General features: G+C 41.9%; 3 protein-coding genes across 3 annotated transcripts; 1 reads left to right on the top strand and 2 right to left on the bottom strand.

The window, feature by feature from the left end:
- Nucleotides 1-29,338: 29,338 nt before the first annotated feature.
- On the bottom strand, nt 29,339-73,552 carry LOC124553982 (ankyrin repeat domain-containing protein 65-like). Its single transcript, XM_047128006.1, has 3 exons — nt 73,494-73,552; nt 38,884-39,439; nt 29,339-30,182 (listed from the first exon to the last, which is right to left on the bottom strand). The coding sequence occupies exons 2-3, from the start codon at nt 39,426-39,428 to the stop codon at nt 29,702-29,704; spliced, it is 1,026 nt and encodes a 341-aa protein (XP_046983962.1). The 5' UTR covers nt 39,429-39,439; nt 73,494-73,552; the 3' UTR covers nt 29,339-29,701.
- Nucleotides 73,553-74,462: 910 nt separating this feature from the next.
- LOC124553263 lies at nt 74,463-105,102 on the top strand. Its single transcript, XM_047127149.1, has 3 exons — nt 74,463-74,678; nt 74,801-75,587; nt 105,036-105,102. Exons 1-3 carry the CDS (start codon nt 74,522-74,524, stop codon nt 105,100-105,102), a joined length of 1,011 nt encoding a protein of 336 aa, XP_046983105.1. The 5' UTR covers nt 74,463-74,521.
- Nucleotides 105,103-115,953: 10,851 nt separating this feature from the next.
- On the bottom strand, nt 115,954-236,674 carry LOC124553262 (60 kDa lysophospholipase-like). The gene is made up of 5 exons (XM_047127148.1): nt 236,624-236,674; nt 216,508-216,677; nt 145,430-146,006; nt 127,250-127,399; nt 115,954-116,440 (listed from the first exon to the last, which is right to left on the bottom strand). Exons 2-5 carry the CDS (start codon nt 216,593-216,595, stop codon nt 115,954-115,956), a joined length of 1,302 nt encoding a protein of 433 aa, XP_046983104.1. The 5' UTR covers nt 216,596-216,677; nt 236,624-236,674.
- Between the last annotated feature and the right edge of the window lie 51,684 nt (nt 236,675-288,358).

Below are 288,358 nucleotides of genomic sequence, written 5' to 3'. Positions count from 1 at the left end.
AAATTAATTTATTTTCTTACAAGTCGGAAAAGAAATAATAACTCAACCAACAGTCAAAGAGTAAAAACTTATATCTAACGTCCGCTGCACTTGCATGGAGTAAACGAAGCACCCATCACTGGCTACTCCCACGTTCCCACACAGTAGCCCCCTTAAGGTGCGGAGCACCCAGGATAAATGGGTAATTAAACTTGACTTGTCTCCCTGCTCTCCTGTGGACGACTTGCTGCTGCCAGGATGAGGAGCCGATGTGGGCTGTTGCGTTGTCATTCCATGTACTCTTGCCATGGGTTCTTCTGCCATATCATGCATAGTGAGTTGCAAACATTGGTCCTTCTCCTCCTGCTGAGTGTCATCGTACTCCACTTCTGGTAAGCCCCATGTTGGTTTTACCCCTTCTGTGGACACACTAATAGTTTTGTCGTTCTGCGAGATGTCCTTAGTATGGCTGTTGCGTCATACTATTTGGTATGGTCCAATATATGGAGGTTGTAGAGGCGCTCTGACTGAATCTGTGACGAGCACGACATACGTATAGTCTGCGAACGCCTTATGCACAATAACTGGTCGCTCACCATATCTAGATACCGTAGGCCTTCTCATTGTTTCTACATGCTCACGGATTACATGTCTCGGTCATGAGAGTTTTGTTGGCTTTGGTGATGCGGCGGCGGTCAGGTAATATGCCGGGATTCTCAGTGGTTCCCCATACACCAATTCCGCCACTGAGTCACCGATGTCCGTTTTGTATGCGCCCGTGATCCAAGGAGAACCAATGGTAATGCTTTCGTCTAGCTTCTCTGATGACACATGAGAGCTGCCTTCAACGTCCTGTGCCATCTCTTCACCACACCATTGCTCGCTGGATGGTAGCTTGCTGTATGGGGGTGCCGGAACCCACACAAATTAGCTAGCTCGTTGAACAGACTAGGTTCGAACTGGCGGCCTTGATCTGTTGTGATATAATAGGGGCACCCAAAGTGAGCCAGGCACTGAGAGACAAACGGCTTTCTAATGTTTATGCCGCTATGTCAGTGATCGGAATGTCCTCCGCCCATCTCGTGCATCTGTCTAGCACTGTTAACAAGTATTTATAGCCATCCGAAACTGGGAGTGCACCCATTAAGTCCAGATGGACACAGGATAATCTTGATGGAGACCCTGTGAAATTCCCACTTTCCGATTGAACGTGTCGTCCTACTTTGCAGCGCTGACGATGTAGGCATGCGCGAGACCATTCCCTGGCGTCCTTTGTAATTTATGGTTAGACGAAATCTGCTGTCAGTAACTTGATCGTGGCTTTTGCACCTGGGTGTGACAGGCCATCAACACTGTCAAATGCAGCCTTACGAAATTGTTGTGGAATATATGGGCGCGGCTTCTGCCGTGATATATGGCACCATAACTTAGGCCTCCCTCTTGGCACGAGTATCCGCTGTAGGTGTAGCCCTGTTGTGCGCTCCGTCAATTACTTCTGTAGATCCAGATCTGATTCCTGTGATGTTGCGAGTTCTTCGTAGTTTTTTGTGCTGGTCACACAACAAACACGAGATAAGTAATCTGTGACTAGATTCTCCTTGCCTCTGATGTGCCTTATATCCGTGGGGAATTGACTGACAAACTGCCTAGGCGAGTACTTATTGAAATGTGTATTCTTATGGAACAATTAACCAATGAGTTCCACCCAATAATATCCAAACAGCAGACTCTCAATACTAAGCTCTTTTAAATAACAAAAAATTCATATAACTTACAAGACTTAACAAATGGTTAAAGAGTGAGCTCTAAAAACAATAACGGCGGCTTGCCACCATAAAACCAAGAACATTTTACAATAGTGCTTTTAGAGTTTATCCAGACGACAAAATCCAATAATAAGTTAACTTGGCATTACAATTTAAAATGATTTATATAAAAAACTTTGATAAAGATAATGGCTCTTGACACCATAAAATGAAAGAAGCGCAACACGCAACCAATAAATATAATAAAGGAATAATTTGATACAACCAGAGGGCGAGGACAACTCCAAGCACAATCACAGACGAGCGAGCTCTCAACACTTCGAAGCCTTCCCACTATAAACGGTCCCCGAAATAAACTGCTGACAGCTCCCCGACATGCCCCCCCACAACTGCCCATCACTTATGCACCTTGGTTATGTTCTGTAACACACTACAGATAAAATTCAAAAATGCAGTATAACATCCCGACAGCACATGATAGCCACGGCGCCGTTAGCTCGGGCGCTCTTAATAAGTGCCGGAAGCCGACACACACAAATCTCAAACAATTCTCGCTTCCTAAAACGAAAGAATGGAAGTCAAGCGCACATGAATAGTCAAACCACAGTCTTAGAAGTGCCTTAACACCACCAAACGCGAGTATTCCACCAAGTTAATTATAACACAGTAAAAAAAAAGAAATACAGAACATACCACTAAATGCTGTTACACAAACCAAATTGACTAGATCGTGTTATTCAGGTCCCAGAAGACCACATGTACCAAGCAGCAGTAATTCACTATGTATATACTGTACGCAACCGCCCTTCTTAGACAGACTTTATTTAACACATCTACTGCCAAATATACCACACATGAACGCAACTCCGGGCAGGACTCCAGTTGAGCAAATAAATTAGTACCAACAAATATCGTAACGAGCCACACACACCGCAAAAAGTTCCAACAACACTGTCCTACATCATAAAAGTTCAGAAACTGTTGCTGGAGCTTCCAGGGGAAAATTTGAAGAGCCAACCGAGCCTACACCCTAACCTGGCAGACGACTCCAAAATTCAGCAACTAGCTGTCTCTGGGCCAGAGTATCACAGGACCCCGCTGGACCTCCACATCATAAAGGCGGGAAGAACAAGTACGCCGACTCCAATTAACCACCACCGCATGGCCGGCACAGCGGCGAGTCGCCTCCGCCCCAGACCACTCTGCTCATATTGCGAGGTACAACCCCTTAGCGCTAGTCAGCAGCAGGTCAGGCAGAGCGAACTTCACGTTCCGTGCAGTACCCGGAAACCGACTACCCCCTCGCTTTCCGCCGGCCACCACAAACACACGCCAGCGACGTCATAGCAAATCGCCACCGGAGCGCCACTCGCACCAGGACAGCGAACTATAATCGACTACAGTGCGCGCTCTGAACAAGATCACAGCTTACCGGCGCGTACCATATCACTTATCGCTAATGTTGCTGAAAGATGACACTATGAGTTCATAATCAGTGGAAATTGTTGCTGGTCTAGCTTCAGTATACGGGCTGAAATGTCTGAGGCTTTCATTTATTGCCAACAGCTCTCTGTCATATGCACACCATTTTGCCCGTCGGATTTGTAGCTTATTTGAGAAGAAATAAGATGTGGACAATGTCCATCCACCTGTCATTGCAAGGTTGGTCCAATTGCGACCTGGCTGGCGTCTACTACAATGCTCAACGGTGCGGCAGGTATGGAGTGCGCGAGTAATACTGCCTCCTCCAAGCTTCTTTGTAAGTGGCCAAAAGCTTCTGATGTCCACTGCAGCTTTCGCTTTCCTGTGGTATTATTGCCAGCCGGTGCATTCGGAAGCGGGGCCTGTGTTTCAGCGGTAATTGGCAAATGACGCCAGCAAAAATTTACCATACCAACGACTAAGCTGTTTGTAGCCTGTAAGTTTGGGTAGGTTACGTAACATGTCTATCTTCTCTGGGAATGGCTGTACACCGTCGGCTGAGACCATACAAGGTGGTCCATTGATCGTGACTGGGCCAAATGTCTCACGAAATAAGCGTCAATCAAAAAAACTACAAAGAACAATACTTGTCTAGCTTAAAGGGGGAAACCAGATGGGGCTATTGTTGGCCCGCTAGATGGCGCTGCCATAGGTCAAACGGATATCAACTGCATCTTTTTACATAGGAATCAAATGGTTCAAATGGCTCTGAGCACTATGGGACTCAACTGCTGTGGTCATAAGTCCCCTAGAACTTAGAACTACTTAAACCTAACTAACCTAAGGACATCACACACATCCATGCCCGAGGCAGGATTCGAACCTGCGACCGCAGCGGTCGTGCGGTTCCAGACTGTAGCGCCTTTAACCGCTCGGCCACTCCGGCCGGCTAACATAGGAATCCTCATTTTTTATTACAGATTCGTGTAGTACGTAAAGAAATATGAATGTTTTAGTTGGACCACTATTTTCGCTTTGGAATAGATGGCGCAGTAATAGTCACAAATATATGGCTCACAATTTTAGACGAACAGTTGGTAACAGGTAGTTTTTTTTAAATCAAAATACAGAACGTAGGTACCTTTGAACATTTTATTTCGGTTGTTCCAATGTGATACATGTACCTTTGTGAACTTATCATTTCTGAGAACGCGTGCTGTTACAGCGCATTACCTGTAAATACCACATTAATGCAATAAATGCACAAAATGATATCATTAATGTTTACAGATGCATTGAAAATGCGCTGACGCATGTTTTCAGGCGTTGTCGGTGGATCACGATGGCAAATATCCTTCAACTTTCCCCACAGAAAGAAATCCGGGGACGTAAGATCCGGTGAACGTGCGGACCACGGTATAGTACTTCGACGACCAATGCACCTGTCATGAAATATGCTATTCAATCCCGCTTCAACCACAAGCGAGCTATGTGCAGGACATCCATCATGTTGGAAGTACATCGCCATTCTGTCATGCAGTGAAACATCTTGTAGTAACATCGGTAGGACATTACGTGGGAAATTAGTATACACTGCACCATTTAGACTGTCATCGATAAAATGGGGGCCAATTATCCTTCCTACCATAATGCCACACCATACATTAACTCGCCAAGGTCGCTGATGTTCCACTTGTCGCCACCATCGTGGATTTTTCGTTGCCCAATAGTGCATATTATGCTGGATTACGTTACCGCTGTTGGTGAATGAAGCTTCGTCGCTAAATAGAACGCGTGCAAAAAATCAGTCATCGTCCCGCAATTTCTCTTGTGCCCAGTGGCAGAACTGTACACGACGTTCAAAGTCGTCGCCATACGATTCCTCGTGCATAGAATTATGGTACGGGTGCAATCGATGTTGATGTACCATTCTCAACACCGACGTTTTTGAGATTCCCGATTCTCGCGCAATTTGTCTGCTACTGATGTGCGGATTAGCCACGACAGCAACTAAAACACCTACTTGGGCATCATCATTTAATGCAGGTCGTGGTTGACGTTTCACATGTGGCTGAACAGTTCCTGTTTCCTTAAATAACGTAACTATCCGGCGACCGGTCCGGGCACTTGGATGATGTCGTCCAGGATACCGAGCAGCATACATAGCTCATGCCCGTTGGGCATTTTGATCACAATAGCCATACATCAACACGATATCGACCTTTTCTGCAATTGGTAAACGGTCCATTTTAACACGGGTAATGTATCACGAAGCAAATAGCGTCCACACTGATACCACGTACTTATACGTTTGTGACTGTTACAGTGCAATCTATCACAAAGCGAAAAAAGTGGTCCAACTAAAACATTCATATTTCTTTGTGTACTACACGAATATGTAATAAAAAATCGTGGGCCCCTATTTAAAAAAAAAAAAAAAAACGCAGTTGATATCCATTTCACCTGTGGCAACGCCATCTAGCGGTCCAACCGTAGCGCCATCTAGTTTCCCCCTTCAAGCTAGACAAGTTTAGTTCTTTGTAGTTTTTTCATTTTCTGCTTATTTCGTGAGATATTTGGCCCAGTCACTATCAATGGACCACCCTGTATAGCTGAGTCAAGTTACTTGACTCTTGTTCATGACGCATTTGCGTTCATTTAACACACTCCATATGTATCGAGCCCCTGTCGTACCTCTTGAATATGTCTATCATATGATTGCATATCCTCTGAAAATACCAAAATATCATCCAGGTATCAATAACAGAAAGGCAATCCCTGGAGCACTTCATCAATGAATCTTTGCCAGGATTGGTCCGCATTTTCGAGTCCGAATGGCATAAACAGAAATTCGAATAGCGCAAAGAGTGTGATCACCGCCGTCTTTGCCACGTGAGCCAGTACCACAGGAATCTGGTTGTATGTCTTACAACAATTCAGTACTGAGAATACTTTCGTACTCGCTAGAGCGTAGGTAAACTCCTGAATGTTTGGTATGGCGTACTTGTCCGGGATTGTTCTCGTATTCAATCAGCGGTAGTCACCACAGGGACGCCATGTGCTGTCTTTCTTGCGTACTAGGTGGAGAGGGGACACCCAAGAACTGTCAGACCTCCTAATTACTCCAGCCTGGAGCATCTCCTCAAATATCGGTTTTGTCTCCGCTAATCGCTCTGGGGCTAATCTGCGGACACGTCTCAATACTGGCGGATCTATTTCATACGGTTGTAAGAGAGTTATTTGCCAAGTCCACGGTGAGTGCAAAATGAGACCAGAAAACTGCGCCTAACATTGGCTGTAAAATATCTGCCACTACAAAATTCCACTTATAACGGGTAGGTAAATTAACATCTATCGTGAGCTCTTTATAGCTTTACGTGTTTATTATACTTGAGAGTATCAACCACTTGTAATCTGCGCGATGTTAGCTTACACTCCCAGGTTGACGCAGAGTGGCATAAAGGTACAGCATACTGGAAGCCTTCAAGCGCGTCACCTGTGCGTGTTGCTGCCTGGTTCGTATACGGCGCCGTTCGTGAGTGCCGCAGCCCGTGGCGCCTAGAGCGGGCTGCCCTCGCCATTTGGGTATCCGCAAGGTTTGGCACATCTCGTAGCTTGTGGCCCGAATCTTCTTTCATAGCAGCAAAAACTGTCAGTGTGAGCTTCATCCTGTTTGGAGTGTGACTTCTTGTTGCTGGTCGACGTCTGCATCCCCAAGCTATGTAGCCGAGTAGCCTTATTTTCCATCGCGTCTTGCAGTTTCCTGATCCCCTCAGCGATGCCTTGTTTTTGTCTGTAACCTGTGGCTGCACAGCTTAACTTCGATTCCTCTAACAATTCCGATGAGTCATCGTTGGCTTCCGTTGCTGAAGTGGCAGATGACGTTGCTACGGACGCTACGAGCGCCGACTGTAGAGTAGCGGAAGCTCTGTCAGCTGTTTGCAGTTGCTTGTCGAGAGACAGTCCGTCGTACGCAAATCGACGTCAGCTGACCTTGATGAGGAAGCAGCTCTCGCCAGGCGTGCAGCAACAGTTCACTGGACGTCATGCTTGCGTCGACGATAGTGCGTAAATGTCTCCAAAAATCAGATGGCCCTCTGTCACCGCGTTTCTCCTGATACATCACCTGGGAAGGTCGTGATTCAAGTAATTTCTTGCAGCGAGCGGTCAACGCCGTTTTAAGTGTGGTGTATGATTGTCGGAGCGGCGGATCTGTGACCATATCAGAGACTATCGCTGTTGCCCTCTGATCGAGGTTGCCAACTGCGAGAGTGAATTTTTCGCGGTCTCTGGTTATGCGTTGTTGCTCGAAGATATTCTCTGTAATCGCAAACAATACGTCTGGTTCCGTAGGCGTGAATGGAGTCGCTCTTAAATGCAACCGTGGCGCGGTTGATCAAACGGCGCGTTCGTGCGTGAAAGATCTTCTGCATGTGAGTATGCTCGCGGTGTGCCTGCCACTACCGGAGTTTGCAAATTCATGGATTCCGTTTTGCTATCATTCTTCGGCGTTGCATGCTCCAAAAGCTCAATCTCTTGCTTTAGCCGTCGTATCTCGTCGTTTGTTGCTTGCAAAATGTTGTTAGCTTCTTCCATCTTTGGTGAAACTGTCGCACAACGTTAAGTTTCGAGAGCGTTTCTTACTTTTGCCGGGGTCATCCATTATGTAGGCAATAAATTACACCCACATACAGCTTTGCACAAAATACTTTCTTTATCCAACTCGGAAAAGAAAAACTAACTCAGCTAACAGTGAACGAGTAAAAACCTACAACTAACATCCGCTGCACTTGCATGGAGTAAAAGAAGCACACATCACTGACTACTCCCTCGTTCCCACGAGTTTATTAAATCGTTATTTCGCCACAAACAGCACGAAACACCGCTGAAAACTATTAAATTTAGTAACTCTATAACATTGCACAAATAGCTTTGACAGTACTTAGCTTTATAGCCGATACAGCTTCAACTGCACGCCGCGAAACGTAAAAACACTACTGACGTTCAAAATGGCTCTGAGCACTACGGGACTTAACGTCTGAGGTCATCAGTCCCCTAGAACTTAGAACAAGTTAAACCTAACTAACCTAAGGACATCAGACACATCCATGCCCGAGGCAGGATTCGAACCTGCGATCGTAGCGGTCGCGCGGTTCCAGACTGAAGCGCCTAGAACCGCACGGCCACACCGGCCGGCCACTTCTGAGGCGTGATGCTTGGATGGGCGACGTAAGCACGCTCACGACTAACAGACCACTCGAGCCAATAACACAGGAAGAAAGACTGAAGTTGATGAGAATCCACTAATAAGTTATTTTTACAGCAAATATTAACAGAAATAAACTTTAAAATGAGTAATTGAAGATAAAACCTTTATGAAATACTGACAATCAATTTCAACAGCAGTCCAGTACGCGTGACGTCACACCTATAATGGTTGCATCTAGCAGGAAAGAATTGAACAGGCGCAACCTGTGCAATTCTTTTTATTAAAAAGGGAAGCCACAACGAATTTCTTTGAAAGTGTATGTTTGCGAATACGTATCATTATACTCAATTAAATTAAAAATATACAAGAGATCTGATGGTGCTGGTTGGCTATGTTCATGGTATCTGTAACTACGTGGATGACGTATTACTTTTATTCTACAGATTTTTGCTGACAAAAATCGTCTACCCGGGATCACGCTATCTGCCCTCTAACTAACCATACAGCAGATTTTATCAAGTAGGCAGCGTCTCAGGTCGTACACACATTTCACCTTTCATTAAACTCACATCAGTCACATTTTCTTTTCCTACTCAATTTCGTCAAAAAGAATTCGTCTGCGACGCAAAATAATGCTCTCTGAATATTTGAGTTCTGCACCGTGTTTGTGGTGTTCTGTCGCATGTGTTGATCATCACCACCAAAAAATAATGACGCAGCGTTCACAGGCTGTGGTCTGGTCGCTGTTTCGAGTCCTCTTCAGCTCCCGCTTGTTCGCGGGAAACGCGTGGTAGTGCCACTGGCGAACTGCCTACATTTCGCGTTCGCCTCCATTCGCCGTGGTGGACAGCTGGTTTAATATCGAAGCGACAGAGACGTGCTCTACTGCCAGGTACAGACATGCGTGACGTCATCGGTTCTAAGCAGTGATTGGTGGAAGCAGCAAGTGAGCAGACGCCGTAGTGCACTACGTCTTTCTGAAGGTAAATTTCCATATTCATTAATTTCTGTGATGAAATTCGCGTGCTACGAGAACACACTGGATCGACATAATACTACATTGTTAATTAATCTAAATCGTGTCGTTGTTGATACGATCAGCCGGGCGACGGTCCGCTGTCTATAATAAAGAGCTGAAATTTCCGATATTGCTGTTTCCACTCGATACTCCTTAAAAGGGTGATCACATTTACATACGTGTTGAATGGAATTCACATCAAAGTCTTTGTGAGAAACACAAAAAACACACTGAACGCTTAAGGTACACCTTAACTGATTTATAAGTTCAGTTTCCACGCTCTTTAGCCACAATTGACTACTCTGTCATTTGTTTGTGAGAGTCTTAGCAGCAGCCGTCTTGGCTGTTGGAAAACAGATACAGGCCAACTTCCCCGCCAAGTTCCGCACAGCTTCATGGACGACAACTTGACATTACGAATGCGTTAAATAAACTGACATCCGTATCTAAATCACTACCAGACAACATTCTTAATTGTGAAACAATGCTTTTCAAGTTCTTCTAACAAGAAATACACTCCTGGAAATTGAAATAAGAACACCGTGAATTCATTGTCCCAGGAAGGGAAAACTTTATTGACACATTCCTGGGGTCAGATACATCACATGATCACACTGACAGAACCACAGGCACATAGACACAGGCAACAGAGCATGCACAATGTCGGCACTAGTACAGTGTATATCCACCTTTCGCAGCAATGCAGGCTGCTATTCTCCCATGGAGACGATCGTAGAGATGCTGGATGTAGTCCTGTGGAACGGCTTGCCATGCCATTTCCACCTGGCGCCTCAATTGGACCAGCGTTCGTGCTGGACGTGCAGACCGCGTGAGACGACGCTTCATCCAGTCCCAAATATGCTCAATGGGGGACAGATCCGGAGATCTTGCTGGCCAGGGTAGTTGACTTACACCTTCTAGAGCATGTTGGGTGGCACGGGATACATGCGGACGTGCATTGTCCTGTTGGAACAGCAAGTTCCCTTGCCGGTCTAGGAATGGTAGAACGATGGGTTCGATGACGGTTTGGATGTACCGTGCACTATTCAGTGTCCCCTCAACGATCACCAGTGGTGTACGGCCAGTGTAGGAGATCGCTCCCCACACCATGATGCCGGGTGTTGGCCCTGTGTGCCTCGATCGTATGCAGTCCTGATTGTGGCGCTCACCTGCACGGCGCCAAACACGCATACGACCATCATTGGCACCAAGGCAGAAGCGACTGTCATCGCTGAAGACGACACGTCTCCATTCGTCCCTCCATTCACGCCTGTCGCGACACCACTGGAGGCGGGCTGCACGATGTTGGGGCGTGAGCGGAAGACGGCCTAACGGTGTGCGGGACCGTAGCCCAGCTTCATGGAGACGGTTGCGAATGGTCCTCGCCGATACCCCAGGAGCAACAGTGTCCCTAATTTGCTGGGAAGTGGCGGTGCGGTCCCCTACGGCACTGCGTAGGATTCTACGGTCTTGGCGTGCATCCGTGCGTCGCTGCGGTCCGGTCCCAGGTCGGCGGGCACGTGCACCTTCTGCCGACCACTGGCGACAACATCGATGTACTGTGGAGACCTCACGTCCCACGTGTTGAGCAATTCGGCGGTACGTCCACCCGGCCTCCCGCATGCCCACTATACGCCCTCGCTCAAAGTCCGTCAACTGCACATACGGTTCACGTCCACGCTGTCGCGGCATGCTACCAGTGTTAAAGACTGCGATGGAGCTCCGTATGCCACGGCAAACTGGCTGACACTGACGGCGGCGGTGCACAAATGCTGCGCAGCTAGCGCCATTCGACGGCCAACACCGCGGTTCCGGGTGTGTCCGCTGTGCCGTGCGTGTGATCATTGCTTGTACAGCCCTCTCGCAGTGTCCGGAGCAAGTATGGTGGGTCTGACACACCGGTGTCAATGTGCTCTTTTTTCCATTTCCACGAGTGTACAATTCGCTATTTAGATATATCTGTTTATGTGCACCAGCTCAACTCATTTCCACAACGAAATCTATTCGATATATCACGTATTTACCAGGATCCAGTAATTACTGTTAGTTGTGTGTAGTTCACAGGCTAAGTACTAATGATATGCCGTGTTGGCATCGACTTTCTCTGCATAATTATGCTGTATAAATACAGGTGATATTTTAACAACTGACGACGCGATTGGCACGATTGTTTTATGTATCTCAACTGCAGGATGTGATTTTAGTGTATTTTTGTTTCTGGTGAAGGTATATTTAGATATACTGAAACCATGGTCTAGGATTTCAATAGATCTTATCCTATAACTGTTTGGCTGTTATCATTTACCGCGAAGTGAATTGTCTATAAGTAACGAGAAAAAGAATCTGATACTACGAGGTGCATTCAAGTTTTAAGGGCTCCGATTTTTTTCTCCGGACTGGAAAGAGATAGAAACATGCGCATTGTTTTAAAATGAGGCCGCATTCATTGTCAATACATCCCAGAGATGGCAGCACCGTACGGCAGATGGAATTTTACCGTCAGCAGCGAGAATGAGAACTGTTTTAAATACTTAAAATGGCGACGTTTTCCTTACTTGAACAGCGTGCAATCATTCGTTTTCTGAATTTGCGTGGTGTGATACCAATTGAAATTCATCGACAGTTGAAGGAGACATGTGGTGATGGGGTCATGGATGTGTCGAAAGTGCGTTCGTGGGTGCGACAGTTTAATGAAGGCAGAACATCGTGTGACAACAAACCGAAACAGCTTCGGGCTTGCAGAATCCGGTCTGACGACATGATCGAGAAAGTGGAGAGAACTGTTTGGGGTATCGCCGAATGACTGCTGAACAGATCGCCTCCAGAGTTGGCATTTCTGTGGGTTCTGTGCACACAATCCTGCATGACGACCTGAAAATGCGAAAAGTGTCATCCAGGTGGGTGCCACGAATGCTGATGGACGACCACACGGCAGCCCGTGTGGCATGTTGGCAATGATGTGTTGGCAGAAGAGCCAACACCGTGTTGCTAGAGGAGGCCGAAATGCACGTGTTTAAGCTCACGCAGACTGGCGTGAGGTCTGGAACAGGACAAGTATTTGAGAACTTAGAAAAAAGGATGCATTTGGTGTAATACTTAACTTTAATCCATAATTGGAGAGCATCGCTCTTGATGATACAGGATTTACAATCTCAATATAAACTGGTAATGGCGCCTTGCTAGGTCGTAGCAAATGACGTAGCTGAAGGCTATGCTAACTATCGTCTCGGCAAATGAGAGCGTATTTGTCAGTGAACCCTTCCTAGCAAAGTCGTCTGTACAACTGGGGCGAGTGCTAGGACGTCTCTCTAGACCTGGCGTGTGGCTGCGCTCGGTCTGCAATCACTGACAGTGGCGACACGCGGGTCCGACGTATACTAGCGGACCGCGGCCGATTTAAAGGCTACCACCTAGCAAGTGTGGTGTCTGGCGGTGACACCACAGCCAAGCAATGTTGACGCGCAACGACAGCACGAATGGGACTTTCTTTTCGTCGGTTGTGACAATGGATGAGACGTGGATGCCATTTTTCAATCCAGAAACAAAGCGCCAGTCAGCTCAATGGAAGCACACAGATTCACCGCCACCAAAAAAATTTTGGGTAACCGCCAGTGCTGAAAAAATGATTGTGTCCATGTTCTGTGACAGTGAGGGCGTAATCCTTACCCATTGTGTTCCAAAGGGCACTACGGTAACAGGTGCATCCTACGAAGATGTTTTGAAGAACAAATTCCTTCCTGCACTGCAACAAAAACGTCCGGGAAGGGCTGCACGTGTGCTGTTTCACGAAGACAACGCACCCGCACATCGAGCTGACGTTACGCAACAGTTTCTTCGTGATAACAACTTTGAAGTGATTCCTCATGCTTCCTACTCACCTGACCTGGCTCCTAGTGACTTTTGGCTTTTACCAACAATGAAAGACACTCTCCATGACCGCACATTCACCAGCCGTGCTGCTATTGCCTCAGCGATTTTCCAGTGGTCAAAACAGACTCCTAAAGAAGCCTTCGCCGCTGCCATGGAATCATGGCGTCAGCGTTGTGGAAAATGTGTACGTCTGCAGGGCGATTACGTCGAGAAGTAACGCCAGTTCATCGATTTCGGGTGAGTAGTTAATTAGAAAAAAAAATCAGAGGCCTTAGAACTTGAATGCACCTCGTAAATGAGCACTAACACTGCTTTGTAATGTCTCAATTTAAGCGTCCTGTTAAGCTTCGCTACAGCAATATAGTGCAGACACTAAGCAGTTTATAAACAGAATTGCTGTGGTAACTGTTGAAATTAAAATTCTTCGTTTACATCACGTGCTAATTGCATTGATTACAAGAATAGTCGGAAGAGTGCAGACTTTGATAAACAAAATTCGAACAGTTTGGTTGTGAGTTGGTGAAGCCAAAGATTGTAAATGCGAATCTATCATTGTGGTAACATCTTGATCTGCTGCATAGCCTCATATCTATATTCGCACTTTGTTTAACATACTTTTCGTTATAAAAATAAAAAGTCCAGATTGAATTCAGAAAATCTATATAATACAATGAACGAGCCTCCAACGAGTATTTTGATACATATTACGTATGACTCTTCGTCATTAACTACAAAAAATGCAAGTGGAAAGGAGGCGAGGGTACACTTTTACAAAATGTAGTTAACCTGCTTGTCACAAGGGTTTGCAGTCGCAACCTCTTCTCATTCTTTGTTATTTACATTTAACAGATGACCATCTATCGTTTTTTCCATCACATTAGGGACATCGACATATCGACAATGACTTCGAAAATAAGTTCGCGGCGGTATGAATCATTCTGGAACCCACACATACACAACGCTTCTTAGTCGTCATTACTGCAGCAAGGCATCTGTGACCAAACAGTAGTTATGGCGCTAGTAGAATACGTAATGGGCCTCATAAGAAAATAAAATGACTTTTCACATTGTAACGAAATGTTTGGTACGCTGTTAACATATCGCAGAACTTTGACGGATGTGTTATCTGTCGCTCTAGAGCTGTTTGAGTATGAGCGAGAGCACTGCAACTGCTGTTTGCATACCAGCTGTAACGGTGTCGTTCTGAACTTGATTCTGAGTGCTTCCTGTGGTAATCCGGTCTTCAAATCATTTTCCTCATTTTGTCGGAAGTCTATTTATAGCAATAATATATTAGAAGCACAAAATATTGAAAATTTTTAGAAACTTTTCGTAACAAAAAATCTGCACGTGTAAGTGTTCATGTTTTTACACGACAATAGCAAGTGAACTGAAAGATGAGGCGATATTGGAGTTGCTCTAGGAGCATTTTCCATCTGGTACTGACACTCCTATTCCATGAACGAATTTCTGTTTAAAAACTGCTAGCATGAGTGTGGTTGAACGAGCAGGACTACAAAATAATGCGTCCATAATTCGTTCCACATCATTGCGATACAGGAATCGTTCAAATGAGCTAACTCTACATCCACACTCCGCAAATCATTGTGAGGTGCATGGTAGAGTGTACTTCCATTGTACCAGTTACTTGAGCTTCTACACATTCCATTCATGTATGGGACACGGGAGGAATGGTTATTCAAATACCTCCATCTGTAACGTAATTAATCTACTCTAGTCCTAACGATCTGTACGGGAGCAATATGTGGGCGATTGAAAGATGTTCCTAGAGTCATAACTATAACTTCGTTAGTAGGCTTTCTCGAGCGAGTTTGTCTCTGCCAGTTCAGTTTCTGAAGAAATTCTGTGATGCTCTGCAATGGGCCAAACAAATCTGTGACCATTCATGTATGCACTAAATATCCACTGTTAGTGCTATTTGGAACGAGTCCCACACACTTTCACAATATTCCAGAATGGGTCACCCAAGGGATCTGTAAGCATGTCCTTTGTAGACCGATTGCATTTTCACAGTTTTTTACCAGTGATACGATGTCTGCTACCTGCTTCACAATTGAGACTATGTGATCATTGCGTTTCATATTCCTATAAATTGTTGCATCCACGTATTTCTACTAGTTGACCTATTCTAACTATCAGAGGATTTTATGCTTGTACATTTGAAGCAAGTTTCCAATCATTGTACCACTTCAAAATTTTATCAACACCTGACTGAATATTTGTGTATATTTCTTCAGACAGTACCTGATTATGTACAACTTCATTATCTACGACAAGTCTGAGGTTACTATTGATATTGTACGTTAGGTCGTTACCATACATCATGAACAGCAACGGCTCCAACGAACTTTCCTGGAGCATACTCGAAGTTACTTCTACATGTGTCGGAGACTCTCCATCCAAGACAACTTGCTGCATCCTACCTACCAAAAAACCTCTCAATCCAGTCATAGATTTCGCTTGATAACCAATACGCTTCCACTTTTGATAACAAGAAAAAACTGCTGCGACTACCTGACTCCCTTGACCCATGAGTTTCAGGACGTCATGTGAGAAAAGTGTGGGTTGGTTTTCACATGCTCGATGTTTGTGGAATCCGTGCTCGCTGACAAGGTAAAAGAATTTTGTTCAAGATAACTCACTAAGTTTGAGGTCAGATTCTGCAGCAAATGGGTATCAAGGACATTTGACAGTAGTTTTGTGAATCACCTCCATTGGGTGTAGTCTGTGTTTTCTGTCAGCTATTGGACACAGTTTCTTGTTCGTGGGATCTACGACAGATTATAGTTAAAACACAGGCTAACTCTCCGAAATTTGATATAGAATTGAGTAGGGATTGCAACGGGCTTTGGAGCCTTCCTCAACTTAGAACAACTCGAACACTAATATCTGTATCATTCATCTTAACGTTGTGTGACGCGACATCCTTCTCCAGCTTTACTTTTCCTCCATAGCAGTTGTCGATACTAGTACTATTTTTCGAATTTTGGACGTGTCAGGATTATCTGAGTTGCTTTTCTGAAAACTTTCACATAATTTTATACATAGTAATTTATATTTCAAGTTAAAATGTATGAAAATGAATTACTTTATAGAATGTTTTACTCTATGCTATAACCCATAAGTATTAGTTCTCAACGTAGAGTTAATTTTTTTTAAGAAGCATTTGAAATCACGAAGTATTGGCATACTTAAAATTTATATTATTAACTATGCAATACTGTACTGGCCATTATCTTTATTTCTGGATTCATTTATGAAATAATAACGGAAAGTAATAATGTAACAGAAATTAGTAGAAATGCATTTATCATGAAAACATGTAATCCCTTAGTACTATAGTTATTTTCCACAGAGTGAGAGCCGTAAGTATGCCTCTGATACGATCGGATGTATTTTTGTATTTTGTGGAACAATGTAATTTCGGCTTTGTCAATGTGACCAAAAGACTATATGATAAACCAAAATGCGAGGAAATAGATTTACGTAAAAATAAAAATTCTGCAAGAAAAATCTTCAAATTTATTTACATCAATCGAACCGTGTGGACCTAAAACGTGACATTTTCAGCTTCAAATATCAGACCCCTAGACAAGAAGGAGCGAACTCTGTATGACAAGCTAAGTAAACAGAAAGTTTATGGTAATCTTCGACCCTTTCAAATTTTTCATAAAAGACTTTGCTTATTGTGGACAATTGCTGCAAGTAAGATAGAGGGACGTAGATTACAAGTGGGGTGAGAATTAAAGTGGATTTTCATTTACAAATGAACATCTGAAAGTGAAAGATTTCTGCTTTTATTTCGCTACTCTCAATTTCAGCCTCTTTATCGTGTATGAGTGGTTGGACAGTAAGTTTGGTACCATTAACGGTCTTTACATGTATGACCAGAATTTTTTTGGGTTTTGTGAGAGATCTCTTTCAATGTTCCGCTTCAGTAGGCGTTGAAAGCTTCATCATTGCCCTCTCGGCAGAAATGTGTTTCATTTAGCAACTCTATCCCTCGCCCGAATCTTTGTTTAACGTTTATTATGCAGTAGTCTGTTTCTTTAGAAGTTTTTTGCTGGGGTCGTATGCTATGGAGTGCGTTTCCCACGATGAAACGTTTTACTAGGTACATATCTATCGAACACATGGTCAAGTAATTTTATAAACGTGATCCAGAGTGCTTCAACATGCTTAGAGTTCCTAATTGAGATATAACGTTGCTATCCCACCAACTGCCAGAGATCGAAAAAGGACCTGAGTACTCAGGTATTAAATTCCAAAGAAGTCTGCCCTGAATGTGGTGTAACAGTGTTCGTGACTAACTCTCCAGAGGACCTCAAACACTAACTGGTCGAAAAGAAGTGTCACAGTGATGAAGAGTACTTACCACATTAAATTTGTGTATCAGTAATCATTGATGTTAGAACAAAGGGAAAAAGGTGAGGAAGTACTTGATAATGAATGTTTTCTTTTTTTTGACATAGGCTATATTACGTATACACCTTGTAATCCTACAGGATAAAATAAAATTCCATAGAATTCAGTCTAATTTACTGAATATATAAATACTTCCTTTCGTTCTAGTCGCCCTTTGTACTTTGATAATAAATCTTGCTGTAACAGCCTCATCGGGACTGATACCAGTATCTATGTGGACATCCTCAAAGAGATCAGGTCTATTTATTGTCATTAGATCTAACGTCTTTTGTGAATGGGATTCTGAACCATCACTTCACAGTTGTTTTCAGAAAACACACCTAGCAGTGTTTCACAGGATGTCTCGTCATTCTCGCCATTAACAAAACTGTAATTATCTCAGCTGATTGCTGGATGACTAATGTCTCCTCGGATGACTACAGAGTGATTGTGAAAGTCATTTAGTAGCAAACTGAGGTTTTTCCTTAACGTTTTGTTACACCATGAAGTGACTACCTGTGTTATACCCACACTTGGTATTAGGTCTTAGTTAAAGAGTCTCCCATGCATCTTTATTTTCTGTATTGACAGTTTTATGCTTATTGTCTACCTCAACATTTACACCACATCCATCTCTCATTAGCCTATCCTTTCGATATAGGCTGGAATTTTTTCCACAAATCTCACTGCTCTGCAGTTCGGGAGTAACCAGTAATCTGGACCTAATATTACACGGGTTTTGCAGCTTTTTAAAGGCGCATCAAACTCGGCCACATTGTTAAGAATTCTTCGGCAATTAACCTACGTGTATTTAAAAGGGGGACAATACAGATAGACAACCGAAACACAAGGAAAGGTAGCTGTACCGTAGGGGAAACCACACAGTATTCAAGATACCTTAATGTTAATGTCCAACAGCCTCCACACCCTAAGGCATCACAGCAAACTTATCCTCAATCGTCGTAAGTGTAGAATGGCCTGAAATTCAAACAGTAGGTATAGTCAGCTAGTCAGGCACCATATGTAGTGTTGCCAGAATTACATCCTTTTCTCTCATACCATGCATCGTTGCCAGATTTCCTCCTTCCCCGTCCCCCCTCCTCCTCCTCATCCTACAACATAGCGAAATTGCTCCATGTATTAAATGGCGAGAAATTCAAAAAAGAGAGCTAAGCTAAAAGATGGCGAGAAATTCCAAAGTAGTGCTGTTCTGCTAATGGGTTTGCCCATCCCTCCTCCTATGATGTCACTGTGGAACCAGAACTCTTGTCCTAAGTATAAATGGGCAGGAAATCGTAGATGAGGCATTGTCTACTGCCATTCCATATGGTTCATCTCTGAAACTGGCACCACCCATATCGTTGCAACATTCCCAAAGTTCTCCCCAACACTCATGCCAGTCTTAGCCTGTGTGGGTTGCTATAAACAGCCACGACAAAAGGTGTTGGTTCTTCCTGTAGCTCGAGCCCTGCCTGTTAGACAAGATATTTTTTGCCCCTGATAGTCTGAGCCTGTTGAGTACTTCCAGGATATGTAAATATCCAACCCTACCCAACCCTACCCAGCCCTACCCAACCCGACCCAACCCAACCCTACCCAACCCTACCCAACCCTACCCAACCCTACCCAACCCAACCCTACCCAACCCAACCCTACCCAACCCTACCCAACTCTACTCTACCCAACCCAACCCTACCCAACTCTACTCTACCCAACCCTACTCTACCCAACTCTACTCTACTCAACTCTACTCTACTCAACTCTACTCTACTCAACTCTACCCAACTCTACTCTACTCTACTCTACTCTACTCTACTCTACTCTACTCTACTATACTCAACTCTACTCAACTCTACTCAACTCTACTCACCTCTACTCAACTCTACTCAACTCTACTCAACTCTACTCTACTCAACTCAACTCGATTCATCTCAGTTCAGATTCACCAGATTCATCTCAGTTCAGATTCACCAGATTCATCTCAGTTCAGATTCACCAGATTCATCTCAGTTCAGATTCACCAGATGCATCTCAGTTCAGATTCACCAGATTCATCTCAGTTCAGATTCATCTCAGTTAAGATTCATCTCAGTTCAGATTCATCTCAGTTCAGATTCATCTCAGTTCAGATTCATCTCAGTTCAGATTTATCTCAGTTCAGATTCATCTCAGTTCAGATTCATCTCATCTCAGTTCAGATTCATCTCATCTCAGTTCAGATTCATCTCATCTCAGTTCAGATTCATCTCATCTCAGTTCAGATTCATCTCATCTCAGTTCAGATTCATCTCATCTCAGTTCAGATTCATCTCATCTCAGTTCAGATTCACCTCAGTTTACATTCAGCTCAGTTTAGATTCACCTCAGTTCAGATTCATCTCGGTTCAGATTCATCTCAGTACAGATTCATCTCATCTCAGTTCAGCTTTATCTCATCTCAGTTCAGATTCATCTCATCTCAGTTCAGATTCATCTCATCTCAGTTCAGATTCATCTCATCTCAGTTCAGATTCATCTTTTCAGATTCATCAGATTCATCTCAGTTCAGATCAGATTCATTTCAGTTCAGTTCAGATTCATCTCAGTTCAGTTCAGATTCATCTCAGTTCAGATCAGATTCATCTCAGTTCAGATCAGATTCATCTCAGTTCAGATCAGATTCATCTCAGTTCAGATCAGATTCACCTCAGTTCAGATCAGATTCATCTCAGTTCAGATCAGATTCATCTCAGTTCAGATCAGATTCATCTCAGTTCAGATCAGATTCATCACAGTTCAGATCAGATTCATCTCAGTTCAGATCAGATTCATCTCAGTTCAATTCAGATTCATCTCAGTTCAGTTCAGATTCATGTCAGTTCAGTTCAGATTCATGTCAGTTCAGTTCAAATCAATACAATTTCAGGTGACTTATACACCTTCTCTTTCCCTAAATTTAAAAGATTCCTATCCCAGCTGACTGTGGTGGAAACAATTGAGCCTTTGATAGTACAATTGAAACAATTTAACCCACTGCAATTACCTTAAGTTCAGAACCCAAGAGCTCATTTCTCCTATGTTTTAAATGGTGAGATGATTCAAATTTCACTTGTTCTAAAATTATAATGGTGACAAATTCACTTATCCTAAGTTTAATATTACAGGGAGCCCTCTGGTTGTCAGAACTAGATCGCTTATACCACACTGCATAGCTCGCTGGTGCAGCTAGTACAGTTGGCACATGAGACACTGTGTGTGGGATGGGGATAGGAGAGGTAGGCACTCACACCTTTATTTAGACAGCAGGAAGGGCCTCCAGGGTGCAGTCTTGGGATGCATCAGAAGCCGCACTGTGCCCTGTGTGCCCACTGAGTTGTGCCGCTCCACTATTGGAACCTCCCTGACTGTCGAAGGCAGCACATGCTGCACCCCCACCAGTGAGAGGCACCACTCAGGCCAGCTGCCTCTGTAAAACTCAGAGCTGCTGCTGCCACACAGAACCTCCAGCATGCTCTGCATGGCTTCTCATAGTCTACTGGCCAACAGGCAGGAAGGAGTCCTGTGCTAGCAGGAGTATCTCTGCAGGCTGCAGTGTAGGTAAACACCATTTTTTCAGATCCAGACAGTTTCTCACCTCTTTTTCCTCTGGAATGCATTGCTTTCAGACACATTTCTGATGTCTCAACAGAGTCTCAGTTTTACAAGTAGTGTGCAACCAGATTTGACGATTATGGCTGCACACGACAGAGCTGCAGCCAAAGAGAGAATCTTCAGCATGAAGTGAGTCACGTGTCAAGTTGCATAACAATATGTCATCTAGGTGACCCAAGTGTTCCATATGTATATTCCAGAAGAATTTGAATATGTAAATACACTTTAGCAACGACTTTCAAGCCGCTATAAACCATGATTTTCGATTGTGAGGCAAGCTCTCCTTCACTCATTCTTCCCATACACCATTCTTGAATGGATCAGAAGAGTGTTGGGGCAGTGACAGTTTCCCAACAAGTAGCCACCCTAAATCAGCCTAAGGTTGCCTGTGGTATACAGGTGTGGATGCAGATTCACCTGCAGTCCCTGCCTCAAAATTCCCCCCCCCCCCCCCACACACACACACCCTCGACTCAATTCTGCATCCGGCCCAACTGGCCATATGCTGACTCTCCCATCACTACCTTTTCTACAGTACTACACAATGCCATAGTGCCACTGCACTGCACCTGCTTGTATTACAGGAGTTTCTGCCTGTCAATCGATTGTAGACACCTCTTTACAAGATAGGCTGTGCCATCATCTCCTAAGTATTTCTCTTTCCCTGAACAGTCCCTAAATCCGATGCTAGCCTCAATGTTTGACAGTGTGAGAAAACTTCATTGTTCCGATGGCCTGACAGTTAAATTCATCATACTTTGCTCTCATTTCCCAGTATGTTGATGAGAAGAACACATTGAAGGCCTCTATGAGGGGTAATACACTCCTGGAAATGGAAAAAAGAACACATTGACACCGGTGTGTCAGACCCACCATACTTGCTCCGGACACTGCGAGAGGGCTGTACAAGCAATGATCACACGCACGGCACAGTGGACACACCAGGAACTGCGGTGTTGGCCGTCGAATGGCGCTAGCTGCGCAGCGTTTGTGCACCGCCGCCGTCAGTGTCAGCCAGTTTGCCGTGGCATACGGAGCTCCATCGCAGTCTTTAACACTGGTAGCATGCCGCGACAGCGTGGACGTGAACCGTATGTGCAGTTGACGGACTTTGAGCGAGGGCGTATAGTGGGCATGCGGGAGGCCGGGTGGACGTACCGCCGAATTGCTCAACACGTGGGGCGTGAGGTCTCCACAGTACATCGATGTTGTCGCTAGTGGTCGACGGAAGGTGCACGTGCCCGTCGACCTGGGACCGGACCGCAGCGACGCACGGACGCACGCCAAGACCGTAGGATCCTACGCAGTGCCGTAGGGGACCGCACCGCCACTTCCCAGCAAATTAGGGACACTGTTGCTCCTGGGGTATCGGCGAGGACCATTCGCAACCGTCTCCATGAAGCTGGGCTACGGCCCCGCACACCGTTAGGCCGTCTTCCGCTCACGCCCCAACATCGTGCAGCCCGCCTCCAGTGGTGTCGCGACAGGCGTGAATGGAGGTACGAATGGAGACGTGTTGTCTTCAGCGATGAGAGTCGCTTCTGCCTTGGTGCCAATGATGATCGTATGCGTGTTTGGCGCCGTGCAGGTGAGCGCCACAATCAGGACTGCATACGACCGAGGCACACAGGGCCAACACCCGGCATCATGGTGTGGGGAGCGATCTCCTACACTGGCCGTACACCACTGGTGATCGTCGAGGGGACACTGAATAGTGCACGGTACATCCAAACCGTCATCGAACCCATCGTTCTACCATTCCTAGACCGGCAAGGGAACTTGCTGTTCCAACAGGACAATCCACGTCCGCATGTATCCCGTGCCACCCAACGTGCTCTAGAAGGTGTAAGTCAACTACCCTGGCCAGCAAGATCTCCGGATCTGTCCCCCATTGAGCATGTTTGGGACTGGATGAAGCGTCGTCTCACGCGGTCTGCACGTCCAGCACGAACGCTGGTCCAATTGAGGCGCCAGGTGGAAATGGCATGGCAAGCCGTTCCACAGGACTACATCCAGCATCTCTACGATCGTCTCCATGGGAGAATAGCAGCCTGCATTGCTGCGAAAGGTGGATATACACTGTACTAGTGCCGACATTGTGCATGCTCTGCTGCCTGTGTCTATGTGCCTGTGGTTCTGTCAGTGTGATCATGTGATGTATCTGACCCCAGGAATGTGTCAATAAAGTTTCCCCTTCCTGGGACAATGAATTCACAGTGTTCTTATTTCAATTTCCAGGAGTGTAGATGTTGGCTGATTAGGTGATAGAAAAAGCAGTAGTTGATACAGAAGAGAGGGGTGATACAATATTAGAATCAGAATTTAAAAGAGCTTTGGAAGATAATCTCTAAAATCACTTGGGGAAGTGGCAACAAATCGACTGTTCACACTGTAGTCTAGAATGTATGATACGATATACTGTCTGATATTCAGAAACCGGCATCCACACCATTCCGAATTTCGCAAGAGTCAATAACTCTGAGAATTCACCTTAACAGCTCATGTGTCCAAGTTCTCACAAGGAATAGTATGCAGAAGAATGGAAAAGAAAATTCAGGATCTGTTAAATGGTTTATTTTTAGGAAGGATAAAGGCACAAGGGAGGCAGTTCTGGTGCTGCAGTTGATAAGGGAAGTGATACCGACGAAAAATCGAGACATTTTCATACGATCTGTTGGCCTAGAACAGGTATTTGACAATGTGAAATGGTGCAACAAACTCTAAATTCTGCGAAAGATATGGACAAGCTACAGAGAATAACAGGTAATATACAATACGTACAAGAACCAAGATGAAGGATAAGTCTGGAAGACCTAGAATGAAGTACACAAATTAAAAAGAATGTAAGACAGGGGTCTAGTATTTCATCATTACCGTTCAATTCACAAATTGAAGAAGCAGTGACGAAATAAAAGAAAGGTTAAAGGGTGGGAATAAAATTCAAAGTGTAAGGATAGTGATAAGATTTGCTAATAGCAGCGCTATCCTCAGTGAAACTGAAGAAGAATGACAGGATCTGCTGAATGGAATAAACTGTTTACTGGAGTACAAAATATGAATTGAGACTAAATCGAAGAAATGCGAATACAATGAGAAGAATTGGTTATCAAAAAGTAGATGAAGTTTAGGAATCTACCACCTAGGCATCAAAATAACCAATGATGGACATAAAAAGCAGACCAGCACTGACAAAAAGGGCATTCCTGGGCAAAAGAAGTCTGCTAGTATCTAAAATAGATTTCAGCTTGAGGAAGATTTCTGAGAACGTACGTTTGGAGCACAGCATTATATGGTAGTGAGACACAAATTTTTGAAAAACTAGAACAGGACAGGATCGAACCGTTTGAGATGTGGTGCTACAGAAGATTGTTGAAGATCAGGTGGACTGATAAGAAAAGGAATGAGGTGGTCGTCCCCAGAAAATACAAGCAAAGTAATTTATGAAAAACACTGACAAGAAGAAGGGGAAGGATGGTAGGACATCTGTCAAGATATCTGGCAGTAATTTTCATGAAACTGGAGGGAGCTGCAGAGAGTAAAAACTGTAGAGAAAGACAGACCTGACAAATCCAGCACGTAATTGGCGATGTATGTAGCGAGTGCTACTCTGATCTGAAAAGGTTGGCACAGGATAGGAATTAGTGGTGTAATACATCAAACCAGTCAAAAAATCGATAGCTCAAAAAAATTAATTATACCAATAGATTCACAATAGCCACATAATAAAGTTACAGAGGCCTAAGACTGGCCGTGAAGATATTTTTGTGTGTCTGCTGTATTACTGAGCAATGGAAACATAGTAGGTGGGGGTATCCAACCTGCTATATACTCTTATTACACTGATTGAAGGGTGTATGAAGAAAATGTAACATTTTTGGGTTTTTAACATGTATGAACATGAACAAAATATTTGTTGTGGTTTCTACCTAGTAGGTCATAGATTTGATGTGGGTACCACTCAGTAAGGGTGTGCAGTTTGAGTGAAGCAAATCAAGATTTGTGACTTTTACTATGTATAGATTTTTCCAAGAGCTTACTTCAATTATCTAGTGAATGAAGACTTCATGTGTAGGACAAGCTTACAGCAAACAGTAATGCAATTTAGGGACACGAATATTTCATTCAGTTATTTTACACTATTTGATGGAGTGACACTGCTCGTCGCTGTAGATCAGAAAGTAGATTTGTGAAATGTAGAGGTGAGTGTCTACAAATAGAGAAAGATTAAACCATCCCACCTAGCCAGATGTTAGCTCTGACGTGCCTTACAGCCCACAGCGTTCTCGTTGCACATGAAATGCTTCCATCATGTGAATAAAACCATGGTTCATGTTGACTGCCAATAAAACTTGGCTAAGTGATGACTAAACCATCTAGTGTTTCCATCATTCATCTGACATGTTCATTTCCTACCCCATCCACTATTTTGGTTCATATTAGTACCTCAAAGTGAATTCTATTGGGCGAGTGTCACAACTGCCCACTGTAATGGACCCCATACAAGATGACCTCACACTGGCAGGGTCCAAGAAGCTGGATACAATGTTGTAGCTCCTTCGTCACTTAGCACAGTTTTATGGGCAGTCTAAGTGAACAATGGTTTTATCCACACGACGAAGAAATTGCAGGTGCTAACTGCTCTTTAATCGAAACTGCATTTTAAGACCACATTTAATAAGGAGTCACCATATTACACCTTGGGATGGTTTTAACAAAGCTTTGGTTTCTTAATGAGTCATGAGTTTTGACACTTTAGACGTTCACTTTACGCTGTAGAATTCAGAATTAAGCTAATCTGGTAACATTTCCATTGGTTATAGGGTTAATCAGTTTACAACTTGAATGCTGGTACATCCTACATCGTCTCTAGCCTTATGCAGTGTAATTATCACTGTACATTGCACCAATAATGGTGTGGCTGTGTTGTCTAATAAAAGAGCCTCTATACACCTAATTTGACCCTGAGGCATTTTCATCCCTTCTCAGAACAAAATTTTAATCGATTTTTTAGATTATTTTGGAGAATTTCTGGAAATTTCCTTACACTAACAGTGCACAAGTATAGCCAAAGAAAGTGGTTGCTTTAACTACAAAATATTACGACTCTTCTATATTTGCTGAGTATCCAATGACTGACTACATAAAGGACATCAGTTGCATGGTTGTATCTAGGCGCTGAATTAATGAAAGACACATTAATGCTGTTGGTACTTGAGTCGATATGGAATACCTGCTCTTTTACGTAAGTGTAGAAGTTTTATTTCATCTAAAGATTTGTTTTAGTCACTGAAACTGGGCAATTACCAGCAATAAAGGAATGAACGAATTAAATAAGGTAAGACTATTTTCTTTGTTGGAACCCCCCTCCCACACATACACACTTATTACTGTCATTCAATTGATTTGTGAGCCAAAGTTTATGTAATTTGTTACCTGTACTTTCATGAGTTGCATTACTGCCTCCCAGTATCATTCTCTCTGGTATGTGTCAAGCTCCTTGAGTGACATTGTAAATTCTGTCTTAGTATGTTGTGCTCAAAGTTGACAGTCACTCTTCTGCCTCAAATACTACTAATTTGATGGTTGTAATTTTATTATAGAGAGTACGCACAATGATACTAGAAACATAGAATTTTCTTTGGTTTTCTATGAGCCATTATTAATTCCTTACTATATCACTGGGCACTGTTTCAGTAGTTTGAACGTAATCAAAGAGGATCGCTGTACTTAAAAATTAAGGGGTCTACAACGAACTCCTGGTAAATCCCACAAATTTCCTATGTTCTGGCATGTTTACAGACACATAAAAAAAATTTGCATCACCTCAGTTCCGAGAGTTCCAGAACCTGTACAGAAAACTGGAATAGAGATCAACATAAACATCATTTCTGCCATTTTTATTCTTCATGAAAATCACATATTCGATATCATACGACCATACAGCGAGACCTTCAGAGGTGGTGGTCCAGATTTCTCTACACACTGGTACCTCTAATACCCATTAGCACTTCCTCTTATATTGATGCATGCCTGTATTCATCTTGGCATGCCATCCACAAGTTCATCGAGGCACTGTTGGTCCAGATTGTCTCATACCTCAATGGCGATTCGGCCCAGATCCCTCAGAGTCGTTGGTGGGTCACGTCGTCTATAAACAGCACTTTTAAATCTATCTCAGGCATGTTCAATAGGGCTCATGTCTGGAGAACATGCTGGCCACTCTAGTGAAGCGATGTCGTTATCCTGAAGGAAGTCATTCACAAATGGTTCAAGTGGCTCTAAGCACTATGGGACTTAACATCTGAGGTCATCAGTCCCCTAGACTTAGAACTACTTACACCTAACTAACCTAAGGACATCACACACATTTATGCCTGTGGCATGATTCGAACCTATGACCATAGCCGTAGCGCGCTTCCAGACCGAAGCGCCTAGAAAAGGTCGGCCACAGCAGCCGGCGAAGTCATTCACAAGATGAGCACAATGGGGGCTCGAATTGTCGTGCATCAAGGCGAACGCCTCGCCAATATGCTGCTGATATGGTTCGACTATCGGTCGGAAGATGGCATTCACGTATCTCATAGCCATTATGGCGCCTTCCATGACGACCAGTGGCGTACGCTGACCTCGCCATTGAAGTCGGGAATGACGTTGCGCATCATACAGCCCATTGAACACAGTTTGAGTCATAACACGACGTCCTGTGGCTGCACGAAAAGCATTATTCAACATGGTGGCGTTGCAGTCAGGGCTCCTCCGAGCCATAATCCGTAGGTAGCGGTCATCCACTGCAGTAGCAGCCCTTGAGAGGACTGAGCGAGGCATGTCATCGACAGTTCGTGTCTCTCTGTATCTCCTCCATGTTCAAACAACATTGCTTTGTTTCACTCGTCGATGCCTGGACACTTCCCTTGTTGAGAGCCCTTCCTGGTACAAAGTAACAATGCGGACGCGATCGAACCGCAGTATTGACCGTCTAGGCATGGTTGAACTGCAGACAACACGAGCCATGGTTGTTTTACATCTTTGGGCGTGTTTAGTGACATCTCTGAACCGTCAAAAGGACTGTGTCTGTGATACAATATCCACAATCAACGTCTATGTTCAGGAGTTCTGGGAATTGGGGTGATGCAAAATATTTTTTGATGTGTGTATTATGTTTCATGATATCACAACTTGCTGTGCTGCTCTCTGGTAGTCGTCTGTAAGTCCCCCCTTGGCAAACGAGACTACCGACCATATTGCTTCTCATTTTCGCAAATTGCCAAGTTCTTTCTATCAGTATAGCTATTCCATAAAATGTAACAAGTCCAAGCTTGTCTAGGGGTCTGATATTTGAAGCTGAAAATATCACATTTTAGGTCCTCACGGTTCGATTGATGTAAATAAATTTGAAGATTTTTCTTCGTTTCTTTTGTATTGGGGTTGCATATCTATCTAATGTTAAGTGTTCCTTTTCGTGACCCAATAGTCTACGTAAGTACTTCACATTGTGGTATCGGCTGTAGAATTCCTGCAATTTGTAGTTACAAAGACTGCCAACTGGGGCTGTGAGGGTGCTGTCAGCAATGGCGCCTGTCTGTCCGGAGTTGCTACAAGCGCTCATCTGACGATAGCTGGATGGAGGAATGCACAGAAGGTTGAAAGAAGGGAAATGTTGAAAGTACTGAGATTTGCCATGGCATCCCATACATGGGGGTGAAGTTCAACACTATCTGTCAGATCGTATCATGTTTCATGTCAGCAGTGTTACGGCCACATGAAGGTCATGAGATTTGAGATTGTGCTTTGCTTCTCTGTAGCTAAACATGAACTGCTTTTACAATTCCAGATGACCAGCACATAAATTAATGTGAATAATGCTACCAGTATGACATTATAATAAAATAAACGAGCTATTCCATTATTGCAGCAGATGCAGAAGTAGATACCTTGTTATATCAGAGAAACATATTCTTATCTTTTAATCTGGAAAGTTGGCTGTGTCCTTTTCTTTTATAAGAATTTACCTCATTTTTATTTTGTTGACACTGGAATTACAGCTGCATTATCACATAGGACCATGAACAATTATCATTCTAACAGTTGTATGATTGTGTTGCATTCTATCAAAGTATAGAATTTCTTGTTTAATCATTTGTGTGTCAAGTCTGAATGTGGCAGGCACCTTGCATGAACGGCTGCTTAACCCCAATTGCCTCGCACACCACAGAATACAATGTTTATGATAATGACACCACTGTACGTGAGTCCTACTTAAAGGTGAGTACAAATGATGGATTTTAAAATTCACATTCGCATTCTGTATCTAGAACAATATCAAAAACAGATCTAGAGAGTCATTTCAGTATCATTGCAGAGATGTTTGTTGCACTGAATGCTTCACGATAGCATCTCCACGAGCTGCTGCTTGCCGTTCTGCCTGGCGATGACCCATGGTTCGTGCCCGCGTGCATCTCTGGCCTGAGTGTCAGCCCTTGCATCGAGCAGCACGGCCGCCACCTTTGTGTGGCCGCATCTCGCTGCACAGTGCAGCGGCGTCCACCCATACTTATCCCTGGCATCGGGGTCAGCAGAGGAGTCCAGCAATCGCCGCGTCACAGCCACATGACCACGGTATGCAGCCCAGTGCAGTGGCGTGTTCTGCCTGCTGTCCCTCACATCCACCTCTGCTCCACCTTCCACCAGACATGTTACTGCTGCCAGGTGTCCCCTCTCAGCTGCCCAGTGCAGAGCAGTCCGCATGTCCTCGTCCCTCGCCCCCACTTTCGCCCCTGTCGCGAGAAGCACCCTGAGCTCCTCCACCGCCCCCTCCTTAGCTGCCTGGATCAGTCCTCTGCTACTCTTCTTTCCAGGAAGGCTCCTGCTCAAAACATAAAAATTCTCACTCCTGAAAACACACACTTAATAAAGAAAACATACAACCAAAAATGTATACATATGTCCAACAACGACCATACTATATTCCCCTTCTATGATACGAAACTCATATTAAGGTATAGTGGTTCTGTCTTCAACCACCATCCATTAAAAGTTTCTTTATGCGACCTCTCAAGATTTTCATCTGTCAAATTCCGACACGCTGATTCCTGTAGCTCACTTTCTTTCAACTTGGTGTGCTGTTACTTAGCAGTCATTATATCCGCTAAAATAGATGCTTCAGGCAGCTTATACTAGTTCTCTGTGAAACTACCAAAGATTACACACAAAACAATTTACATTTACATGTTAAAGACTTTCCTGACATTAAAGCAAAATCCTTCAAAGCCTCTAAAAGTGTACAGTCTTCTACATGAACATATTTGAAAAAACAGGGAAAAACAGACACACACACACACACACACACACACACACACACACACACACACACACACACACACATAGTGTCACTTGTATCTGACAAGTTCACTACAGTCATCCTAGGAAAGAATACATACTGTAAAATGCATGTGACATGTGCTGGTATCTAAAATGTGGCAACTTCTGGACAAACAAAGCAAATAAATGACATGTACTTTTCTTATTTTGCCAAGAGATTTATTACAACTTATCAACATTATATTCATCTTCCATATGCCCAAATCCATTCTGTTAAAATATCAGATGCGCACTAAAATGGTAATACGACTGTTCCAAATTAAAATAAATCCATGAAATGGAATGAAAAATTAATGAACTCTTACATACATCATGTACTCTCGATGAATAAGCTTTTTGAAAATTTATGTAACATTCCATAACCTGTCCTATTGAATAATGAGGTAGACAATGTGAATCATGAACAAGTCTACAATATTTAACAGCCTGCAAATCGTGTTGACCCCCATAGTGCTTTACTAGTCCACCAATGGTTGTGGTTGTGGTGGTGGTGGTGGTGGTGGTGGTGGTGGTGGTGGTGCTCCACTGCCTACCTCTGTTGTGTCCACTGGTTTACAGGGACCAACAGTGACATTTAGTACATAGTAGCAATGTTGCTACTTCATTTTAGAACACAGAGTGCACAGAGATACCGAAATCAAGTTAAAGCATCATGGGACTGTGTATGAATAGACCCCGTTGTTTGGAATCCGAGGCTATGGTAAAGAGCAACTAAGTCACTTCATCTATGTCTACATGTATACCATAAAATAACATATCATGAGTAAGGGCAAAACGACTCATTTTTGCCTGAACAACTGACGTAATAAAACCATTTAAAATATATACAAATGCATTGCAATAGCATTACTAATACCACAAAAGAGCTTGGATCCCAATTCCTACCAAATTTTTGCAGTTTGTTAAAATGTTTGTCCGAAAGACTACATACGTGATGGGATAAACAAGCCATGGAAAGGGCCATCAATATAGTAAACAAGAATGAAATTGGCTGATTGAGAGCAGCCAGACAATTTGGTGTATCAGAGGTGACTTTCAGAAGGCATGCCACAAACGAAGGGCCAGAGGTTTCGTCTACATTTGACGTGGGGTTTATGCAGGATATAGTGTCCCAAAGGAACTAGCTTACTAAGCCGCAGAACAAAGTAGTAACTCTCACAAATTTAATAAGGAGAAGAAAATTGCTGGCAGGACTGACAGAAAGGATTTATGACACACAATCCTGATTTATCTTTAAGGGAGCTGGAAGCTGTTACTTTGGCTCATGCAATGGTATTTAATAGAGTTCAGGTTAACAGATTTTACATGGTGTATGAATGTCCTCAATAAAGAAGAAATTTCGCCAGCATGAATTCATCTGTACTTTCATGTGTGGACATGAGTCAAAAATTTTTTGCAATGACTGGAGAAACAAGCGGGGGTACTTACAATTGTTGAAAGGGGGTTGCACTTTACAACATTAGTGTGCATGAATGCTGCTGCTAACTTTATACCTCCAGCTTTACACTACCCCAGAAAATACCGAAAGAGCAATTAACTGATGAAGTACCTATAAGAACTCTAGAAATAGGGCCAGAAAGTGGATGAATGGCTGGAGAAATTTTTCTAGTTTCATTAAGGTAAGCAATGAGAATAAAGTGTTTATCAGTGATGACGATAGCTGGAATCTCAAACATGTTCAAGTACTGAAATGTGCCAATGAAAATGGAGCTTCTCTCTCTTGCCTACTATCCCACTGTAATTGCCAACTTCAGCCAATACACGTTTGCATTTTCGGGCCCATGAAGACCCATTATAATGAAAGTTTCAAACCACCTAGAAACACACCCAACGTCACCCAGTGCCAAATGCGTTAGCTCTTTGCCACTGCATAAGGTATAGAAGCATGTGTGGTTAATACTAAGAGTGGATTTCCTAAAGTTGCTTGACTCACTCTAGGTCACACTGTTGCTGCCTTCTCGTTCGCCTGCATCACTTAGCTAGCTGAAATGTCCACACGCAAAAAGGGAGGCTAAGTCAAGGGAAAGTGAAAGTACCACTGAAGCAGGGCTGGGCTTCAGTTCCTAGTCAGCAGAATCCACCCTCTTTTGCGCAAGGCTAACTATGCAGGGCCTGTGGGTGCCTGGGCACCATTCTACCTAGCCGCCACCACTCAGTACCTAGCAGTTGAGTGCTTGAACTGGATGGAATCGTAGCCTGCACCACTTGGACCTGCAATCTGCAACAATAAGATGCGCAACAAGCTGCCCTCTGACATCACCACAGAGGCTTTTGTCCTGCCCAACATCCAAGCCATCCTGTTGCCAAAGGAGAGTGAGAAGAAGGCATAAACGGCGGCCGCCTCTCTGGCTCATGGGACACACAGTGCTGCATGCTCCCTGTATGCAATGGGCTCGGCCGGCAGCTTGGACAAAAACAATCTTCGCCTGTACATGGTGACCAAAATTCACATCCACCTAGGCGCGACAACGAATATCCCGATTTTCCTGCATGTTCACATGTTTTACAGAATATTTCACCATCTGAAGAGGAATACTTCCACAAACAGCTTTCAGACTTGTAAAAGATGGCTCTAGATGACTCAAGGCACCATTTGATGAAGTATTTCCAGTTCGTGCTGCAGTACAATGCTCATTAAAGACACGTATAATAACTCTGGTTTCTTCTGGCTTTCTGAGCAGCTGTACCAACAACATGCTTCTAGAAAAGAAAGTGCACCAGTGAAAATTAACTGAGGATTGACAGATATTTTGACAAGCTTGCAAAAGAATATAGTTAAGCAGGGTGGAAGCCCATAACTCAGATCTCAGTGCAGATGAAGATGACTGTGTTTCCAGAATGAGATTTTCACCCTGCAGCGGAGTGTGTGCTGATATGAAACTTCTTGGCCGATTAAAACTGTGTGCCCGACCGAAACTCAAACTTGGGACCTTTGCCTTTCATGACTGTGTTTGTATATACTGCACTATCTTCTCCCATTCAAGACCAGGGGAATCGTGCATTAAATATACTAGATGTAAGGTATGGGCTCACAGTATGCTGATATCCCAGCTACAGTTATGAATTTTGTGAGAAATCTTTTCAGACCTTAGAAACATATGCATGGATATGTATTAAACCCTCAAGAGGTTTTGGCTTAGGGTGTTTACTTTTTCTGAAAATTGTGCACTATCATTTTGTCCCTATTGTAAGTATAAAATGACACATGGGCATAGTTTCTTGTCTTAATTTTTTCTTAATATTGTAGTTTCATGTTTAATGATTTCTAATCATTTTTGTGTATGTCCTGGATTTTGAAGTGTTTACATAATAAAAAATGATTAAATGTTTTGAATAAAAACAAAACGTTAAAATAGTATGTCATTTCTAGGACTATTCCCTACAGCATTACAGGTCACTAAGGAACCAATGAAAAAGGAAGTTCTGGAAAGACAAAGCAAAATGGTTGCTGGAAAAGTGTGAGCATTCAAGATCAAGAGTTAGAAAGGAATTCCGTTGTTAAAAGCAGAGCAGAGCAAGGATAGAAACAGTATAGTGAAGACCTCTATGAATGACCAGAACTATCAGATGACATGACACAAGAAAAAATGGTCATCAAATAACAAAACATAGGGGACTCAGTATTAGAACATAAGAAAAGCTTTGGAATACTTGCACACACACAAGACAATCTGGTTGGATAATATTACTTTGGAATTTCTATAACGTTTGGTGAAAGTGACACCCATATTACTGTTCAAGTTGGTTGCACGACCTATGACAAGGGACATACAAGCAGACCTTCAGAAAAAAATGTCATGCAGATACTATAGAAGCAGGCAAAGGCCAATAAGTGAAGACTTCCACACAATCAGCTTGACAACTCCCGCATCCAAATTTATGATGAGAACAACATACAGTACAATGACGCGAAAAATTTTAGATCTATTATATAGTCTGATAAGTTTGGATTTAGGAAAGATAAAAGCCTCAGAGAGGCACTTTCACTTGGTAATGGAAGCAATATTTACTGAAAATAAAGGAATGTTTATTGGATTAGTCTATCTTTAGGAAGCTTTGGCAGTGTAAAATGGCGCAACTCTTAGAAAATTCTGAAAAATGGTTTAATAAATAGGGGAAATGCAGATAATATATAGTTATACACAATAATCGACAGGGCAAAATAGGAATGGAAGAAAGAGGAACTAATTCAAAATATGCTAGAAGTGGTTTACCCTGATCGTTTAAAACGAAAATCGAGGTATCACTGCTGCAACTTAAGAGATTCAGGAATAGAATAAAAATTCAGAATGAAAGGATTCGCTGATGGTATTGTTATCATTAGCTAAAGTGAGAAAGAATTACCAGAGCAGTTAAATGGAATGAACCGTCTAATGAATACAACATTTGGATTTACAATCAAAAGAAATATGAATGTATTGGGTAGTAGTAGAAATGTCATTGATAACAAAGTTATGGAAATTAAGGACCACACTAGCAACAAACATAGACATGAGGGACAAAGAAAGTTGCTCCAGCAGGGTAATACGACATTCCTCAGAAAACAAGACTACAAATACCAAACACAGACCTTAATCTGTAGAAGAAGTATCTGAGAATGCACATCTGGAGCTGAGTAGTGAATGAAAATGAGTCGTGGGCTGTGAGAAAAGCAAGAAAGGAGAATACCACATTCAGAATGGGAGGCTATAGAAAGATGTGAACTGATAAAGGAACTGTGGAAGTTCTCCACAAAACAGGTGAGGATACTCATATGTGGAAAACTGTGACAAGAAGAAGGGACAGGGTAATAGTATGTGAAGACATCAGGGAGCAGTATTTTTACTCTCATGTGAAAAAACTCAGTTCCTCCCCCCACCTCCATATCTCACATAAACGTAGGTGGTGCTATCAGCACCAAATTTCTTGGAACAGCCAGAAAAGTAATCTATAACGAGTAGAGTTTCTGCTCTGTATGTGTGTCAATGCTGGGACAGGCTGTTATGCAAAACTGCAGCGGCGCGACCAAGGAGCTCCATATCTTGAGGAGCTGAGGCAGAAGAGGCCTTTTCCACTTTCTTCTGATTCGACTCTTTAAGATCGTGTTTATTGTTACCAGTAGATATTTAATTCAGAATTCTAGGAAACTTTCTCTTCTCTCATTCTTTCCAATAATCTTATATTGTCTCTTAACTATGTCTTTTCACCTTCCCCTGTTACAGCAAACCAATGATTATTAGATGTTTCTCTCTTTTTACACACAGAGATACCTATTCACTATTGTTGTATACTCTCTTCCTGTCACTTGATTTTCTGGGAGTGACAATGGCTTCCAAAACTGAATTATTGTTGCTATTGTTTTGCTAATTATGACACAAATAAATCACTGAACTCTTCAAAATTACTCCTGGGTTGCTATTCAATGTTGACCTTTTCCTCAACTTCCTCATCCTGTTGATATCATCACATATTTTCTTATTCATACTTCCCAGCCTTCCTACAACTCCCCCCTTTCCCCCTCACCACTCCAATCGAGGATCTTTGGGACTACCTCGAGTGTGCTGTTCATGCCATGGATTCTAAACTGAGAAGCCCAGTGCAGCTGGCCTGTCTGTACCTTCCAGAAACTCATTGACTCTCTTCCCACATACGTTGTGCTGCCAAAGAAGCTTATTCAGGCCTTTGACAGGTTGTCACATTAATACGATTAGATAGTATATTCATGGGTGATGTGTTTCGAAAACAAATTCTTTAAAGAATATGTAGAGCAGTTTTGATATATTTCGTGTTTCAAACATGAATTTTCATATCATGCTAACCAAACAACAGAGAATCAGGCTGAATAATTAACAATAGAGGCTAGAAGTTAATTATCAATGATCTAGGAAGTGCAGCCAATTTAACCAAAAGAGAAAATTTCTAGTAAGTAAACAAAAAAATGGCTCTGAGCACTATGGGACTTAACAGCTGTGGTCATCAGTCTCCTAGAACTTAGAAATACTTAAACCTAATTAACCTAAGGACATCACAAACATCCATGCCCGAGGCAGGATTCGAACCTGCGACCGTAGCAGTCGCGCGGTTCCGGACTGCGCGCTTAGAAACTGCAGTAAGTAAACAGCACAAAGTATTGCATAAATAATTAAGTCTAGCCAAAAATTTTATTAGCTATCAGAAATTCATGGGAATACATAACTAAGTGGTGTGGAACAAATGGAAGTTAAATATCAGTGACTCTTCAATGCTCTGGTTACCGGAGAAGGTACAGCAGCAGGAATGGGTAGGGTAGAGAAGGCCATCAGCAGAACCCTAACTGAAGGAAATCATGTGGTAGTTACTGGAGAGTTTTGTGAAGATACAGAAAACGTGAAAGACAGGCAGACAAATATGACGCCTTTTCATCAAGGATGCAAGCAAAGCATGTTGACCACTAAACCCCTTCTGTGGGAGTGAGTGTTGCATGTGCTCTGCATGATGGCTGAACAGAGAGAAACAATATGGGGAGACTCCACATTGCATGGGAGCACCCAGAGCTGCCGTAAGGCCTGGGTTCTTATCCTTTGAGCTGGTCGCAGGTTGCATGCATAATGATCAACCTCACATGGCTGCACAGACGCTCACTTCACCTTTTCTGCGAATCTTCTATACAAGACATTAATGAGAAACTGTTTCATCTGCTGTGCCTTAAATGTAGTTAAAAAGTTTTCTTGTACTGTCTGAAGACAATTAAGGATTGTGCTGAGAAAATTATTTTCAGATTGTAAACACTGAGTTGGGAATAGCAATTGCTCTGACTATCTACTTTACACGAACTGATTTCCTCAGGTCTATATTAGCTACATCATCAATCGAAAACTGTAAATATATTGTTGCTCAACATGATCTGTGCTGCAATAGGCTACTTTGTACCAGGTGTTGGTTATGAGTGACACACTTAGTCCTCATCTTTTCTTGTGTTTACGCAGCGTGACACTATTGCTAGGTATTTTACTGCAAGTAGCATTTGCAGAAGACACACTAAACAGCTTTAAACTCTACTTTATGCAAACAGGATTTTAGTGACCTGCACAGTGCACAGAATGAGTCCTGAGGCACAGCTCGTCTTGGCCCCAAACTAGACACATCACTGCTTCGGCTTATGTGCTGAGCAACACATCTTTGTGCCCACAGCAAAATGACTGATGCTGTATACAAAGGGTTTGTACCTTTGTTGAGACACCTGATGCAGAAAGCTATAGGGCAACGTTTTGTACACATGCAATTTAACAGTGACAACAAATAAGAAGGGACTGTTTAAAGGTTAAAATTTTTGAAGCTATGAAAACTTGGGCTATTTCATGACATCTGCTGGTAAACACTGTTAAATTTAGAGATATGTTTGAATGTGACAAAACTGCCTATTGGCTTCTGTCTCTGGTTCTTTGGCCGATGTTCGTCTGATGATTTTACTGATGTTACGGCAGCATTGTCAAAGCTTCACCCTTCATTGCCGGTGGTGAACTGGAGCCGAGCTCACAGCCGCAGACCATATGTACCTGTTGCACCAATGTCCGAGGGCTTTTCCGCTGTCATTTCCGGTGCAGATGTACTCTTGCTACCTGCGACGGTCGTTCGCTGCATTACAGGAATCCAGGATCCGTTTACCTTAAGGCTTTCCGCTTTCTTGTTGAAGCAATTCAAGTGTTTTTCTATTTCTACAGCTTCTCTGAATAAGCGGCTGATTTCTCAAGGTGGCCCAACCTGCAATGTCTCTTATGTTCTTTCATCCTGGTAATGATTGATCGTCCAGTCATCCCGTCTGCGGCAGCGAGGTGGGCTCCAGATCACCACTGGCAGTGGAGGTTGAAGCTTTGACAATGCCAGCCACTCGTGCTGGCGAAATGTCAGTAAAATCATCAGACGAACATCGGCCAAAGAACCCGAGATAGAAGACAGTAGGCAGTTTGTCAACGAGTGGCGACGAAAGCCTTAACAATTCCCTTTGAATCTGGCAGGCAACAAAAGTATTCTGAGGTACCAGGCATTGTAGGCATCAATGAAGCTGCATTTTACAGGACAGAGACATCTATACAAACTCAGTGGCAAACATTATAGCCTTGAACAGACACACACACACACACACACACACACACACAAAGAAACAGAGAGAGATGGGCACAGAGTTTCACACTTAAGAATCGGAAATGCAGATCTTGTCTCGCACTTACCTGGTTTCTGTTAGTGGCCCACCGAGGAACTGACTCACTCTGACCACCTCATCAGGGTGGTTGAGGACCGCATCGGCCCAACCCGCTGTGGCAAACACCAGCGAGTTGGCTTTTATGAAGGCGACAGCGACCTCTGCGAGGCTGGGACAGGAGTGGCTCACTGCCAGCACCGCTGTTCGCGCCGCGTTCTCTGCTGACAGCTGACTGGCCAGCTGCTCCTCACACTGGACCTTCAGCCCCCACATGCCGTACCTGTCGGCAGCTGCCAGGAGTTGTGGGGCCATGCGGGGCACCTCGGGAGCATGGAGGGAGTACATGTAGGCCAGCATCTGGTGCAGCACCGGGCCCTCCACGTTAGGGACAGTGACCACACTGCTGCTGGCCTGCGGCGTGTCCTGGCAGAGCATGGCGGCGAACACGGGGCTCCTGCCTGCCAGGACGGCCCTGTGCGCCACCAGCCGCGTGTCGCCTGCCACCAGCGTCACCGTGGCCCCTTCCCCAGCACTCGTAGCAGCAGCCTCTTGCACCTCCTTGGCGGCTGCCATTGTGAATATTTCTGAAACAAGGCATCACTGAACAGCCATTTGCCCTTACACAGCACCGTAAATTCATGTATTAGGCATAGGTGATCTGTGCTCAGCAACAGCGGGTAAATTTCACCCATTACATGTCAATCACAACTGCATGACATCCTTCCCTAGCCACAGGTGATAGCAACGTGTCTTCAACAATACAATATCAAACACCTGTAATTCCCACAAGAAGTCGACAGAAAGGGGTGAAGACACTACTTCTGAAATTTATAGTCGCAGTACAGTGTTACAAAACAATGAAGGTTTTAAATATGGAGATCAGAAGCAATACAAACAAGGCCTGGAGAATCTATAGCGGTGCTTCACTGAACGACTTAGCCTCATAATCACTCCAGGTATTTAGGAAACTGCTAGTAATTACCTTTCCTGTTCCACTCCCAAGTAGAGCGACAGTGAAACAAGTACTAAAATGTAGACTTTCACGGGCGGAAATATCATGTACATTATAATTATCCGGGCTGTTATGCCGTGGTCGGTTGATGAATTCTGTGTCAATTCCCAACGTTTCGTCTCCGACTGCGGGAGATATCTTCAAGGGGGTCCGTAGCTCGATGGAAGGTCCAACACACCCAGAACAGTCAGTAGCGAGCCAGTGGGTGTGTTGGACCTTCCATCGAGCTACGGACCCCCTTGAAGATATCTCCCGCAGTCGGAGACGAAACGTTGGGAATTGACACAGAATTCATCAACCGACCACGGCATAACAGCCCAGATAATTATAATGGACAGTGAAACAAGTGTCTATATGCCTCCTTATGAGTCCTAATTCCTAGAATCATATCTTTGGGTCCTTACGCGAAATGTACGTTGGTACCAGCAGAATCGTTCTGCTGTCAGCGGCCAAAGCCAATTCTCTACATATTATCAATGGTGTTCCTTGAAAGAACATCAGCTTCCCCCCACGGATTGACATTTGAGTTTCCACAGCAGCTCTGTAACATTTTCTTTAAACCTATTGCTACCAAATGTTAGAAGCCTGCCTCAATTTCTTTGATGCTCTTCCTTCAATCCGACCCGGTGACGATCAACACTCACACAGTACCCAAGAATGAGTCGCATTACTGTTCCATAGACATCTACGTTACAGGTTATTGGCACATTCCTAAAATGTACTGAGTACTCGCCTTCCCTTCTACCCTACTTACGTGCTCGTTCTATTTCATATCGCTTTGCAGCGTTACTCCAGGATATTTAATCGACGTGACTGTCAAGCAGCACACTTCTAATGATTTAGTGGAGCACTACTGGATAGTTTTTCCTACTCATCTGCCATAGCTTACATATTTCTATGTTTAAAGGTAGCTTTCATTCATTATACAAACAAGAAATTTCGTCTAAGTCACCTTGTACATTGCTAAGTCACTCAAAAACACCACCTTTCTGTACCTCAGCATCATCAGCAAATAGCTGCAGATTGCTGCCCACCCTGTCTGCCAGCTCATTTATGTATATGGAGGATCACAGGGATCCTCTCACACCACCCTGCCGATACCGTTGTCATTGATGAACGCTCTTTATCAAGGACAGCATATTAGATTCTATTATTGAAGAAGTCTTTCAGTCACTCACATATCTGGGAACCTTTTCTGTTGCTACCTCCTTTAACAGGCTGCAGTGCGACAGTTGCAGATACTTTCCGGAGTATGGACTACCTTTTGCCCTTCAACCAGAGTTCGCAGTATAATCATGTCAAATGACAAGGCGAGATTCACACATGCAATTATTTCTGAATTTGTGCTGATTTGCACACAGAGGCTCTTAAATAAAGGAAATTTATTTTCTTTGAACTGATAACATGTTCAAGGATTTTACAGAAGACGAATGTTGAGAACATTGATCTGTAATTTTGTAGATTCGTTTTTTTATTCTGGCTATATGGATGCACTTTTTTCCAGTCGCTTGGAATTTTGTGCTAGACAAGAGATTCGAGACAAATGAAAGCTAAATTAGGGGCCTATGCCGTATATCGGGTGTCTCAAAACATTTTAGCCTAACGGCCACACTGGCTGTTCTGCTAAATCCCAAAGGCAAGACCTGGCTACAGCCTCTAAGTTTTCCTGGGGCCTGATACAAGTATTGCTCGGCTCACCTCGGTACAATTCAGTTTTTGTGACGCTTATCACTGTCGTCATTCTTTACGAGCTGACAGTGGCACTGCAGTTGCCATTACGCAATGAACAGCTATTATTGCTTGAAATCTGGGAGGGAAGAAAATGTGTAAGACTCTGTGAGTAATCACACTGAAGTCGGAAACGAAATATCAAGCAAAAATAGGAAATATTAACGGAAAGGAAGAAAAGCTGTTAAAAGTGTTAAAAACAATATAGCAGGTCGCCTTGGCTGGCTGACTGCAGTAATAAAAATGGATGAGCCAGCCACTGCCACACACTAAAATACCCAGCCTAAGAGCAAAAGGCAAGAGAAACACAAATGCTGAAAAGATGAATACCAAGTCGAATAGACAGCACCAGACGGGGCGGGGATGAGTTAAAATGCAGGTAGGGTGAAGGGATGGAAGACAAGGCCACATGCCAACCCTTAGACTGAATTTTAAAATCCTCCTCTCGAACAAAACTTGAAGCTAGATCGTCTGTTCAGGCACTGTCACCTAACACTGCAGGCAGTGCGCCAGGAAGGTTGAAGGTCCGTCTCAGGGCGGCAAAATCTGGACAGTCCAATAAGATGTCAGACACTCAAGTATGAACCACAGTGACACTTTGGTGGGTCCTCGCAACGTAGGTGACCGTGAGCCAGCAAAGGACGAAGTAGTCCTTGTGAAAAGCTCGCATGGAGGACTACCACACATTCGTCGTCACCTTTACCATTCGTAGCTTATTCAGCAAAGTCAGGGAGCAGCATTCTGTATACCAGAGCCCGAAAACTTCGCGGTATAATACTGAACCGAAGAACAGATTCCGGTAGGCCGATCTCCAGATTTTACAAGTAGTCTGTCTGGCTAGACTTTTAGCAAATTCATTTCCCAGGATTCCGACGTGACCTTGGGTCCATAGAAAGACTGATCACGTTGTTTGAGGATGTAAACAGACTATTGGATGACCGTTAGCAAAGGATGGCGATGATAGCACTGGTGGAGAGCTTGTGAGGTGCTCAAGGGGTCGCTACAAATGAAGAAGGAGTTCTGATGCAGGGACAGATATGCTCAAGGGCGCGAGAGAAGGCTACCAGCACTGCAGTGGAAACACTGCGGCCATCTGGCAAGGAGCGCTGTTGAGTATGTCGTCCATGAGCGTAAACGAACCCAACATGACCATCAACCTTCAAGCCATCCGTGTATATTACTACTGAAATGGGTACACGTCAAGAGAAACAGGAGACAGAGAGCCGCGGGGTGAACCGAGACTTTTGGGACCAGTGAGAGGTCTAGAGGAAGCTGCAGCCGAGGTACAGACCTTGGAGGTGTACGTGAGTGGGCCTGGAAGAGAGGTGGTAGAGGAGAAGACGAGTTCAGAGAGAAGGGGCCGGACACCCAATTTCTGTTCACCTACAGAAAGCATCCAGGTCATTTCATTGCCACGTTGATAGCCGATGCACGTGCTGCGTTTTACACATTGTTACAACTACTTCTGACAGTGTTAAATGTATGGTGGTGACGTCTTCCGAGGAGTACAAAGGTGTAGTAGTATAGCACCATGTTGTATTCAACATGTGCCACCCGAAAAGCAAAATGTAATGGACTATTGTGTTTTGTGACTGCTGTTTCTTAGTGAAGATACAGTGAGTTTAGCACTGAGTAATTTCATTTAAATTGCCTTAACGCTAAATTCAAGGCAATTGCTTACTCAGAACCCAATTTTTGCATCAGATCCGCAAACGGTTGATTCGCAATGTAGCGATTTTTATGAAGATGGTTGCTGGAATTTAATTCTTCCACTAACACAGTTTGACTAACTGCAGAAGTTTGCTCATGTCCTACCCTTCCGCTTTGTTGACCTGTGAAGAAAAATGCTGCTAAGTGAAACAGACAAAAATATTTACAGATGTAAATTAAGTGATGAGCAGCATTTGAAGTCCTGCTCATGATTTCCACTAGTAAACTTGATTCACAACCATAGACAATTGTGAGTGGTGGTGGTGGTGGTGGTGGTTTGGTTTGTAGGGCGCTCAACATCCATCTTTTTCACATTCCAGTCTCCCCATTTTTCTGAATGATGATGAAATGGTGAGGAGAACACGAACACCCAGTCTCTGGGCAGAAAAAAATCCGCCGATCTAGCCGGTAATCGGACGTGACACCCCGTGATAGAGAGGTTCCAGTACTAACCAGTAGACCACGAGCTGTGCACAATTGTAAGTGGGATGTTACAGTTACATAAATTTTATTAATCATAATTACAATGCTTAATTTCATTATGTTTATTGAAATACGTTAGTTAGGCACAGTTAAATTTCAGGAAGTGTGATAATTAATTACAATTAAAGTGTTCATTAACACTATATATATATGTCAGTAGTTAATTTGTAGTTTAATTGGTGGTAGAATAAAAGTAACTGATTATTGCACGATTAAGTTTCATCGTAACTTCGCTTAATGAGCATGATGCATTTCTAAATCTCACTCAATTAACCCTCTTTAAGAGCAAAAGTTTTACATAGGAATCCATGCAGAATAGGTCAATACGTTCCATTCCGAAAATATATGTACCCAAAAAGACATAACACAGTAATATAATTTATTTGTAGTACAGTATATCCTGTTTCAGAAGAATGATGTCTCAAGATATTTGTTAATGACTGTGGCTGAAAACTTGTCGACAAAGGGAAATAGCATGTTCATACTTCGCATAGCTGCTGTCTTGTGGTTATCTTAAATGAATTCGTGTCAGTTAACGATCAAAAATCCTTGCCCTTGCATCGTAGCAGAAGCAGTCCCAATCTTTGGCGCGAGGCGAATCGCGACCGGTACTTCTGGCTGAACGAAAACAGGCGGCACTGTCGGAGTTTCCATCCACTTCACAGAGCGCGGTGGTCTGCAGGTACGGCTGCCATCCGTCCCGAAACATCAGGACCGTCACTGGTATGGACCTCCCTCTCCCTACACCCCCGACAAGAGGAAATTATGTCCCCATTTTGCAAAATACCCTTAACGAACTTGGCTGACGTACTGACGCAACACCATCTCTTAGCGCAACATGTAAATGCAGCCTCAGTTTTCTCTATGTCAACAAGTTTATGTTGATAAGATCATCTCACAGATGGCGTTGCATGTTGCGTATCCTCTGTTTCCGATGCAAGCACCTTCTGGATGCAGCACTGTCATTGGAGAAAATACCAGAAATCTCCAGCAGTACGTGGCTGGAACTATACAAGCAGCGCCACACGGAAAAATCGGCCAGTTCCCATTTGCAATCTGATAAGACGGTTCTTCCTAAACGTTATACGAACAACGTGTGCGAGTTGGTAACGTATAGTCACGTGTACGGTGACGAAAGTGTTGTCGACTTTTTACCGCCTAATTAGCTTATCACAGCTAAAAAATGTCTGGAAAAAGTGTGTCGCTTTCCGAATGATTACACAGAAAAGCGGTCTTTTCTCAAGAAAGGACGTGCAGATCAGGCAGAGCTGAGAGCTTCGTTGCTGTTTCATCTCAGAACTCACGGAGGTAAGCCAGACGTGAGGCATCACCTTTCTACGAAGAATCTTACCAATAGATTCGCGGTAGCATCAACATCAAAGCACATGGCTACATTCATGATGAATGAAGATACCCAGAAAGAATTACTCGTAGCTGCTGCAAAACTAACAGCAGCTTACGAAGTTGTCACGCATCGTCAGTCCTTGACTGTGACGTAAAAGTGAATGCCTCAATGTATCCCGACTACAAAGTCGCAGCAAAGCAGTCTACTGCCACAACCAAAGCTATAGCGATTGTTAAAAATATTATCGCACCACACTCCGTGTCTGACCGCACAAAACATTAGCAAACAGTTTCATTTTGGAACACTGGAACCGACGCATCGAACCAGAAGGCCGGAAAGGTGTTTCCTTCAGTTGACTACTACTTAGCTGAAAGTGACGGAATCCAAAAACAGCTGTTCAAGTTTGAGTCACATAATAACGAAACATCGGAGACAATTGCAAAGTTTTCTTTAGATCCTTTAAGACAACTGCAAATTCCATCAGATAAATTAATCGCTTTAGTTGAGGCAATACCAATGACTTCAGGAGACCTTCTTCGACGCGGTCAGCGGAATGTGTTTCACCAAATTAAGGAGCGCCTAGGAAACAATGTAGAGGGAACTGGATGGCCTGCCCGTATTCTCCACAGTACTAGTATCAAGCGCCGCTGCAGTCTTAACTCTAGAAATTGAACAACCGTCGTGAAAATACGTAATTGTGTTTCAAAACCCTCTGGGAGGACAAGTTGAGAAAGTTCTGCTTATACGTTGATGTAAATCATCAAACTCTTCTATCTCATTGAAAAGCAAGATGGCTCTTGTTAATGCCCGCAGTTGAGAGAATTCTTAACCTTTGGACAATTTTTTGACGCCAAAGAGGCCACTTAAAATAATTGGATTTTTTCAGTAATCCCATGCGCGAAATTTATTTCACGTTACTACAGTCAAACTTGGCTCTGTTTGAAAAATGTATAAAAAACGAGAAGAGTAAAGTCTCGATTATTGAAGTAAGAAATATATTAATTTACACTTAAAGGTGTCTAAATGAAAGGAACACAGCCAATTTTACGGGCATGCAAACAAACATGTATTTGAAGAAATTAAACAATGAGAACCCTAACCAAGAAATAATTTGATTTCAGAATTTGAACTAGACACAATGGCTTTCTGTACCATAACATGGTACAGAAATGGGGTAGTTATCTTCATAAAGATCAGGTATTTGATTGGATGACGCCATCTGAAACCACAGATTGCTCGACGATTGAAAACGCTGCTATGTACCTGAATAAAAATTATGCGAATATTTCAGGCGACAATTGTTTTCATATGAGAGAGAGGTCTGAAGAGCTTTTCGAAACTCAGGGGAATGAACTGTTAACACTCCGTGGAAGAAAGGTGGATTTCCTTTCTTAAGGAAACCCAAAATCCTGAACACAAATGCCGACTACTAGAATCTTGCGAGTATTTTTGTTCTATTCCCGCACACAATGCCACTGTGGAAAGAGCATTTTGGCTGACGTCGACCCAGTGCACTGACGAAAGAAGTCGACTGCTGACAGGGACTGTGGAATCAATCTTACAGTGCCAGTTTAACTACAAGCTGACTTGCATAGAGTTATATAAATACGTAAAGGGAAAAAAAGATTTGCTGAAAGAGGTGAAATCTTCAGAAATATGTGGTGTACCAATTATTTCTCCGCAACAAATTACTTGTAAATGTGTTCTAAATAAAAATAATTTTAATAAATGAATTACTTGCTTCATTTCTAGTGCCCTGTATGAAGAGTGTCCCGACGAGTCCCAACTAGATAGAGCAATCCTAATCACACAGGAGATCGAATTTCGTGCAACATACAGATAGAGTCATGAACGTAAGTGTGCCGACGAGTCCCAACTAGATAGAGCAATCCTAATCACACAGGAGATCGAATTTCGTGCAACATACAGATAGAGTCATGAACGTAAGTGTGCCGACGAGTCCCAACTAGATAGAGCAATCCTAATCACACAGGAGATCGAATTTCGTGCAACATACAGATAGAGTCATGAACGTAAGTGTGCCGACGAGTCCCAACTAGATAGAGCAATCCTAATCACACAGGAGATCGAATTTCGTGCAACATACAGATAGAGTCATGAATGTAAGTGTGCCGACGAGTCCCAACTAGATAGAGCAATCCTAATCACACAGGAGATCGAATTTCGTGCAACATACAGATAGAGTCATGAACGTAAGTGTGCCGACGAGTCCCAACTAGATAGAGCAATCCTAATCACACAGGAGATCGAATTTCGTGCAACATACAGATAGAGTCATGAATGTAAGTGTGCCGACGAGTCCCAACTAGATAGAGCAATCCTAATCACACAGGAGATCGAATTTCGTGCAACATACAGATAGAGTCATGAACGTAAGTGTGCCGACGAGTCCCAACTAGATAGAGCAATCCTAATCACACAGGAGATCGAATTTCGTGCAACATACAGATAGAGTCATGAATGTAAGTGTGCCGACGAGTCCCAACTAGATAGAGCAATCCTAATCACACAGGAGATCGAATTTCGTGCAACATACAGATAGAGTCATGAACGTAAGTGTGCCGACGAGTCCCAACTAGATAGAGCAATCCTAATCACACAGGAGATCGAATTTCGTGCAACATACAGATAGAGTCATGAACGTAAGTGTGCCGACGAGTCCCAACTAGATAGAGCAATCCTAATCACACAGGAGATCGAATTTCGTGCAACATACAGATAGAGTCATGAATGTAAGTGTGCCGACGAGTCCCAACTAGATAGAGCAATCCTAATCACACAGGAGATCGAATTTCGTGCAACATACAGATAGAGTCATGAACGTAAGTGTGCCGACGAGTCCCAACTAGATAGAGCAATCCTAATCACACAGGAGATCGAATTTCGTGCAACATACAGATAGAGTCATGAATGTAAGTGTGCCGACGAGTCCCAACTAGATAGAGCAATCCTAATCACACAGGAGATCGAATTTCGTGCAACATACAGATAGAGTCATGAACGTAAGTATGCCGACGAGTCCCAACTAGATAGAGCAATCCTAATCACACAGGAGATCGAATTTCGTGCAACATACAGATAGAGTCATGAACGTAAGTGTGCCGACGAGTCCCAACTAGATAGAGCAATCCTAATCACACAGGAGATCGAATTTCGTGCAACATACAGATAGAGTCATGAACGTAAGTGTGCCGACGAGTCCCAACTAGATAGAGCAATCCTAATCACACAGGAGATCGAATTTCGTGCAACATACAGATAGAGTCATGAACGTAAGTGTGCCGACGAGTCCCAACTAGATAGAGCAATCCTAATCACACAGGAGATCGAATTTCGTGCAACATACAGATAGAGTCATGAATGTAAGTGTGCCGACGAGTCCCAACTAGATAGAGCAATCCTAATCACACAGGAGATCGAATTTCGTGCAACATACAGATAGAGTCATGAACGTAAGTGTGCCGACGAGTCCCAACTAGATAGAGCAATCCTAATCACACAGGAGATCGAATTTCGTGCAACATACAGATAGAGTCATGAATGTAAGTGTGCCGACGAGTCCCAACTAGATAGAGCAATCCTAATCACACAGGAGATCGAATTTCGTGCAACATACAGATAGAGTCATGAATGTAAGTGTGCCGACGAGTCCCAACTAGATAGAGCAATCCTAATCACACAGGAGATCGAATTTCGTGCAACATACAGATAGAGTCATGAACGTAAGTGTGCCGACGAGTCCCAACTAGATAGAGCAATCCTAATCACACAGGAGATCGAATTTCGTGCAACATACAGATAGAGTCATGAACGTAAGTGTGCCGACGAGTCCCAACTAGATAAAGCAATCCTAATCACACAGGAGATCGAATTTCGTGCAACATACAGATAGAGTCATGAATGTAAGTGTGCCGACGAGTCCCAACTAGATAGAGCAATCCTAATCACACAGGAGATCGAATTTCGTGCAACATACAGATAGAGTCATGAACGTAAGTGTGCCGACGAGTCCCAACTAGATAGAGCAATCCTAATCACACAGGAGATCGAATTTCGTGCAACATACAGATAGAGTCATGAATGTAAGTGTGCCGACGAGTCCCAACTAGATAGAGCAATCCTAATCACACAGGAGATCGAATTTCGTGCAACATACAGATAGAGTCATGAACGTAAGTGTGCCGACGAGTCCCAACTAGATAGAGCAATCCTAATCACACAGGAGATCGAATTTCGTGCAACATACAGATAGAGTCATGAACGTAAGTGTGCCGACGAGTCCCAACTAGATAGAGCAATCCTAATCACACAGGAGATCGAATTTCGTGCAACATACAGATAGAGTCATGAATGTAAGTGTGCCGACGAGTCCCAACTAGATAGAGCAATCCTAATCACACAGGAGATCGAATTTCGTGCAACATACAGATAGAGTCATGAACGTAAGTGTGCCGACGAGTCCCAACTAGATAGAGCAATCCTAATCACACAGGAGATCGAATTTCGTGCAACATACAGATAGAGTCATGAACGTAAGTGTGCCGACGAGTCCCAACTAGATAGAGCAATCCTAATCACACAGGAGATCGAATTTCGTGCAACATACAGATAGAGTCATGAATGTAAGTGTGCCGACGAGTCCCAACTAGATAGAGCAATCCTAATCACACAGGAGATCGAATTTCGTGCAACATACAGATAGAGTCATGAATGTAAGTGTGCCGACGAGTCCCAACTAGATAGAGCAATCCTAATCACACAGGAGATCGAATTTCGTACAACATACAGATAGAGTCATGAACGTAAGTATGCATGATAAGGGATGCTACGTATATACGAAGGACGCACGGAGATAACGATCGAGGTCCATCAAAATCTTAAACTTTATTCGTGATGTCGTCTCAGAAAGGAATGGAAGTACTGCAATATGCCAAAGTTTTTCGTGAAATCGATCAAGTCAACTGAAAATCCGCGTCGAAGCTTTGATGTACTTGAGAAGAACGATGTTGGTCCATTCGATGCCGGAGAAGAACGACCTCCGCCCTCTGTGGTTCGTATTGTGTGCTGCAGCTCCGTGCTACTGGCGTAACAATACTTGACCGTCACTCACACAGTGAGAACCGAGTTCGAATTGTTACGTTGTTTAGTAACAAAGCACAGACAAGTGAAGTTAAATGAAAGCGACAGAAACGCAGGAGGATGAAGAACGTTCCGGTCCTGTGCGGAATGCAGGGAAACCAAGTGCTGAGGCGTATTTCTGGTTCTTCAAAATGATCATGGACCTCGAGTCACGTTACAGCTACGACTGTAATTATTTACGACTGATAGCCTTTTAGAATGTTCCACTGATGGAAAGGTATAGATTAACGGACGCCGGCCGCGGTGGTCTAGCGGTTCTAGGCGCTCAGTCAGGAGCCGCGCGGCTGCTACGGTCGCAGGTTCGAATCCTGCCTCGGGCATGGATGTGTGTGATGTCCTTAGGTTAGTTAGGTTTAAGTAGTTCTAAGTTCTAGGGGACTGATGACCATAGATGTTAAGTCCCATAGTGCTCAGAGCCATTTGAACCATTAACGGACGAATTCAATCAAATGGCCTCCTATGTTACGGACAACTCACCTGATATTTCCCTGAAGAACTTAATATTCAAGAGTTATGCCTATTATTGTATATAAAAATCCTCGAAACCCTGTGTCGTACGAAAGAAACAGACGGATTTTTGTGACAAACCACAGTGTAAGTTTTGTGTACGCCAGAACTGTCATGTTGAGTGTGACAGATTTAGAGCGACTGTTCTAAGAGTGATTTACAGATAAATAACGAAAAATACACAACTCAGATTCAAAGTCTGAACAAGCAGGAATAGCAACTTGAAATGAACTACGTAAGTGGAAAGCAGGGAACTTTTGTGAAAGCAAAAAGTTACGGACGTTTGAAATCTAAAAAAAAAATCTGATTACTAAAGCAATGTATGCCGACTACTAGAAGACTCTTCCGTTTCGTAAAATTTGAACCAACAAAGCATATTACAGCAGACAGCTATCATTTCATTCGTTCAATATCCATTTGCTTTCTTCTGGGCAATCAGTTTTACACATTTCTTCACGTGATCAGAATGAGTAGTACACCCATAAACGACGCCATCTGGCATTTTTCATCAGACAACTTTCGCAGTTTTTTTCTAGCAATTAAGATGGCGGACTTCGGAGGAAGAGGACATGATTGTGTAACGTCACGTCGACAACGCGACCGTTAGAGACGGAACAAAAGCTGAGGTGAGGAAAAGATGGAGAGGGGAAAATGGTCGTGCCCTTCCGAAGGAACCGTATCGGCATTTGCCTTAAGCGATTTAGGGAAATCACGGAAAACCTAAATCGGGATGGCAGGACGTGAGTTTGAACCAGCGTCCTCCCGACGGCGAGTCCAGTGTGGTAACCACTGCGCTACCTCACTCGATGCTGACGTCGTCTTGACGTTTTGAACGCCATGACAACTCCCTTTATTTTTACCTCTATGCATAATGACAAATTCACAATCACTGAAACTGAAACACCACCTCTGGATTTACGCGACGTAATCTACTCTGTAAACGTTAACCATCACAACTGTCAATAAACAACATGTAAAATTATTTGAAGTCCAATAACGAAAGAAAATATGTGGTTCGTAATAACGACACGTTACAACACAGAAAACTCGCTCTAACATGCAATAGAGACGTAATATAACATAGAAAATGCATAGACCCTTATACAGTACAACAATAACATCCCACATAGATGTAAGCACAATCTAATGTAATACTAGGTGGGAAGTACAAAGACGTACGTATAGTACAACAATTATCTGAAGAGGAACACTTGAAAATGGCAATTCTGCCGAAACGAACCCTTTGTGAATCAATGTAATGAACAGGAGTCAAAACAACTGGCAGCTAATTAGTACAGTCGTAGGAGAATGTCATTTTTACCTCATGTTCAAAAAAATGGCTCTGAGCACTATGTTTACCTCATGTTCGCAGCAGTCCCAGTAGAGAAGGTTTTATTCTTGTGTCGGTAAAAACAGGTAACACAAATTCAGTTTAGGGCCTAGTTAAACACACAATACCAATCATCGTGAGTAAGCGGCCCAGACTCACTGTGCAATACCTCGATTTCCAGCAGTTCCACGTAAACAGTGGGTGACCAAAAACCTACCATTCGCGTTGCTGCTACGTGTATGCAACGGAGCGCGGCTGCGATGCACGTGTGTAATAAATAAGCACCAATACGTAGGCAAGGCATCATCAGTGTGTCATTCCTGTCTCTCCGGCGTGCGTTCGGTAAATGCGAAAACGTGGACTATGTCGATGTTGCCGAACGAAACGGGACCAACGCGTTGTTATTCTGTTCTTGGCTGCCGAAGGCCAAACAACAGAACACATCCACCGGAGAATGAGGATTGTGTATGGGGCGGCACGTCTGTTGACAAGGGGGGGGGGGGGGGGGGGGAGGGGCAGGAGGGCGTTGCCGCTTCATGGAAAAGCACGTCCCCATATCACAAACGATGTAACGCGGAAGTTACGCCAACAGGACGACGAGGTGGTCTGACGGGTAATGAACCCCTGTGTTCAAAGGATCCGATCTGATGTGATCCCTGCCTTTTGTCTGATGATGATGGTAGCGAAATGATGGGATGAAAACGTCGTGATTGTGTGTTTGTGCTTAGTGTCTGAGTGTGTGTATTTCGGTGTCTTTAGCTTGTATGATTTGATTAAATGCGTACGTTATAGTTCCTGGTACTTGTCATGATGGGGAATTTGGTTCTGGGGTCAGGTGGATTTTTTCCCAGATTCCTGATGAGTAGGTGTTTGGAGTCTGAGGATTGGTGGAAGAATTTAATGGACTTCTTTTGGATGATTTCTGGATTTTTTTGTATACTGTGAGCTGTGTAGATATGTGTCTGATTGATACCGGCTAGCATCAGCAGCAATTCTGAAGTATTTGTTTTGAAGTCTCTGTACTTTTGCGATATTGGTGTCTGCGGCCATTGACGAGATTTCGGAACCATAGGTGATGGCTGGTTCCATGGTGGTTTTGAGAATCTTCTTTTTGGCTTTCATGTTGGACAGCGGATATATGTACGGGGCGCGCGCTATGCGCCGACATCCCCCCTCCCCCCTCACCTCCCCCCCCTCCTCGCCAGACCGTATTGCCACCCGCGCTGCACCCGCCAGTCAGCCCGTACGCTGTTCGTTCTTTTCTTTCGACAGTCGACTCGACAATCGAGTTATCGATTACTTTCCTATGTAGCACGCGCGTCCACGTCATCGTATTTTATACGTTTCTCTCTAGCACATAGGTAGCTAACACATACCTACGAGAAAAGTAGCGGCCATTCTGGTAATCTTGATACGTTATTCTGTCTGGCATTTGTCGAGAAAAGTTGGGAATATTCTACTGTTTTCTTGTACAGAGAACCTTCGATACGTAGCGTTGTAAGTACGGACGATGTAATTAACCAATTTTCCAGGATGAATAGGTGCATAGTATTCATCATTTAAGAAAGAGGACCATAATTTTACCTTTTTTTATATCATAAAGGGCAATGTCTTGTATATATGTATAATCAGTTTAAATAAAACAAACTTTGCATATGACTTTCTTATTACGGTAAAAGTAAAGGTAGCTCAAGATATCTTTTGGGCTCCTCCTTGAGGTTTTTCTGTATCCACCAATGGCACCCGCCCCATATACATCTACATGGATACTTTGCAAATCACATTTAAGTGCCTGGCAGAGGGTTCATCGACCCACCTTCACAACAATTATTTATTATTCCAATTTCGTACAGCGCGCTGAAAAACGAACACCTACATCTTTCCGTTCCCTTATTTTATTGTGATGATCGTTTCTCTTATGTATGCCGGCGTCAATAAAATATTTCCGCATTCGGAGGAGAAAGTTGGTGACTGAAATTTCGCGACAATATTCCGCCGCAACGAAAATCTTTCTTTTAGTGATGTCCACCTCAAATCATGTATCATTTTAGTGACACTCTCTCCCCTTTTTCGCGCTAATACAAAACGCGCTGTCGTCCTTTTAACTTTCTCGGTGTACTCCGTTATTTCTTATCGTGTAACCGAAATTTGACGAATTCCTTATAGCACTTATGTCGATGACTTCAGACTTTTCGTTAATTAGGGTCAATTTCCGCACCATACAAATATCTTTTCTAAATCGTTTTGCAATTTGTTTTGATCTTCTGACGGATTTATTAGTCGATAAACGACAGCATCATCTGCTAACAACCTAACAAAATTGCTCAGATTGTCTCCTAAATCGTTTATATACATAAGGACATATAAGACTACCTTGGGGAAAGCCAGAAATCACTTCAGTTTTATTCTATGACTTTCCTTCAATTACTACGAACTGTGACCCCTCTGACAGGAAATCACGAATCCAGTCACATAACTGAGACGATATTCCATAAGCACGCAATTTCACTACAAGCCACTTGTGTGGTACAATGTCAAAAGCCTTCCGTAAATCCCGAAATACGGAATGAATTAGAAATCCCTTGTCAACAGGACTCAACACTTCATGTGAATAAAGCGTGTGTTTCACAGGAACGATGTTTTGTAAACACATGTTGACTGTGTGTCAATAGATCGTTTCCTTCGAGGTAATTCATGATGTTGGAACACAATATATGTTCAAAAATCCTGCTGCATATCGACGTTAACAATATATGCCTGTAATTTAGTGGATTGCTCCTACTGCCTTTGTTGAATATTGGTGTTAGCTGTGCAACTTTCCAGTCTTTGGGTACGGATCTTTCGTCTAGTGAAGGGTTGTATATAATTAGGTATGGAGCTAATGCATCAGCATACTGTGAAAGGAACCTGATTGGTATACAGTCTGGACCAGAAGACTTGTTTTTGTTAATTGATTTAAGTTGTTTCATTACTTCGAGTATATTTACTTCTACGTTGCTCACGTTGGCAGCTGTTCTTAGTTCGAATTATGGTATATTTACCTCGTCTGCTTTGGTTAAGGAATTTCGGAAGGCTCTGTTTAGTAACTCTGCTTTGGCAGCTCTGTCTTCGATAGTATTTCCATCGCTATCGGCCAGAGAAGGCACTGATTGTGTCTTGACGCCAGCATACTTTACATTCGACCAGGATCTCTATTTTGTGCCAGGTATACTTTGTTCAGCATAAGAGTAAACCCGGTGTAAACAAACACAAGCTGGACGATCAGTCAGCAGCCGCAGCTCTGCTCTCCCACACTGGCGGTGTCCCGTTCTTTGAAGTGGATCCAACGCACGAATTACGTATCTTATTACTACGTCACTGTGAATGAAACTAAGACATTCTTATCTACTAACAGCCATCAAAGTTTTTTCTTAACCACACTGTAACTACGTTTTATTTCAAAAACCGTGTTCTCTCACAGTTTCCATAAACGCCACTTGCGCTCTGATTGTCGCGCTGTTGATACGAATCGTGTAAATGGATAACTGTTTCCTGCTTAGTGAAACACGCACGCAGTGTCAAGAAACAAGTTGTTCTTAATGTTTTTCACGAGCTTACAGGGGAAAACCAGCTCTGACGTTTCTCGAGAAACACTATGTAATAAAAATAAGAAGGTGGCTCATTTATATGCGCGATGTAATCTATAGATTGATGGGTACGTGTACTTGCGGGCGGCGAATCGAAAATCGTAATTTAGAGTGTTTTTCTTTGTTCGGTTTGAAAAACTAAATCACTTTAACATGAAATTCATCAAATGTGTGGTAATTAATTCATACGTAATAACTTTTTCAAGAAAGTGCACATCTAGTTTCCAATTACATATCGCATGAAAAATTCTAGTTTTCTTTGGAAACACACATTCTTAGTTGTCGATATTTTAAAAAAGATTCTTAAATATTGTTGAAGTTAAGAATACATTACACAATTAAAATTTTTCGAGGAATATGAAAAGTCAAATACTCTGAATGTGCCCATTGTTTTGTAGGACAGATGTGATGTCTCGCGAGCCAGAGCGGTGAGCGTGGTAGAACAATGGCGAACAACAGTTTTCACGGCGTCGAGCTCACTACAACAATGCTGCAGTTTTGCAGTTGTTACCTTAACGCTGCAATCTGAACCCAACCGAACTGATCTGGAGCAGAGGTAATGGATTTATCGCGAGAACTGGCAGGACATTTAAGCTTGCAAACGTACTAAAAGCTTTGTGACACGTCACTGCTGAACGATGAAGAAATGCCGAACAGTACCTCATAAAAGAGGGCGAAATGTGGACCTTTTGCTGGCTTTGGATTCTGATGGCGTCCTTATGAACGTAGCAGCACTGAAATTTATTCCTCTGTCTCCGATAAGGAAGGAGTTGGATTACCAGGCGACTCACTGTAATACCATCAGCGGCTTCATTATTTAAATACCTAGGAAATCCTCTGAAAATGTTGAATGATGGTTGGTTGTGTATTTAGGACAGAATGCCGGAAAACTGAAAGCTTCAGGAGTGTTACAACTATTCTGTGGACCAGTGACTCGATAACGAACATTTGACAAGGGAGATGTAGAGCTGCAGTGGAAGGCGCCATCGCATTAACAGCGTCTCAAAAGCGTGGAAAAGAGGAATAAATACATTAGCATCTGAAGCTCATCCTGATGTTTACTCATTAGTGAAAAATCTTCGAGAAGATGCACAATACCACGGCCACCTAAATTTTGATGGGAAAAGAAGACAGAAGGGCATCAGCAATGAAGAATGGCGAGTCGGTTACGAAGGCCAAAGAAACTTCAGGCTTGTGTAAACTTAAACCATTTCTGACTTGGGTGGGCTACGCACAGAATTTGCAATGACGAAGAAAACGTCAGAACCATTGAAAAAAATTGTAAATGTCGGAAGGTACTTTAACTGTTTACTATCTTGTAAATACTGTAAATAATGACTACCGCCTCCTGGCGTTCCCTCGAAACGACACAAAGTCGACTACATGGCTCTTGAAATTTGTAAAATATTCTCTAATGAACACTGACAAGACTATCTCAAAGACCAAACCTTTTCTACGCAATAATCGCAGCACTTGCCTTAGAGGGTCTTTTGAATCAAAATCTGTACGGGCAAACACCGAATAAAAATTCTTTAGAGTGCAAACTTCGGCAATAAACATGGAATTAAATCCATATCTCATCCCTCTGTTAGAAGACGAGCAAACCTGCATGAAACTGGTGAGGACGAAATAATCATAAAAAGCGACAGGTCGCAGTTTTGCATCCTTTCCACACTTGCTGAAGCTAATTTCCAGTAGCACATGTCGTCGACTACAGAAGGCCTGTTCAGGATGCGGCTAGGCGCCCGCTCGCCGCAAAATGGGACGATCAGATGATGTTACGCAGCGCATCTTTTGCTTGTAATTTTTGACTTATGTCGTTGAGGGTAATGTGTTTGTTTGCTTTTGTATTTTCACGTTAATTCCTTTTCCACAATTGTTGTTATATTAACTGTTAGTTCATTCGCTTCAGTCAGGAACCACGCTGCTGCTACGGCCGCAGGTTCGAATCCTGCCACGGGCGTGGATGTGTGTGATGTCCTTAGGTCAGTTAGGTTCAATTAGTTCTAAGTCTAGGGGAGTGATGACCTAAGTTGTTAACTCCCATAGTGCTTAGAGCCATTTTTGTCAGTTCATTTCGCTTTCTAATTGACATGCTTGCCATATCGATTGCTACTTTTGTAGTGGCTATTACGAGTATGTGTTTTAAGGAATTTTTGTGTTATTGCAAGTAAACGGTGCAACTGCCATAAAATCTGATAAAGGAAATTTTACAGTTATAATCGACCTCAATGACTACAAGGTTTTGACATTTTTCGAAGCTAACAACATAACAGAACTATCAAATAAACCAACAAATATACAGCATAACTAAAGAAAAGTACTAAAAGTTGTAATGCAATACTAACGGAATACCAAAAGAAATCACGTATTTTAATGAACCCACGCACACTGACGTTATGTGCTTAACCGAAGATACATAAATTCAACTCATACCAGCTCAAGTGTCACTCTGATAAATAGCGCAATATATTTGATCAGTAAAAACTGAACAAACTACTAACAGAGCTGTATACATATAACAAGAAATGTACCACAAAAAATTCAGGTACTTTTGCAAAAGCAATAAAAGACATCCAGATTTCACGTAATGAGAAATTTCTCCCTTTTCACGTTGCAAACCTATATACAAAGATACCAGTACAGGAAAGAATATGAATTATGTAGCAAAATCTATTACAGCAGAGGAAAACGACTGTAGAAACTTATTAAATCAGAGATCTCCTTAAAACGAATTTGTCAAAAAATTATTCTGAATGAAATGGAAAGATCTGTATTCAAGCATTGGAGTAGCTATGGGAAATTGTGTAGCTGGCACAATTGTGAACATTTTTCTCAACACATCAGAAGAAAACTTTTACGCTAATAGTGCCCTGTACTTAATAAGATCCTTTACTATTATAGATATGTTTATGACACGCTAATGTTCATTGACGGAAACAATACAGACAATATTATCCTGAAGTTACTGAACATCCTCCATCACAATACCAAATTTACTGTGGAATTGAAAATGGACAATTTAGTAAACTATCTTGACATAAAAATTAGCAAAGGCAACAATCGCCACACATTTGACATATACAGAAAACCGACCACCAGAGATAATCTAATAAATGCTAACTCTAAGCATCCCAAAACGGTACAGCATGCCTTCCTCCACTGCACGATTAATATAATTTACTTCTAGAACAACCAGCTATATAAAAGGAACTGAAAACACTGTTACATACCCTACAAAAATGATTTTGATCCAGATACACCAACCAAAAAAACACAACCGAAACTCACCACGATACATAACGCAAATCTTACCAAAGGAACCTCAACAAAACATAGAACCTACATACTTACAATTTACTAAGGACTAATGTCAAATAAAGACAAATGCACTATTTAAAACCCCAAACATAGAACTGGCTTTGCATACAAACAACAATGTTACATCGAAATTTCGTTCAAGTGCAACCAAAATCTCAGAACATGCCACTTCTGGAATACACAAAACTGACGATTGCAACAATTTATATAGCGACTAAACCGCACGAACTTAATACCAGATTTTGAGACCACACTAGAAGCGGTAACTGATCAATCACGCTTCAGTTTCCACCTGAAAACTCAACACCACGAAGTGGAGCTAATTGAAACTGTGTTAGATATATTACACAAAATACTATGAACATTCTGGAAGAACTGAAAATTTATATTCTTACCAGGAAATATCCACACGAAATTCTAACTGAACACAGATTTTAAACAGAAATACTATCTAGAAAACTGACAAAACAGAACACGAAAGGAAAATAAGTACACCGATAGGTAATAATCTCCGGTAAGCTGTTATTTATTTTGCAAACACATAGTAAAGAACTGTCAAAACTGAATTGTCAACATATCTGACAAACTTATTTTTACGTTTCGTAAGTACAAGATCTATTACACTTTGTGAGACATGACAGAGACTACTATATATGCAATATAGTCGTCACTTCCGACTGGATGTAATTACCAGTGCTAATGAAAATACGAATCAGCCACAGTTTATGTACAATTACTCTTACTGATGTTATTTCACAGGTCACTTGATAGCGGCAATAAGCTGAAACAGACCTGTCGTGAAAAATATTAAAAGACATACCTCATTGCAGCTAGTTTGCAGCATTAGTATCCATAAGGGACATTGAATTTCATTGTCAGTTCTCATTACGCTGAATCTTACTGTCAGTTCTCATTAATACAACAGACCTAAAACTAAAATTCACCACGGGACGTGATGACGGGCCGCCCTGAAGCGACACGCGGTTGGCCGCTGCTCTTGTGATCTCGGGCTGTGGCGTCGCAACCAATGCGCGATCGCCCATTTGTCTATTAAAAGCTTTACTTCACAATGTATGTGGGATGCAGTGTAAGCCGCTAGAGTGTTCCACGGTCAGTAACGGACGAGCTGTGTCCTGCAGACTGACGTCACGACCACCTGTTGCAGCTGCGCGTGTGAAAGCAGTGGAGTAACGCTGGCTGACCACTTATTATACGAAACTAAAAATATTAATAACTAATAAAGGAATAACCCGAGGAACGTCATATTTGATGTACAACCTTCTGTTGTGAAAACAAACAATATGTCAAAGTCTGAGATCAAAAATAGTTGTATTTTGGAAGTTAGTAAAATTCCATAAAAAAACGTAATTTTCTGACAGTCAAGAATTTAAATACAGTGCTGTAATAGTTCACCTTCAGATGTGACAAATTTGGAAAGTTTTTAGTTTCAGAAAACCTCTGGGACTTTTCTATAATAATAACTTCAAGAATTCTAAGTAAATATGTGTATTGTGTGTTAGGGTGCGTGTGAATGAGAATGCGTGCGTGAGAGTATGTGGGACGTTCGGCATTATTAAAAAATCATTCATGTAATTCTCTACAGGAACTGGCAAGTGTTCCAACTCTGTAACGTGGGAACGAATCCACTAGTGGTTCCCCTACTAGTGAATGTCGCATGTCCAAGTATGTATGCTTATGTTAAGACAGCCAGAACATTCGCGACTACATAATAAATTTCCAGATATAGAGTAAAGCTCATATTTCATTTTGTTCTGTTTATTTAATTAGACAAGTTTCGTGTTGCTTAATTTGATGACGTCAATGAGCCTAGAGAAGTGGTTGGTGCTTGCTAGATTTTGGCGCGAGCCGCGCACTAGAAGTGAGTTCTCATTGGTCGTAAGTGCTGCCAATGAGAAGCGAGACGGCTGGCCGTCTAGCGAGGAGATATAGTTTTGACTGTGGGAGAGTGAGAAAGGGGTAGTGATGGGCTAAACTGCGATTTTCCGATATCAGTGATTTCTGTGAATGCTACTTTTCAGTATCTGTTATTCTTAACTGTGATTTGTCGCAGTTAAGAGTCGCAGTTAAGAGTCGCAGTTAAGGAACCTAAGTCGCGTATCCCTCCGCCACTGCTATTTCTGCGATTTCTGCTACTTCCGCGATTTCTGCGACTTCTGCTACTTCTGTGACTTCTGCGATTTCTGTGACTTTTGCTACTTCTGCGATTTCTGTGACTTCTGCTACTTCTGCGATTTCTGTGACTCCTGCGATTTTTGCGACTTACCACCGCATGAAAAAGCTACATCTGTGCACACAGAAAATTGCATCTCAACAAACCTGTCATTGGTAAGTATGTTTTACGTTTGTTCTTCCGTTGGCTTTAATCTTGTATTAAAGAAACAACTGTGAAAATATTAATAGTGTAATTAATATGTAAGTAGCCATACAGTACTGTAATAGTTCGTGTTTAGAAAATGAACTCTAACGTATTGTTATGTTCTCAGGTACCCGAACTACATTTCAGTCACTCAGTAAAGTGATAACTCAAAATATCATTGTCAACAGATCTGAAGAAATTGCCACTGCGTCTTTAGACCGTTTTCGTCAGACGAGAGGTTAGTTTCTAAGTGTTTCGATGGACTTAATTACTTAAGTGAGATCGTTCTTGCAAATGTGAAATATACTCCATTGAGTGGCTTTCATTACAGCAAATATTAGCAATCTACTCTGCCAATTATATTGCTTGTAATTAGTGACAGCAAAAATTGTTTAATAATCCTTGTGATTTTGCAGACACAGTTCTGGTTGCTGTACGTATCTATCCACATCAAGGCTGTAGGGAGAGACTCGTGAAGATTCAAGAGAGCTCTTAGAGGATTTGCAGTTTAAAAGTGACATTATTGCGAAATAAGTGTGCAGATGAGTGATTAAACTGTGTTTTATTCAAGTTGTTGTGCGATTTTAAAGGAATAATAAATGTTAAATACAGTGAGCGAATAATGAAAATCTCATTTTCCACATGTTAAGCCGTCCTATACCCGTAATTTTCCGCCACATATTTATTGGTAAACACATGTTGGAGAGTGACATGCCCCCCCCCCCCTCTTTCTCCACAATCTTGTTGTGACACTGACCTGTAACATGTCCCGAAGTCTACAATATGCATTTTGAGGCTGTTGATACGAAAGTGGGAAGTACAGATCTTACAGTCAAATCAGGAATAGCTTAACTGAATCCCTTAAAAGTAACACAGGAAAAGCTTACTTATGTAGGTGGTAGTAGTGTCGGCAAAAATTTCTTGTGTGTGAAGTCGCCATGTAGAACACCAGGTGTAAAACTTTTCTCCTGAGTCTTGAACTGTGTCGGAACAAAAGTGAGGCATTCATATGACTGTTTTCATTTCTCTACACTTATACAGATGTCTCTGAGTTCTGCTGTGTTAACATTGCAAAGTCCTGTAGGCATGTGGAGTATTAACCAAAACTGTCATATTGGAAGCAGAATCAAACACATTTGTTACGTAACTTAATATTTTCAGGAGAAAAAGGCAATGTTGCTTCTTATTAATACTGTATAATACATTCAGAGTCACAGCAGTATTTGACCAACCATAACTGATGCTGAATGTGCATGTCTTCATATAATATGAAGGGCTTATTTCAATAGCGGTACGAGTCCATTACCTCCACTTTTCTGTCTATAACGCTTCTGAAATTAGTGATCCAAACAAACATAAATAGAGGTTCATCTCTAGCAAGAAGCCATATGCTTGAATATTTCTGGTGTCTCAAATGCAGATTTGTCAGCGCTCATTTAACTTTACGACTCTGTATCTCAAAATTAACAAAAATGGACTTGTACCACTATTGAAATAAGCCCTTCATATGCACACACAGCACATCGATCTCGTGAGGCACAAGGCTCTCATAACGAAGTACGTACGTCGGTCAACAGATGACACTGGGAAAAGTATGTTAACTGCGCTTTTTAGTTGCTACTTGCGACTCTCAGTTGCGATTTGTCACAGAAATCGCAGTTTGACTCGGTAGCGAGTAGCGTAGTATGAACTGTGCTCAACAGATGGCAGCGCTAACTCCGCTTTTTAGTTGCTACTTGCGACTCTTAGTTGCGACTTGTCACGGAAATCGCAGCTGGACTCAATAGTGTATCGCAGAGATGGGCGTAGTACGAACTTTGACCCACTGATGGCACTGTTAACCGCGCTTTCTAGTTGCTACTTGCGACTCTTAGTTGCGACTTGTCACTGAATTCGCAGCTGGACTCGATACCGTATCGCAGAGATGGACGTAGTACGAACTTTGGCCAACAGATGGCACTGTTAACTGCGCTTTTTAGTTGCTACTTGCGACTCTTAGTTGCGACTTGTCACGGAAATCGCAGTTGGACTCCATAGCGTACCGCAGACATGGACGTAGTACGAACTTTGGCCAACAGATGCCACTGTTAACCGCGTTTTTTAGTTGCTGCTTGCGACTCTTAGTTGCGACTTGTCACTGAAATCGCAGAAAGCAGTGCTAAATTCGACCAATAGATGGCTCACATCTTTGAATATGAAATACTACTTGCGACTCCTAACTGTGACTGAAATCGCAGTTAGATTCTGTAAAGTTGCTACTGTGATATCTGTGACTTCTCAGTGACTGTGATTTCTAACATACGCGATTTCCTGCCCACCACTAGAAAGGGGAGTCACGAGCTACCTTTGATTGGAGGCGGTTATGCTGTATGTGACTTTTCGCATTTTGTGTAAGATGAAGTCTTGGGATCACTTTGGCGTTATAGTCCAGTGTTAATGGTATCTGGTAGTGACCAGAAACTGTTTATGAAAACTTTAGAGTGTTGTGATAATTCGTTTCGACGAAAATCGCGAGTGAACTTTGAATTATATAGCGTGGCGGTACTGAGTATATTCTTACTGACTATTTTATAGCGAGCATAAACTTCTACTAAAGACAACCACTGAATATCGTGTGCAGATGTAATTGGCCGATCATTGACTGTGCTACAAGTAATAGGTTTCGGAATTCGGGAAGGTAGAAGTTCTAGCTGTTTTAGGTATGGTGATAACTGTGAGCAGAAACTTTAGTAATTTTCGTAAATGTGGACTGATGATCTTGCTTAACGGCAATAAAGATCTACTGACGGTTTAAATTTGAACTTCATGTTTAAAGTACGAGTGACATCCCCTTTCCGAATCATTTCTTTAAAGTACATAGAAAATTTTCAGAAAATTTTATAGCGGCCTCCGGCGTGTAGCTATGAAGTTACAGTTTCCTCAACACTGCTTTTCTGTGATCTGGTAAGTAGCTGCAGTCAGGAGTTTACGTGCGAAGATCTACCGCTGTAATGAGATAGGTGAACAAAAATTAAAAAAGAAATTGCATTGCCGCAGCAACATATAATCCGTCGCAATTGGTGCATCGCACGCACGCACGTAAAAACAAATCCGTCACAGGGCCACATCTGTGCAGAACCGCTGGACGTGTCAGCCAGTGCGCCTTGCCCGCATCTCGTGGTCGTGCGGTAGCGTTCTCGCTTCCCACGCCCGGGTTCCCGGGTTCGATTCCCGGCGGGGTCAGGGATTTTCTCTGCCTCGTGATGGCTGGGTGTTGTGTGCTGTCCTTAGGTTAGTTAGGTTTAAGTTGTTCTAAGTTCTAGGGGACTGATGACCATAGATGTTAAGTCCCATAGTGCTCAGAGCCATTTGAACCAGTGCGCCTGTTGCTGTGAAGAGCCAGCCAGTGTGTCGCTCCGCGCAGCTGTCGTAACCCCGAGGGAAGTGACAAGACCATGACTCAGAGAGAACGTTTCACACTTGCATAAGCAATGCTAAGGTAATCGGCAGACCTACATCGACGGATAAGATGGTAACAGATCGCTTCTGCATACAAAAACATTGAGAAACCAGCCAGTGACCGGACACTCTTGCTCACTGACCGATGAAGGTGTCAGGTTTACCGCAAGGGAAATCAAAATTTTAAAATCAGCTTGCCTAGTTTATTCGATACACCAGTTCCCGTGAGATCACCGAAGTTAAGCGCTTTCGGGCGTGGTCGGCACTTTGATGGGTGACCATCCGGGCCGCCATGCGCTGTTGCCATTTTTCGGGGTGCACTCAGCCTCGTGACGCCAACTGAGGAGCTACTCGACCGAGTAGTAGCGGCTACGGTCACAGAAAGCCATCATAACGACCGGGAGAGCGGTGTGCTGACCTCACGCCCCTCCTATCCACATCCTCCACCGAGGATGACACGGCGGTCGGATGGTCCCGGTAGGCCACTCGTGGCCTGAAGACGAACTGCTAATTTATCCGAGGAGTTAGAAGCAGAGGGACGAAACAGTATTTGCCAACACAGAAGTAGAGGTATAATGGCCTGATAGCTCGAAACACATTTTGGGTTTCAACAGAATGCGAAGAAATGTCTGTTTTGCTTGGGAACAAGAATCCAAGAAGGCGAACTTCTGAAATACTTATATTTTGTGACGAAGTAAATATAGCACGAACAGATTGGATGGCAGGCAAATAGTGTGGCGTATGAAAACACAGATATTGCCAAGGAAGCTTGTACACACTGCGAAACATGGTGAGGGTTTGCTGACGGTGTGGTTGCTGCAGGCTGTGAAAACTTGTATTTTATAGAAGGTACAATGGATCAAAACATGCTTGTATACATCTTAAGAGAATATACTGAAACTACACATCCGTTCTCAGGACACAGACAATACCACTTATGGAAACTGCTTGAAGAGAACATCAGCAAAAGGCAAATGTCTAACAACGAAGACGTAAAACAAGCTCTTCAAGAAGAACAGGACAAAATTCCATTCTAGATTCTTTCCAGGGGAATACAGAAGCGTCCGACTCCACTCGTCTGCTTTGACCCATGACGTCACCAGTATGGCGGTAACGACCATTCTCACCGTCTCCAATACAGCGCCTACGATGTCATTGCATAAACACGACAACAGACACGAAAATACATATAAACCAACAAACACATCTCCCTCCAAAAATATAATGAAACTAACGGGACCAGCGCGGGAAACTGGGGGTTTTTGGGTGGCGACAAACCAATTATAAATACATACACACACTACGATCCCACACCATACAAAATGACGACATAAAAACACCACAAAATTCCCAAATTCCGCTACACTCACAATATCGACAGGAATCGGTCGCTTCCCTTCACCTACATAGCTCAACCGCAATTGTCGAAACCATAAAATAAAAACCAATTATTCCAAACATTATAATCACACCACAACTCTCCATACCACAAAACCAACACCTAAAACAACAGAAGTTGGAATCGGACACTTCCCTTGACCTATATAGGTGAACAGCAGCTCACGATAGCAAAAGACATACATAACTACGACACATTGGAATCTGACACTTCCCTTGACCTCTATAGCTCAAATACAACTGACGATACCAAAAAACTGAAATTGAGTACTTCCCCTAGGATACATAAATCAACCACAAGTGCCGATACCAAATCATCAACCACGAACACATGCAGCAAATAACACTGACCCAACAACACATAAAAACCCCACCAAACATCATAACACGCACACAATAGACCCAAAAAAATATTACCTACCACAAAAAGGTTCCAGCGCTATACACTAGGTCAGCCACCCCAATCACACACACGCACACAGACATACACAAAGAAACAAACCCCCAACTCGCATATTCTGCTTGCATACGCCGGATTTCACTATCTCAGCCACAAGCCCAAAAAGTTGCAGAAACTTAATGACGGAAATATGTTGCACCCCATTTCAGCCCGCATACGTGCACTATCAGACTTAGAAGTCACATCCATACCTAACTAAAGAAGCTTCCGTTGACCCATTCCCAGGCTGTATAGATATATATATATATATATATTAATTGAGTGGACTAATACTTTATGAAGTAGCTTTTGCATGAAATTTTCTATTTTATTAACTTGATTATCGCTACGAACGTATTCTGTTACTTGTTTTTCAGTAAAATCACTTATCCGCCCCTGGTAGCTGAGTGGATAGCATGACGGAATCTCATACGTAACGGCCTTGGTTCGATTCCCGGCTGGCTCGGAGATTTTCTCCGCTCAGAGACTGAGTGTTGTCGTGTCCTAATCATCATTTCATCCCCGCCGACACGCAAGTCGCCGACGTGGCTTCAACTCTGAAGACCTGCACCAGGCGAACCGTCTACCCGACGGGAGACCCTAGCCACACGGCATTTACATTTACATTTATTGAGGTACTGTTGTTTCCACAGCATTGGCTCTTCAGATTTTGCATTCGCTTCATTTCACGTTCCATAACCTTACTTTTTTTAAAATATACAGCTAGATTACGTCTTGTACTCACTGTACGCTGGTCTGCGTGCTTGCGAAGCTACTATGCCGTATTTCATACTTTTGCATTCGCACTTACATATTACGACAATGTGCAGTTTAACTGATACACCACGTTAAGGATACCTTCAAGATAAGTCAGTGTTCTACGTTTCCTTATGCTACTGTCGGGAAACGGGACCTCATAGGCTGCCCATGTTTCAAAAACCATGACTTAACATCACTAGTACTGCTGACTTCTCGTAAGATTAGCATTTGGCTAAGTAAAATCTACTTAAACGTATTTAACAAAGGCCTGCATCAATTTTATAATTCCGACATATTTCAGTCCTCTGATGGAAACTAATAGCAAGAGCCAAGTCAATTCATACAGTTCTCGCAATGGAAATGAATGGGTCGTTTTGGGTTCAAGATGTTTCTATCGTCTGTAAAGAGGGGCACAGAAATTTATGCTGCACTTTCATCGTGACATTTTAAGGTCGAGGGCGTCGTGTCCACTAACATTCGCTGTTTTGCAATGAAATATACGACAAACGCACAGTCCCGACTGCAACAGGTTGCCTGCACAACACGCCACACGGAAACCGACGCCGTTCAGGTGGACCATTCACGCGCTGCGTGACGAGACGTCACGCTTTCCTGTCACGCAGATTTGAGTACAGCAAGAGCCTGGTAAGCGCTGCAAGGTTTATAAAGTTGTAATGCCGCCTCATCCGTTTACGTCACAGAACCATGAAAAACAGTCTACAAAAGGCAAAAAGATCGTAAGGTCGGGTTTGTAACTATGTATTTGTTTACGTTATGGCATAATTAAATCCGATAATCCAGCTTAATTGTGGTATTTCTCTTTACAACAATTTAATTTGAGCAAGTCCGTTCACTGTTATGTTCGTATTTCCCAAAAGCGGCGTAAATCTTAATTTGTTTCATATAGAATCTTTCGCACTAGTTGGTTGTTTACGTGCAGTTTGCATACAATGAAGTTACATTTTATTGTGATTAAGATAATTTAGCGAATACTGCAGTTGAGTGAGTGCTTAATTACTGTTGCAAGCGGCAATAACGTTTCACGTTATGCCATACAGCTGACGCGCTAACCTGTAGGCCTAATTCTTGCTGCCCATAAGTAACAAAAATTCGTGTAGGGAAAAGTGTGGTAAGTGATTTAATTCTATTTTTAAGCGTGTAATCTCTGTTGCCAGGCGTGACAAGCGTGGATGGATAGTCCTCAGTGGAAATCACTTAGAATAATTAGTCACTAGAGGGCAAATTGTTTCAGAAATAGCTTACAGAAGATGGCACAGGATGTAATTTATATCAAACCAAATGCTAACAAATAATTTAATGTATTCCATTATAAATTCATATTATTTGAAAACAGCTCTCTACACAAGTTAATCAGAAAGGATACTAAACAGCCACGTAAAAAACCAAGGATCACTACAACGACCGAAGTATCTTTTGAAAGCAAAGGGAAATTTATATTTTTGCAATAAGAAGTAGGAAGCCTGAGTGGTTGCACGCTAAGAAGATACTTAAAATTACTAAGTAACATTATTAAAAATCAAAGAACATGTACATAATGTTAGAAAGAAGACCATTTAACCGAACAGAAGGGGTATAAATAATGAGTCACAGGTAGCAAATGCACTTAATAATCATTTTTTATATATAATAGAAATCGGTAGGGACAGACAGGTAAAGAGCGAAATCAGAGCAGTATCTTGAAAATATAACTTCCATAAAATTCAATCATATGAATATATTCCAACTTCGCCTTCTGAAATTAATAAAATTACACATCGTCTCGAAAATAAACACTCTTCTGATTTTGATGGCATTTCCAACAGAATACTAAAAATTTTTCCCATTCAATAAGCGCAGTCTTATATGAAATGTGCAATGCATCACCAACTCCAGGTCATTTTTCCGTGCGACTGAAACGTGCAGTTGTTAAACCTCTGTTGGAGGAAGCTAATGAGACGGATATCGGTCAGTACCGACCTGTTTCATGGCTGACATTCTCAAAAATTTTTGAGAAGATGACGTATTCTATGACATTATCTCACCTTAGTGACAATAGTATCCTTATCAAATTACAGTTTGGGTTTCAACAGGGCTCCTTTACTGAGAATGCCAATTACACGTTCACTCACCAGATTTTACAAGCATTACATAATAAAACAGCGCCAATTAGTATTTTCTGTGATCCCTCTATGGAATTTGACTGCGTAGATCACAGTATTCTCCTAGATAATTTTAGATCTTATGGGACTGATGGTATAGGCAACCAATGGATAATATACCTAAGCAAAAGAATGTAGAAAGCTGTACTTAATAACTCAACCAATATAGTCCAGGGACACAATTCTGACTGGGAAGAAATCACTTATGGGTTCAGTCTTATACCACTACTATTCCTAATACAGGTAAATGATCGTCCATCGAGTATACAACATCTAGAATTGGTTCTTTTTGCAGATGACACTAGTATCGTAATTAATCCAAGCCCACATACGGAAACAAAAGAAATGGTAAACAAACTCCTCAAAATTATTAACGGCTGGTTTTCTGCAAGTGACAGAAGATATTCAGCTTCGCACATCTACAGGTAGTACAGCAAGGATGAGTAACATGGTGAGAAAATATATAGGGAGGAAATTTCAAAATTCTTATGGGTCCATACTGATGACAACTTAAATTGGGAAAAAACACTTTGGAACTCCCAAAACTTTGTTCAGCTACATTTGTACTTAGAATCATTGCAAATTTTGGCAGCAGACAAACCAGTAATTTGACATGTTTTGCATATTTTCATTCAACAATTTCCTGCAGAATAATGGTCTTGGTAACTCATCTTTGTTGTATATAATCCACTATAATTCAAAAGGAACAATGACATACATAATTACTATACGAAAAGCAAAAATAACCTTACTACCCCACATTAAGGTTGGTGCACAATGCTCTAACAAAAAATTTTGATCACTTACGCAGTCATATGAAACGTCAGATAGCGAAGTAAAATTTGATGACAAACTGATAAAGTTTGTCCTTAGAAGTCCTACTGCTTAGAAGAATTTCTATTACGGTAATGTGTAAAAGGAGGTAGGTAGGAATTACCAACTCGTGACTGTATATTTAATTTTTTTAAAAAGTAAAAAGGCTATCACATCTTCAGAGTTTAACCTATATACAGATTAATTTGCGATGTAAATGTACAATGACTTGTTCCCCATCATTAAGACATATGGAAAATGATCAATTGAACACTTAGCACAATATATAGAAGGCTATTTCATAATGCACAAACATTACACAAACTTTTTGTGAAATCGCGAACTCCCAACGTAATTTTCGCCTCTCAACCTAACCAACATATTGAGTAATGCCACAGATCATTCCTTCACAACCTAAACACTACAAAATTTTAAAAGTATTGAAATAAATACAAAGCGTCGTTTCGCCGCCAGAGGCAATGTTATGCGTAGCGATTGGCTGACAACCAGCAAAGACAACGAATTTGGATTAAAAATTTTCGAAGACAAAGTATGTAACGAATTTTAAGCATGGCTTTGTCAAACGCTCAGTTGTATTCCCGTTTTTATTGGGACCAATCGATTTCGGTCCACCATCTGATCATCTTCGGGTACCCAGTACCGCAACAAGAGAATCACGTAAGTGTGTACAATTCTAATATGTAACCAGAATGTGCATATACATTACATGCGGCCCATCACACATTACTATAAGATACTTACAAAATCCAGCTCATCTATGCACTTTTACAGCTGAAATAACAGACTTTGCTTATGTGCTGTTCCATTACTGTTATTAACTGTCTACGACTAACAGTGGTGTCCTGACAACGAACCAGCGTCCTATGCGCACGGGGGCACACTGAGGCACGGCTGGCGCTGCAATTTCGCAGGACGAGACACCTGACACATCGGAACACTAGCCATCTGAATCAGACGCCGTTTTCCGTTCACAACGTTGTTCTCACTCACGTTTTTCTGAGATTAAATATGCAATAACGGGCGACAAATCTCGATCAATAAATTATCAAAGGCTAGAGTCCCCAGTCTTTTGCTCGAGGCGGTGCTACTTTCGTTTGGTTGAAGCCTAATTTACACGTCGACACCGGGTTGCATGCAAATACGCTACTGCCCACTGCACATGCGCGGCGCGCGTTTGGGCAACTCGTTGGTGAAACTAAACATTTTCGGTTTCTGCCAGGTTTGGAGAGTAGTGGCGAGAGTCTGGAAGTTTGGTGTGGCGATAGGGTGTAAAACTGGCGTATGAAGTGAGGAAGGCAGGAAATGGTTCGTTTATTGGATGCCTATGCTAGGCGTAGGTGTTTGTGGGATTTAAATGATGTTTACTATAACAACAAGCAGCCGCGTTCTTGTGCATGATGCCGTCATATGCGATTTGAGCATGAATGGGTTGACAGCGTCTGAGCTGTAGAGCAAAGTTCATTCGATTAGGAGTGGATACACAAAAGAATTAAGAAAAATACAGCCATGGAAAACATCTAGCTGTGGAACAGTTCACTTCTACAAAACTAAACCCCCTTGGTTTGAGTTGGCCGATTCTTTTTCAACGGAAACTGTTAACAGGAGGAAAAGTTACACAAATCGTTATTAATTTATTTGAAGGCGAGAGCAGTATTCATTGAGAAACGTAATTGAACTTTGCAATGTTGCCATGATTATTGTAGCTTTTCATTCATGTTCGTCCTTGTTCCAAACTCAGATATTGAGACGCTCCTGGTCTGCTAGCTGTGGTGGTACAGACTGTTGAGGAGCTGCTTTTCTCTGACAAACCACCGTATGCAGCACTGACAATTTTGTCAACTGTTTCTAGTGGCAGTGGTATTGGTTTTTCATGTACGCGAGAGTGGGAACCTGAATTCCTAATGCATTGCTCACAACACAGCGAGCTACATGCTTTCTTCCAAACTCAGTGAAGCATGTGCCGAGAAAGGCTAAAGTAAATGTTGTGTTAATGCAAACACGTCACCACCTATTACATCTGAACCTTCTAGCAGGACGAGAGTTCTGGACCCTACACAATGTGATTTGTAATTTCACTTCTGGCGACATTGTTTCACTCACTACCATATTTTTCCTTCGTCACTGCAGTACTGACTATTTAGGGGAAACATAACCTATTCTGGTAGCATTCTGTGATAAGATTAAGGGTTTTGCATTACAGTTTCCCTCTGCAAGATCGCTGAGCCACGGAGAGCTGACGCCTGTTTTTTATTCACTCACAGACCCAAACACGTTTCTTATTTCTTTTCTCATGCAGTGATTTCACGGAAACAGACATTAATTGGCTCTGCCACAACTCGTGAAGTTGTGAAAACTTTCAGTTTAGCCGGCCGAAGTGGCCGTGCGGTTCTAGGCGCTGCAGTCTGGAACCAAGAGACCGCTACGGTCGCAGGTTCGAATCCTGCCTCGGGCATGGATGTGTGTGATGTTCTTAGGTTAGTTAGGTTTAACTAGTTCTAAGTTCTCGGGGACTAATGACCTCAGAAGTTGAGTTTTCAGTTTAGACTCGACTACGGCACTCACAAAGCTATGAAACTTATGTGAACACAGGTTGCTGATCATGTTTGGTTTGTGGGTCGCTCAATTGCGCGGTTATCGTCCCCCGTACAAATTGTCAATCTTTATTCAATCCGATCTCGGCATTTTCATAAATGATCATGAAATGATGAGGACGACACGAACACCCAGTCCCCAAGCGGTGAAAATCCCCAACACGGCCGGCAATCGAACGCGGGACCCCGTGATGCAGAGGTAGCAACGCTAGCCACTAGAACACGAGCTACATATGTGAACACCGGTGTCGCCGTGTGTTCTGTCATGTATTATGAAATCGCAGCGCAATGCCGTAGTGTACACTAGCCTTAATGGAACAACAGCCACATAGACACTAGTAGTTAGCGAATGAGGAAACCAGATCGCTCCGAACAGCGCTCCTCTTAAGACATTCCAGCAGAGTCCAGCTGGCCGCCTTACCTGTCTCTCTCGGGTGCTCCAGCGGACGCCACTGCGCCCCTGGCTGCTGCCCGCCTGCCTTCTCTGTCAGGACTGAGCCGGGCGAGCGGCGCACACAGCAGAGAGCCGGAGCGGCAGCCGGCGCTGACGTCACGGGGCGGCGTTGCCAGCTCTCCCCCCAGAAGCAGGCCGACGGCCGGGACCGCACTGCGGGGACTGTCTCCCGACAGTACGCACTTGGCTGTTTTGACGTTTACTGACCGGAAGTTGGTTTCACGTGACGAGGCATCCTGTTCGAAGACGCCATTCATGTTGATGTTTGCCTTGTGCTCCATTTAACTGCTTTCGTTGTTTGTTGCTGCTTCTTGTTATTTCGTTGCTGCTGTTCCGTTTTGTTATTGTTTCTTGTTATTGTTTAGTTTTAGTAAACATGAGTGATTCCCAAGAAACGCTCTATAAGTCTGAGGGATGCAGTTCAGAGTTTAAAATGCGAAAGAACCTCTATGCCCATATGAGGAAAGTTCATGAACTTGATATCCATGTGTCTAAAAAAGGAAAAGGCAGTGAATTGTGTCCCCAGTGCGGAATTGCATTTATGAGATGCAGTTCATTAAAACGTCATCAAATAACTGTGCATGGCATGAAGTCGGAGGAAAACAGTCGCAAATGCCGCATTATTTGCACACAGTGCTCTCTCTCGTTTCTCACCTATGACACACTGAGAACACATATTCAAGAGAACCATGACGTTAGTTTTGAGTGCCAGGAGATAGAATTTGGTTGTCTTGCAGGTTTGTTTTTTATATTTATTGTGTTAGTCACGTTTTAGTAAATTTTGTTGATCCCAAGTACATTACTTAAAAATACTGCCTTAACATTTTTTTTCAGACTTTGAAGAGTGGAAAATTTCTTACAAAAAAGTAAACCATTTTCGTTATGTAATGAATTGTTCGGAGCAGGAGCGACTAGAAAAACATGTTCGATATTATCACTGCCATCGCTCTTTCAATTTCAATTCTAAAGGAACAGGCGCCAGGTGTGTCAAAAGTATGGGCACGAATAAAATAGGCAGTACTTGTCCATCCAACATGCAAGTGACAATAACAGAGGACAAATGCTGCTTAAAATTTTTTCCAAAACATATGGGACACACCCAAGATGTTGGAAGAACATTTCTGCATAGGAACGAGAGGACAGAGTTGGCAGGTAAAATGGATTATGTTACACTTATGTACATGAAACATGAAATTATCAAATTTATTTGTGTGAACAGATGTAGGGTCTATCAATGTGCTTCATTCTTATTTCCTTTTTTTTATTTTTTTCAGGACGGCTGTCACAGGGTGTTCCTGTTGGACGGGTTTTACAAGATGTCCGAAGTGCACCAATCGCTGCAAGTGTGGAGAGAATCCATCTCCTTGAGAAGAAAGATTTGCATAATATAAAAAGGGATTTTGATATTGGTTATGCAACGAAGAAGCATGAAAATGATGCAGTGAGTGTGAAATTGTGGGTTGAAGAAATGAAGAGACAAAGTGACAACCCAGTACTGTATTTCAAGCAGCAAAAACAAGTGGATCCTAATTTTCAAGATGAAGACTTCATTCTTATTATAATGCCAGACTTTCAGGCCGAACAACTTCTAAAGTATGGAGAAGATAAAATATGTGTGGATGGCACTCATGGCATGACTGCATACTATTTTCAACTTTTTACTATTGTCGTTGTTGATAGATATGGTGCTGGAATGCCAGTTGCATTTTGTTTTTCAAATAGGGGAGACATGTGCTTACTGTCATTTTATTTCAAATGTGTGAGAGAAAGGGTGGGCACTGTAAAGACCAATGTGTTTATGTCTGACGATGCACCAGCATTTTATAATGCATGGTCAGCAGTAATGGGACCTGTGCCAAACCAGTTGCTGTGTTCTTGGCATATACAACGGAACTGGTCTCAGAATTTAAGGAGAATTTCTGGGGGTAGTGAGAAAAAATCAGCAGTGTTTAGTTCACTAAAGCGACTTCAGACTGAACTGGATATAGATGTTTTTAGTTGTAGTCTAGAGAAAGTGGTGGAAGACTTATTGAATGATCCAGATACTGCAGAATTTGGCAGGTACTTTCTTAAGATGTACTGCCAGCGAGTGGAAAAGTGGGCGTATTGTTTTAGGCACCGATTGGGCATTAATACAAACAATTACTTGGAGTCCCTACATAAAGTTACACTCCTGGAAATGGAAAAAAGAACACATTGACACCGGTGTGTCAGACCCACCATACTTGCTCCGGACACTGCGAGAGGGCTGTACAAGCAATGATCACACGCACGGCACAGCGGACACACCAGGAACCGCCGTGTTGGCCGTCGAATGGCGCTAGCTGCGCAGCATTTGTGCACCGCCGCCGTCACTGTCAGCCAGTTTGCCGTGGCATACGGAGCTCCATCGCAGTCTTTAACACTGGTAGCATGCCGCGACAACGTGGACGTGAACCGTATGTGCAGTTGACGGACTTTGAGCGAGGGCGTATAGTGGGCATGCGGGAGGCCCGGTGGACGTGCCGCCGAATTGCTCAACACGTGGGGCGTGACGTCTCCTCAGTACATCGATGTTGTCGCCAGTGGTCGGCGGAAGGTGCACGTGCCCGTCGACCTGGGACCGGACCGCAGCGACGCACGGATGCACGCCAAGACCGTCGGATCCTACGCAGTGCTGTAGGGGACCGCACCGCCACTTACCAGCAAATTAGGGACACTGTTGCTCCTGGGGTATCGGCGAGGACCATTCGCAACCGTCTCCATGAAGCTGGGCTACGGTCCCGCACACCGTTAGGCCGTCTTCCGCTCACGCCCCAACATCGTGAAGCCCGCCTCCAGTGGTGTCGCGACAGGCGTGAATGGAGGGACGAATGGAGACGTGTCGTCTTCAGCGATGAGAGTCACTTCTGCCTTGGTGCCAATGATGGTCGTATGCGTGTTTGGCGCCGTGCAGGTGAGCGCCACAATCAGGACTGCATACGACCGAGGCACACAGGGCCAACACCCGGCATCATGGTGTGGGGAGCGATTTCCTACACTGGCCGTACACCACTGGTGATCGTCGAGGGGACACTGAATAGTGCACGGTACATCCAAACCGTCATCGAACCCATCGTTCTACCATTCCTAGACCAGCAAGGGAACTTGCTGTTCCAACAGGACAATGCACGTCCGCATGTATCCCGTGCCACCCAACGTGCTCCAGAAGGTGTAAGTCAACTACCCTGGCCAGCAAGATCTCCGGATCTGTCCCCCATTGAGCATGTTTGGGACTGGATGAAGCGTCGTCTCACGCGGTCTGCACGTCCAGCACGAGCGCTGGTCCAAGTGAGGCGCCAGGTGGAAATGACATGGCAAGCCGTTCCACAGGACTACATCCAGCATCTCTACGATCGTCTCCATGGGAGAATAGCAGCCTGCATTGCTGCGAAAGGTGGATATACACTGTACTAGTGCCGACATTGTGCATGCTCTGTTGCCTGTGTCTATGTGCCTGTGGTTCTGTCAGTGTGATCATGTGATGTATCTGACCCCAGGAATGTGTCAATAAAGTTTCCCCTTCCTGGGACAATGAATTCACGGTGTTCTTATTTCAATTTGCAGGAGTATATATATATATATATATATATATATATATATATATATATATATATATATATATATATCTGTGTGTGTGTGTGTGTGTGTGTGAGTGTGTATACATTTGAATTACAAAAAACGAAATAAAGAAAAGGTTGCATGGCGCGAGATTCGATCCGGTGACCTTCGGATTAGGAACCCGAGCGCTTACCGCTGCGCCACGACGATACAGAAAATTATTAATCGTAGAGAGTATTTCACCGCAACGGTTTCTTTTAACTGTCGATTTTCTCGACAACGGCTGAGAAGTGCATCTTGGTGCTTTCCCACATTACACCTCTGGCCATGAGCTTTTATTAAGCACAGTAAAAATCGAATCTGAATTTCACAATTGGCGGCCTACCCTTGTTAGTGCAGCCTCGAAAGCAAGCAGTTTTGTAACATAGCGACATACTGCTGACCGTTAACTGTGGATAATGCATATTCTTTTCCAGTTCAAAAATAAGTTACAGTTATGTACACTCACATTGGATACAGAGATAATAAAACATATGCACTAAAGTGGTCATGTCAAATAAGTAACAGTTATCTATTAAACCCGAAACTAAACCCACCAGTATCGCAAGCCACTAGCACTGACATAAGACTCAAGGGTGTATTATTAATTTCGATTATAAATTCGTAACTTCGATTTCTGAGAAAGCTTTTACCCTACAAGTTTGCGTATCCTACACAAGTCTTCATTGTATGAGGACGTGCTGGAAAGTTCATATGGAACAGAATGGGCCATAAACAGATGCTCGGGATATCGCACAAAACACATTGACTTTTGGTGAATCTCATACATGTTCAATGGCAGCATGTGGGCTCTGTAGACCCCAAATTCGAACATTGTGTTTGTTTACCTGACCACTAACATCATAAAAAATGTTTCATTACTGAACACGGTATGTTATGCGAAAGTGTTATCATTGTCAACAGCATAAAGAATCTCGTTTACACAATGTCACACTTTTGGGTTTGTCATCACGACGCAGAGCTTGCAACGGCTGTAACTTGTACGGCGACATAACAAACCGACGTTTCAAAACACGCCATATTGTCATTGTAGGCAGTTGTAGCTCCCGACTGGCACGACGAGTTGATTTTGAAGGATTACACTGGAAATTAGTTTGAATTCGTGTAGCATTTTCTTCGGGAACATGACGGTGGCCAGGACTGTTTCCTCTACATACAATTCCTGTATCTAGAAACTGTCGGTACCATCTGCGAATGTTCCGCCCATTCGGATGGATCAATTTGGTACCTCAAGCTGAAACGTCTTTGCACTGTAATCACGGAAATGCACGTCGCGCAAACTCGAGAACACAAAATGATTTCTGCTACAGAGTAGCCATTTTAAACATATGTCGGTTACGACGACAAACAGAAGACCACTGACATCTAGTGGCTATTAATAAAAACTAGATTACGTATTCGTTTCTCCAATAGCCGAGCCGAGACGCAGCAATCGATAGTTTGGACAAAATAATACTTCGTAATATGTATATTCTTTTTGAAACACCCTGTATTTATCGTACGTCCTAGAGACACAGAAGATGTCGAGCTATAACCGTGGAGACAAGCAAAAGGAAAAGGAAGAGATCCTCAAACTTTTCCTAAATACATGCAAGATTTGCTGCCGGAAATTGTGTTAGACCAGTACAAAGATACAACTGAAAAAAAAGAAATCTCAGGTTAACGTCACTGCGGCCAAAAAAGATAAAGGTATGGAGAGAAGTTGCTGTTGACTTTAATTCTCGCAACATCGCGGCAAATCGTGACTGGAAGAGCCTGAAATTGTGTTACGAAAAAGGGATCAACAAAGCATCCTGGCATGACGAGGTCTAATTATGTATGTGATACGTAAACTAGAGCAGAAACGGCGGCAAAACTCTTCAAGGCTGAAATGCGGAAAGCAGGAGGCGGTAATTTCCTCAGGCTGTAATGGAAAGTGGAACTCCTGAAGCCACAACTTTTTGTGCACTGCTGTGTAAGTTTTTTTGAAGCAATTTTGCTGTGTAGAAGATATTTTATATATATTCGTTACGTTCTTTTTCTGACACAGATTCGGATATCACAGTCTGCAGTTCATTCGCTTCAACAGTAAACGAGGAGACAGCTGTATCTTCACGTTAAACTATTGCTCTCGTGGATGACAATGAAAATGAAAACAAAGGAGAGGATGTTCACTTGAGCCGGTAACAGCGGTACTAAAATAATGTACAGACTTTACCGTAACAGCACAATGCTGCGCATTTTGCACTGAAAATAACATTTAGTTGAATGTAGATGAGCAAGCCAGTATTCTGTTATAGGAGGGTGGTTTGAAAAGTTCTCGGAATGGAATAGAAAAAAGTACTTTCATCACTGAAACATTTTTTTATTTTTCAGTGTAGTCCCCTTGTAGATTAATGCACTTGGTGCTACGATGTTCCAGTGCCTTGATCACATCTCGAAAATAAGTTTCTTCCAGGCCTGCACAATAGTTGTCAACTCTGGCTATCAGTTCTTCGTTTGAAGTGAATCTTCGTCCACTGAGACATATTTTCAGTTTTCGGAAGAGATGGAAATCTGACAGAACTATATCAGGTGAATTAGTTCGTGTAATTTTGCCATTGCGACAGCACATGTGTGCGGGCACGCATTGTTTTGATGGTAGATGATTTCCTCCCTTCCTAAAACTGGGCTTTTTTGACGTAGCTTTCGTCGCAATTTGACCAGGAGGTTAGCATAGTATTCTACAGTAATTGTTTGCCCAGTGGGGAGGTTATCTACAAACAGAATCTCCTTCGCATCCCAGAACACGGATGCCATAACCTTTCCTGCCGAAGGAATTGTCTTTGCTTTCTTTGGTGGCAGAGAATCAGCATGTTTCCACTGCTTTGACGGATGTTTCGTCTCTGGGGTACCCAAGTTTCATCTGTGGTCATAGAACGGCGCAAAAAATCATGTTCGTTTCTTCTAAAACGGGCCAAACATTGTTCCAATATGTCCATTCTCGTGCGTTTTTGACTCAGCGTCAAGAGCCGCCGCACCCATCTTGCAGATATTTTTTTCATATCTAATTCTTCAGTTAAAATGTGATGTACCCTTTTAGATGACATCTGGCAAGCGTGAGCAATTTCATGCACTTTCAATAGGCATTCCTCCGTGACCATTTTGTGCACTTTTCTACATCTACATCTACATCTACATGGATACTCTGCAAATCACATTTAAGTGCCTCGCAGAGGGTTCATCGAACCTCCTTTACAATTGTCTATTACTCCAATCTCGTATAGCGTGCGGAACGAATGAACACCTATATCTTTCCGTACAAGCTCTGATTTCCCTTAATTTATCGTGGTGATCGTTCCGCCCTACGTAGGTCGGTGTCTACAAAATATTTTCGCATTCGGAGGAGAAAGTTGGTGATTGGAATTTCGTGAGAAGATTCTGTCGTAACGAAAAACGCCTTTCTTTTAATGATTTCCAGACCAAATCCTGTATCATTTCTGTGACACTCACTCCCATATTTCGCGATAATACAAAACGTGCTGCCTTTCTTTGAACTTTTTCGATGTACTCCGTCAGTCCCACCTGGTAAGGATCTCACACCGTACAGCAGTATTGTAAAAGAGGACGGACAAGCGTAGTGTAGGCAGTCTCGTTAGTAGATCTGTTGCATTTTCTAAGTGTTCTGCCAATAAAACGCAGCCTTTGATAATTGTAATAGCTAGGTATTTGGTTGACTTTACGGCTTTAACATTAGACTGATTTATCGTGCAACCGAAGTTTAACGAGTTCCTTTTAGCACTCATGTGGATGACCTCACACTTTTCGTTATTTAGGGTCAACTGCCACTTTTCACACCATTCAGATATTTCTTCTAAATCGTTTTGCATTTTGTTTTGATCTTCTGATGACTTTATTAGTCGATAAACGACAGCGTCATCTGCAAAACAACCGCAGACGGCTGCTCAGATTGTCTCCCAAATTGTTCACATAGTTGAGGAACAGCAAAGGGCCTATAACAAACGTGTTCAAATGTGTGTGAAATCTTATGGGACTTAACTGCTAAGGTCATCAGTCCCTAAGCTTACACACTACATAACCTAAATTATCCTAAGGACAAACACACACAGCCATGCCCAAAGGAGGACTCGAACCTCCGCCGGGACCAGCCGCACAGTCGATGACTGCAGCGACCCCAGACCGCTGTGCTAATCCCGCGCAGCGGGCCTGTAACACTAACTTGGGGAACGCCTGAAATCACTTACTGTATTTACTCGATGACTTTCCGTCAATTACTACGAACTGTGACCTCTCTAACAGCAAATCGCAAATCCAGTTGAAACGTCCCCTTTGAACATTTATACAAGACTGTGCTTAAACTGACACACAATATTTTTAGCGCAACGCAATCTGACTATCAAAGATCACTGCAAAAGAATGGCCCTGAGTAACATTAAACTATACCTTTCAGAAATCACTTACCTCACAAAAATCTTCGTTACTCGAACTACTGCAATACAGCGAGCGCCACTACTGCCAGCTAAATAAAAGATTCAAACTACGGAAGGCACTAACTACTGATAGGGATAGTTAGCAAATGAAAGATATTAATAGAGAACAAACAATGTATTTACCTTAATATCATCACAAGTCATAATATATGTAATTTCAAAACTCCGCCATCTCTCTCCTCACATCCACCACTGCTGGCGGCTCACCTCTAACTGCGCAACGCTACGCGCTGTTCACATCCAGCTGCAGCTGCCCAACACTACAATGGCAGACAACAATGCAAACTAGCCACAGACTGCACACAGCACAGCCAGTGATTTTCATATAGAGCGCTACGTAACGTTTCCAATAAGAAAACATAAACAGAATACTTACACAGTCACATAACTGAGACGATGTTCCATAAGCACGCAATTTTATTACGAGCCGCTTGTGTGGTACAGTGTCAAAGCCTTCTGGATATCCAGGAATACGGAATCCATCTGAAATCCTTTGTCAATAGCACTCAGCACTTCATGTTTTCTAAACCCATGTTGACTGTGTTTCAATAGACCGTTTCCTTCATGGTAATTCATAATGTTCGAACACAATATATGTTCTAAAATCCTGCTGCATATCGACGTTAACGATATGAGCCTGTAATTTAGTGGATTACTCCTACTACCCTTCTTGAATATTGGTGTGACCCTGAAACGGTACAGTAGTTCCCGCTCTATAAGCAGCAGGTTTCGCTGCTCGCTCGCACCGAGAAATACAAACAGAGGCGGCTCCACCGCCAATTTTATCGCACGACGCGGCCGGCTGCGGGTGCAACAGAACCCATGTGGGCGGATGGAAAGAAATGTGTCAGGCTTCATAATACGTATTTATATGTGTCGCGTATTATGCATTTCTTGTACGTGAATTTGAATCTGCACATGAACTTTCCTAATCCTCCTCACACCTTTCCCTAAAGCGTGGCCAAATCTTAGTTGAGAAGTAGTTCTGTAGTATAGAAGTGCCAACCTTACTCCTGGGTAGGGGATCAGAGAGACAGCACAGGCAGGTAAAAGTCAAAGACTTACCAGTGTCACAAGATTTGGGGTGGAGAGGCTGGTCATGGCCAAGTGGTTCGACCATCCCCTCCACCGGAGCCCAGGAAGACCTCCAGGTGCCCGCCATATTCGTGGAGTGTTAAAGAAGACGGGTAAGTGAGCAGACGTGCCCTCTGAGCATGGAAGAGAGGTATTTGAATATTTGCACTAATTCTTTTATTTCCAGCTTCGGATTGTGTAAGGTAATGAATGTTCTTGTTTAATTTCGGAAATTTGACTCCCTGTGTTAATGTTTCTGGTCCCCAGTTTGCCCATTATCCTCCTCACATAGTGGATGTCCTATGTAAAATATTGGGAGACTTTGCCCATAGAAATTTGCGTGCAGATTAGTATATAATATACCCGAGCTAAAAGTTGTAAAATTGTAATATCTGTAAACTGGAACATTTGCTGCAATCGCTGTAAAATCGAGTGATAATGATTAAAATAAATAGGTAATCAATTGTCATCAATCTTTAACATATCTTAAAAATCACAAAGAAGTCAAGTTAAAGGAATTTATTTAAAATAAAAGATATAGAATGCAGGGACCCACACATCAGCGTGTGAGCCATCCAGCCCCTAGCCTAGTATCGTACAGAAAGGACACGCTTTCTAGGTAGCGCTCTCAAGTTCCCATCTCCAGTCATCCGTTGCGCAATTTTCACTCAGGGCATCACGACATCAACTTTCATCTCGCGTCCCTAGGCTAGGACTGTAGACGTGAATCTTTCAATCTGTGCAACTTTCCAGTCTTTGCATACGGATCTTTCGTCGAGCGAATGGTTGGATATGATTGTTAAGTATGGAGCTAATGTATCAACATACTCCGAAAAGAACCTAATTGGTGTACAGTCTGGACCAGAAGACTTGCTTTTATTAAGTGATTTAAGTTGCTTCACTAATCCGAGGATATTTACTTCTGCGTTACTCATGTTGGAAACTGTTCTCGATACGATTCCGGAATATTTACTTCATCTTCTTTTGTGAAGGGATTTCGGAAGGCTGTGTTTAGTAAATCTCCTTTAGCAGCACTGTCTTCGATAGTATCTTCATTGTTATCGCGCAGAGAAGGCACTGATTGTGTCTTGCCGCTAACATGGTTCACATATGACCAGAATCTCTTTGGATTTTCTGCCAGGTTTCGAGACAAAGATTCGTTGTGGACACTGTTGTAGGCGTCTCGCATTGAACTCCGCGCTGCGTTTCGAGCTTCAGTAAAGGATCGCCAATCTTGGGGATTTTGCGTCTGTTTAAATTTAGCACGTTTGTTTCGTTGTTTCTGCAACAGTGATCTAACCCTTTTTGTGTACCAAGGAGGATCAGCTCCGTCGTTTGTTAGTTTATTTGGTATAAATCTCTCATTTGCTGTCGATACTATTTCTTTGAATTTAAGCCACATCTGGCCTACACTTATATTATTAATTTGAAATGAGTGGAGGTTGTCTCTCAGAAGGGCGTCAAGTGAATTTTTATCTGCTTTTTTGAATAGGTATATTTTTCGCTTATTTTTCTAGGAATTGGGGATTATAATATTCAATCTCCCTACGACAAACCTGTCTTCACTAATCCCTATATCGGTTTTGATGCTGATTATTAACTCAGGATTATTTGTTGCTAAGAGGTCAAGTGTGTTTTCACAACCGTTTACTATTCTTGTGGGCTGATGAACTAACTGCTGGAAATAATTTCCAGAGAATGCGTTTAGCACAATTTCGGATGATATTTTATGCACATCTACGGAATTAAACATGTATTTTCGCTAACTTATCGAGGGGAAATTAAAGTCACCACCAACTATTATCGCATGAGTCGGGTACGTGTTTGAAATCGAACTCAAGTTTTCTTCGAACCTTTCAGCAACTGTATCATCTGAACTGGGAGGTCGGTAAAAGGACCCAGTTATTATTTTATTCCGGTTGCCAACAATGGCCTCTGCCCATACTAACTCAAGGAAGTATCCACTTCAATTTCGCGACTTCTGACAGCAACAAACACGCCTCCGCCTTTTGCAATGATTTCTGGAGTAGTCACACATCTTGGCCGACCACTGCACGGATCATTACCTAATCTCTCCCAACCAACTCCCTCAGTGTATTCTGGAAGTCGGCACGAATGTCCTTTGCTTTCACACCTTTCTTTAATCGCTGCTCGAATCTCGATTTTTTCCATCTTCGCAAATCATTGCGCCGGAACATCAACAGAGCCACGTCACCGCCACAGCTCTCTTCCAAGAGCGCTGACGTGGCCCGTGTTTACAGGCGACAAACAGTCCAGTCTTAAGAACTCTTAACGCGTTGCAGCCCTGTCAGCAACTGTGATAAATTAATATGCCAAATAGCCGGCTCAGTTGCGAAATGTTACTGGTCTTTACCCAGGTTTCAGCTAGAGCAATCTAGCGTTCTTCAGAAGCATAAAATAAACTAATACATGCCAGAACAAGGCACGGTCAAACATAGAACGCTACAGTACCGTGGTGTCATGTCATGCTACGTCACTTAGCTCAGGAACTGCCCTATGCCCCACTTCGTGGAGAGCGGTCGGTTAGCGGCGGACGCTACGTCGCAACTGACTGCGGCACGCAGGTATGTACTGAGACGGCGGACCACGCGAGTGCGCGCACGGAAAGTCAGAGGTGCCTGCCATTGGCTGTCTTTTTCTTATTTACTGGGAAATTTCCTACAATGTTAAACCGAAAATTTGTGAGAGAACAAGGCACTAAGTAGATAGGATCCCGATGAGCGTTAACTGTAACCCGACACCTTATTAACTGATAAGAAATTAACTTAGACGTTAAGTTCAGCTAGTTACATTAAAAACCACATATTATCACCGCTATGTTGTATGGTTCCGCACGATCTCATGTGGGGCATGAGCAAGGTTATATGTCCGTAACGCGAGAACTTCTCAGGGTTAGGACAAGGTGGAAATAAAATAATTTCCATTATACAGAGAGCAATACATCAATTTGTTAACGCGAAATTTGACTACCGTTGTTATGTTATGGCACTACATTACTACGCATTTATAACTGGATGGGTGTGTAAGGCTTAGGGCATCATTTATAACTTTATGCACAGATAGTCAACGTTGTGTTTAGGAAACCTGTAGTAACTTAACAAAACATAATATAATATATACGACCGCTGACTATATGTAGTCACAAGGGTGACGTGGAACAAAACTCTTAAGGGAAAAGGTTAATTATTAGTTAGTAGTGGGTTCAAGACCCCTATGCATTTACATAGGTTATGCTACCCTAATTGTCGAAATATACACACGAGCGTGTCAGATATTACCTACTTAAGATATTGCCTGTAAGGCTATTAACTATTTAGGATGAGGATTATTGTGAGCGTGGTGAAATTGTGACATACACTACCAAAAAATAAGGACCTAATATTTAAAGTAGGGTGTATCACGGCGAACAACGCCACTGCTTATATACTATTGACCGACATAGGTCAAGCATTTACATTATATAATCTGCAACCTAGCCTTTGATATCTCAAAGGTTACATTGTATACAGTGTCACCACGCGGAAAACGCTATAGTTTTCATAAAAAAGATTTGCTCTTTAGAGCAACAATGTCAAAGTTATCTGCCTATGGAAGAATAATTTAAACCATATTGCATAAATATTAAACTTAGCTTAAATTGGCGTGAAGATCTCTTCAAATATTACTGGCCAGCTTGAATTAAAGGTGGGCATAAGGCTTCATGCCTGTGGGTAGAAAGAAAAGGCAATGTCCGCCAGCCTCGTTAGTAGGTTTCACAACCATATTGTCAGTTCTGTTCGAACTGGAACTATATTTACCGTAGGGAATATTAATTAAACCGTAATATTGAACGTTACCAAATACCTGATACTTCGACGCTTAAGACTTAGAAATTCAACACGACATCGACAGCCCAACGAATATCGCGTGAACAACTCGTTGCGCTAGCGCTGGCCTCTCGTGGTGACTCCGAGAACTTTTCAAACCATCCTCGTGGTGTCAGACTCTCGTTGCAAGAACGAAAGAACAGAAAATATTCTCGATAAGAAATGCCAGTTTGGGAATCAAAGCACGCCTCGAGCGTGAACATAAAATCAAGGTACAGTGCTCTCTTGCAGAACATGAAATAAGAATGGAAACCCTAAAAATAAATAAAGAAATTAAAAGATTATGAGACTTTTAAACTGACACATTGTAAATATCTTCCAGTCTTGTAATTTCCGGTACATACCTTGTCAATAAATTTCGCACGCATTGCATTGTGACTGCTGTTACCTTCATTTCCTTGGGGTATGTAGTCTGTTCTAATTTCTTTATAGACAGATTGTCATCCTGAAAATATATGTGGGGTGTTGTATATATCCTAATACAATGTAATCAGTTTTCTGAGACCAATTTTTTGTGTAAAAGGTAGCTTTTAATAATATTCGTGGTGTTCTTCTCCTGATGCGGAATTAAATAACCACGATAAAGGGAAGTAACTAGACCTAAAAGAAAGGAAAAGAAAATCTCCCTTTCAAACAGAGACTTTTGACATTTATTCAATTAATTCAAAAACTTTTTAAATAAATATATTGTTAATAAACGCCGCTCTCACGTCATAATTACCTCTGTTGTCTTCGTGTTCTGCAGATGCTGGAATTTCTGAGTACACCCTTCTCCCTTCTGCTTGTCGTCATTTCAGGTAGCCGCTCCGAGGCACTGGCAGCCGTACTGTGGAAGACAAATGCTGCAACTATTATAACTGCTGCACGATTTACTTTCATCCTGAGTCCTAAACTTAAACAGGGAAACCGCCTTTTCACCACTCCAATTACTCTTTCAACTACTGACCTGGTCTTCACGTGGGCACGATTACGGATTCGCCGTTTCTTCGCGAAGTACCGGCGTTAGCGAAAACCTCCTTCACTGACAGTCACTGTCTTCCAGAAGTATGCCTTCCAGAATTTATCTTGTTCCTAACTGAACATGTACATGTGAGTTTCCGTAAATGTTGCTGTCATGGGCAGATCCTGGTCATCTAGCCACGATATTTAAATATCGCCGCTGAGCGTCTGACATCGCTTGTACATAAAATCACGCGTGACGATTTCTAAATATCTCAGCACTGTCGCCAAAACTTTTTTGCAAATTTTTGGTAAGGTCCTATGGGACCAAACTGCTGAGGTCATCGGTCCCTAGGCTTACACACTACTTAACCTAACTTAAACTAATTTACGCTAAGGACATCACTCACACCCATGCTCGAGGGAGGATTCGAACCTCCGACGAGAGGGAGCCGCTCGAACCGTGACAAGGCGCCTGAGACCAGGCGGCGATCCCGTGCGGCCACTGTCACCGCCAAGCGATTGATGGAGATGTGAGTGCAGTCAAGAGCACCTGAAACGCCAGGAAAATGCTGTATTTGGCAAAAATCTCCTTCTACATCTACATATATACTCTGCAAACCACCGTGAGGTGCATGGGAGAGGTTACGTCCCATTCTACCAGTTATTAGGGTTTCTTCCCGCTCCATTCACGTATGGAACGCGGGAGGAATGATGGTTTGAATGCCTGTGGGCGTGCTGTAATTATTCTAATCTTATCCACACGACCCCCATGTGAACAATACGTAGGGGGTTGTAGTATATTCCTAGAGTAATCATTTAAAGCCGGTTCTTGAAACTTTGTTGATAGACTTTCTCGGGATAGTCATCAAGGGCCTTGCAATTCAGAACCTTCAGTACCGCTGTTACAATCTCCTACGGATTAAACAAACCTGTGACCATTCATGCTGCCCTCCTCAGTACGGTTCACGCACACACTTGAGCAGTATTCTAGAACTGGTCAGACAGGTGATTCGTAAGCGATCTCCTTTGTAGACTGACTGCACTCCCCAGTATTCTACCAGTAAACCGAAGTCTACCACCTGCTTTACCCACGACTGAACCTATCTGATCACTCGATTTCATATCCCTACGAAATGGTACAACCAGGTTTTTGTATGAGTCGGCCGACTACAACAGTGACTCATTATATTAGAGTAATAGGACAGTACGGTTCTTCATTTTGTGGTCTGAAATTTTACATTTCTGAACATTTAGAGCAATTTGCCAATCCTTGCACCATGTAGAAATCTTATCAGTGTAGCTTCTTTAAGATAGTATCTCATTATAGATAACTGCATTGTCAGCACAAAGCCTGATTTTGCTATTAACACTGTCTGTAAGGTCATTAATATACAATATCAACACCAAGGGTTCCAACAAACTTCCCTGTGGCGCACTTGAAGTTACTTCCACATCTGACAATAACTCTCCATCGAAGATAACATGGTGTGTCGTTCCTAACAAAAGGTCCTCAGTCCCGTCATAAATTTCACTTGTTACCCCATACGAATGTACTTTTCACAATAACTGTAGGTGTGGTACTGAGTCAAATGCTTTTCGGAAATCAACAAATACTGCATTTTCCAGCTTGCCTTGATCGAAAGCTTTCAATATGTCATGTGAGAAAAGTGTGAGTCAGGTTTCACATGATCGATGTTTTCGAAATACATGCTTGTTGGCTTTGAGAAGGTCATTCTGTTCAAGATACCACATTAAGTTTGATCTCAGAATACGTTCTACGAGTCTACAACAAATCGATGTTGCGTGTTCGTAGCGCCATTTTTTACCCATAAGCAGTTTGATTAATACCTTATGGACAACTCTGCCTGTCGACAGCTTAGGGTCTTCATTTATTTATCATTTCATTCTAAGTCAGCTGCATGGTCACCGATGGTATGTCCGAAAGAACAGATACCATCTTCATATAGTTAAGGCTAACCGGCCATTGGCCTTCTTCGTCTGTGCTGGATGCACACGCATTGCCCCAACTCTTACAGGACTCGGAAAGATTGTCTGCGGCGAGTAATGAGTGCAGTTGGCAGAGACACTACGAATGTAGTGTGTGGGCATTAATTTGGAAATGTGGGTCTCACGGAGAGAGTGCGAGGGATAAATCCCTGCAGTCGCAGTATCCTCTGAGCCCTCGGCGGCCATGTAGGCAGGAGATCACGGTTCGAGTCCCGACTGGGGCACACATTTTCAGCTGGCCCCGTTGATGTATATCAACGCGTGTCGACAGCTTAGGGTCTTGATTTAATTATCATTTCAGCTCTGCAAGCTGTTGCTACGTTTAATTTATACAGGTAACCAATTACCATTTGAAAGGTTCCTGTGGCGTGAAATCTTAAAGTTAAGAGCAGTATGCGCATTGCAGTCAATGGCTGGTATCTTTTGGTTGGTTTCCTCAGATAGTCTCTGAACCTTAGTTGCAACTGCTTTGCAGTGTTTTTGTCCTAGCGAAACGTCAGCATAAACGATTTGTTATTTACCTCCAGCAGTGGATTCGTCCTTTCGTGGAACATGTGGGGAGCAAACTGGATCTCGTCGTGGTCGTCGTTTTCAGTGGACACACCCGAATGCTGAGATATCCGTAAAATGAAAGAAATGGAACGATGTAATTCAAATCGTGTAGGGTTGTTGCACACAGAATTTTGCCCAACACTGTTTCAGAAAGCTTGGAAAACGGAGAGTATAGTGGGTTTCAATAGTATGGAATGGAATGACATGGTAGTGTTGATGTATTTATCGTTACGACCAGTGCAGCGGAGAAACTAGCAACAAATGAAGAAAAAGATTCCGAAAAAGCCTGCTAAATGGTGCCGCTATGTTGATGACACATTTTTAGTGTGGACTCATGGTGAAGAAGAGTTGGATGTCTTCTTGGTGCATCTGAACAGTATTAACCCGAAGATACAGCAACGGTCAACTCAGTGTCCTGGATGTGTCTGTAATTAAACGGGTGGATGGGACGCTGGGCCACAAGGTATATAGAAACAACACTCACACGGATCGATACCTCCACAAGGAATATAACCGTCATCCAAGGCAAAAAAGAGGTGTCATGAAAACCTTAGTGGACAGAGCCAACAAAATCTGCGAGCCGGCTTACTTACAAAATGTACTAAATCACTTACGGTCACCCTTCACGAAAAATGGATATACCAGCAAGGAAATTGATCGAGCCCTCCATCAAAGAAGAAAAGAAGCCAGAAGTCCAGAGCAACAACGGTCACCTACTGGAAAAGTTTTCCTACCGTTCATTAATATCGGGAAAGTTCTGGCCAAGTATGGGATCGAAACAATCTTCAGCCCCACCAAAAAGATTAAGGAATATTTAAGAGCTGCAAAAGACGCCCGACACCCCGTAGCAACACCTGGGGTATACCAAATCCCATGCAGTTGTGGACAGATATATATTGGAACAACGAAGAGAAGTGTAAACATCCGCTTAGCCGAACATAAAAGAAACTGTCGCTTAGGACACATCGAGAAATCGCCCATAGCTAGGCATGTTTTTCGAATGGGAATCACGAAATTAAATTTAATGAGACAAGCGTTCTAGCAGGAACATCCCATAATCATGCGCGCATGTGTAGAGAAGCAATAGAGATTCACAAACAACATAACAATTTTAATAGAAAAGAGGAAGTTTTATAGACAAATTATGGATGTCGACCTTGCGCCAGCAGAATGACAATCGATTGCTTTTAATCGAGAATGATGACGCCTTCCAAAGATAGGCATATCGTCGGCATCAAGTGACGAATGGTGGTGCCCTCTATGCTCTCTATAAATGCTAGAGTACCTGGAGCCTCAGTGGCAATAGCCGGACGACCTCAGAAGATGCCTACCGCAGCTGGAGACGAAATGTCAGGTAGAAATTTTATACATCGTCCACGGCCTCTCAGCCCGGAAGTTTTAACTCAAGAAGATTCCGAGAATTGACGTGAGATATTTTGCAGTGCAGTGCATGACGCAACCTCTGATCCAGCGACAAAGCTGAGATATTGGACGTCGTTATTGGCATATCGCTAAATACTTTCTTATGTTCTATTCATCAACACATGTAGTATTGCCATAGCAGTATTCGGTAGTAAAAATTTTGATACGAACTCCGTAGTTGCTGCCAATCGCGCCAAGAGAGACCATACGTAAGAGATGGTGAAACGTTATTGTTTGCTGTCAGAATTCCCATACTTAACAGCAGACGAAGAAAGGAAAATTCGAAATATTTGCAGTGAACAGCTAAGTGCTTATGAAATGTGAACTAATCAGCTAAATAGCCAGTCATCTCCCAACAACTATTATGAGATTAATCATTGCATACAAACGGTCGCCGGTAATTTCTTTAACTAACCTTCCAGGTCGAGGAGGAAAGTATTTCGGACATCAGTGAGGTGGGAATGGCGTAGTCATGTATTTACTTACCATTTTTGGTGTTAATAATAATTTTTCATTATTTCTATTCCTTTTTGTTAAAAGCAAAAGCGATGTTTAGCAATGTCACTACACTATAAACTGGCAGTTACAGTGGGAGGTGACAGGGTGGAGAAGAGTTTGTAACTCTGTAATTCTGGCGAATTTTGCATGAAAACCAGAAATGCACTCGACCCCCTCCTTACCTACCACCTAATTAATTATGTGCACAACGGTAACGAAGGGAGTTGATGGTGAACCCTACTAGTTGGTAAAATGAGTGCATGCTTACAGTAAAAATAGTAATCTACTGATTAAAGAAAGGAATTTTATCATAATAAATGACAGGAAATGGGATTCTGCATTTATCTGCGAAACGCTATGTTGATTAAACATTACAGTGAGATTTATTATAAATCAGAACACAAAGGTACTTGGCTGTCGATACAAACAGTTGGCTAAACGATAGGGTATACTGAACTATTGTGAGAATAAGAGTTGGCTCGAGAACAAGGGGCTCCTACTCTCTGTGATGGAATAGACTGACGATAATGACTGTAGGTTCTAATTAATCAAATATTACTCCCCCGACTATAATGCACCGAGCGAGGTGGGGCAGTGGTTAGCACACTGGACTCGCATTCGGAAGAACGACGGTTCAATCCCGTCTCCGGCCATTCTGATTTAGGTTTTCCATGATTTCCCTAAATCGTTTCAGGCAAATGCCGGGATGGTTCCTTTGAAAGGGCGCGGCCGATTTCCTTCCCAATCCTTCCCTAATCCGAGCTTGCGCTCCGTCTCTAATGACCTCGTTGTCGACAGGACGTTAAACACTAACCACCACCACCACCACCACCGATTATAATGCAGTATCGCGATTAGTAGCGAGAGCTGAAATGGGAACACATGGGGAAACAAACAAGGTGGACTTGTAGCAAAGCGAGCCCTCGTGCTGCCGAGGACTTCTGTACAGAAACGACAGGTCCTACAGTACTGGAGCCGCAGAATACTTTACCAGACCTGAAACCCGCAGCACGTGGTCGGTAGGCAGCGCTCTGATGACGTAGGCGCCGACTCCTGCCGTGCAGCAATTCTGTTTCAACCCGAGGCCTCGAATGATGTCCGAGAATTCTAAGTTCTGCTCGCGAAGCAGGGAAACTCCTGGATGCACAAGGATGTATCTCCAGGAAGAGGCACAGCAAATCCGCCTAAACTCGCCCTGTCGGTACACGTGCGAAAACGCGGAGAAAGAATCTGCGTCTTAGGTCGCAGAACGAAACTGGAGTATGACCGAAGTCATACTCCACAACGATTCCGAAAGAGTGAGACTAAGTCGCAAGACCGTCCGATTCTCATGAACATCAGATCCCGAATGCCATGCGCCCGTGCAACGCAAGAGCGAATCCAACGTGACTCAGCTCACCACTACCCTCGAAAAGTCGCGAATCAGCACTCAATATTGATTCCAGAATTCCTCCACACTATGTCAGAACATCATTCGCGCCGTTAGCGTCCGTTCCCTCCAATTTTGAGCAGGTCTTTGTGACGTCAACTGGCCTCAGTTTAAGTTGAACAACCATGCCTCTGCTATTTAGCTGGGGGCAATGAACTTGCCGTTTTACCGCCTACAGAAAACAACCTGCCAAGACCACCGGCCATCTGGCGCCAGACAGTCTCTCCCACCAGTGCACCGACCACAAGAATTCTCAGAATCATGAAGACAGTACAGTCAGTCAGCGCCAACAACCTTCGTTCAGACGCACCGGGACGGTAAACACACAATCTGGGGCGACACTCAGACAGCTCGTAGGTCGTTTCGCCGTCCATACAACAGGCGAAACTCGACCGAGGTCAGTTGCCCCGCCAGATGCTCAAGCCCATTGGTGTACGACCCTCTCCGTATTTGCCGAAGTACAGCCCCCCCCCCCCCCAACAAAAATGCAGTGTGTCCCGTCCTCCGGTGCTCGCCTTGCCACAAGCCACCCAGAGAAAAGAAAACTAAAAGCAAGACCACACACAGTTCCTAACATGCATAGCAGTCAAGTGAAAAGTAATTTGAGATATCAGTACAAATACTCTCATCAGAATGATCTTATTCGGCCGGCTCCCACCGTGAAATGATACAAAACATTAATAAAATGCGTGAAAATGAGAGGCGAAATGCAAAAGAAGGCATGGGACCTCTCCACAAGTGAACCTGAGTTTGGAGCGCCGATTTCCGCGTCAAGCAGGATCCTGTTTTCAGGTCAAGCTTGATCTGAGGTTATTTACTGTCTCAACCCAAGGATAAATGCTTCCTTCATACAACTGGTTGCAGAAGTAGCAAGCGAACTGTATAGCATTGCCCATGACAAACATGAAGCGAACACTAATCATTCTAGCATACCTATTCAAGGGCGTCGACTTTCGAAAACATAGGTGGGTGTCTATCAATGGCGGAATGTAGTATATGTTTTCTGGGGAGTCTTGATAGATTTTAAAATGCTTCTCTTTCCTTTATAATCTTCTATGAACACTGCCTGTGTCAAAGATCTGTATTGTGATAAAGTAAAGTATACCAGTACTATTAGAGTATGTTGAGACTGCGCTAGCTCAATCGGTAAGGCAGCTGACTTAAATGCAACAGAAATGACATCAAACTCGCCTTCAGATGTATTTGGACGAACCTACAGACTCAAAGGCGCAATGTATACAATATGGATCCGCCTACAAAAACAAAAATCTTGACCCCCTAACATAAAATGTACAACTTATCATTAATTAATGTAACTTTTATTACGGCGGTTAAAAATAGAAATTGGAGTGTGTTGTAAAATCCCATGTAATATAAACAAAGAGGTCATTCGTTTATTATATTCAAAGTATTAAACAAAAGTTATTAATAGTTATAAATGTTTTTATAAATTAAATACATTATAGTGATTGGCAGTCACTATCAACAAGCATAGATCTATAGATCTATCTATTGTTTGATTGCTTTGTACGTATAAAACCCGATTGTAATCAAATTGACCTCTAGAGAAACTGGACCATGGGGTGAACTTTCTGTCATGGAAGGTATTGATTATTTCACTGCCATCAACAGATCATTTTGAATACTGTGGAGGCTGAGTTCACTAACTCTGTCTTGGGTCATAAAACTCCACAGACTGTTCTTTACGAGTTTCAAAAATAAGCATTCAGCTGAAGAAACAGCAAAAGGAATAGTTAAAAACAGGCAACATTTTATACACTAATCTGGAACGCTATAGCTAAGATTGAATTCTCTGTTACTGACAGTTCTGTCAATTAACTGTCCAGGTTAATGAGGCTATTTCTTATTTCTGAGCTTTTTTGGTCTGGGAATTTACTGGATAAATCCTCCTCACATTCATTTCCAAGAATTACTACTGCAGTCTCTTCGTCGGAAACAGAATTTCTAAATTTTGTGAAAACAATTTCGAAGAAATAGTTAACGTTATGCATACCCTGAAATTTGCTCTTTTATTTGCCATTAAAATGTCCCACTTCTTCTTCAAAGTTGTAGCGTATGACACTCCTTCTTAAAAATTTTACTGATAGCAAGATAAATTATCAGCTGCATCTGAACAAGAGAACACGCTTTATCAAGCTCTACATTTTCCCACTGCAATATCTGAGATGCTAAATTGCAGAGATTTTATCGCAGCGCTATCTGAAAAATGAATTTACATCTCTCTAATTGGTTTTCCGAAACAACCGCTTGTTCTCTTCCTTCTCTTTACTTAAAGCTGCACTAAACTGCACTCGAACAGGGCTTGGAAGGCCCAACGGTTACCGACCGGCTGCCATGTCATCCTCACTCAAAGGGGTCACTGTATGCGGTTATGGAGGGGCATGTGCTCAGCACACCGCTCTCCCGGCCGTATGTCAGTTTACGAGACCGGAGCCGCTACTTCTCAGCCAAGCAGCTCCTCAGTTTGCCTCACAAGGGCTGAGTGTACACCGCTGGCCAACTGCACTCGGCAGACTGGGTGGTCACCCATCCAAGTGCTAGCACAGCCCGACAGAGCTGAACTTCAGTCATCTGACGGGAACCGGCGTTACCACTGCGGGAGGACCGTTGGCTTCCCTTTACTTAGATGTCAATATTATTATTTACTGGGCCTTAAGTAGCCTAATAGACGTAAGCATAACGGATGGCTTTTACAGACTGGTCTCACAAGGACCAACGTGTCGGACGAAGCTTTTTTAAGGTACAGGAAGATACCAGAAGTTTCCATCTTTTAATTGTATGATTGACGGAAAGATTCAACGTTTCTACTACGTCGTAAAAGGACCTTACTTCTTGAATTCCACATGTAGCATCGTTATAAGTTGCTAGACATAAAGTGAGCACTTCACAATGCACATATTTTGCAGTCTTTTGTCTTTCTTGAATTCACGTTCTGATCACTTTGCGTATGGCTGACATCTTGGCACCGTAACTGCAGCATTTAGTTAAAAAGTCCCCTTTCATCTATTGGACTAAGCATATCCTTTTCTGGTCCTAATGCACCTTCATCTTCACGAAAACTTAAAAAGCTTTCATTTATCTTCATGTGACAGGGCTTTGCACTGTAACATATCTAAATATCTGAGTTAACTCCTTTTTTTAGTGTGATATGTTGCTCGTGTAATAATATAAAATTATAAGGCATCATTATTATCACAAATAATTTTTTCAACGGCACAGGATAGGATATTCTGAATTGAAGGGCTAAGGTATTTTTGCGTATAGGCCTATTTTCGTTTACATATTAGATCGAGTAATACCGGATTCTACTTTGTGAGAAATTTGCTGGTTCCTAAACAGCTTACTCTGTTGGATTTTCCTGTTTTCTCCCTGTCCCCGAAAAGCTATGTTATTCGATTCCGTTCATATTCACCATGAGCTCAAGCCCCTATTCATCCGTTCTGACTTTTCGTTAGTTATGAATACATACCGGCCTCAAATGTGATCTTCTTACACCACCAGATGGGCAACCTCCCACCTCGAAACACTTCCCTCCAAGCTGAAGGATTTTGTCAGGCAAATAACTTTTTAGTTATAACATAATCTGGGCGGTCATTTGTATAGTCCACCATATTAACAGGCCTAATTACATTAATAGCGATTTTGCTACTGTCTTCTTCTTCGCCTTAATACTTCCTGTTATAACTTCTCTCTTCATAATACCACTGACTTGTAACACTGCAAATTTCTGTAACCGTTGTTCTAAACTGAGTGGACTTGCCGTTATAACATCATTACTTCTTCCCGGATAATTGATGGTGTTGTCGAATAAAGATATGGCAAAAGTAAAATGTTCAGACACATGTGCATTACACAGTCTCCGGTACACAAAACATCTAAAATGGCTGATTATTTATCTAAATGAGATATTTTAGTATGCATATTGATTGTTGTCATTGTTTTGTTATAACTAATCTGTGCCACACTTTTGTGAGGTGCAAGGAACATGGTGCAATCAGAGTGTTACGAGAGACGGCAAAGACAAGGATTTTTTTTGTACTCTGTGCTAAAACTCTTCCCTTCACCTTCTCCCTCTCCTTGTTGTATGTTTTGCGCCTACATCCGGAGACTGACACTTTTGAACGAATGAAGCGGTTTCTCTTTTCTCATCTCTATAATGTAAAGTATCTGTCCTTACTTTATCCTTCTCTTTCGATGATTCTTCCCTTTACCTTTCCCGCTGCGGCGTTTGATAAATTTTGCTTTCTTTCCTTATCTTTGTTCATCCCTTTTTCTTTCTTTCCTCCCTGTGCGTCTGAAGACAAACCCACGTGTTCTCATACGTAGCCAGTGACGGGGTGACGCGTAATTCCCCACCTCGGGTAGACAAGTAAGACACATACGTACCACCTGGTAAAGGCCAGACCCAGGGAGGGGTGATTACTTGAGCTGGTACCTTCCAAACTTGCCGATTGTTCCCTCCGTCCGTTTCTTGGGAGCTGTGAACTGAGGTGTGGACAATCACTCAGAGAGGGCCCCCACTAGGAAGGAGCACGTTATCGGAGAGACGCCAGTAATCGTGGGGGATATGTCCGCAATTGTTTCTTCTACTTCTACAATTTCTGTCCACAAGATAAAACTAGATGACTCTCAGCCACAGAAAATTCTTCAATCAGTGCCAAAGTTCCTAGTTGTTTCTCGGTCTGATGGTCAAGACTTCTTAACAGTAAACACTTTCATTTTTCAGAAAGGTGTCGACACAACTGCAGATCTTGTAGTCTTGGTTCCAGTTACGAAGTGGCGCCTTGTTATTAGAAACAGGCAAAAAATTGCTTCGAACTACACTGTTGCAGGCCTTCCCTGTCTGGGTGGAAGCTCACCATGCTTTAAACTCAAGCCACAGTGTGGTTTATACAAGATCACTCGATGGATTATCAAATGAGGACATTCAAAATTACCTGTGTGATCAGGGAGTAACGGCCGTACATTGAGTAATGAAATGGATTGAGAAGGAATTGGTACCAACCCTCACTCTCTTCTTGACGTTTGACAGAGTTCAGCTTCCATTGAACATTGAAACAGGATATGAGATAATTTCAGTTCGCCCTTACATCCCCAATCCTACGCATTTCTGTCAGTATCAGAGGTTTAATCGTTCCAGCCAGTCATGTTCCAATATGGCCAAATGTGTTACCTGTGGTAGAGATGCCCTTGAGGGTGATTGTCCACCACTATCCCCTCATTGCATCATCTGTATGGGCCACCACGCTGCTTCTTCTAGAGACCGTCCTATTTTTAAAAAATAACGAATTATTTTAGGAAACCTGAGTGAAGGAGTGTTATTCGTCAGTAGTAAGCCCATTGTTCTCTCAGAGGGTAAATATAGCACTGTCCTCACCTCTCCTCCACCTACTAAGGAGGTAGCCATGCAGACTTGCGATCTCACCTTTAGCGCCACGGTCGTCATATCGACCAGCCCAAAGATCGCCCACCTCCCCATTATCACCTGCTGACTCTAGGACTTAACCTTCATCGGCTCCTGCTAAATCATGGGCCCCAAAATCGGACGCCTGGACTACCAAAAAGAGCCTACTCGAAGATTTTTTATGTAGCCAGACCTCACAATCATCTACTATTCCTTCATCTCAAAATCCTGCTTCAAAGTAGGCTCATAAGTAACACAGTTCCTCTGCCATGGCATGTCTCTTCTAAAGCGCCACCCAGCGGTATCCGCCCTCTGCCATCTTCTGTGTTCTCAGAGATGCAAAGCTGGTGGCCGATCAACAACCTGATTAGTAGCGGCAAGAGCTACTCCCAAACAATATATGGGTCAGGATCTTCTGCCTCTGACTAAATGCCATTCCATCTCATTGGCCACCAGCACTCAGTGGTCGCTGACCTTACGGCTACCATAGTGAGATTTTTCCTTTTTCTTCCACCATATGTCAATTATCCTTTTGCAATATGTCTTCCCTCATTTCCAATCAGTCTGGTTTGATCTCCTCTCTGTTGCTGGTGTTCTGGCACACAGGGGACTTATGATGCTATCCAGGATCACCCAATTCACTTACACTTCCTTCCAAGCTGGCGTTGGCGCTGTACATCTTTCCCTTCTCTGTTTGTACCATATACATCTCATCGTCCCCAGCAGTGACAATACCCGATGTGCTTCATCTCCTTGGTCAGTCCCCACCCCCCTACTTACTGGTATGGGACTTCAAAGCTGACCAGCCACTTTGGGGATCTCTGTGTCCTTATCCGAGATGCTCCCTATTGATTGACCTCTTCCACGAAGCGATTCTTGTTTGCCTCAGCACTGGGGAACCCACATTTTTGTCTGCCTCCACGTCAACCTACTCTCATTTTGACCTTGAATGGTTCGCTGCTGATACATGCTTGAGTGACCAATTTCCATGACTCCTTCGATGACAGCCACAAGTGCCATCTATGTGCCTAAGGCGCTGGAAGTTTTCCCAAGCCCATTGGACACTTTTCTCCTCTCTAGCAACATTTGATGACCATAAATTTCCTAGCATTGACGATCAGGTCACTCATGTTACGAAAGTTATTCTTACAGCTATGGAACGTTCAGTACCTTATACCTCCCCATTGCCCATGAGCCCCCGGTTCCTTGGTGGAACGAAGCGTGCTGTGACGCAGTACGTGAGCAGTGACATGCCCTTCGCGTTTTCCTCCATCATCTTATGTTGGCCAACTGTATCTGCCATAAGCAGTTACGTGCGCAATGTTGTGCAATACCAAGAAGGCAAGCTGGGACTTCTTTATTAGCTCCTTTAATACCTACACTCCCACATCAATTGTTTGGAGTCGAATCCGACTGTAACGTGCACATCAAGCCTTCCCTGACCTCTGGGCTAACTGTCATGCAGGATTCCTTAGTGGATCCACTCGCAATGTATAACTCATTGGGTCGACACTTTTCTGAGATTTTGAGCTTTTCTACTTACCCACCAGCATTTCTGCCAAAGAAACGATTAGCTGAAGAGCGACCTCTTGCTTTTTCCTCTCAAAGTCGTGAAAGCTATAATGCTGTTTTTCCTATGCTGGAACTCAGACATGCACTCTCCCCCTCTCGCTCTTCTGCATTGGGATATGATGATATCGACGTCCAAATGTTGCTGCACCTATCATATCCTAGTTATGATACCTCCTTCGCCTTTGTAACTGACTTTAGGCCAACAGTAACTTTCCCATAAGATGGCGGGAAGCAATCGTCATTCCTGTTGCAAAACCGGGAAAGGACAAACATCTCCCCTCCAGCTATCGCCCAATCTCTCTCACACGTAGGGTTTGTAATGTTTTGGAGCCTATGGTAAATTGCCATTTAGGGTGGTGGCTGGAATCCCGAAGCCTTTTAACAACTGACCAATGCGGTTTCCGACAGCATCGTTCTGCCGTTGATCATCTTGTTGCTCTCCCCACTTATATCATTTACAATTTCCTCAGGAAACGCCAAATTGTAGCTGTATTATTTGATCCGGAGGGGGCAGACGTAATCCACACATCGTTCTCTTGGGCTTTCGTGGTTGGCAACCCCTTTTCATTCGTTAATTTATGACAGAGCGTACATTTAAGGTGCGGGTGAACACTACTCCGTACTTTCTCCCAAGAACACAGGGTGCCCCAGGGCTCCATGCTAAGTGTTGTACTTTTTGCCATCGCCATAGACCCAGTTATGGATTGCCTCCTTCCCGATGTCTCAGGCTCGCTTTTTGTCGATGATTTTGCAGTCTACTACAGCTCTCAATGGACCAGCCTTTTCGGACCTTATCTTCAAGGATATATCGATCACCTCCACTCATAAAGCATCTACACTGGCTTCCAGTAAGATCGTCAGTGTAAATTTTTGGCGTCGTACGAAGTTTTATCCACGTTCCCTACGCATAGGCTCTGTAGACCTTCCGTTACTGACGTCGCCAAATTCTTGGGACATGTTTGAGAGTGAGCTGTTCTTCCGACGTTTCAAATCTTTCGGCTCACTATCTCCGATCCCTCAACACGCTCCATGTTCTGAGTGGTATCTACTGGGGAACAGACAGTGTTCCTCCTCTGTGCAGATCGCGCCTTAGTGCGCTCGAAATTGGATTATAAAAGCATAGTTTACGTCTCTACATGGCTGCCTTTTCTTCAGCGTCTACATTCTGTCCACCACTGTGGACAGCGTTTAACATCTCGAGTTTTTACACTAGCCCCATGGAGAGCCTTTACGCTTAGACTGCTGACACTCCACAGTTCAGTTGGTGAGCTGTCCTTCTGAGTCGTTACGCTAGTCGTCTATCTTCCGTGTCTGCTCATATGACCCATGCCCTTTCTTTCGACCCCTCCTTGGATTTAGGGTATGCTGACAGCCCTTCCTCTCTACTATCACTGGGAATCTGCTTCTGTCAACTGCTACACTCACCACCTTGGCTTCTCCCTCGGACCTGCCTTCTCCGTGACCTTTCTCACCTTCCCAAGGTTAGCACCCCCCAACTTTATTGTTGGGCATTTGCTGCTCTGTTTGCACAAATGGAGGATGCCACATTTATTTACATGGCTCCAAGAGCACCTTTGGTGTTGGGAATGTCTATATTATTGACAACACCCCTATTAGATCTTGGCTTCCCGACCATCTCTCTATCCCATCCACCCTCTGGTCCACTGGATTCAGGACTGCCTACACATACACCACTCAGGTGGCATCTCTGTGGCATTCTTCTGGATCCTAGGGCATGTTGGTATGTGTGGAAACGAGGGAGCCGATACAGAAGCAAAGGCTGCTGTCTCTCTTCCTCGGCCCACTGTTCGCATGGTTCCCTTTGCCAATATACAGAACGTGTTATGTTATCGTGTTGCTCTTTTCTGGCACACACACACACACACACACACACACACACACACACACACACACATTGTTCTGTACATCTGGATAATAAATATCGGGACACAAACCTTCTTCCCTGTGCTTGGACATCATCATCCCGGCCTCGTTGTTGGGAGGAGAATATTTTAAAACTAGACTCCAACACTGTCTTTTTAGCCATCGACATGTTTCTAAGTGGCGACTCTCCCCTGCTCTGTCCCCACTGCTCTCAAGAGACACCATTTACTTGAGTGCCCCTATTTTAATCCGCTATATGCCTGTTTACAGCTGTCGCCTGATATTCTCCCCTTTTAGAAGATGATGCACGCTCAGCTGATGGCGTCCTTGCGTTTATAAGTGTTAGTGAGATTCTTCTTTTGAAGCTCGTTTCGGGGAAAACATTCCCACTTCAGTAGCACTTTTCTAAGATTTCTTTCCGTTTCCAGTGCCCCTCCTCCAGTTTTGCTCCCATTGCTGCTGATTTATATTCCTGTTTTTACCCTTCACCGAGCCACAGAATGGGCGGTCGTGACGTTAGCTGTTTTGTGCCCTAAAACTATAGTAAAAAAAGTAACAACAGGCATGATAAACAGAAACTCAGCCTGCAGTAGATCACATTTCTCTCTGTCAACACATTTAGAGTGCTGAGATCACATCATTTATTGCTGGGAAGAGGGGTGCAGGGGCAGCCTCTTTACCCCAGAGCAGTATTTGCATCCAAAGTTTTCAGTTATTTGTTGGATATAATCCAATCATTGTCTCCCTCTACAGGTTTTACTCTCTACTGCTTTCATGGCGTTTATTTACTGATGTCTACACATGTATCCTATTATGCAATCCCTTCTTTTCACAGTTTTCCATGTACTGCCAGTATCATAAATCCTGCAGAGAACTTCTGCAGTTCCTTTATTCAGTTCACCTTATTCTCAACATCCCCATTTTGAATGCTCCAGTTCTCTTCTCTTCCTGTATCTCCCATAACCCATGATTAACTTTCATACAATACTGTGCTCCGAATGTACATTCTCACATATTTCGTCATCAGATCGCGGCCTATCTTTGGTACCAGAAATCCCAATTTTTCCTAAAAAGATGTTTTCCTGTGTTACTTTACTTCTTGTAACAACCTGGCTTTGTCTTTTTGTGAAAATTTGCATCCCAGGTAGCAGAATCACTTAAATTCCCTTACGTTGTGGTCTCTAATTTTAATAAGTTTGTCACTGAGCTGTTCCGCTGCTCTACGATACTTTCATCTTTCTTTGTTCAAATCACAATTCTGTGCTCATCCAACTGTTCACTGCATTCAACAGGTCTGGTAATTCTTCTTCACTTTTGGTGAACATGGTAATATCACCAGTGAATTTTATTAATGCAATACCTTTTCCCTCAGTTTTAATTTAATTCCTGTGAAGTTTATTCAGTTCCAAAAACGATTCCTTGATGTTAAGATTGAATAACTGGGGAGACTAACTGAATCCCTGTATTTCCACTTTTTAGTCATATTACTTTTTTAAATTTTTTACTGTTCCTTGTTGATTATTGTATATTCAGTTACGTATATAATCTTCCTGTCGTGTAAAAAATTTGTATTTTTAGAATTTCACGTGCCACACTATTTTACATTGTCAATCTTTTTGAAGGTGGGCTAATCCAAAGAAGTTTCCGTTGATATTCCTTACGCCTTGCTTCCCTTATCAAATGCAAGATCAGATCTACCTTTCTGAACCCTTTACCTTTGTTAAATACAATCTTTTCGTTCTCTAATTGATCCTCAGTTTTTCCTTCCGTTCTTCTACATATTAATCTTGCCCGAAATTCGAATTCATTAGCTGTTTAGCTCATTGTGCAAAAGCTTTTGCATTCACCGGTCCTTCCTCGCATCTCAAGTGTGCAGATGATATTTTTAGGGAAGGCTGCTGGTTTATCTCTAATGTCAGAGATGGTACAGATGAAGTTGAACAGTCGTTTCATTGCAACCTTCTGCAAGCATCATATAAGTTCCAAAGGAATGTTATTTAATCATTCTGCTTGGTTTTTATGCTAGTCTTCCTCTGTTATTCTCTGGGTCTAATGACTAATGTTTCCCAAATCGACTTTCATTTCTCCTCCTATGGCGTCATCCAGTAGTTCGTTTCCCTCATGAAGGTGCTGCTCTGCGTACCATTGTCATTGTACTGATGAGCAAATCCCACAGAGGACAATTCAGTAATGACAGCACATGTTAGGCCAAATGTCTTGAAATTTTTCCTGGATATGATATCCCAGAGATCATACACATTTCAAAACTTGTTGTTGAATAAGAAATTTTCTTAGTCGCCCAATGTGTTACTGTGATACTTTTCGAAGTTTCGAAATGTCACTTGTCCTTACCATTTTACTATCTGTTACTATTATAACAGTTATAAAGATAGACACTCATACAAATGCCTGTACCTGAAGCACATTGTTTGCTCCATACTGTTTGGTTTCAGGTGCCACACATCATGGATTGGTATCCACCCAATCCTAGGACGTTTATTCTGTATAGTAAAAGACAATATAGAAAAGGGAGCAGACGAACTGCAACACAGTTACGTTCTGTGGGCTACATACGAATAGCCACAACCCACTCGCATGGTACAACTTGATGTGATTGTCACTGCCAAGTCGTTTGCACTATCTGGACAGCTACTCTTGTTGTCAGCGTGTGTTCTGGGTTTGTGTGTGTGTTTGTGTTTGTGTGTGTAGGCCCACCGCCACCACCAATGCCGGCGCGTCCCGCCAGTCTCTTATTGCTGTCTCTCACATGGGGTGAGTTCCCTCATTAAAGTGTAAATTCTCAGTCTAAATTTAGTTTTCATCAAAGTGAAGTGGAAATAAAATCAGAACATACAGTCAGATGAATAATAGGGTGGTATCCACAGGATCAGGTCGTAGTATCATGAGAGAGGGGTTAATTAAGAACAGGTTGGTAGGGGAAATAGTGATTTATTGTCAACAGTTCAGTGATTAATCTGATCAAAATCAGCAAACCGATGCCAACAATAATTCAGACAATGCCGTACACAGAAAATCTAGTCGCAGGGAGAGAGTATGAGTGCACTGAATATGAAACACGCTGCATCACAAGAGATGTATTGGAATGGTCTAGTAGGGGTCAGGCAAACATACGTTTAGGAGACCATTTCGGGTGCTTGGCAGGATTGAGAGAGGAGAAAGAACCCAATAATTTGCCATGACATTTCTGCTAGTAGAAAGAAATATACTCGCCAAGCACCAAACAGAAGCAAACGTCAGCAGAGCCTCAACTTGTAACTGTAATTTTGGTGCTCACGGCGCTCTAAACCTGTTGCTCAAACTGACAGAAACATCATCTACAGCGGGCAGAGCTTTTGCTTCGCATATTTGTGGTTACTGGGACTGGCTGTTACGCCAAAGTCCACAATCATTTGTGGTACGCATTCCTGTCTCTGTCTTGCCCAACAGTCTCCTACACTCCTACACTCTCCAGCTACCTCTAGCACCATGGCAGTTATTCCCTGATGCCTTTACATGTAACCTATTACCCAGATGCTTGTACTTGTCACACTTTCCCGCATATCGCTGTCCTCACCTATTCAGCACAGACGTTCCAGAGTTCCTGTGTTATAAGTTCACCTAATTTCAACCTCCTCCTAAAGCACCGCATTTAGAATTCCCCAATTCCCGTCCTGTTTTTCCCGTAATCCACGAGTCATTTTCATGCACTACTGTGCTGCAATCGTACATTCAGATTTGTCTTCCACAAATTAAAGCATCTTTGGTATTAGTAACTTTGTTTTGTGAGGAAATTTCTGTTTTTCTATGCTACTTTACTCCATACAACAACCATGCTTTGTCCCTTAGCGTGAAATGGCTTCATGGGTAGAAGAATTAAAATAAATATAATTCATCTACTTTGTGGTTCTTAATTCTGAAGTAAACTTTGCCACCAATGTTATTTCTGCCACTTCTCAATACTTTCCTCTTTCTTCTGTTCATTAATCCTAATTCGGTGCTCATTGCACTGTTCATTACATTCACCAACTCCTTCTCACTTCCAGTGAACAAAGAAATATCACCAGTGCATTTTACCAACATAGTCCTATTCACTTTCAATTTAAATGAAATTCCTGGAAGTTTCTTCAATTCCACCATCCATCCTTCAGTGTTCAGTCCGAACATCTGTGGAGACTACCTGCATCCGCGTCTTTCACCATCTTTCATCAGAGTACCAGTCCTTGTTGATTATTGTACATATTATGTTACCTGCGTCTCCCTTTGTCTCATATCCATTTTTAAAGAAAAAATTCGTACATTTTCACTGTTTCACATTGTCGGTCGTCATTTAAAGATTTACAAATCCAATAAAGATCTCTTGATTTTTCTTATTAATTTCTTCCTCAATCAAGTCGAAGTTCAGCTCGGCCGCCCTGGATCCTTTGCTCCAAATTTAGCGTACTCAAACCGGTCCTCAGCTTTGTCTTCCATTCTCCTGTGCGTTGTTACCATTCTTGTCAGTAATTTGGCCTTGCGCGTTTCCAGAATGTTTGGATTATCCTTTTCCGCAAGTCCGTTGTTATAACTCCTGTCTCATGGATTATAAAGACCAATGTGAATACTCATCTGATTGCCATGTTCCCCAATAGTCATGTGTTCCGAAGGAATATTAACTGACCATTTTGGCTTGTTTGTATGCGACTTTTCTGTAGCGGTGTTAAAATGTGACTTAACGGTCAGTCCCCCACGTTTTCCAATTAAGCTTTCATTTTTTCTTATGTCTTCAGATAGCTCCTCCCACTCATAAAGGTCTCTAACGTACCGTTTTCTGCCATCTGTTTTTCCCTGCACGTTTAACAGAGGAATTCCTTTCGAACTCTTGTTGACACTTGTGCATTTAGTTTCACTGAAGGTTGTTCCGACTTTCTCATGTGCCGAATGTGTGCTTCCTACGTTCATTTCTTCTAATTCTTCGTGCAGTCATTCTGCTTTTACGTCCCTCAAATTTCTACTGATTTCATTTCTTAGTAACCCATAATGCTGTATTCCTGCCGTGTCATTTTCCTTTTCGTCAAACAGTTCAAACGATTTCAGTTGCCTGAGACTGCAGTCATGTGTGTGAATTACGTTTGCCCGTGTGTGTGTGTGTGTGTGTGTGTGTGTGTGTGTGTGTGTGTGCGCGTGCGCGTATCTATTGTTGATGAAGGCCTATGGACGAAAGCTTCAATTGTGAGAGTCTTTTTGTTGTGCCTATCAACAACTCAGCATCTCCACCATATGGTGACTGCCAACTTTCCTTCTCATTATATTGTTACAAATATTTCTTCAGAGTTCCTCTCCTTGTACCTACATTTATTTGCCAAACTTTCGTTATTCATATTTTCGGAGACGTCAACCACTGTATGCCTGACCTACCAGCTATGGCATTCATTATCACATTATCTAGAGCTTCATAGAAATTCAAATTTCCATTCCATTACTCAGCACTTCAGTATCCATTTATTTACACATTGATTCCTCATGACAATTCTCTTAAAATTCACTTCACTCCTCATCATAACCAAATTTTGATCTGACTGCAAATCGGTTCCTTAGTACGCCTTACAATTCAATACCTGATTTCGAAGTGTGTCTGGTTGTGATGTACTCCAGCTAGAAACGTCTTTACCATCCATACATCCGCCTCCCTCCCTAAGAGCCGAAAACGCGGAGACACAGAAGCAGTCATGCAAATGTCACAGAATACAAGGTATAGCCTTGCAGCAAGTCCACCATCGAGAACATGTGGCGGAATGATGCAGGAGGGCTCCTCCACAGGGAGCGCTTGTAACAGTAACACCGACGACCTTAGCGATCGATGCTAACGTTAAACATCTGTGAGGAATTTTTGAGAAAGTTGTGGCTGTGAGGTAACCTAATGAGAACAGAACAATCAGGCTGGGATTCTTTTCAGAAACACACCAGTAGAGTATAACCAACAGTAAACAGGTGGGGTCAGGAACAGACGTTCTCCCAGCACAAAAGCCAGTAGTAACATTATGTATTAATATTGGTCACCAGCCTAATTAGGCATTCTTGTATCAAACAATATAATAAAGCAGACGGCTGTTTCTAAGGTTAACCCAACGTTCCTTCACACACACACACACACACACACACACACACACACACACACAAATTCTTTCTTTATATCTGTTCACAGTGCAACACAGTAACCAAAACCTTGCAGATAAATGTAGTAATAACTTGGAAGTCAGACAAACAAATGGCTAATGAGATAGCAAACAGTAACACATGCCTCTCCACAAAATGTACCTTAAATGAATTAGATGCAGCAGTTCATAGAATCAGTCACCAACACACATGAAACTAATAGCAGTAGTAAAGAATTCTGATTTAAATGAAGGGGTCTTTAAGTCATAATCTATAACACCATTGCTTAGTATAGGCTCTATATGCCTGTGCATTAACCAACTTGAATTAGAACAGCTAACACAGGAAGTATTTATTTCTTAAGCTCAGTCTGAAGCAACTGAACAGAATGCAAATCTAACTGCATTGGCTCTGAAGGAACCTTTACTTTGCTGCATTAACTAATTAGCCTACAACATGAGGGCCTTAAACTTTTGTGGTTTGAAGAACCATGCTTATTAACAAAACTTCACATGTGTGTATGGGAAATGGTAAGTATTCTCATCAATATTTATTAAGTGAAGCACAACAAAAACATAGCTCTCTAAATAACAAATGTGCTTTGATAAGCAGTCTTTTAACATACTCAAAATATATTTGGCTGTGCAAATGCCAACACAACATTAAAATCAAGTTCAGACACTTTCTCGTGAAATGAACAGTGATAAAACTTCGTAATTATGATCAAAGTTCATAAATGCAACAATTAATCATCTTTTTTGACTTAAAAGCCATATTACTTATCTTTTAACTAACAACTTTAATATTTTCGGGCAGCTGGTCAGGAAAGGCAAATTATTTAAGGAAATGACAGCAGATAGATGTAAAAATGCACTGGAAATGGAATATTTCTCAAAATAAAAAACTGAACTATCAACACTATAACTCCACAAATTAGAAAGAAATCACAACTATTTTTACAGCTGCCAAATAAGTCTCTGTCATAAGTTAGGACACACCGAATTGGTTTTTAATTTGGGATAATCATGGGTGTGAGGTGGAGCTTTTAGCAGCACCATGATTATTGTTAGAATCAACCATATTTCACAAATACTTGGCCCATTTACAGACTGCCAAATATAACAATTTCGTCGAAGGCAGGTGGCACTGGTGGCATAATTTGCAGCGGCTGTTAACATGGCGGCGATGCAGTCACAGCAGTACTGTTGGCCTCACTCTGCTGCAGACCTTGGCGTCGGAATTTTATTTTTACAGGTCCAAAAAGCAAGCCATGATATTAGTATCACCAAATACAGCACCCAACGCCCATAAATAACGCTCTTATTCTCATCTAGCCGCAAAACTCAAAGAATATTAGCCATAATGATGAGCTGCTGTTAACGAGATGTGAACTGCAGCACTGCTCAGCTTAGCTCTCTGGCAGATGTCACAAGACCTAATACATTCAGTGACCTTTCTACTCGCACTATTGGCAATCACTATAACATTAGCCAGGTTATCTAGACGGTACATTGGCTCACTGTGGTCCAACACTAAGCGAAAATAATCTGGCATCTGTATCAAATTGGCTAGACCAACACACCCTCCATTCGTCAGTAATGAACTCATTACTTCTGTAAAAGATATTTTTAAGAATTTTGGAATGTTTCTTAATCTGGGAATACTGTATGTTATCAAAATTTACTTCCATAGAAGTCGAATTCTCATTTTGGTGGTATCTCATGTTTTTTGTAAATTTGTTCAGTTTTCTTTTTTGCATGAAACTTCCTTCATGTAATTATTTTGTAAAGTTCCATCTTCATTGCATTCCTTGGCTACCTCATCAATAGCATTGAGACAATGCATCTGCCACATAATTTTCTGTACCCTTTACATAGCAGGTGATGTGGGTCTTGTGATCACTGGCGAAAGCGACTGGGAGAAGGTATTGGAGGTCATCAGCAAATTTGAACTTGCATCAAGTGCGAAGCTAATCAACATAAAATCATGCATCATGAAAGTGGGGTGTGGAATATTTTTGCAAAACAGACGAGACCTCAATGTGGTTGCCCATACGAAAATTTAGGATATTGACTACAGGTCTGATATCAATCGTGCTACTGCAGCAAATTCTAGGAAAATCCTTCACAGCGTTCCAGCTAGCATCGGAGAACATAGCGCGAGAAGACTCGACGACATCCAAAAGCCAGACTCTGCAGATACGAACATGGTCTCTGAAGTCAATTATGTGGCACAGGTTTTACCAGTAAAACGTGAAACAGCAGCAATATTTGTCACAGCTTTGGGTCATTTTGCAACTCTTGGTAACATTTTCAAGGTAAAGTTTGACATGTTGACCATTTCCGCTGGAAACCTGGGGGATAAAATCTCACCGATGCTACGGAAGAAGACACCCACGATCCTCATGTCCCACTTACCAGACGAAATTACTCCAACTGTCTTGAATCAAACCTTAGATGTAGAGCACATCCCCAATGGCTTTTATCATTGTTCACAATTTTCATTTGAACTCAGGTATACTCGAAACAGAGTTCGCCCATCGAATATGGTAGAAGTTAGGAACATATATGTGGAATTTATTGGGAAGCAAAAGCAGAAATGTGACTGTACAAAAGAGCTGCACTACAGTTAGAAGGTCATTTGGATAAATATCAGCAGCCCTCCCGTACGAACAACTGTGCAAACTACTAGCACAGGGCGGTAAACAGGAAAGTAGCAACCACAGCAAAGCGTGAAATCCATCTGAGAAATTCGCCAACACGCAAGAATTGCGACCTGATAGACATAGAGGAAGACACGATTGTGTGCGCTTCACCGAAGGACGTCTGGCGCGTTATCAGACAATTGATAGCCACAATAACGCGAACTCTACCTTGCCTGCCGATTTTTTGAATCCTGGCGATGTAACATGTCCATTTATAATGAAGAAATGCTGTAAACAGAGTTAAGTCATGCCCTTGGTGCTACTCACAAACGCCAAGACTGCCTGTCTAGACAAGCACAGTGTTATGCTTGGGAAAGAAAGGTCATGTACAATCCGTATGTATGCAACAGAACAAACATAAACGAAATTGTAGTCACAAGGCCCATGTAATCAATGCAGTCTAGTCAAAGCCTGCTGGAGGCATCAGCATAACTAGCAAGCGAACAGTTTCTTCAGTGCAGTTTCTTCAGTTGGCACAAAAAGTTTGTGGGAAAACTTATTGTTCATTTGCACATTAGTGGAAAACATGTGAAATTTCAGTTGTACACAAGTGTCTCAGTAACATCGCTGAATCGTAACTTTTAGGTTCCCCACGCCTGTTGTAAGTAGGTTGTTTAGGTTTTCTTATTGGTAACGCCACGTAGCGCTCTGTATGAAAATCACTGGCTGTGCTGTGTGAAGTCTGTGGCTGGTTGGCATTGTTGGATTACTCGCCATTGTAGTGTTGGGCAGCTGGATGTTAACAGCGCGTAGCGTTGCGCAGTTGGAGGTGAGCCGCCAGCAGTGGTGGATGTGGGGAAGTGAGATGGCAGATTTTTGAGAGCGGATGATCTGGACAGAGACAATACATTTGTAAGACTGGATGTCATGAACTGCTATATATATTATGACCTTTGAACACTATTAAGGTAAATACATTGTTTGTTCTCTAACAAAATCTTTCATTTGATAACTATGTCTATCTGTAGTTAGTGCCTTCAGTAGTTTGAATCTTTTATTTAGCTGGCAGTAGTGGCGCTCACTGTATTGCAGTAGTTCGAGTAACGAAGATTTTTGTGAGGTAAGTGATTTGTGAAAGGTATAGGATATTGTATGTCAGGGCCATTCTTTTGTAGGGATTATTGAAAGTCAGATTGTGTTGCACTGAAAATATTGTGTGTCAGGATAAGTACAGTCTTGTATAATTGTTCAAAAGGGGACGTTTCATACTGTATAAACCTAGCACGTACCTGATGGCTTATAACAGACAAGACATTCCTGTTCTCAGAACACGTACTTTGCTTGTCATGTATCGCTCACATTCGCGAACTTTAACTTTCAGTGTGCTACAATCATGCGATTGTGAGAACTTATTTGGCCTTGACTCATTTGATTTGTTTGGCTTTCAAATTCAGTACAATGTGCTCGCATTCAATGCTAAAGACAGTGTAGCTAGTTTGCTAAAAGAATTCCCTTAACTCTTTTCTGAACGTTTAGGCAAGGCTAACAGTTTTGTTCCACATATTGGTCTACTATGAATTTCTATGGTCAACGTAAATTTTGCCAGGCTAGAACTGTTTCTATTGCATTACTGGACGAAATAGCCGCTGGAAATAAAGAATTGCAAGCTATCGGAGCTATTGTTCCCATTGGTTTTTCTTCCAAACTTTCAGGTCGCATTCGCCTCTGCTTCGACTTCAAGTGCATGGTCAACCCACAAACTGTGATTCATACTTACTCCTTACCTCGCTCAGAGGATCTCTTTGATAGATTAGGCGCTGGTCACTACTATTCAAAAATTGATTTGTGTGATGCGCGTCTTCAAATAACGCTCGATGAAGAATCTCGAAAAGTGTGTATAGTGAATACTCATTTGCGCTTGTTTAAATATTTGCGTTTGCCTAGTGGCAGTGCTTCTACACATGATGTTTTCCAATGTTATTAGGAACAGCTGACTGCTCAAGTGCCAAACTGTTCAAACTATTTAGACGATATTGTTGTAGCAGGTCGTACACCCGAAGAACACACTGCAAATTTGCGTGCTTTGTGTGTTACCTGATGCAGGACTAAAGTGTAGACTGGACAAGTGTGATTCTTTTTTAAACATGAGTTACAGTATGTTGGTCATGTCATAAACAGTCAAGGTTTACATCCTCTTCAATAGCATTTGTTAGTCATACGAGACCTGCCAGTTCCTCGCTATGTCACAGAATTGCAGTCAGTTTTAGGGAAAATGAACTATTATTCTCGGTTAATACCGAATGCTGCAGAAATTGGAGCTCTATTCGCCCGCTTGCGTCGCAAGCATGTCCCCTTTGTTTGAACACATAAGTGCCAAGTAGCTTTTCGAGAACTTTAAGATGCGTTGCTCAGTGATCGATGCTTAGTTGACTTTGATCCTGACAAATCAACTGTATTGCCAGTTGACGCTTCCTCTTATGGACTCGGTGCAGTTCTTTCACATAGATTTGGTGATAAAGACAGGCCTGTTGCATTCGCATCAAAAGTGTTTTCCAAAGCTCAGTGTAATTATTCACGAATAGAGAGAGGGGCACCGGCTATTGTGCATGGTGTCACCAAATTCCACCACTATTTGTATGGCATGAAATTCTACTTAGTAACGTATCACAAGCCTTTGCAGTCGTTGTACCTACTGGCCAAAAATTGCAATGATGGGCTTTGTTGTTGTCTCAATATCAGTACGAGATTGTAAATCTTAAGACAGATCAACATGGTAATGCGGACGTACTTTCACGTCTTACGATGGACCCTGATACAGACTTCGACGCTTCTGCAGCATTTTGTTGTCACATCGATGGTCAGGATCTGAATTGCTTCAACCTTTGCCTCTGAACAACAGCAAAATTGCACAGGCCACGGAAGCTGATTCAGATTTGGAGATTCTGCTAAACTACATTCGCACAATTTTGCCTCGCTCATAGTATAGCATTAAGAAGTCCGTAGCACGACAATACTTTGCACGTCGGCATAGCCTCGCTATAAAGCGAGGGGTGATTCTTGTTCAGAATGATAGTGGACTGACACTGGGGGATGATTACGAAACAGCGCGTCGAGACTGTACTTGGGAGGGAATGGACAGCCAAATAGAACAGGGTCACGCATGTGGGGAAATTCGGTCCGCTCCACCATACAAATTCTCTTCTTGGCCGAAATCGCAATCACCATGGCAACGTGTGCACATAGATTTTGTGGGATCTTTTTGGTTGCTTGTGGTATACGCTTATAGCAACGATTTCTCACCTCCTATCGTTCGCATCCACAAGATGGACCATCGCTGGCGGACACTGCTCCACCTGCTCCACCATCCTCAATATCCGGCGTCGAAGTATGGACGCAGACGGTGGGCGCGAGGCGAGATCGTTCGTCGACTTGGTGCTTGCGTGTATCCCATTTCAGGCCCAGACGGATTGCAGCGCCGAGATCAGGATCAAATTCGCCACTGTAATGTGCACAGTGATACTTGCGTATCTCTTCGCCCAGATTCACAGATCCCGAGGACGCTGTGGCCACAACAGCTGTCAAAGGGTGTCGTCACGACACCACAGGACGACCCCGTGGAGACGGAGGCGTCGCCTCCTCCTCTCGTCCTACCCAAGGAGCTGGACCCGCCAACGCCGCAACAGCTTGCGGCTTCTCCATCTGGTTATGGGTCTCAGGAGTTGGATGCTTGCCCTTCTGTGCGTTTTCCGGGGGACGTTTGCACCTGAGCGCAGACCAAATGGCGGGCTACAACTGGAAGCCTGGCGTCCAATGCAGCCACAGTTTCCAGTCCACCGCTGCCTCCACACTCCTGCCTTCCCTCCCGGTGTCGCGCTCCTTATACGACGAAGGTCCGTCGTTTTGGGGGGAGGAATGTTATGGCGTAAAGTCGAGCGCCGGCACGCCGGTCGGGAACGATAGAGCAGACAGGGCTGTGAAGAAGACGTCACCCAATATCACGCTGACCGACCTCTATCTAGGACCACAACGCGACAGCTGCGGCCTTCAGGGGAAGAGAACATGAGCGCCACGCCCAACTTGTCGCGGCCACTTCTACAGCAGAGATTAGTCACATCAAGACCAGTGACTTAGGAATTGTTTATACTGAAGAGATTTCTTTCTTGCATGTCGCCCTTTGTTTGCAGCACTTCTGTGTTATTGTCAGAGTTAAGTAATGTCATTGATTCATTTCGTAATAAAACTCTTTTTTACGATTTGCTAGAAGTATAGTCTAGTGATCCGAGAAGGAGGTTTCCTAGGCCGCCGGTATTCGACGGCTTGACAGTATACAACAAAATTCAGTCTGGAATCGGAACTAATGTGTCGTAAGTACTGGTAATAACACCAATTTTTAACTGCAGACAGAAGTTGCTCGACTGTCAGCACATTAGGTACAGAAGTAAATTCAGTGAAAGATCTCAAATGAAGATGTATTTTGAGTACAGAGCTTATGTGTCGGCAATCTAGATATAAGGAAATTCATAAGAGTTTTATATAAATTCCACATAGCACCAAACATGCGTCTAAAAATTATTTTTCAGTAAGAAAATATTGTAGAAAACTGGTGTTCATTAGTAATAGAGAATTATTCGGTTTGTTTTGAATTTTCACCAAAAGGAGAGTCCCTCCTTGAACTTATGGTAGTCCATAAACACTCTTGGTGTTATGGTACTTGCGTCGTTGTATGTACTACGTAAATTAGGGTGCAAACCAAGACTGTAGGATAAACTTTTCTGTATTCTTTATTTTATAAGTAACAAAGATTACATAGAAGGCTTTTTTTATTTTACTCCAGAGTCGTTTGCACTATATTTAGCTTGATCGTAGGATGTCTACGAGCCGCTGGTGGTTGCTCCACTCGGCTAGCGCCAGCGGCGTGTCCCCACCGTTATTCCTGACTTCCCTGTCGGCCCCTGCCTCCAGTAGCGCAGTTGCCGCGTCTGCTTGTCCACGCCGTGCCGCATCGTGCAGTGGTGTGTCCCCACTGCTATCCCTGGCGTTGCAGTCGGCAGAGGATGCCGCCAGCAGCCGCACCACAGCCGCCTTGTTATTCCATGCAGCATGATGCAGAGGCGTGTTCCGCCAGCCGTCCCTGGCGTTGACATCAGCTCCTTTCTCCAGTAGAAGCCTCGCCACCTCCACGTGTCCCCTGGCTGCTGCCCAGACCAGTGCGTTGTGCTGGTTCTCGTCCATCGCCTCCACGTCCGCCCCCTCTGTCAGGAACGCTCGCAATTTGCTCACTGACCCCTCCTTAGCTGCCGCAATCAGCATCTTGCCCTTCTCTCCTCCAGAAGGATCCCTGCAACAAACGGAGAATACTTACAAATATCTCCAAACACGCACGTCTGAGGACGAAACACTATGGCAGAAGCAGAACTGTGATGAGTCCCTAAAAGTCAAGAAGGTTACCGTAATGCACTGGTGTCCAAAATTAAAGCTTCTAAATGCGATTTCCCGTCCTGTGTCCAATTCACGATGTAATCATGCAAACTGTCAACAGATGTCTGCACAACCGTGTTCTACACGGAAGTTAGCATTCCAGTCAACGGACAACCACGCCCACGACGAAGTCAGCGCAGCTAGCAATGGGTTAGTGTTTGCTGGGTACTTCCACATTCGCAATCGCTGTAGACACAGTCACAGATGGTGCAGTATAATACAGAGAAGACGCATACCAGGCTCTCTGCAGTGGAGGGCCAATGGAAGAATGGGAGGAGGACAGTCACAACCTGATGTGGCCCGATGGCTTAATGTGAATCATACTGTTGTTTATATGATGTGGCGACTGTTTGTAGAGACGGAAACTGTATCTCGAAGACGAGTGCAGACCACGTATGATACGAGAAAGGGAGGACCGTTATTTGGTTAAAAGGGCAACACGGTACTGCCTTACTACTGCACGGCAACTGGCACCTCACCTTGCAGGATGCAGTGCATGTGTTGTATCTAGGCAAACGTTATACAGAAGATCTCACCAGAGTGCCACTTATTGTGAGGGGCCCGTTGTTTATGTACCTCTGACACTTCACAGAAAGAAATGTGTAGAGTGAAGTCGTCAACATCCCACCGAATGGCCGAACAGTGGGCAAATGTTATCTTCACACGTGAGTCCCAAAATGGTGTGGAGAGTGTTTCTCGACGGATTTTAATATGGAGGGAACGTGGAACAGGATTTCGTGACCCAAATATCGTGCAAAAGAGACTGAAATCAGGGAGGTTCTTTAATGGTATGCTCAGCGATTACGTGGACTACCTGAACACCTCTTCATGACATTGTATGGGTGAATTGGCAAGGCTTAACTCCTGTAAGGTATCGTGACGAGATCTTGGAACCTCATATGCCGTCGTTGCGAGGTGCTGTGGCCTACACTTCGTATTGATGGACGATAAAGAAACGCCTCATAGAGATCAGCTGATTGAAGGTTTCTTGGAAATTGAAGATATTGCACATCTGGGATGGTATGCTCGACCTCCCAATTTGAATCCCATAGAGCATGTCACGGATACACACCTCTACCAGAAAACTTCAGTGAGTTTGTTTTTACTCTGCACGGCAGAGTATAGGAGAGGATGTAGAAAATCGTACATTCAAGGCTACAGCGAAGAGACAAAAGAGAAATACGAAACGTATTGTGGTCTCTATGACGCCAACCCATTCTCCCCATGAACAATGGAGAAGAAGTCATAACAACAATGATTGAAAATAGAAGACAGAAGTGGTAACACACTGTAGAAAGCATTAACATAACTCACAGTAGTCGGAATGTGGAGACTGCTCAAAAATTAGGTGGTATACCTACATGTACACCAGGCTTTGTTGGCAGTGCAGCAAACCAAATAGCCTTCCAGTAGCTGAAAAACGGTAAAGCGAAACACAGACTGAAGAAAGGGCATGCGAGTAGACTAGATGCTTTCCATGAAGAAAATAATGATACACTCGATCATACATTTACAATATCAGAACTGAAAGAAGCAGTCAAAAGTTTAAAGACTGGGAAGGCCGCATATTAAAAATGAAAAGATGATACGTCTTGGTGTCGGCTCTAAATTGTGGCTGTTGGAGTTTATGAACTGCTGTTGGGCAAATGGATGAATTCCTGAAATCTGCAGACAGGCAAAAATAACTGCAATTCTTAAGCCTGGTAAGGACCAAGAAGATCCTAAGAGTTATCGGCCAATCTATCTGTTGTGCACAACATACAAACTGTTTGATACTAAACAGATTCAATGAGCTGATTGAGGGCACCCTAATAAAAGAGCAAGCATGATTTTGACCTGGTAAATCTTGTACCAGTCAAGCTCTCAGCCTAACCCACTATACTGGAGATGGGTTTGAGAAAAGACGAACTACAGGAATGGTGTTTATAGAATTTATGGAAGCATATGATACCACCAGTCTCAGAAACCTCATTGCAAAAGTGCAAAAAACAACAAAAAGCCCTCAATTCACTTCTGTACTCAAATCAGTTCTATTTAACGGAAGGTATTTTGTTGAGTTCCAAGGTAACAAGAGCGGATGGTGACTACAAAAAGATGGGCTTCCCCAGGGCAGTGTTCTTGCCCCCAGGTTATTCAATATTTATACAAATGACCAGCCTATTAGTCCCTGGTCAAGATCTTTTATTTATGCTGATGATAGGGCAATAGCAGCTCAGGCATAAAACTACAAGGATATTGAGGAAATACTAGCTGAGAACCTGGAAAATCTTACCAACTATTACAAAGAAAACCAGTTGAAACCCAATCCAAGTAGGACCCAAACTTGCCTATTCCATCTTAACAACAGAGAGACGAAGCAAGAACTGAATGTTTGGTGGAATGACACAAGATTAAAACACTGTCCTCTCCCTGTGTACTTGGGAGTTACTCTTAATAGGACACTGTTATTCAAGAGGTATATTGAGAAGAGCAAGGCAGAAATCCAATCACGGAATAACTTACTTGGCAAGCTAACAACATCAAAATGTCGAGCTAATCCAAAAGTTTTACGCACCACCGCAATGGCACTCTGTTTTAATATTTCTTAAATTTAAAGAACCTCTCTCACACCGGCCTGATTTAGCTTCACTGATCAGGATAGTAAAAACATGCGTATATTAAGGGAATTTTCATTGACAAAGCAGGCTTATCACATTCACACAGTTCAATACTGTTCTGTCCTGATTAAATTAAGCTTAAATTCCATAAGGCAGTGAAGCAATTTCGAAGACTCGGTGCGACGAAAATTATCAGTCGATCTCCTGGAAACATTTGTAATAATTATTATTTTTCGGTGATCACATGGGGAAGACCGGAGATCTGCTGGTAAGACCGTGTTAGCCTATTTATTTGAAGTAACTGGATATCTTGAGCATTCAAAACGGCAGGTTCGTCCAGTGTAAATCAGACGTTCCCCACTGATCCCGTGCAACACGGCGTAGTAAGCAGACACTGTCAATAATAATAATCCGTTAAATAATACTCAAACACACTTACTTTAGTTTAGTTCATGTATTAAACTCCTTCCCATACAGAATCTCATCAAGATGGCGACTCGCTCAACAATACATACATATACATCCTTCTTTTACGACTAATCGGCAAGAAGTCCCTATTCGTTTCATAAGAGAAAACATAGATAGCAGAGAAGCTATTCCATGGAGTAAATGGACGCTCCAAGGAATAATTGGGGTTGAAACTACTTTGCATTGATAATCGGTAAGATAAGAAGAGATATTTCGAGATATGTACTGAGTTATATAATTTACAAAATTTCTGAAAATATCGTGGAGAGACCGCTGCAAGAGACATTACACTGTTACTCTGCTGCTGAGTTTGCAAGTCCTGCTTGGGAGCAATGATGCCACACAAAAAAGCAGGACACTGTCCTGAACCAGATGTGTAGACATATTACTGGATGTCTTAAGCCAACAAGAGTAGAACACCTACAATCCTTGTCAGGAATTGATCTGCCAAATGTCCGACGTTCAATACAGAGCAGAATTGAACGAACAAAACAGGTTCAAAATCAACGTCATCCGCTCCATGGGTACCAAATGTTACCTAAATGCCTTACGTCAAGAAGTAGTTTTCTCCACTCAACCCAACCACTCACAGGTTCACCAAAAACTTCTAGAAAAAGACTGTGGCAAGAACAACAAGAACATGCACACGATTCTGAGGAAGTGCTGCCATCAGGTGCGAAACTTGAGTGGGAGATATGGAAAACCGTGAACAGGCTACGTTCAGGAATAGACAGATGTAACAGAAATCTGCACAAGTGGGGAATTAGTGAAAGTACTTTGTGTCCATGTGGGAGCATCCAGACGATGTCCGTTAGTAAACCACCCAAGAGCGTGCACGGCCCAAGACCTGATGACATGCACCGAAGTAGTGAGGGCATATGTGGACTTCTGTAAGAATGACATGTGAAACAAAGACTGTATAAAATTTTATTATACTGTATATAGGTTTCCATGAATTTTATTTTACAAATTAGAATTGCATTATTGTAAATTTCATAGAGGACAAATTATTCTATAATGTGTGGATTTATTGTAAATTGTTTATAGTATGCATACGAAATATATGTAGTAGTGAGATGGGTTGCATCACATAAGCATCCACCAACAATTCCATAAGACTTGCGAGTAGCTCTGCGGGAGAAATGGTGTTATTGCCTCCACATAAGATTGATGACATCATTCACAGCTTGCCTTGTCGATGTCCTTACCGCAATAACCATATCGTTGGTAAACTTTAACTTTCATTTGTCAGTACTGCAATATGCTATCCTTCTACACTGATTCTTCTGGTCGACTCTCTTAAACCTCACTCTACTCTTCATAATTACTAAATCTATGTTTACATCTGGGTACACCTTACATCCCGCCAGCCGAAGTGGCCGTACGGTTAAAGGCGCTGCAGTCTGGAACCGCAAGACCGCTACAGTCGCAGGTTCGAATCCTGCCTCGGGCATGGATGTTTGTGATGTCCTTAGGTTAGTTAGGTTTAACTAGTTCTAAGTTCTAGGGGACTAATGACCTCAGCAGTTGAGTCCCATAGTGCTCAGAGCCATTTTTGAACACCTCACATCCCAATATCTGATTTCGGAATCTCTGTCTCACTATGATGTAATCCAGCTGGAATCTTCCAGTGTCTCTGGGTCTTTTCCAAGCTTATTTTTTCCTCACATGTTTGCTGAAAAGAGTATTTGTTATTACCATCTCAATGTCAATGCAGAAATCAATTAGACTTTCACCCCTCTCATCCCTATGCCAAGCCCATATACCCCATGACTCTTTCTTATTTTCTTTCCCCTGCAACTGCATTTCAGTTGCATACTTCCTCTCTTTTCTCATTTTGCTTGTGTCGTTACCATGTGTACCTGAACTATCGTTGTTGGCGTTCGTTTGATTTCGAATCTGGTGAGAAAAACTCTGCCATAGAGCTGTTCACAGTAGCCCACTCTCTCTCCTACTTCTTATACATAATGAATCCTACTCCCATTACAGCATTTTCTGCTGCTGTTGATTTTACCCCAATGTGTCTTATGACAAATCCTTAGCCTTCTTCTGTTTCACTCCAATGACCCCCCACCGTATCTAGACTGGGGCCTTTGCACTTCCGTTTCTAGACTCCCTAGCTTTCTAATTACGATCAAACTTCTGAATTCAAAGCTCCAAGTCGTAGAAGGTTAGCCCTTCGTAAATTATTCCGCCTCTTTTCCATTGTCACTTCGACCTTGGTAGTCCACTCCCAGAGATCCAAAAGGGTAACTTGTCCGGAATCTTTTCTCAATGCAGATTGTATCAAGACAGTTTTCCTGTTAACGACGTATGTCCTATGGATACATGTTATGTGGTTTTAATTTATTCGATTCCATTGCCTACTGCATCCTCGCGTCATTGATCATTACTGACTCTTCACCCTTTTAAGGGCAGTTTCCCACCCCAAGGGAAAGGGAGTGCCATGAAGCTCTGTCGTTCCTCCACCCTATTTGACAAGGGCTTTGTCAGGAAAATGACGACTTCTTATGCTGGACGTCTTTGCTGACATTGCTGTTAATTTTCGTTCAGGGGTTAAGCAGTGCCGGTGCTGGAACCTGGGACACAGAAAATTTTGACCACTTGTCAATGGCGCACTCCTAAGCCATTGGTATATAAAAGCAGACACTGTCCCAACGTTTATTAGAGTAACGTATAAAAATGTGAAGTATGTCGTTCAAGAACTTTTTGAGATTTTGGTAACATTGTTAACAACGTCTTTTACTTTCGAAATAGTACAGCACCAAGAAGAAGCAGTGCGACATAAACGAAAGTTGGTAGGTGTGTTTCTAAATCTGGAATATTATGTATTTTCAAATTTCAATGCAGTTGCTCAAGAGTGGCGATAGTAGCACCACTACGAGGAAGCCAATCAGGCTTGCTTTAAAAACACGCTGTAGCGGGCTTGAGCGTTAGTTACCTTTGAGTCTGGACGCAGTGAGTTGATGTAGGGCAAAAATGCCTTTGAAACCTCATAGAGACTAAGCGAAGTCTGTACTAGGGCTACGAGATTCTGGTTGTTCCTTCCGTGATGTAGAAATATTTCACAGTAATGTACCCACAATAGATGCCTGATGGCAGCGGTGATTAGAAGAATATCCGGTGGCAAGAAGACTGGGTTCCAGACGGCCACGTGGCACTACTGAGAGGGGAGACCATCCTGTTCTGCGTATTACTCTGGCGCATTGTAATACATCTCCAGCAGCAGTTTGAGCAGCAGTTATCACCAAGTAACACAATGAACTCTTACAAATAGGTTACTTTAAAGACAGCTCCGAACCAGATGCCCTGTAGCATGCGTTTCACTGATCCCAAACCACCAGCCTCGGTGGCAGTAATGAACATGTTTTGATTAGGCCAGTTGGGGGCCTACAACCAGCCTTTCTGTGTGTTAACACACTGGACCAACACCTGGAGTTATGGTCTGTGGTGCTATTTCGTATGACAGCAGGAACATTCTCATGGTTATCCCACACACCTTGTCTGTTTCAATCTGGTGATTCGACCCATTCTGCTGCCATTAACGAACAGGATTCCAGGGGTAGATTTTCAACAGGATAACGCTCGCTCACTTACCGCTCTTGTAACCCAACATGCTCTATAGAGTGTAGACAAGGCTCTGGGCATTCTCAATCATCAGGTCTGCTTCCAGTCGAGCAGATATGGGACATCATCATACAGTAACTCCAGCATCATTCACCAACAGCATTAACCGTCCCTGTACTGATCAACCAGTTGCATCAGGCATCGAACTCCATTTTAAATACTGATATCTGATACTTGAGCAACACAATCCATACATGTTTGCATGCCTGCATTCGACCTTTTGGCAGTGCTCCAGCATTTCACGTGTCCAGTGGCTTATCTCGCACTTACATTAACTTGCGATCCTGCAATGTTAATCAGTTAAACATGTTACCCTGGCAAATCTATTCCCGACGTTTCACTGTTCTATATTAACAAATTTTTCGTTTTGTTATTCTTTTAAATCCATGTATTTATGACTGTAAACTATTTTTGTTTAAAGCTGTTCTCGCTTTTAGTCTTCCAAAGCTTATATTTATGTAGAACCTCTTACTAGTCACCACAGCCGTCTGATACCGAAGAAAAAAGGAAGCGTTGGCTCTCTTTCGCCCTGTACATTGTTACTCACATTACTACCATGTTACGCACGATCTGCTCTCCAGGCTGGTTTTCTTAACTCACTCTCAAAAAACTTTTCACTCCATTATAGAGTATTGTCTTAATATGTTTCATTTCCTGCTCTTAATAGTTTATTTCCTCATGCTGATGTTTCTCTGTCGCTTTTTAGCCAGTTTTCTCCTCTTTTTGTATTAGTCTTTTTATGCAGAAATATTTTTCCCTTTCCATGTCTTGTCTCTTATTCAATAACAATAACTTATTTTCTAATTTTTTTTCAGCTCCTTTTCTACTGATATTCTGCTAATTTTATATCTAGTACGTGTAACATAATTTACAGACTTTGCCTGAGATCATATACATTAATTATTTTTGATTATGCTGCATCATATTACATTGATGAGTTTCTGGTTTATCTACAAAGTATTCTTCGTTGTGCTCTCTATCTTTAGTCTTTCCTGTTACACTTACTTCTCGTTGGTTATCTTCTTATGTCAAATGGCTGATGCTATTTGTATACGACAAATTGGGTAAATACCTATCAGGCTCTCTATCTTATAAAATTTCAGCGTACATTCTCTGTAGCTTTCTATATTATCAGACCCATGGATGAAGTTTTGTTGACTGCCTGTGTGCATAAAGCTTTTAGACTGGGAAAAGTATTCTGAGAAGTATTTGCTCAATTTGTGGACCACTCGAGTAAATGATTTGGCCACCTGGATCGCCAGACATCGTACATCTGTTGCTGACCATAATAGGTAATTAAAGCCCGAAATCCTTGAATCACTGGGAGAGAATAAGTTTTCTTAAGTCCACTGAAACATTACTGATCCCATTGTCATTGTTAAAATACCTGGTAGGGTTCCTTGTTTTCTCTTGAATAGGTACAGACTCCTCTATTGCCCAATAACTTGTTGGATTCTGCTCTGATTAATTGTAAAGGAACATTGAATACTCTGAATTGCCACGTTTGGGCCTGTTGAATTCAGGCATCAACTGAACTGTGTCTTGCAACAATATCAGTTCACTATCAGATAGGGTTACTATTTCACAAAGCGACAGTAAAACATCGGTGACTACCACTATAGATCAATGATTTCAAAGAAGAAAAGTGAAGTGATGACGAATTTACGCTGAAACTTCTGTCACTTCGCCTGTAAAACTCCCTGAGCTACAGAAGGTTGTACAGCTGTCGATATACGGCTACTGTGTCCATCTCCACTGAACCATGCCCACACAATAGGATTGACCTGATTTTTATTGATCCAAAATGGCCGCCTTTATCACTTGGACACCGACAGGTCCGACTTCCACTTTCGTAGAAGTTGCCACGAATGATTTCCAAAAACTGCCAATAGACGTTGTCACATACGTCTCTCGTAGTAGGATAAACCGCGGATCTCAGCTCATTTAACTCCCCCAGCAACATTGTTACCACACACCCTGTGAGAGAATTTCTCATTATGCCGTTGGGAGAATAATCGTGGAAATGCAAGTGAAGGGTTCTTCCCTACATGGGTAATTCATAAGATAGGAAACCATGTACGTCTACGTCTACGAGATTACTCTGCTATTCCCAATAAAGCGCCTAGCGGAGGGTTCAATGAACCACCATCAAGCTGTGTCTCTACCGTTCCGCTCTTAAACGGCGCGCGGGAACAATGAGTACTTAAATTTTTCTGTGCGACATGTCTTATTTTATCGTGATGATCATTTCTCCCTATTTAGGTGGGTGCCAACAGAATGTTTTCGCAATCGGAGGAAGGATACTGGTAGTTGAATTTAATGATAGGATCCCGTCGCAATGAAAAACGCTTTTGTTTTAATGATTGTCAATCCAATTCACGTACCATGTCCGTGGCACTATCTCCACTACTTCGCGGTAATAAAAAATGAGCTGCGCTTCTTTAAACTTTTTCGGTGTCATCCGTCAGTCCCACCTGATACGGATCCCATACCGCACAGCAGTACTCCAAAATAGGATGGACAACAGTGGTGTAAGCAGCCTCTTTAGCAGACGTGTTCCACCTTTTAAGTGTTCTGCCAATGATTCGCAATCTTTCGTTTGCTCTACCCACAACAATATCTACGTGATCGGTCCAGTGTAGGTCATTTGTAATTGTAGTCCCTAAGTATTTAATTGAATTTACAGCCTTCAGGTTCGTGACATCGCGTAATCGAAATTTTGTGGATTTCTTTTAGTGCTCGTGTGAATAACTTCATACTTTTCTTTGTTCAGGGTCAATTGCCACTAATATAGACCAGGAACGATAGAGGGCCTGTAACAATTTCTTGGGGAACGCCGAATATTACATCTGTTTTACTCGATGTCTTTCTGACAGTAAATCACGAATCCAGTCGCGCAACTGAGGCAATATTCAATAGGCACGCAGTTTAGCTAGGAGACGCTTTTGTGGAAATGTGTCGAAAGGCTTCTGTAAATCTAAAAATATGGAATCATTCTGACATCCCCTGTCGATAGCACTCATGACTTCACAAGTATAAAGACCTAGTTATGTTCCACACGAACGATATTTTTTAAGCCCTTGTTGATAATGTGTCAATAAATCGTTTTCTTCGAGGTAATTCATAATGTTCAGACACAGCATATGTTCCAAAACCCTACTGTAAATCGACGTTAGTGATATGCGCCAGTAATTCAGCGGATTACTCGTATTTCCCTTTTTGGGTATTGGTGTGACAAGAACAATTTTCCAGTCTTTAGATGCGGATCTTTCTGTGAGCGAGCTGATGTATGTAATTGATAAATATGGAACTTTTGTGACAGCATATTCTGATAGGAACCTGACAGATATACAATCAGGATTGGAGACCCTGCCTTTATTAAGTGATTTAAGCTACTTTGCTACACCGAGGATATCTGCTTCTATGTTTCTCACTTTGAAGTTATTCTTGATAGGAATTCTGAAATATTTATTTCTTCTTATTTGGTCAGGACGTGTATATAGTAACTCTGCTTTAGTGGCACTGTCACCAGTGACTTCACCATTGTTATCACACAGTGAAGGTTATTGACTGCTTCTTTCCACTAGTGTGCCTAATGTATTACCAGAACATCTTAGGGATTTCTGCGAGATTACTAGACAGAGTTTTCGCTGAAAACTGAAACTGCTCCCAACACACCAGCACAGTCGTTATTTTCGGGGAAATATTTAGTGTTATCTTACACAAGTCAGCTATGTTAGGAACTGAAAACGAGTCATGCAACAAACCTGTAGAAGGGTGTATAGATCCCCTTATATCCTTTCCTCGTCGAACGTCACAATTAATGAAAGGAAAAACATTATACGAGACCTACAACTTCTGCTTCGTCAAAAACGTAAAATAGCGACATTCGATTTCTTGACTTTATCACTTGGCTAACTGCCCAACATGTTGCGCTGTGATTGTGGACAATCTACACGTAAAGTGACTGAACTCACCGCAGGCCAGAGACGGCGACGTCATCAGGCTGTGGAGTGGCCTGGGTAGTGGTGGGGGGCGCAGCTGTGGCTGGCCTCCAGCCGTCGTCGCTGTGGCCACTGTGCAGCTGCAAGGAGGGGCCGGTCCTACTCTCTCCAGCGTTTGGCGTGCTGCACAGAAGGAACACTGCTTCCAACAGGGTTTTCACATCGAGTCCAGTGGGCAGATTACCACAGACTGTACAACTGAGGTACTGTCCACACACAGATAATAGAACACACATTGCCAACGACAGTAGTGGCCCACGTAAGACGAATGACAGCATTCAGGTATTCATACATCTTCCTTCTCCTCGTTTTCTCATACCTGTAGCCTAGCATATTACACAATATTTGGTACAAAATAAAGCATAAATATAAAATGTGTACATAGCTCAACAACTGTGCTAACAACACCAATTGGTCAACATAATTTCAATACACAACAGCGTAAATCACAAAAGAAATTTGAATGACAGTAGCCCTTAAATGTACTTAACGTGGTACTACCGTCATTAGATGGTGTTTGTAGCTCATATGTTAAGCGAGTTGGACGTCAAATGGGCCGACATGGAGCAGAAGAGGCACCACAAGATACTAAATTCACTGTCTATATTTTTACAATGAAATTCATAGAATTTTTGTCAATATGACCAGGGTTCACAATCATAGCAGTGAAAGATCAAAAACATAACGAAATAAATTTTTTTTACTTGTGAAACTTTATAATTTTTTCACTTACTATTGGCTGCATTTTTTTTGTTATAGGTACACTTTTCTTCATAAGTAAGAGTGATTCTTGGATTAATTTTGCACAGCATACAATCCATACGTAAAGGTGTATGAAATTCTAGATTTTCTTTAATTTACAAGAAAATGATTGACCTGTTACATTTTAAACTTCTTGTTTAGAAAAAAACTTAAATTTTATAGTTAATTATCTCAAACTTTACCACAGTTTTTAATAGAGTTGGAAAATTCTAGAGTTTTGCATTAAGGAGTTTGTGTTTAATAAGGATACCACGTTGGAAAAGGAATGGCATATTTATTTTGGGTGTTACATCTAACTGAGAACAGAAATTTGTGTTTTGCAGAAAATGGCCATTAAAGTTTCTGTCTGCATTTGGCATCTTTTAGAACTGTCCAGCACCATAAATAGGTTTTTTTTTTTCATTTTGTAAATTAGTTTTCGTCTTTTCCACATTCCTATGATTCACTCTTTCCGAATTTATCACTTCCAAAAATGATTTATGTGCTTTCACTACACGCTCTCTGTTTATTGCATATAAAGCTTTGATGCAGTTCACTTTGCCCTTGATTCCCATTTTCTCTAAAATACATATCCAGCTTTGCACACTATCATTAAAACATGTAACTACATCATAAACACCAACAGCAAGTACATCTCTTCCACACAAAATTGGTTTTTGGCAATCTTTTCCATGCACATTCATTAAAGCTTTCATTGGGGTTTGGGTGCCGCCATCAAGACATTTCTTCTATGTCAGTAGTCCCTTATTACACGTATGACCATCTCTGTCGCAAATATAAACATTCGAATTCTACACAGCGAAATACACGTATGTATGACAGCAGACGTCTGTGGTAAGGGGTGTAGCGCTTAATCTTGGTACACGCAGGACCAAATAGCGTGCCTTATAATCACTGAAATATATATGTTTTATACATCAAACTTTTCAAAAAGATGTACTCTACAAAACAGACATATTTTCGAAAAGTCGATTTTTTTTTAATTTTGACTTCCTACCCGCTTAGGAGACAGGAATCTGACTATAGGGGGAAGAAATTGGAGATAGGTATCTAAAAATCACCTTGGGTTCTTTCGTCGCTATTGTCTGTCAGAATGATGCGAAAATAAACCCTGAAAACGAAGAAATGGGATATAAATGAAGAAGGAGTTGAATTATGCCAGTGATATGATGTTGTGCAAGGTTGTTAGTCTGTGGGATGTCGCTTCCGAACATTATTGATGGCCCAAATCAACACAAGGACAGCAACGCTCGCGTGACGTGAGATGACAGGGTGAATGGCGCCAGTTCTGCCCTGGGGCCAGGATGACGACAGCCTAAGTCACCAGCTGCCCCAGGCGTCGCGTCGCCCCCTGGGTAAACGGCAGACAGCCTGGCGGCTGCATCGGGGGTCACCACTGGGTGAGGTGAATGCCGCGCCGAAAACTGGGGTCAACCTGCATGGCTGTGTACAGCGAGAGAAACTCGACAGCGCCGAACTGCTCCTTTGCCAAGCAGACTACCGTCACAAGGGACGTCATTTCCGTCTCGCCGCTCGATACTCGCTATCAAAGACAACTGAGGCTTAAGGTATTTATGGTATAATGTAAAAGTTGATCTATGAGTACTAGAAGTAGACATATAACATGTAGGGATTAATTCTTATCACTTTACGGTTCCATCAAGTCGTTAGACTTCCACGAGCCTTAGACAGAGTGCTCGTACGCCATTGCCGAGTAATAGCTGCTCTGCGAGTTTTTTCTGTATGTTGGTATTTTAATGCCTCACAAGGAGGTGACAAAATAGCCAAATACAGTAGGTCTACAAGGCACAAAGTCGTTCATAAATGTTGCATAATATGAAACGAATGAGGTACGATAGAAGACAGTTACCGAATTTTCAGATGTTTAAGTGAATTTCGCCCACTCATGGTGAATAGAAAGAAACGCTTGTTGCTTACTTTCATGTTCCTTGCATCAAATTGCACGATAGATCGTCATGTGGTCGAATGAGTCATTTTAGATGTAAATTGCCAGTTAATTTATACGTCTATTTGTACTCTGAACATCACTATACAATTACTATTCTTTTTCCCCAAAATGGTAACAAGAAATACAGATTGAGTTATCAGTTCCCACCCATAGCTTTTTACACATTACAAACATAGAAAGTCTTCTACAGAGTAGAAGGAGTTCTCAAGCAGAAACTTTCTCAATTTATTTCCAAATTTTACCATACTGTCAGTTACACATTTTATATCACAGTGTAAGCGGTCAAAATTTCTTGTTCAATCCTTAATGGCAACCTAAAGAAAACCTTAATGTTCAGTAATGAATGTAATTTTTTCTTCTATTATTGTAATCATGTATCTCATGGTTCCTTTTGAACTGTAGTAGATTGTTTGCTATGATTCTATGTGCAAATGTAGCGAAACTAAGTTTTTTTAGGAGTTCCCAAATTTATGTTTTTCCAATTAAAATTCTCATCAATATGGACACCTAAGAATTTTAAAAGTTTCCACCCTATGTATTACTTCACCACCATGTCTTACACTTATCACTGATGCAGTACCCCCCAGAGCTGCAGAACTGTATATAATGTGTCTTTGTGAAATTCAGGGTGAGACAATTTGCAGAAAACCAAACAATGATACTTTTGGGAACTTTGTTTACCATTTCTTCCAGTTCTGTATTAATACTGAGAGTGATAACAATACTGTTGTCATCTGCAAAAAGAACTAATTCTGCTTGCTGTACATTAGATGGTAGATCATTAACATATATGAGAAACAGTAGTAGACCTAAGATTGAGCCTTGGGAAACCCCATATGTGATTTCCACCCAGTCAGAATTATGTCCCTGAATTCTGTTGGTTGAGGGACTACTAAATACAGCTTTTTGCAACCTTTTGGTTAGATGTGATAAGATGCATTGGTTGACTACACCATCAACCCTACAAAATTTATCTAGCAGCATATTATTATTTACACCATCAAATGCCTTGGATAGGTCACAGAAAATACCCACCAGTGTTGTTTTGTTATTTAATGCTTGTACTATCTGGTGTGTGAACATTTAAATGGCATTCTCAGTAGAGCACCCCTTCTGAAAGGCAAACTTTGATTTGGTGACAATATTATTGTTGCCAAGGTGTGATAATCTTCTACAATACATCACCTTCTCAAAAATGTAGGTAAATGATAGAAGCAGTGAAACAGGTCGATAGTTGCTGATGTCTCTCTTATCTTTGAAATAAAAGGTGTCACATTCAAATTCAAAACTGATGCTATTCAGTCTGTGAATCCAAAGAAGAATGAAGATACCAATTGAAACAAGTGTACTGTTACAAGTCACTGTTTCAGAATTAATAATGCGATGCGTGACAGATAAAATTGAAGCATACTGAAAAAGCGGTGAGATGTCATTCTGGCTTCTTACACAAACACGCCGTCAGCTGCAGTGTAACTGATCAGGCTTTCAAATCTCCATGACAGGTAGACCGGAGACCACAGCACATTTATATAATACCTGTGAACAGTGTCAGATGTTGAGTGATACTTGTGAAGGATACAGTGACACTTTCTACACATGCGTTATCTGCAACTGACATAATTTGGAAGCTGCTCCGCTTTTGATCTCCAGTTGCGTGGCTGGTCTAACTGTGCAGCAATAAGATTTTGGGGCATTTAGATGTTACAATGTAGCAGTGTTGAGTTGCACATGACCACGAGGGCAGGCATTATCGTCGTCAAGGTTACGTCTGGTCAAGACAAGGGAAGAATTCCATATTGCATACCGGGCTCACAGTGACCCCTTTACAACTGTGCCTACCATCTGAGACCAAATAATGGTCTTTTATCAGCAATGTGTTATCCTGCACTTTGGTTCAGAGATTCATTTATTGGTTTAATTATTTATTTATGTCATTTTCTCAATACCCTCTCGGATGGAACAGCGATCATTGCAATTAATAAATAAGAGACTCATTAGCCAGAACATGATGATCACCTGCCTATCATCGATTAAACGTGTATTGGCAATAGCAGCGTCACTTCACGAGGGATGACTGCTAGTCAGACGCATGCACAGTCGATGTAGGATCAGCAAATGTGCTGTCCATCTGTAGATGGGGAAGGTATGCCATACGTCTCAGTTTGAAGGAGGGAATTTTATGATGACCTGAACGCTCATCACGAGCATTTCGGAATGCACGACTTGTTGAGTGTTCGAGGAGGGCTATGGTGAGTGCCTTCGACATGTGGCGAAACCAAGGTGAAACTACGTCCCGACGTCATGGGGTTACATATCTCGAATGTTGTAGGCCAGGCAGACTGGTAGAACGCGACAGACGGTGCAGGCTCCAAGTGTGTCTGAACACACAGTGCCCTCAAGACTCCTAACAGTGTGCCCCTGCAGCTGACACCCCATACATTTGCCAATGTTAACACCATGACATCAGCAACTATGACTGAAATGGGCACTTGACCATTAGCAGCTCCTGGACAGCTATGTCATGGAACAGAGACAAACTGGCGCTGGTTCCATTGTGCTCTAGGGAAATTCAACTTGACTTTCATAGGTCCAGTACATATTGTTCAAGGTACCATGATGGCCAACAAGTAATATACGCTTGTTTCAGACCACATACTCCTCTTCATAAGGATTATGTTTCACGATGGCAGTGGCGTTTTTCAACCAGGTAATGCACCATATCACAAGGAATGGAAGTGATGGAGTATTTCGAGGAACAGAGTGCGAGTTTCAATTAATGTGCTGGTTCCACAACTCACCAGATGGGAATGCGATCGAACACATCTGGGATGTGCCTCGATGTGGGATAAGAGCTCATTCCCCTGGTGAGGAATTATTGGGAATTAGGTGCCTTGTGTGGGCAGTGTGGCGCCAATTCCCTTCCAGACCATGATGTGTCACTGCTTCTATCCATTGCAAAGGTGGACATATCAGGTGTTACATAGGTGACTATAATGTTCTGGCTGATGAGTGTTTATGTTTTAGTCCTTAGTAGCAGTTTTCATTTAGCCTACTGGTTACTGGTTTTGGTACACAATACCACCTCAGGACATCCTCTGCCATGCTCTCGGGAAACTACTAGGTACCTCAAATATGTCAAGCTTATTTTTCTCTCATTTCTTTCTTATTTTGAACATTATAATATGGTATGTCTAAAATATAAGATTTTCACTGTCCTTATTTCTGTCTACTAGTATGCCCCAACATTTATATGGATATCGATGTGGTGCTCTGCATAGTGGCATTCGTTATTTCAAATCATCTTGCCTAACTTTCCTATTTCATTTTACATATTGCTATTAACACTACAGTGAGAACTGATACTGTAATTGCAGTAATAAACAATATAACTCTTACAACTATTGAAAGCCTATATTAATACTACATGACCATGAATTTTCTCTAGAAGCTACAACTACTACTGTTACTACTATGTTACTACTGACAGTTGTTACTAATATTAACACTAATAAAAATACTTGTACTGCAGTTACAAAAGATTACATTATATTTTCTGACTCAGAGAGAAAGGTTACTATCTTACTGCCTTGTATAGCTTTGCTCTTTCCATATACAGTAGTCTAAAGTGGATGCACATACACATGCAATTTATTAGAAGGTGGGGTCAAATAAAAGCAGCCAGATATTAGAGTTCTATAGTACAAAGCAATACAACAGAGGAAAGTAAATGCAGCACTAAGATGACTATAGTAGCTGTTGAAAATGAGCACCACTCATCTCTTGATGCTTTTGGGCCCTGGTCGGTAGGTTGCTGAAGGCGGATCGAAGGTTGTATGCTTGAATTGCTGCAGTCTCATCTGGAGTGTTCTGCTGCAGTTCTTGATGACTGTGAGGATTGTTGTGATTGACTCTGCTCTTGAAGGCTCTCGTGCAGTGTAATAACACACTGACAGATCAGGTGACAAAGGTGGCCAGGTAGGGCCCCAACCAGGCTGACCTCTGCTAACAACTGTGAATCATGAAATTGTGTATCTGTGATCAAAGGTTCGGCTTGCTGTATGACCAGTTGCTCCATCTTCTTGGAAGTAACCTAACGCCTTTCCCTTCTCCATTAATATTGCCACAAATAGCTCCCAAATGTTGGCAACGTGATGGGCCAAAGTCAGCAGCTGATTGAAGAAGGTGAAACCGGTAATGCTGTGTGCAGACCTTGCACACCAAAATCCAACCTTATGATCGTGCAAAGGTGTTTCGTGGAAGTACTGCTGACTCTCCCAGGACCTGTGATTCTGTTAGTTGACGTAACAACTCAGCGGAAATTAGTCTCCATCAGACATAAAGAAAAGATCCATGTCCAAGCCATTCATTGTTATCTCAGTGAATGGACATTCACAAATGTGGAGGTGCTTAGGAACATCTGCTGCTTTTAATGCATGACCAACAGACATGCGATAGGGACATACAGGGTGGTCCATTGATAGTGATCAGGCCAAATATCTCACGAAATAAGCATCAAACGGAAACACTACAGAAAGAGATACTCGTGTAGCTTGAACTGGAGAAACCAGATGGCGCTATGGTTGGCCCGTTAGATGGCGCTGCCATAGATCAAACGGATATCAACTGCGTATTTTTAAATAGGAACCCACATTTTTTATGACATATTAGTGTAGTACGTAAAGAAATATCGATGTTTTAGGTGGACCACTTTTTTCGATTTGTGATATATGGCGCTGTAATAGTCACAAACGTACAAGTACGTGGTATCACGTAACATTCCGCCAGTGCGGACGGTATTTGCTTCGTCGTGCATTACCCATCTTAAAATGGACCGTTTACGAATTGCGGAAATTGTCGATATCTTGTTGATATTTAGCTATTGTGATCAAAATGCCAAATGGGCGTGTGCTATGAATGCTGCTCGGTATCCTGGACGAAATTATCCAAGTGTCCGGACCGTTCGCCGGATAGTTAGCCTACGTTATTTAAGGAAAGTGTTTAGCCACATGTGAAGCGTCAACCACGACCTGCAACAAATGATGATACCAAGTAGGTGTTTTAGCTGCTGTCGCGGCTAATCCGCAAATCAGTAGCAGACCAATTGCGCGAGAAACGGGAATCTCTAAGACGTCGGTGTTGAGAATGCTACATCAACATCGATTGCACCCATTCCATATTTCTGTCCACCAGGAATTGCATGGTGACGACTTTGAACGTTTTGTACAGTTCTGCCCTGGGCACAAGAGAAATTACGGGATGATACTACAAGATGTTTCACCGCATTACAGAATGCGATGTACTTCCAACATTATGGATGTCTGGCACATAGCTCGCGTACGGTTGAAGCGGTATTGAATAGCATATTTCATGACAGGTGGATTGATCGTCGAAGCACTATACCATGGCCCGCACGTTCACCGGATGTGACGTCCCCGGATTTCTTTCTGCGGGGAAAGTTGATGGATATTTTTTATCGTGAACCACCGACAACGCCTGACAACATGCGTCAGCGCATTGTCAATGCATGTGCAAACATTATGGAAGGCGAACTACTCGCTGTTGAGAGGAATGTCGTTACACGTATTGTCAAATGCATTGAGGTTGACGGACATCATTTTGAGCATTTATTGCATTAATGTGGTATTTACAGGTAATCATGCTATACCAGCATGCGTTTTCAGAAATGATATGTGCACAAAAGTACATGTATCACATTGGAGCAACCGCAATAAAATGTTTAAACGTACTTACGTTCTGTATTTTAATTTAAAAAAAAACTACCTGTTGCGAACTGTTCATCTAAAATTGTGAGCCATATGTCTGTGACCATTACAGCGCTATCTATCACAAAGTGAAAAAAGTGGCCCAACTAAAACGTTCATATTGCTTTACGTACTACACGCATATGTAATTAAAAATGGGGGTTCCTATTTAAAAAACACGCAGTTCATATCCGTTTGACCTATGGCAGAGCCATCTAGCGGACCAGCCATAGCGCCATCTAGTTTCCCCCTTCAAGCTAGACAAGTTTTTTCATTTGACGCTTATTTCGTGAGATATTTGGCGCAGTCAATCAATGGACCACCCTGAATATGCAGGTCTGCACAATCAGTGTGACATCCTGGCCTCTTGTGACAGGTGTTGGATTGATTTGGTAGGTCTCTGAAACATTTTATGGTGCACTGCAGCGAAGTTTTGTGGTGTGCAGGACAGTTAAGGCTTTTCTTTTTTTTACTGGTTCAAAACAGATCCTGTTTGACATCAATTTCGGAGTAAGCGTTGCATGGTACTCGTTGCTCCCACTTTAACACCACTAAATTTCACAGAAAACAACTGACAACACCGTTTCCACGACTTCGTTCTCACATAACTTTTCACAACGAACGCCTGCTGCTCCACTGAGAGTATCGTCGCCCCATTTGCTCTGTTCCACTCACATTGGCACAGCCCGCACTACAATCTGAACTGATGTGGATCACGTGGTGGCTACATGGATATATTCACGTGCAATCATATTCATTCTCCCAGGCCACTTTCATTTGCTCCACCCTGTACTAACAGAAGTATCTAAGGTCTCTGTAGGTTTGGAGCCAGATTGGCCACGCTATCATGTCCGGCAATATTTTACTGCCTCGAGACAACATTGCAACCAATCTAAGTGTATCACTTGTATTTCACTCATTTTTCTAATCTTCTTAGATACACTCCTGGTCAACTCCCTTAACACTTTTGTTATTGGACCAGCCAATCGTAGTAATGTATTGTTTTGTTCACAGTCCCTAAGATCATGAACATGTCTTCATCGTCCCTGCATTGGTGTCAGAGGCCACTAGCAGATGGACTATGGAATTATTCAGCCACGTGTAGCTGTCATTACTACCAACACAGAAAAGACTTCTATTGGAGTGATTCTGTCAATATAATGCATAGACTACTCGCATTACAGCAATGAATCACATTTTGTACCGGCCCAGATGAGCATCGTCAGGCACTATGGCGGCGACCTTGGTCGCATTCTTTCTGTTTTCTGGAGACATGCAGCAGTGTTACTTCTGGGGTCATGGTATGTGGATCCGCTGGGTATGACCTCAGCTCAAGACTCATAGTGACTGAGGACGCTGTTGGCACAATGGTTATGCCACTGCCATCCCATGTCCCTGTTTGCTACCTCTCATGCAACAGTATTGTGACATCAACAATCAACAGGAAAATGCTCACCCACACATGGGATGTATCTCCATAAATTGTCTGCCTGATGTTGAAATACCCCCATGTCCCGAAATCGCAGTGCTAGTAACGGCGATATCAAGGACGAGTTGCAACGATTATGGCCCACTTTCCCTCAGGAGAGGATAAAATGACTTTAAGATTTACTTCCCAACAGTACCAAAGCATGTGTCCAGGTAAGTGTGGTTGCAATGCCAAACTATAAATAGGTTCATACCATCAAGTTCTGTGTAAATTTGACTCGATTTTTCAATGACTGATATAATGTCACATACTGTATCAACATGTGAAGTATCATTTCGTTTCGTCATCCCTTCCTAATACTTCAGTTCTTGTTGATGAAAAGTATATTTAAACATAAACTCTACATCAAGCGATGTTCATACTCTTACGTGGAAGTTATCTTTCCTGTCTTACATGCTTCACTTTCTCCAGACTCTACCTTTCTCTTTTGCAGCTGATAAAGTGCATAAAATTATGTTCATGTATGATACTCATATAGCAATGCACCAGCAACCTACTTCCACATCCATTCCCTTCAAGAGTAATTTGGGTGATAAATAGCCAACATTTTCTGCAATAAGGAATTCAGTACCAAGACTAAGTTATCTGTGCACCGTTCAATCTCTCGACCAACTTTGTTGTATGGGAGCGAAAGCTGGGTGGATTCAGGTTACCTTATCAACAAGGTTGAGGTTACGTATATGAAAGTAGCTAGGATGATTGCAGGTACTAATAGATGGGAACAATGGCAGGAGGGTGTCCACAATGAGGAAATAAAAGAAAAACTGGGAATGAACTCTATAGATGTAGCAGTCAGGGCGAACAGGCTTAGATGGTGGGGTCATGTTACACGCATGGGAGAAGCAAGGTTACTCATGGGTTCAGCAGTAGAGGGTAGGAGGAGTCGGGGCAGACCAAGGAGAAGGTACTTGGATTCGGTTAAGAACGATTTTGAAGTAATAGGCTTAACATCAGAAGAGGCACAAATGTTAGCACTGAATAGGGGATTGCGGAGGAATTTTATAAAGGGCTATGCTCCAGACTGAACGCTGAAAGGCATAATCAGTCATAAATGATGATGATGATGAAATAACCAACACTGAAACTAGATGCTCCATCCACTGCATTAATATACACAGGAACTCTGGAAAAGAATTTTAGCTTAGGAAACAATCCCCATACTACTACACTGAATGAACATTTAACATAAAAATAATCTACACCGTCAGTCCAGATTAATAAGTGGAAAGTCAAAGTCCTGATATTAAATCTAGAAATTGAACGGCATTTTCTCTCTGAATCCAAAGAAAGATGTCGACATCGATTAACACAATAAGTTTACTGTTAACCATCACCATCTCTGCTTTTTAGAAACTAAAATTCGATTTTTTCACCATAACACTTCGCTAACGCCACCTTCCTCTAATTTGTTTAAAGATATGCTTATGTAGTTACAGAACTCACGACATGCCACAGACGGGGGCTGAGTGGGGTCCTGTGGTCTGCACAGCTGTGACGAGGGTCTGGCCACAGTCGCTGTGCTCACTGTGTGGCTGTATATTGGGGGTTGGTCCTGCTGTGTCCAGTGGCTGTCCCACGGTGCCGATGTAGACTGTTTCGATACATGTATTCACACAGGGACCACAGGGCAGCTATCCATCCACAGATAATGGGACCAATACAGTCAAAGGCAACAGTGAGTCCACTAACCCACTAAGATAAATGACTTACTAGTGAGACAATCAGTTTACACGCTGCTTCTCTTGAGTTCCTCATACTAGCAGTTTAACATACCAAGTTACAGTCACTCAGAAGTTAGATTGGCTAAACTTTTAAATGTACTTAATTGGCTACTATGTCCATCAGATGGTGTTCGTATGTCATATGCTACAGACTGGGCGGTAGGGGGAACATACAGTAAATATGATGACAGATACTTCTGAAATGACCGGGGAAGGAAATTCAGAGAAAAATGGAGCACAGTATTTGTCATATTACGAAGCTACTGCAGTAAAAATTTAACTTCCATTAAAACCTTTATCCCAGAATTGAAACTTCGGCCAAAAGATTTATTTGATTCACACTGGCCAATGAGTACTCACACGGAACAGGTGAACGTTGAATGGTACCTGACTGGGAGGCTGAACGAGTCTATGAGTATGATCAGTAAAATAAGCAGACACATTAATTATATGATATATACTTACGCCTAAGGGCTGATCACAGGTTGTCACTCACTGAAATCAAGAATTTTGTTTCTTTACTGTGTTCAGTGTAATGATATTCATCAGACTGTGATTAATGTGTGTGTGTGTGTGTGTGTGTGTGTGTGTGTGTTATATTAGTGGATAATAATGTAAATATAAGTGCAATGCACAGTCAAAGGAACTATGCTACATATGCCAAATGATAAAATTTGTATATAGTGTGATAACGAGTGAAAAAGTTGTGGCTGGTGTTTGGACGACGTACAATTTACAAGTGGTGCTTATGAAGTAAGTTTTGTCACGGAAAAAGACAAGCATTTCCAGAGCTCTGTAAACAATGATACATGTAGCAGTGGTGTTCAATGGCAGTAACTGTTTGGAGATACGTGTATCAAATGAGAACTATGTTATTGAAGATGTGGCAGTTTCTACTTTTGGCTCTTGTAGTTGTGTGTGTATGTGTGTTTTTCTGTGTGTGTGTGTGTGTGTGTGTGTGTGTGTGTGTGTGTGTTGGTTAACGTTTGTGATATCTCACGAAGAAACTGGGCGATGAATTTACGATTGACATAAGATGAGAGGCTTCATGTATATGCACGTAACGTGGATGGATACTTGTGTGTGAACTGGTTGTCACGGTAAGCAGATGGATAGGTACAATGCAATAGTGTACATAGCTTGAGGCAATGAAGAAGATACTGGTTAGGTCTTGTGGCATGCACGCTATTTAAGTTAAGATGTGGATTTCCCAACTTTACATCTAAATAATTCAGATAGAATTACATATTTAAGGTTAATAATAGGCATCTTGAAAACATGGCTGTGGCGATAAGCATTTTCATTCAAACATTGATTTTCGTTTATAATTATGAAATACACTTCTGTAACAATAAAAGTAAATGAGAAATGAATCATTGAGTGAAAGGATTATTATGTGAAGGATATGAATTCCAGTTTTTGAAGCAGCTCAGTAAGTGGTGCATAAATATTCAGATATATCTAAAAATAAAAGTAATTTATGGTAATTACTAGTCAGTAACATTATAGTGAGTATTTATAATGTGATATGTTCATAAAAAGGAATAGAAGGATATAAAGATCTGTTTCATTTTGATGTGGTTGGGGATGGACCAATAACTGGAACAGGTCAGAAAAGGAAAACACTAAGTTCCACCAGAAGAAAACACTGCAAGACTAATATTTACAAAAGCCACAGGGAAAATTAAGCAAAGAATGGTCAGTAGATATTTGACAGAGCCTCCTCTAAGAGCCAATTACGGAGTTTTGACACAAAAAAGCGCGTTCCTTTTTGTGTTGCACAAGGGAGTGCACTGAAGTATGGCAGTATCACGAGAAACAAAAGACTAGAAGTGGGAAGGAAATGTGAAGGAAGACAGAGCATTATGCGGAACTGCCTGAAGCGGCAGAACAGTTGTGAAACCCTGTCGCCTTTCTTGTGAGGTGGTCATGTGGTGTTCAAGAATTATGTTTTTATATCACCTTCTTTAAGAGAAATTTTCCATATATGCTCCGATTGAGAATGACATTTTCCTTAGAGCTTAGTAAACTTCAAAAACGTTTTTTCTAATTCCCCTCGAATAGTTCGTTAGAGTTGATGAATTTTGTTACAGAAATTGTCAGCGAAACCCACATATATATCTAGAAAGCAAAAGGGAGATACAAAACACACAAAACTGTTGTACTGATATGGGTGTAGCGACTAATGCGACTGACTACTCCACTACAACCAAGATTTCAGGATTTACAGAATGGAAACGTCACGAATAGGGAATTTAAAATACGTTGCTGCACACCTCGAACTGTGCTGCAGCATTCCAAGATACACTATGTGATCAAAAGTATCCAAACACCTGGCTGAAATTGAATTACAAGTTCGTGGCGTCCTCTGTAGGTAATGCTAGAATACAATATGGTGTCGGCCGACCATTAGCCTTGATGACAGCTCCTACTCTCGCAGACATACGTTGAATCAGGTGCCGGAAGGTTTCTTGGGGAATGCCAGCCCATACTTCATGGAGTGGTGCACTGAGGAGAGGTATCTTTGTCAATCGGCAAGGCCTGGCACGATGTTGGTGTTCCAAAACATCACAAGAAGTTCTGTAGGATTCAGGTCAGCGCTCTGTGCAGGCCAGTCCATTACAGGGATGTTACTGAGGTGTAACCACTCCGCCGCAGGCCGTGCATTAAGAACAGGTGTTTGATCGGGTTGAAAGATGCAATCACCACCCACGAATTGCCTTTCATCATAACCACCTCCGAAGTTTACTGTTGGCACTACACACACTGGCAGATGACGTTCACTAAGCATTCGCCGCACCCACTCCCTGCCATCGGATGGCAAAATTGTGTACCGTGATTCGTCACTCCACACAAGGTTTTTCCACGGTTCAGTCGTACAATGTTTACTCTCCTTAAGCCAAGCGAGACATTGTTTGCATTTACTGGTATGATGTGTGGCCTATTAGCAGCCACACGACCATGAAATCCGAGTTCTGTCACCTCCCGCCTAACTGCCATACTACTTGCAGTGGATCGTGATGCAGTTTGGAATTCCTATGTGATCATATGGATAGATGTCTGTCTGTCACACATTAAGACCCTCTTCAACTGTCTACGGTCTCTGTCGGTCAACAGACGAGGTCGGCCTGTATACTTCTCTGCTGTACGTGTCTCTTCACGTTCCCACTTCACTATCACATCGGGGACAGTGACCTAGGGGTGTGTAGGAGTATGGAAATCTCGCGCACACGTGTATGACACAAGTGACACCCAATCACCTGACCACGTTCGAAGTCCATGAGTTCTGCGAAGCGCCCCATTGTGCTCTCTCACGATGTCTAATGACTACTGAGGTCACTGATATGGAGTACCTGGCAGTAGGTGGTAGCGCAATGCACCTAATATGAAAAACGTATGTTTTATGGAGAGTCCGGATACTTTTCACTACATAGTGTAGAGGTTTCCCTGGTCCTGGTAAGGAGCGACAGACTTGCTCCGCTTCTTCACCTTCACTTTAGACAGTATAACGCCATTTATAGGTATCTCATTCCCAGAAGCAGGGGAGACAACAAACGAGAACAGAGGGTACTTTGAAGGAAGAGATTTAGGGTAGCATGTACAGCACAGAGAACAGAGCGGGCTTTCCCTAGCTGCCAACAGCACATGTCACTGTGGTGTCTGTCTGTGATCTGAGCAGTCCATCACTGTGTCCATCACTAGAACGGAACCTGCAGTGGCCACAGCTAATTTTCCTTTTTCTTCAAACATTTCAGGAGCTAACGTAAATAACAGCTTGTTGTACACATGCAGTTCAATAGAAATGTTGACTGCAAATAAGACCTAAATAATCCATGTAGCTGTGGAAATCTTGGCTATTGCATGATTCTCTTCTTGCTAACTTATCTGCCAACAAAAGATTTAATGAAAATGTTATTAGAATTCAACGAAAGCATTGTGAGCCATCAGAAAGTGCTATTTCTATTTCCAGTGTCTGTGTTTATGGCTCTACGGTGAAATGACCTTCAGACATCATTTCATGTTTGAAGAAACAAGTACTGCTTGAGCTACAGCTGCGTGAAGAACAAGAAACATATTCACAATCGTGAATACGATGAGACTCCAACTGTACAGTTTGCTGGTGATGTCAAAAGCTTGATCTCAGACCGGGACTGGAATCTGAATTTCCCACTGTGCAAGTATGATCGCCGAACAACTTCGTCTATGTGAGGATGCTTCAGTGACCGACCTAAAACTCCACATATCACCGCGAGTTTCCATGTCTTGCTGTAGAACAATCACTGTAACTCTCACTCAGGAAGAAACTTACTTATTGTTGCCACGACCTGTGCCTGGGCATATGAATACTACTTACAGTGCCTGTGTTTAAAAACCTCCCATGGCATGTCCTTCAGACAAGGATGCATGTCTGAAGGAACAGACCCTGCTGCAGTTCACAGCTGTATTTAGCATAAGAAATGTGTTTGCAGTTTAAAATACGATGAGATTCTCACTCTACAATTTACTCATGACATCAGAAGATTTGTGCCAGACTGGGAACCGAACCTGGATTTCCCACTTTATGCCAGCAGTGGCCTTAACAACTTCCAGGATCCAGGTTAGAGTGTCAGTATGGAAGAAATTTTACTATTTTGCCAATATATAGGGTGAATCACCTAATGCTTCCTCCAGAAATATTGCGGGTATTGAAAGTGCTTTTCATCTGCTGTTTTCATACGGTGGATTGGTAGTCTGGAGCCCGTATTGTTAGCCAATCCATAGATTGTACTAATACCTAGGAAGTGTATTTGTTGTGCCAATATACACTTTTCTAAATAGACCAACTCCTATTGACATTAACAAACGAAAAGTAGCGTAGATCAGAGTGTCAGTGGTGTGTGTTGCAGGATCCAAGTACGAGTCGTTTACGAGATACCGTATTTGAAATGTTCGACATCGGCACTTGTTTGTGGCATTCAAGCTGCTTAGTTGCGAAGTACAACGTCTTTATGTTTGCTTACTTCGAGCATGCGTGTTCCTTGAGAGCATTTAGACAAGCTATTCAGTTAGTGTGTGACAATCCAATGCAGACAACGCCGGTATTTGTATGACATACATTATGTGACCAAAGGTATCTGGACACCCCCAGAAACATTCATTTTTCATATTAGGTACATTGTGCTGATACCTACTCCATATTGCCGCCCTCAGTGGACATTACACACCGTGATACAGCAGAATGGGGCGCTCCACGGAGCTGGCGGACGTCGAACGTGGTCAGGTGATTGATGTCTCACTTGTCATACGTCTGTACGCGAGATTTCCACACTCCTAAACATGCGTAGGTCCGATGTGATAGCGAAGTGGAAACGTGAAGGGACACATACAGCACAAAAGCGTACAGGCCGACCTCGTCTGTCGAATGACAGAGACTGCCGACAGTTGAAGAGCGTCATAAACTGTAATAGGCACACATCTATCCAGAACATCACACGGGAAATCGAAACTGCATCGGTATCCACTACAAGTACAATGACATTTAGACGGGAGGTAACAAAACCAGGATTTCATGGTCGAGCGGCTGCTCTTAAGCCACACATCGCAGTGGTAAATGTCAAATGACGCCTCGCCTGGTGTAAGAAGCGTAAGCATTGGACGATTGAACAGTGGAAAAACGTTGTGTGGTGTGACTAATCATGGTACACAATGTGCCAATCGGATGGCAAGGTGTGGGTATGGCGAATGCCCTGTGAACGCTCTCTGCCAGCATGTGTAGTGGCAACAGTAAAATTTTATGATATGGCCGTATTTGTCATGGAAGGTGCTTGCACCCCTTGTTGTTTTGCGTGGAACTATCACAGCACAGTCCTACATTCATGTTTTAAGCGCCTTCTTGTTTCCAACCGTTCAAGAGCACTTCGGGGATGGCGATTACATCTTTCAACATGAAAGAGCATCTTTTCATAATGCATGGGCTGTGGCCGAGTGGTTGCATGACAGTAATGTCTTTGTGAAGGACTGGCCCGCACAGAGTCCTGATCTGAACGCTACAGAACACATCTGGGATATATTGGAACGCCAGCTTCGTGCAAGATCTCACCGACCAACATCGATACCTCTCTTCAGTGCAACACTCCTCGTAGAATGAGCTGCCATTCCCCAACAAATCATCCAGCACCTGATTGAACTTGTGGCTGCGAGAGTGGAAGCTGAGGTCAAGGCTAAGGGTGGACCAGCACCACACTGAATTCCAGCATTACCGATGGAGGGCTTCATGGAATTTCTAGGTCATATTCAGCCAGATGTCTGGATACATTTGATCACATAGTGTATACAAGAAAATGGATATCAGTAGTAGTGTATTTTACTGCGCATGCACATCTAATAAAACTTTGTGGTGGACATTGAAGGCTTGTCAGTACGCACACTTAGAGCTGTGTAACATAGTTGAGCAGCTTGTCTCATGCTTACCTGGTGTCTGTCGGTGTCTCTGCAATCAGGTGAGTCAACTCCACAACAGTTTGTGGGTCGTTGACTACAGCCTCAGCCCAGCCCTGGGTCGCCATCACATGGAGCAAGTGGGCCTTTATGAACGCGACGGCAGCTTGCTTCAGCCTGTTGGCGGAATGCCTAATCGCGATAACACCTGCGACTGCCGCAGTCTCGACAGACAGCTGGGCGACCACCTGTTGCTCACAGTGCGCTTTCAGTACCGACAGGCCGTATATGTCGGCGGCGACCAGCAGTTGTGGGGCCATGCTGGGCAGCTGGGGCACCTGCAGGGTGTAGAGGTATGCCAGCACCTGGCGCAGCACAGGACCCTCTGTGTCCGAGAGTACGAGCTGGCTGCTGCTGCCCTCTACAGTGACGCGACGGAACATGTCCGCAAACACGGGACTCCTGGCGGCCAAGACAGCCCTGTGAGCCACGAGCCGCGTGTCCCCGGCCAGCAGAGTCACCACAGCGCCGTCCCCGGCGTCCAGCAGGGCACCCAGATCCACGGCCGTGGCCTCCTCAGCCTCCTGAACTCGTCCCACTGTGAGGGATTCTGGAACACAGTTTCCCAAAGTAAAAGGTAGGAGTGGCTGCCAGTGCAGAGTTAATCATTTTATCAATTTAAAGGCATTTATAAAGCTTCCATCAGGATAAAATTCACACACAACATAGATTAAAGTGTGTAGATGAAGGAAATAATACTTTTGAAAATCTATTACATCTCCTCTTAAAACTTCCCCATTTGGTTGTAAAAAATGCCACGGAAGGAATACAGGCCTCCTATCATTTGTCTCTCTGTACAATTACTTGCTCAAAGTATCAAAATGGAGATCTAGCACAAAACTAAGAGCATATTTTATTCAACACACAGTCCCAATTTCTGCACTTATGTAAGAAAACAATGATATTTTATGTCTGAAATCTGTATCCCTCTGCCCCTAACCGCTAGCTCAGCATGTTTCTCTCCAGGAACTGATACAGGGGATCAACTAACTGATGTCACAGTCTGGAATGACTTTCTAGAAACATGATATAGAGGTGGCGGGCATAGCTTGCTGGCAACTTCTCACATATTCCGACATGACAACACCCAATATTTTGTAGGGTAGTGGCATAACGGCCCCCTCCCCCCCCCCCTCCCCCAGTGGATAAAATTAAATTTTATGTGGGGTACAAACAACTGTGTCCAACTGTGTTTCGCTCACAATACTAAATTATTTCTAAAAGATCATGTTTATCATTACTATTTCACAACAATGTAATAGTTATTACATAAGTTAACATTAATTAATTTTTATTTTTAAATTATAGAAGTAATGAATGACATAATGTGGTGCATGCTACAGCTTGTCAAACGAATATATGAACTTCATCTTCCATACATAATCCTCCTGCTGCACGCAATAGTTTTCACTTTGTACCATGATGGAGAAATCGAGACATATAGATCACATATATTTAAATATCTCATAAAAATTTGTAGCAAATGACCAGATATTTCGTCATCACTCACTTCATAATAATAAATGAAAAAATATTAAACTTCAACTCAACACTTACTATGCAGTGGCTACTATTGTAGTGTAAGATGTGTACAGTACTTTATTTTTATTATTATTTGTGGCACCTAGTCAGACTCAAAGCGTCGGCAAGTTAAAATCGTTCGGTTTCTGACACTGCAGAAGTAAGGAGTCCAGCAATCAAGTGATACAGAACAGTAAGTAGAGTGCACGAATTTTCACTTGACTGAATTTAAGTAAAGGTGCAGGGTGAGGGTGACACAAGTGTCAATAGAGAGAGAAGTGCTGTAGAGGAAACAAGTTTTGTAACAACTGCATAACTTCACTGCAGACAGTTAGCTAACTTCCATTTTTGAGTAGTCTTAGACACAATGAGAATGGCTACATCATTACAAATAAGAAGTACCAATTGTATAATTGACACATTAGTCTGAGGTTTAATAAAACGTCTACAAAAGCTAAGTATCATTTACCTTTCATCACCTTCAAAATAAAAATTTTCAAAGGAAATATTCTTCTTAGTGGAGTTTAGTTAATTGCTAAAGACGATGACTTAGTGTGTGTGTTTGGGCGGGAAGGGGGGTGGGGTGGGGGAGGTGGAGCTCTAGCTAGTGTCTGTTTGCACTCTGGGATAATAGTCTCAGAAAGGTTGGGAGCCATTACTGTAGGGGGATATGTCAGGGCCAGTCATAGAGAATATGCCATATTTTCAACACACATTTTTTACGTCATTTGATAATTGATGACACCCTACCAAATTGTTGCAGATGGTACTGATAACTGACCTTTGTTGGTGTGAGTTCTTCATTACAAGCTGTTATTAGCGCTGAAAATAGTCACAGTTCCAGTTACTACGTTAGACGGTCAGGTTGATCCTTTAATTGACATTCTAAATTACTATTATTTATTGCACTTATTTTCTATCAGCTAGCTCTGAAAATCCGAGAAACAAGAAAGCCCTGGGGAAGACAACATTCTAGCTGAATTTGTCGAATGTGGAAGAATTGGAATTAGAAATCTGTTATATACTCCCTAGCGCAACATATAGAAACAGGGGAATTTGCCCTCAGATTTTGGAAAAAGCATTATACGATATTTGTCCTTAAAGGAGGAATGTCTTAAAATACGAAAATTACCGAAGTCTTAGCTTAGTTGTGAATGCCTTATCAAATAAAGGCTTCCACTGTCTACAAACAGTTGACACACGATTATCAGAAAGTCAGTTTGGATTTGGAAAAAAACGAAGAATCCAAGAAGGAGTAATATCATTAAACTTAATTTGAAATTGTAAATACATAGCTTTGGTAGGTATACAGGAAACGTCTCATGATGTAAAATGGCCAAATAAAGTTTGAGATACAGGAGAGAGTAGGAATAGGCATAGAGAGTGATATGTTATGTGGAAGCTGTATAATAAAAGAGAAGACTTCCATTGGAGTGCACTCAGGTTCTACGCATGTTCACAAATGAGTCCGGCTGGGTGGTGTACTATAAACAATTACCTTTAATCTATTCAACGAACAGGTACTTAGGAAGGGGGAGAAGTGTTACATGTAGTAATACAGGAGAATAGAGCAGGTATGCATGGCATAGCTGTTTTATCTGAAAGTGAATACAATCTAGGCCCATGCTAGTGGCCTCTGTGTGCATGAGAACCAGAATGGTCCCAAAAGTGCACCTCCAGGGTGAATTTGGATAATCCATGAGTGGACATTGCACACCACACAGTCTCCCATTGAGGGTGAAGTGACATCTCGATCGCCAAATACTGACTCTCAGTCCCCCAACCGTGCCAATTTCACTTACTAACGAATCCATACAAATGAAAGTGGCCAACAACAACATGGGGTGTTCGATGGCCATTCTAATTCCCATCGTGTCCTGCGGCTGGGGCATTGGACTGGATGAAGAAGACCCATTGAGTTCCCTCCACGGTCGCCAGATCTAACACCTACGGACTTTTTCTTGTGGGGCTGGAGGAACTTCACACGCTGGAAGAACTTCGCCAGGAGATTACAGCGACATGTGCAGCATTCTCCACTGTAACAGTGACTGACATAGTTGCGACGAGCCGGAAGCTTTGGCCGAACGGTTCTAGGCGCTTCAGTCCGGAATCGCGCTCATGCTACAGTCGCAGGTTCGAATCCTGCCTCCGGCAAGGATATGTGGGATGTCCTTAGGTTAGTTAGGTTTAAGTAGTTTATGAAAGTCCCCTTTGAACAATTTATACAAGACTGTGCTTAACCTGACACACAATATTTTGTTAGCGCAACGCAATCTGACTTTCAAAAATCTCTACAAAAGAATGGCCCTGACTAACATTAAACTATACCTTTCACAAATCACTTACCTCACAAAAATCTTCGCTGCTCAAGCTACTGCAATACAGCGAGCGCCACTACTGCCAGCTAAATAAAAGATTCAAACTACTGAAGGCACTAACTACTGATAGGGATAGTTAGCAAATGAAAGATATTAATAGAGAACAAACAATGTATTTACCTTAATATCATCACAAGCCATAATATATATATCAGTTCATGACAAATTACAAATCTCCGCCATCTCTCTCCCCACATCCACCACTGCTGGCGGCTCACCTCCAACTGCGCAACGCTACGCGCTGTTCACAGCCAGCTGCCTAACACTACAATGGCAGACAACAATGCAAACTAGCCACAGACTGCACACAGCACAGCCAGTGATTTTCATATTGAGCGCTACGTAACGTTGCCAATAAGAAAACATAAACAGCCTACTTACATAGAGAAAACATAAACAGCCTACTTACATAGCCCCCATGCTCCCCACAAAAATTTTTACAAAATTTTTTTGGGCAGTCGCCAATAATGATTTGATAAAATTTTTCATAATTATGACCAACAGAAACGTGTGCAGTGAAATGTAACTAACAAGTTAATAATATCATGAACTGGTGACAATTACAATTTTATAACATAAGAATACAATAACAAAGGTACAAAATACATCATTAAAAACATAACAATACAGATAACATTTGTAGTACAGGCTTTACAAAAGAATAGAAATAGACATATACATCAGTGTTACAGGAATTATGACATGAGTACATACATAGAAGATCAGAATAACTTGCGAAACATCAACTTCACACATGAGCATTTAAACAGAATGAATAATGTCTAATATCTTTACAAAGTAAATAACATATTATTAATGCCAATTATATTTGAGGTTAACAGTATTCCTCATCATAGTGAATGTAGCTTAATATTAAAAGAAGAAAAAATTCTACGAAACTACACAGAGACACGAAGAAAACAAATACACAAGGGTACACAAACTCATAGTGGGATAACACCAATAGGAAAGGACAGGGTTCGTTTTCAGTGTAACATTTGGTACTGCAGTCCAACCCAAAACTTCATATATCTTTCCTCTTATTTCATCCTTTGTTTCCACCAAAAAAAATTCTAACTAAGCATGCTTTCTGTGTTTATATGTTCACACGTTTCTTACCTCATTTTTATTTTCCATTATCTTACCTCATCATTTATTTCCAAGAAAATCCTACCTAAACCTGTTTTCTCAATGCATTTCTTCCAATTCATCGCAACTCATTCTCTTAGAGGCTACCCCCTCTTAAGCTAACTTAAATCTACTGAGCTCAGATGCTAAACTAAGGGACGAGGCAATGCAGCAGCACAAAATAAGTAACACAAACAGCAATGACCAAAAAATTGGAAAATTGCAAAGCAAGCTACAGTAAATCTAAATTAACAGATAAAATGCAAAATTACAACTAATATGAGCCAATGAGCAGCAACAAAAAAAAAATCAGTTGTAAAACTGGCTTAACAGAGTAATGTAATGTGAAATTTAGTAGCACTATGCCTGGCAAACAGCAACAGCAGATGCAATAACGTATATCTAAACATGACATAGCTGAAGCAGAAAAAATATTACAGTAAAAACAACAATGCATATAAGGGAAATGTATAATCACATCTTAATGTCTAAGTAATTAAAGTGGTGCACCACAAGAAGTTATTCTACAAAAAGAAATTACCAAGTACTTGAAAAGAAAATTATGAATGCAGTTCCTGTGAAGGTAAAAGTCGCTTTGTGCTCCCTCATTTTTTTGAAAAAAATTATTATATACTCGATCTGTAGACAGAAAATATTTATATTAGTACATCTATAAAATTTTATTTTAACCAATGCTGCAGTGCAGCTAGAAACTAGATATCAAATGAAATAAGCAACTATGTACAAAGCAAAGCGTAAGAACATCGTTCAATAGTCATGTGGCATTTCATAAGTAGTAAAAAAATCTCTCATCATAGTCAGGTGTGTAGACATACTATTTCTTGTCATTTCATTAGGCATTTCAGTAAATATCAGAAAGTACGATATGTTTCCAAGTAATTAGCGTGTCGGATTTGCGATGCTTTCTCTAAAGGAATGACAATGACCAGGATAATGGCCTCCCTTTTTTTTCCTTCCTGTGCTCTGAAAGGCACGCACCAATGGCCCTCTCTCCAGGCGTCCGACACAGCTGGGTGCCCACGACGCATTACGTGCAGGTGGTCACTTAACTTTCTTACGGAAATATTTACGACAGCAGTTTCTGCTACCGTGGCAGTCTCATATAAAAATATTTCACAGGTCAAGAATTAGCGTTGCAAATCTGTAGAAACAAAATCCTATAAATATAAGTGTCCAAAAAAAATATTCGTCAGCATTGTGATACAGTCACACATTTCATAACTCTTAAAGTACGTTTCTTGGTTTCCAACATCCTTTTCATAAATCAGAGTCCCTAAACACTACTCATTATTCCTTACCTCATTATACATATACGTATCCATCGACACTCGTCAATATTTCGTCATTATAAATATGAAGCATAATCAAATAACTCATATAGCCTCAGCCTATTAATCATAAACATACCTCAGCAGCATAATACACATCGTCGTCGTAAAAATAACATCATAAAACTTCAGTCAACTCTCAAAATCGTCGTAACTTCCTCCAATAATTAAAAACATTCTCTGCTCATGTCAAAAGTGTCATCTGCCTCAAACGTACTTTAAAATCATGCTCCCTTACGAAATACGTCATTCAAAGCTCTCATAGTATCACAATGATTCCGAAAAATATGAGCGTTTCTCAATGTACAGACAAAATACAGTTTCATAAGTGTGAAGTTACCCAACTGTGTATTGCGTAAACATGTGTCACTGATGTAGTAAAAAGAATGTTTGTTTCTCTGTCAAATAATCAGATAGCTGTGTAATTCTGTGTTAGAGAAATATGGTACCGATGTGTAAAGTTGTATAAGCAAATACCATATCAGCTAGGGTTCCTTGTGGTTGCCACACACATGGTACACAAAGTAAGCGTGAACCCCCCTGAGGATTAATGTAATTATACCCTCAGGTGTTACAGATTACAGCAATGGAATGAAATGTATCACGGAAAACTTTCTTTGTAATTCAAAAATCTTTAAAAATAAATGTTTTAAGTATAAAATTGATCACTCAAATACGTGCACTGTAGCGCTAAACTGTGCGTCTTGTAACATAATCTCTGTGGAAGTGTCGTAGTTATCGTCCTCCGAAAGCTAAGTTCTGCAGAAGTCAATGTACTTACCTCATGATAAACAAAAGTGAAATGCTTTGCGTATAGATATCATAGTTATTATGGTTATTGGCGTGATGAAGAAAGTACTGTACAGTAACGTATTGTTGTGCCACAAAAAAGGCTGTCTCATTGTTACTATACCACAAAAGTTACTACTAAAACCTGTTTTACTTTCCAGAAGAATTCAGAAAAACTGTGCAGATATAAAACAGATACACCGCAAAAGCAACATTGTAAATTGTCACTCATTAGTAGCGTCGTGATAAAATCGTGTAGCTGTCACATAAACTAACCACTGTGCCATCTGGTATCTCACTGAAAGTACTTTAAATCCAGAATATATTTTCAAGTAAACCAAAATGTTGCATTAAAATCTCATTAGCAGTACTGGTAAATGTTCTAAGTATGTAAGCCTTATAGTCGTTCCATAATCGTGCAACAAACAAGCAAGAATGTACACACACAATAACACTGTGACGTCTGTTCACTATAACAATGCATTCGTCATTTCTGTTTAAATAAGTTATCTTGGTTCTTGATTGGATATTTAACATCAAACATTGTTGTATGTTAACAGATTCTAAGTCTGACAAAGCATATTAGTAATGTGAAGCGAAAAATTTTATGACAAAGACTAAGTTAAAAAGCAGATTATCTTTCAATAAACGGTTTTACATGTGAAATGTGGTGTAAACCTTTACTCTTCCTAGTACGCAGACTTTCAACTGCAAAGCAATTGTCATGTTTTACACGTCGGTAAGGAATGCTAAATCTTTTCTCAAGGTTCGCGTCTTTGTTATTTTTCTTTGAGCCAGCCGGCGCACGCGGCTGCCTGCGGTGCGAGTCATTGTCTGTCTCTTTGTTGGCGCGCGTCTTTATTGGGATTAGGAGACCTATCTTCTACAAATTCACTCTGACGAGAAGGCCCTGCTCTGTTTGAAGCTCGCCAGTTCTGATGGAATTCAGGTCTGTCGTTTTGTCGGTAGTTTACACAATTTCTTTCGTGTCGGTCACGTGGTGGAGAATTTCTCCCTGAATCGTAACTGTGCGTCGAACTGTTGCGCCTGAATTTATTCTGCCTCCCTTGATAATAATTATTCTGGTTCCCATATTGTCTGTTTCTAAGGTAATCTCTGTCATATTCATTACTACGGAAATGCGATCTTTCTCTGTAACTATTACCTTGCCAGTGGTTGTCATACGGGTGGTGTCTGTTTGGGTCACGATTTGCGTTGTAAGAATAGCCTTGTCGTGTCCAGTTATTGCTTCTGTCGTCACGGAATTGTGACGGATGTGACCTGTAATTGTTGTGTCCTTGTTTTCGCGTTCCGCGATTGTCAGTGTCACTTTCCAGTTCTTGTAACAGTCCCTGAAAAGCTTCAATGTCGTCTTTGCAACGTCCTGCTAAAATAATATGTCGTAAATGTTCAGGCAATTTGAGTAAGCAAATGCGGATGAGTTCTGAGGGGCTGTATGGGTTTGAAAGATACTGATTCTTGTGCAACATGTCTTCAAAATATTTGGCAAGACTGGAAAATTCAGATTGTTCAAAGTGTTTCATCATCATGATGCTATGTTTTACACGGTCTTGTGTGGCTTGAGACCAATATGCTGAGAGGAAGGCATGGTAAAATTCTCCTTCACTGTAGCAATCGTGAATGACCGATCGCATTCTTACAGCTGGTTCATTCTCTAAATAGCCACACATGAATTCTAATCTGTGTTCTAACGACCAGTTGGGAGGAAAACAATGCGAGAATTGATGGAGCCATGCTTGTGGATGAATGTCGTTGCCAGAATTCTTAAATGTTTTGAATTTACGTGTAGTAATGAACAGCTTATAGTCAAAATCATCATGTCGGCGAGTCGCATATCGGTCATTGTTAGGTCGTGTCGGCCGTTCCATCTCAAAATTCGGTGCACATTCCCAATTTCTTTCATTACTTCCGAAATGCCCTGTGTTATTATTTTGCAGCTTTTCCGTGTTTCTAAGTCCCTCTTCCCGTGTTGGAGCGCGAGTGTCCTCTGAAATACGTAATTCTTGTATTACCTGTGTCAGCTGATCTTGTACTTCCCGGATTTCTCTTTGGTGTTGTGTATTAATTTGATTCTGATTTTGTTTGAATTTTCTTATTTGTTCATACTCTTCTGTGTCAGTGAAGGCTACGGGTCTTGTGTCATTCAGATCATCATCTACCTTTGTAGATAAGTTAGTGAATTGATCCGAAAGTTCGGCTACTTTCTCCGATAGTGTACTTATTTCCTCAGCGTGTTTTTCTGAACCAAGTTTCAGAGTATCTACTTTGTCCTTTAAGTTTTCCTGAGCTTTTGCAAGTTGCGTAACCGAATCGGTAGATGCAACTGAGTCAAATTTAGCCCACAAGGTCTCATGATTTTCATGAACAATGGTTTGCAGCTCTTTTATGGCTGCTTCGTGATTCTGTAATGCATTTTCATGCCGCGAAAAAATAGGTTGAAAATGCTCACAAATTTGTGTTTTTACGTCATTACAGACTTTTTGACATTTCGATTCAATGTTATGTAACTCAGTAGTTAAATCTTCACGTGTTTGTTCAAGAGTTTGTTCCAATGAGTCTGACTTTTGAAGCTGTTGCTGTGTTTGTCTCTGATTTTGTTCCATTGTGTCTAACTTTTTAAGATTTTGTTCCACTGTATCTAACTTTTTAAGATTTTGTCCCATTTGTTTCTGATTTTGTTCAAGTGTTGTGTCTAACTTTTGTAGCTTTTGTCCCATTTGTTGCATTAACTGTAATAACAATGCACTGGTGTCTGAAACATGTTCCTCAGTGCTTTTCGGCAGTGAATTTGCACCGGCAACATTCACATTTTGACAAGCGGAAAATGTGTCTTGACTCATTTGAGAAAACGGCGAGAACCCAAAACCTGAGTCTACAGTATTCGCAAAATTGTGTCCTGTCATTCCCGATTCCTGAGGCAAGCTGTTGCCGACCGATCGATCGATAATGCGTCGCTCTTCACTAATTGTTTCACTGTCCACGCCATTGTTTGCCGCCTGCTCCATTTCCCTATGAACAGTTACCAAATTACTACTTTGAACATCAGTTAATTCATTACTCGGTGGCGCTAACACACTGCTTTCATTTTCACTGTCATTTCTCAGTTTACTTTGGAGCCTAGTATTACGTTTTTCACACGCCATTATTGTCACAGTATTTCACACGACAACACAGAAAAACACATTTGAAGATCAAAAATAAGAGAACACATTAACATAGCACTGAAAATAATATCTAGTTAATTGCAAGCGCAGCTGCGAAATACTTGGTGCAAATCTACATGCATGCCACAACTGTTTTACTGTACAACAATGAAAAACTACAACTACAAAGGAAATTCTCTCTATGATTACGCGCTACCAATAAACAATAGCTACACCAATTACACAAACTACAAGAAAAAATCTGAAGATTCCAGTGAGGTATCCTGGCAGGGTCGCCATATGAAAGTCCCCTTTGAACAATTTATACAAGACTGTGCTTAACCTGACACACAATATTTTGTTAGCGCAACGCAATCTGACTTTCAAAAATCTCTACAAAAGAATGGCCCTGACTAACATTAAACTATACCCATCACAAATCACTTACCTCACAAAAATCTTCGCTGCTCAAGCTACTGCAATACAGCGAGCGCCACTACTGCCAGCTAAATAAAAGATTCAAACTACTGAAGGCACTAACTACTGATAGGGATAGTTAGCAAATGAAAGATATTAATAGAGAACAAACAATGTATTTACCTTAATATCATCACAAGCCATAATATATATATCAGTTCATGACAAATTACAAATCTCCGCCATCTCTCTCCCCACATCCACCACTGCTGGCGGCTCACCTCCAACTGCGCAACGCTACGCGCTGTTCACAGCCAGCTGCCTAACACTACAATGGCAGACAACAATGCAAACTAGCCACAGACTGCACACAGCACAGCCAGTGATTTTCATATTGAGCGCTACGTAACGTTGCCAATAAGAAAACATAAACAGCCTACTTACATAGAGAAAACATAAACAGCCTACTTACGAGTTCTAAGTCTAAGGGAGTAATGCCATCAGATGTTAAGTACCATAGTGCTTAGAGACTTTTAACGACCGCTCGTCATTCTGCTATGTGTATAGCCGCCGACTCTAAACATTTTAACACTTAAAGTAACCGTATGCTAAGCTGAAAGTTGTACAACATATGTGATGAATTATTAATTGTAAAATAAACACATAAGTAATAGTTTTCGTTCCTTATGGTGTGCATACATTTTTCTTGCTGACTGTATATAAAGAAGAATAAAAACAATGTTAATTAGTTACAAAGTTTGGCGTGTTACAATTTATTCAAAATGTAAACGTCACTACATAAATTCGGATTAAGGTTATGACATCTTCGATGTGTCTGCCGTCATTGGCGATGAGGTGGCGCAGATGAATAGCGAAATTCTGCGTGATCCGCTGAAGTGTCGGAAAATCGATGCTGGCGATGACCTCCTGAATGGCTGTTTTCAGGTCAGCAATAGTCTCTGGGCTATTGCTTTACACCTTGACCTTAAAATAGCCCCACCGAAAGAAGTCGATGTATTCAGATCCAGAGAACCTGGAGGCCAATCGAGGCCAATGCCCGTGCCTCCTGGGTACACCAGAGCCAGAATGCGGTCCCCAGAATTCTCCTCCAGTACATCAAACAATTCCCTGCTTCGAAGGGGTCGAGCAATATGAATCACATCTTATCGAAATGAGGGTAATTTTGGATAATCGTGATGATATCATCTTCCAAAACCTTTATGTACCGTTCGGTAGTCATCAAAAGAATATTGCACTGATTATTCCGTGACTGGAGACTGCACACCACACAGTCACCCGTTGAGGGTGAAGAGACTTCTCGATCACCGAATGCGCAGTCTCAGTCCACCAAATGCGCCAATTTCACTTATTGACGAACCCATCCAAATAAATGTGGGCTTAGGGGCGAAACGAAACCATATTCACATCAAAGTCCTGTTCGTCAATTCTGGAGACAAGAGTGTAGGCGAAACAAAACTGCTGTTCCATGGCCCTCGGGCTTAATGGCTGAGTAGTTTGAATTTTGTATGGGAAAAGATGCAGGCCTTCAACAACTATACGTCGCAGTGCCTCCCAGTTTATTCCCAGCTGTTGTGCAGCTCGTCTGATAGATTTCCTGGGGCTGGTTTGAAACACAGCGCTTGTCGTCTTGATGTTTTCAGGCGTTTCCATCCGTTTCGGTCCACCGACATTGCGAACACTGTCAGCACGAAAGCTACCCGTTCTCTCAAACTTGCGAATCATATTCTTGATTATTAGCACACGCGGACCGGTTGTCTTCATCTTGATCTCGGTGGCACCACTTCCTTTGAGCCGCATTTGGGCTGTTATTGCTCGTGTATTAGGCCTTCACAAGTGGTATATGTTCAGGTACGCTGTACCGTGACGTTTTCTCGTGCACATAGCCGACAACAACAAGGCGCACGTGCATACGCAAACTAATTCCCATCATCCCCCGCAGCCAACGGTGCAATTTGAACGTCATAAAGCAAACCGTTCAGAAGCTATGACGATTTCATTTCATCTAGGTCAATAATTGTCACCCTCAAACTTCCTGGCAGACTAAAACTGTGTGCCGGATCGAGACTCGAACTCAGGACCTTTGCCTTTTGCGGGCAACTGCTCTGTCGACTGGGCTACCCAACCACGACTCACGTCCCGTCCTCTGGGCTTCAGTTCTGCCAGTACCTCGTCTCCTGCCTTCCAAACTTCGCTAGCACTACTGCCAGGAAGTTTCATATCAGCGTACACTCCGCTGCAGAGTGAAAATTTCAGTCTGCAAACATTCCTCCAGGCTGTGCCTAAGCTATGTCACCGCAATATCCTTTCTTTTTTGGAGTGCTAGCCTTGCAAGATTCGCAGAAGAGCTTATGTGAAGTTTGGAAGGTAGGAGACGAGGTACTGGTAGAACTGAAGCCCAGAGGAGGGGACGTGAGTCCTGCTTGGGTGGCTCAGATAGTTGAGCACTTGCCCGCAAAAGGCAAAGGTCTTTAGTTCTTGTCTCTGTCCGGCACACCCTTTTGATATGCCAGAAAGTTTCATATCAGCGCACACTCTGCTGCAGTGTGAAAATTTCAGTCTTGAATTGTCACCCTGTATGAATAACTTTCCTTCCTGATTTCTATCGTAAAAATGTTGTTGTGGTTGTTGTTGTTGCTGTGGTCTTCAGTTCTGAGACTGGTTTGATGCTGCTCTATCCTATGTAAGCTCCTTCATCTCAAAGTACCTACGGCTATCTACTTAATGTATGCATATCTTGGTCTCCCTCCACGCTGCTCTCCAATACTGAACTGGTGATACCTTGATGCCTCAAAAAAAGGCAGACGAACAGATCCCTTCTTCTAATCAATTTTTGCCACAAATTTCTCTTCTCCCCAATTCTATTCAGTACCTCCAGATTAGTTACGTGGTATACCCATTTAATCTTCAGCATCCTTCTGTAGCACCACATTTCGAAAAATTCTATTCTCTTCTTGTATAAACTATTTATCGTACATGTTTCACATCCATACACAGCTACACGCCATAAAAATTCTTTCAGAAACGACTTCCTGACATTTAAAACTACACTCGACGTTAACAAATTTCTCTTCTTTTGAAACGCTTTCCTTGTCATTGCCAGTCTACATTTTACACCCTCTCTACTTCCACCATCATCAGTTAATTTGCTCCCCAAATAGCAAAAGTCATCTACTACTTTAAGTGCCTCGTTTGCTAATCTAATCCCCTCAGCCTCACCTGATTTAATTCGACTACTTCCCATTGTCATCGTTTCGCTTTTGTTTAAGTTCATCTTTTATCCTCCTTTGAAGACAGTGTCCGTTCCATTCGACTGCTCTTCCAGGTCCTATGCTCTCTCTGAGGGAATTCCAATGTCATTGGCAAACCTCAAAGCTTTTATTTCTTCCTCGGATTTAAATTCCTAGTCTGAACTTTTCTTTTGCTTTTTTTACTGCTTCCTCAGTACATAGACTGAATGACGTTGGGGATGGGCTACAACCATGTCTGACTCCATTCTCAACCACTGTTTTCCTTTCATGCCCCTCGGCTGCTATAACTGCCATCTGGTTTCTGCACAAATTGTAAATAGCCATTCGCTCGCTGTGTTTGACCCTTGTCGCCTTCAGAATTTGAAAGAGAGTATTCCAGTCAACATTGTCAGAATCTTTCTCTAAGTCTACAAATGCTAGAAACGTAGGCTTGCCTTTCCGTAATAAACCAAATAATCGTAAACATACGCCAGTGTATTGCTCTTACGTCTTTCACCTTAGACAAAGACTTTTTTTTTCAGCTTTGGAAGACAAGAGTCAATTATGAATGAAAAACGAGCGCAGTACTGTTATGTCGTCCATCAGTCCCTCCCGATGGGGATCCCACACCGCACAGCAATACTCCAGAATATGACGGACAAGTCTGGTGTAAGCAGTCCCTTTAGTAAAGCTGTTGGAGCTTTTAAGCGTTCTGCCAATGAAATGCAGTCTTTGGTTGGCTCTAAGCAAAAAATTATCTACGTGATCGTTCCAATTTAGGTTATTTGTAATTGTAATCCCCAATTATTTAGTTGGATTTACAGCCTTAATTTTAAGTGTGACTTATCGCGTAATCAAAATTTCTTTGGATTTCTTTTAAGACTCATGTGAATAACTTCACTCTTTTCTTTATTCAGCTTCAATTGCCACTTTTCGCACCATACAGATATCTTATCTAAATCATTTTGCTGTTCGTTATGGTCATCTGATGACTTAACAAGACGGTAAATAACAGCATCATTTACAAACAATCTGAGAGGGCTACTCAGATTGTCTCTTATGTCGTTAATATTGTTCAGGAACAATTTGGAAATTTGTGGTAAGGTCTTATGGGACCAAACTGCTGAGGTCATCCGTCCCTAAGCTTACACGCTATTTAATCTAACATAAACTAACTTACGCTAAGGACGACACATAGACCCATGCCCGATGGAGGACTCGAACCTCCGACGGGGGGAGTCACACGGAGCGTGACAAGACGCCCAAGATCGCGCGGCTACCCCGCTCGGCAACAACAGATGGCCTATAACACTTCCTTGGAGAACGCAGGATATTGCTTCTGTTTTACTCGATGACCTTCCGTCTATTACTATGGACTGTGATCTTACTAAGAGGAAATCACGAAGCCAGTCGCACAACTGAGGCGATTTTCCATATTCATGCAGTTTGGTTAGAAGACGCATGTGAGGAACGGCGTCGAAAGTCATCTGGAAATCTAAAAATTTGGAATCAGTTTGACATCCCCTGTCGATAGCACTCATCACTTGATGAGTATAAAGAGGTAGTTGTGTTTTACAACAACGATGTATTCTGCATCCGTGATGTCTATGTGTCAATAAATCGTTTTCTTCGAGGTAATTCATAATGTTCGAACACAGTGTATGTTCCCCTACTGCAAATCGACGTTATTGATGTGGGTCTGGAATTCGGCGGATTATTCCTACTTCCATTTTTGGGTATTGGTGTGACTTGAGCAATTTTCCAGAATTTAGGTACGGAACTTTCAGTGAGCAGTCAGTTGTATATAATTCCTAAATATGGAGCTACAGCATCAGCATAATCGGAAAGGAACCTGAGTGGGATACAATGTGGACCGGAGGCCTTGCGTTTATTAAGTGATTTAACCTGCTATGCTATACCGTGGATGTCTCTACTTCTATGTTTCTCATCTAGGCAGTCGTTCTTTATCGGACTTCAGAAATATTTACTTCGTCTTCTTTGGTGAATTAGTTTCCGAAAACGTGTTTAATAACTGCTTTAGTGGCACTGTCGTCAATGACTTCACTGTTGTTAATCGTGCAGTGGATGTATTGATTGCGTCTCGCCACTGGCGTGCTTTATGTATGACCTGTCGCTGTTCCTTGATCACTGTCAACTGTCTTCAGTGCCAGTGATTGGCCGCAGACACGCACTGCCGCAGGAGGAACACCTGTTTCTGGAGCTGAGCCGTGCGCCAGGTCTAACATCATGGAAAGGGATAGCTTGGACGAAATATGCACTCGCATCTACCTGTCGCTAAAGGGTTAATAGAGGTGGCGTTTGGACATTTAAGCTGCTGATTCAGAACAGCTTACACCATGGACTTCCCTTTCACATATAGGCAATATTGAAGCAGGTATACAGAATCACTGCATACTCACATACACATCTTTTGTGCATTGGCTGTTGGCTTTTCGTTTCACACACTTGTAACCACAAGGAAATGTTTATATTTTGTGTTCTGTCAAACATTTCGTTGGTTATGTCTCTTTGTACATATATCCACACACAACTTACAGTGCTTACACATTAAATGTTGTTGTCGTTGAGGCTGCTCCCTGCTGAGGACAGATAGCTGTACCTCACCGTGGTCCTCGTATTCCACGCCAAGACAACTTGGTGGCCAAGGAATCAGAGTTGGAAAGATGTTTTGCTCTAAATGCAAGTCCGTCTGGAGACTACACACCCTGTTCCTCGATACTCAAAAACCGTGATGCTTTCACAATTCTTCTCCTACTTTCGTTTCTGCCCCTGTGTGGTGAACAGAGAACAGTCGATTGCTCCAGTGTCTCTCTTTCGTCAGTGAACATTATACTGCTGTGTGCATTTTGTTAATACTCTACGGTTTATCTATAATATCTGGTCTCTTTCCTGAATAACGAAAGATGTCTCTCCTTTATGCATATTACATTTGTTTTTTATCAGATTTTTCTGACACAAAAATTAAAGATTTTTGACACACGAAATAAAGTTTAATAAGATTAACTTAAATTGTATATGCACTTAAGGATTTAGCAACCATATATACATTTTTCAGTTTTTTTATATATCTTGTGTACTTCACCGTCATAATTGTACGTAAAAATGGACTACTCCTGTCACTATAGACTTTCATTTTGCCTCTACGCATCCACCCTTCAATACCTGATCTTCTGCCCATAGAAAAGTACACTTTCAATGGCTTGCTTGTGTCATTTGTACTTGCGAATAATAACCCATCTAAAACGTATGACCACTAACAGCCGTAATTATTAGTCTGCAAATGGCGCAAGTACTGATATAATATTGTTTAGTATACTGTTCTCAGTCACCAGTAGAAATATCTGCAGTTATACACATTACACAATGTATGTCTACATTATGTCTACATGTAGGAAGGTGAATGATCTGCACGTATAACTAATTACACACACTAAGCATTTGAATGTTATATACACTGAAGAACCAAGGAAATTTCGTGTAGGGCCCCGTCAGCATGCAGAAGTGCCGCAACACGACGTGGCATGGACTCGACTACTGTCTGAAGTAGTGCTGGAGGTAACTGACACTATGAATCCTGCAGGGCTGTACATAAATCCGCAGGAGTACGAAGGGGTGCAGATTTCTTCTGAGCAGCACGTTGCAAGAAATCTCACTTATGCTCAATAATGTTCATGTCTGGGGAGTGTGGTGACCAGTGGAAGTGTTTAAACTCAGAAGAGTGTTCCTGGAGCCACTCCGTAGCAATTCTGGACGCGTGGGGTGTTGTATTGTCCTTCTGGAATTGCCCAAGTCCGTTGGAATGTACAATGGACACGAATGGATGCAGGTGATCAGACAGGAAGCTTATGTACGTGTCACCTGTCAAGAGTCGTGTCCAAATGTATCAGGGCAGTAGAGAACCAAGGCTGCTGTGGCCACACTTTCCATTATGCCAGATGTATCGAAGATGGCAGCCATGTCGTCATCCAAGATGGTGGCCTGTAGACTTGGCAACAGTGCATGACATCATCCAAGATGGCGGATTTTGGCGGGAAGTTAGAATTTTGGCAGGAAGATAGGTCAATTTGGCTACCTCCACTAACCTAACCCTCCAGAAAAAAAAATTGGCACGAAATTCAAATACCAGCAGGATAATGCGTCACACCAGGAAAAATGGTGGGAAAAAGGAATTTCTCTTTATTATTTAACCACTTTCTAGCATGTGTGTTCGCCACGAGCTCTAGAGCACAACTGGTATAGATGATATCGTTGCCACCTGAGAGCGCCATGATGACGTTATCCAAGATGGCGGATTTTGGCGGGAAGAAGTTCAATTGGGCTACCTCCACTAACCCAACCACCCCTCCCCCAGGAAATGGCGGGAAGTTCAAATTCCAACATGATAATTCGTCACATCTATTAAAATTGTGGGAAAAATGTACTTGTCTTTATTATTTAACCAGTTTCAAACAAGTGCGTGCGCCACTGAGTCTGGACTCCAACTGACTTAGTTCATATCGTCGCCAGCAGAGATCGACACCGTGACATCATCCAAGATGGGGGCCGTGATGTCAATCAAGATGGCAGGACCCAGAGTACCCACCATATGGTGTAGGATTGTACATTTGGCCTACCTCCACTAACCTAACCCCCTCCTCAATGGAGATTCAAACACCCCCCGATTAAAATTCCTTATTGGATTTTGTGTAATTTACCGAAGCTGCCAAACAGTTAATTTTTACGATTATATGACCGTGTGCTTAACGGAAGTAAGGCTACTGCTTTTTCTGTTGGTTTCGGGGGTATTTCAAACGAGTGCAGCTCTTCTGAGATTGAATAGTGGAAATGATAGAAAGTTTGTCTATTATTAAGGACCACAAAGGCTGTGATGTACAAACTGATATATATATATCGTACTAACACACAAATGCTGAGGCAGTTGCTACATTCGCCTTACACGTCTAATCACAGTTATATCTTTTTATTGGTTGTTGATTTTCAGTACTTCGTCACACGCAATGCTGATGGTTAACATTCACAACGATCCTCACTGCAATCCATGGTTGTAGCTGGCCGACGCGGTTGACGCGAAACACGTAATTCGGCACTTGTCACTTTCTGTTTCATATCACTCGCGAATCGGTATTAGTGAGGGTCAACCCCACGACGATCACGGAGACGTGCTCACTCGTCATACTCCGGTGAATTTTACTTGACCACCATTCTTGTCTGTCTTTCCAGCACCACTTCTCACTCGATATTCTCCAGTACTACTCCGCACTCGACACTAGTCTCACTGCCTACTGCAGTGCTTGACAATCGACTCCTGTCTACTATCAACCTGGGTGTCGGATAGTAGCATCAATGTTCGTGGGATCACGGATCCCTTGCATCCCCGCCCTAAAAACCTTCTTTGTAGCCACAGGGGAAAAGAATAATAGGAAAAATTATCACATAGCATTTAAATGAAAATGAGGAACATTTAAGTTCTGGTTCAAACACTGAATATTACATCGTATCACAAATAATACCCTATTGACTTTGGTAGCAAACTGCCCCTACAGAAACATTATACAACATCAATATATCTTAATTAACATAGCATGGTAAATATTTTTCGAAAACTGTCTTACATTCAATTACCAAAAATCTTCATTTTCAAAGGTTTGTCTGGGCCATTAACTACATATTTGTTACTGGTTAATCTCTTATAACTAACTACAGCAAAGACAAGAAAACAAACAGGTTGAATGCCAGCTACCCTTTTGGTATGCCGTCCTTTTTAGCAGGGTTCCTGCCGTCCATACTACTATCACTCTAACTTATAACTCACTTGGGCAACACACATCAAACTTAGAGAAGAAATTCACAACTTATTCATTTGAGTCTTTAACATAAGCAAAATTGAATATCAAAAGAAAATATAACATTTACACCTTGACTTATGCAATTATTTTACAATTCCTCATACCTCTACAGATTCAATAATATTAAATGCTCCATTATACCACTAAATATGTCTTACACAACTATTTGCATCGCCATAACTAAGGTGGTCACCCAATGAAAAATTTTAAATTACTGATCATTTCATTTTGCCAGACATCACTGCCATATGTGAATTGTTATCACTAAAGCTTACATGAGAGGTACAATATTTCCGGTTATATTGACAATAATTCAAATCTGCTATATGGATATTTATTATTCATTACACAGTGCCAGACTTCTGCTTCTAAAGCTTGACCTAAGCACAACCATAATTGACTCTGATAGCTAATTGGATACATGAATTAATCATTACTCATGAGTTACACTTTCTGTTTTATCAGCACACTTTAGATCAACATGTATACCTACAAGTAACTTGCAAACTGATGTTGTCATGTGCTAAATGACGTACTTCAATACTTCAAACATCTCATACTCAATACACTTCATTATACATAACTCCCTCAACTTAATAGCAACATCAACTACAAATAAATATATGTCTTCAACCTACATCAATCCTCCATATACTTCAATACTTCAAACATCTCATACTCAATACACTTCATTACACATAACTCCCTCAAATTCACAGCAATTTCAACTGCAAATAAATATATATCTTCAACCTACATCAATCCTCTATATTCGCTGCAATAACTGCATAAAAATACTACTCCATAGTCTCTCTGTACATAATATTTCACATCATTTATTCAACAACTATTTCCTCATGTATTTGTTTCTTTATATGTTCATCTACTTACAAGCTGATACATTACTTCAATTCTCTTACAATTGTTTGACCTTTTCATGCCGCATAAAACAACTCTGTAAGATTACACAAACTCTTGTTTGACCAATTAGCTTCCCAGCACATTTTATAAACATTAGCTCTCTGATCTAGTTCTCATTTTATTACTTCTGGAACTAATAATTTTGCAACGTACTGACACTAAGCTGATTTTTGACTTATTGATTCTTTGACATCTCATACTCTACATGAACAGTAACTACTTATCCTTATTTTAAGTCAACTATAAATCTGCTATGTGGTTTCTGACTTAATTACTTGGATGACCACTACCAATCCTAACTATTGTACACTAACTTTCTTAACCTAAGGATAGAGAAAGATGGTAGAGAAGTGAAACTTGAAATGAGAAATAAAGTCTCACTCAGCTGGGAGTGTACCAGTCACCACTTGGTATATCAGAAAAGGAGTTGCTGGCTCCCTACACCTTAACTACTTGTCCATATATGAGTGAACTATAAATTTGCTATATGGTTCCTGACTGTATTATTTGGATGACCACTACCTATTCTAAGTACTATACTTTAACTTTCTCAATCTAGGGATAGAGAAAGATGGTAGAGGAGTGAAACTTGAAATGAGAAATGAAGTCTCACCTGGCTGGGAGTGTACCAATCGCCACTTGGTATACCAGCAAAAGAGTTGCTGGTTCCCTACAACTAACTTTCTTCAATTCGTACCTCATGATCCCTTCGTCTATCTTCTCCCCTCTCATAATTCCTGTCATTATCATCATAATCTCTCCCATGATTGTGGTAAAACTGTCGACCATTGCCATGGTTCATATGTCCATTACCTCCACCTCTACTTCTGTAATTCGGTGGGCCATTAAGTTGATTTTGACGGTAATTATTTGCACCTTGGTTCTGATCACATATCTGATTGTTTTCCTGTGAACGAATAGTTTCTAATTGCTCCAATACTTCCATTAAAGTATCTTTATCTTTAATCAGGCTTCCAGATAAGTTTTCTTGCATCCTACGACTTAACCTCCTTTTAATTGCTGATATCATTATGTCGTCATTCAATGGCTGCTCCAATGTTTCATTCAACTCCCATAGATGCTCAGCAAATTCTCTCAAGATACCTCTCCAAATATTAAGGGACTTGTGATGCAGTAAATCATCAAGTGTCGCACATTGGTGACTTTTGGGTCAGTATTCTTCAAAAATTCTTCCTCAAATTGACTGTAGCTGGTAACGTCTTCTTTCTTCCTTACTCCCCCGGTGAAAGCTTCACCTTCCATTCTGCCTATTGCGAACTGAATTTTATCTGAATCTCGTAAATGTGCTGGGAAAACTCCTCGTAACCACTTAGTAAATATCATTGGATGTAATGCCCCTTTGGGTTTGTATTTTTGCCCCATGTTGGTCTGGGTATACCTATTATCAGCATTTACTAATGTAACGAACTTGCTCTCTCCTACTGTTACGGTGGCACTATTTATCTTCCTATCAATCTCTTTGGTTTTAGTTTCTAGCTGTTGGACTCCCTCCTACAGCTGTTTGATCTCATTTGTGACTACATGCTCCACAGCCTCGTCCAATTTCACTTGCCAAACTCCCAATTTACCAATATTCACTTGGCACTGCTGTTGAATTTGCATCACATCTTCAATCCGTTGGTTATGATATGCTTCCATTTCTCGCATTCTTCCTTCCAATTCAGTTTTGACATCCTTCTCATCTCCCTCAGCTTTTCCGATTATCTCTACTCTCATATCGTTCATCCCTTCTTGGAGTTTATCTATCTTCACCTGTAGCTTGTCATCTCTCTCCTGAAGAGTTATTCTCATCTGTTCCTGGAGTTTCTGCAGTCCTTTGCTTAAGTTTTCTTGGTTTTCTTGGGACATTTCTGCTATACTTTTCTTGCTTTCTTTGTACTCTTTCTTAATTTCTTCATTTCGTTTGGACATTTCTTCTATACATTTGTTGGTTTCTTCACTTCCTTTGGACATCCCTTCTATTCGTTTGTTGATTTCTTGGAGCATCTCTCCCATATACTTGTCGATTTCTTGGAGCACCTTAAGTATTACTGACTGCGATTCTCCATCCTCATGACTCAGTTCCTTTCTAATTGTTTTTACTGTTGTCTCAGGGTAACTGGTTGAAAGACCCAATGGGCTGTCCATTGACATTCCACTACTACCAATTTCTGACTCATCCTTGTCCTCCTGCCCTATCTCCATTCTTCTAAGTACCTCCTCCACAACCGTTTCTTTCAATTCAGGATCCATTCTAACTATTCACTATGCACAGACAAGAAAGAGAAATAAAATAAAATTAAAATAACCTCCAAGTAACCCAAACAGTTACTAATTAGCTAATAACGAAATAATCCTTCACTGTATTAGGTTAATGCAGACCTCTCCATTGAACACCATAAATTACAGAAGCCTATCCACATCAAACAGCAATGACTGCATTTTTACACAAAATCTCGAAGTAACATACACACAACTTATAAGACATATAAATATGTAGTTTACAATAAATAATGCAAATGAGGCACCATTCTGCGCTGTACAGGATGAACACAAGCGCATATTAGCATACCAGGCTTCAGAGAAAATCTGCAAAAAAATGTTAAAAAATATTGTTCTTATAATTTCTGCAATTGTCAAATTTATTTTGAAGTCCCTTCCGCGCTCTGAAGATAGTGCAATATTAATTAGTCTCGCGCCAGCAACTCGTCCTCACTCACCCCTCGACGCTTGTCGAAGTCGCGATGTCTTCACGTTTGAAGTCGCGCTACTAGTCGTGTTGGCGTTGGCTCCTCCGGAGCGGCGGCTGTCAGGCGAAGCGTCGTTGTAGCTGGTGTGGTTCCATGTGCAAAGCGAAGCTCGCGGCGTATCGCGCTGACGCAGTCTCGTAATTCGGTGGTTGGCGACGGGATGGAGCTGTTGTCACGTATTTTGTTCATCGGCGGGTAGGTGGCGCAGGCGTCGTGTACTTCCGGGGTACGCCACTAGATGTCGAACTCCGCGTCGTCGTTGTTTCTACTTCAGCCACTTGGATCTGCTGTAGTCACTGGTCAGTGTGGTACATCTCCGCTGTCTAAATCCTTGATGTCGCGGCGTGTTGAACCTCTTCACTGCTTCAGATGCTTTCGTTAGCCGCTCACACTCTGGGTGACGTCATCCAACAATTACGCCAGAGACAACACTCGCGAATGCAGTAACAGTTTATCAGTCCACATCAAATTGAGGGATTTACCCCATTCAAAAAACAATTTCGGATACAAAGTCACTTGAAAACATGTTCCTGATACTCTTGTAAAGGAATTTTGGCTGGTTCACTCGCTATTATGCACAAACGCGCCTTTTCTTAGAGAACGAATTTTATAGTAATTCACGCTGTTTTTCGTGTCCATACTTCAGTACATTATTTATTAACACTTCTCTTGTCATTTCAACTCGTAAAAACAAACTGTTTACTGTTTCTCAGTCACTTTTGCACTGTATTGTCTAAATAATGTGTTTCGTTCCCGTGATTTCTAATTTCACCATAAATACGTTACATTACACTGTTTCTAGTTGGAACACTATAATTTTTGTCACGGTAACGACAATACCGAATTATTCTTGCACTAAAATCGTCCGATAATTGCAAATGTCTTTCCACTGAAACAAAAAATGGTGCTTAATAAATCATTGATCGGATCCGAAGATTGCAACTGTCCTTCTTACGGGAGCCAAAATGAAACACCCCCGATTAAAATGCCTTATTGTATTTTGTGTAATTTACCGAAGCCGCCAAACAGTTAATTATTACGATTATATGACCGTGTGCTTAATGGAAGAAAGGCTATCGGTTTTCTGTTGGTTTTGGGGGTATTTCAACCGAGTGCGGCTGTTCTGAGATTGAGTAGTGGAAATGATAGAAAGTTTGTCTATTATTAAGGACCACAAAGGTTGTGATGTACAAACTGATATATATATTTCCTACTAACACACAAATGCTGAGGCAGTTGCTACCTTCGCCTTACACGTCTAATCACAGTTATATCTTTTTATTGGTTGTTGATTTTCAGTACTTCGTCACACCCAATGCTGATGGTTAACATTCACAACAATCCTCACTGCAATCCATGGTTGTTGCTGGCCGACGCGGTTGACGCGAAACACGTAATTCGGCACTTGTCACTTTCTGTTCCATATCACTCGCAAATCGGTATTAGTGAGGGTCAACCCCACGACAATCAGGGGGACGTGCTCACTCGTCATACTCCGGTGAATTTTACTGGGCCACCATTCTTGTCCGTCTTTCCAGCACCACTTCTCACTCGATATTCTCCAGTACTACTCCGCACTCGACACTAGTCTCACTGCCTACTGCAACGCTTGACAATCGACTCCTGTCTACTATCAACCTGGGCGTCGGATACTAGCATCAATGTTCGTGGGATCACGGATCCCTTACAAGATATCACAGTGACTGAACAGTCGACAGTAGTTTTGTTGCTGAATGTGATGTTTGGCGACTATCGAAAGGAGTTGCTGCAGTTCCAGATGACGCAGCTGCAAGTGTACGACTTTATTCCGATCATACGTTTTTCAAAATAAATGAAATGGCAACGTTCTAATTTTACCTCCTGGGGCATGTAGGATATACTATCAATAACAACGTATGCATGGTTGTGTCATAGCCTATACGTTGTTCTGGAACCAATCCCAGAACATTCGTTTCAACAAATGTGCTCATTAGTCAACGTCATATTATTGTGAACAAAACCGTTGTTTGAGGCTCGATTCGCGGCAGCCATTCCCAATAGTTTGTTAGGGACTGATAAGCATATGTCGTCCGTCGAAACCAGTACCTCATTATAGAGGTTTGGCGTGAATCGAATGTTCGGATTTTGATTATTGGAATGCATGGATGTTAACCCTTAAATGGAAGCGATATTTTATCGAACATAACTATAATCGCGGCTCCAAATGGACCCTTAAATAAAAATTCAACATAATCCCCATAAAAGATATAATTCATATGAAAATACATAATGATTGTATTAAAATAAATTATATTTCAAATATAAATAAACTTTTATTGATTAAAAATTTTACATTGTATTATTTGTGTAGCTTTAAGTCCTATGTTTCATGTTTTGTGAGATTTTTGGTATGTTACTTTGGAATGCTGTATGATTACCGAAAAGGCTTACATCAAAAAACCTAGATACACTATGGGGTTTCTCATAACTTCCCCTTAACATAAATAACGATCTACATGCCATCAGTCAGAAACAAAAATAATGAAAACGAAACATGGAACTGTCCAAATGTTATCTATATCAGTACATGAACGAAGAATGACACTTGGTACCCAACACTTCTTTTCCTGCATGCCATTTACAGACGAATTTAAAACATGTGTCACGTTTTTGTGATTGTTTGCTGTCAGTTTTATGGCCACATAAATAATATTTTCCTCTTTTTTGTGGTCCACATAGATAAAAGCATTGAATAAACAATGTGTTTTAGCGTCGCAAAGGCACTTAATCTTGATGCCATATTTAGCAGACTTCGAGTTCATGTAAACCCTGAAAAAACAGTTCCCTCTAAAAGAGCAAAGCAGTTCATCAACTGTCAAATATTCTGAGCAGCAATTTTTTTTTTTTTTTGACAGTTAAGAATGAAATTTCTAAACATTTCGGAGTGAGAGTAGCGCTTTCATTAGTTCTTCTTTCTTCCCTAGAATTCATATATTGAAATCTCAAAGCAGATAACAGGAACATAAATCGCTTCACTGACATCGTTATTCTGAATATATCTCGGCTTCTTCCAGCAGTTGCCCATAAACTCTGTATGTCTTCATGGCCAGATTTCAATACACCTGATAACAGTAACAACCCAAAGAACGCTTTCATTTCCATAACACTCACATTGTTAGTGGAAGTAGAATTAGTTTAATACTTTTCTGAATATTCTGCTATTTTCTGATTAGTGTGAGTGCAAATATGTGCGATCATTTCATCTGATATCAGCAACTGCCGTGATTGAATTGGTGACATGATGCGTTTTTCAGGAACTGTATCGATGAGACCAGGCAGGTGAGTGATGATGATGTGACCTCTGCTCTGGACCTAGCTGGTGGATGGGTAGACCACTTTAATCGATTTTTACCTCAAAAATATGAACTACTTGAGAGCCGGCTAACTCTCTCTACTGAATCACCAGACTATGAATTACTTGAATGAGAAGCAGTTTCTTGTTATGTATTTTCATCGTCACTTATGTCATCGTCACTTGTTGTTGTTGTTGTGGTCTTCAGTCCTGAGACTGGTTTGATGCAGCTCTCCATGCTATTCTATCCTGTGCAAGCTTCTTCATCTCCCAGTACCTACTGCAACCTACATCCTTCTGAATCTGCTTAGTCTATTCATCTCTTGGTCTCCCCCTACGATTTTTACCCTCCACGCTGCCCTCCAATACTAAATTGGTGATCCCTTGATGCCTCAGAACATGTCCTACCAACCGATCCCTTCTTCTGGTCAAGTTGTGCCACAAACTCCTCTTCTCCCCAATCCTATTCAGTACCTCCTCATTAGTTATGTGATCTACCCATCTAATCATCAGCATTCTTCTGCAGCACCACATTTCGAAAGCTTCTATTCTCTTCTTGTCCAAAGTATTTACCGTCCATGTTTCACTTCCATACATGGCTACACTCCATACAAATACTTTCAGAAATGACTTCCTGACACTTAAATCTATACTCGATGTTAACAAATTTCTCTTCTTCAGAAACGCTTTCCTTGCCATTGCCAGTCTACATTTTATATCCTCTCTACTTCGACCATCATCACTTATTTTGCTCCCCAAATAGCAAAACTCCTTTACTACTTTAAGTGCCTCATTTCCTAATCTAATTCCCTCAACATCACCCGACTTAATTCGACTACATTCCATTATCCTCGTTTTTCCTTTGTTGATGTTCATCTTATATCCTCCCTTCAAGACACCATCCATTCCGTTCAACTGCTCTTCCAAGTCCTTTGCTGTCTCTGACAGAATTACAATGTCATCGGCGAATCTCAAAGTTTTTATTTCTTCTCCATGGATTTTAATACCTACTCCGAAGTTTTCTTTTGTTTCCTTTAATGCTTGCTCAATATACAGATTAAATAACATCGGGGAGAGGCTACAACCCTGTCTTACTCCCTTCCCAACCACTGCTTCCCTTTCTTGTCCCTCGACTCTTATAACTGCCATCTGGTTTCTGTACAAATTGTAAATAGCCTTTCGCTCCCTGTATTTTACCCCTGCCACCTTTAGAATTTGAAAGAGAGTATTCCAGTCAACATTGTCAAAAGCTTTCTCTAAGTCTGCAAATGCTAGAAACGTAGGTTTGCCTTTCCTTAATCTTTCTTATAAGATAAGTCGTAAGGTCAGTATTGCCTCACGTGTTCCAGTATTTCTACGGAATCCAAACTGATCTTCCCTGAGGTCGGCTTCTACTAGTTTTTCCATTCGTCTGTAAAGAATTCGTGTTAGTATTTTGCAGCTGTGGCTTATTAAACTGATTGTTCGGCAATTCTCACATCTGTCAACACCTGCTTTCATTGGGATTGGAATTATTATATTCTTCTTGAAGTCTGAGGGTATTTCGCCTGTTTCATACATCTTGCTCACCAGATGATAGAGTTTTGTCAGGACTGGCTCTCCAAAGGCCGTCAGTAGTTCCAATGGAATGTTGTCTACTCCGGGGGCCTTGTTTCGACTCAGGTCGTTCAGTGCTCTGTCAAACTCTTCACGCAGTATCGTATCTCCCATTTCATCTTCATCTACATCCTCTTCCATTTCCATAAAATTGTCCTCAAGTACATCGCCCTTGTATAGACCCTCTATATACTCCTTCCACCTTTCTGCTTTCCCTTCTTTCCTTAGAACTGGGTTTCCATCAGAGCTCTTGATGTTCATACAAGTGGTTCTCTTATCTCCAAAGGTCTCTTTAATTTTCCTGTAGGCAGTATCTATCTTACCCCTAGTGAGATAAGCCTCTACATCCTTACATTTGTCCTCTAGCCATCCCTGCTTAGCCATTTTGCACTTCCTGTCGATCTCATTTTTGAGACGTTTGTATTCCTTCTTGCCTGCTTCGTTTACTGCATTTTTATATTTTCTCCTTTCATCAATTAAATTCAATATTTCTTCTGTTACCCAAGGATTTCTACTAGCCCTCGTCTTTTTACCTACTTGATCCTCTGCTGCCTTCACTACTTCATCCCTCAAAGCTACCCATTCTTCTTCTACAGTATTTCTTTCCCCCATTCCTGTCAATTGTTCCCTTATGCTCTCCCTGAAACTCTGTACAATCTCTGGTTCTTTCAGTTTATCCAGGTCCCATCTCCTTAAATTCCCACCTTTTTGCAGTTTCTTCAGTTTTAGTCTACAGGTCATAACCAATAGATTGTGGTCAGAGTCCTCATCTGCCCCTGGAAATGTCTTACAATTTAAAACCTGGTTCCTAAATCTCTGTCTTACCATTATATAATCTATCTGATACCTTTTAGTATCTCCAGGGTTCTTCCATGTATACAACCTTCTATCATGATTCTTAAACCAAGTGTTAGCTATGATTAAGTTGTGCTCTGTGCAAAATTCTACCAGGCGGCTTCCTCTTTCATTTCTTAGCCCCAATCCATATTCACCTACTACATTTCCTTCTCTCCCTTTTCCTACACTCGAATTCCAGTCACCCATGACTATTAAATTTTCGTCTCCCTTCACTATCTGAATAATTTCTTTTATTTCATCATACATTTCTTCAATTTCTTCGTCATCTGCAGAGCTAGTTGGCATATAAACTTGTACTACTGTAGTAGGTGTGGGCTTCGTATCTATCTTGGCCACAATAATGCGTTCACTAAGCTGTTTGTAGTAGCTTACCCGCGTTCCTATTTTCCTATTCATTATTAAACCTACTCCTGCATTACCCCTATTTGACTTTGTGTTTATAACCCTGTAATCACCTGACCAGAAGTCTTGTTCCTCCTGCCACCGAACTTCACTAATTCCCACTATATCTAACTTTAACCTATCCATTTCCCTTTTCAAATTTTCTAACCTACCTGCCCGATTAAGGGACCTGACATTCCACGTTCCGATCCATAGAACGCCAGTTTTCTTTCTCCTGATAACGACATCCTCTTCAGTAGTCCCCACCCAGAGATCCGAATGGGGGACTATTTTACCTCCGGAATATTTTACCCAAGAGGACGCCATCATCATTTAATCATACAGTAAAGCTGCATGCCCTCGGGAAAAATTACGGCCGTAGTTTCCCCTTGCTTTCAGCCTTTCGCAGTACCAGCACAGCAAGGCCGTTTTGGTTATTGTTACAAGGCCAGATCAGTCAATCATCCAGACTGTTGCCCTTGCAACTACTGAAAAGGCTGCTGCCCCTCTTGAGGAACCACACGTTTGTCTGGCCTCTCAACAGATACCCCTCCGTTGTGGTTGTACCTACGGTACGGCTATCTGTATCGCTGAGGCACGCAAGCCTCCCCACCAACGGCAAGGTCCATGGGCACTTATGTTCTCTTAATCTCAAGGTTCAAAATCGCTTAAAGGTTCTGTATCTGAATATTTTTCGCCTAATAACAGTTCACAGATTTCTTTTTCAGTGACACTCTGCTGCATTCTCGGAACAAAGTGCCTGAAACCCACAAAATAATTCAATATACACTGACTAAAAGAGGCCCTTATCTGCAATCGTGGGTCACATTGGACTTTCAGTAAATTTCAAGCAGCGAGGTCCCTGTTCCTGGTGCACCTCACAATGTACTGAGACAGGAACGTACCTACAGCTTTTACATGGGGGGGGGGGGGGGGGTGTAACGCTATCATTTAGGAAGGTAAACCTGTCTTCGCCCCACCACATAAAAAGATTTTGCTATTAACGCCAATAGTCAATCAAGCAGAAATTTAAAAATCCACAAATACGTTAGCATCCATATAACATGCGGGTATAACTGTAGAGAAACATTAATTGATGCAAGCGTCTTTAAATAAAACATATGTATTGTAGCCGTTGAGGTATTTATTTATGAAAAAGCAACTAATTCTAAGCTAACATTGGAGGTAATTATATATTTTTGAATATCATTATTAATCATTTATAATAAGCAATAATATTAATATATTAGTCTTTGTATTTAAATTGTGACACTTTGGCATTATGCTGCAACTTCAGGTCGTAAGTTAATTTAAAAATAAACATTAATTACTTTAATTTAAAGTATTATATTTAGCCTTTTACGTCTTGCTACTAACTTGCTAATAGGTTTTTCACAAACTAGTTGCACCACCAGGGGTGCAAAATTTTTTTATCCGCCACTTTTTGTCACATTTACTTTTCAGCCAATGAATCGTCCACCATTTTTGCTGGCAAAGAAACCACTTCAACATGGACAAAGTTGCAACTATTATTCATTATTAAACTTCATAAAATTATATCACACTGTACAGTCTCAGTGATTGTAGTTTCTAGATTAGGTACCACAAAAAGAGAGCTCCAAAACAATCACACGCTTTCTATGTTTATATTGTCCATGGAAAACTTATTTTAGAAAAATTATAAGAAACTTTCAATAAGTGATTGAATAATTCCTTAAGTTGAGATCTACTCTGCCAATACATGTGCCTGTAACCACATGAAATTTCATTAAGATGAGACTAACACGTTTCAAGAGTTTTGAAGTGAGTAGTGCCTAGGGAAAACGCCCATAATCCAGGCAATTGTTACTATAAATATAAGTAGAAAATAGTTATTAAACATTATTACCAAATTCTCTCATATAATATCCTAACGCAGAATTAAACTGAAAAAATCGGTATAACGTATTTTGCGATAGGCCGGTTTGTTCATTTGTAATTAAATGTTAAACTAGAAGGTTCTTCTTAATTTTTGCAAAACTGCGGCTCAAAATCATATAACCCTTTTTATAATGGTAAATAGGAGACTCACCTTTCTTTGGTTCATCCTCAGTTTTCCTGGATGGTCCCGCTTCTTCATGCTGAGATTCCGCATCACGTGGTGACATGCCACTCTCTTTCGAAACAGTGCGTCAGAATTCTGTGTCTCTTTTTTAGAAAAAAAAACAGAAGGGATTTCTGTCTTGTCCATTTCATAGTTTTTTTTTTTTTTCAAACGCGACTCTTTTAACAACTAAACACACGCACGCACAGTTTAAGCTGGCTTAACATACTACGCCCGAAACTTCGTCACTCTAATTGTGACTGCCCAAGGGGAAGCTACAGAACACACTGGATTTATTCCGTTCAATGTTGCCAGCCAAAAATAAGTTAATTCCGCTCTTAGCACATCCAAATTCCACTACAGTTTCAAATGTAATTTATGATATAGTCTACATAATTCCTGACGATATACATGCTAAATAAATAATTTAAGCTATAAACAAATATATTCCGTATCTTTCCAGTTGGGGCATTTAACGATCAGCGACAGCTAGGACGAAAATGTCCAGTGCTGGACCTGAATATCGTGCTTCATTGAAATAGTTGCTGTTAATATAGTAATTGTAGTTTGATCCGACAGGGAATTTTCCTCTTTATATGGAATCTGAACTGACTAAGGCGTAAGGAGTTAATTTACGAGGGTTTTTTTTTTTAGCATTGTGTGTGTGAAACGTTTCAATGTTTATGAAAATCACAGTGAATTGTATGAATTTGTTGATGCAGCAATATTTTGATCACCTTCATTTCTCAGATAATAATTGATACGTTTTTCAAACTTACGGAAATGTCCCTCCGTAATTACGTACGAAATATAATGATGATCAATAATGGTTCTTGTTTTGGATGTCTAGTCATACTTTCAACAAGTCACTTAACGTTTCTGCGAGTAGCTTAGTAAGTCTTTCACTTTTAATGTCTGTCATCATGGAGAAAGTACCTGCATTCCCGTGCATATATTACATGTTTTGTACTTGGCAGTGAAAATTTACGAGGGTTTTACTTTTCGCCAAAGAAAGTTGAATTCCGCTACATTTTTAACAATTTCAGAATTTCGCCGCTACGCAACGAAGGCCAAAAACCTCCAATACGCTTAGCGGAATCCCGCAACGGTTGGCAAGACTGCACTCACTTCCGTTGCACACGTAGTGAGGGTGGGGGTAGACACCCCGCCCCAGGGCACAGCTATTTTGTGCAGCCCCATTTCTCCATAGCGCTCACTACGTCAAGGAAGCGCAGTGCGCGATTGTTTTGTGGCACGGGGTTTCAAAAGCGGGTATTCTTCTAAAATTGGCGTTTCTTTGAGTAAACTAAGGAAGGGGGGGGGGGGGGGGGTGGCGCACGAAGCAAACTCCATGCGTTTCCGTTGTTTGACGGTTTTATTGTTGCCGGCGTGTCCAAAATGACCCACGATTCCGGTTAAGCATGGCGTGAACTTTGCTGCAGATAAGGTGTGTTTTTGCTATGGTTGAGCAACATTCGCTGCATCCCAGAGTGAAGTGTCCCTATGTGCCTCGTTTTAAAGGCGATTATATTCCTTAAGAGCTCCAAAATAAGTGAAACATAGCCTACCTCACCGTTTTCTCTGCTTAGTTGTTGGAAGGATATCGGTCTACGTACGCTGATTAACAGTAACCGTAAACAGAAGCATTTTGCATTGTTTGGGTGACCAGTATACAAGCGGCCTAAACCGTTGGACGACTACAAACTAGGATGGCTGCAACTGTTCTATGTTGTTGCCGACGTTGCAACTTGTTCGTTGATGTTTTCTGCTACAGTCAAGCGCCGGTATACCAGTCGTGAACGAAGAGAGGAGATGGCTGTGAGAAGACGTCGGACAATCACACGCTGGCCGACGCTTCTCCAGGATGACAACGCAAGAGCGGCGGCCCCTACGCGATGACGACATTAGCGCCGCGCCCGACTGGTCGCGGCCCAGTTGAGTGGTAGCTTCTAGGTCAGCGAGTTCTACAGCAGCTTGGAGGTTAGGCACTTGCACATCAGCAACTTAGGATTGCTTATACTGAAAAAAAATGGTTCAGGTGGCTCTGAGAACTATGGGACTTACATCTCAGGTCAGTCCCTTGACTTAGAACTACTTAAACCTAAGTAATCTAAGGACATCGCACACATCCATGCACGAGGCAGGATTCCAACCTACGACCGTAGCATCAGCGCGGTTCCGGACTGAAGCGCCTAGAACCATTCGTCCACAGCAGTCGGCGTTTATACTGAAGATCGTTGCTTATTTTACATGTCGCCCTTTGCTTGCGACGCATCTGTGTAATTGACAAAGTTTTGCTATCTTTTCCTATTGTAATAAAACTCATGAATACGATTTGTCTGAGTGTTGCCTAGCGATCTGAGAAAGCAGTATTTGACGACTAGGCTGGATTTAACATTTTCCATGTGTAGTAAGTTGCGACGTGAGAGTAAAATTGCGTCTTATCAAAAGTAGCGGCCATCCACAGTGAGAAAAATGCAGGTAACACAGTTCAAGGTGGTGACAATGCCACTGCACTGCATTTTCTGTATGTGAAAGACACGCTCTGTCGATTTTGAATGTGAACTGTCAAAGGAAAAATTATGTCAATCGTGGCTTGGAGGAGAAAAAAAAATGCACCATACAGCTTCACTGCTACAGGGTACCAGTTAACATTGGTCGATTTTATTGGTATATGCTTTCCACTGCCCTATCACTCCTTTTGTAGCCTGGTTTGCAAATGTAAATGATCCATTTTGACAAATTCGCTACTCGCTGTTGGTGTGAGACTTGCACGTTTTCGAGGACGACGTTGAATGTAGTATATCCTAATGATTAAGTACTTCAGTATTATTGTTTCATAGTTTTAAAGTGATCGAATTTCTGGTATCTTTAGTCAATGGTCGACGACAAAATTGGTATCCGTCATTGTCAGGTGTGGTCTCGCCGACAGTCACCTTTCGTTACTTTTCCTGCATTTCCCGACGGGCGTGTAAGGATAACCGGTGTTGCAGAAGTCATATGGACTATGAATCGTGTTTTTGTTTAAGACTTCCATTAGATATGGGTCAATGTCGATTTCTGGTATTTGTGCTTCTGCTGATGAGGTTGAACTGGCCTGGATTTTGTGGTCAATAAAATCGAAATGTATTCGTATGATACTCCTCTACTTTGCCGCTCAACGAAATACATCCAGCAGCGTGTCTCTCGAAAACCATGATGATCGGCAAAGAAAATTATTCGGAATTTCAATGCAGAAAATAATATGAGATTCAGCTGATGACTCTCCAGTGAACCTTAGTTGTTTTGCTTCACCCCATGAATGGTTGCATGTGAATACGTTAAAATAACCTGAGTGGCCATTTGTGCAAACAAATGTCATTGTAACTTGCGTGTATCATTCATGTGCTGTGGAAAGCCTTGTCACTAATATAACTGTTTTTCCCAGCTCATTGGCATTCCGTTGACATAATTAACAACTGAGTGACGTAAATAAGGGAACTATAGTCTGTAAACTCAAGGGCGAGCAGCGCTTTTGGTTGGGGAAGTGGCCTTCCTGGAAGAACGCTGACACCGGCCTACAGGGGCACCCAAAATCAGTTGCCCGTTACCTGTCTAGCGGTGTAGATCGGCGTGCAGTGGTATACGTCGTTTCTGTTTGTGAGATATTAGTTGTTAGCATCAGTGAGTTAACTTTATATGCTTACTGATGTACTTCGATGTCCAGAAGTGATGGATAATCGTCTAGCATTGCAAGAAAATGTGCAGAATACGAGGAAGAGAGGTATTTGTGGAGTAACGAGCGTTCGATCGTCTCTAATGTTATTACAGCCTGTATTAAAGAGGCCGCCCAAAAAGAACTGTTGGCTAACATTACCAGTCCCAATTAAAGGGCTGCAATCTATGCGAACATCAGCCTCACCCAGTAGGACACATAAGTTAGGAACGGAAAAATAAGCTGCTTTTCGTTTAGTGGAATCGCCACGAAGGAAAAACTAATAATTTTGGGAGGAAAGCCATTGTTATAAACAGTTTCAAAATCACACAAAACCTTTGATGCTTATGGAACACTAAATCTGTATCTCGATCACTATTCGCCTGATTCTAACACATACTACTCAAAACATGTGCGCAATAGCTATTCTAAACCCTGCTGAAATTTCATTCGAAACATGTACACCGATTCTGGACTTCTGGGCAAAAATCTTGACATTCGAGGTGCGTCCACATATTCATTTTTATTATTCGGTAAGAACTTCATTTGTTAATCTACAGCAATGTTATCCTCTTCAAAATATTCCCCAATACATGCTATACAGTTATCCCAGTGCATTTTCCAATTTCCAAAACACTTCAGGAGCTCTTTCTTCGGGACAGTTTATACATCTCTTAACTGTGCATTTTTATTCTCATCCATGCTTGTAAAACCGCTGTCCTTTAAAGTCTGCTTTGAAACGTTTATACCACTTGTCTGCCCTTCGTTTACTCATAACAGTGTCACAAACAGCAATATTTACCATTTCCAAAAGTTTCATACACTTTATTCTATTCTTATAAACAAATTTAATACAGATTCTCTAATTTATTTTTATACAAAACTAATAATGGTTGATGCTACCGAAACACATGTAACCTTTCTGAAAGCTGAAAACACAGTAAATACCCAGTATGCTCAACATTGTACACATACTTTTGAGGCATGTTTACAAAGACAGTGACAAAAAAGTAGTGCAAGTCGGACTAACACAACACACAAAATTATAAATTTCTGCTTACTTTTTAAACACTCTTGGTGTTGCAAGAGTTGTTAAGTTTCAATGCAACGCTTCAAAGAAAACCTTTTAGTAGAAACACAAAATAAGAACAAGCCTTAAATTCTACAGACTGATGGGGTTCGTTTTACGAATAGCAATAGCGGAACATACATTCACATGAACAACCATTCGGTTCTATGTTTGTAGTCTAATACTGACTTCCGTTCTTATGTTAATAATATTTACACTGTAATGTTGTGTATCGGAAGAAGATATCGTTTTTTGTATTCCTTATGGTCTTAATGCATTTGTTGTATAAAAATGAACGCAGCCGAGACGTAATTACGTACACCGCGTCGCCACAGATTTAAAGCGCGCGCCACGGCACGGCCGGTACTACGTTGTGAAACAGCCTGTAGAAGCGCCCTGTGACGTAGCTGGGTTGGCAGAGTGGGGACTCGCTCGTTCGCTCTTCAGTTTACCGACAGACTATATCTGGAACGCCGTTTGGTTAAATTTAATCGAATGTAGTATTGGAACAATTGTCGACATTTCAAGATCTGATTTTCGGCTTTTTCACGAATCATCAATTGATGTGAATAATCATTCGTAGGTCTAATTTCCCTATTTGTTTCCTTAACACTCTCTGAATTTCTTAGTTTAATGTCGTGAAGACATCCATGTTCTCTTCGTCAAAATACAGGCCAATACTGCAATCCTTCGTATGAGGGATGGGATTTGGATACTCGATGAACATCGCCATATCTGCGAAGAAGAATTACATCAAGTTAGTTAAATTCTCTGCGAACATGCGAGTTTAACTCTGCACCAGCTGTAATTGTCATTATTTCATTAATTGTTGGAGTTATGTCTTCTGTTTCGCGTTGGCTGACAGGTGTTCCGCCAGCTCTACCTACAACTTTGTAGCATCAGCAGGCATTCATTCAAGGCCAGATATGAACTATAGTTTTAATTCGTTTGTAGATCGAATAAAATTTGTAATGCAGTGACAATTTCTCCTTCAGCACCTATACTGAACTGAGAACGTTAACAAAGATATTCATGAGTGTTTGCCATGAAGTAAATTCGAAATAATTTGTATCTTTATTTGTCTAGGCCAGTAGAGATCCTGTAAGATGATAAATTTTCCCTTGTGTTTTGAATGTTGTGATAGAATTTTCACACATGATACATGTTGCACCGGGTAATGTCATTTGGAAACGTGAATTGTACTAATGTTTGTATAAAGTCAGGCGCAGAATATATTATGGCATTCATTTGATGACCCTGCAGTGAACCTGAGTTCTTTTACTTCGTCCCATGAATGGCTGCATGTGAATATGTTAAAATAATCTGAGTGGCCATTTCTGCATACAAATATTCGATAGGTTTATGTCACCTGGTACTAACGTTGATAATTTTGAGGGTGATGAATGTAATTTCGTCTATTTCTCTTATCCACCTGCTCAGTGCATTGCTGGTGTTTCATTTTAGAGAGCACTGCAAGTTTAATTATCAGTTTTTACAATAACCCCACCTGTGTAATGCCTCAAATCATAATTAGCGCCACAGTGTAATGCACCAAGATATAGATCGGTATGCTGTGCTCGTCTGAATCTAAAAACGCGTAGTCGACCGCTTTCCAGTCTTACTTCACGTTGCTCGTTTGTTTCTGCGGTTCGTGATGCCTTTTTCTTCCGTGCTGGAGGTCTATATTGACCAACAGCTCGTTGTAAAGATGGCGTAACTGATTTAAAGGAGAAAGGGAGGAAATTGGGGCTCAAACCCGTCGAGATCTAGGTCACTAGAGACAGAGCACACGGTCGGAATGTTTCAATGACGGGGAAGGAATCCGGCAGTTCCCTTTCAAAGGAACCACTCCAGTATTTTCCAGAAGCGACAAGGTAATCACGAAAACTTAAATCTGGATGTGCAGATTCGAAATCTTCATCTTCCTGAATAAGAAAATTTGCTAACGACTGCATCATCTGGTTCGCTTGATAGTGAAAGTATTGCTTCGCGGAAACTATTACAATTAGTTTGTCAAAAGAAGAGAAAATTGTGTCAGTTGTGTTATTCTGAGTTGTAGTTTGAAGTTTATAATTAACACCACTTGCTACCTCACACACGAACAGAAATGTCTATATCTGTGTTTAACTCACTTCACATACTTCATACATACGGAAACGCAAGAACTGCCGCTGAAGAATGTGACACACACAAATATGTTAAAAGGACACGTGCACCACCTATTCGACAATAAAATTTGAGTACATGTCTATGGTAACGCCTCAATGTTGACGTACCTGCACGCACGGATAGCGTTTTCGCCTTCGCCCACTTGCATTCAGTTGAAAGTTGGCAGCTTCCGAGATGCCTCTTAGTTACATTTCCAATGTCTGTTATTGCTGTTAAAATGTTTGCTTAATTTTTTTCATTAATTGCTCACGTTTTTTCTTGGCGTGTTTTTTTCTCGACACTTCCAGTTTCTAGATTTTCCTTCGACAACTTTAATACAATCCAGAAATCTCCGTTTGTTGACACACAACAAATCAGCAAAGTTTAATCGCATATGATCGAGTAGTATAGAATCGAGGGAGGGACAAATAAAGAAACATTCATATACATATTACAGTTCTTGTGTGGAGTTTTATTGTTTTTGTAATATGTGCCACGGAAGCAGTTGAATATGCGCATGAATCAGGTTACGTAAAGCTGAACCGCCGTTTTCGGGTATGGAGAGCTAGTTCGATGAATAGCCACATATGTGCACCACCTTTCCTATAATTTCGTCCCTCCAAATGCTTATTACGAAAGTGCTTTGCAATCGCCATTCTGTCAGATTTATGAATGCATCCGCTGCTCGTTTTTAAGGTGTTTTGGCATGATGGAACACATAATTCACTAATAGTCGAAGGTTGCACAACTCGAGCCACATTAAGCTACCACATGCGACAACAGCAATAGAGTTCTACGTAGTTGCAGAAATTACTGGTTCTCGACGGACTTGAAGGTATCTTCCCCATTCTTCCTCCCCTATCAGTGTGGTAACTACAGTCCACATTCTTTCTTACAGACCTTTAGCAATCCCACCAGCTTATTCAAAGGAGTTGTGCAGAGAGTTTGCAAGACAAACTCTTCTGGTAGAGAGCTTTGAGAGTCTCTAGGAAATTTATTCTGCCGTAATTGGCAACAAAACACAGCAAAATATGCTTTTTTGGTGCGAACCGACAGGGGAGAATGTGGACTCATGAACGATCAAAGGGAGCTTCGCGTTTCCGTGCACCATGCAGGCGAACGCATGGGCAGTCCGTCGACGCAGGTAACTTGGTCGGGCGTGATGAACTGGGATATCTCCTCTATACAGGGAGAAGCTGCTAAGAAACGCCTTGATCGCTACTACACGTAATAAAGTGATTCTGGAGAAACAATACCGCAGGTAGAATTTCATCTGGAGTTAACGGCAATATGGATCCATGTCATTAAGCATTTCATATTTTCGGGAGTTGTCGGTGTTTCATCACAGACGTTTCGCTCTAATTTTCGCCACGGATAAATGTATAGAAGTTCGGTGGGTGCGCAGGCCAATCTCCGTTTCCTGAGCTACCGTTCCGATGCTCTCCAAATATCCTCTTAGGAATGTGTGTCATTATTCATTGATGAGCTAAAGAAACCTGTCATAGGCATGCGTATTCAAATACAGAGACATCCAAACAGGCAGAACACGGCACTGCGATCGGCAGTGCCCATATAAGACAACACGTGTCTGGCGCAGTTGTTAGATCGTTTACTGCTGCTACAATGGCAGGTTATCAAGATTTAAGTGAGTTTGAAAGTGGTGTTATAGTCGGCGCACAACCGATGGGACACAGCATCTCCGAGGCAGCGATGAAGTGGTGATTTTCCCTTAAGACCATTTCACGAGTGTACCGTGAATATCAGGAATCCGGTAAAACATCACGTCGAAGCCATCGATGTGGCTGGAAGAATGGAACCAACGACGACTGAAGAGAATCGTTCAACGTGACAGAAGTGCAATCCTTCCGCAAATTGCTGCAGATCAATGCTGGGTCCTCAACAAGTGTCAGTGTGCGAACCATTCAAAGAAACATCATCGACAGGGGGTTTACAGTCGAAGGCCCACTCGTGTACCCTTGATGACTGCCTGACACGAACCTTACGCCTCTCTTGGGGTCGTTGATGACCGGAAACATGTTGCCGTGTCGGACGATTCTCTTTTAAAATACGAGGGCGGTTCAGAAAGTAACCTCCGATTGGTCACAGTGCGGGTTGTGGGGGGAGTAGCGACGCCATCTGTGCGTTCACGCACTCAACAGGTCAGTTGGCATCAGGCCGTGGTCGAGTGAACGTCGTACCTGCGCTAGTTTAGTTTTTGTGGCAGTTTGAAATGTGTGCTGCAATAGAAAACCCCGCCAAATGTGAAGCGCGTGCTGTCATAAGGTTTTTTACAGCCAAAGGATATTCTGCAGCAGCTATTCGTCGTGAGCTTTGTGCCGTGTACGGACCAAGAGTTATGAGTGAAGGAGTTGTCCGTGAATGGGTACGTTTATTTAAAAGTGGACGAGAAAACGTTCATGATGAAGAGAGGAGTGGTAGACCATCATTGGTGACTGACGAACTCGTTCAGACAGTTGATGCAAAAGTTCGTGCAAATCGACGTTTCTCAATGTCGGAGTTGTCTACTGGTTTTCCACAGATTTCTAAGACTCTCTTGTACAAGATAGTGACAGCAAGATTGGGTTACCGTAAGTTCTGTGCACGATGGGTGCCCAAAATTCTTACCGACCACCACAAAACTCAAAGAATGGCCTCTGCATTAGACTTTCTGTCACGTTATGAGGACGAAGGAGAACCATTGTTAAACAGAATCGTGACCGGTGACGAAACCTGGATTAAGTACGTGAACCCTGAGACAAAAGAACAATCAAAGATGTGGGCACATTCAAATTCGCCTATCAAACCAAGAAAAGCCTCGCAAGATTTTTCTGCCAGAAAACTGATGGCAACGGTGTTTTGGGATGCCAAAGGGGTGTTGTTGGTTGAATTCATGGAACGTGGTACGACCATTAATCAAGACGTGTACTGTGAAACAATAAAAAAGTTACGACGGGCTATACAGAACAAACGCCGTGGTATGCTGACTTCCGGTATCGTTTTTTTGCACGACAACGCCCGTCCTCACTCTGCTCGCAGAAGAACGGCCCTTCTTGAGTCCTTCAAGTGGGACGTTATCAACCCTCCACCTAACAGCCCAGACCTGGCGCCAAGTGATTATCACCTCTTCATGCATTTGAAGAAATGGCTCGGGTCACAGCGGTTTGATGACGACGAAGAGCTCAAAGATGCGGTCACAGGCTGGCTCCAGGCACAAGCGGGTGATTTTTATGCAGAAGGAATTTCAAAGCTTGTGAAGAGATACGATAAGTGCCTCAATCGCTATGGAGACTATGTAGAAAAATAGTGCAAAGATGTAGTTGTAAGATGTATATATTAAAATATTTTTATTTAACTTGGTGTATTTTTTTAAATCAACCGGAGGTTACTTTCTGAACGGCCCTCGTAGTATTGAGCGGACGGATGGGTACGGGTACAACCGCGTGAGTCCATGGACCGTGCATGTCAGTGGGGGACAGTACAAGCTGGTGGACGCTCTGTAATGGTGTGTGCTGTGTGCAGCTGGAGTTATATGTGACCTGCGATACGTCTAGATACGACTTTCACGGGTGACACGTACTTAACATCACCTGCGTCCATTCACAACCATTGTGCGATCCGACGGACTGGGGCAGTTCCAGCAGGACAATGCGACATCCCACACGTCCATAATTGCTACATAGTGCCTCCAGGAACACTCTTCTAAGTTGAAACACTACCGCTGGCCACCAAACTCCCCAGACATGAACATTATAGAGCATATGTGAGATTCCTTGGAACGTGCTGTTCAGAAGAAATCCCCACCCTCTCGTATGGACAGCCCTGCAGGTTTCATGGTGTCTGTTCCCTCCAACACTAGTTCAGACATCAGTCGATTGCCTACTCTGTTGTGTTGCGGCACTTCTGCATCATGGGGGCCCTACGCGATAATGGGCACGTGTACCAGTCTCTTTGGCTCTTCAGTGTGCGTCCAAAATGGGAGGGACATCCGTCGTGTTGGTACCACACTCATTGCTTTGTTTTCAGTGGAATGTGTTCCAGTATTTGCGGAAGCAGCTTATCTTCGGAACTCAACTTACTTGAGTGTACTTAGATGCAAATCAGTAAAACAGAGGCCAACGACGCAGGTCTTGAGAAACACGCATCAAACGTTAATGTAGCAAGAGGGCAGTTTTTATCCGTTTTTTTTCCTTAGTTAGCGTGGAACTTGAACTGACGATTAGTACACTTTGCAAAGACTGGCTTGCCCATGGTTTAAAACGATGTTTATCTTTTAACACAATTCAGCGTAGGTACGCCACATCACTTTACACTTTCTGTAGATGATGTTCAGAGAACTGTAACCAATCTGTTGCCATGAAGTTGTCGATGAAGAGAATGAAATGCGATTGAATGTAGAATTCGCAGAACACTTGTTCTTGTTAGTGACATGGTGAATGGGTGTAGATACAAATATCATCCACGTACTGAAGAACTTTGGCGTTGGGGATAAGTAGTCTTCAGGTCGGCGACATAAAGTGTGTATAGTAAGGGACTCATTATCGCATCCTGGGGATTGCCACAAGACGTCACACGAGGCCCATATGACACTTCTTTCTGGTCACTGAATTAAACGGTACAACAGGCTAGTAAATCATAGATAATTCGTAAAAGTGCGAGGTGCAGCAGTAGTACAGTCATAAGCTCCTGAAAAATCAAGAAATTAAGCCATAAGGTACTTGCAAGTCAGAAAGATTTTTTCAGTGTCCATTGCACTGGATGTGAAGTTGTCAACAATACTTCTACCCTAAGAAAATCGATATTGCGTCTGGGGGAGCTTTTCTTGGTTTTCTAACCACCATTCTAAGCTGATAATATACCTTATATGCTGTGACTTCTCGCTTAGAAAATCCGTATTGCGTCTGTGGGAGCTTTTCCTGGTTTTTTTAACCACTATTCTAATCTGATAATATACCTTACATGCGGTGACTTCTCGCTGGGGAACGAGGGAAATGGTGCATACATTACTGCACAGTACCATGACCAATCCGCCTTCAGGACGAGCAATTTCAGACGTGACCTGTTGACCGTTACAGGGATCTGTGTGAACACTGATACAAGAAGAGCGTCGTGACGCGATCCCACAGGATGAGAATAGCAGTCTGTGCAAGCAACGAGGGAATAGAAAGCAAGGTAGGCGGCTGAGGGTCGCTGACCCAGTAACAGGAGGTTCCAGCTGCTGTGCAATGCATATGACTCGTCGGTGGAAATATACCACAGCCGACAGTCACAATAGTGATTCGACCAACTGCAGACGAGAACCTGACCGCTACCGCTTGAAAGCTGCGATAGCGTCGTGGTACTTCAGTACTGGTGTGTGGCACAGCACACCACTGGTGAAGAGCGCAGCTCCTTCTCGGTCTCTCTCCCTGTCTTTTCAGTATACCTGATATCCCCAAAGGGGGCTGCAGTGTCAGATTGAGAACTTGTATCAGAGATGGTTGCCAGTGTCGTTTTCTACATCCAAAGATCTTGTGTGAGTACATCTTCGTTGGTGAGCGCAGATAGCGCATTCCATTGTTGTACCCTAAATCCTGTTATAGCCGCGAGGAGTTGGGAGGGGCGTTAATCATTGTCATTGAGTCAATTATTCAAAATGATAGTCACAATTTATTTTGCCGCCAACCGGTTTCGACCTGGTTGGCGGCAAGCGACCAAATGGTGTAAATTGCCCTGAAGATGACCCTAACGCGAGTTGAAATCGGTTGGCGGCAAAATAAATAATGCGATTGTGACTGTCATTTTGAATAACTGATTATAAGTAAATTAATCGCAGTTTATCTCCATACACATATGTTGTCTAAGAATTGTCGTATGGGCCGTATTTGTAAAGTGGGAGGTGGCTGTCTCTTTCCAACTGGGATGCCAGTGGCGGTGGTGACGGCCTTGTGGAATAGTTTTGTTTAGCGATGGGCGGTTATGCCGCAAACTTTGGAGTTAGTGGCGGAATATCCGGGCATATTAGTGGAATGGGAGGCTGTCGTACACAATCTGAGTGTGTGTACTGTGAGCTACCAGTTACCCTTCCCGACGTGGCGTAGGCCCTTGTACGTTGTAGCACTTGTGGATGGAGATATACCACACATCGCCTATCTGAAACTGAGCGCTGACCAGAGCATTTTAAGCAAGGTGGAACCGTCGCCTTGCACGAATCGCCACACCTGCTTATGCACTGGTTCGCCAGTGACGAAAACGTCAGAAATATCTACACGATTATAGAGGCAGCCTAAGGTTCATAACACTAGCGGTTTTTTCTCAATTAGTAATATACCCCAATGTTCCTCCTGACAAAGGATTTCAATTTGACCGTGACTGTGTCTAATGATCAAGGTATGGGACTATTTTCGTTTCTCTAAGCATTCCTATTGAAAGGAGGCAATAACAGAATAAACGAGACTAGAATCCCAGTTCTATTAATAATAAAGTAAACTACGATTACACGCAAGGAAACGGTCGCCAGCCTAATTAGGAAAAGTGGTATGAAAAGTGAGCATGGTTCATAAAGGGAGTTCACTATTGGGATCGACTTTACTTGGTACTGAAATTATGTTTTGGAAATAAGACACCAAGGAGTAGCACAATTTATCAAGCAATGTAACAGAAGTTTTGTTTGAACAACACAAAAGGATACTAACCGTTTTTGCAACAAGTGGCTCACAACAACACTTATATATTAAGGCAGACACCAAATGATTATTACAAGTGAACAATTATTAACTGTGGAGCAATACTAACTTCTACAAGAGGTTCTTCGATCAGCTTACTTGTTGGAAAATAGTGTCCTTGAAACATTTTCTATCCTTGCTCAAAAGGGAAGCAGGGATTGAGAAGGGAGTGAGACAAGTTTCTAGCCTATACCCGATTTTATTCAATCTCTATTTTGAGCAATCAATAAATGAAAACAGAGAAAAATTTGTATGAGGAAATAAAGTCAAGAAAGGAGAAATAAAAACTTTGAGGTTTACCTATGACGCTGTAATTCTGTCAGACAAAGCAAACGAGTAGGAAGAGCAATAGAACAGAATGGACTGTGTCTCGAAAGAATGATATGAGATGAAAGTCACAAAAGCGAAACGAGGGTAATGGAATTTAGTCGAATTAAATCAGGTGATGCTGAGGGAATTACATTCCGAAATGAGCCACTTAAAGTAGTTGATGCGTTTTGCTATTTGCGCAGCAAAACAACTGATGATGGTCGAAACGGAGATGATATAAAATGTAAACTGGAAATGGCCAGAAGAGCATTTCTGAAGAAGAGAAATTTGTTAACAGCTAGTATAGGTTTAAGTCTAAGGAAGTCTTTCCTGAAAGTATTTGTATTGAGTGTAGCCATGTATGGAAGTGAAACGTGGGCGATAAAGAGTTTAGACATGAAGAGCATAGAAGCTTGTGGTGTGAGATGTATTTCCACACCACCACATCTCATCACACAAAACACTGATTTGAGTAATGAAAGAGGCCAAGAGTCATTTATTTGCCAATTTATAATATTTAACTATGCATTGTAATGATGTATTTTGACGATTTACAAGGAGAAATGAAGCCAGCACCGCTGACGCTTCTAGGAAACTATAGACTAACTCATCGAGCATGTAAAACATCGACATTAAAGACATACTCTGAAGACTTTTGAATATTAAAGAAAAAGAAGCGCGCAACCCATCGTCCACTGCCGGACGATATCAGTCTCTTTTTATCTCCTGTATAATAAAGACGCACCATTACACGGGCTTCTTTATTAAACTTGTAATTTGTTAAACCCCATAGATAAATACTGTCATTTTGTTGCATGTGGGACTAGCATGTGTGAAAAACGCAGAGTGGTTAATGAATGGACATTTCTACATGATTTGTAAACTTTTCAAACCACTCAAGTTCTGTCATTGTTATTGACGTAAGTGTTAACATGTTATATGTACGTTAAGTCCAAGTTCGTGAATATAGTGTCAATTACTCTAAATCTGTGTTTGCTTAATCATTTACTTTCTATGTGCCAAGTTTTTTTTTACAGAGCCAACAGTGTCCGACGAGTCATTGTGCAGACAGAACAGTCGAGGCCGACGTTAACATACTGCTTATATTCCCCCCTTGTAATATTCCTCAAACTCAGTTTTAAAGTGGCCCTTAGGTACTTTTTAGTGCGAGTGACGTGTGTGAATTTCTTAGCAAACTTTGCTTCTCCAACCGCACAAAGCCTCACTGTTCCACAATGGTACACGGCATTTTCTAAACGGGAACGGGAGGCACGCAAGTATATGTTGCTTCCCCTCCTCCGTCTGATGCTTAATAATAATAATAATACTAATAATAATTCCTTACATCACATGTGGCGCCCGAACAGCGACATGAATCAAAATCATAGCTGATCCTCTTGTTTTTAATATCATGTGGGACCGGACGTGGATCATATTCTGGTGACTACCAACAGAACGATCAAATACAACTGGTTTCCGTAATTACAGTTACGAGTCGCTGTTTCAAGACAACGCAAAGTGAGTAGAATCCTTTTTGTGTTTGTGAAAACCCTGCTTCTGTAGTGCATTTTCTGGCATTCAAGTGCTGCGCTCATTTAAAATCCAGCTTTCCCGCCAAACCCCGCTTCATTTCGAAAATTTATTCAGATTAGTTATCTTAAAAACCTTTCTTTGAAATTTTTAAAGTCGATTTTGTTGAAGTTCAAAATATTTATTGTTTGACTGTAGTTGTCTGTATATGTTCTCTTGTAGTCATTCTTGTCATTCAAATCCAAGATGTGGAAACAGAGCGTTGGTGGGGGACGGCACCGTTGTCTTCAATTGTTTACATTTAGTGGAATCCAAATCGTCTCTTTTGTGTCGTGCTATTCAGTTTCCATTGCCGCCAGTGACAATGACTGTTTTAGTAACTCAGAGATAGATACCCCATATGAGCAGTACAGTAGTGTATCTAAAAGTATTACCAGTTGGTCTATCGCGAAATCTTTGGTTGCAAACACGGCAGAAGACAAGCGAGTGGATAATTCCGCAGTTGAACTTCCCGAAACCAACGCTGGTACATACCACGTCCGCTCGCGTGTAATTTCTAATCGCCCGGAGTCTCGGCAAGGCGTGTTAAATATAGAGGACAAGGAGCGTGAGCTAAGATTCGGACAAACATCTCAGATGAGTCACTCGGATAAACTTGACATGTGTACTGAAATGTGCCAGAGAGAAAAACGGGAATGTGATGAGAAGGAAAGGCAACACGAAGAGGAGGATAGGGGTGAGGAACCAGCCTTGTTGTTCTCCAACTTAAAATCTGACCTGGAAACTGAATTCTATTCTATGGGAAGTAACTTAAAGGCAGATGTACGAACTAAACTTGACTCAATGAATAGTAATTTGAAGGCCCAATTAAAATCGGTTACTGGTAAACTCGGATCACAAATGGTTACAGTAAGGACAGAAATTGACTCAGTAAAGGGTATTATGAAAACCAAATTTGGTACAGTGGAACCCAAGAGAGATTCGGTAAAGGACGAACTAAAGGAAGGTCTCAAACGTGAAGTAGATTCGATTAAAACTGACGTACGTGCAAAAATAGATAGTAACATTTCCACAGTGGTAGATCAAATTGTGAAGCTGGAAAATGGCATAAAATCAATCGCCAACCAACTTCAGCTTCAAGTAACCGCTTGCCAGTCTGAGGCGGCGAAGACGCTGAAAAACTACGAGGTAGTGTCAGGAAAGGTCAACAAGCTTGAAGATAATATCAAGAAAATAGGCGATAAAATGACAGAATTGTCAGATGACATGTCTAAGTTGAATACTTGAAAGTAAAATAAAGCATGGCTTAGACACGTACACCACTGAACTGAATAAGAGATACGAAGATTGGGTGGAGACCAAAGACAGAGAAATTTCCGACAAGGTAACGAACGAGCTCAAAGACACCGTAAAATCAGCCACGTTAGAAGTCTTAGCTGCTCCCGGAAGTTCAGGAGACACAGTCTGTAGCGAGTTAAGACACATTTGACATGTCTTCATGGGAGATTTACAAGAGTGGAAACGCAAACTTGAGGGTCAAATTGAGACAATGCTACACCGCTTAAATGACCTCCAAAACAATAACGCACATGGGGAAACCCAAATCGAATTACCAACCGTAAACAACTCGACGGAATATTTCGACCGCCAGCAACAAACTTCCGCACGATCAGTACCGAAGCAGGACTACCGACCTTTACAGCCGGAACAAATAGCTCAAGTATCGCCTCGGGAATCTATTGAAAGAAGAGTGCATATTGAAGCATAGAATCTTTCAAATATTCATACCAGAGAAAAGAAACATTCACCATCTCGTATTTTTAAAAGAATTTTCTGCCGTATTTCAAGAAAGTTGGTCACACAGCCAAAGCATACAGTTTTTTACCGGATTCATTCAAGAAGAAAATGCGTTATGGGGAACAGAGATGGTCGATAGATGTCATACCTATGCCGAATTCGAACACCAATTTTTGCATTAGTTTTGGAGCTCAGGAGTATGGCAGAGACTTCGGAAAGAAGTGAGTAATGCTGAAGCTTTTCATGCCAAATTTGTGAGGCTAAGGAGGTATTTTGAGAAGTACTTGAGGAAGATTCGCTCTTGGGATACACCAATCACCACTAAAGATGTAATGATGATTCTCAAGCCGAAATTGCCCATATCGATAAGGGAGACCAGGAGATGTTCTTATCCGTGTTGGACAGTTTTGACCTCATCTATAAAGACGCGCGTGTTCAGGACAACCACAACTACGGATATCAGACGCCACGCGCACCGGCCGCCGAAATACACGGCAGCCAACAGGTAAACGCTAACTGGCAGTCAAGTGACGGAAAGAACAATGGCAACTATGGGAATGGCAACCAGCGGTACAGACGTAACAATAATTACAGACTCGATCCCATTTGTAACGACAATCCGAAAATTATGGAAATGGCTACAAACGAAGTAGATACGGCAACGGTTACCAACGTAAGAGCTACGGTGGGAGCCGATACGGCGAACAAAACAATGAAGGCTACCAAAATGGGTCGCGAAATCATAACAGTTTTCAGTAGCAGAACCAAGTCATGCAATACCAACAAAATGCACCACCACAGCAAGCAACGAATGCAAAATATCAGCAACAGGTTGAACAAAATCTGAAGCCGCGTGAAACATACAGTCCGACCATATTCTACACACAAGTCAGGCCGCCGCCGAACTACAATTTTTGCAACCAGCCGGGATTCGTACCAACGGAAACACGGTATTCAAGCTCCACCGTGACGATAACTGAAGACAATAGCAGGAGCGCTACATGAAACGGTATCAGCTCGGCACAAAGGGAAGCGGAAAACTGGAAGCAGCTGGTCCAGGCCTCCGTGGGTTGGCTGCGGAATGCACAGGGAACGACTTCATGTCGGAGTCAATAAATCTCATGCGCTATGCTCAGATATACGTGAACAATTAATCGGAGAAAAGGTGACTAAACCAACAGAAGACTTATGGGAAGACCGAGTAGAAGCTTCTGCGCAGATATATATATAGGATGTTACAAAAAGGTACGGCCAAACTTTCAGGAAACATTCCTCACACACAAATAAAGAAAAGACGTTATGTGGACATGTGTCCAGAAATGCTTAATTTCCATGTTAGAGCTCATTTTAGTTTCGTTCCTCCACCTACGCTCAATGCAGAACGTTATCATGATTTCATACGGGATACTCTACCTGTGCTGCTAGAACATGTGCCTTTACAAGTACGACACAACATGTGGTTCATGCACGATGGAGTTCCTGCACATTTCAGTTGAAGTGTTCGTACGCTTCTCAACAACAGATTCGGTGACCGATGGATTGGTAGAGACGGATCAATTCCATGGCCTCCACGCTCTCCTGACCTCAACCTTCTTGACTTTCATATATGGGGGCATTTGAAAGCTCTTGTCAACACAACCCCGGTACCAAATGTAGAGACTCATCGTGCTCGTATTGTGGAAGGCTGTGATACAATACGCCATTCTCCAGGGCTGCATCAGCGCATCAGCGATTCCACGCGACGGAGGATATTTTGAACGTTTCCTGTAACAAAGTGTTTGAAGTCAGGCTGGTACGTTCTGTTGCTGTGTGTTTCCATTCCGTGATTAATGGGATTTGAAGAGAAGTAATAAAATGAGCTCTAACATGGAAAGTAAGCGTTTCTGGACACATGTCCACATAACATATTTTCTTTCTTCGTGTGTGAGGAATGTTTCCTGAAAGTTTGGTCGTACCTTTTTGTAACACCCTGTATATCGCTGATGTACCCATCATAATAATTATTGATACAGGTGCGAACGTGAATTCAATGTCAATATGTGTTTTCAGAAAAGTACCTGCCATAATCAAAGTACCCACTTTACCTGTTCAAGGCTGTACAGTCACCAGTGCTGTCGGTTCGATAATTCAAAGAGTAATCCAGTCCGAACAGAATCATCGACAATTGCATGTGTGTGCTTAATCGTGAAAAATCTATCCATTCCTTGCATATTCGGTGTGGAGTTTCTCCGCAAGACAAGAGCAGTAACTGATATTTATAACGGAACATGCAAGCTGACGGTCAACGACAAAGCAATCACGGTTCAACATTTGCGTGACAAGATAGGAGTAGCGGATCGACAATGCATGTTTTGATGCGCCGACTGTACCGAAAGGGTAAAGTACGCCGCGATCACCTGTTGTATTTCAGCCAACACGTTGCTGATTGTGAAGAATACGAGCAAATACCGGCTCAAGAAGAAATAATTCGCAAAACCATGGAAGAACGTGAACTAACAGACGCCCAGCAGCAGGATTTACTCCATCTTTTAATGAGATATTCACCCGTATTTTCTACCAAGCCAAGAATAATAAGAGGCTTCGAGTTCGACATGATCCTTCCCCAAGGTACGTACTGCAAGACCACCTATGCGCCGGCCAGTGTGGCCGAGCGGTTCTAGGCGCTTCAGTCTCGAACCGCGTGACCGCTACGGTCGCAGGTTCGACTCCTGCCTCGGGCATGGATGTGTGTGATGTCCTTAGGTTAGTTCGGTTTAAGTAGTTCTAAGTTCTAGGGGACTGATGACCTCAGATGTTAAGTCCCATAGTGCTCAGAGCCATTTGAACCATTTGAACCACTTATGCGGTTTGGCAATCCAAAATGTCAGTTGTTAGAGACGGGATAAGATAAATGATCAAGTGTAACATTATAGTAAAACTCTGTTTCACCCTACTGCAGCCCCTTAGTTCCTGTTATGAAGGAAGATGTCAGCGTAAGGTTGGTACTGGACGTTAGCAACATTAATAAAATAATATCACCGGTTTGCGGGAGGCCTGAAAACAGAAATTTTAGACGTAGTGCGGTTTACGTCGATGACTTGCTAATTGCCACCACTTCATGGGAAAACCACATCCAGCTGATCGAGAAAGTGTTCAGAGGGTTCACGGACAACGGAATTACTGCCAGCCTCAGGAAGTCAAAATTCGGGATACAAGAGATCAAATTCTGAGGCCACGTGTTATCTTCAGAAGGAATTCGACCGGATCCCAAGAAACTTTCAGCTATAGAAAACTTTCCTACGCCCACCACAAAACGTCAGCTTAAAGGGTTCATTGGCATGGTGTCATTCTTTCGGCGTTTTCTATCCAGACAATGCCTTAACCACCCGTCATTACACAACCTGTTGGAAAAGAACGTTCCGTGGAATTGGACGGAAGAGTGTAAACGAGCTTTCGAGGAGATAAAAGAAGCATTACTCTTTAGTGATATCTTGAACCATCCAAATTTAGATGAAGACTTCTGTATATCTTGCGACGCTTCCTTTCAGGGTCTAGGCGCTTGTCTCTTCCAAGAAGAACAAGTAAACGGAGAGAAGAAAATCAGAATTATCAGTTTCGCGATTCGCGTATTGACGAAGTGTGAGCGAAATTACTGAGTAACGGAATTGGAAGGTTTAACCGTCGTATGGGCATTTCGGAGATTCAGTTATTATATTTATGGTCGAAAAATAAAAGGTTATTCCGACAACGTCATAGCCGATGTCCTATCACGCATGCCGGAGGGAATGCCCGAAAACTGTGAATTTGAGGGAAAATTACGGAACGGACAGATATCGTTAATGGAAGACCCGATTTACTGAGACTACTACCTACAGCTGTGCAAACGAAGACCTTGCATGACGCCGACAGAAAATGGAATAAAGTAAAGGGAATACTTAAGATAAATCCTCAACACCGGTTAGCCGGCCGTAGTGGCCGAGCGGTTCTAGGAGCTTCAGTCTGGAACCGCGCGACCGCTACGGTCGCAGGTTCGAATCCTGCCTCGGGCATGGATGTGTGTGATGTCCTTAGGTTGGTTAGGTTTAAGTAGTTCTAAGTTCTAGGGGACTTACGACCTCAGATGTTAAGTCCCATAGTGCTCAGAGCCATTTGAACCATTTGAACCTCAACACCGGTTAACGAAATTTTACAAATTACTTGAAGGAGTATTAGTTCATCGGACAACAGAAACAGGAAGAAGGTGCGTGTGTATACCCCATGCCTATGTGGAACATTTGTTATGGTATACCCACCTGTCCTGGGGACACTTTGATCCTATAAAATGCAAGAAGAAAATATCGATGTACTGCTACGTTCCTAATATGCAAGGAAAAAGGGTACACAAACTCCTAAAAAGTTGTCTAGAATGCCAGAAAACCAAGCCATTTAATCTGTCTAATGCTTTGCCATTAAACCCCACATTAACCCAGAAACCAGGGCACGTAGTAAGTATAGATCTCGAAGGACCACTCCCGACAGTAAGAATAGGTGCGAAATACCTTGTGGCACTTCTACATCTGTTTACAAAACGTATACGTACGCGACGAAGTCGTCAGACACGCAGCCGACTACAAGAAGAATAGAGCAGGATTACTTCCCACGTTTCGGCAAACCGGAGGCCATACTTCCAGAAAATGCCTCGAACTTTATCGGCAAACAATGGAGAGGTTTTCTCGCAAGGAACAACATCAAGAAAATTTTGATTTCGAAATTCAAACCACAGTCAAACTTGACAGAACGCGTATTTAAGGAATTCAACCGATTCATCCGCACATAAATTTCGACACGCCAAACAAAATGGGTGGAATTTGTAACCCCGTTGGAGCAGATAGTCGACAACCGGCCCCAGATGTCAACCGGTTACACGCCACCAGAACTACTGTCGAATCAAAGGGAACACAACGAGTGGAACGATCCTATACCTAAACTTCAGAGCGATGAAGAAGAACTCGATGTAAAACTCAAACAGGCTATGATTTCACATACTGTCCATGCGAATATCAGAAAGAGAGCACGCGATAAGAAGAACGGGAAAGTGGTAGACTACAAACTTAATCAAAAAGTACTAGTGAGGACGCATTGCAAACCTTCATTACTGTACCGTCTAAATAAAAAGTGGAGGTACTTGTGCGAGGGTACGTACATAATTTTGCCCAAACGACACAATGGTTGGTATCTCATATTCGATCCCCTGTCTGGAAGAATAAAAGATCTGTACCACCATTAGTACATTAAGAAGTATGCTTCGAGCCAAGAAAATAATAACGACCATTGAGGAAGATTTTGCCGATCACGTCTACAAAAAGACCGCTGAAAGACAAGAAGAAGAATGAATCCATGAGTCAAAACACTGCCGCACAGAAAACAGGAAATAAGAAAAGAAAATTACTAAGGAAAATCGCCGACCAGATTTACAGGAGAAATTATGCGATTAGTTTTAAGTCTTTTATTAAGAAGATGAAGTCCTACGCGACTGCTGGCCGTGGATGACGATTTATATTGAGGTTTTATTTGAATACAAAGGAAGGACGTAGCCGGTGAGCCGGCTTCAGACATTCTACATGATGAATTATGTTAGATGTCAGATGAAGGAACAGTAGGCGCGACGCGATGGAGAGAGAGTAATTATTCGTAACCACCGCATGTATCGACAGATATAGACGTGCGGATGATAAAAGAAACTCCAGCGGCAAGTGAGATAATGAACCACGTGGACTGAGCGATAAGAAGGAAAACAAGGCAACGTACCATGTGACCCTGACGGAAACACGCACGGAATTTATCAGTCATTTGTCCCTTGACACGCCCAGCTTAAATACATGCGGATCACCGCGCGAAGCGAATACTACAGAGCGCAGGAAGACGGGATAATGCGACCACGCCTATTCAAAATGAAAGTTTCCACCTTTAAAGATATGCACCTCTGAGAATGCTAGCTGATTGAATTAAACAGCCGCGTGTCCAGCGCAATTCAAAATATGTACATGGACATTTCCCCGAACATAGAGACCTGTATAACAATAAATGCATCCAAACTAAAGACTTATGTCAAATATTGAGTGCACACTAAACACGAACAGTGGTATAGTCAAAGAAATGGCTCTGAGAACTATGGGACTTAACATCCGAGGTCATCAGTACCCTAGACTTAGAACTACTTAAACGTAACTAACCTAAAGACATCACACACATCCATTCCGGAAGCAGGATTCGAACCTGCGACCGTAGCAGAAACGCGGCTGTGCACTGAAGCGCCTAGAACCGCTCGGCCACAACGGTGGGCTGGTATAGTCATCTCGGCGGAAATAAGATAACAATGTATAAATGAAGTGGGCGAGTACTAATGTCAACTTTGTAAACCTGATGTTCACATTCTTACCCCGTACCCTATTAGTGATATAAGCTTAGTGTTAAGCATAAACTAACTCAGGTTTTCTTTATTGTTTCATGAGAAAAAATACGCACCAAAAGGAACACAAATCACGGTCATATATCTACATGGACGAACATTTAACATAATGAGACGCTAGCTTCTCAAGGTCCTTCTCTTGCCCACGTAACCAAGTCAAGGTGCGGTGAGACAAGACCACAAACTACCATCGACAACTCACGGCGAAGAACGTCAAAGTGTTTTGTGTCCGTGTGCAACATGAAAATTTATTAGTGTAAATTTAAGCGATAAGCAAATACCGTGCAATTGACAAAAAAAAAATCTACAAAAGAGACAAAACACCTGAACTAACTAAAACATCGTACAAATGTACAGACAATGATTAGTGTATAAGCAATCTACGTTTGATTTTCATGTTTGATTATAAATTTCTCTCTTTTCAGCAGGACTGAATTTATTAAATTTAGTAATATGGAAGCTAGATCAATATGTCGTACAGTTACTTTTAAAGAATGAAGGTCACCACCTGTGCATAGACAGACGAACACAAATAACCGTGGCACCGACCACAATGAACTGAAACATAACAGTGCGAAAACAATGGATTTTAAGTTCAAGGCATAAACACTTCTATTCACTTATTTGATAAATATTGTGGATATTATGATGTGTATGTTATGTTAATTAATTTAAGAGTGTGATTTTGAGAATTTAGATGAATGCATGTACTGTGTGCAACTACATCACTGGAATTACGCATGGATCACGTGAATCCAGTAGTTCTCGTTCTCCACATGGGAGACGATGAGATGTATTTTCACACTGCCACATCTCGTCACACAAAACACTGATCTGAGTAATAGAAGAGGCCAAGAGCCATTTATGTACCAATGTATAATATTTAACTACGCATAGTAATGTTGTGTTTTGACGATGTGCAAGGAGAAATGAATCTAGCACCACTGACGCGCCTAAGAAACTATAGACTAACTCAGCGCGCAAGTAAAAACATCGATATTAAAGACAGACTCTGAAGACAGTTGAATACCAAAAAAAACAAGCACGCAACCCATCGACCACTGCCGAACGATATCAGTCTCTTTTCATCTCCTGTGTAATACGGAAACACCATTACATAGGGGTCATTATTAGACATGTAATTTGTTAAACCCTACAGATACATACTGTCATTTTGTTCCATGTGGGACTAGCATATGTGAAAAACGCAGAGTGGTTAATGAATGGACATTTCTACATGATTTGTAAACTTTTCAAATCACTCAAGCTCTGTCGTTGTTATTGACGTAAGTGTTACCATGTTATATGTACGTTACGTCCAAGTTGGTAATTATAGTGTCAATTACGCTAAATTTGTGTTAATCATTTACTTTCGATGTGCCAAGTTTTTTTTACAGAGCCAACAGTGTCCGACGTGTTATAGCGCGGACAAAACAGTCGAGGCCGACGTTAACATACTACTTATATTCCCCCCTTGTAATATTCCTCAAACCCAGTTTTAAAGTGGCCCTTAGGTACTTTTTTGTGCGAGTGACGTCTGGGAATTTCTTAGCAAACTTTGCTTCTCCAACCGCACATCGCTCGCACAGAGCCCCACTGTTCCACAACACATAATCAATGAGGAAGTACGAACAGAAACGGAGGGAACCGATACTGGTGGCACAATCTAATTAAAAGAAGGGATCTGCTGATAGGACACACACTGAGACATCGTTGTTGTTGTTGTGGTCTTCAGTCCTGAGACTGGTTTGATGCAGCTCTCCATGCTACTCTATCCTGTGCACGCTTCTTCATCTCCCAGTACGGACTGCAGCCTACATCCTTCTGAATCTGCTTAGTGTATTCATCTCTTGGTCTCCCTCTACGATTTTTACCCTCCACTCTGCCCTCAAATACTAAATTGGTGATCCCTTGATGCCTCAGCACATGTCCTACCAACCGATCCCTTCTTCTAGTCAAGTTGTGCCACAAACTCCTCTTCTCCCCAATTCTATTCAGTACCTCCTCATTAGTTATGTGATCTATCCATCTAATCTTCAGCATTCTTCTGTAGCACCACATTTCGAAAGCTTCTATTCTCTTCTTGACCAAACTATTTATCGTCCATGTTTCACTTCCATAGATGGCTACACTCCATACAAATACTTTCAGAAACGACTTCCTGACACTTAAATCTGTACTCGATGTTAACAAATTTCTCTTCTTCAGAAACGATTTCCTTGCCATTGCCAGTCTACATTTTATATCCTCTCTACTTCGACCATCATGTTATTTTGCTCCCCCAAATAGCAAAACTCCTTTACTACTCTAAGTGTCTCATTTCCCAATCTAATTCCTTCAGGATCACCCGACGTATTTCGACTACATTCCATTATCCTCGTTTTGCCTTAGTTGATGTTCATCTTATATCCTCCTTTCAAGACACTGTCCATTCCGTTCAACTGCTCTTCCAAGTCCTTTGCTGTCTCTGACAGAATTACAATGTCATCGGCGAATTTTAAAGTTTTTATTTCTTCTCCATGGATTTTATTACCTACTCCCAATTTTTCTTTTGATTCTTTTACTGCTTGCTCAATATACAGATTGAATAGCATCGGGGAGAGGCTGCAACCTTGTCTCACTCCCTTCGCAACCACTGCTTCCCTTTCATGTCCCTCGACTCTTATAACTGCCATCTGGTTTCTGTACAAATTGTAAAAAGACTTTCGCTCCCTGTATTTTACACCTGCCACCTTCAGGATTTGAAAGAGAGTATTCCAGTCAACATTGTCAAAAGCCTTATCTAAGCCTACAAATGCTAGAAACGTAGGTTTGCCAATTATTAATCTGGCTTCTAAAATAAGTCGTAGGGGCAGTAATGCCTCACGTGTTCCCATATTTCTACGGAATCCAAACTGATCTTCTTCGAGGTCGGCTTCTACCAGTTTTTCCATTCGTCTGTAAAGAATTCGCATTAGTATTTTGCAGGCGTGACTTATTAAACTGATGGTTCGGTAATTCTCACATCTGTCAACATCTGCTTTCTTTGGGATTGGAATTATTATATTCTTCTTGAAGTCTGAGGGTATTTCGCCTGTCTCATACATTTTGCTCACCAGATGGTGGAGTTTTGTCAGGACTGGCTCTCCCAAGGCCGTCAGTAGTTCTAATGGAACGTTGTCTCCTCTCAGGGTCTTGTTTCGACTCAGGTCTTTCAGTGCTCTATCAAACTCTTCACGCAGTATGATATGTCCCATTTCATCTTCATCTACATCCTCTTCCGTTTCTATAACATTGCCCTCAAGTACATCGCCCTTGTATAGATCCTCTATATACCCCTTCCACCTTTCTCCCTTCCCTTCATAGCTTAGAACTGGGTTTCCATCTGAGCTCCTGAGATTCATACAAGTGGTTCTCTTTTCTCCAAAGGTCTCTTTAATTTTCCTGTAGGCAGTATCTATCTTACCCCTAGTGAGATAAGCCTCTCCATCCTTACATTTGTCCTCTAGCCATGCCTGCTTAGTCATTTTGCACTTACTGTCGATCTCATTTTTGAGACGTTTGTATTCCTTTTTGCCTGCTTCATTTACTGCATTTTTATATTTTCTCCTTTCGTCAATTAAACTCAATATTTCTTCTGTCACCCAAGGATTTCTACTAGCCCTCGTCTTTTTACTTACTTGATCCTCTGCTGCCTTCACTACTTAATCGCTCAGGGTTACCCATTCTTCTTCTACTGTATTTCTTTCCCCCATTCTTGTCAATTGTTCCCTTATGCTCTCCTTGTAACTCTGTACAACCCCTGGTTCTTTCAGTTTATCCAGGTCCCATGTCCTTAGATTTCTACCTTTTTGCAGCTTCTTCAGTTTTAATCTACAGTTCATAACCAATAGATTGTGGTCAGAGTCCACATCTGCCCCTGGAAATGTCTTACAATTTAAAACCTGGTTCCTAAACCTCTGTCTTACCATTATATAATCTATCTGAAACCTGTCAATATCTCCAGGCTTCTTCCATGTATACAACCTTCTTTTATGATTCTTGAACCAAGTGTTAGCTATGATTAAGTTGTGCTCTGTGCAAAATTCCACCAGGCGGCTTCCTCTTTCATTTCTTAACCCCAATCCATATTCACCTACTACGTTTCCTTCTCTTCCTTTTCCTACTATCGAATTCCAGTCACCCATGACTATTAAATTTTCGTCTCCCTTCACTATCGGAATAATTTCTTTTATCTCATCATACATTTCTTCAATTTCTTTGTCATCTGCAGAGCTAGTAGGCATGTAAACTTGTACTACTGTAGTAGGCGTGGGCTTCGTGTCGATCTTGGCCACAACAATGCGTTCGCTGTGCTGTTTGTAGTAGCCTACCCGCAATCTTATTGCTTTATTCATTATTAAACTTATTCCTGCATTACCCCTATTTGATTTTGTATTTGTAACCCTGTATTCACCTGACCAAAATTCTTGTTCCTCCTGCCACCGAACTTCACTAATTCCCACTATATCCAACTTTAACCTATCCATTTCCCTTTTTAAATTTTCTAACCTACCTGCCTGATTAATGGATCTGACATTCCACACTCCGATCCGTAGAACGCCAGTTTTCTTTCTCCTGATAACGACATCCTCGTGAGTAGTCCCCGCCCGGAGATCCGAATGGGGGACTATTTTACCTCCGGAATATTTTACCCAAGAGGACGCCATCATCATTTATCCATACAGTAAAGCTGCATGCTGTCGGGAAAAAACTACGGCCGTAGTTTCCCCTTGCTTTCAGCCGTTCGCAGTACCAGCACAGCAAGGCCGTTTTGGTTAGTGTTACAAGGCCAGATCAGTCAATCATCCAGACTGGTGCCCCTGCAACTACTGAGACATCAGGAGAACACTAATTTAGTACTGTAGGGAAGCGCGGTAGGGGTCGAGAGGGGGGGGGGGATTTAAGTCATACAGGGAGACCAAGTAATGAATACAGCAAACAGGTTGAGAAGGATGTAGGTTGCAACAGTTACTTGGAGACGAAGAGACTTGCACAGGATGGAGTAGCACGGAGAGCTGCGTGAAATCAATCTTTGTATTGAAGACCATAATAACAACAACCTTACTATTGTTTCTGTTGTAGGGTAACATTTGCTTCTTTATACTATTTGTCACAAATGGGATATGTGGTGCCTGGATGCAGTATAATTTCAATAGTTGTAGACAGTTGCTTATTATAGCATACAAATATTAGAAATCTGGCAAGGGAACATCACTAATCCTGTAATTGTTACATGACTTAAATTTGCTTCAGCACTTAGCATGAGGACCCTGAAATTGGTCCATCAGTAGACTCAGATGAAGGTTGTACATTTTAGTCACAACACGATATGAGAAACACTATTAAATATCTATACATGACATTATAAACACTTTAACTTCAGACCTGCACAATCAACATTAAGCTTCCCCTTCAAGCCTGCTAACCAGTCACTGCTATGAATTATCATAGTTTTTACAGATAACTGTTACACCGCACTAAGATTTTAATACGAACAATCTTTAAGTTGAATACTTCAAATCTTTTCTTGGCAATTACACTTTAATAAAACATCAACTATCCTTGTATGAAAAGTACGTGGAGTACGTCAAAACTTGGCCTGACTGAATACTTATAGTGTCAACTATGTAAGTAGGCTACTTAGGTTTTTATGTTGGTAACGCTATGTAGCGCTCTGTATGAAAATCACTGGCTGTGCTGTGTGAAGTCTGTGGCTGGTTGGCATTGTTGGAATAGTTGCTATTGTAGTGTTGGGCAGTTGGCTGTTAACAGCGCGTAGCGTTGCGCAGTTGGAGGTGAGCCGCCAGCAGTGGTGGATGTGGGGAGTTTTGACAGCGGATGATCTGAACGTGTGTCCATCAGAGAGAGTAAATTTGTAAGATTGGATGTCATGAACTGATATATATATATATATATATATATATATATATATATATATATATATATATATATATATTATGACTTTTGAACACTATTAAGGTAAATACATTGTTCTCTATCAAAATCTTTCATTTGCTAACTATGCCTATCAGTAGTTAGTGCCTCCAGTAGTTAGAATCTTTTATTCAGCTGGCAGTATTGGTGCACGCTGTATTGCAGTAGTTCTAATAACGAAAATTTTTGTGAGTTAAGTGATTCATAAAAGGTATAGGTTATTGTTAGTCAGGGCCATTCTTTTGTAGGGATTATTGAAAGTCAGATTGCCCCTATTTTATCGAAGGAAATCTTAATGGTAGGAAGTACACCACATTCCTGCAAGAAACATTAGGTCTGTTTTTGGAAGAAATACTTTTAGGAACGAGGAAGAGATTGTGGTATCAACACGATGGGTGTCCAGCACATTTTTCGCTGATGTCTAGAAATGAGTTGCCGAGACAATTCCCAAATTGTTGGATTGGATGTGGAGGAGATGTGTCGTTGTCGGGTCATTCGCCAGACCTGACACCTCTGGATTTTTTCTTGTGGGGTTTCATAAAAGACATTGTTTATAAAGACGCAACTACACCTGAGATATGCAAGAGAGAAATGTCAGAGCTGATGCTTTGATAAGTGCTGATGTGATAAGGAATACCACTCAGTCCATGATAAGAAGGTTGGAGAAATTCGAACACCTTCTGTAAATCGATGTTCATGCACCTTTGTGACCCTCGTTGACCTTCAAAGAACTTCCTGTTACACATCATTGGATTCGTCTCAATAAGTACCCAACTGTTGCATGTTATTTAAAAAAACAAAGTAGACCTTCATATCTCTGACACGACCCCACCTAGCAATAAAAAACCAACGTCACATTATGGTCCCCCTTGGCCAATGCAGTTTTTCTCCCACAACCTTTTCAGGTCTTGTCATACTTTTCAAGTTATTCTTGGTGGCAATAGTTAGTGACTCACCCTGTAGACACTCGACCGCGCAACTGTGCCGTGGAAGGGGGAGGGGGGATGGGGGGGATGAGGTGGATGGGGGGGGGAGGGTAGGAGGGGTCGAGGGATGACACTGCGAGTGTTCTCTGCATTTCTGCACTGTGCCAACAGCAGAAAGGGATCTGAACCCGGTATCTCACAGTCTGGGACAGTATTAGAGAGTTGGCACAGAGCCTTTTAGTAATATATACGAAGACAGTAACTTGTTCTCGAAAGAACAGTTACTGTTGATGACCGTGCAGCTTTTCCCTGAAATAAATGATGACTAACTGACAACCTCAGCTGCCGACAGGTGTTGTTGTTATACCTCAATGTGGACCTGGTCGGGGCACACATTTTCAGCTGTCCACATTGGGGTATAACGACACCTGTCTGCAGCTGAGGTTGTCAGTTAGTCACCTTTTAGTAATAGTGGGCCGCTCTTCTGCTGCTAATCGTCAGCTGCATTGGTGTCAAGAATGAAGCTGTTAGGGTGGCAGTATGACCAGGACAGTGTCAAAAGGATCAGTGATCTGTGAGGTTAACTGAGAATTACTACCATCGTGAAGGTGTGGCTAGCGAAAGGTGTGAAACTCTGGGTGACCTCACACTATATGCTCCTCCTCTACGATAACTACGTTACAACTACCAAAGGACTTATAAGAACGTGTATAGTGCGAATAGTCAAACGGAGATCTTACATAGAATATACCTCTTAATTTAAGTCACTATCCACTGAGTGTAGATGCTTAAGAAAAAGGGAAGTTATTTCTCAAACACAAATCATACAGTTTCTGTTCGATAACCCCATCAACTCTGTTAATCTACGTATACATCTGCATCCATACTCTGCAAACCGCTCTGAAGTGCAAGGCAGAGGGTACTTCTTACTGTATTAGTTATCAGGGCTTCTTCACATTCCACTCACATATGGAGCTTGGGTATGATTGTTTAAATTGCCTGTGTGCGTCCCGTAAGTCTGCTAATTTCATTCTCACCACACCCGTGAGAGAGTTATGTGGTGGGTTGTAGTATATTCCTAGATTCAAGGTGTAAAGCAGCTTCTTGAAATTTCCAAAGTGGGCTTTTTCGAAATAGTATCCGTCTGTCTTCAAAGTGTGCCAGCTCAGTTTCTTCATGGACAAAGAAGCATTGACTGTTCTTGTTGCTCTTCTCTACATCTTTACACTACCTGCTGCCAGTCCTATTTGATACAGCTCCAACACAATAGAGCAATATTCTTGGTGTCGTCAGATGAGACAATTGTAAACAGTCATGTCTGTGGACTGATTCCATCACCCTAGTATTTTACCAATGAACCAAAGCCTTTCACCTGTCTTATCTCCAATTGAGAGCACATGATCGTTCCGTTTCATGTCCCAAATTGTAACGCCCATAGATCTGTATGAATTAACTGGTACCAGCTGTAGTCTTTCATTGGTGAGTATAACTTTTTGTCAAGATCCTACTCAATGTTTGTGCAGAATTCTTCAGATAGTACATCATTATAGACAACTGCATCATCCGTGAAAATTCTAAAACCATTAAATTGCTGCAAGACCATTAATATACAACAGAAACTGCGAGTCCCAATACACTTACATTGTTCACACCAATTTCACTACATTGAAGGTAACATGCTGAGTCCTCCCTATCAAATAAATCATCAGTTAACTCACAAATTTCGTATCATACCCCATATAATCTTACTTTTGGTAATAAATGTGGTTGTGGTACTGAGTCAAATGATTGTATCGAAAATCCTAAATTACTGCATTTACCTTACTGCCTTGATTAGGGCTTTAACGATGTCATGAAGGAAATGTGACAGTTTTCCAAATCTGTACTGATTGGCAATGAGGTCCTTCTATTCCGGGAACCTCATTACGTTTGAGCTGAGAATATGTTCAAGAATCCTATAACAAATGGATGGCAAGGATATTTCATGGTAGTTTTGTGAATGACTCCTGATGCTCTTCTACTAGATGCGTGTCTCCTCGAACTTCTTCCAACTACTGGGCACTGTTATTTGTGCTAGAGATTTACAATAGATTTTGTTAGGAAAGGGGCTAACTCAGGTGCAAGTTCGGTGGAGGGTCTGATAGAGATTCCATCACGTCTGGAGCCTTGTTAAATCTCAGCTGTTTCCCAACACTAGTGACACTAATTCTACATCTATACCTGTCACCGTCACAAATTGGAGCAGTACCCCACAGTACCATTTCTAGAGAAACGTTTTAAGATACTCATTCGGAATTTCTGATTTTGATTTGCTACTCTTAATTGCTGTCATTACCCAGTTCACAAGTGTCTGACACTAACTTTGGTACCAGCTTTACGTAATACTGGTATTTTCTAGGTTTTGTGAGAGGTCCTTCCTATTCTGTTACAGTATTCTTAGTAAGAGTCAAATTATGATAAATCCAGGATGGAACGTAACAATATTACGAAAAGGAAAGTTGCAACTCACCATAGAGCGGAAATGCTGAGTTGCAGACAGGCACGACAAAAAACTCTCAGAATTAAAGCTTTTGTCCAATAAGGCCTTCGTCAACAGTAGACATGCACACACACACACACACACACACACACACACACAAGAACGCACGCACGCAACTCACACACACGACTGAAGTCTCAGGAACTGAAACCACATTGTGAGCAGCAGCACGAGTAAGTGGTGGGAGTGGTGACTGGGTGTGGGGAGAGGAGGAGGCTGTGGCAGGGAGGGGAGCAGCAGGATGGTGCGGTGGTGGACAGTGAAGTGCTACAAGTTAGACAGAGGGCAGCGGAGAGGTGGGGAGGGAGGGGAAGTAGCAGAAACGTAGAGAAATAAATATGGGGGTGGTGGTGGTGGAATGACGTCTGTGTAGCGCTGGGGTGGGAACAGGGCACCTTGCTGGATGGGTGAGGACAGTGACTAGCAAAGGAGGACGCCAGGCGGGTTGTGGGAACCTTTGTTAGTCACTGTTCTCACCCATCCAGCTCCTTCCCTATTCCCATTCCATCACTACATAACCATCATTTCACCACCAAAGACAGTCTTTCTATTTATCTCCTTTACTGATACTTCTCTTCTCCTCCCCACCTATCCCCTTACCACCATCTAACATGCAGCACTTCACCGTCCGCCACCCCCACATATTACACCTACCCTCCCCACTCCAACCTCATCTTTACCCCCATCCTGTGGCTACTATCATCATGCAATGTTGCTGCTGCTTGCAGTGTGGTTTCAGTTGCCTGAGAGTGCAGTCATGTGTGTGAGTTGCGTTTGCGTGAGTGCATATGTGTGTGTCTGTGTGTGCTTGTTGTCTATTGTTGACTGCAGCTTTAATGACCAAAAGCTTTAATTATGAGAGTCCTTTTGTTGTGCCTATCTGCGAGTCGGTAGTCTGAGTAGGTTAGACGAAATTCTCTTTCATCAGCCAAATACATCTCATTTAGCTTCTTCCTACATGTAGCCCCACGTTTTGCCTAGCATTCATTGACCAGTTGTCTCTTTTTCTTTAGATGTTTCTTTAAAATGACTCCAGACTGTGGAGTGTCCCTCTTATCATGAACTTCTCTACATACGTACAAAGTGCACAGCTGACTGTTCTTGTAAACCTGAACCACAATTTTTCTACATGTTTTTCTCCAGAGTTAAATATTTTGAGTTTTGTATTCAAATAGGTCACAACTGCTTCTGTATATAACTTCCTGGCAGATTAAAACTTCCTGGCAGATTAAAACTGTGTGCCGGACAGAGCTCCTATATCTGGTTTGCTGAACATATATGTATTCTGCTACTTGTTTTAGTTGCCATTTGTACGTTTCAAATCATTGTTGCTTCATGGTCATTGATATTAGTTTCTGTGTGAGCTTCCTCAAAGAGGTATGGTCATTTTGAAACTATCAAATCCAATATCACTAGTGGGTTCCCAAATAGTCTGTTTTAGGTAATTCTCAGACAACTCATTTAGAGGTGTTTGACCAGACGTCTTGTCATCCCCACCTCTTTGTCATTTTCTCAGTCGATTGTTGCACAATTAACATCTACTTCAACAATGAGAGTGTGACTTGGAAACTTATGTAACAGTGCTTCGGTTTTCTCTATAATTTTTGGTTGCATCTGGAGTAGATCTAGAAGTTGACAGAGGGACCTGATTCCAAATTATTGCCCACCGATGATACTGAGTCTTTCCCAGACAGCATCACACGCAGTTTATGTTTCTGGTTTGGTTGGTACAATTTGTTTGTGACCTGGGACAAATGCCCTACTATCTCCATGTATATTTTCGATGCACACTGAAATTTTTATCAGTATCTCGCTGCTGTCAGTTCCGCATTTCCACCAGCTTTCTGTACCGGGTATTATGTGAGCTCTACTGGGCCAGCTTCAAACCCTGGCACGTTGTTATCAGTGCTTCAGAAGTTAATCACTTGAGTTGTAATACTCTAGCCAGTATGTGACTCTTCTTTGGAACTATTACTGACACTTTCTGGTCCCTACCGTTACCTGGACTGGATGAAGAGTAGTCTAATCTGAAAACCGTTGTGTCCACTCTGCAGCCAAACAGCTACCTGAGCAGCAGCCTCTGATGTGTACCAAACACCGGACCCATTTAGGGTCTCCATAGAGTTCTCAACCCCTTGACGCAAGTCCAAGAAATTTCAGGTCGCTTTGTCACAGAACCTTCGAACTCTGAGTCAGTAGTTACATTCGATTCAGAACGTGGGGGGCACGACCAGTTTTGCACTGCAGCAAATTGTCTCACTGAAATTAGATGAGTGAGACCACCATTCTCAACCTTCTCTGACAGTTGAATGATCCAAGTGTGGCTGCAGAGCGCGGTCAGCTGCCGGTAGCACCACGTTCCCTAGCAGTTGACGGAATGACCTCTTCGGCAGGCTGAATAAGGCTTCCAGCCACGGACAGTGGGTACACTTAGTGTTCCCTCGCATCGTTTCTTGCATTTCCCTAACGGATACACTCACTTGCCGTAAATTTGAACTCCCTAGTGTTAACAGATGCTATCCTTTCGTGTTTGCCTCTTCTTGACACTGCACATACCATATTACTCAAAAGCTGAAGTTAGTCTCACTGACTCAATTTCGATTTCAGTGGAAGCCTGCACCTCCTATTTGTTGGTTAGGGTGATAGGTACCGCGTGCTGGGGCCTCCCTGGTCCCCGCTCTACCGTCCATGCAGCCTAGTCATACCACTGACAGACCGCTTACAGCCAAGTGGATGGGCGGTGACAGATCATGTATTTCCTGCAGAAACTGCTGACAGCCAAGTGGATCATGTACTTCCTGTAGAAGCTGCTGACAGCCAAGTGGATCAGTGGGGACAGATCATGTACTCCGTGTAGAAGCGACAGCAGGAGATAGTAACAAAAAATCGTTCAAATGGCTCTGAGCACTATGGGACTCAACTGCTGTGGTCATAAGTCCCCTAGAACTTAGAACTACTTAAACCTAACTAACCTAAGGACGGCACACAACACCCAGCCATCACGAGGCAGAGAAAATCCCTGACCCCGCCGGGAATCGAACCCGGGAACCCGGGCGTGGGAAGCGGGAACGCTACCGCACGACCACGAGATGCGGGCGAGATAGTAACAGGTATCTGTGGTATATCTGATACATGACTGCTGGTAACTCTCCAGAGACACCCATATACAGCAGCTTCCAGGCGACTGATCGTAACTTACGAACGTCAGCTAACTCTTCCCACGTTCGAGGACGGTGTTCACAGTGGGGCTGCAGTGTGGCTGGTGTAATGTTTTACAGAACAGTAAACAAGTATCATTGAAGTAAGCCTGCAGATCCTTTCTTATGTTCTGGGCCAGTTAAGCTCCAAGTACAGCAAGTTACCGTTAAGATCTGAAGCAGGCCGTACGCAAATTGATGTTTCCTTTATAGTGCAGTAGCATCTTCTATAAACGCTACTAATCTCGTGAGATTTTTAGAGGTTGTAGTCGAAAACCAAACGAAAATTATCGTTAGTTTACAGCAAATGCAGACGATGGGATACATGTTACTTACAACAAGCGCTACAGAAACACTGATTTTATGCGACAGACGTACTACACATCACTGGTAACTTATGAAAATTTAAAAAAATTTACGTCTATTCACTTTGATACACAATTAAAGATTGGATAAATGTTTCTTTGAATGAGGCTGCTACTCCGATAATTTTTATGGAGGATAAATGTTGATCGCAGCTGATGTTACAGCACAATATACGTATCTGATGGTACATGGCGCACGAAAACGGAATATATTACAACTCAAGCAGGATTTAAATACAGTTAACACGAAATATGTTTAAAATTGATGTGAAGTTTTAGGACGTGACTCTTAGAGGAGAATTTATCTGTCATATCTGATTTTACTTGGACACGAAGGAAATAGAGGAAGTCAGTTTGTATACGAAATTATGAGTAAATAGCCATGGGAACTGCGGGATTCTCCAATTCAGCTGGCTTGGTGTCACATTTTGAACTTGCATGTCCAAGATGAAATCTGTAACATCAGTATGTCTCTAAAAAAAAAAGTTACGGTGTGGAACATAACACAACTAAGTAAACCATTGCGAAAATTTTACCGATACGTTACACAGACAGATTAGATTTATCACTTTAAGGGTCTATGGAGTATTCAAGATGATTTTTTCAACTATGTACAAACTCTAGTGATTGATCAATGAGAGGATAAGGAACAAAAAATGTCTGATGATGCCCAGAAATGCACGATCCGTATGCCAGAGACCATTTATTCAATCATACTTTGTTACAGAAGCTGCAGTGTAATATCATGCAGCTACAGTTACAGTATGCATGATATCCTCATAGAGGGTGGTACTGTTTATCGCACATCATGACCTAGGATGCAGGAAGTCGTCAAGGACGTACCCGAAATGATCAGACACTAGAGTTGGAAGAAAATGTAATCAGCACTGTGGAAGGCGACCGCCATCTCAGTAGCAGGCAGTGGACCGGCCTGTACAGGGTAAGCCAGACGAGCGTGTGGGACATTCTCCATGACGACTGTTGCTACCGTTATCACTTACAGTGTGTGCAGGGCGTACTAGCGACAGTCTTTCCACATAGGGAACAGTTCTGTCATTGATTCGTTCACCAGGCAACCACGATTCCGTGATCTGTGTTATCCATCCTGTTCACAGATGACGGCACCTTTACGTGGAGTGGTATCTTCAACTCTCATAACAGGCATCTGTGGGATGGTATGCAGAACGCCCATGGTATGGTGACAGCGAATCATCAGCATCGGTGCAGCCGGAATGTGTGGGCCGGGATAATTGGCGGCCGTATTTTGAGACCAGTCTTCCTTCCACATCGCCTAATAGGCCTGAACTATCGGCATTTCTTGCGGGCGTCTTTCTGGAAGAAGTGTTATTGATGATTCTAATGGTTATGTGGCTCCTAGACTTTGCCGTTAACGCCCAGACGTATCTCATTCGTGTCTTCCCTGGTTGATGGGTTGGAGAAGGTGGTCCAGTTGCATGGCCCGCTCGTCCACCGCATCTCAACCCGTGCGACTTTTGGCTATGGGGCAACCTCAGAAGTATCGTGCTCGCGTAGCCAGTTCCAGATGTGGAGACACTGGAGCAGCGTATTCATCCTGCCTTTGACGCTGTTCTTATGCAGCCTGGTCGGTGTGAGCGTGTGATACAGAGCACGGTACGGCGCGTATGCACGCATGCGTCCAGGCACATGGAAAGCATTTTCAGTACATACTGTAACTGTGGCTACGCGGTACAGCGAGTATTAGACTGCAGTCTTAGTAACAGTGTATGACTGAATAAATGGTTTCTAGTGTGGAAACCATGCATTTCCGGACATAAGTTCGGTAGACATTTTCTTCCATATCCCCTCACCGATCAATCGATGGAGTCTGTACACAGTCGTAAAAATCACCCAGTCTACGCAACATGATGACCAAACGGCATTCCAACTGGAGCTTTCTACAGTACCAAAGGCAATGATACACTGATACCCAACGATGTTGCGCAGTTCCCTCGCAGTATTCTTATGACTGCCCTGTGACCCGAAGCAGTTACCCCAACAAGTTCACGCCTGTGTGTACCACGAGTGGGTCACGCCCGACTCTGCCAGTTATGCTACTTGCATAGCAATAGCGTCTGACGTACGTATTGCCTATCATGCAGGAGCAACTAACAGTACTGAATACAAGTCTGTGCGACCCTTGGACGAGAGAGATTTCTGAACAAATGATGTATATTTATTTTATATCTTCTCTCGCTGTTCTAAAAATAGAACCTCGATATATTCAAGTAGGCCACTATTCTAGTGTGTTTGAATAAGACAAACAGGGAACAGGTGGCGCAGGCAGCTGGAGGGAAGCTTGCACACGCTCGCCTCCCCACGGCGCCGGCGAGGACATCTCAAACCAGAAATAAGGCTACCGTGATTAAATAAACTAGCACCAAAAGAACCACTTGGACCATGAGTAACGGATGAAACACTTACCTGAGTTGTCGGCTGTTAAACTATGTCCGGAAACTTCGGTATACGATTCCGAAAAATAAATTCGTAAAGATCTCAGTGTAAAACTTAAACATTTACTTCATTACTTCACAAAAAATTGCTGTCCATTATCATACCCAGCCTCATAGGAATCGAAAAAAACATAATTTTTACCTGTAACGGAAACTGGGCGACTGTAGCCACTACATATGACCACCGCCACAAAAATGCGGATGAACCAACTAGCGTTTCTGCGGAACATCACGGAAGGTCGCAGATGTCGGGCCAAGTAAAAAACTTTTCCCTCAAAATAACTTCACCGAACTTGCAGTCTGCTGAAGAATCTGAAATTTTACAAACAAGTGTAATCACAAAACACAATTTTTGCAACTACCTGTATAATAAATAAAGAAGCGTAAATTAATCTGAACTACACCATTTTACAAGATGGATGTCATTCTGTTGTTCCGAATATACAGGGTGATTCACGAAGGTATGCAAATATTTCAATATGTTATTCTACAAGGAAAACTAAAGAAAAAAGTTCCTGTAAACACAGGTCCGCAAATGTTCATCTACGGAGTTATGGCTAGTGAAAGATTTTCCCTGAAATTTACCAATTTCGGTAATATGAAGCCATCGCAAAACTGCACGAGGTTACAGTAAAGCACGATTTCCATTTATTTTCTTGTTATTCATCTGGTGAAACTAATAAGAGATGCTCCAGACGTGTATCTGCAGTAGTTTTTCAGAACATCCAGAGAAGCAAAGAAGTAATTTCGTAAAATTTTTTATTTATTACTTGGCCCAATATGTTTTTTAAATTCGAGGCGACTGCACAAAGTTTTAAGTTGTAGAGAATTTAATTTTGAAATAATGATGCTAATAACTTTAACTGAAACTGTATGAATTTGTCAGATAATCTGCTTTTATTAATACTATATCACACGTGATTTCATGTTACAGCGGATAAAACAAAGCTCAGTGTTAAGGAAGTTGTACAGTGGGCATACAGTTTCACAATACATTCACAATAAATAATCAAAAACGTGTCCAGTGAGTTCAATGAATTTTGCAACACATGTATGAACTGATTTTGTTGCTCGTTTCAGTTTCACAGGGTTGTTCTTAATTTTGCCGATTGCATTCATAACGCGAGCAAGTAATGCCTCACGTGTTTTGACTATGTCCTCATAAACTATGTCTTTCACCCATCTCCAAACCAAAATATTCATTGGTGTTAAATCGGACGATTTGAGTGGCCACAGACGTGTAGCAACTCGACCAATGCATTTGTGGCGAAAATGTTCATTTAAATGTGTAGTGACGGGTTGGCGAAATGTGGAGGCGCGCCGTCCTGTTGAAAACACCTTTGCGATCGCGTAGCAAGTGGAACATCTTCGAGCAAGCGGGGATTTTCTTCTTGAAGGAATTGTAAGTACGTCTCGCCAATTACACGATTTGGGAAAATTTTTTATTACATTCACCAGATCAATGACAACGAAGTAAATGGAAATCATGCTTTACTTTTACAGTTTTGCGATGGCTTCGTATTAGTGAAGATGCTAAATTTCAGGCAAAATCCTTTATTAGCCGTCTAACATTCTGCGTGGGGTCTGTTTGTTATATATCGTGTCTCCCTACCACTTTCGCGCAACGACGCTCTGAGCATGTTTTTTAGGGAATTGACTAGTTTGAACCTGGGACCTGTTACTGGTAAGGAGACGCCAGACCACACATGACATGTAGAGTTCAGAAGAGTTCAGTGAGACTAGCGATGATATAACCAAATACTTAATGATTTCAGCGTCAGCTCCACTGCATTCCCTGTAAAAGAATCTTAATACTTACTAAATTTAGTGGAAGGGGTTCAAGGCTTTCCTATTTTTAGTTAGCTGGTAAAATAACGTCGAAAAAGCAGTTAAGTTTACCATTGGAAATTTTATTCTACTCACAAGATATTTTTTATAAATTGTTTTAATACAGGATGATAAAAACCAACTGCGTTCAACAAAAATGTGAACGAATATTCACTGAATGGGTTTCCAAGTTCTACAATGGATCGAAGGATGACCTATGCCATATCACATCTGTAATCTAGGTTTAAATTAAGTTTCATAAAAGAGAAAACTATCAAAATCGTCTACAGTGACCCTCAATTATCTTTAATTACTTATCTAACTTGTCGTAAATTACAGTGGCTGATGTGGCTTCTCAATAACTATATAACAGAAAAATCATCGAGTTTCAGATTTTTACTTCAAGTGGCAAATGTGAACACCATGAGCTTTAATTGACGATCGACACTAGTATTACGCAAAAAAGGGGGTGTAACAGATGAGACTTCTGCAGTTCTGAGTGAAGCTTTATGCGCTGTTATTCGGCATCGCGTGCGTTCATTACCTTGTTGGTGTTCGTCAGGGGGCGCGGGCAGCACAGCTCGCCGTCTCGGAAGTAACTCTTTCCTAACTTCTCGTTACTACAATTTACCGAAGTTGGTTTAAAAAAAAAACTATCTGGCTGTCTTTTCATCTGACCAATCAGGGTCTCAATGTTAAACTTAAGCTCCGCCTACAAAAATTCTGTCTATCCAATGAGAAACGTTATGCTTTTCGTGGTGGGGCAATGTTTTAAAAGATTGCAACGTAACAGAGACGCAAAAAAGTCTCACTCTAAAACTTGCAGCTGGTGTGGTCCTTTTTCTGGTATCGTAAGATCTATACTGTTCTTCTGGAGTGTTCTATCTTTTAACACGGGCTGGGGGGGTGGTCCTGACGTAACAGAGACGCGGAAAAGTCTCACGCTAAAACTTGTGGGTGGTGTGGTCCTAGCGGTTAGCTGGCGACGTGGGTGTCCCTTATCGTAGGGCCTTCTAGCTTAACACGGTTCTGCTCTCGGCTTCTGTTCTCGTTTCTCCCCTCGGAACTGCGTCTGTCTCACGGTGGGAAGGAATGACATGCATTTAGGCATTCTTGTGTTAGTATGTGGTATTCCATTTGCTCACTCGTTACTCGTATTACTTTGGTTAATTTAATGTCACGATTTATTCGGAGCTATGTGACATACTACTGGATTTGCTTACCATGTCAGGGTTTCCATGGAAGGTGTTGGATTTGGCTGACACCTTACAGCCGTAACTCCGTAACTAAACATTTGTGGACCGATGTTTGTATGAACTTTTTCTTTACTTTTAGTTGTAGAATAACATATTAAAATATTTGATTATGTTCAGGAGCCACCATGTATACTGACTGATCAGCTGCACTGTTTAAGACAAATACTGTCGAAACCATTTAAGAGATTGTTACGATATTTGCACTTGATTATTTCTGAGAAACTGCTGTATGAGCGACGTTTAGTCCTTGTAATACTCATATTAACTGTAGGAGACGGCGATCAACTTCGCTTTTTCAAATGAAACCATTGTGTATGTCAATACGTGGTGATCTGGTATGCAGAGGGAGAGAAGGACGGGGCTGTGTCTCGCCTACAGCAGTGGCGTTAGCCAGCTAGACGAGCCTCAGGCGGCTAGAGACACGCCAGCGGGTACTTCCGAGCGTGGTGCTGGCGGAAACTGTGCTCTAAGAAAATGTGTCATCCGCTTGCAAAACTATCGTGATTGTTATGTTATTTCACATGTGTGTACGAACAACTTACTTGTGGAAAGAGCAAACTCTCGAGTTTTACACGGTTTCAGCTAGGTAGCAACAGTGTGCGCCCACTTCAGTTCTAGTAAAAATGGCGTCGGGAAAACAGAAAGCGCTTTGTGTTCTATGTTTTGGGGACTGCAGGTCAGTAATAACCGTTCAGCGCGACTTTTGTGTGTATCATCCTATAGCACAGAGCGTTAGACAACGGGATGAACAATTCCAAGAAACAGGTTGCGTGTGTAAAGGGAAATCGCCGGGCCGTCGCCGAGTGTCTCACACAGACGTCGAGCGCATCCGCCATTGATCCACAAGGAGTCCGCATAATCCGTTCGCCGTGCAGCTAGACAGTTCAACATGCCTCCGATGTTCGTCTGGCGTGTGTTGCGTAGACGTTTACATACGAAATCGTACAAAATTCAGCTACTGCAAGCTTCTCGTGAAGGTGACTAACGACAACGTGTGGAGTTCTGGAATTCGTTCTTGGCAAGATGGAGGATGACAGTTTTCTGCCACGCTTAGTGTTCAGTGACGAGGCAACATTCCATGTAAATGGGAAGGTGGACCGTCATAATGTGAGAATATGGGGTACGGAAAAGCCACATGAAATTGGTCAACAAGAGGGACTGTCCAAAATTGAATGTGTTTTGTGCAGTATCACGGGAAAAGGTGTACGGTGCCGATAATTCTGTTACAAGAAGTACATATCACGATATGCTTGAAAACGTTCTTATCCCACAGATTGATTTGGACGACTTCTGTAAGGTTTGGAAGGTAGGAGACGAGTTACTGGCAGAAGTAAAGCTGTGAGGACGCGGCGTGAGTACTGCTTGGGTAGCTCAGATGGTAGAGCACTTGCCAGCGAAAGGCAAAGGTTTCGAGTTCGAGTCTCGGTCCCGCACACAGTTTTAATCTGCCAGGCAGTTTCAGCATAATTGTTGTGTGTACAGAAGAACTCACTTGTATATGATATGCCAGATTACAGGACCAGAACAGAGCTGTACACAGCAGGTTCAACAGTTTAGAATTTAAGATAGAGGACACTCAAGCGCGAATGACCTTTATAAATTCTCTTATTACCGACATGCAAACACAAATCAAAAGTTGGAATGACACCATGGAGGAAAAAATTAAAGCCATTACTACTGCTTACGCAAGCGAGCCAAACTCAAGCGTACATGCAAAAACTGGCAGTGTTGTTTCCATGGTGGAATCCGCCGATACCAATATTGGTAGAGACTTTACAGATTTGCAGACACAAGTCTATGTGTGTAAATCAACAGCGAGTGACTCTTTAAAGCATTACAGTCATGATTCAAAGATAGTAGGCCAATTGACAGAAGGTGTCAGCCACATTGGCGAGCGAGTAGAAAACCTTGCTCAGCGAATATCCGATGTCAATATTGACAAAAGGATCGAATATGTCACTGCAGGAGTAACCACTACACTTAATAAGGAATTAGGAAAGTGGATACAATCTAAGGATCAGTACATTGAGAGTATTGTACAATATGATGTAAAGGCTGGAGTTAAAACTGCCACAGTAGAAATCCTAACCGCTCCCAGTACTTCTGGTGACAGTTTAAAGAGTGAATTAGGAGAAATCAGACGAGCGTTCAGCCACTATCTTCCGGAATGTAAGCACAGGCTGACCAATGACATAGATCAGCTGAAAAGATAAATTGTAGAACTGCAAGGTGACAATCAAAGCGATTATTCACTACCGCCAGAACAAGAAACTCGTCAATATCCCGAGTATCAAGTACAGTTCTCATCAACTGTAAATAATACGCGCCATAAAGCTTCAACGTGACGTAGTCATACCGATCAACTGACACTCGTTGAACTATTGCGCGATGAGAGTGTGCTGAAACACAGAGTTTTCCAGCCTTTTATACCTAAAAAACTAAATATACATCGCGTGGTATTTTTAAAATCATTCACAGGTGCTTTTCCAGAATCATGGGACGACAGACAGTGAATACATTTTATTAGGGTATGTACATGGCGAAGTATCAGTTTGGGGTACTAAAATAATAGGCAAATGACACACCTACACAGAGTTCAAAAGACATTTTTTTAATAAATTCTGGAGTTCTGGTATACAACAAAGACTCCGAAAGGAGGTCTACGCAGCCGAACCTTTCAACACCAAGGGAGTCGGTTTGAGGCGTTATTTCGAAAAATATCTACGTAAAATTCAGTATTGGGACACGCCCATCTCAACCCAAGATGTCATCATGATCTTGAACAAGTCAAAACTTGCTCTGTCAATAAGGAAAAAATTAGTTAGTGAAGAGGACCAAAAAGCCTTTCTTTCCGTTCCTGACAATTTGGATATGAGCTATGAGGACGTGCGTGCGAGGGCGCGGAATAATTACAATAATGGACCGCCCGCTTCGCAACAGGACGTAGCAAACTGTGTCAACGGAATGTCGTACCAGCATAACACGGGATAACCAAACGCTCAGCGTTACAGCAATCATAATAATTTCAACCGCCGCAATCGAAAACCATATAGTAAATATCGAAACCAGAATAGATATAACCCGAATTCTCAAAACACACAGCGACAGTACGGCAATTAACCAATTAATCACAAAAGTAATAACCAGCATCCGAACAACAGGAAATATAATGGAAACTGTCACAAGGGAAAACAACAGTACAGTCAGCCAAGTCGCTTCACTCCATCACATCAAATGAATTCTTTACAGCCTCAAAATGCGACATTTCCTCACCAACTTAACCAACAGTTCAGGAACAATAATCAGGACAATCCGTCGCATGCTTTTCTTATTACCGCCAGTCATAATAGCAAAGTAAATCCGACCATTTTTCACACGAAGGCGAAACAAGCATCAAAAGCGATGTCGAATGACATGCAATTCAGTGATGCACAGTTCACATGGGACACGAACGCAAATTTTCAGCCTGGTATGACACAAAATACTAATCAAGTGAAAATAACTGACATTTCAACTCCACCCAAGTCGGAAAACCATTAGCAGCTTCTTTATGTCTCCACGGGGAAGCTGCAGAACAAAATTACAACACCCTGAAGTAACATTAGAAGACAAGTTAAGACAAGCTCTCATATCTTTAACCACTTATGCCAACCTACGAAAAAAGGCGCACGACAAACACATTACCAGAGTCCTGTCGTATCATGTAAATGAACGAGTGCTATTAAAGACCGACTTCATACCATTTTTGACATATCATAAGAATCGCAAGTTGCAGCACTTGTATGAAGGACCATTTATTATACTAAGAAAGCCGCACATTGGTTGCTATCTATTAGCTGACCCTGTGCCCTGTGTGTGGACGAATAAAACTATAGTTTCATCACGCAGACTTAGAGAAATACCGAGTCAAACATTGAAGATCTCTGCTAAGTTAAGCTGCTTATATATGTATATATATAGTCATTCTATGTGTGAAGTATAAGCATAGATGAGAGCAATGCACAGGACAACACCATGTCGATCTGCCTCCACAAGAGAAGTAATTCATGTGAGCATCTGAAATAAAATACGTTTATTGTAGGAAAGCGAGATTAGCTTTCCATCTAAGTTTTAAGTTAATTGAGCCATGAACGGCCACAGCCAAAGAGCTGACAAATGAATAATATAGCACGGACGTGCTAAGTGCCACCTGCTACCACTAGTTTTAGGTACAGCAGAGCTCTCTCCTCTTCAATGAAATAAATGAAAATGATCATTCGTACAAGAATGATTGCTCGTAAATAAAAGTTTATTAAGGTCGTTAACTCTTATGAGGTAAATGTTATGTTATGTATAAGGAGTGTTTGACAACAATTTTTATGAGAACACCTGTGAAAAGCAGTTGACACAGACAGCAGCTTAGCATATGAGAGTCAAATAAATCAATAACGATCCAGGTAGCAGGAAAGAAGTGCGCAACTCAATTACTTATATTACAGTACGGAGAAAACTGCACCGCTCATAAGAATTTTAAGGCACAGTGCAGCTGAAATACTTGCAAAGATCACTTATAAGTAAACTAATTTAGTACCAGAACAGAAGATAGCTAACAGATTCTGTTCGCTGCTAATGCATGGTGTAAGTAATTGTAGATATGTATAGAGAAATGCTTGGAGAGCTGAATCACACACTACTGAGACTACCGCATCGATTTAATTACGCTTACTACTTGTCATGGAAAACTAGGGTGATAATGCACAATTTATGTTAGGCTCATTTCATACGTCATTAAAATTTTTTTTTCAGATCTCTTCACCCCATAAAAGTCTATTGTGTTTTCCTCTAATCAGTATCCTTATCTTCCTACCTTACCCAGAAGAGAAGTGAATTTTACGGACTGATTGCATGCTTGATACCTACAGACTGAACGTATGGATGGTCGTGACACTTTAGTTGTTGACAGGCTATGTATATTCTCCGAGAACCGTGAATTCAATTAACGATTGTTACGTGCAATTGCACGACAGAGAACACTAAGCTTCCCAATTTCCATAATAGAAACTTGAACATGAACCGTTCATACCGTAAACGAAGTCACATTGACTATGTCTTCAAACTAACGACGTAATTAACACAGATAAAATAAAAGAGCTGAACTTGAGAAAAAAGTGGTTATTGTAAAAAGAAAAGAATAACAAGATTTCGAACAAGGTGTAAACCTAAAGTGCCTTGGAAGCACAAATTATGAATAAGAGACACGTTATTCGTCAGGTTTTGAAGTGACATAGACTATTTTTCCTTTGTAAATAATTTTTAGACACAATATGTATACCGAATGTTAACTCTACTTTTTAGTAATAATGCAGTCATCAACTAATGGAAACATATATGCTGTTGCGTGTGAACCGACTATAGACAAGCAATAAACGGACACGTATAAAACGGGTGCGTGTGAACTTTAACATGGCGACCAAATACATGTGGACACGAAATAATAACAACGTGTGAACTGAAAAGGTGATAACTACATGGACACGTGTGGAATTCCACGTGTGAAGTAATGTTATAAGTGCTTGTACCACGATGTAGAAGGCCGAACTGAACAAGTGAGCGAGTGTTGTACGTACCGTAACCGGTTTATTTACGCCTTTCCACGGACACATCCTTCGACACAGCTGCGGGTGTCGCCGCGTCTGGCTGCTGCCGTAATTCCGAGTCGGTGAGAAACTGTAAAAACTCACGACACGGCTAGTAGAGACCAAACGTTCCGCCTCTCTCGGAACACTGCTGCTAGCGTTGTGAAGCCAAGTTACTGTCACGTGACTATGACAAATGGACGTGACACAGAGTACGCTGCGCACTCAACAATCCACTTTCCTTTGCACAACGAGCGCGGGCGCCAAATGTGTTTCACATACTTTCAATATAAAATCTGATAAAACCATGAGGTGAGCACTTATATACCTTACAAAATCACCAAGACACTAATCTGAAATGTCTCAAACTCGACTTTGACAATTGCTGCCGGATTTATAGACCAGGCCAAGTAATAACGAAATCTTGTCGACCCAATTAAAACCAGAAAAATAAATAAATGCGAGAACTAAGCACTCCTAAGAGAATGAGACCTTATGTACATAAGCATTATTGTTATCCTTACCTAATCCACTTTTCTTTTAGACTAAGTTCTTAATAAGTAAGCACACTCTAATACAGATTTTCTCTGTATTTTTCATGTACGAGAACATGAATGGAAGCTCGAACATGTGTCAAGTGAAATAGGGCCCGCCACCAAACGGCTCAACACCTTGCAGAACCAGTCTTTCAGTTCCTGATCCACGACGCATTTCCAACGCACCATCACATACAGACAACCACTTCAACCTCCATAGTCAAAGTGATGCCCGGCATATCCTCCACTATGAAAGTGCAATCAATTTCCCTCACTCAAGTGCAGTGCTACCATATATACCCGAAGATCTACCACTCTCAGTGCAAGTCATACCTACCCAAGTGTAGTGAAATATTTTTTTGCAGCTCATGAAAGCCGCAAATCAGTAAAGTGCTAATAGTTTACCGCAACAAATCTTCGTCAAGACCACGACAAAAATATTCCTGTAAATGTCACTGTAAAACAAGAATGTCAGTTGTTTGTAATATATTTTTCCAAGAGTGCACACTACACACAGACTTTCTGCGAAATCAAATAATTTATTTCTTTGTTATTTTTAATGTTTATTATGCCATATATAATGTATCCATGTATGTGTATCTTTATCCTAACTTCATTGTCTCTTACCAAGAAATGAACATTTTTTATCCTTGTATAATTCATTACAACGAGTACGGCTCAATTGTCATATAATTACTCCATGAACAATTTACCATCAGTTTCATTCGTAGGAATATATTCAACTGTTATTCTGTATGTCAACCACTTTGTCTGATGTCATATATGAAATCTATTGTAAAGAATTGTAGCAAGTAATACTAACTTGATTCACGAGAGCAATAATATGACGACTACGCGTGAATCGCGATGATCTTGACGGAGTCATCGCGCCGGGTGGGGTGGCCGAGCGGTTCTAGGCGCTAAAGTGTGGAACCGCGCTACCGCGAATCCTGCCTCGGACATGGATGTGAGTGATGACCTTAGGTTAATTAAGTTTAAGTAGTTCTAAGTTCTAGGGGACTGATGACCTTAGAAGTTAAGTCCCATAGTGCTCAGAGCCATTTGAACCACTTCTTTTTTTTTTTTTTTTTTTTTTTTTTTTTTTTTTTTTTTTTTTTTTTTTTTTGAGTCATGCTCCTCACTCGGGAAGCAATATAATATTAATGGATTTCAGTTACTTTTCAGATGAGGTATTTCTCATAAAAGAAAAGGACAGCCAACGAGCTGTAGTTCGTATAGAGGCAAAGCATCACAGCGCAAGAGATAAGAAATATTTTTTATAATGTGCGCCTATACCAAGACGCGCGTCCAGCGTTTAAATACTCTAAATAAACACTATGACCCGCTGGGCGCAGATATTTAAAATCATTGCCGCAGTGCGTGATACAATAAGCAGCGAAACAGAAGAAAGAACAATCTATGTTTTGTTAAGAAATAATCTAGAGACTTCATTACCCTTGTACATTTGGTCGCCGACATGTTAAGACGTACTACATAGCATTACTACCAATTGCATTTTTATCTTATGTAAAAACTACGTGAAACGACGAACAAACGTTTCGGTAACGCGGGTGAAGATATAATGTACTTACGCGCACGCAAGGACATTTAATTTTAAGAAGGAACGGACTGACAAAGCAGCGATTATTGGACTGCGCCATGTACAAAAGAAATATCAGATGTAAGTTATGTACTTATTCTGTACTTGTCAGACTCTAGAAGTTTCAAGCCAATTTGTTAAAGATATATTAATATTTACAATGCAGTAATTTTCTTCTCGTCCCCCATGAACCATGGACCTTGCCGTTGGTGGGGAGGCTTGCGTGCCTCAGGGATACAGATGGCCGTACTGTAGGTGCAACCACAACGGAGGGGTATCTGTTGAGAGGCCAGACAAACATGTGGTTCCTGAAGAGGGGCAGCAGCCTTTTCAGTAGTTGCAGGGGCAACAGTCTGGATGATTGACTGATCTGGCCTTGTAACATTAACCAAAACGGCCTTGCTGTGCTGGTACTGCGAACGGCTGAAAGCAAGGGGAAACTACAGCCGTAATTTTTCCCGAGGACATGCAGCTTTACTGTATGATTAAATGATGATGGCGTCCTCTTGGGTAAAATATTCCGGAGGTAAAATAGTCCCCCATTCGGATCTCCGGGCGGGGACTACTCAAGAGGATGTCGTTATCAGGAGAAAGAAAACTGGCATTCTACGGATCGGAGCGTGGAATGTCAGATCCCTTAATCGGGCAGGTAGGTTAGAAAATTTGAAAAGGGAAATGGATAGGTTAAAGTTAGATATAGTGGGAATTAGTGAAGTTCGGTGGCAGGAGGAGCAAGACTTTTGGTCAGGTGATTACAGGGTTATAAATACAAAATCAAATAGGGGTAATGCAGGAGTAGGTTTAATAATGAATAAAAAAATAGGAGTGCGGGTTAGCTACTACAAACAGCATAGTGAACGCATTATTATGGCCAAGATAGACACAAAGCCCATGCCTACTACAGTAGTACAAGTTTATATGCCAACTAGCTCTGCAGATGATGAAGAAATTGATGAAATGTATGACGAGATAAAAGAAATTATTCAGGTAGTGAAGGGAGACGAAAATTTAATAGTCATGGGTGACTGGAATTCGTCAGTAGGAAAAGGGAGAGAAGGAAATATAGTAGGTGAATATGGATTGGGGGGAAGAAATGAAAGAGGAAGCCGCCTTGTAGAATTTTGCACAGAGCATAACTTAATCATAGCTAACACTTGGTTCAAGAATCATAAAAGAAGGTTGTATACCTGGAAGAATCCTGGAGATACTAATAGGTATCAGATAGATTATATAATGGTAAGACAGAGATTTAGGAACCAGGTTTTAAATTGTAAGACATTTCCAGGGGCAGATGTGGATTCTGACCACAATCTATTGGTTATGAACTGCAGATTGAAACTGAAGAAACTGCAAAAAGGTGGGAATTTAAGGAGATGGGACCTGGATAAACTGAAAGAACCAGAGGTTGTAGAGTGTTTCAGGGAGAGCATAAGGGAACAATTGACAGGAATGGGGGAAAGAAATACAGTAGAAGAAGAATGGGTAGCTCTGAGGGATGAAGTAGTGAAGGCAGCAGAGGATCAAGTAGGTAAAAAGACGAGGGCTAATAGAAATCCTTGGGTAACAGAAGAAATATTGAATTTAATTGATGAAAGGAGAAAATATAAAAATGCAGTAAATGAAGCAGGCAAAAGGGAATACAAACGTCTCAAAAATGAGATCGACAGAAAGTGCAAAATGGCTAAGCAGGGATGGCTAGAGGACAAATGTAAGGATGTAGAGGATTGTCTCACTAGGGGTAAGATAGATACTGCCTACAGGAAAATTAAAGAGACCTTTGGAGAGAAGAGAACCACTTGTATGAATATCAAGAGCTCAGATGGCAACCCAGTTCTAAGCAAAGAAGGGAAGGCAGAAAGGTGGAAGGAGTATATAGAGGGTTTATACAAGGGCGATGTACTTGAGGACAGTATTATGGAAATGGAAGAGGATGTAGATGAAGATGAAATGGGAGATAAGATACTGCGTGAAGAGTTTGACAGAGCACTGAAAGACCTGAGTCGAAACAAGGCCCCGGGAGTAGACAACATTCCATTAGAACTACTGATGGCCTTGGGAGAGCCAGTCATGACAAAACTCTACCATCTGGTGAGCAAGATGTATGAGACAGGCGAAATACCCACAGACTTCAAGAAGAATATAATAATTCCAATACCAAAGAAAGCAGGTGTTGACAGATGTGAAAATTACCGAACTATCAGTTTAATAAGTCACAGCTGCAAAATACTAACGCGAATTCTTTACAGACGAATGGAAAAACTGGTAGAAGCGGACCTCGGGGAAGATCAATTTGGATTCCGTAGAAATGTTGGAACACGTGAGGCAATACTAACCTTACGACTTATCTTAGAAGAAAGATTAAGAAAAGGCAAACCTACGTTTCTAGCATTTGTAGACTTAGAGAAAGCTTTTGACAACGTTAACTGGAATACTCTCTTTCAAATTCTGAAGGTGGCAGGGGTAAAATACAGGGAGCGAAAGGCTATTTACAATTTGAACAGAAACCAGATGGCAGTTATAAGAGTCGAGGGGCATGAAAGGGAAGCAGTGGTTGGGAAGGGAGTGAGACAGGGTTGTAGCCTCTCCCCGATGTTATTCAATCTGTATATTGAGCAAGCAGTAAAGGAAACAAAAGAAAAATTCGGAGTAGGTATTAAAATTCATGGAGAAGAAGTAAAAACTTTGAGGTTCGCCGATGACATTGTAATTCTGTCAGAGACAGCAAAGGACTTGGAAGAGCAGTTGAACGGAATGGACAGTGTCTTGAAAGGAGGATATAAGATGAACATCAACAAAAGCAAAACGAGGATAATGGAATGTAGTCAAATTAAATCAGGTGATGCTGAGGGGATTAGATTAGGAAATGAGACACTTAAAGTGGTAAAGGAGTTTTGCTATTTAGGGAGTAAAATAACTGATGATGGTCGAAGTAGAGAGGATATAAAATGTAGACTGGCAATGGCAAGGAAATCGTTTCTGAAGAAGAGAAATTTGTTAACATCAAGTATAGATTTAAGTGTCAGGAAGTCGTTTCTGAAAGTATTTGTATGGAGTGTAGCCATGTATGGAAGTGAAACATGGACGATAACCAGTTTGGACAAGAAGAGAATAGAAGCTTTCGAAATGTGGTGCCACAGAAGAATGCTGAAGATAAGGTGGGTAGATCACGTAACTAATGAGGAGGTATTGAACAGGATTGGGGAGAAGAGAAGTTTGTGGCACAACTTGACTAGAAGAAGGGATCGGTTGGTAGGACATGTTTTGAGGCATCAAGGGATCACAAATTTAGCATTGGAGGGCAGTGTGGAGGGTAAAAATCGTAGAGGGAGACCAAGAGATCAGTACACTAAGCAGATTCAGAAGGATGTAGGTTGCAGTAGATACTGGGAGATGAAGAAGCTTGCACAGGATAGAGTAGCATGGAGAGCTGCATCAAACCAGTCTCAGGACTGAAGACCACAACAACAACAACAACAATTTTCTTCTTATTCTTTTCTTACACTAAACAAAAATGATGTTCAAATTGTATATGAGCTTTGTACAGGTACGCTCTCTATCGCAGTGTCTCGATTGTATATGGGAGACCACTAATGTGTTCAACTTCGGATCTGCTAAGCTTTCTCTTACGAAATTCGACTAATTTGCTTTCATTTCCATTTTTATATTCACATAGGTCCCTTAGGTATTTTCATCGAAGATTCAGATAGCATGAAGGCAATCCAGGTCAAAAGGTCAATTAAGAAAACCCCTTCGCGTAATCAATCAGTACGTCTCCTGACAGATGTAAGTACGCAATCTAGTGTTAGGTTTTATTTTGCCAGTAAATATTACCAACCAACAGTGACAGCATCACTATTATTATTTACTACTATTTCTTATACAAAATAAGCAAGTTACTAACGCCAGAACAGAAAGTGAAAAATGGCTAAGCAGTGATGGCTACAGGACAAATGTGAGTATTTAGAGGTATACATCACTAGGGGTAAGATAGATACCGCCTACAGGAAAATTAAAGAGACCTTTGGAGAAAAGGTGAATCTGAATGAATATCAAGAGCTCAAATCGAAATCAATTCTAAGCAAAGAAGGCAAGGTCGAGAGGTGGCGAGACTATGTAGAGGGTCTACACAAGGGCGATGTGCTTGAGGGCATTATTAAGGAAATGGAAGAGGACGTAAATGAATATGAAATGGGAGATATGATACTGCATGAAGAACTTGACAGAGCACTGAAAAACCTACATCGAATCAAGGCCCCGGGAGTAGACAACTTGCCATTGGAACTACTGACAGCCTTGGGTGAGTCAGCACTGACAAAACTCTACCATCTGGTGAGCAAGATGTGTGAGACACGTGAAGAACCCTCAGACTTCAAAAGGAATGTAATAATTCCAATCCCAAGGAAAGCAGGTGTTGACACGTGTCAAAATAACGGAACTATCAGTTTAATACGTCACGGCTACAAAATACTGACACGAACTCTTTACAGACGAATGGAAAAAGTGGTTAAGCCGACCTCGGGGACAATCAGCTGGATTCCGTAGAAATGTTGGAACACGTGAGGCAATACTGGCCTACGTTTCTAGCATTTGTAGACTTAGAGATGGCTTTTGACAATGTTGACTGGAAGTCTCTTTTAAATTCTGATGGTGGCAGTTGTCAAATACAGGGAGCGAAAGGCTATTTACAATTTGTATAGAAACCAGTTGGCAGTTATAAGAGTTAAGGGGCATGAAAGGCAAGGAGTGGTTGGGAAAGAAGTGAGACAGGATTGCAGCCTATCCCCAATGTTATTCAATCTGTACATTGAGCAAGCAGTAAAGAAAACAAAAGATAAATTCAGAGTAGGAATTAAAAACCACGGAGAAGAAATAAAAACTTTGACGCTTGCTGTTGGCACTGTAATTCTGTGTGAGTCAGCAGAGGACATGCAAGAGCAGTTGAACTGAATGGACAGTGTCTTCAAAGGATGATATAGGATGAACATCAAGTAAAGCAAAACGAGGATAATGGAATGTAGTTGAATTAAATGACGTGATGCTGAGGGAATTAGATTAAGAAATGAGAAGCTTAAAGTAGTGGATGAGTTTTGCTGTTTGGGGAGCAAAATAACTTATGATGGTAGGAGAGGATATAAAATGTAGACTGGCAATGGCAAGGAAAGCATTTCTGAAGAAGAGAAATTTGTTAACATCGAGTATAAATTTAAGTGTCAGGAAGACATTTCTGAAATTATTTGTATGGAGTGTAGCCATGTATGAAAGCGAAACATGGACGATAAATAGTTTACACAAGCAGAGAATAGAAGCTTTCGAAATGCGGTCCTACAGAAGAATGCTGAGGATTAGATGGTACATTATGTAACTAATGAGGAAGTACTGAATACGATTGGGGAGAAGAGGAATTTGTGGCATAGCTAGACCAGCAGAAGGGATCGGTGGTAGGACATGTTCGGAGGCATCAAGGGATCATGAACTTAGTATTGGAGGACAGCGTGGAGGGTAAAAATCTTAGAGGTAGACCAAGAGATGAATACACTAAGCAGATTCGGCGGATGTCAGATGCAGTAGATACTTGGAGATGAAGAACCTTGCACGGGGTAGAGTAGCATGGAGAGCTGCAACAGACCAATCTTTGTAATGATGACCACAACAACAACACGTTGCAGTTACGACGAAGTTTTTTTAAGCGGACCAAGGTAGACCATTGGCTTGGTGCGGATGTTTGGTGACCTAAGTTGCTGAATCTGAGAGAGCGTAAAAATTTGTTCCACACAGTGCTGGCGTGTGTGACAACAGGTATAATTATTGGTCCACTGTCTTAATCTCTACATTAGCAAACTGTTTCGTTGTGTTCTGGACCCAAGATTAATTACTGTAGAGACTAGTCGCCTTTTAGAGTGCCCGTTTGATGTGTTAAATAATAAATTGAGCCAATAGGTCGCCAGTTTGAACTGAGTGACTTATCATGATTTTCGGTACTGATTTGTAACTTCAAACTGTCTCTCGGACCGAGGACTGTAAATTTTAAATCATGTCAGATTCCTTGAACAATTGTGCTGGAAAATCTAATGAGTATTTCAGATTTTGCTTGTATAGAGCGTCTCCATATTGTTCATGAAGACATTTTGGTTTTGTTGTCTATGTAACTAGTAAATCTTTTGCCATTGGTTAGTGTGCTAAGAATTTATTGGACTACAAGCCTCATATACATTTAATTTCACTTATTGAGTCTTTCATTTTTTTGACCTATTATTTGATTCTGTTTGAATTTAACTGAATGCGTCACTCGGTGTTAAGTTCGAAGCAACCGCTGTTGTTGATCTTTGAAGTGTGAGTAGTCTTGCTTGACGACCTTAGCGTAATTAGTACAGTGAAATTTGGTTAACGTTTGATAGGCTGTGGCTCATGTAACATGCAAAATTCTTTAATGACGGACCTCTGTAATTTTTCAAGTTATCGAGTTTGTTTGATGAATTCGTATTGTGTCTAGATTGTTTCATTTGGGCACCAGCACCTTATCCCTCCAACCTAGCTCCCTGCCACTTGAAGTATTGTACGCAAGAGATAAACAGAATGAGGTAGCACTGTCTTAAAGAGACTGGCCTTGTATTCGGGAGGGTGGATGCTCCACTCTTCATCCGCCCATCTAATTTAGATTTTCTTGGTATCGCTAAATATCTCAGGTAAATGCTAGGTAAACTATTTGTCGCACTCTTGCCATTCTAGACGTATAAGCCTGCGAATGTCTCTATATGCGAATTACCTTAATTTGTCGTTCTTAAATAGTAATAACAAGACTTGTTCAATATGACTGTAAAAAGTGATCTAGTAATAAAAAACTGTTATTACTACTACTACTACCACCATTACTACAACAACACACAAATGCTAAAGTAGGCTCACATGCCTGTTCACCACATGCATAGCAGAGTGATCACGAGTGTTGTGGACACAGTGTAACATACTCATATTCGTTTCTCGGTTTATCAACATTCAGAGGTACAGTTTCCAGTCCTTCCTTGCATTCTAGAGATAATGGTCGACCTACCGTAGTCGCTAAGTAGCATAACTGCTGTTACCAAGTGCGTACCCAGTACCTGAGCTAAGCGTCAATTCCTACTAATTTTGAGGATGGGGAAAATGTGGAGAAAACAAAGCACCATTTATTACGACGTGAAACCAAAAATTATGAAGAACAGTTTATTAGAGTCACATCTTTGTAGTAGGTACCTACTATAATAAATAATTCCCTAATAAGGAACCTATTTACCATGTGGGGTCGACGTATTACTGTGTCCAACTCTGCCATAGCAACGCTGGTTACTTATTCAGTGGTAACAATCCATAGCGTCCCCAGTGAAATAATAAGAAAAGACTTGAAAAACAGTATTTATAAAGAAGAGAAATTTAAAAACTGAATAATAAGTAGACACCAGCCACTTAGGCGAACATACATTTTTCTCATGTATCCGTATTATAATAATTTCTCCGTGTAAGTTTCGAGGGCAAATAAATATAAGAAAATGATCTAAAGAGACGACAAGATACGCTCTTTTGTTAATCTTTTAGTCGTCTTTACTTCTTCTCTTGTCTTGGTTGCGTGTAGACGGATATCTTGCGAGTGCTGGCAAATGTAAGCATATTTGTACTAAATAAGCAGATAATGTATTGATTTAATATTATTGTTCACTTTTAATTTGTAAGAGGTGATCCCGATTTCATGTCCGTCTTCCTTTGCATTAACCTGCATTCGAGTAATTTACAGTGCAACAATCGCAGCCAACGACGCCATTACGTGACTATGTTAACTTTTAAAAATTAGCGGAAGCCAAAAACTCGCCAGCTATTAACATAATATATCTTTTCCTCCACTATCGCCCGACGTTGCAGAAAATACGTAGCTTTAAGATTCCTATTTTTAGTATCACAGCCGAGAGCCAGAGCCAGGACTGCGACTGCAATGCAATGGTTAACGGAGGTAAGAAGAAATATTCTCGCTCGTGTGCGCGCCGCAATTCTAATAAGGAATTTTTGCTTTAAAGTAAACTGACTAGCCGAGGAAGTCAATATGAAAAGTTTATTCCATCGTTTAACTTAAACGCGCATGTTTTAAGATTCAGCGACTCTAACGTTCATTGGTTGGTTCAAATGGCTCTGAGCACTATGCGACTTAACTTCTGAGGTCATCAGTCGCCTAGAACTTAGAACTAGTTAAACGTAACTAACCTAAGGTCATCACTCACATCCATGTCTGAGGCAGATTCGCGGTCGCGCGGTTCCACACTTTAGCGCCTAGAACCGCTCGACCACCCCGGCCGGCTAACGTTCATTAACGTAACAAATAATTTCCACTGAAGATTAATATTGTTAAAAAAGAGAACTTCAGAAAAGCATTTAATTGTAACTCAAAATTGAATGAAATATCGTTTTGATCAAGGCCCACCACTTAAGTCGGCAACAATCACCATTACTAATCAATTTGTGTAATAAATAACAAAATAAATTACGACGGCCGACGGACGCGAGAAAACCCAATACAGGCGCAATATGTTAATTTCTGAAACGTCCTGGCAGATTGAAACTGTGTGCTGGGCCGAGACTCGAACTCGGACCTTTGCTTTTCAAGTGCTCTACCGACTGAGCTATCCAAACACGACTCACGACCTCTCGTTACAGCTTCACTTCCGTCAATACCTCGTCTCAAACCTTCCAAACTTGATAGAGCACTTGCCCGCAAAAAGCAAAGGTTTCGAATTCGAGTCTCGGCCCAGCAGGAACTTTCATATCCGCGCACACTCCGTTGTACAGTGAGAGTTTCATTGCGAAACTTTCGCCTGCCTTAGTTGTTATTTACATCAAAAGCAACTTTCGTTCCAGAACCTGTTTCAAAACTATGGAACATGTAACAATAATAACCACTGCTAGTAGCACAAACACGCAAATTATGCTGTAAGAAACAGTAATTAGTAACTTTCATATCTGACGTGAGCCATTACAACAGTTCGTAATGAGAATTGTCGCCCTAGAGGTCGCAGAAAATAATTGAGAAAAGAGAGAAACACCCCGGTCTCACTTTAGCTTTCCCCCGTTTTCAAAAAAATGGTTCAAATGGCTCTGAGCACTATGGGACTCAACTTGTGAGGTCATTAGTCCCCTAGAACTTAGAACTAGTTAAACCTAACTAACCTAAGGACATGACACACATCCATGCCCGAGGCAGGACTCGAACCTGCGACCGTAACGGTGGCGCCGTTCCAGACTGCAGAGCCTAGAACAGCACGGCCACTTCGGCCGGCCCCCGTTTTCATAGCCTCCGCTTTTAAGTGTGGATAACACTGAGAAGAGTAGACAGCCAAATTGAGGGAAGTTAGACGCACAGTATCTACCTACCGTACGTTGATGGAAGGACTACGTAGAGACTCACCAGACACGTCGGGCGTCGCGGCAGCCAGTGCAGTGGTGGGTCGGCAGCGAGACTCGCCTCTTATCCTGGACTGGGCTGCCGCCTCCCACCCACTCTGTCCGCAGTTTTCCTCGAGACCCCCTCTCTCCCCCACTCCTTCCCCCTCCCGCCTCCGTGCCGACAACGATAACCCTTGCATAGGTCTGGCGTTCGAAGTATTTCTGCCAGATGATCCTAGTCGAAGCACTAAGAAATCTTGCTCTTACGCAAACCCAGTAAGTGAATTCAAGTCGCGTATTGTGTCACCCAGTGGCCATACTGGCACCGTAATGGAAGATGATGCACTCGGTCTTTCTAATACGTTTCACCGCAAAATACGGTCCCAGTCACTGCATGAACACCGAAATTGCAGAGACTGAGATGAGCAATCGCGGAACAGAGTGGCTGGAGCCGCTTGCTAGCACAAAGCCATGTGCGCCACATCATATGGTGTGCATTCCCGGCCTCAGCACACTGAATTCTCACAGCGACGTACTTGCCCACCACGAGGGGTTCATTTAGTGGCCTTTCTCTCTCCTTCTCCGAGATACGCAGGTCGGACTGAAAATAGTTCTCTCTCAGGAAGCGCCTCGCACTTGTGGTCAACACTACGTCCAGCCATGACAATGGGCCCGGTCCAGCGATATGATTGATGACTAGATTTTTAGACAAACTACCTATTGGCTTCTGTCTCGGGTTCTTCTGATGATTTGACTGACGTTTCACCAGCACGAGTGGCTTACATTGTCAAAGCTTCACTCTCCATTGCCGGTGGTGAGTTTGTGCACAAACTATCAAGCCACCACCCGAGCCAGTAAAGAGGTATGATTAATACGTTCGTAACGCCAGAAGGACGAATATGTGAGCCGCATCACCTCAGACGCGAAATACAACGTATGGAAAGTGTTCTGAGGGGCAACTGATACTCCACAAATTATATTAGAAGTGTAACAGAGCCAAACACTCGGCGTATTGTTCGCAGAGAACGGACAGAATCGGCCGTATATTGCACAGACGCGGCGTAAAGTCATCTTTGAAAAGCACAAGGAAGATCAAAGTCTTAGATCGGCAAAGGGGAAAAGGGACCCACTTACAATGTCGGGAATATACTGAATACCATGCACATGCGGAATGACTGGACGATCAATCAACACCAGCATCAAACAACATAAGCGATATTGCAGGTTGGGGCAGATTGACAAATCAGTTGTGGCAGACCACGCGCTGAGTGAGACCGAACACGTAATAAAATTCACCGACACGGGAGTTGTGGCTATAGAGGAGTACTATCACACCCGCTTGTTCAGAGAAGCTGTGGAAATACAAAAACACGGGAATAGCTTCAACAAGAAAGAGGAAAGCCTTAAGGTAAACGGATCCTGGCTTCCTGTACTGGAGCGAACGACCGTCGCAGACAGCAAGAGGAGAACCACACCGGAAATGACAGCAGAGAAGCCCTCGGGCGTTGGCGCGTCAGGCACATATAGTCTGCGGTCACGAGCTCGGCTCCAGTTCACCACCGGCAATGGAGGGTGAAGCTTTGACAATACCAGCCACTCGTGCTGACGCAACGTCAGTAAAATCATAAGATTGAGAAGATCCTGACTGCTACGTTTGACAAGCTGTTCCAAATAGTCCTTGGCCTTTCTTATAGCCTTCCTATAGGAGGAGAAGGGGTTCGCACCTCAAAGTGTATAAAGCTGTCGATAATCATATGATTAAGGGGGGCGAAACCACATGACGAGGCTGTTTGACACAGATTTTTTGTGATTTTTTTTTTTTTTTTTTTTTTTTTTTTTTGGTGGGGAAAGTCAATTAAAATTTAAGCAACTTTAGACGTCTTTTCATTCACATTTCGAACAGTTATCCATTTGTTCGGCATAATTGAAGCTTTGTGTGTTTTGTACAATTTCTTCCCCATTTTTGACCATCAGAAGGGATGAATTTCCTTCGTTGAATAAGCCCGCTGCTAAAACGATGTCAACTCGACTTTTAACCCGGAGTGTAAATGTTTAGGAACTAATAGCCAAATAGTGGAATTAAACCTTTTATTCGCATTTTGTGTGTGGTCAGTAAACATCTCTCCAGTATGTGGTCGGAGGCTTTCCCGGCATATGTGTTGTTTCCAGGGCTCTCGGGTGTCCAGCCGGATGCGATTGTTGAAGTCCCACGATATTTCGGCGAATAACCTTTCCACCATCTGATGATGGCGGAAAGGCTATTCACCGACATTTCGTGGGACTTTAAAGATCGCATCCGGCTGGACACCCGGGAGCCCTGGAAACATGTCTCCAGTAATTTATCCCTTGATAAATCTTCATATGTTGGAAGAATTCGCTTTTGTTTTATGGTCATAAAATCTAAAAGAATGCGAACTTCGCTTTGAAATTTTGACAGCATATTCATGGATATTTAAGCTAACTCTTTATAGTATTAAACAATCGGATTTTTTGAACTTCCTAATTTGGTTTCCCCCTTAAACAACGATTTGTGAAGGTGGACAAGCGATTTTGCATGGCCCTTCACTGTTCTGAGGATGTGTACTGAATTTTACGCTTACAAAGAATGATGTCGCACAACACGGCAATGGCTGAGTTACTGTGGATATAGTACGAGGACCTAAAGCAGACTCTTTCAAAAGTCGAGAAATTATTCCTCATCGGATATTCCAGATTTGTGTACAACAGAGACATCGCTACATCTTACTACGTGTTTACAATGCCAATAGTTGCTAGGACCAGGAACCGTCACAAAAGAAATGAGTCGAAGTCTGTGTCAGTATGGGTGAAAGGTGCTCTAAACTGTAGCAAGAATAAAGTTGTTACATTATTACAGAAATTGAAATAAAGTGCCTTTCCTCTTACCTGTCATTTGTCCTTATCTATATTAAATAAAAGAATTACACATTGATCTTGCCAAAAGTCGAGAAACGCTTCTTCTTGGTGTTGTATCTCTCTAGCACATCATGGCATGCTTTCCGTGTTGGTCACCTCTGTGCTCCTCTGCGTCCACGTGGAGTTCTCTGTGTGACCTCGAGGTGGGGCTCAGTCCCAGGCGTGGCCGCGTTATGCAGCCATTCGGTGCGAGATAAAGTGCCAGTGGGTGCGCCAAACTGGGAACGGTCCGTGCAGCCCTGTAATCACGGCTGTTGTCATCTTGCAAGATGGGAATTCCGACATTATATTTACCACGAAGATACAGAAGAAAAAGTGACATTTGGACAACGATTGTTTTCAAGATAACGTCGCGGTTCTTGTTGATATTGAGGGAGAAACCACATTAGGAGGTTCAACTGCATAAATCGTTAACTTAACTATCCAAGAATACTCTCAAAGCGAAATTCGCCTTCGTTTAGAGCTTATGAGCACAGAACCGAGTGCACTTGGGGTGCAGGCTCAGGTAGTCCTGACCGCCTCAACCACACAGGCGCTTTGTACACTGACGTAGCCTTGAAACGGAACTCCGCCTTTGTATCTTTCTTTTCAAATAATGGTGCAGAAGGTAATAGAGGCATCAGCACGAGGGATTATTTCGGTTATATTTCGCTACATCGTCGCTGTACCTTACTTGGAGTCAGTTCTATCTCAGCCATCAATGAGTGTCTTTGTAACTGAAACTAAAATGTGTTCGCATCCGAAAAGCGACCATTTGTAAAGAACGCCGTAGTAAGCCGCATGACAGAAAGTTCCTCGAGAACCAGCAAGACGATAAACAGAGTGCTAACAACAAAGCTCGAAGTGCTAATGCGAGAAAAACTCGACTGTTCAACGCGTGAAGATGTGACTGTGAATCCACTGTATTTTTATCGGGTTATCGGATTTTACGCTTACTGCATTGGAGTCAAAGCAAAGTCGGAAAGGTCGGAAAGGGGCGCTGCAAGCGCAAAACGAAGCCTATGAGGAAGAAGAAGGATTACTATAGTCTGCTGGAATCGCAGATTAATCGGTAAGCATTGAAACACGTATGTAACATAGCAGCGATGGCGAGGCATTGTAGCATCTGTGACCAGAGAGTATGCGCTTGACCGCGCGAGTGTTGCGAGCGGTTCTCAGTCTGTCAGTCAGTCGTTGCGAGTCTGTAGCTCTGTCTAGTTGGGTGCAGTACTCTGTCAGTAGTCGTCGCGTGCAGTACGCTAGTAGTCGTCATGCAGAGCAGTCGGTCAGTGGTAGCAGCCCAGTGGGGTTGTGTGATGTGGTCTGTCGGCAACACTGATCAAGATGCTGAATGAGGTATACTGTTAATTAATATAATCATCGGATAATGTAAAGTTTAATTATTGTAACTAATTTTCAACAAGTGGCCCCAATAATAACTTTGATTTCAAAAGCAATTTTACATAAAATTTTCATTAATTGAAGTAACTATTTCGTTCCACTTCCCCTAAACAAAAGTTTCAGTTTCCAATTAGATTACAAAAAAAAAAAGGGAATATTATTATTTGCAATGCAGTTCCTCCAAGCGGTGCGCAACACCAAGAGCAGAAATCTGACTAGGTGTTGCAATGAGGTAAGAATTTAATTTTGATTTTTTTGCACAGGGCCAAAGACCGATATTTCGGTTTAATTGAATTATCATTATCACTGAGATTTTCTTATCACTGAATGGACTTTAACTTTTTTGTGAAGAACTTATACTTGAGTCAGATTGCGATTCTAACTTTTATTGTCATTCAATGTAAATTTTTGTGGGGAGGTTACACTTGGCGACACCCAGTCCAGGATCGTATTTCGTTGAGAGTCTTTTGAGCGACAGTCAGATATCTGCTCTTATTTGCTTAGATATAATTAGGATTTGGCGCAACGCTTTTATTAACTTGTGACTTTCTTTCTACAGGTCAACGGCAATTCGTTGCTCTATTGTATTTGTGTGTTGCTTTTGCATTTGTGCTTATTTGTTTTTGAATAGTTGTGACTATTGTAAAAATACCGCGAAAGACTGTGAATAGTGTATCGCGAGGTATTATGAACGAAATTACCGACTTAAACAGCGTGACCGATAGTAATTGTGACACGCAGTGTAATGATGACAATCCTGCGTTCACTAACAATCAGTGCATTCCAACCACTAATGATGACTTTTACCTTAATGATGAACAAACGAACTCAATTGTCTCGTCTGTTAATATGACGACAATTGATGACGCGGAGCGGTCTATAGTAATGAGCGCTGCCGAGCTTAACACACCCGATTTAGAAAATCCAAGTAATGTACAGACAAATTTTTCTAGTGAAAATGAACAGTGTACTGGAAGTACGACGGATCTATTTAATTCCGAAATAGTGTCTGACAGTGTACATCCGACTGATAAACCTTTCTGTAAATTACAGAATGACCAAATGGTCACGCAAAACAAGACAATTTCAGATCCACCATTAAATAGCACGGAGAATAGAAATGCTAATTTTGTGTCGGATCCACTTAAGGCATTGTTGCTACAAATTCTTGAATCAAACAAACAACAGAATGAAAAATTAGACAAACAGAGTGAAGATTTCAAACAACAACTTAATGAACAGGTCAAACAACTTAGGGAAGATAACAAACATTTAAATGAGAAACTTGACAATAATGACGAAAATCTCAAACAACTTAGTGAACAGGTCAGACAACAGAATGAAAAATTAGACGACAATTCCAGACAGCTTAGTGAACAAATTAGAGCCGTTGCCGCGCAGTGTCATGACACTAAGGAACAGTTGCGCTCGGAAATTGAAGCTTGTTCAAAAAAAGGTAGCGAAGAAATTAAGTCTGTTGCTCAGGAATTAAGGGAATTGCAAACAGCCGCCACAGAAACACTCAGAGGCGAAATTAGCGGAGTCGCTAAACAATGCTCTGAAAAAGCTACACAATTACGGGACGAGTTTAAAGCAATGACGGTAGAACTTTCGCGCACAATGGACGCAAAGATAGACGCGAAATTCGGACAGCAGAACACTCAGATTGACGAGCGCTTTAATCTTCACATACAAAACAGTGATACGCGTTTCCGCAAATTCATTCAGGATCAAAACAAAGTAAAACGACAAGTCATGGAAACAATCACTGCACAAAGACAAGAGGACAAACGTAAAATGTTTGCGAAAGCGAAAACGTATGTAGACAATAATATTACTACAGTGTCCGACAAAATTAATACCATAGAACAATTGAACGCGGAATTAAGGGATGAAATTTCTGATCTTAAATCAAAAACAGATACACACACAGTAAATATTCAAACAGTGACAGACAGATTCGAACAATTAGAACTAACACAGGATTGCGATGTCATCAAAGCTGATGTTAAAAAACTGAGCGAAACTACGTGTAAGTTGCAAAAACAGATTAATGCGTCCGATTCTAAAACCGATGATCAGGCAAAAATACTGACTGAAAAATATGATGAATTGGCCAGTCGTATTGATGCTATCGAAAGTGCTAATGACAATAAATCAGACGATACTGCACCGGTTTCATTTAACCAAACACCTGAATTTAAAAATTTACAGCAGACAATTAATGAGATCGATTCATCTAACAACACGTTACGTAGGAAGTTGTCAAATTTACAACAAGAAGTAACAGAGATGAAAAACATTTCAGTTAATAACGTGCCACAACAGACGCCACTTTATGAACATGTGTCAGACTCACGCAGCGCGTATAATTTGGGTAATCTACAGAGACTACGAGACGTAAAATCCGAAAAGCCACGCGACTTAAAATCTGAAAAGCTACGTAACTTGAAGTACGAAATGACACAGACGAACAGATTCACATACAAACCTGAACGTGTTCTCAAATTCGGTGACGAGAACATAGATTATGAGCAATTTTTATCCGCAAGAAAATGTAAAGAATTTAACAATGACAGAACACAGGTACACGATTTGCACTGTATACGACAATCTATCTTTGTACATTCACCGCTATTACCTGTAATGCAGAAACTAGCTTTGAACCAGAGGCGACAATTTGCTATTGTATTTTCATCAGCATTACGTATTATGCAGAAACTGGAATTAGCAAGAATACAGCGATTTACTTTTGGAATTTTACTGCTATTGCTTGCAACGCAAAAGCTAAAATTTATTTGCAGTGCGTAAAAGACCTCAGGGGATTCATTACGCTTTAATGAATATGTGCCGTAGCGAGCATAGGGCCCCGAGCTGTAGTAGTGCTGTTTCATCTTTAGTTTTCTGCACTGCTACCTTCTCTTCTACTATCCTTTATATCTATCAAAACTGCTCTTCAACTATTGCTCTATCTAGGATTAAGAATATGTAAAGAAAACCCGATGTGACAAATTTTTACCGAATGTGACAATTTTCATTAGGCACTCCAGAATCACGAGAACTTAAATAACAGATAAAAATCGTAATCATCAGTATGTACAAAATTTTCGGCAGTCGCAACCACATTTTTGTAACAATAGATGTTTTTCACCACAATAGCATGAAAGTCAACCGCTTGGCATACCTAACCAACAATGCAGTCTACAAGGTCAACCAGGCTTTAATGTTTCGCCGCGTGCATGTATAGTCCCAGCTCCAACAAATAGTAACGCATGCCAGCAAAGAAATAACTACGTACAGACAACACACTATTTCAACTCGTATTGCAATGCGCCGTATAGAAATTACTATCATGACAGACGTAAAAAAATGATGAGCACAATTTTCAGCGTACATTTTAATAACAGTCGATCTTATGAGCAGCAACAACATCAGCAACAACAAATAATCATGAATGAAACAGACAATAGGTGTCATCCATAGCGTAACACGTCAGTAAGAAATAACAAAGCAGTTCATATAGTGGATATGCCACAATATTCTCCCGTAAATAACAGCACGTACGATAGAATTTGACCAGACACAGTACAGATTGCATATTCCAATAACGTAAGGAATAATTTAGGCACGCAGAATCTTGTTCACGAAAATGTTATTAATTTTGACGCCTTCCGACAGAACTTAAGGACAGAATTACGACGTACGTAGACGATATTCTTATCGCAGAAGCTAACTGGTCTGAACACAATCTGATTCTTGAACAACTGTTACAAACTTTCCATGCACAAGGACTTACAGTTAATCTTAGTAAATCGCACTTTGGCAAAACTTCCATAAAATTTCTTGGACACGTAATTTCAGCAGAAGGCATTGCACCTGATCCGGAAAAACTTCAAGCTCTACGTGACATTACTGTTCCTACGACAAAGAAACAACTACGCAGTTTTTTTTGGGCTTAATTAACTTTTTACGTAAATTCATTCATTATTCCGCTTTAGACACACCCAGATTATGTCAATTAACAGGTAAAAACACTATTTGGTCTTGGGATAAGCAAGCACACTCTGAATTTATGAACCTGAAACATGCTTTGTTGAATGCTCCACTTTTATCGCACCCCGATCTTACTAGAAATTTTTCCATTGCCACCGACAGTTCTAACACCGCTTTAGGCGTACATATTTTCCAGGAAATTGAAGAAGATGGTTCAACAGTTATTAAAAACATCGCATTTGCAAGTCGCATTCTGTCACATGCTGAACGAAATTATTCCGTTACAGAATTGGAAACATTATGTGTTGTATGGGGTTTTACGAGATTTAGGCACTTTCTTTATGGCAGACACACCACCGTCTACACAGACCACAGAGCAATACAATTTTTGCTTTCAGCTAAATTTACTCACGACAGATTAAGCAGATGGAAACTTTGTTTGCAAGAATTTAATTTTACGATTGATCACATTCCCGGCACACAAAATGTTATAGCAGACGCACTATCGCGTTCTCTCGGCAACAATCAGCAAGACGTAGCAACCAACATCTGCAAAACAAATTTCAGTGTCATGTACATTCAGCAAGTCGCATTTGAAAACTTTATTTCATCGTCACTACAGGACATAGCGCAAGAGCAAAATAAGGACAATGTGTGGAAAGAAATTAAACACCTTTGGTAAGATAGGAAAAATGTTACGATTAGGAACCACTACACTGTACGCAATGACATTCTGTTTCGCCGCTCTCATCCTGACAGCAACAATTGGTTATTATGCATTCCTGACGAACTGGTTAACAAATTAATCTGGTACACTCATTTAAGTTACGCACATTACGGAGCACGAAAATGTTTTCTTATACTGAGACAGAACTCTTATTTTACTAACATGGAGAAACGTATTCGACGAGTTTTAGCGTCTTGTAAAATTTGCCAGAAAGCTAAATCAGACACCACTTCACATATTCCTCCATTATATCCCATTATACCTGTTAAATTAAGACACATGGCCGCAGTAGATATTTTTGGTCCGATTCCGAGAACTAACAGAGGTTTTTGCTACATCTTTGTCGCTGTTGAGCTCACTTCAAAATTTGTTACTTTCACTCCGTTACGTAAAGCTACTGCTAAAACTGTTTCGAGAGCATTTGTAAAACATTTTCTATTTCATGTAGGGCATGTGATGAAAGTAATTTCTGACAATGGATCTCAATTTCGTAGTAGCGTATGGACACGCATGTTACGAGCCAGAAACATTTCTCCGATCTATATATCCAAGTACCATGGTTCTTCGAACCCCTGTGAAAGATTAATGAAAGAAATTGGTAAACTGTGTAGAGTATACTGCCACAGAAGACATATTGATTGGGATACACACATACTCTCATTCCAAGATGTAATTAATTCCATTCCAAATGAATCCACTATGTTATCTCCGTCTGTTATACTCAAAAACGTTGAACCACCGAACAAAATTAAAGAATTAGTAAACTTCCCTAAATGTCGTCGACTAAGACACAACGAAATAATTGACATTGCGCTGAACAACATCAAACGTGCCGCAGAGCGCCGGAGAAGACAGCAAAAACAGGTTTGTACACGCCGAGACTTTCACGTTGGACAGAAAATATTAGTACGTACACACTATTTATCCAGTAAATTAAAAGGTAAGTGCAGTAAATTTGAACTTCTGTACGCAGGTCCATATCGGATTCGCAGCATCCCTCACCCCAATGTTGTACACGTCGAAACTTTGAGAACTAGAAAATCGAAAGGCAACCACCATATCTCAAACATTAAACCGTTTATTGAATGAAGACACTTTATGATTCAACACACTATGATGTCATTTATTAATGCAATTATTTCACTTGACTAATTACTGATGATTATCGTATTTTTTTTCTTGGCAAGTGCCCGGCAAGGTAAGGTTAGCAGGTCGCTTTTCTTGTCGTTACACATCAGACCGTGCACATTTTCCACTTTTTTTTGTGTATATGATTGTACTCCAGTTTTGTTTGTATGCACTGTGAAATAGTTAAGATATAACACACACCAGTTGACTTTGACATTTTTTTTGCCTTATGACATCTCAACATCGTGACTGTTTTACATTTTTGCTGCTGCATTGTGATATTATCTGTACATTTTTGCATCTGAACACTGTCAATGTCTTTGACATATTACGTTTTCTGTCATGTTATGCTGTATGGTTAATTATGTCACCATAAACCAGTCATTATCTAGTGGGTATATGATTTAAATGCAGGACATTAATCTTTGTTCATCAATTTCAGAAAGAAATGATGCGAGTAAGAAATAAATTCAACAGAAATGGGAATTTCACCTACGGAATAAACGAAAGAAGATGCAATAACTTTATGATGAAGAGTAAATGGATCAGGATTAACAACCATTAACAAGAATATACTATACTCAACGTAGAATAGCAGTCTTAACTAATTATTTCTTTCAGAATACAAGGTGATTGATGCAGGCTGTCAAACTGAACTACACATCTTAGTTTTAGTGATGAAATATGCTAGAGATAAGGAATAGTTGTATAATGAGTAATGAAGTGATTTTTTGCAGATGATAATGAATACTGATGAATAATGATGAAGGATATGGTATTATGAATAATGAAGTTTTTATTTACAGGTGATGATAATAGTGAAGTTATGATAATATGGATAATTAAGTGATTGATAATGAAGTTTTTTCTTTACAGATGAGGATAATGTTGGAGTTATGTATTTATGCTATGTAGTTATTTAAGTATTTGTTGCAGTTTGTTTTGACAGCAGGTGTTATATTGCATAGTAGGATGACGGAAAGTTTTGGAAAGGACAGCTATGGAACACATTTTATACACATTTCACTACTTGTTAATTCGAAGTTCACTACTTTTCAGCATAGTGTGCGTTTCTTCTTTCAGGTCAATAATCCATTTTGTATTTTTTCCAGGAGATGCTTGTCATGATACTTACTAAACTGTTACTTATTATACCTGTTCTAGTACTTGCATTTCTTTTTTTTTTACCCATTTGTGTCTATCATTTATAAATGTAATCACATATACTGCCTTGTTACATAACCTTGCTACAGCTGACTCATGACGAATGACGTTACCTATCCTCATTTGCAGCAATAGGTCAAAAGCAAAAAGTGTTATGCCTCAGCAATTAATTATCGATCCCAACACAATGCATTGCTAACAAAAAAAATGTATTAACAGTCCCAAATAGTGATACCAGTTTGAGAAAATTCTGAATAATACTGATTAGCTCTGAATAGTATGTCACTTGAGTAATGACTTCTTAATGAGACAACAAAATACACATATATATAAAATAATGCTTAGTAACTGGCTAGTAATTGCCACTGTTATTGTAATGAGACTACTTATAATCCCCATGATTATTAATGCTATGACTATAATTAACTGATTTTTAATAATGACTTCATAATGATCTGAATAATAATGAATGAGGAACAATGCTTTATACTATTCGATACCTGATGGCCACTGAGTGCCAATAATTAGTGTCACTTAATGAATTGTTATTAATTATTCCATTAATTAGCTCTTGTTTTCAATGTTCATATTTTGTAATTGGAAATGAATGTGACTGTTTAATAATGCTTTGTAATTAGGAAAAAGCTAATGATTATTACTATTGAAATGACAAATGATTAATTAACTATGCCATACTTTGTAGCTGGAAAAGAATGCGATTGTTTCATGATGCTTTGTAATTAGGAGAAGGTTAATGATTAATACAATATTGGAATGACAAATGATTAATTAACTATGCTATACTTTGTAACTGGAAAAGAATGCGATTATTTAATAATGCTTTGTAACTAGGAAAAGAAGATTACTGATTCTATGTAAAACAATTAATGAACATTTTTCTGTAATACTACATACATGGTACAGAAATGTTCAATAACTGGGCTATGAATGCCGCAAACTACTACTGTAATTGACAATATTGTGTGACTTAATGTCCTTCACCTCATGAGGTAACTACCCTGAATTACTGCGATGTCCATTTGTCCTGTTTATCCTAGTGATCATGGAGCACTATCTTTGGTTTTGCACTAATTCTACGTTGACGTGCCGTGTAAGAGCGTGGTGTTGACACGACATGCTGTCCACCACCATGAGCGATGAAGACGTTATTATGGTCCCACTGTTTGGTGTACCTAATATACTGCCAAAATAAAAAAAAATGGAATATTACTACGACAGTTCAGTGTCTTGGCTACGCTGATAAATTCTGAGGGGAAAAGAACTTCAAGTTGTGTTACTTGGTGTTGTACTTCTGTGGAAAGATATGGACTTTCAAAACAGCTGTGTGCAATCTAAAGTGCTACAACCATGATGCAATCCTTCCCTTTCCTATCCTAATTCTTGTCACATAGTGAAAATCATTTTTGCTAACATTATTTATGTTCATGGCTATACATTTTTTCAATTCGCTAAACTCCAGTGCGAGTACACTTATGTCACTGGTCGACATGATTTTTTTTTTTTTGCTATTATGTTTATTTATTGCCAAAATGCTAAAGACATTTTTTAATTTGTTCTGAAGTACAGTATATGTGCACTTTTGTCTTTTATATTGTATATACATTTTTTTATTTTCTGAACTACAGTGCATGAGCACTTCTGTTAGGTGTTAATATGTTTTCTACTGAACTTCAGTGCCTGTACACTTTTCTCATTTTTCAATATGATTTCTACTATTCTGTATATTCAATACTTTAATGCGTATGCACTTATGTCATTTGTTACTAATTGTACATACATTTCATCAATTACTGATATGTTCTCAACTGCAGTGCATGTGCACTCATGTCACTTGTCAACATAATATTTTGCCAGTCTGTTTATTTGTTCTGAATATGCTAAAGAATTTTTTCAGTGCCTGTGCACTTTCTTATCTGTCAAATAATTTGTATATACATTTTTCTGATTTGCTACTATGTTTTGTACTCACATTTTGTCTTTGTCTGATATATTTTGTACTTAGTGCGTGTGCACAACATTTAAATATTCTGTAAGTTGTAGAATTTTGTTAATTAAAGAAAAATTTTGCCGCGCTTGGCAAGTCCAAATGACTCACCATCGCTGCCAAATTTTTGCCCCCCCAGTGGAGGGTTATGAAACACGTATGTAACATAGCAGCGATGGCGAGGCATTGTAGCATCTGTGACCAGAGAGTATGCACTTGACCGCGCGAGTGTTGCGAGCGTTTCTGAGTCTGTCAGTCAGTCGTTGCGAGTCTGTTGCTCTGTCTAGTTGGGTGCAGTACTCTGTCAGTAGTCGTCGCGTGCAGTACGCTAGTAGTCGTCATGCAGAGCAGTCGGTCAGTGGTAGCAGCCCAGTGGGGTTGTGTGATGTGGTCTGTCGGCAACACTGATCAAGATGCTGAATGAGGTATACTGTTAATTAATATAATCATCGGATAATGTAAAGTTTAATTATTGTAACTAATTTTCAACAAGTGCCCCCAATAATAACTTTGATTTCAAAAGCAATTTTACATAAAATTTTCATTAATTGAAGTAACTATTTCGTTCCACTTCCCCTAAACAAAAGTTTCAGTTTCCAATTAGATTACAAAAAAAAAGAAGGGAATATTATTATTTGCAATGCAGTTCCTCCAAGCGGTGCGCAACAACAAGAGCAGAAATCTGACTAGGTGTTGCAATGAGGTAAGAATTTAATTTTGATTTTTTTGCACAGGGCCAAAGACCGATATTTCTGTTTAATTGAATTATCATTATCACTGAGATTTTCTTATCACTGAATGGACTTTAACTTTTTTGTGAAGAACTTATACTTGAGTCAGATTGCGATTCTAACTTTTATTGTCATTAAATTTAATTGCAGGGAGGTTACGTTTGGCTCCCATTCATTTATTATTTCTGTCTTAAAAATTTCAGTGGAGAGGTTACACTTAGCGCAATGTCCATTAGCATCCATAAATAATATTTCTGTCTTGTAAATTTTTGTGGGGAGGTTACAGCATTTTACGTTAATGTTAACTTCCTTGATTTTCTAGTTTCCGAGAATTAATATATCAAACGAGTTCAGCTCGATATGACTTTTTTCACATTTGCGTGCAGTCTCACTCAAAAAGTACAGAAACGATCATTATGAAAACTGATAGTATGATTCTTTACGAAATATATGAACCAACGTCTGAGATGATATCATGATTTTAAGGATGTTTTTCTTTGCATAATAAGAAAATAATACTGAAAATCGAAGTAAATTGTTCCAACGCCTGCAGACATTTTAATATTCATTATTTTCACCTGCACTGAGCTTCATATTCTTATAAAATAAGTTATTAATGTAAAATCAAAACCTTCCTGATTTCAGATGAAAATCGGAATGGCTGCACTGCACACATTTGGAGAACTACACTCACAACCTTCAGCGGACATCAATGCGTAACTTTCTTAAGTTTGATTGAAATTATTTCAAAAAATCACAAAAACGATTCGAAATATGAATTAAAAGGTGTCAAAATTTGATTAAATTGTAATTAATTCTTCCCACCCGAAACAAAGTTCCAAACAATCAGTGTCAAACAACCTCCTAATGTGCTTTCCCCCCTTAACCTGAAGAATTGTAGTGGATGACCGCTATTTATCGATTATCGTTTGGAAGTTCCCTGACAGCAACGCCACCATGTTGAATAATACTTTTTGTGCAGCCACAGGACGTCCTGTTACAACTGAAACTGTGTGCAATAGGCTACATGATGCGCAACTACACTACCGATGTCCATAGTCGATCCATTTTTTCCAACCACGACACCATGCAGTGCAGTACAGGTGGACCGAATGGACTGTTCAGGACTGGCATCACGTTCTCTTCATCGACGAGTCTCGCATATGCCTTCAAATGGTTCAAATGGCTCTAAGCACTATGTGACTTAACATCTGAGGTCATCAGTCCCCTAGACTTAGAACTACTTAAACCTAACTAACCTACGGACATCACACACATCCATACCCGAGACAGGATTCGAATCTGCGACCATAGCACCAGCGCGGTTGCAGACTGAAGTGCCTAGAACAGTTCGGTCACAGCGGCCGGCCATATGCCTTCAACCAGACAATCATCGGAGACATGGCTGGAGGCAATGCGGTCAGGCTGATCGCCTTAGACACACTGTGCAGCGAGTGCAGCAAGTTGGAGATTCCCTGCTATTTTGAGGTGGCATTATGTGCGGCCGACGTACGACGCTGGCGGTCATGGAAGGCCCCGTAACAGCTGTACGATATGTGAATGCTGTCCTCCGACCGATAGTACAACCATATCGGCAGCGTATTGGTGAGGCATCTGTCTTGATGGACGACAATTCGCGCCCCCATCGTAGACATTTTGTGAACGACTTCCTTCAGGATAACGACATAGCTTGTCTAGAGTGCCCAGCATGTTCTCCAGACATGAACCCTATCGCACACGCATGGGATAGATTGAAAAGGGATGTTTATGGGCGACGTGACTCACCAACCACTCTGAGGGATCTACGCCGAATTGGCGTTGAGGATTGGGACAAATTGGACCTACAGTGCGCTGGTGAACTTGTAGATAACATGCCACGGCGAATACACGCATGCATCAATGCAAGACGACGTGCTACTGGGTATTAGACGTACAGGTGTGTACAGCAACCAGGACCATCACCTCCGAAGGTCTCGCTGTATGGTGGTACAACATGCATTGTGTGGTTTTCATGAGCTATAAAAAGGCCGGAAATGTTGTTTATGTTGATGTCTACTCCAATTTTCTCTATAGGATGCGGAACTCTCGGAACCGAGGTGACACAACATTTTTTTTAATGTGTGTATATCGTGGTCCCAGTAATTCATTTTAATGTGAACAAAAGCAAGGTGTTTATTTCAACACAGTGTTGCCCTCTCTTCTGCATCCTCCACACCTTGCGCCGTCGGTTGACTGGACGGACATTACGCATCGTTTGACAAGAGGCCAAACGGCGAGACGCCTGAGCACACTGCACGGCCCCAGGCAGCTGCTGCCCGATCGCTGTGGTCGCTGGCCCACAGGAGGTGTACAGTCGTGAGTGCTGCTCTGTGAAACGTCTTTACTGTCAAGTGTCAGATTCCAACTGTCCTCTCTGTGCGGTTCCCTTCTCTATGTTCTCTGGGAAACTTTTTGAGAATGGTGCGTATTAATTGACAATAGCAACTCCTGTCGGCTGTGAAACCGACTGCCACTGACGTGTGGTCCTCTTGTTGGGTCCCTGTCAGTTAGGACCTTGTTACGAGCACTGTCCTTGCGCCTTAATGCGTGGCTCCGTGTAATGTACCATTCCTCTTGCATACCTATGTACAAATGAACCAGCTTCGTTCAAAGTACGGACAGAGGCAAGTACAAACACGATAGGACCTTTTTGCCAATTTATCACGTCCCGACATCGACCTACCGTCTTGTGCTCATTGCATACAAAACGGTGTGCACTTTCAAATAGATTCGCTGCCTCTATTGAAGTTACGTTTTCCATCATTTCTCGGGAATCCAGACTGATATTTCCCGAGGTGGCCTTCTCTTCAGAAGATAATCATGTCATATCTTGCAGTCATGCTGATGGTTCCATAGTATTCACACCATCACCTGCTTTCTTTAGTATTGCATTTATTGCAATATGTCCGAAGTCTGAGGATATTTTGCCTGCCTCATTTGTCCTGCTCACCACGTGGAATAATTTGGTCATATCTGGCTCTCCCACGCACCTCAATAATTCAGAAGTAATGTACGTCTACGCTAGCTTCATTGTTTCGAGTTTAGGACTTCCACAGATCTGCGAAATAGTTATCCCAGTATAGTATCTCCTATCACACCTCCTCCTACTTCTCCTAGTCTTTCTGTAATGGTGTCCTCAAGATTTTTTTCCCGTTATATTCATTTGCTTATCCGCCATCTGTTTACAAAGCTACGTTTCCAATCCACCTCCATTACATCTACATCTACATCCATACTCCGCAAGCCACCTGACGGTGTGTGGCGGAGGGTACCTTCAGTAACTCTATCGGTTCTCCCTTCTATTCCAGTCTCGTATTGTTCGTGGAAAGAAGGATTGTTGGTATGCCTCAGTGTGGACTCTAATCTCTCTGATTTTATCCTCATGGTCTCTTCGCGAGATATACGTAGGAGGGAGCAATATACTGCTTGACTCTTCGGTGAAGGTATGTTCTCGAAACTTTGACAAAAGCCCGTACCGAGCTACTGAGCGTCTCTGCTGCAGAGTTTTCCACTGGAGTTTATCTATCATCTCCGTAACGCTTTCGCGATTACTAAATGATCCTGTAACGAAGCGCGCTGCTCTCCGTTGGATCTTCTCTATGTCTTGTATCAACCCTATCTGGTATGGATCCCACACTGCTGAGCAGTATTCAAGCAGTGGGCGAACAAGCGTACTGTACCCTACTTCCTTTGCTTTCGGATTGCATTTCCTCAGGATTCTTCCAATGAATTTCAGTCTGGCATCTGCTTTACCGACGATCAACATTATATGATCATTCCATTTTAAATCACTCCTAATGCGTACTCCCAGATAATTTATGGTATTAACTGCTTCCAGTTGCTGACCTGCTATTTTGTAGCTAAATGATAAAGGATCTATCTTTCTGTGTATTCGCAGCACATTACACTTGTCTACATTGAGATTCAATTGCCATTCCCTGCACCATGCGTCAATTCGCTGCAGGTCCTCCTGCATTTCAGTACAATTTTCCATTGTTACAACCTCTCGATACACCACTGCATCATCTGCAAAAAGCCTCAGTGAACTTCCGATGTCATCCACCAGATCATTTATGTATATTGTGAATAGCAACGGTCCTATGACACTCCCCTGCGGCACACCTGAAATCACTCTTACTTCGGAAGACTTCTCTCCATTGAGAATAACATGCTGCGTCCTGTTATCTAGGAACTCCTCAATCCAATCACACAATTGGTCTGATAGTCCATATGCTCTTACTTTGTTCATTAAACGACTGTGGCGAACTGTATCGAACGCCTTGCAGAAGTCAAGAAACACGGCATCTACCTGGGAACCCGTGTCTATGGCCCTCTGAGTCTCGTGGACGAATAGCGCAAGCTGGGTTTCACATGGCCGTCTTTTTCGAAACCCATGCTGATTCCTACTGAGTAGATTTCTAGTCTCCAGAAAAGTCATTATACTCGAACATAATACGTGTTCCAAAATCCTACAACTGATCGACGTTAGAGATATAGGTCTATAGTTCTGCACATCTGTTCGACGTCCCTTCTTGAAAACGGGGATGACCTGTGCCCTTTTCCAATCCTTTGGAACGCTACGCTCTTCTAGAGACCTACGGTACACCGCTGCAAGAAGGGGGGCAAGTTCCTTCGCGTACTCTGTGTAAAATTGAACTGGTATTCCATCAGGTCCAGAGGCCTTTCCTCTTTTGAGCGATTTTAATTGTTTCTCTATTTCTCTGTCGTCTATTTCGATATTTACCATTTTGTCATCTGTGCGACAATCTAGAGAAGGAACTACAGTGCAGTCTTCCTCTGTGAAACAACTTTGGAAAAAGACATTTAGTATTTCGGCCTTTAGTCTGTCATCCTCTGTTTCAGTACCATTTTGGTCACAGAGTGTCTGGACATTTTGTTTTGATCCACCTACCGCTTTGACATAAGACCAAAATTTCTTAGGATTTTCTGCCAAGTCAGTACATAGAACTTTACTTTCGAATTCATTGAACGCCTCTCGCATAGCCCTCCTCACACTACATTTCGCTTCGCGTAATTTTTGTTTGTCTGCAAGGCTTTGGCTATGTTTCTGTTTGCTGTGAAGTTCCCTTTGCTTCCGCAGCAGTTTTCTAACTCGGTTGTTGTACCACGGTGGCTCTTTTCCATCTCTTACGATCTTGCTTGGCACATACTCATCTAACGCATAGTGTACGACGGTTTTGAACTTTGTCCACTGATCCTCAACTCTATCTGTACTTGAGACAAAACTTTTGTGTTGAGCCAACAGGTACTCTGAAATCTGCTTTTTGTCATTTTCTCTAAACAGAAAAATCTTCGTATCCTTTTTAATATTCCTATTTACGGCTGAAATCATCGATGCCGTAACCGCTTTATGATCGCTGATTCCCTGTTCTGCGTTAACTTTTTCAAATAGTTCGGGTCTGTTTGTCACCAGAAGGTCTAATATGTTATCGCCACGAGTCGGTTCTCTGTTTAACTGCTCAAGGTAGTTTTCAGATAAAGCACTTAAAAAAATTTCACTGGATTCTTTGTCCCTGCCACCCGTTATGAACGTTTCAGTCTCCCAGTCTATATCCGGCAAATTAAAATCTCCACCCAGAACTATAACATGGTGGGGAAATCTACTCGAAATATTTTCCAAATTATCCTTCAGGTGCTCAGCCACAACAGCTGCTGAGCCAGGGGGCCTATAGAGACATCCAATTACCATGTCTGAGCCTGCTTTAACCGTGACCTTCACCCAAATCATTTCACATTTCGGATCTCCGTCAATTTCCTTCGATACTATTGCACTTCTTATAGCTATAAACACGCCTCCCCCTTCACTGTTCAGCCTGTCTCTGCGGTATACATTCCAATCTGAGTTTAGGATTTCATTACTGTTTACGTCTGGTTTCAGCCAACTTTCTGTCCCTAGTACTATATGGGCGTTGTGACCGTTTATTAATGAGAGCAGTTCTGGGACCTTTCTATAGACGCTCCTGCAGTTTACTATTAGCACATTAATATTGTTATTCCTTGTTGCATTTTGCCTACACTTACCTTGCCGCGTCTCAGGATGCGTCTTGTTGGGCCTAGGGAGGCGATTCTCTAACCTAAAAAACCCCCATGTGCACTCCACACGTATTCCGCTACCCTTGTAGCCGCTTCCGGCGTGTAGTGCACGCCTGACCTATTCAGGGGGACCCCACATCTCTCCACCCGATAGCGGAGGTCGAGAAATTTGCACCCCAGATCTCCACAGAATCGTCTGAGCCTCTGGTTTAAGCCTTCCACTCGGCTCCAAACATTATAAACCCAGTGCACTCGTAGTTCCACCTTCCACGTACGCCTGTACTCAGGTACATTTATAAACGTAGGCTTTCGCGGCCATGGTCACATTCAACAAAATTTTTGTGGGTTTGTGACCGCATTGTCAATATGCATAAAACTACTGACGTTTCCGTTCCTGTTGTAAGCCACCTTCTTCAACATGTTTTTGTTTACTACTGAATGACAAAACATTGTTTGTTATATACCCGCAGACAAGGCTGTTATCGAATTCTGGTAGGCTGTCCGGTTTCCACCAATGAAAATAAATAATAAAAACACCAATAGTGACTTGTAACATCCCTCCCTTTCATCCTAAACAGTCTCAAACTGTAGGAAAAGAAAGTTCTGAAGCCTGTCGAGATACGTGCTTGAGCTAACAGTGTTCTCGGCAGAGAAAAATGGACTGTACACATTTTCCTGTGAAACTACACAAAACACATAAAATTTTGGAGAATTCCTCTCATGTTGTACAACTTCATGTGTTTGTTCCGTACCCCATATTCAAACGACCTCATTAACCAACAGAATGGGGCACTGCTACACTGGCATCCTAAAGTGCGGGAATTTTTAAATCAAAGAATCACCGAACGATGGACTGGTCGCGATGGACCATATGATTCAGCAACAAATTACAGCCCTCGAAGGTCACCGAACCTGATTGTATGTGATATTTCTTCTGGGGATTTATAATAGACTAAGTGCCTCGGTTATCTACAACAGTGGATGAACTGAGACATCGCATAACTGCAGCTGTGGAAGCTGTAACTCAAGACATGCTCGCTGTAGTGTGGAACAATTTGAATACCGGATTGACATACACCATTCACCTAAGGGGTGTAAAATGAACACCTAAGAAAAGGTATGAAGAAAAGACTTTGTGAGTATCCCGTTAATTAAGAAAGAATATTCATTGTACAAGGTGCATTCAAGTTCTAAGGCCTCCGATTTTTTTTCTAATTAACTACTCACCCGAAATCGATGAAACTGGCGTTACTTCTCGACGTAATCGCCTTGCAGACGTACACGTTTTTCACAACGCTGACGCCATGATTCCATGGCAGCGGCGAAGGCTTCTTTAGGAGTCTGTTTTGACCACTGGAAAATCGCTGAGGCAATAGCAGCACGGCTGGTGAATGTGCGACCACGGAGAGTGTCTTTCATTGTTGGAAAAAGCCAAAAGTCACTAGGAGCCAGGTCAGGTGAGTAGGGAGCATGAGGAATCACTTCAAAGTTGTTATCACGAAGAAACTGTTGCGTAACGTTAGCTCGATGTGTGGGTGCGTTGTCTCGGTGAAATAGCACACGCACGGCCCTTCCCGGACGTTTTTGTTGCAGTGCAGGAAGGAATTTGTTCTTCAAAACATTTTCGTAGCATGCACCTGTTACCGTAGTGCCCTTCGGAACGCAATGGGTAAGGATTACGCCCTCGCTGTCCCAGAACGTGGACACCATAATTTTTTCAGCACTGGCGGCTACCCGAAAATTTTTGGTGGCGGTAAATCTGTGTGCTTCCATTGAGCTGACAGTCGCTTTGTTTTTGGATTGAAAAATGGCATCCACGTCTCATTCATTGTCACAACCGATGAAAAGAAAGTCCCATTCATGCTGTCGTTGCGCGTCAACATTGCTCGGCAACGTGCCACACGGGCAGCCATGTGGTCGTCTGTCAGCATTCGTGGCACCCACCTGGGTGACACTTTTCGCATTTTCAGGTCGTCGTGCAGGATTGTGTACACAGAACCCACAGAAATGACAACTCTGGAGGCGATCTGTTGAACAGTCATTCGGCGATCCCCCAAAATAATTCTCCCCACTTTCTCGATCGTGTCGTCAGACCGGCTTGTGTGAGCCCGAGGTTGTTTCAGTTTGTTGTCACACGATGTTCTGCCTTCATTAAACTGTCGCACCCACGAACGCACTTTCGACACATCCGTAACTCCATCACCACATGTCTCCTTCAACTGTCGATGAATTTCAATTGGTTTCACACCACGCAAATTCAGCAAACGAATGATTGCACGCTGTTCAAGTAAGGAAAACGTCGCCATTTTAAGTATTTAAAACAGTTCTCATTTTCGCCGCTGGCGGTAAAATTCCATCTGCCATACAGTGCTGCCATCTCTGGGACGTATTGACAATGAACGCAGCCTCATTTTAAAACAATGCGCATGTTTCTATCTCTTTCCAGTCTGGAGAAAAAAAAATCGGAGGCCTTAGAACTTGAATGCACCTCGTAGCATTCTAGTTCAGTAAGTAATGCCCTACTTTTTTTTAAAAAATGCCATTAATATAAGTAAACAAACGTCCTTGTTGCTGCATCACATTTTGTGTTTGTTCAGTGTGCCGATGAAGTTGTGGCAGATGTCGCAGCCTTACTTAGTACAGCATCTAAATGGCGTCTACATACGACTCATGTTACAAGCAGCATGCTTTTATTGAATTCTTGTTTGCAGAAAAAGAAACGTGGTGAACATCCATAAGTGTTTGTGTGCAGTGTATGGCGATTCTGAAGTTGATAGGTGTATAGTTGGGCGGTGGATAAAGAAGGTTACAGCCTCAGGAAATGCAAAAACAGAGCTCCATGGTCAGCCACGCTCGGGACGTCCTGTCACAGCCACTTCTCCAGACACGCTGAATCGTGCGGATGCCATTATTCGTGCCGACCGGCGCATCACAACTCGACAATTGGCTCTACAGTTGTCGGTCAGCAATGGAAGTGCGTCTGCAGTGAGTGACACTCTGGGATATTGAAAGAGTCGCTCACGATGGGTTCCACGAGTGCTCACAACGGACCACAAGACTCAAAGCAAGGTCTTTTCATTTGAATTGTTGGAGCGTTTTGAGACCGACAGAGAGGCCTTTCTGTCACGGATCGTTACTGGGGACGAAGGCTGGGTGCGCCACTTTGCACCTGAAACAAAAAGGCAGTCCATGGAGTGGCATCATCCTCGTTCACCACAAAAGAAGAAATTCAGGACAATGCCCTCTGCCAGAAAAGTCATGGTGACAGCCTTCTGGGATTGTAATGACGTCATTCACATGCACGTGATGCCTAGACGGTCAACCACTAATTCAGAGGCATACGTAAAGACTCTGAACAAACTCAAGATCCGTTTCCAACGTGTTCGATCAGACAAGAATCTGACAGAAATATTGCTCCAACACAATAATGCACACCCGCACAAAAAGCAGAGAACACGTGAACATATGGGTAACTTAGGTGGGACATCACTGCATCATCCGTACTACAGTCCAGGCGTGGTAACCTCGGCCTTCCATATCTTTGGGCCACTTGAAGATTCTCTATGGGGAACACACTTCGAAGACGACGAGAGTGTCAGTGATGCAGTGAAAACAGGGCTACGCCTACAGGGAATAAATGCTCTTCCACAACATTGGCGTATGGCCATTGATCGTGATGGACTCTACGTAGAAACATAGGACATGGACAAGACATGTTGATGTATATTGTCACCTAATTCTGACTCTAAACAGTAAATATGTTCTGAGACAAATAACGTGGGGCATTACTTATTGAACGACCCTCGTATATGTATATTAGTTTCAAAAATGTTGTTCTTGTTGTGGTCTTCAGTCCAGAGACTGGTTGGATGCAGCCCTCCATTCTACTTTATACTGCACAAACTTCTTCAAGTAACTACTGCAATATATATCTTTATGAATCTGCTTACTGGATTCATGTCTTTCTTAACCTCTATGGTTTTTGCCCTCCACGCTGCCCTTGGACCCTAAACTGGTGATCCCTTGATGCTTCAGAACATGTCCTACAGACCGATCCCTTCTTTTAGTCGAGTTGCGCCACAAATTCCTCTTCTCCCCAGTTGTGTTCAGTACCTCGTCATTAGTTACGTGATCTACCCATCTAATCTTCAGCATTCTCCTGTAGCACCACATTCCAACGCTGCTATTCTCTTCTTGTCAAAACTAGTTATTGTACATGTTTCACTACAATATATGGCTACACTCCACACAAATACTTTCATAAAAGACTTGCTGACACTTAAATCTATACTCGATGTTAACAAATTTCTCTTCTTCAAAAACGGTTTCCTTGCCAGAGCCAGTCTACATTTTATATACTCTCTGTTTCTACAATCATGAGTTATTTTACTTCCCAAATAGCAATACTTATTTACTATTTTGTGTCTCATTCCTAGTCTAATTCCTTCAACATCATCTCATTGAATTCGACTGCATCCCATTATCCTCGTTTTGCTTTTCCTCCTTTCAAGACACTGTCGATTCCGTTAAACTATTCTTCCACGTCCTTTGCTGTCTCTGACAGAATTACAGTGTCATCGGCAAACCGCAAAGTTTTTATTTCTGATCTATGGATTTCATCTCCAACTCCAAATTTTTCTTTTGTTTCCTAAACTGCTTACTCAATATACAGATTGAATAACATCGGGTTTAGGCTACAACCCTGTCTCACTCCCTTCCTAACTACTGCTTTCCATTCATGCCCCTTAACCCTTATAAGTGCCATATGATTTCTGTACAAATTGTAAATAGCGTTTCGCTCCCTGTATTTGACCCCTGCCACCTTCAGAATGTGAAGGAGAATATTCCAGTCAACACTGCCATAAGCCTTCTCTATGTCTACAAATGCTAGAAATGCAGATTTGCCTTTCCTTGACCTACCTTCTAAGGTAAGCCATAGGGTCAGTATAAAAAAATTTAGCCTTACCAAATAGGATTATTATTTGTGATACACCTTGTATAAGTAAAACGGTGAAATATTTTGACGTGAATCTGAGTATTAAACATATCATAAATTACGCAAACAGAGTGGCCCTCTACATCATTTTCGTCCTGTGCAGCCCCGTTCTTGGAAGAACAGTCAACAAATCATTGGGCCACAGTTTCTCTGTTTCTTTGTGGCTCAGCTGCACTGGTGGTTTATTACTTATCAGGGAAAGAAAAAAATAAACGTTGATAGCGACTGTTAGCGGTCTGGGGCAGTGGTTCGCTAGCGATATGGGGCGCCTCGGCTTCCTTAAATCGACGGCTTCCTACGTCACACCGATAAAGCGGACGCGTCCGCAGTGCACTGCAGAGGCTGTTCCAGTTCGCAGCCGTGCAACATGGCGAGAGCTGCAAGGACGTAGCGGCTCATTCGTCTTGTACTGCACTCGTTTCTTCTTAATGTTTTCCAGTCCCCGATCTACGATATTTCCCAAGTGGGACAAAAACTTGATAGTGGTATCCACCCCGTCGACTGTGTGAGAGAGGGCATCAAAAATTTAAAAAAAATCGATTTTTGAAACATTTTGTAGCGAGCATCTTTCTGATGAGTTACAAATATAAAACATATACTTTCGAGGATATGTAATACATGTTACTCGGTCGTACGTCTGCAAAGTGCAGTGCCACGCCTCTTCACACAGTATTCTTCTATCGTACCTCACTGTCTTTCGCTCTATGGAATTCAAATGTGTATATTTTGTATTGGAAGCCACCAAGAGTATATTCAGGACAGTGGAAGTTGAAAAGTCCTGTGGTGCCTCTTCTGCTCACGGTCGGCCGGTTTGACATCCTAACCCTCTTAAAAAAAAATAAAAAAAAAGACTTGCAATTAGTACAATTAGTACGTGGTGGCGTTATTTGTGCCAGGGAGAATAACAAGTCTTCAGAAAATTTGCACTCTTTATTACCTACTTCTACATATTCGTGATTGCTATCCACAATAAGGTCCCTGACAGAGGGTTCAATGAACCACCTTCAAGCTGTCTCTCTACCATTCCACTCTCGATTGGCGGGCGAGAAAAACGAGCACTTAAATCTTTCTATGTGAGCCCTGATTTCTCTTATTTTATCCTGATCATCTTTTCACCCTATGTAGGTGAGTGCCAACAGAATGTTTTCACAATCGGAGGAGAAAAACTGGTGACTGAAATTTGATGAGAATATCCCGTCGCAACGAAAAACGCCTTTGTTTTAATGATTGCCACTCCAAGTCCTTATCACGTGTGTGACACTATCTCCTCTATTCTGCTTTAATACAAAACGAGCTGAATTTCTTTGAATTTTTTCGATGCCATCCGTCAGTCCCACCTGATGGGGTCCCCACACCGCACAGCTATACTCCAGAATAGGGCGGACAAGCGTGGTGTAAGCAGTCTCTTAAGTAGACCTGTTGCCCCTTCTAAGCGTATTTAGTTGAATTTATAACCATCACATCCGTGTGACTTTCTTTATTTAGGGTCAATTGCCACTTTTCGCTCCATACAGATATCTTACTCAAATCATTTTACAATTCGTTTTGGTCATCTGATGACTTTACAAGACGGTAAATGACAGCATCCATCTGCAAACAATCTAATAGCTAATAACTTTCTCGTTTTCGTGACATAATGTTAAATACAGGAAACATAAAACCAGTAAAACAATAGACAATCAAGACTGTTCACATTTCTTCATCCCTTAGTCCAGCATTTTTTTCTCTCTAATCTCGCTGCAGCTTTACAAGGCGCGATTTCCTTTCTGCGAAACACTCTACTACCTGTTCACAGTCCGTCAACGTTTTACCACATGAGAAATCGAAATGTTGCTGTCTGATACCGAAGCAGCTGTTAATACATAAGACTGGTGAGGTTTCTCGATTTGATTACATTTTGCCACTGTCTTCTAGAAAAAACGAAATAGACCTTTGTAATGTTGCAGCAATTGTAACACACACCAAATCAGTGACACTGTTTTGGCAGAAATGATGATTTTTATGTTCTTCATTCAAATAAATAACATGTCAGTATATAATTCACGAAGTACTAATATCAAACGCCTATTAGGGCATACTACAAACAAAAAGTCTTGTATTTAGAAATAGCCGGCCGCTGTGATCGAGTGGATCTAGGCGCTTCAGTCCGGAACCACGCTGCTGCTACGGTCGCAGGTTCGAATCCTGTTTCGGGCATGGATGTGTGTGATGTCCTTAGGTTAAGTTAGGTTTCAGTAGTTCTAAACGTAGAGGACTGATGACCTCAGATGTTCAGTCCCATAGTGATTAGAGCCATTTGAACCGTTAAGAAATTGTTTCACATTTCGTTCATACGCTCCAATGTCTCAAGCATGAGATCGAAAAGTAGTAGTACAAAATGTATCATATAAATTAGAAATCGCAGTATTCTTCCATATAATTTGTGTGGTGTCCCCGTTTCTTCTCTTTCCTCGTTCTAACAAACAATCCTTTCATCACTAATTCTGTTAACTATTGCTGCCATTGTAAAAACTTCTCTAGTTAATTTCAGTAACCCTGCCAGCAGCACAGGTTCAGTTATCCCGCGTTCATTCTCCGGTTAGGCGCTATTACGTGTTCGTACGACGCATTTTCCGCACTCTACCGAGAACAGAACTTGATGCGACTGCTAACTGGGGAGTGAGCAACTGCTAATGTAATGTAGGGAGGTGGCAAAAATTTTCTGCAAAAATTGTATTTTCTTGGATACACGCAGGAGATAATACCTAATCTTTCTTACCTGTTATTCTCAATCTGGTACTCTGAAATTATGGATTTCGCTGATCATTCATCATCAATCAACCACATAAACAAACAGCGATTGGCATTCACCCTTTCGGGTTTATTCGGCTCAGCTCGTATAGCACCGTCCCGCTTTTTTTATTTCTAGTCATCACAGAGACTATGCACACATTCGAAAACAACTTATGATTCGTTCAGAAATCAATTCTGAATGTGTTCAAAAATGTTCAAAAAACAACTGCGATGCGTTTTAAAGTCATATGAATGATCGATAGACAACATGCGCTGGGTGCTAAGGCGCTTTGTGAAACAATGTTTTTTTCTTCTAGGATATGAACTTGGCACCCGGTGAAATTTCCATCCGGAGCAGATACCCATGTCTGTGTCGTCGCACCCCCCCCCCCACCCCCCCACCCCCCACCCCCGACCACGTCTAAATCCGGGTTTGAACGATTCTCATGGTACCGTCCTCAGATGCGTGCGATATTATGTTGACAATTTTCACGTTAGGTCGTTCATATTCAAGTGAATTAACGAGTTTTATCGAGCCATACGCCATTAGCGTTCATTTTTTTAAACAGAGTTGTCATTGGTACGCTTTGTGGATGACGCTACAGATGCGTTCATGTTCTGCTTTTAGATCTGTTCTTCTCTTTCCTTGCATTCGAATTTTTTCGTTAGATCAGAACTCACAACCTGAAGGTTCCCTTACCTCATATTATCTTTTGAAGATAACATGGAGTAAACGACTGTTAATACAGTCATTGGCGTGCTGTTGAAAATTCCAATGGCAGGAAGTTGAAGAACAGCTCTGGAACCTGAACAGGAAAGAGCTGTTTATCGTAGGTCGCATGGAGTAATCAAGAGTACCTAGCAACTGCAAGGAAGGTCAAGTTATTTTCACTTTCACGAAAGATCATAGGACAGGTGCACATAATAATACGCCTGTATCGCTGACGTCAATGGAGAATTATGGAGTATGTATTACGCTCACGGAAACATGCTCTATAAAAATGAACATGGTTTCCGCATATAAAGATCTTGCGATAGTCAGCTGGCTGTGTTCTTCCACGAGGCCCACGACGATGCTTGGACTGGTGACCAGGTTGGTGGCGTGTTCCTTGACTTCAAGGAGGCATCCGACACAGCCCCACACTGCCGTCAGTGAGAAAGCAAAATCAGGGCTGTTATGGCGAGAGATCAAACACTTCCTATCTAGAACTCTGCGCGAGCGTCTTTACAGTAGCTGCAGTGTCTTGGGGAGCATTCTCATCTGCCTAATGACAGCGTTCCCCTTCGCTTGTTCTGAACTACCCCTTATGGTCGATTTTCTCGAATCACCATATCGAGGACGTCGGCTGACATTCGCTTCCTTCCCTGACCGCCTGCACCATGAACGTCCTGCTTCAAAGATCTTGCATGACTGCCCCTCCTTGCTATCACACGTCACGGTTGTGTTACATGGGCACCATGAAATCAGGCTGAGTCTCTAAGTATGAAAAAATCAAACTGCAACACACACTTCTCACTTGGAGCGTGTGTCTATTGCTTCATCCATCAGTACGTGGTTGGTTTTTCCTCAGAACTGGAAAGTGGGACGAGGCGTGATAGCTCGGCGTGCCAGCGACACTGCACAACATATCTGAGCAAAGTTGGCTGGAGTCTATTTGACAATAAAATGCAACAAATCACCAGCTTTTCTCCGGAAAAGCCGGCCGTTGTGGCCGAGCGGTTCTAGGCGCTACAGTCTGGAACCGCGCGACCGCTACGGTCGCAGGTTCGAATCCTGCCACGGGCATGGCTGTGTGTGATGTCCTTAGGTTAGTTAGGTTTAAGTAGTTCTGAGTTCTAGGGGACTGATGACCTGAGATGTTAAGTCCCATAGTACTCAGAGCCCTTTGAACCATTTTTTTCTCCGGAAATATGCGCAACCACCGGCCGTGATCTTAACCGGCATAGGACGAAAAAACGACAAAGAAACCAAGTGCAGAAAAATCCTCTCAAGCAATACTAAACCGATGCTGTCCAACCTTTAGTTATAGTGGTTATGTGCATTTGAAAGTTCCAAAAATAACAGAACGCGAGTACAGTATCTGACACCCGAAGCATCATTATGTCCACACGTTAGCAGTAGATTCTTTTAATCTGCCAGGAAGTTTCATATCAGCGCACACTCTGCTGCAGAGTGAAAATCTCATTCTGGAAACATCCCCCAGGCTGTGGCAAAGCCATGTCTCCGCTATATCCTTTCTTTCAGGAGTGCTAGTTCTGCTAAGTTCGCAGAAGAGCTTCAGTAAAGTTTGGAAGGTAGGAGACGAGATACTGGCAGAAGTAAAGCTGTGAGTACCGGGCCTGAGTCGTGCTTCGGTGGCTCCGATGGTAGAGCACTTGCCCGCGAAAGGCAAAGGTCCCGAGTTCAAGTCTCGGTCGGGCACACAGTTTTAATCTGCCAGGAAGTTTCATATCAGCGCACACTCCGCTGCAGAGTGAAAATCTCATTCTAGATTCTTATAACGTTTGCTTCTAGATTTACGGCAGCATCAGGCCTAGAATGTGTAGTTGCTGTTTCGCCCGTAGATTGGCCGTGAAAGACGCTCTCCCACATTCTTTCAAATCTGTCACATTTGGTTTTCAACACTTCTTTGTATGCACCAACTGTAGTTACACTTTTACAAATGTGATCAACTCTGCCTTGCAATATATCAGATACGGTTTCAGTGAGAGCGAAAGTATCTGTGAAAGTTGCCGGACGAGGCAAACTGGTATCTTGAATCCTGATTTCAAATCCATGAGCAGAAGTACAGGGCTGTTCGTCCCACGCATCTGCTGCTATTCTCTCCTTAAAAAGTGAAACCAACTGACTGCCATACGAGGATTTACCAAAGGATATGCCGAACTGCACGACGTGGCTGATGCTCATGGCGGTCGTTTGTTTGATTTCTCCTGTTGAGCCCACGTGATTTTGGTTCAGGTGGAATGAAAGTAGCAAGATGATTTAGTGTAATGATTATTAAAAAAATTCTACCTGTTGTCACTTATATTGGTGTAATCAGCAGTTTTCAATGACGCTAAACTTGTAGCTTGTAATTTGTTTGTATCAAATTATATTTGTAGAAATTAAGATTATCATAATTTTGCAGGACAAAAGTGTGTATTTTGTAACATGGAGACAATTCCAGGGAAAATATTCAAAATCGCTATAAAATACCAGATTTGTGTAATATAAATTTAAGTATTACAAAATGAATGGACTTAATAAAATGAAAGCGGCGAGAATTGTTAACCTTGTAATAGAGATGCTGGAGAAGTAATTTTTTTTAGATTTTCTCCTCGTTCAGGGATTCTTTGCTTTTCGTAGAGGAAGGAAAATCTTTCACCAGCAGATGCAGAGTCTGAATCAAAGCAATTCGCGAACTTCATTGGTGAGTGACTTCCTCTGAGGAAAAAATAAAGACGCTGATTTTCCGGGTCACGGATCGGGGACGCTGGGTCGCCAGTGATAGGACGGGCTTCGCCTGCAGTGAAGCGGCGTGTTTTGAAATACAGCGACGCGTGAAGCAAGCGGTGGCTCTGGAAGGCAGTCTCGGCCCGCGAGCACAGCAGGGGTGTCTGGCGACAGGTGGCTGCCCTGCACGAGGCGGCCCTGTGCGTCCTGTACTGATCTCCTTTTCTCTTTAATTTCAGATGGTATGTTTCCCTCATTTGCGTGTGATATTATGTTGGTAATTTTCACATTACGGAACCGAATAAAACTAATTTTACCAAGACACTCTCATTTCGCCATTACAGGGTGTTTCAAAAAGAATATATTTACTGCGAATGCATATATTTATTAATCCTTACGAAATACAAATATGAAGCTTTACACTCATATCTACAAACCTCTCAAGTTCAGATTAAAGAAGTTCAGTATGTCCTCCATCAGTGACACGAACAGTAGCACATCGATACTCAAATTCCTCCCATATCCGGGCAAGCATGTCCTTCGTCACTGATGTTACGGCAGTACGGATCCGGTTCTTCAACTCTTCCGGGTTCTGTTGGACTGGTCGTACATACACGTTGTCTTTATCGAAACCCCACAGGAAGAAGTCAGAGAGTGTCAAATGCAGTCACCGTGGAGCTCAGCTGACACATGCCAAGTCGCCAGCTCCTTGACGTCCAATCCAACGGTTCGGTAGAGTTTCATTCAGATATTCACGTACTTGGCGACTCCAGCCAGTGGATGCCCGTGTTGTTGAAATCTGAACTTGTCTTCGTTCAGTCTCGGAAAGAACTAGTTTTGTAACATAGTGAGATACTGCAGACTGTTAACCGTATTTCCATCACAGAAGAATTGGCCGTAAACAGATGTTCGGCATATCGCACAAAACACCTTGACTTAGGGCGTATCTCGTACATCTTCAGTGGCTGCATGCAGGTTCTATGGCACCAAATGCGATTATTGTGTTTGTTTACCTGACCACTAACATGGAAGGTCACTTAATCACTGAAAACGATGCATTGCGTGAGTGTGTTGTCAAAGTCAATAGCATCAAGAATCTCGTTACAAAATGCCACACGTTTGCGTTAGTCAACAGGACGCAGAGCTTGTAACAGCTGTAACTCGCACGGCTCCGTAACCAACCGACGTCTCAAAACACGCCAAGTTGTTGTTGTAGGCAGTTGTAACTCCCGACTGACACGACGAGTTGATTTTGAAGGACTGCGTTGGAAAGCAGTTTGAATTCGTCCAACATTTACCTAGAGAACACGAGGGCGGCCAGGACTCTTTCCTTTACACACACAGCCTGTACCTAGAAACTGTCGATACCATCTGGATCAATTTGTTACCTCAACCTGAGACGTCTTTGCACTGTAATCACGGAACTGCACTTCGCAAACTCTAGAACTCAAAATGATTTCTGCTGTGGGCTAACCATTTTGATCATATCACGCTTACCAAAGATAACAGAAGACAACTGACATCTACCGGCTATAAACTAGGATATGCATTCGTTTCTCCAATAGCCGAACCAAGGCGCAGCGATCGATAGTTTGGACAAAATAATACTTTGTAATACATATATTCTTTTCGAAAAATCCTGTATTTTTTAAAGCGCATCGTCAGTGGCTATGTTTATGGATGGTGCTATTCTTGTGTCCGGGCTTAGGGCATATTTGCTTTCTCCCGTTAGAATTTTGAGTAGCAAAGGACTGATAATATGAACAATCGTTTACTTCGTGCTATGTTTCCAAACAGGGTAGCTCTTATTTCAACACACTTTCCGCAAACGTGACGTCATGTTGAGGTCACACGCAATATCGACGAACGCATGATCGGCTATCAGCTTTCGGTAGCCATCTGTATGGGCCACTGACAAGAGTTAATGTGCAAGCACTGAAGAATTTCAAAACCACGTCGTTCTAGGATAGATACATTATAATTACTGCAATCATAAAATGTTACGTAATGATTTATCGATGGTTAATGCCTTCATATAAAAATGCTCTCTCAGATGTGAGTTATTATCGTCAATAATTTCCAGATTAAGTATGAAACACGTTTGTTTTATAATTTGTAGTATGTAGTTCTAAGTTAGCAGAGCACTCATAATTTATTAAAAACACGTCATCATTATCGTATAATGCAACTTAAGAACGCAACAACGATGTGTACATTCAGGAGAAAATACGATAACCTGAGACAAACTTCACATGATTAACTGTTAGTGTAATAGATAACAGATGGGTTTCTGGAGTCGAAAATTGTGGGTTCCCATCACATGACATGCAAATATTTTTGTCATGTTATCTTTGGTAGCACATTCTCCGACTCTCTTGCCAATGTAATAGAAGTAACTTGCGCAATGAAAGATGTTATTTACATTTTGTGTGAAGATGAAATAAATAGCAATTTCCGAGTGCGTCGCTATGCAGATACATGTGCGAGCTTAAATTGCTGCGAGTGAAGCAAGTAACCATAACATCCATATTCCTTCTTCTCGTAAATATTTTTGACTCTCTGTTTCCGAATAAGTGCCGTGTTTCGAGTATGAGGTTAGGCTGGAACCTAACAGGAAAGTTTAAACTGCTGCGAGTGAATCGACGTGCAATACCATTCATATCCTTCCTTGTCACAAAATCGATAGCCGATCATGTGGTCGTCCGTAATGTGACTGACTTCAAACTGAGGTCACGTTTCCGGGAAATTCGTGAAACGAGTTTTACCCTTTCAAACATGCACATAAAGCACACACAAATCTTGCCACCGATTATTCCTTTCAAAAAATAAAAATGATATGTGTATAGCCTGACAAAGTGCATTTCTTTCGTTACCTAATGCTCCATTTGGAAATCTCCACGACCAATAGTAATTTAAATTTATCAAACACCCATATGCGAAAAGCCACACATTCCTGGAATTTCTTCAGTATTACTAAATGTTACCAACGATTAAACTATGCTCACTGCAAAAACCCACCAGGCCAGTCCACGTTCTCCTACCATTTTTCTTCCTCTTCCTCTGATAGAGTTCCACTCCTGCATCACAACTAAATTGTCGTCGCCATTAACCACTTCAATAATTTATCTCAACATACACCGTCTCACTCTTTCCATCAACTGCTGAGCTAGCAGGATTATGAACTTGTACTCCTTTGAGGAGTGTTACATTCGTACATACCTTTACCCTGAAGATTCATTTGCTATGCTTCTGGTAGTAGGTTACCCACATTCAAATCCTTTTATTGATTATTAGACCTGTTCTTGCATTAGCTCTATTTCATTTAGTGCCGGTATTGCCATACTGACCTGACTAGAAGTCTTGATCTTCATGCTACCGCATTTCACTTCTATCACTGTATCTAACTTGAACGTATCCATCTCTCTTCTTAAATTATCTAACCTACCTACCAACTTAAGGGCACTAACGCTTCGTACTCCGACCTGTAGAATGCCAGTTTCGTTCTTCTGATTACGTCACACTTTAGAGTAGTCCCAGCCTGGAGATCGGTATGGGCTATTATTTTACGTCCGTAATATTTTGTCTGAGACTGTACCATCACCATTTACCGATTCAGCAGATTTACATCTTCTTGGAAAAATATAGCGGTTGTAGTTTCCTCTCGTTTTGAGACATTCGCAGTAGCAACACAACAAGGCCCTGTTGGCTGATATTACAAATACGGGCAATACATTCCACCTTGGGAAACCGACGGTCAATATCACCTACAGATTCAGTCATTTATGTTTCGTACCGTACTGTATACGGACAGTAAGTAATATTTTGTTAAATGTCATTCTTCGTTGTGTTTCCATTTTAGTGGACAGCAGCATATTTAGCAAAGGAGCAGCCGTGTGAGATGTGACGAACCTCGTTAGGTAGGGGTGCATCTTACTGCTATGCCTCGAGCATGTGTTCCACGTAAAACAATTTAGGCTAAAAGTACACTAAAGCAGGAACAAGATACTGATAAGTCCTAGAGCTTAAGAGGGAGCTCTGTCTAATTCCGTGGGCAGGCTTTTGGGCAGAAATTCAGTAATCGTGCTGGGCTGCAAAACCCTCGAGTCCCCAATAGCAAGCCGAACGACGCGCGAGTATGAGATTAGGCACAGTTTAGGCCATCGACAGTCATTCGTACAAAAATTACTGTCTTCGTTTAATGCGGGAGATTAATTTTTCTGAAGTACTGTAGAATTTTTCAGAGTGTAAAGGTGATTCTTGTGAACGAAATTTGAACTGGATGCGTCAGGCAGTTAACTGATGACTGTAATGTGAAGTTGCCACTGTATCAGTTGCTTCGGTAAATGAGCAGAAAAAGAGTCACACTGTTTTTACACATTTTAGTTTGAAGGATTGGGCATTCGAACAGATGAAATCTGAATGACGTCAAGTCCGAGGGACTCAGCACAGCGTGTACTGCCAGGAGCAGAGCTGCAGGCGGAGCGCGCTTTGGACACTTAGAGACTTCAGTAGAGCAGGAGTTGGTGACGACACCCGTCATGTCGCAACACACAGTGGCTGACACGGGGTGATTTTCGACCGAGAATAAAATGCAGTGTCGGGTAATGTTCAAAAATATTAACGCGCAGGCATTTTTCTCCACATCAAAGACGAAAAAGCTGTCAAAACGTAGGACATGGGCCTTTCTAGTGTGCAATTGGAGGCTGAAACCATTGTGTTAGCTGATACTAAGTTGAGCAACATACATAAAAGGCAGTGGCAAATCAATTGCTTTGCCAGTCATAGTTGCCTCTTTCCACTTCATTTACTGGGCACTAAGGATTGATCATTTAGTGAATGAAACTACGTTCTGTTGCGCTTAAATATTTGAAACTGAGTCACATGCAACGTCAAAATATTTTAGCGTAATGGAATATAATTTCATTTACCGCAAGATCAATCGGTAGGGCCCACAAAAAAGAGAAAACTATAGTTCGCAATAAAATTACTTTAATACATTTTAACCACAAGTGCATATCGCACAATGATTCGGGTGGGACATGTGGAACCAACTCAGATTACCACCACTACATGAAATACAAGAAATTCAGGAATAGGTCTAATAATAAATAAAAAAATTAGAATGTGGGTAAGCTACTACCAGCAACACAGCGAATTAATCACCATGGATAAGGTATGTACGAATGTAACGCTCACCAAATGAGAACAACTTCATAACCCCGATATCTCAACAGTTGTTGAAGAGACTTAGGCGGTGTACGTTGAGATAAATTATTCAAGTGGTTAATGGGGACCAAAATTTAATTCTCATGCAGGACTGGAATTCTATTAGAGGAAGAGAAAGAAAAACATTAGGAGAACATGGACTAGCCTGGTGGGTTTTCCCTGTGAGCATAGTTTAATCGTTGGTAACACTTACTAATACTGAAGAAATTGTAAGAAGATGTGGATTTTCACATATGGGAGTTTGATAAATTTTAAGTACCAATGGTTGTGGAAATTTTTAAATGGAGCGTTAGGTAATGGTTGACTGAAACGAGAAGAAATGAACTTTTATTTTCTGAAACGAATAATCGGTGGCAAGAATTGAGGATGGTGCATGTGGATGTTTGAAAGGGCAAATCTCGTTCACGAATTTCTCGCAATCGTGACGTCATTTTGACGTCACTCCCAATAGAAACGGCTGCATGATCGGCTATCGATTTGGTGACAAGGGAGGATATGAATGTTACAGCACCTCGATTCACTCGCAGCAGTTTAAGCTGTCTTCTTACGTAGGTTCCAGTCTCACCTCACACTTGAAACACGGCACTTATTCGGAAATAGAGAGCAAAATATTTACGAAATGGAAGAATATGGATTTTATTGTTAGTTACTTCAGTCGCTAAAATTTAAGCTGTCCTCTTAATTTCCGACCTAACCACGCACTCGGAAATCGCTATTTAATCCGTCCTCCGTTCACAAATCTGACACTATGTAAATAACATCGTTTATTGCGCAACATACTTGTATTACATTGATAAGATGGTGACAGAATGTGTTAGCAACGATAACATGAAACAATTATTTGCATGTCGTGGGATGGGTTGGAAACCCACAACTTTCGACTCGACAAACCCCACCGTTTTCTATTATGCTAACACTAAATCATGTGAAGTTCGTCTCGTGTCCCGATCTCCATATTCTCTCTTGAATGTATACATGTGTAAGGGTCTACGGGTTGCACGCAGCTGTACGGTACGTAACAGGCGCTCGCCAGCAGACCTATGAGGAGTGCCGACAATCTGCTCGGTCAGTGCACTTGCGTCCGGCCGCAGTGCTACGCAGGGAGTAAGCCACTGGCCGCCGTCTGCAGCGCGCCGTATTAAGTAGCGCGGCCTCGGGTGTAAATATGTCTCTCTTTCTTAGCTCACCATGGAGACTTTCAATACAACCATGATTATGTCAGACACAATGATGTGGTGCGCCTCGAGTGCGCGTTTTATATTCAGCCTTTGTTAATAAAACTGTTTAAACTTACTTCTCGGCGTTCGTGTATTGCCGCAACTGAAGGACCCACTGCTCACAAACCTTGACAAATATTTCGTCTAATTATCATCTGGAACAAGAACACAAACAACCCCCTTATGGAAGTGGTGTCAGAAGTGGGACTATTACGGAAAATCTACAGTCCTGAAGAGGTGCAGCACAACGTGAACTTCGAGCACCAGCAGCATCATGAACATCTTCCGACTACGCGGGGACATCCAACGCTGGAATTCAGGTTGGTCTACTCCAGTTTGGCTACAATACGAAATGCAGTGATGGATTTTTATTTTACATTTGAGTGACTCATTGGCATTAAATTAGCCGAACTGACGTAATCCAGTCAGAGTAACGTCGTCGATCTACAAACTGTTATCACTGAACTGCAAGAAGAGATTCGGCAGTTAAAAGCAGAAAAAAAACAAGCGTAACATTCCGAGAGACTTGTCAAATGATAGTTCATGCAGTACAAGTGCAACTACAATAAATAATTTTTCATTATCGCCATCAGGACCAGTTTTTAGCGGGAAACTCGAAGATGATGTGAAGCTGTTTTTTCGTAAACTTGAAGGTGCCGCCCTGTTAGGATCATGGACAGATTCCGATAAGCTAGTGGTTGCCAAATTAAGAATGCAGGGAGCAGCACAAGATTTCATTAGTGCAGAGCCTACTTGCGTGAAAACGGAAGATTACAATGAGTTTAGAACGATCGTTGTTCAGAGACTTAAACGTAAAAACGCGATCGGATTTTACAGAGAGCAGCTTTACAGTTTGCGAATGTGACGAGGCGAATCTATCGAGCAGTTTGCCGAAAGAATTCGAAACATCAACCCTCAAACGTATAATTTAGGAGAAGATGAAAATGAAAATCGCGTTCAGTTGTTCAAAGCCGACCAGAGAGCCATGGACACATTCATTCATGGGTTGCACAGAGAGGAAGTAAGCAAAGCTGTTAGATTGACACGATGAAAAACGTTTCAGGAAGCAGTAGAATCAGCTGTTGGTTTCGTTGAAGCACTAAGACGACTGAATGGGATGCAGAAACAAGAACGCAGAGTTTACAACACAACAGTACAATGCTGCAAAATCAGGGTCACAAGCGTAAGGACTGTAAAAAGAATCTAATCTGCTATCATTGCGGGATGCAGGATCATGTTTCGAGAGATTGTCGCAACAAGTGGAAAGGTAATGCGAACAACAGACAATCGGCCAGATCTTTAAACGAGTATCCGGACGTAGGGGCCACCCCTCTGTCGGCCCCCTGCTAGAGACAGAGATTCCTGTTAGTTCCACCGAAAATCAGACCGAAAATGACTTCGTAATAGGTGCCGTATATCGTGGGAGAAACATCAAACTACAGGAGCACAGACCTCATTAATGTGGTGTGACATAGATAAAGAGGATAAGTTGAAACCACCGCTATTAAAAGTGCGATGATTAAACAGAGGAAAACTACGTAACTATGGAGGAGTTGGCGTAGAATTAATTCTAGGCCAAGCCAAGATGAAGGTGAAAATAAAGATAAAGATAATTACACTGCAATGGTGCAAGTAGTTTCAAATAACGAAATGCGTTACGACGTGATTTTCTGTCCGCTAAAGAGGCAGAGATATTTGTCACAGAAAGAAAGATCAGACAAGGCGGTAACAACTACAATCTAGGAAACAGTTCTTCAGATATTAATCAAATTAGCAGCTATACTGACGCTTTGGTAATGCACCACCCAAACGATGAATCATTTCAAACGGTCCAAGTCAATGTTCAAACAGATCAGCTTCAGCTAATTCCCAAGGGAACAGGAAAGACAATCTACGTTGATCTACGTTGAAGTTAAGTCACTCTGAGTCAAGGAAGGAACTTTGTAATTAATTGAGCGATCCAAGAAAAGTGAGTTACTGGATAAAATACATTGTTATGTTGCTAGAAGTGTAGGTGTCGGTACTACGGTGAGACAGGGTGTCGCAAAAGTCCCGGTTACAATAACGAATATGAGCAATGGGGATGTTGTTTTGCCACGAGGAACAAAAGTTACTGAAGTGTCGAGTGTAAGGAAAAGTGACGTAATACAGATTCCAGTTGAGGTAACAAGTGCTGCAGTTATAAACATAGATGTTTGTAGCAGTACCGTAAAATTATAATAAGGAGGCAAAGTTAATAATGAACTGAAGCCCAAGATTTGGAAGAAGATAGAAAATTTGACACCTGATAAAGAGAATATTTTATCGCCTGTTTTGTTGGAGTATGCAGATTTATTCCGAGAACGTGCAAATTTACCTGTCACTCATTCAGTTCAGCATCGTATTCATACAGGGAATGCAGCCCCAATCACACAGAAACCTTACCGAATACCATTCAGTCAATGAGAGTCGGTAGAAGACATGGTTAAAGCACAATTAGAAGCTGGAATTATAAAACCACGAGATCACCCACCGTAGTGTTCACCTGTTGTAATTGTAAATAAGAAATCAATTTCTGGAGAACCACAGTTCCGTTTTTCTGTTGATTATCGATCTTTGAATGCTGTGACCACAACCGATATTTACCCCTTACCAAATTTAGTGGAAACCTTAAATTACTTGGGCAGATGTCAAATTTTTTCAGTATGTGATTTGACAAATGGTTATCACCAATTAACAGTGCATCCAGATGTTCACACAAATACTTCATTTCTAACAGCAATAGGAGTATGCAAGTATCTTCATATGACATTTCGACTTCGTAATGCTCCAGCTAAATTTCAACGCCTGATATATTCAATTTTACCAGGGCTCACCCCAATACAAGCACTTGTTTACTGTGATGATGTAATAATTTTTGGTGAAAACATGAACCAGTGTACTCAGAGACCACAAGCTGTTTTGAGCCTATAAGAAGCGCAAACCTGTCTTTATCAGTAGATAAATGGCATTTTGCACAAAGTAAAGTTAACTATCTTGGTCATGTTATAACCAGTGAAAGTGTTCAACCTGATGAAAAATTAATTTAAGATGTAAAGAAATTTCCTGAATCACAGAATTTGAGAGAACTACAATCATTCTTGGGATTGCCAAATTTCTACAGACAGTTTATTGCCAGTTATGCAAATACAGCACGACCAATGACACAGCTACTGAAGAAAAGAGCCACATTTAATAGGTCATCAGAGTGCGAAAAAGCAATGGATGAACTTAAAATTGCTCTAACCACAGCCCCAGTGTTAGCCTATCTAGATATCAGTAAACCTTATATTCTTTTAACTGATGCATACAATTTTGTCCTAGATGCAATTTTGTCTCAAGAAGCTGATGGTCATGAACATCCAACAAAGCAGAATGGAATTATACTACTACTGAGAAGGAGCCTTGTGCTTTGTTTTTTGGTACAACACATAACAGCTGTTTCTTAACAGGAAGAGAATTTACAGTTATTGCAGATCATGCCGCACTTAAATGGTTATTGACCTTAAAGGGTCCAAGTTCCAAATTAACAAGATGAGCATTAAGACTAAGTGAATACCAATTTAAGGTTATATGATGACCTGTGAATGCTAATGCAATGAGTGGAAAAGTCAATGTTTGTGTTACAATAAGTCGAGAAGAAGAGTTAAAGGCAGCTCAAGAATTTTGTCGTCATAGATAGATTATTGTAGAAAATCACTAGTCACGGAAACCTCCTAGATATTCCAGAAAGCATTAAAGAGCAAATCATCAGAGAACAACATGATTCTTTACTACCGCGACATTGTGGTAAAAAAGCAACAAACATTAAAATAGTTCAAATGTTTTGGTGGCTGAGCCGCAAAAGCTGACTTTTCAGGATTGTTTCACAATGTGATTCCTGTAACAGAAGGAATAATGTAGGAAAAAGTAGAGGCAAGTTGCAAGAAGTGCGAGCGACAAGCAAACCATTTGAATGAGTAGGACTAGACGGCATAGGACCGTTGCCTGTGACTAAAGATGGAAACAAGTACTTATTGTCAATAGATCATTTCTCTAGATACCTTCTCATGATACCAATACCTCATCAGAGCGCTAAGACTATAGCTACAGTTTTTGTAAGCAAATGGATTCTTAACTTTGGATCACCATTAAGTAAATCTAGTGATCAAGGAACGAATTTTATGAGTGGATTACTTAAACAGATTTGTAAGCTCATGCAAATAATTGAGTTAAGGGCTACACCAGCACACCCTGAAGGAAATGGAAGAGTTGAGCGAGTCCACAGAACAATCATTAAAATGGTTAGCCATTGTGTGATCAGCAAACACTACAACTGGCATGTCTGTTTACCTTACTTGGTAAGTTGTTAAAATGGCAAAATGCACAGCTCAACTGGTCTAAGTCCATGTGAGATCGTCTGTGGAAGAAGAATGCATCCACCCTAGGACTTTACGAGATAGACTGCCGGAATCAGCAATGAACATGTAAGGGATCTAGCATGCAAGCTAAAGAAGCATGGAGGGGAGTGAAACAGCGAAATCGTCAATCCTTTCTTCAGCAAGCAAGACAACGACCACCAAGCAGCAGTGCCACAGTATTGGGTTGGAGATCTTGTGTATCTGAGCAATGCGGTGTTAAAGAAGAGTCAAATGTAAAAGTTAAGAAGTTTTGGAAAGGACCATATCCAATCTTGGAGGTGTTGTCGCCAGTCACTCTTAAGCCCCAACAGCCCTTTCGTTCGACTGTCGTTCATGTCAATCGTGTAAAGCTATTTCTGGGTAGATTTCCTGTAGTATTCCAAGATGACGAGGACAGACCGAGAGGCAGATCTGCTCTTCTTAAACCCAGGAGACGAGAATCGCATGTAACGGTCTAGAATTCGAGGCCGAGGCATCACCAAGACCTGAGCGATCCTGTTCCAGAGACCTCTGCAATCTGCATAAACGTGTGTAGGTGTGAGAGTGCAATGCATATGTCTATTTCAGCCATGTGCTTATGTGAATATGTTGTGAAAATTTTGTACTGAAGCTATTACAACAGTGCACAAGTGAAACTAAACCTTTTATTCCACCGGTTACCACAAGAAACTCATTTAATTTATGTTCATTGTTAACTCTACTATTTAGACCTAATTAACCATTGTTCATTTTTATTCTAATGTTTCCTATGATAGCGTATTCTACTTATGCTGTAGTCGTAGTACCACAGAGTGCAGGTGTTTTGTTTGAAGCACTATCAAACATGGTAGTTTCAACAAGTAATTCAAAACTTGTCCTCAAGTACAGTCTGAGTGAAACCCAGCAATAGTTCAGTTCTGTAAAGAAGCAAATTGATCTAATTCTTTCTGTTAAGGGTAATGATACAATTTTGGAAATGGGTACATCTTCGTGTAATAACTGGGTCACAGCCAGAATGCAGGCAGAGTCTACATTTACTAATTATGAACAAGAGTTTTACTGTTTTTTAAAGCCTTTGCACACAAAACTTTAATCAGATATAAACGTGCCTGTTTGGATTTTGGGGGAAGTATCCTTCGTACCATTATTGGTACTTTAACTAGTCGAGATCTACTGGAAGCTAAAAGCAAAGTATTAGCTCTTGCACAACAGTCCAGTACAAATTCAACTAACATCTCTAATGAAATTACCGTATTAAAGAATATGCAAAGAACTATTACTAACTACACAGTTTTCATTGAACAGATTGTAAAGGATTTTATCTCACATTTCCACGTAATTCCTAATGAAATGAAAGCAAAAATCCAAGAACTATTCCAAGGATTAAATTCTGTGAGTGCACACTTAAATTTAAAAACACTTTTGTTAAGGATTACAGATAGTTTATCAAATGCTAGAACTGATGCCCTTAACTTAAGAACAGCCTTATAAAGTAGTTGAAATGATTGTTTGAGCAGTGTACTACTGCATCCGGAACAATTTTTACAGATCCTACTATCAATTGAGCGAGGGGTAGATGCAACATATACTATGATTTACCCTGTTAACTATTACAATTTATACAATTACTATGAGCAAACCAGCACACACTCTTTAAAGATTGAATATGAATTAACTGTTATTGCTTCTATACCCATTGCTGGATCAAAGAATAATTTTGAAATGTGTAAGATTTATACTTACCTTGTGAAATGGAGACAGGCAGGGATTCAAGTAAGATACGTACTGAATGATTATCTACTGATCAGCGTGCATCGAAGATATTTTGTCAGTAAATGAAAATGATTTGCATATGTGTACACGTAGTTATAAGTTAATTTGCGCTGAATCAGAAGTATTCTTAGATAGTAGAGTGTATAGCTGTGAGAAAGATGAATCATTCTCCAAGAGATGATTGCCCTAGAATTTTAACGCATCTTTATCATCCATTTCTTAAATGATGTTTGGAAGGTGTAATTGTCTCATTTTACTCCAACCTTGATGTCACATTCACATGTAAAAATTATGATACAAGTGAGCTATCCTTTACACTCAAATTGAATAATAGGGGATTAATCTTGAATGCGACATATTGTGATTTATCATGTGAAATATTTTATATGCCTAGCATATTGCCTACTACATTTCATTCAACTGGGCATTTGCCATTAATGAGAATGTTATCTGCTTATTACAGTGATTTATACGTATTAACATATGGAAAACATTTCTTATCAAGGTTTTCCAATTGCAATAATTTAATTAAGGATATCCATGGAAATGTGATTTCTTCCAATAATGAGTTAAGCTTCATTGAAGCAGCAAACAGAATTAAGTCTTTCGATTCATTCAGTAATATTAATGCATACTTGCTTGTCAGTATTGTGTTTTTATTGCCTTTATTAAATTGTTTCTTTTTTGTCAACAGTATTTTTCATGTATGAAATTGTCATCCTGAAGGCACGCTTCTCTGTACCGAACGTTACTGCGTCTGCAAATGAAATACATGTTGCAATGCCTTCTGATGCCACAAATGGCGAAATAGATTCATAACGCCCAGGAAGTCGTTTTGAGCCACCTATGGTTGCTCTTCTTCTCTGGGGAGAGTGATGTATGGGTCAACCGGTTGCACGCAGACATACGGTACGTAACACGCGCTCGCCAGCCGACCTATCTGGACTGCTGACAATCTGCTTGCTTGTGCTCATCATGCCAAGTGGAACCACCACACATTCTGATGTATAAGTGATGACACTGAAGAAACTTCAAGCTCGACTGAGTCAGATTCGACCACATCGGCAAAAGCAGGATATTTTGCTGTTGCACGACAATGCACGGCCACATGTCAGTCAAAAAACCATGGAAGCGATCAGATAAATCGGATGAACAATACTGAAACACCCGCTTTACAGTCCTGACCTGGCTCCATGTGATTATCATCTCTCTGGGAAACTGAAAGAGCCGGCCGCGGTGGCCGTGCGGTTCTAGGCGCTTCAGTCCGGAACCGAGCGGCTGCTACGGTCGCAGGTTCGAATCCTACCTCGGGCATGGATATGTGTGATGTCCTTAGGTTAGTTAGGTTTAAGTAGTTCGAAGTTCTAGGGGACTGCTGACCTCAGCTGTTAAGTCCCATAGTGCTCAGAGCCATTTTTTTGGAAACTGAAAGATTATCTTCGTGGAACAAGGTTTGAATATGATGACTCCCTTTTGCACGCTGCCAAACAGTGGCTCGAGAATTTTACTGTGCGGGTATACAGGCGCTGGTTCCATGATGGCGTAAGGCAGTTGAGAGGGATGAAAATTATGAGAAGAAATGAAAACATTGTTCCTAGAGGATGTATCTACACACTGTAAAACTTTCAAACATTTAGAATAAAAGATGGATTTAAAAAAAAATAGTGTGCATTTCTTTTGGAGTGACCCTCGTATTAAGTTCATTCATTTCGTAAAAATTAAATTCATATTACTTAAAATTGGTATATTATAGTGATTTTGCATATTGTCTCTGGAACTGTCTCAATATATTGGAATGTTCAGCTTTTCATGTTACTAAATATACAATTCCTGCAAAATTATGAAATCTTAATTTCTACAAATATAATTTCATACAAACAAATTATGAGCGTTGTTGGAAACAGATGATTACATGGATATAAGCGACAAGAGGCTCAAATTTTTAATAATGTTTATGCTAACATATACGGAACTGATAACTATTTAATAAACGTACATAGGCGAAGAGTAGAACATACAGTGTTGAGTGCTGCGTAGTCGTCGAATGTGGGGTGTCTAAGAAACCTGCTTTCTCGTATCGCTAGGCAACAATTAGGGCAAATCGTACTAATGAGTTTTATTAAAAAAGGAAACAATACGATACTTAACTTTATGTTACACTGATGTGTAGCAAGCACAGGGCGACATGCAAAACAAGCAATGCTGTTCGGTATAACAATTGCCATGTCTGTGTTACATAGACTGTACATGGAAAGTATCTAGCGTCGATGCTGCTACAGACCCCGCTAATCTTGAAGCTACTGTCCAGTTGGGCCGTGGCCAGTCGGGCGTGGCGTGCATAGAGGCCGCTGCTGTCGCGTTGTCGTCCTGGAGAGGGGTCGGCCAGCCTGCGGTTCGCTGACGTCTTCCTCACAAAGCTCTCTGCTCCGTCGTTCCCGACTGGCGTGCCGGAGCTTGACTTCAAGTCGACGAGCGATCTCGCGTCGCGCCCACCGTCTGCTGCCGCTAAAGAGACCCTGAGAAACACAGGCAGCACCGAGTGGCGTGATGCGCTACCTGCGGTCTTCCTGCGGCGCCGGCTGCCGAGGAGGGTGGAGCAGGTTGAGGGCGTGAGACGCAGTGCCCTTAGGAGCGGTGTCCCTCACATATGATCTGCAAACAAAATCTGATGATCATAGAAGAACATTAAGTGTATTTAAGTAATTTCAATAGTTTAAGTAATATTTGTACAAACAGTGAGAAATCAGTAACACATGGAACAGTAAGTGGCAAACAGGTTGTGAAAAACAGCTACAAAATGACACCATTAGCTGATAGTAAGCCATAAATCGAGCTTCTCCGACACACACCTGCTAGGAACGGAAAGAAACTACTTAGCATAGCAGGGGTCCACATGGCCGCTCTGAGAGGACCGATACACGGAATTCGCATTTGCGAGAAATGTTAAGTAGCAAAAATAAGGTTAAGAGTGGGGCACAGACGACGGGAGAACACATATAGAAAGAGAAAACCGGAGGCCTCGGAAAGCTTCTCGGAAAGGAATGCTTTCAGAATGACAACTGGACATCTTTGACAAGCACGAAAAACATTGTCCCTGTGTTTCTTTTTTATCCAGACGGAAAACAGACCAGTGGAAAGGACCGCTATTTTTAACAAATACTCGCATATGACATGATGAAGGACAACACGCGGTTCCATCTGGACAGCTCATGTATGGGCGGACTCTGAGAGGACAGGAAAGAAACATGAATGCTATAGGCCAGAAGGAAAATAGTTTCCATCCCCATTACGCTTCTCAAGCTTCATTCGGCCAAGAAACGACGCAATTCGTACCACAGTCAGCACTGTGGTAGGGGATGAACACAGGGTACACAGGGAGAGAACGAAGAAGACATACAGAGCGGGACCCTGGGTTGAAGGAGAGTGCTCTTCAGGCCAGGGCCATGTGTAGACGGAGCACTTACTGTTCTGTAGGCCTAGAGAAGCCTTCTAGAGAACACTTGTGTTCATAGGGTTGGAAAATCTCGTAACACCTCTGGAGTGGAGATTTCCGATTTCGACCCGAGTTAGTCACCTTCTGCGGAACAAATAAGAGGGCAGAGTTGTACACGCCGCTAAGACAGAGCGAGTGGACATTGCCAACAGTTTAGCCTGACGAAAACTCAGGGTAGGTTTCCGACTGCTGACACAACTGAGGCCAGAACAGCGCCGAGGTTGAGACGTCCGCTCAGCGTCGACGCGCCGCCGCCATCAGACGCCACTGCCGGCCACAGCAGCCGCCGACAGAGCGCGCTGGATGTCGTGTTTCCCAGGCGCTCAGTAAGGGAGTCACTAACGTGTGCGTGCACGGCAGCTCTACTGGAGATTCGAGTTGTGTTACGTATTTTCTTCTCGTTCCCCTGTGTCGATGTTAGCCGCGTGTCGTGTGTGCTTTCATAGGGCTTAAAAGTCTAGAAAGGTGTCGGTAAATATATGCTATTCTCCAACTAAAATAGCTTAGACAATAGGACAATAATGAAAAATTGTCAGTGTAATATTTTTGAGGGTAAATTGTTTTGTGATCATTGTATTGCAAGTTACGCTTGGGGTTCTTTTCTCATTTAAAAACGCTTTTGAAACGTTGCTATGTGTTCATGTATCACGATTAATATCATTTCGGAATTCGTCAGGATCTTCCTAATTATGGAGGATTTTCCAATGTCACCAACTACACGCTAGAACTGAATGTTTATGCTGATTCTGTAATAAAAAGATTTAGTAAAGGTAACAGTTGTTTGTGTGTTCTACAGCAGAGAGTAACCCTTCCTCATTGAAATATTTCAGGACATGTATGATGTCTGTTATTCTGATGTTTAATCGCGATCCAGATCTCGTTACCTTGCAGGGCCTGTGTTCACAGTCACATTAGTTCTGTCACATATCTTCATGTGTACCAAGTGGCAAGGACCGGGGAAGTACGTTAGAACACAACACGTTTCTAGGCACTCTAGCACACTCTATGTGAATCCGGACAAGTGGGCATCAAGAGGCTATCGTTGTAGGCGGAATTACTGTGGAAGGTAACGACAGGGTAGTAGCAGCTTTCCCAAAACCTACAAATATGTTAGATCATCAAATATCCTACAGAAGTAGAGAAGCTACCGTTGATGGTATATTTCTGGTTCAAATGGCTCTGAGGACTATGGGACTCAACTGCTGAGGTCATTAGTCCCCTAGAACTTAGAACTAGTTAAACCTAACTAACCTAAGGACATCACGAACATCCATGCCCGAGGCAGGATTCGAACCTGCGACCGTAGCGGTCTTGCGGTTCCAGACTGCAGCGCCTTTAACCGCACGGCCACTTCGGCCGGCTATATTTCTGGATGCTTTTGAACAGTTATTAGGAATTATTGGCAGAGAGTTCGCTATGTACATACAATGAAATACTCGGATCAATATTTCCTAGAGATTATATTGACATTCTGGCAGTTTTTATCCCAAAGTACTACAACAGCTACTGCAAGATTGTAGGTTGATAATATGACTTAATACTGATTGTAACTGCTGTTACAAAAAGATTAAGTGTATGTTCTCTCTGTTGCTATGTATTATGCTTCACTTGCTGTACTTGTGATGACGTCGAGCACAGTGCTACAGTTCATGTCAGCACACCTAATCCATTTGGAATATCTCATGGAAATACATAGAAGGACAACAGAGCGTGGTCTGTAATAATGCTTCAGACATAATAAAGATAGTTCTGACTCTATAAATGATCATTTTGCTCAACCTTACTACAACACAAAACTATGTATGCTTCTACATTTATAAACGAAGCTAGTATGGGATTCAATCAGATGGTTTCCTTGCCTGAAATGCTTGTCAATAATATAGTAGAAAATCTCGTACTCTTTCAGTCACTATAAGCAAGAATTATACGAGGTTCACGTCACCCTATACAGGGTGTTTTTGTAAGAGCATGCAAAGATATAACAGGGCATAGAGAATGTTCCACTGAACAATTTGAATTATGGAATCTGGGATGGAGCAAGCCATCTTAAGGACGTATGGAAGCAAACCTGTCTACACCTTTGTACAGCAATACTGTGTTCCAGCTTATTTACAACTGACATACGTACTAGTTTACACGTACTGTGCTCCTTATATACATGTACATTCTTTTTCTCTTGCAAGGAAACAAGAACGACGAATCTGATTACTAGGAAGTCATGATACAGGTTTCGTTTACTTTACCTGCCCATAAGGTGTCTCTGTTGTACCGTACATATGTTGTCCCATGACAGAAAGTGCGCCTGCTTATGTGGCCGAGCGGTTCTACGCGCTTCAGTCTGGAACCGCGCGACCGCTATAGTCGCAGTTTCGAATCCTGCCTCGGGCATGGATGTGTGTGATGTCCTTAGGTTCGTTAGGGTTAAGTCCCATAGTGCTCAGAGCCATTTTTGAACAGAATGTGCTATGAATCAACGACAGAACCATTCATTACTCAGTGATATTCAGAGACGTACTGACGAGCACCTCGTGTATGGGCTAGTAGGTTGCAATGCTATCGCTGCTGAATGATTGTAAGCGGAACGATTCCCTAATAGGCATCATCCGTCACGATGACTGTTTGTTTCTCTCCATTGACGAATACTGAAGACAGGTTCATTGGATATCAGAAATGAGGGATCTGGCAACATGAGGATCACACCAAGGATATTTGCCAGGGTGCGTCATAAGTTCGTTCCCCGATGTCATGCTTGCGTTGATGTTGATAGCCGTCAGTTTCAGCACATTTTGTAAGGTACAGTAGAAAGGGTACGTTCATTGTGTCAGCAACGGAATTTGCAGTTAACAGTAACTAATCTAAATAATAAAGTACGCAGTAATGTGATTTTATGCGTATTATCTCCGTAAGCTGACTTTCCAGATCCCAGCTTCGCTACATCTAATTGTTCTGTGCAGCATCCTCTATGTCCTGTTAAATTTTTGCACGCTCGTACGGAAACACGCTGCTTAATAGACTGAATATTTTATGGAGTTTCTGTCACTAAATCAAAATAAATAGACAAAGAATTGAAGCACGTTGTTCAACTGGTTTGGACTGGTCATACTAAGTCACTATTATAAGAGATAGGAAGAATAATGACAGTCATACTTCAGAAATAAAGAACTGGTTTGACGTCTAAAGGCGTTATGTCGGGTGACCTAGGAGGGCAGGCAGGTGGATCATGACGCCAAATTCACCTGTCAGGGAATGTCTCGTTAGCAAAATTACTAACATGCAATCCTCAATGCGGTGGTGCACCATATCGTTGGAAAACGTCAGGCGCAAGTCTCTGAGAAGCGATTTAGCAAACTGATCTAGCAATTCGGGATAGATCGTAGCTGTCATTTTGTTTGGACAAAACAGATAGGACCGGTAACTTTGTTGTGGATTCAACCATGCCAAACATTAATTGTAATGGAATCCCTACCATGATATAAGGCAATGTGTGGAATTTCAGAACCGCATATCCTCACTCTATGGTTGTTAACTCCACTTAATATGTGGAAAGTAGTCTCACCCGAAAAAAAAAGAATTCATTGAAGATTATCATTGCTAGTGTCGATTCGGTCCAAAATCTTAGTTGCAAATGTTTCTCGACAAGTTCCATCCCCTGGTGTAAGGCGTGTCTAATATGGACCTTATATGCCTGAAGGTGTAATATGCTGTACAGAATTGTTCACACTGTGCTGCTAGGAAAGTCTGATACATGGGATATGCATCGAGTTGATCTGGAAGGGCTTCTCACTGACAGAGGGCTGCCCTCTTCACAGAAGATCCAATACACTGTTCTTCTGTTTAAACTTATTGTACCATTCAACAATATTCGTTCCATTCGGTGCTTCTCTTTCGTATTGATTTCGAGAATATTGCTGCTCAGTAATTGGATATTTCGCTCGTGATACCACAGAATACGCTGTGTCTTCTCTTCATGTGTCGTCATTTAATTACAACAGCTCTCCACTCAGTTTCTGCCTGCAGTAAAGGTATGAGAACAATATATTACATTCTTTCACTACAAGCTACAAATTTCTATGTTCTATATTTTTCTAAAACAGATGTTGATAACTGTAGAAAGATTTCTGACCAACTATCTGTGTTAAGTATAACAAATTTGTTTGTCGCTTTGACATTTCTCTGATAAAACCGTAAGTTTCATGTGTCACTTGTTCGTAGATACAGAAATGCAAAAACGTCAGCGCAACGTGTAATATGTGCAGGCAGGTCGCTCACATCGGCCGTTCGATACGCACAGTTCA

The sequence above is a fragment of the Schistocerca americana genome, chromosome 11, assembly GCF_021461395.2.
Source record: "Schistocerca americana isolate TAMUIC-IGC-003095 chromosome 11, iqSchAmer2.1, whole genome shotgun sequence".
In the NCBI taxonomy this organism is placed as follows: Eukaryota; Metazoa; Arthropoda; class Insecta; order Orthoptera; family Acrididae; genus Schistocerca; species Schistocerca americana.
This window is presented reverse-complemented; position numbering and strand designations above follow the sequence as displayed.

What these genes read in the sequence shown, in the direction of transcription:
- LOC124553982 (XM_047128006.1), bottom strand. Translation starts at nt 39,428, where the DNA reads ATGGCAGCCGCCAAGGAGGTGCAAGAGGCTGCTGCTACGAGTGCTGGG. An exon ending in GGGCCACTAACAGAAACCAG is followed by an intron (nt 30,183 to 38,883) that starts GTAAGTGCGAGA and finishes TGTTTTGAGCAG; the next exon opens with GAGCCTTCCTGGAAAGAAGA.
- LOC124553263 (XM_047127149.1), top strand. Translation starts at nt 74,522, where the DNA reads ATGGGCACGAATAAAATAGGCAGTACTTGTCCATCCAACATGCAAGTG. An exon ending in CGAGAGGACAGAGTTGGCAG is followed by an intron (nt 74,679 to 74,800) that starts GTAAAATGGATT and finishes TATTTTTTTCAG; the next exon opens with GACGGCTGTCACAGGGTGTT. An exon ending in GATACTGCAGAATTTGGCAG is followed by an intron (nt 75,588 to 105,035) that starts GTACTTTCTTAA and finishes TTGTGTGTGTAG; the next exon opens with GCCCACCGCCACCACCAATG.
- LOC124553262 (XM_047127148.1), bottom strand. Translation starts at nt 216,595, where the DNA reads ATGTTCCGCAGAAACGCTAGTTGGTTCATCCGCATTTTTGTGGCGGTG. An exon ending in GAGACACCGACAGACACCAG is followed by an intron (nt 127,400 to 145,429) that starts GTAAGCATGAGA and finishes CCTTCTGTGCAG; the next exon opens with CACGCCAAACGCTGGAGAGA. An exon ending in GTCGCCGTCTCTGGCCTGCG is followed by an intron (nt 116,441 to 127,249) that starts GTGAGTTCAGTC and finishes CGTTTGTTGCAG; the next exon opens with GGATCCTTCTGGAGGAGAGA.